The sequence below is a fragment of the Salvelinus namaycush genome, chromosome 26 (genome assembly GCF_016432855.1).
Source record: "Salvelinus namaycush isolate Seneca chromosome 26, SaNama_1.0, whole genome shotgun sequence".
NCBI classification, from domain to species: Eukaryota; Metazoa; Chordata; class Actinopteri; order Salmoniformes; family Salmonidae; genus Salvelinus; species Salvelinus namaycush.
The window spans coordinates 14,709,193-14,997,550 of NC_052332.1; the positions used below are offsets into that span (position 1 = coordinate 14,709,193).

General features: G+C 44.1%; 1 protein-coding gene across 1 annotated transcript; it reads left to right on the forward strand.

Annotated features, from left to right (window-relative positions):
* The first annotated feature begins 5,546 nt into the window (after nt 1-5,546).
* LOC120021376 (voltage-dependent N-type calcium channel subunit alpha-1B-like) lies at nt 5,547-202,586 on the forward strand. The gene is made up of 49 exons (XM_038965119.1): nt 5,547-5,818; nt 7,660-7,765; nt 10,595-10,734; nt 72,361-72,452; nt 73,739-73,891; nt 75,691-75,878; nt 110,341-110,444; nt 121,339-121,454; nt 122,303-122,392; nt 124,225-124,314; nt 127,475-127,693; nt 127,866-127,978; nt 128,302-128,414; nt 129,092-129,223; nt 139,370-139,442; nt 139,722-139,839; nt 140,194-140,261; nt 140,370-140,476; nt 144,380-144,442; nt 147,716-148,450; nt 148,520-148,719; nt 150,043-150,178; nt 150,382-150,511; nt 151,323-151,382; nt 151,704-151,810; nt 157,602-157,698; nt 158,625-158,785; nt 159,411-159,548; nt 164,312-164,513; nt 165,639-165,803; nt 168,171-168,281; nt 171,073-171,156; nt 171,819-171,821; nt 172,110-172,226; nt 173,073-173,138; nt 174,160-174,251; nt 174,551-174,701; nt 175,013-175,140; nt 177,684-177,780; nt 182,948-183,053; nt 183,458-183,565; nt 184,646-184,806; nt 185,027-185,190; nt 185,556-185,691; nt 186,051-186,161; nt 187,619-187,657; nt 196,129-196,390; nt 201,690-201,913; nt 202,053-202,586. The coding sequence occupies exons 1-49, from the start codon at nt 5,547-5,549 to the stop codon at nt 202,584-202,586; spliced, it is 7,182 nt and encodes a 2,393-aa protein (XP_038821047.1).
* Nucleotides 202,587-288,358: the final 85,772 nt, after the last annotated feature.

The following is a 288,358-nucleotide window of genomic DNA, read 5'->3' on the forward strand; positions in this document are numbered from 1 at the left end:
GCTCCCATGGAACTCAGTTGTTTATCTCTCCGATATCCCTGTATTCAGAGATTCGGAGATAGGCCTTGTTAGCTGGCTTAGAAAGGCTCTGATGCTTGAACTAAACATTTCCCCCAGAAGAAACCCACAAACGAGAACATGTCAGGAAGTGACTCTGATTGTGCACCAGCAGGCCTTTTAGGTCCTTGAAACGAGACGATGATTGCTCCCTTCCTGATTACCGAGAAAGAGGGAGAGAAGGCAGAGTTGGTAATTGAATCAGAGGATCATTTTCTCCTTCTAAACTGAAGACATTTGGGCTGATAACAAAGCTCTTAATTAGCAGAACAGGAAACAGCCTTTCCGCTTTCCGTGGGGGCAAAACCTTTTGGTGCCCCCAATCCTTGTGCCACGTAGAGAAGCCCCTGTAAGCAGGCAATAGTTAGTTGGCTTGCTTTTGTAGCCATTTCATAATTGTTGCCTTGGATACAGACACTACGGTTAGTGAGGGAGCGTTCATGGACAGGAGGGCCACTAACTTCTTCATATGGGCGGAGAGGCGATCCACTGTGGTTTATGATAGGTGATCAGGATTCTTGAGTTGCAAAGAATCCCTTGAAGTTGCATCAATGATGTGACTTGTTTTATAGTGCTACCTCCTTTTCTGGCTGCCTTCCTCACACCTTAACACTGCTCTCCTCCACTTGCTTTTGTGTCACACAATGACTCACTTTTTCCCAACTCTGTTTGTGGTTCCTTCTATTATTTATCATTGAATAAAATGTGGGTTTGTATTGGGCCTTCTCTGATGGGATGTGGTAGGCTATGAATCTTGGTGACAAACACTGCTCCTTTAAATCATGATTTGGAAACTAGGCCTACATCATGTACTAGTACATCACATTCAGCTATTACATTGTGTGCATTCTCAATGAACCACTGTTGACCAATATTAGGCTAACAATAAATCCAATTGAATGAGGTAGACAAGTAGGCATAGTGGATGAGCGTTGCCTTTTATGAGCAGGTCTTGGGCGAGTTTGCTTGGGACTGACTCAAACTAGGAATAGGACAGGCCAAGAAAAAACGGCAACAAGACAAGATGATGCAACAAATACCTGTAGGCCCTATCTAATGAAAGAGAAGAGCAAAATATATACTTTGTCATTTTAGAGTTAGCTATGCTATAAGAGATATAATAATGTTATATTTGCATAAAACCATAAGGTGACATTATACTTTATTTTACTTTGTGAACCCCACAAGCCATGCACTCTGCCACATTCGGCACGTGGAGTCCCGAATGTGGCTTTAGGCGCTGAATATAGCTCGTCTCCCGAAAGCATTCGTCGACCACAGGCAGTGATAAGCGGGAACTCTAAAGAAACGGACAGCGTCGACATTGACCCGTCATGGAGAGTGCAGCAGACGAACGGTAGGCCGACTCAACAGTATGATGCCGTCCTGCAACTTGACGAGAGAGCAGCTTCCGGAGGGAGTTGTGGCAAGCATAACATCATTCGTACGCAGCCCTCAATTGCAGCCCTCAATTGCACGCCATGGTCCAAGTCTAAGAGGTAAAGTTGATAGTATTGGTTTTCTCAGACTAGGCTCGGTCTAACCTGAGGAAGATAGCCTCTATATCAATGTTTTGTCAAGAACAACAACAACAAATCACCTTGCGCGGGATATGTTATTTTTAATATCACTGAAAAGGTTACTCATTCCATTTTCGCTGTTGCAATACATAAATACAACCACCAGAGGGATCAGCACCTCACTCAACTCCTGATGTACAGAGAGCTACAACTCAAACACAGAGCAGGAGTTATTACACACTATTACCCACTGGCATTATGCCAATGCTATTCATATTTAGACGTTTCTTTCTATCAACCTAAGAGAGTCTGTTCTATTTGACTCATTGCAATATTGGGCTTATGCCATATCCAGGCGGCAGGTAGCCTAGCAGTTAGTGTTGGCCCCTTAACCGAAAGGTCGCTAGTTTGAATCTAAGAGCAGACAAGGTGAAGAATTATGTCTGTTCCCTTGAGCAAGGCACTTACAGTGCATTCAGAAAGTATCCCCCTTTCCACATTTTGTTACATTACAGCCTTATTCTAAAATTGATTTTTTTTTAAAAATCCTCATCAAGCTACACACAATACCCCATGACAAAGCAAAAACAGGTTTTTAGAAATGTTTGCAAATGTATTAAAAATAAAAAACAGAATTTATTTTATTTATTCAGGCCCTTTGGTATGAGACTTGAAATTGAGCTCAGGTGCATCTTGTTTCCATTGATCATCCTTGAGATGTTTCTACAACTTGATTGGTGTCCACCTGTGGTAAATTCAATTAATTGGACACGATTTGGAAAGGCACACACCTGTCTATATAAGGTCCCACAGTTGACAGTGCATGCCAGAGCAAAAACCAAGCCATGAGGTCAAAGGAATTGTCCGTAGAGCTCCGAGACAGGATTGTGTCAAGGCACAGATCTGGGGAAGGGTACAAAACATTTCTGCAGCATTGAAGGTCCCCAAGAACACAATGGCCTCCATCATTCTTAAATGGAAGAAGTTTGGAACCACCAAGACTCTTCCTAAACTGGCCGCCCGGCCACACTGAGCAATTTGGGGAGAAGAGCCTTGGTAAGGGAGGTGACCAAGAACCCGATGGACACTCTGACAGAGCTCCAGAGTTCCTCTGTGGAGATGGGAGAACCTTTCAGAAGGACAACCATCTCTGCAGCACTCCACCAATCAGACCTTTATGGTAGACTGGCCAGATGGAAGCCACTCCTAAGTAAAAGGTACATGACAGCCCACTTGGAGTTTTCCAAAAGGCACCTAAAGGACTCTCAGACCATGAGAAACAAGATTCTCTGGTCTGATGAAACCAAGATTGAACTCTTTGGCCTGAATGCCAAGCGACCCTAAGCACACAGCCAAGACAACTCAAGAGTGGCTTCGGGACAAGTCTCTGAATGTCCTTGAATGGCCCAGCCAGAGCCCGGACTTGAACCTGTTCAAACATCTCTGGAGAGACCTGAAAATAGCTCTGCAGCGACACTCACCGTCCTACCTGACAGAGCTTGAGAAGATCTGCAGAGGATGGGAGAAACCCAGAAGACTCGAGGCTGTAATCTCTGCCAAATATGCTTCAACAAAGTACTGAATAAAGGGTCTGAATACTTATTTAAATGTGACATTTCTGTTTTTTATTTTTAAGTAATTTGCAAACCTCTGGAAAACGTCAAGGGGTCTGAATACTTTCAGAAGGCACCGTAACCCTAATTTCTCCAGGTTCACTGTTGATAAAGTCAGACCCTGGCCATGACCACACTCTCCTAGGGGGCGTCTAACGGAGAGGGGGATATGCAAAAAATATTTCTAATTCAAATATGCGTATTAATACACACTTGTACATGTGTGATAGGACAAGTATAAGCACCCACCAAATTATTATCCTTATAGTTATCTCATCAATTATCAATTAAACACAAAAGATTTATAGGCTATGAAAACCTGAATTCCAGAAGTCTTTGAGGATGGTAAATTAGGGTGATGCCAAGCCTGCACACAGTCACTGCAAGCCACTCAGAGAGAGATAATCTCCTTAACCAGGGGGCATCCAAGCAGCTCAAACAGTCTTTTGCTCAGGGGGACAGACCGACCATGGCTGCACAGAAAGACCCTCCAGGCCACTGCCATCGCACCCACAGTCCCTAGTTGGGAAACACAGGATGACTTCCCAGGGAATATATTCATTAGTGGGCTGGTGGGGGAGGCTCATAATTCAGTTTGATGTGAGTCAGTGATAAATAGCAAAAAAATATCTATAGATGCTCTCTGCTCTGATGTGAGCATCAGATGACTTTGCATTTACCATAATTGACACAGAGCCTCTTTGACACTATTTGCGCTGTAGCCTATCAGGGGTGCATGCCCTCTTGTCCGTAGCCAGTATAGTTTTATATATTTTACATAGATATTTTTCTTACCAGAATAAATTCAAATAAATTGCATTCGTTAGCTTAAAAAAAAAAGATGTACATGATGCAACCAATTTCAAAGCATGTGATCTTGGTTAACCACAGATTCATGCCTCCTCGTGATTTCAATCATATCCATTGGATACACTAAGTATCCCTATAGATAATGTGATTTGATGAACAGCTGGCTATAGAATGTGGAGTATTTTTATTACAAGCTCTAGTACAGTATTCTCTCCCATCTACCAGTCTTAGGAGTTTTGAACTACATGTAGATCAACTCATTTAACTACATTTTGATGTAGCTTGGTGGTAGTTCTTTTTCGGTATCAGACGTGCCTGCCTAATTCTCACTTGAAACATCGTTTTGTGTTTAATAGGTTCAATTACACATCATGTTAACGTATGACCCCAGAGTGATCTATCCTTTCAATTTGTAGTGTATGCCATTTTAGATGAAATTTTTTCACGAAGTATTTTGGATGTAGTGAAGGATAGCTTTGGTGCAGTTTAACTTTCAGTGTTAAGTAATTGGTAGCTTTGTGAGCTATGTTTTCAAGGTAACGTTAGCTTTGTGGGCTATCTTTTCAAGGTAACGTTAGCTTTGTAAGCTATGTTTTCAAGATAACGTTAGCTTCCCCAACACTGCCATCTACATAACACAATAATGGAACAAACATATATATGACTATGACTTTAGTAGATTAGCGCGTTTAGCCTTACCACCTCTTAACGTATTATACGTGTTTAATGTAATTTTTTTATCGAATACATTACAATATAGCTATTGCTCGGTGCGTCCTTGCTAAATAATTATTAGAAAATGTATCTTATCTGTCACTCGTATCCATCCAGCTCAATCCGCGAAGCGCTCCTTGAACAGGTCGAGTTGCCGATAGGCTCGTTTTGGTCACATGCGCTGATTGTTAGGGACCAGTGCCTACTGAATTTGTTACATTTTACACAGCGAGCTATCAGGTGGGAATCGGGAGGACACAATCCCGGATTTGTTTATTGTTTTGTTATTTGAATCGATCATTTACACTGGCAGACGAAACAGAACGATTTCTGTATTTTTATTTTATTTTGGAGACAAACACTACATTTTCTGCGGGTCTCTCAACTGGTGTTTGTTTCAACATTGACAAGATGTTGCCAATACTGAAAAAAGACGCGCGTGTGTTTCATTTAGATATTTTTCCTGTCGTGGCCGCATGATCTATTTACGCGGTGCCGGCAGATATGGATGTAATATGTGGAATTAATCAGATAATTGGAATTAATTTGATTATTTTTTATTCGATAGGTTGAAGTGCTTCGTGCACACATTGCGCTTGAATCCAAACTTAGTTTTTTAATTGCCGAATTTCTTTGAGTATTGAGTGAATGGAAAGGACAAAAAGGAAAGGATTTACCCAAAGAAAATCGATTTATTTTCTCAAAACACAACCCACCATACACACAAATGCAAAGCTGTGGTCTGGCTAAGTGTGTTTGTTGTGATGGTTCTCCCCTCCATTTCCACTGACAACAGTTTGGATTTTCATTGTTGGATCTGTGGGTTTCCAGAATGGCTCGCTTCGCAGAAGATCTACCCACCCGCTATGGAGCTGGAGGAGGAGGCAGAGGTGCGCCGGGCGCAGGCAGAGGGGGCGCCCGAGCAGGTGGTCCTCCAGGCGGCCAAAGGATATACAAGCAGTCGATGGCTCAGAGAGCCAGGACAATGGCCATATACAACCCTAACCCAGTCAAACAGAACTGCTTCACTGTCAACCGATCCTTGTTCATCTTTCGAGAGGACAATCTCATTAGGAAATATGCTAAGCGAATAACCGAATGGCCATATCCTTTCCAAACCCCCATAGGTAAAACAGCTGTCATCACATTGCATTGATGTTTGTATGACATATCTGTCCTTATTTACAAACACACTGGTAGATTTTTTTATTCAGAAACATGACAAAGGGAGTAGAGCGTGCCTTGTATTTAAAGATTTGACTGAAAATGATCCCCCGAAAAATAAATGGCCTTTGTCACCATTTCAAAGTGCACCTGTCAGTGAACTCAAAAAGTCGATTATTCCATAGGAAGTAAGCCGATGCCTATTCTGGTGGAGATGATTAGCTCATTAACCTTGTGTAACCCCTCGTCCACCTGTCGCTTAGTGTTCCTACTAGTTGGACACGATAAAGGCTTTTCCTCTAATGATAGTGTTTGGATACAGTTCGGGGACTTAATGGAAAGATGTCTATAGGTACCATGTAGGCTAAACATTCACAAATTGTGCACGACGGCTTGTCACCCCCAAAAAGGTTTGGTTGTGATCAGCAATTGCCAACGTGTCAACAATCATACTCGCTATATTTAGTTTTCCGTTTCTAAATTCGAGATTAACGTCTACAATTTGTAGATTTTTCGTTCTTTCTGCGCTTGCTTGCTAGAGTTCGTTTCTAATTCCCCTTCTCTGTCTTTTATTTTTATATAGTCTCGTTTGCACATTGCCTATTTGTGTGTTATAGCAGTGTCGTTTCAACTGTTGGTGTTCAGATGTGTCCGTTTCCATGGTAAGGTGAGTGCTCAGTGAGTTGGAAAGGAGACCGCTGGCTCTGAGGTTGTAAAACGCCTCGTCTTGATTCGGAGCTGCTCGGGCCCTCTCCATGGTCCTGAACTTGCCCACGCGCACCCCGCCACATCACCCTCAACCACAAACCGCGAGGGCTGGAGAGAGCCGGAGGGCGCATGACAAACGCAAACAGACAGCTGGATCTGTTGTGTAGGCGTCAGTGAGAACAGCACTCTCCGAAATGCAATCTAATAACAATGGTTGTCAATGTATCTGTGCCCTCAATAAGTTGAATTAAACGCTAAGGCAATGAATAAAGGAATAAAATGAGTAAAGAGGGCAAAACCACAATGCGTCCTTGTGGTAAAACAAATTCGCTCAACTAAAGGGCAGATTCCCCCATGCCTTTTTTCTATTTGTCCACTCATAGGCGAGGTATTGGCAGTGCAATGCGTTTCTTGGGCTTTTGCGAGGGACAATGTGTGGTGTTCAGGCTTCTGGCACCCCTGAGCAAACGATTCTAGATTGATTGTTCGATGGGGTCAGTAAAACCTCCCCATTCGTCCACAACTGGCTATTCCACAAAGGCCTCCCCAGCGGGGAATGACACGAAAATGGATTGTAGAATGAATAAACCATAAAAAACGGATTGAAATGATCATCCAACTGGAAAGATGTTGTAACCCAAGTATAGCTGTGGGATTAGCCTACCATCTTGCATTTCTAACCATGTCTAAGTCACACAGCATTCAGAAACATTTATCGCTATTGAACTCCTGTTCAGGCAATGTCATTAATTGGTTAAATGAATTCAATCAGCCAGTAACTTCCTAAAAGCTGAATATCTCATGCTCTGTGGCACCTTAGCTGGGTGATGGCAGGTGGTGGCAGTGGCACAATTAATCCATGCTCATTCTGCACACCTAAACCCTAAATTCTCACCAGCCTTTTACACAGTCTGGGTATGTGCATGTCTTTTTTAAATCTAAATTATTCTTCAACAATAGATATATGTTTTACCACCATGGGCTAACACTAAGATACTTACAAGTTGGAGTTAAGTGTTTTTTTATTGTGCATGAAATTCTCTATCATGGCTTGTGTTCCTTGACCTGCACACTCCGTTTGAGTACTTAATCCTGGCCACCATCATCGCCAACTGCATCGTACTGGCCCTGGAGCAGCACCTACCAGCCAGCGACAAGACACCTATGTCAGAACGCCTGGTAAGAGTCTCAACACTCCTCCCTTTGGATGAGAACTAGGGCTACTTCCCAAATGGCACCCTATTGCAGTGGTCAAAAGTAGTGCACTAAATAGGGAAAATGGTGCCATTTGGAATTTAACCTATTCCTTTCACACTTTCTCTGCCTTTACTTAGTTCCCCGATTAATATACTTATACAGTATTGCCTTCTGTTTGTTTGCTGTAAAAGTGTAGAATGTTACTTTGTTATTTAGGTGATTTTCAAGAGGGAAAGAGGTAGTCAGACAGAGCGAAACTGAGAATTCGCTCAGAGCCGTTGCTCATTTATAGTCTTCCACGAGTAGAGCTCAGTGATGAGGGAGCCCAGTCATCCCTAACCTCCTCCTCCCAGTCAGAGGGCCCTGAGTACCAGACACACAGCCAGGCAGATGGGCCACCCACACCTCCAGTCCATGGGAGAGGAGCACCCCTCCTCATTAGTGCCTTGGATCATGGCGATGTGTGTCTCCCTCTCCTCTCCGCTCTCATTCTGTAAGTCAGCCGAGCCTCACACTGAGTGGCTTTGATCCCCCCTTTCCATCCCCAGGCCCTCTGTTCCCCTGCCTGCTCACACACATATAGCTTAAACCCCTGTTTGAACTCAGCCAGTCGAGTCGAGTCGTTTAACCATTGCTGTTCTCCCTTTAAGCTGTGAAAGATTGAAGCCGGGAGAGGCTGCCGCGTGGCCATAACATTATATTTTTCAGCATTTTGCACACACAGATGTGGTGTTAAAGATGTTGTGACTCCTGGGAGTCTGCTTTAGAATGGAGGACAATGCATAACAGGCACTGCCACAACAGCTTGCCGAAATAAGGTTAATGACCCTCAAATGCAGCCACCTGCTCCTGTTATCACCATAATTGTGATGCAACATCATAAAAAATACAAAAGTTACTTGACACCTGAGAAAGTGATTAGTGTTAGTATAGAGAGAAAATTGAGATAACATACCCCTTCCTCCCACTTCCTCTCAAAGTAGGAGCATGTAATACAAGCATCCTTGTAATTACAAAAACAATCGGCTATTTATGGTCCAGGATGAATATAGTGATGAATAGACTGTGGTGTGTCAGTTAAGTGGAGATCCTGATAATAGAACATCGTCAACAGGCATTGTTCTTCAGATCCATAGCAGAGCTTTACTCTTATGGTCCCATGTGATTTCCCCTCTGCCCCTTCAGAGCCATGTACTGTAGATGGAGTGTTCATTATTCATGAATATTTTACATCTATACATTATAGATGTTAACACAGTCTACTGTAAAACATCATGCATTTATGGATGGACCCCTCCAGCCATCATGTAAGGCTTGGCATGGCATTGTTTTGTCTGCTATCTTTTTATAACAGACAGAGATGCAAAGATGTCAGTCTCAATGCTTGTCATTAGTGTCTTTCCTTACATTAAAGCTCTGAGAGCATCAGTACTCTGTGGTATTGATAGACAGTAGGAAGCCCAGACTCGCTTCTCTGGCTGTACAACAAACCAGTTATTTTAAAACACCATTTCCGGTACCATTTCCTGTTACAGTGACAAATCAAACAGGTATATTATTTTACTTGTTGTTCCTTGTTGTTAGATCTTACCTTAGAGCTAGTGAAAAGGTCACATTAACGCTGTTCTCAAGCCTGTCAAACTCGTGATTATTTGTGTTGGGAATCCTGGGTTGGTGGTTGGGGTCGTGGAGCTGTGGAGAAAGAGAAAGGGAAAGAAAGAGAGAGGGAGGGAGGTTAGTGTAAGTCGTGAGATATCCTCTGCTAGTGCCTGTGTGTGTAGCAGCGCCTCAGGCCTCCACTGACATGTTATTAATGGAAGGGAATGAAAAAGTGTCAAGTCATACGTGCCTGATCCAGCACTGCTTTGAACAAGAGCAAGAGTCATCCTAGCTGCAAATCGTTTTTTTGCCAGTGAAAATCTTACTTTTAAAAGTTTATATTCTGTTAACTCATATACAAATAATGTTGTTGACTCATCCTTACTCGTATTTGTGGCCAAAGCATAAATTGGAGAAAAAACACTACAAACTTGTATCTCAAACAGATCATTTAAAAAATGCTTGCTATTTCCTCATAGAACATGATGTCTCCTCCATGAGGAGGATGAGCTGGCCAATCAGCGGTCTACGTGCATTAATATTTTTAATGACCAGTATTCTATTCACACTATTCTGTTGTTGGGGTACGCCCACACCATTTCAACACAGAAAAGTTGATTTTTAAGTTACTTAATTAAAAAAAATTGGAAGGAAAACTATTTCACTCATATCGAGTAAGTAATTATAGGTTATAGGTTATAAATCTGGAAACACTGGGCAGTTACTTTAAAGATCTTCATAACATCAAAATGGTTTGTTCATGTTTTTAATGTTTCGTTAGATGCCTTTTGGAGACCAAAAAGCCTCATCAAATTTTAATGTATTTATTCATTTTAAATCATACTTATTTGCTATCAATTAGTAAGATTTGTTAAGAGTAAAATGTAAGCTATTATCTTACGTAAATGATAATGTCTTATGATGAATGCGTAAATCACACTGATAAAAAAAATGATGTCCAAGATTACTGTTGATCTTCTTGTGTAGGCTATGTTTCATCCCCCCTCTTTCTTCCTCCGCTTTTCATCCACCAAGAGAGGGTTCTATTCCTTTACCCATTCTCTGGATGCTGGAGAGAAAAGTGAAGGAAACCACCCCCCTTTCTTCTCTTTCAATCTCTTCTCCCTCTCTCTTCTGCCATGCTTCATTAACCTCTTTCTTACCTCTAACAAAAAGTTATCTCCCTTGTTCCCTCTCTCTCTCTCTCTGCAGGATGACACAGAGCCCTACTTTATTGGAATATTCTGTTTCGAGGGCGGCATTAAGATCATCGCCTTGGGCTTTGCATTCCACAAAGGCTCATACCTCCGCAACGGCTGGAACGTAATGGACTTTGTGGTCGTCCTCACTGGGTGAGTTCTCGGGCCTGCTGGGTGTGGGTGTGTGGGTGTAGATGGGATGGGATGGACAAAAGAAAGACATGTTTTGTTCATGTGTATGCTTGTGTGTGTCTGTTTTTATGGATGGGTATGGGGTGCGTTCCTTATTGCTCCAATTGGGCGGAATTGGCCTTCACAATCCTAAGGATAGCAAAGAACAAAGCGACTTTCAAATTTAAAAAAATGAATTTTGTTGTACCAATGAATTGTCCAATATTGCTCATTAACTGTGCTTCCTAAATCAGGTATCACAGTCTTTTTTTGACATTTTGAATATCTGGTGTGGTTCTCCCTTTTCTGTTGCTAAGGCTCCATGGATGCTCAGAGGTAATAGGCTAACTTGGCCAAAGGTGAAAATGAGTACAACTTTAGTGATACAGCACCATTTTTACTGGGTCATTGTTCCACAGTTTTGGATGGATGCTCTAAGTACCATAAGTTCAAAGTCTGGGGGCAGCTCTTAGTCTGGCTGGCCTGAGAGAGAGCGCCTGGCTAGTATGGAGATGAGTGGGATAGAGAGGAGAGGAAGATATGAGTAAGATCGGGAGGATAGAAGAGGGGAGCGAAGAGGATAAGAGAGGAGAGGAAGATATAAGTGGGATGAGGAGGAGAGGAGAAGAGGGGAGCGAAGAGGAGTTGATAAGAGAGGAGAGGAGGGTTGTGAGGTGGGGAGGAGAGGGGAGGACAGGAAGGTACAGTATGAGTGGGAGAGAAAAGTTGATACGAGAGAAGTGGAGAGGGGAAGAGAGGAGAAGTGGAGAGGAGAAGAGAGGAGAGGGAAGGACCCCAGACAGAGAGGCCTGAGGCTCAGCCCTGAGGCAGAGTGGTTTTAACTTGGCTTGACACTCATAGTAGTTAAAAACACTCACGTACATATTTACAAGCACTGATCACAGGACAGTTTATAATTTTTCATCCTTTTGGTTAAATTGAGCATTTAACGAGGGTAAGGGGGAGTAAGTGAGTGATCATAATGAGTGATGAAGTGGTGAAGCTGATGAAAGGATGTGATAGAGGAGGATTGACTACCCTCCCTCAGGTTAGATAGTACAGCTATTACAATCAGACAATTAGACCTCATTATTGTCATTAAAGCTGTGTTTTAGTTCATATGGTCCTATGCAATTACTTAGCATTATTAATTATATTTTGTGTGCTGTATCTCCATATGCGGTTCCCATGGCTGTGCTGGTGTGCAAAATGAAATAGACTTTGTCTAGCAGTTATGCTTGTCCAGTAACGTGCGGTAAGGTCGGTGGCTGGGTAAGCATGGGCTATTATCAAAGCCAGATTTACTCACAAATAAACCTTGATGAAGCCCAAGTTCACCATACAATAGATAGTTCCAACAACCAGAGTGACATAGGCTACAACAAACAATTTTCACCAAATGACACTGCTCAACTAAGCTCAGCCATATACCGATGTAGCATCCACAGTAACAATTGATAGGTGGCACTAATTATATGGGCACATTTCATCCGAATAATTCACAACACAAACTCCATAGCCTTTCACAATGGATTTACAATTCTTACAATGATCATGGCTATTCAGTACACTAGTGTCTAGTGTGACGTGAAATAGCTGGCTAGCTAATCAGAAATAACACAACATCAAGAATACATATAGTTATAGCTAGTGACAACTTAGTAGTGAAGCAACGTTGTAACGATGACGTTGGGAGTTGGAAAGCAGGTGGTGAGTGTAATAGTACAAGAAACATGGAACGAAACAAACCAAGAGTAGCGTATGGACATGCAACACATAACCAATACTGCCTGGGGAATTAAACTAAGGGAGTGACAGATATAGGGGAGGTAATTAGTGAAGTGATGGAGTCCAGGTGTGCCTCATAATGAGCCGCAGGTGCATGTAACGATGGTGCCAGGTGTGCGTAATGATGATTGCCAGGACCAGTGGTCAGTAAACCTGCGACATCGAATGACAGAGAGAGGGAGTGGGAGTAGACGTGACAGATGTCTTATATTGAAATTAAACAAATCAATGCATGGGTAGCAACAATCAAAACAAGTAATCCATAGTAGCTATAACACTCGCATACATATTTACAACTAAATAGCAAACACAACATAACACCTTATATCTAGCAAGATATACACTGAGTATACCAAACATTAGGAACACCTTCCAAATATTGAGTTACTTTTGCCCTCAGAACCGCCTCAATTTGTCAAGGAATGGACTCTACAAGGTGTTGAAAGTGTTCCACAGGGATGCTGGCCCATGTTGATTCCAATGCTTCCCACAGTTCTGTCAAGTTGGCCGGATGTCCTTTAGATGGTGGACCATTCTTGAAATACACGGGAAACTGTTGAGTGTGTAAAACCCAGCAGCGATGCAATTCTTGACACAAATCGGTGCTTCTGGCACTTACTACCATACCCCGTTCAAAGGCACTTAAATATTTTGTCTTGCCCATTCACCCTCTGAATGGCACACATACACAATCCATGTCTCAAGGCTTAAAAATCCTTCTTTAACTGTCTCTTCCCCTTCATCTACACTGATTGAAGTGGATTTAACAAGTGGCATCATTAAGGGATCATAGCTTTCACCTGGATTTCCCTGGTCAGTCTATGACATGGAATAATGTTTTTGTATATTCATTGGTAATGACGTTCCAGACAAGTGGACAGTCCAGTACTCACTCGGTTCACCTGCCCGACAGCTAGTAGTGAATGAGAGGGTGCCATGGTGGTTGCCTGTACACAGCTTACCCCAACAATAGCCACACAACATGCTTAGGCAATATGCATGCGCAAAATATAAAATTTGCTCGAAAGAAGCTACTTCAAGCTAGGCAAAGCAGCTATGCATATGTTGATCCTGCCCATTTAACAATGACTGGAGTCAGATAAGGCCTCTCACGTCAAGGATTTGAATGGCTTTTAATGGATGGAAAGATAGGCATGAGTACCCTGGCGCCTTTCCTAAGGTTTCAATGCAATTATTCGATTATCACAGGGTCAGCACTGCTTCCCTGCCTACCCTGACTGTACACCACATGCTAAATTGGCGTTACAATAACATACATGTTAATTTTTCCATGTATATTTTAACCATTAAAATAACACGGAGGACAGAGATTTCAGAATTGTTCACAGTACATGCTGTGAACAATTCTGAAGTCTCTGTCCTCCTCCGTGTTAGCTTAGCCACCCACATGGCTGTAACCTTGGGATAACTCTTGTCAATATAGTCTTCAGCTCCTAATTAAATAGCTAATTCCTAAATGATTGTGGTCCTTGGGGCAGTGGTAGACCTTTTAATCTGTCCTGATCAGGCATTAGCCCCTGCTAATAAGACAATAAATCTGCCCTGGGTGCCACAGGCCCAATCAATATTGTACTGAGCCCAGAACACAGAGAACTGAGAGAACTGACCTGAAGCCAAAGCAGCCAACTTTCTCTGAGAGTGTCCATGACATGATGAAGAATAGCACTGGGCCTTTTCTTGCTTTAAACCACTGGTGGCAGCAGTGTGTTTACTCCTGTCAAATTCACGGGCTCCATTCAATTAAACTCTAACCACATTTTCAGAGAGGAGTACAAATCTTCTGGCGCTGCAAGACTGGATGTTTTGTTTCAGGTACCCGACCAAATAAATGACAGTGGATTTTTGTAGACCCACTGCACGGGAAAATCTAATTATTTACTTGATCTAGAAACCTGGTTCCCTGTTTTGATTGAAAAGGCTCCTTGGTCTATTGGACCTACAACAGAGTAATGAATCACTTACGTGCTGAAGCTTGATGAGAAGCTCGATGAAAAGCCCATGCATTTGATTGATAGCTAGCTTTTAATCATCCCATTTGGCCCTCCACAGGAGACGTTACGATGTAAGGCATGTGTACTGTATATTGTGTGTCGACCATGGGATCTATAATGAGCTGTGTTTTGTTTCCTTCTGAGTGCTTGCCAGGTCTGTGCTCCACTGTGCTCCTGTGGTCAGAGCGCCAGCTCCTCTACTTGTCCATGCTCTGAGACATGCAGGCATCGCTTTTATTGATCAAGGCCTCAGTTGGCCTTTTACAGCCCTTAGAAACCTGCATGGCAACCACAATCAAAGGCTCTCGCGGTGAGGTCAAAGCCTTACCTCTCAACTAACTGTAAACTTAAAGTGACCTGCAGACAAAACATTGGCAGTAGTGTTGTTTGTTGTTATCTGCGTTTGGGATTGATGTTCCATGTCAGACCTCTGAATGTTATGAATATGAGATGCTCCTTGCTGACTTCAAAGTAGTGCCTTCTATCCTTTGCCCTTTCATTTGTCTTTTCATGTAATATGGACCAACAATCATGGGCTTCAGAGTGTCAGTAGAGAGAAGTGTGGTTGGGTCACTCCTGCCTGTTTCAGCTCCCTAACAGCATCAATGAATCGTCCCTTTGAACCTCTGCCAAACTACTGTTGCTGTCTGTCTACTGGATGTGTCTGTCTACAGTTTTTCTCTCACAAAGCTCTACAGGTGTGCATGAGATTATTTGGAGCTAGTTTTATGTGTGTGAGGGGGAAACCGTATACAAATACGTATGTAGCTAGCTAGCTAAATTGCCATAAATGTTTAATGCTTTTCGACCTGTCCCCAAATTAATATAATTGGTTCAGAGTTTGTTTTGATATTTCAACCTGCGTGTCCTGATCGCTTCTGGTGTGAGTGAACAAAACCAATGTGCACGCCGGAACGCGCGGTTTGGTCAGCATGTTAGACATGACTGTGTGAACAGACCATATGGTGTCGTTTAAAATGGGCGTGCTGCCCTGTCACTGCCTGATGGAAAGTGATGGTAAAACGATAGTCTCTGTGTCATCCGTCCTGGTAAGGGCATCAAAAGACGATTTGAAATGTACAGATAGGAGGCTTATTTTCATACAGATAGGAGGCTTATTATGTTCAGATAGGAGGCTTATTATGTACAGATAGGAGGCTAATTTTTCTGGCTTTGTTGAGTGGCTATGGACTCTGCACAAGAGAGTTGTGTGAGTGTACCCTCGCTCCTCCTAGGCTTAGTCATATTCCCCCTGGCTGTGTGGCAACACGTCTCAATGGAGACACAATCTCTTTCTTTACATGGTGTTACATCTTCTTCCATCCTCTCTCTGTCTTCACATCTCTAACCCTACATCCATGGGCGCCGCCAGGGATTTTGGGCACCATGAAAAGATATCACATTGGGCCCCACCAACACAGGCCACACCAACCCTGCGCAATTGCTGTAACCACACACCTCCAGAACCCAATCGACCCATTCAAAGCTTTAAATAACTCTACCTTTGCAGGCTTGCAACTCTCTTGTAGTTCAATATTTACTGTATGATATTTACTGACAGTGAGTTGTGAAAATATAGCACTGTGCAGACATGCATGCAGCATTCTGCATACAGTAGAATTCACTATTTGATGCAAGACTGATACCCTGTATAAGAAATGTTTTACATCTTTTACATTCTAAATGTAATTTTAATGGTAAAAATCTTGAATGGAAAATTCTCTTAACATAAATGAATAACTTAAAATAAATATGACTTAAATATACATTAACCTCTTCAATTCAAATAAAATAACATTATCATCTATAGAATGACATTAAAAAAAAATCTGCAGCAGAATGTTGAACTAAGTATACATACCAACTAGAAAATAAGCAGCTGTAACAGTGGAAATGGAAAACGTAAAACAAAATGGAAATGAAAAGGCCTGATGGTGGCGCTAGAGGAAAGGTCAAGTGGTCACCAAATCAATAGGTTTCTTCCACTTGGGTTCTTGATTGTGCGCAACAAATGTTATGGCAATCCAGCCATTACTTTGAGATATATCTTGGTCTCAGTCTGTTCTCAGTCTTGTTCTCAGCCTGTGGGCATCATGTGTGTAGTGATCCAATATCCATAGCCATGCCATTTAACAGTTATCACTGGCCCTTGCTCAACCTTAATCACCAAGAGCCCAGTGCCGAGCTTTCTAGCTAGAAAAGTCACTGATCAAGTCTTTGAAGTCCCGCTTTCTAGCTAACTGACTTTCAATGGACAGCATGGCAAGACTGCAAAGCCTGTCCTGGAACATAGTGGACCTCAAATAGTTTTTTAAAATCCGTTTTAGCTTACTGAAAGCTCTCTCGCCACCAGCAACAGTCACAGGCAGTGTGCAAAATATACGTAAAGCAATGCACACTTCTCCAAAAATGCTTTGCAGCTGCATCTTATAAATTGCATTCAGGAGACCAAGAGGGGACAAGTTAGGGGGGAAAGTGGCAGCATATACAGTCGTGGCCAAAAGTTTTGAGAATGACACAAATATACATTTTCACAAAGTTTGCTGCTTCAGTGCCTGTAGATATTTTTGTCAGATGTTACTAAGGAATACTGAAGTATAATTACAAGCATTTCATAAGTGTCAAAGGCTTTTATTGACAATTACATGAAGTTGATGCAAAGAGTCAATATTTGCAGTGTTGACCCTTCTTTTTCAAGACCTCTGCAATCCGCCCTGGCATGCTGTCAATTAACTTCTGGGCCACATCCTGACTGATGGCAGCCCATTCTTGCATAATCAATGCTTGGAATTTGTGGGTTTTTGTTTGTCCACCCACCTTTTGAGGATTGACAACAAGTTCGCAATGGGATTAAGGTCTGGGGAGTTTCCTGGCCATAGACCCAAAATATCGATGTTCTGTTCCCCGAGCCACTTAGTTATCACTTTTGCCTTATGGCAAGGTGCTCCATCATGCTGGAAATGGCATTGTTCTTCACCAACCTGTTCCTGGATGGTTGGGAGAAGTTGCTCTCGGAGGATGTGTTTGTACCATTCTTTATTCATGGCAAAATTGTGAGTGAGCCCACTCCCTTGGCTGAGAAGCAACCCCATACATGAATGGTCTCAGGATGCTTTACTGTTGGCATGACACAGGACTGATGGTAGTGCTCACCTTGTCTTCTACGGATAAGCTTTTTTACGGATGCCCCAAACAATCAGAAAGGGGATTCATCAGAGAAAATGACTTTACCCCAGTCCTTAGCAGTCCAATCCCTGTACCTTTTGCAGAATATCAGTCTGTCCCTGATGTTTTTCTTGGAGAGAAGTGGCTTCTTTGCTGCCCTTCTTGACACCAGGCCATCCTCCAAAAGTCTTCGCCTCACTGTGCATGCAGATGCACTCACACCTGCATGCTGCCATTCCTGAGCAAGCTCTGTACTGGTGGTGCCCTGATCCCGCAGCTGAATCAACTTTAGGAGACGGTCCTGGCGCTTGCGGGACTTTCTTGGGCGCCCTGAAGCCTTCTTCACAACAATTGAACCGCTCTCCTTGAAGTTCTTGATGATCCGATAAATGGTTGATTTAGGTGCAATCTGTTTTTTATTTAAAAATATATATTCTACCCCTTTTTCCCCTCCAATTTCGTGGTATCCAATTAGTAGTAGTTACAGTCTTGTCTCATCGCTGCAACTCCCGTACGGACTCGGGATGTCCTTGTCCCGTCGCGCTCTAGCAACTCCTGTGGCGGGCCGGGGGCAGTGCACGCTGACACGGTCGCCAGGTGTACGGTGTTTCCTCCGACACATTGGTGTGGCTGGTTTCCGGGTTAAGCGGGCATTGTGTTAAGTAGGAGTGCAGCTTGGTTGAGTCTTGTTTCGGGGGACACACGACTCTCGACCTTCGCTTCTCCCGAGTCCGTACAGGAGTTGCAGCGATGATACAAGACTAACTACCAATTGGATACCATGAAAATTGGGGGGAAAAAGGGGTAAAAGTAAAAAAATTATAAAAAAAGAAATACATTTTTTTTTAAATGTGAATGTTAACTAGTCACAAAACAGGAGATGCAGCCTACCTGCTACACCAGTCAGTTTTTCTCACGTGGATATTTATTCCTTCAAATTCACTCCCAAGAAACATTAATGTTAGCTTTTTCAGACAATTTTAAAAACTTTTCTCAGCTTAGAGTGTGTTTGAAGTTACACATTGCAGTATTACAACAGTGTGACTGTTTTGGAATAACATTTTCATTATAAACTGGGTGGTTCGAACCCTGAATGTGGATTGGCTTAAAGCCATGGTACTGTATATCAGACCGTATACCGTGGGTATGACAAAACATTTATTTTGTTCTAATTACATTGGTAACCAATTTATAATAGCAGTAAGGCACCTCAGGGGTTTGTGGTATATGGCCAATATACCACAACTAATGGCTGTTTCCAGGCACTCCGCTTGCGTTGTGCATAAAAACAGCCTTTTGCCATGGTATATTAGCCATATACAGTACCACAACCCCTCGTGCCTTATTGCTTAAATATACACTGAGTATACAAAACATTAAGAATTCTTTCCATGACATAAACTGACAAGGTGAATCCAGGTGAATTCTATGGTCCCTTATTGATGTCACTTGTTAAATCCCTTCAATCAGTGTAGATGAAGGGGAGGAGACAATCCTGTCAATTGAGACATGGATTGTGTATGTATGCCATTCAGAAGGTGAATGGGCAAGACAAAACATGTAAGTGTCTTTGAACCGGGTATGGTAGTAGGTGCTAGGCGCACCAGTTTGTGTCAAGAACTGCAACGCTGCTGGGTTTTTCAAGCTCAACAGTTTCCCATGTGTGTCAAGAATGGTCCACCACCCAAAGGACATCCATCCAACTTGACACAACTGTGAGAAGCATTGGAGTCATCATGGGCCAGAATGCTTTCGACACCTTGTTGAGACCATGCCCTGAGGATTTTAGGCTTTTCTGAGGGCAAGAAAACATGTTATTAAAGATCTTATAAATCATTTTTTCTCTTTTTTATAAATGTGTGTATAACTAGCTCGCTAACATTTACAAATGTGGAAGTAATGATTAATAAATGATGAATAAACTATTTACTAAGCCATTACAAATGCTTTATTACAAGGTGTCATTATAAAGTGCCACCCTCCGTCTCTCTTCCTGTCAGATATGCCACAGAGAGAGGGTACACATAGGGGGCTCTGGGTGAAGAAACAGAGCGTTTATCCACTGAGGCGAGACGAGGCGAAGCGAGTGCTTCAGTACCGATGCAGCCTCCTGGTAGATGTAATGAGACAGAAGGGAAGGGAAACTGGAGGAGGAAGAGTTTTCTCTGTGCACACAAAGCAAACACTCTCCCCTCACTCACCCTCTGTTCTGTGGAGCTGAAGGGAGGCAGACATGAAGCTTTCTCTGAAACCATCCTCTCCAATACACTGCTGTTTGGGAGTAGGGACAATCTGCAAAAAATACATTTTCTCTCCCCTTTACAGGCTTTCCATGGTGTTCTAGAGATCCATTAGCGCTAGTCTAACATCCCATTATAACACAGCCATGTGATGTGGGTTGTGTTCTGTTGACCGCCACCTTCGGAGGAGCACTCAGTGAGAATGAAGAGGAGGCTGGCGTACACTAACAGGAGTTAGCTGCAGCGTTCATTTTTCACAACGTTGGTGGTTTCACTTCCTCCACATGTGGCGTTTTTTGAGGGACATGTTGTGAGAGAGATAAGTACCACACATAGAAGATACGGGCCAGTCACATCGCAAGGCTGTTATTGTTTTGTTACCATTGATGTTCCGATGTAGTTTGGACAACAGAAACAGCAGATGGGGTTTGAGGGAGACATTTTACTGCCGACAATTTGTACACAAAGAAACAACAAAAATATATCTCCATCTTGAGAACAGACGGAGGAGTAAGTAGCTGGAGCACTATGTGTCTGGACCTCAAAGCCAACATGATAATTTTGCAAGCCTTCCTTGATAGGCCTTTTTATGTATTTTTATTTATTTGCAGCTTGGAAGCAAAATGGTATGATCGGTGAAGAGAGGTTAGCAGTGGGAAGCCATGAATAATTAGCAGCATCTCCACTGAGGTCTCTGAAACAGAGCCTGATGAATCATCACAGCTCCCTAGTCAATGTAATCGTTTAGGAGCTCTGATTCAGCGATGAAACTTCCTGGCTCAGAGAGGTGCTCATCAAACACTTCCTCCTTACATACACAGCTTCCTACTGTTAGTCTGGGATTGACTGCTCAACGCTGCCACCCGGGGAAAGACGGGAGGACAGAGGACTCCATCTTGGCTCCTTTGGCGGACTGATTGACATCTTGTTCTCAAATCATGAGTCGATGATATTTCCATCAGGTTGTTTGGCATACAGGTAGGGCATTCTGAATACCATTTTCCAATGCACATCAATACAGACATATGTGCACAAGTTCAACCCATCAGACTTCAGAGGGGTATTTTTTAACCACTACAGTGACACAGAGAGAGCCATGGCCATGCGAAGAGAGTGACTGAGCCCAAGGCTGACCCTACTCCTTGGGAGATGGCCACCCAGCAGGCCACTACAGAAAAGAGAGAATACCACTATCACCGCTTCTCTCTTTCTCTCTCCTCTCTCTCTTAACACAAACCTTCTGCTTCCACCTAAAATGACATAACACTCAGATACAGAAAATCTCAGGTTCTCAGATATGATGTGATTATCAATAAATATGAGACGCATCCTTACAACCACGGTAATCATTAAATGACATGTCACATTTTAATTTGCTCAACCATGACAGAATGAAAGGACATTTTGGGAAATGTGGTCATTATATGACTTGGTTAATTGCTGCGGAAAAAATGAAGCACATTCATGATAATTAGCATTGAACGAGCCATGTGTGAAGAAAAACATTCCAGTCAAGCACTTCAGCTGTGGCTTTCTCTAGGTGAAAGCTCTGAAGAAGAGTACGTATTCACAAGGTAGTAGAATCTGCGATTAGTACCAATACACTATTTACTTACTTACTGACTTTATTGTCCCCATGGGGAAATTTTGTTGCAGTGTCATGTACACATTTAAAGTGGCATTTAAATACAAAACAAAATTGACAATACAACTTCCATAACAGTTACATACCAATAAAAATATAAAAAATATATATTTTTTTTTTTAAAAGACTAGCCTGCTGGCCTGAACATTAGCCCGAGCTATTTAGGAGGGATATCACACCTGGCACAAATAGTTCTAGTTCTGTTTTTCCTGCTGAGGGGTGCCCTATACCTGCGCCCAGAGGGGAGTAGTTCAAAGTCCAGGTACAGGGGGTGGCTTGGGTCTAAAATTAATTTGTGAGCCTTACGGAGGGCCCTGACCTTCAAGATCTCATCCAGGCCTGACTGTTTGACTCCAAGTACCTTGCTTGCTGTGGTAATAATCCTTCTCAACATATTTATCTGGTTGACAGTGACATTGCCAAACCAACAAACAATACAAAAAGTTAAAATACTCTCAATAAAAGATTTGTAAAACATATCCAACAGCATATGACATAACTCTTGACCCCTTCAACTGGAAAGCGACATCCACTACATGGAGAAAGGTATGTGGACACCCCTTCAAATTAGTGGATTTGGCTATTTCAGCCACACATGTTGCTGACAGGTGTATAAAAGCGAGCACACAGCCATGCAATCTCCATAGACAAACATTGGCAGTAGAATGACCCGTACTGAAGAACTCAGTGACTTTCAAAGTGGCACCATCATAGGATTACCCCTTTCCAACAAGTCAGTTCGTCAAATATCTGCGCTAATAGAGCTGCCCCGGTCAACTGTAAGTGCTGTTATTGTGAAGTGGATAATTCTAGGAGCAACAACGGCTCAACCACGAAGTGGTAGGCCACACAAGCTCCCAGAACGGGACCGCAGAGTGCTGAAGCACGTAGCGCGTAAAAATCGTCTGTCCTCCTTTGCAACACTCACTACTGAGTTCCAAACTGCCTCTAGAAGCAACGTCAGCACAATAACTGTTCGTCGGGAGCTTCATGAAATGGGTTACCATGGCCAAGCAGCCGCACACAAGCCTAAGATCACCATGCGCAATGCCAAGCGTCGGCTGGAGTGGTGTAAAGCTCGCCGCCATTGGACTCTGGAGCAGTGGAAATGCGTTCTCTGGAGTGATGAATAACGCTTCACCATCTGGCAGTCCGACGGACGAATCTGAGTTTGCCGGATGCCAGGAGAACGCTACCTACCCGAATGCATTGTGCCAACTATAAAGTTTGGTGGAGGAGGAATAATGGTCTGGGACTGTTTTTCCATGTTTCCAGGCTAGGTCCCTTAGTTCCAGTGAAGGGAAATCTTAACGCTACAGCATACAATTACATTCTAGATGATTCTGTGCTTCCAGCTTTGTGGCAACAGTTTGGGTAAGGCTCTTTCCTGTTTCAGCATGACAATGCCCCCATGCACAAAGCCAGGTCCATACAAAATGGGTTTGTCGAGATCAGTGTGGTAGAACTTGACTGGCCTGCACAGAGCCCTGACCTCAACCCCATCTAACACCTTTGGGATGAATTGGACCGCCGACTGCGAGCCAGGCCTAATCGCCCAACATCAGTACCCGACCTCACTACTGCTCTTGTGGCTGAATAGAAGCACGTCCCTGCAGCAATGTTCCAATATCTAGTAGACAAATAAACTCTGATTTGATTTGATCATGATGATCTGGGGCCTCATTTATCAACGGTGTGTAAATTTCTCAAATAGTTCTGGCAATTTGCATGCACCACAAATTGAGATTTATACCACAGCATTGTTGAATACTAATTTCTGATTGGTTAGAAGGTAATTCTAGAATAGACATTAAAACCAGCTAACAGGACAGTTGGAAAATATATCAGGACACCTTGCAATCATGACGCAAAATGCGCCTACACGTGCAGACCATACTTGCTGCAAAGAAAACTAAACCAACAACCCATAAACCGAAATTGGATACATTACAAACGCAGGTTCAACGAGGAAAAATGTAGCTAGCATTGATTTGTTTCTGCAGAGACATATTTTTTTTCGAGCATCTGATGACCTAACGCGGTGAATGATGAACATGAATTTCTTTGGTCCCTATGTTGCAGTCATTATGCAAGTGGCGTAATGCTGTCGAATCGTCCCACATGTTTCTAGTTTAACCAGCTGTTTTCAGCAACTGGAATTAACATATTGTCATATTGGCAGGTGTGCTAGCAACAAACTACTTAGCTAGCTTCTAGCCTAGTGTGTTTGATATTCAATACGATCTCCTCGTGTTGAGTGTCCTGGCGAGAAGACAAACTTTTCTAGCTATGCCAGGCAAAAATCAGGCATCATCCAAATGAATGTCAATAGAAAAATGCTTAAAACAACACAAATGCGACTACTTTGCTGTTCTGACTGCAGTGGTGGTGACTATGTTAGCCACAGCTAGTTGTCTAGCTAGCATGAACTCTTGCATTATCTTGGCTGTAGGGTTGTTGTCCTGTTGGAAGGTGAACCTTCGCCCCAGTTTGAGGTCCTGAGCGCTCAGGAGCAGGTTTTCATCAAGGATCTCTCTGTATTTTGCTCCGTTCATCTTTGCCTCAATCCTGACCAGTCTCCCAGTCCCTGCCACTGAAAAACATCCCCACAGCATGATGCTGCCACCACCATGCTTTACCGTAGGGATGGTGCCAGGGTTCTTCCAGACGTGACCTTTGGCATTCAGGCCAAAGAGTTCAATCTTGGTTTCATCAGACCAGAGAATCTTGTTTCTCATCGTCTGAGAGCCTTTAGGTGCCTTTTGGCAAACTCCAAGTGGGCTGTCATGTGCTTTTTACTGAGGAGTGACTTCTGTCTGGCCACTCTACCATAAAGGCCTGATTGGTGGAGTGCTGCAGAGATGATTGTCCTTCTGTAAGGTTCTTCCATCTCCACAGAGGAACTCTGGAGCTCTGTTAGAGTGACTATTGGGTTCTTGGTCACCTCCCTGACCAAGGCCCTTCTCCCCCGCTCAGTTTGGCTGGGTGGCCAGTTTAGGAAGAGTCTTGGTAGTTCCAAACTTCTTCCATTTTAAGAATGATGGAGGCCACTGTGATCTTGGGGACCTTCAATGCTGCAGAATTTCTTTGGTACCCTTCCCCAGATCTGTGCCTCGACACCATCTTGTCTCGGAGCTCTACGGACAATTCCTTGGACATCATTGGTTGGTTTTTGCTCTGACATGCACTGTCAACTGTGTGACATTATATAGACAGGTGTGTGCCTTTACAAATAATGTTCAATCAATTGAATTTACCACAGGTGGACTTCAATCAAGTTGTAGAAACATCTCAAGGCTGATCAATGGAAACAGGATGCACTTGAGCTCAATTTCGAATCTCATAGCAAAGGGGCTAAATACTTATGTAAATAAGGTATTTGATTTTTTTTGGGGGGGGGGGGGGGGCATTTCTACAAACCTGTTTTTGCTTTGTCATTTTGGGGTATTGTGTGTAGATCTTTTAATTAAAAAATGTTTCATTCATTTTAGAATAAGGTTGTAATGTAACAAAATGTGGAAAAAGTCAATGGGTCTGAATACTTTCCAAAGGCATTGTATATAATAAAAGAAAAATAAACATTTTAGACGACATGCTGCTATGGGATCTCCTTACCAACGGCAAATGCATCTGCTTTATCATTAGGCCTACGTTTTAATGTTTTATAGCCTACCATTATTATAATTCCAATGCGTCAAACACCTCCCATTTCCCCCAAACGAACATGAAGCCTATTTGCTTTCAATACACAGTGGAGTAAAGTACTTAAGTAAAAATACTTTATAGGACTACTTAACTCTGAACCACCCATCCCGGATCCGGGATCATTGTCATCAGAAACGCTGACTAGCATAGCCTAGCCTAGCGCCACAGGGATATAATATAATATAATTTCATGAAATCACAAGTCCAATACAGCAAATGAAAGATAAACATCTTGTGAATCCAGCCAACATGTCCGATTTTTAAAATGTTTTACAGCGAAAACACAACATATATTTATGTTAGCTCACCACCATATCCCAAAAAACACAGCCATTTTTTCACAGCAAAGATAGCTTTCACAAAACCCACAAATAGAGATAAAATGAATCACTAACCTTTGAACAACTTCATCAGATGACAGTCATATGACATGATGTTATACAATACATTTATGTTTTGTTCGATAATGTGCATATTTATAGACAGAAATTGTGGTTGTACATTGGCGCCATGTTCAGAAATGCATTCAAAATAGCCAGAATAATTACAGAGAGCAACGTGAAATACAGAAATACTCATCATAAAACTTTGATGAAAGATACATGTTGTACATATAATTAAAGATAAACATCTTGTGAATCCAGCCAACATGTCCGATTTTTAAAATGTTTTACAGCGAAAACACAACATATATTTATGTTAGCTCACCACCATATCCCAAAAAACACAGCCATTTTTTCACAGCAAAGATAGCTTTCACAAAACCCACAAATAGAGATAAAATGAATCACTAACATTTGAGCAACTTCATCAGATGACAGTCATATGACATCATGTTATACAATACATTTATGTTTTGTTCGATAATGTGCATATTTATAGCCAGAAATCGTGGTTTTACATTGGCGCCATGTTCAGAAATGGCTCCAAAATAGCAAGAGTATTTACAGATAGCCACGTGAAATACAGAAATACTCATCATAAAACTTTGATAAAGATACATGTTTAACATATAATTAAAGATACACTGGTTCTTAAGTAGTTTTTTTTGGCATCTGTACTTTACTTAACAGAGACGCTGAGAGTCAAGAAGCAGGTGAAACGTTTAATAAAACAACAAACATGGAACAAGACAACATAACAGTAGCATCTACGCTTCAACACAGGAACAATACTGACTGGGGAAAGAACCTAAGGGAGTGCCAGATATAGGGGCGGTAATAAGTGAGGCAATGGAGTCCACGTGTGCCTCATGATGATGTGCAGGTGCACATAATGATTGATGCCAGGTGTGGTAATGATGGATCCCAGGACCGGTGATTAGTATCCCGGCGACGTCGAACGCCGGAGGGAGGGAGCGGGAGGAGAAGCGGGAGTAGACATGACAACTTTTACTTCACTACATTCCTGATGAAAATAATGTATTTTGGATGCTTTATGGTACATTAACAAAGTGATGTCATCATAGCTGACGCCCACTCTCATTCAGTGAGTCATTCCAACCATCCAGACCATTGGAGGGTGGTGGGACGTGACACCTCATACGTGGCACCTCATGCTTCACCTCTTCCTTTGTTTCCCCAGTGCTACGCCTTCTCTCACACAGGTGCAAAAGAAGTGTGTACACAGAGTGAGAAGGGAGAGAGATTTGGGCAGGAACAAAGACTCACTTGCACCTGGTGTTGATTGGCATGGCAGCAGGTTTTGTTGCTGTGCAGGTGAATGGGAACGGTGAACAGTTCATCAGATAAAAGGGCTTCTTCTTTTAGGTTACACAGTAACGGACAGAGACACAGGCACGTTATGTGTTCAGTCATTCATTAAGATTGTGTGTGTGTGTGTGTGTGTGTGTGTGTGTGTGTGTGTGTGTGTGTGTGTGTGTGTGTGTGTGTGTGTGTGTGTGTGTGTGTGTGTGTGTGTGTGTGTGTGTGTGCTCTACTTTGTTCTCAACTCCCGGATGAGATTGTGAACAAATACAATTGGGCCACAAACTGGAGGGCCCCAGATGAATCACTGCTGCCAGGAAGTCGGACACACACACACACACACACACACACACACACACATACACACACACACACACACACATCTCAGTGGGAACTCACACCTGTAGAAACAAACACACCTGGGGAGGTGCAAATAGAACAGGAAGACAGACAGGACAGGCTAACCTAATACAATCTGTCCACTCTGATGTGAGTCACTTGAATGTACCAACATGGTTGAGGTGGTGAAACCTCCCCATACAGCTGGACGATGGAGAGTAACACAAACTCTCTCACTGGCCTTGCCACACTAAGTAGTGCATTTTGTAAAGCATTTTGCTGTGACGTGATCATAATTACCATTGAAAAATGTAGGGGTGTCACTTTGGATATAAAATAAGGTGCCTGGCTTAATTTATTATGCATTAACCAACACAACCTTGATTACCGAAATATGGACCTAAATCTGACCTGCTTAAAATACTGATGATGTAAAAACCCATTTGATTTTGCAGCACTATTAACAAGCCTGTGCTTTTTATCGGACTTTATAGAGATTTGAGGGGCAGAGGTGCAGAGAGCAGTGCTCCTCTCCTGTAACTCTCATGGCACTACTCTGAAAGCAATATTCACAGAAATGTATCCTCGCAATAAAGGACCTTCAGGTGACACTGAAATGAAATTAAATTAATAAAAATTGATATGAGGGAGATAAAATAGAGAGCAGAAAATACAATTGAGCAAAAACAGAATGAAAATCTGTGTGTGTGTGTGTGTGTGTGTGTGTGTGTGTGTGTGTGTGTGTGTGTGTGTGTGTGTGTGTGTGTGTGTGTGTGTGTGTGTGTGTGTGTGATGTGTGGACGTGTTTAACTATCCTTTTGTAATCAAACAAATATTTGACCAACTGGGGACATTTTGTTAGTCCCCACAAGGTCAAATGCTATTTCTAGAGGGTTTAGGGTTAAGGATAGAATTAGGTTTAGGGTTAGGAGCTAGGGTTAGGTTTAGGGTTAAGCTTAGGTTTTTGGGTTGAAGTCAGGGTTAGAGTTGATGTAAGGTTTAGGGTTAAGGAAAACAGGATTTTTCATGGGACTGAATTGTATGTACCGACAAGGTTAGTTATACAAGACTGTGTGTGTGTGTGTGTGTGTGTGTGTGTGTGTGTGTGTGTGTGTGTGTGTGTGTGTGTGTGTGTGTGTATGTGTGTGTGTGTGCGTGCGTGCAAAAGACAGAAAAAAGAGATGAGAGAGATGAGAGAGAGAAAGAAAGAAAAACAAACAGAGAAAGAGAAACAAGGCAAAAAAGAGAGAGATAGAAGTACACTACTTTACCAAAAGTATGTGGACACCTGCTCAGTGACCATCTCATTACCAAATTATTTTTTAAGTTTTTATTGAACCTTTATTTAACTAGGCAAGTCAGTTAAGAACAAATTCTTATTTACAATCATGGTCATTAATATGGAGTTAGTCCCCTCTTTGCTGCTACTCTCCTGGGAAGGCTTTCCACTACATTTTGGAACGTTGCTGCGTGGACTTGCTTCCATTCAGCCATACGAGCATTAGTCAGGTCGGGTACTGATGTTGGGTGATTAGACCTGGCTCGCAGTCGGCGGTCCAATTCATCCCAAAGGTGTTCGATGGGGTTGAGGTCAGGGCTTTGTGCGGGCTAGTCAAGTTCTACCACACCGATCTTGACAAACCCTTTCTGTATGGACCTCGCTTTGTGCATGGGAGCGTTGTCATGCTGAAACAGGAAAGGGCCTTCCCCAACTGTTGCCACAAAGTTGGAAGCACAGAATTGTCTAGGAAGCAAAGAATTGTCTAGAATGTCTTTGTATGCTGTAACGTTAAGATTTCCCTTCACTGGAGCTAATGGGCCTACCCCGAACCATGAAAAACAGCCACAGACCATTATCCCTACTCCACCAAACTTTACAGTTGGCACTATGCATTCGGGCAGATAGTGTTCTCCTGGCATCCACCAAACTCAGATTCGTCCGTCGGACTGCCAGAGGGTGAAGCGTGATTCATCACTCCAGGGAACGAGTTTACACTGCTCCAGAGTCCAATGGCGGCGAGCTATACACCACTTCAACCGACGCTTGGCATTGCGCATGGTGATCTTAGGCTTGTGTGCGGCTGCTTGGCCATGGAAATCTATTTCGTGAAGATTCCGACGAACAGTTATTGTGCTGACGCTACTTCCATAGGCAATTTGGAACTTGGTAGTGAGTGTTGCAACCAAGGACAGAGGTCCCATTCTGTGAGCTTGTATGGCCTATCACTTCGTGGCTGAGCCGTTGTTGCTCCTAGATGTTTTCACTTCACAATAACAGCACTTACAGTTGACCGGGGCAGCTCTAGCAGGGCAGAAATTTTACGAACTGATTGTTGGAAAGGTGGCATCCTATGACGGTGCAACGTTGAAAGTCACTGAGCTCTCCAGTAAGGCCATTTTACGGCCAATGTTTGTCTATGGAGTTAGCATAGATGTGTGCTCAATTTTATACACTTGTCAGCAACGGGTGGGGCTGAAATAGCCGAATCCACTATTTTGAAGGTGTGTCCACATACTTTGAATATATAGTGTAGAGCACACTGTCCAGCTGACAGGGAGGGGGGCTGGTGTCAGCCTCAATGTGTTCCACACAAGCACTCCCAAACCACTCAAGCAAAGAACACTAGAAAACACCAGGCCGTCTGAGAACTGGCTGTACCAGGCATACAATCATGAGAGTCCCACAGCCAACAGCCAATAGCCTACAACCAACCCAGCTCAGTCTATTGCCCATATCATCAGGTACAGGGAAATCACATCAATGTGAGAAAAATCCAAACCATAAGGACCATAGAATACGATCTCTGTGATAAGAACATTGTGGGTTTGGGAAATATTTAACTGGAAAAGGACTCACTTAATGTTCTTAAGCAGCAGAGGTCAAACATACAAGTCGTCAGCGTCTCAATATTCAACTCACATCATAATTGATCTTGATTGATAGGTTATGCTTTCCGGCATGTTTGAATGGCAAATACAGGGCAACCAAAGTCCTAAATCCATAATATTATTTGTATAGGATAACCATAATGGACTAAGAAAAACAGGGAATCGAGACATGGGCTAGTTTTCTTAGCTACAGGTTACTGTAGCATTTGCATTACTGAATGAGATCCTTATTAGCATTCTCTAAATAGCATGCTGAAATCACTTCAAAGTGTCGTCAAACCAGGAGTGTTAGTTACATAATCCTTTAGAAGTTCAAGAAGCATAGAATATCAGAGAGGATAGTATTAGTTGTTCAGTTGTAGACTATTTTCTCAAGTGGTAAAAAACCTCACAACTCCGGAAGGCTTTAGACACACAACACTGTATAAACTGATAGAGAAACCGATTTCAGATACTTTATAAATAAGTGCTACACAATTAATAAACTCAGATGCAACAAGATGTTGATGACAACAATTCTGATTTCCACTTTGCTTCTTAATATAAATCCACAAGTGTTCTAGAATTACACTATTAGTTTGTGTATCTAACTGTCTGCAAACAGCTAAAATAAATTGTTAACCGCAAATGCTAATTGTTAATCAGCTGGCTAGCTAGCTAAATGTACAAAGAGTCAGAGCAAACGTAGCTATCTAATACAGCCTGATACCAGTGACGGTGTAGGCCTAGATCAGCATGTTGTTTTTGCAACAGTATCTTCTAAATCAGAGAGGAATAGGCGAAGCATGAATACGTTAGCTAGCGCCAGCTAGCTACATGAAGTAAGATAAATCATACAATGTAACATCTAATTAGGGTCCACTGGGAAACACTGACCAACACCTTGGTTCTTACCCAGTCACAATAATTCCACCCTGACTTTTTCGTTGTCATGTCAAACAACAATGTATTCTATGTGCTGCCCATGATTCCAACAGTTCACCAATGAATTAGGGCTAGATTAATTTGCAGCCCTACGTGGCACATTGTAGAAATTACAGCACATGAGTATAGGAAATTCAGAGATTTATTAAAATGCTGAAAATGATTTGGTGTTGAAGTTGGATTGAACATTATTAATAATCAGAATGGAGAATGCCCCATTGAAATCACTTATAATTTATGTGTTGCCACCCTAGGTTAATGAACTTCTCATAAAGCATATTTATAACTTTTATTACATTTTTGGGCCATATTTCCCAGCCCTAATTTGATGTTTCTGAATAATAAAAGTTCTAATTATACTTTATGGGAAGTGCATGACCCTAGGATGTCAACACTTTCTCCATTCTGATTGCTTTATACTGTTCAACCAAATTTTAACCAAAAATAAAAGGAGGACAAATCTGACAGTGAAGTGAACATTGCATAGGTATATTTTGTAGACTCAAACCCTGGTACTGGCCAATAGTTACCATTTGCCTAGTTATTTGTTAAATTCAAGCATTCACTTTTCATACATTTCTTCATTCTCGGCACTAATTAGTTTTCATTTCACACACTGTGTCATATTTCTTTTGTCTTAGAATGCCTCTATTTAGTCACACAAAAAACTTTATCAGAATAATTATTCTCTTTGATGTAATCAAACGTTAACGGGCAGTTCCACCACCTCATTTTCATTATCTCCAGCACAATACCATACTACATAATACAATACTACTGTACATACTGTGAAAAAGGCACATTTCTCTGTTTTGTAGAAAAAAACATAGTTAAAAAGTTCTACCAGATGACATCAACAAAAGTTAAGAGATTTGCAATGTTTTTTGGATGATGGACCATTCTTGATACACACAGGGAACTGTTGAGCGTGAAAAACCCAGCAGCGTTGTAGTTCTTGACACACTCAAACCGGTGCACCTGGCACCTACCCTCTAAATGGCACACATACACACTCCATGTATCAAGGCTTCAAAATCATTCTTTATCCTGTCTCCTCCCCTTCATCTACACTGATTGAAGTGTATTTAACAGGTGACATCAATAAGGGATCATAGCTTTCAATTGGATTCACCTGGTCAGTCTATGTCATGGGAAGAGCAGGTGTTCCTAATGTTTTGTACACTCAGTGTATGTAGACAATGATAGTGTGCTGGAGATAACGAATATGAGGTTGAAAATTGTTCGGAATTCCCTTTTAAAATACTGTTAGAGAAGGTACAGTACAAATCCACACCGGTGCGTGGGTCAATACAGGTAAATAGTAAAATACGATATACTACCTAGCCCTAGCACACTTAAACACATGCATGTATAGATGTTGATTTTACACATGTATGCACATTCGTGGACAGGCAATCCACACGCCAGTTATTGTCTGAAACTGAACCACAAGCAGTCAGTGTCCAGTGCAGAACTGAGACAGATGATGCGTCACAAATGTCACCCTACTATTAGCTATATAGTGAACTCCTTTTGACAAGAGCATGGGCCCTATGGTGCTATTTGGGCACAGAAGAAAAAGACAGCCTTATATGAACTGTCTGCCGCTCACGCATCACAGAGGGCGTCTCAGGAGAGCCAATCTAATCCATGGGTGTGAATGGGAACAGGGTCGGAGCGGCTGACCCCCTCTAGAAGAGCCTCCCTCCACTGCCTGCCCTTCACTACCAGGCTCAAGGTCCTCTGTCCTCCATCTCTCTGTCATTAAGATAAACACAGCCCCTGTGTGTGTGTGTGTGTGCGTGTGTGCGTGCGTGCGTGCGTACATATATGTGTGTGTGATGCTTAAGGAGCATTTAGCTATCCTGGCATGTTTGAACTTGTGATGATACAGTCCTCTTATTTTATTATTATTTACTTGTTGAAAGCCAAATAAATAAATAATTAAGTATGAGCACCCATCTATGTTCATTTCCCCCGATGGTGAAGTAATTTGGGTTTTATGTTGAACCCTTCTCTCCTTTCTCTCCCTCTCTCTGTGATTGTGGAATCTTTAGGGAATAACACTTGGAACACTGAGGGGCCTTTTAGTAACCATGGCAATTGATTTACTACTGTATATCTGTGCTGCATAAAACATTTTTGGGAGAGAGGTAGTTGAAAAAGAGCAGGACTGAATAACATTTTGTTATGCTAATGATTCCATCACCCGCGAAAGAGCAGGGAGAATTGGCTCCTTATGTGGGAGAGGTGGTTCTGCTGGGTTGCCAGATATTGAGGTGGTACTGCTGGGCTGCCAGTTTCAGTAATATATTCAATACTTTTAAATGGGAGTTTCAGTCTTACAGTAGCTGCTTCTAGTCATACTGCCTATAGGCTATACATTTGCTCATCGGCGTTCAGATCTATCCATGTGCAGTAGGCTGCACATTACGAGGCTTCGCTTGAGGAAGTCACTAGATTGGGTTAATCGCACTTGCGGGCTCACATCATAGTGCACTGTCCTCCATGCAAGGTTGATATAGTAAAGGAAAACTCAAACAAAAATAAAATCAAAAATTGGAAAAACAATTTCGTGAACGAAATAAAATACTTAAGAAAAACTAAAACTATACTGAAACGTATCATTGACTGCAAAACTAACTAAAATAAAACAACCATCGTGAATTATGTATTTTGTTAATGTTTTAATTTTGGGGGGCAAAAATCTAATGGGGTTTTGCAGTTTCTTTTCCGAATGGTGATTTTGAGCTTCTGAAACTGCCGTTTTTTAAATTGTATTTTTTTTTTTATTTAACTAGGAAAGTCAGTTAAGAACAAATTCTTATTTACTATGACGGCCTACCCTGGCCAAACCCGGACGACGCTGGGCCAATTGTGCGCCGCCCTATGGGACTCCCAATCACAGCCGGATGTAATTCAGCCTGGATTCAAACCAGGGACTGTAGTGTTGCACTGAGATGCAGTGCCTTAGACCTCTGCGCCACTCGAGACCCCGAGTTAATGCTGCCAATATGGCGATGTTTCAAATATGCCTAGCTTGTGCATCACTATCACTAGCTACACAATGTGTAGAATTGCAGAAAATTAGCTTTTGCACATTTTTCTCTCTGCCAAAAAGGTGTGAACAGTTTGGGGTCGCATGCGTGGTGGGGTTTGTTACTACGCCGATAAATGAAAATATCCATCCCAACCTTTGCCACCTAGGAAATTTGTGTGACCAGCTCAAGTAATATTTGAGTACCCCTGCTATAGGCCTACAATACATACAGTGCCTTCAAAAAGTATTCACAAAGTATACGTATTTTCCACATTTTGTTGTGTTTCAAAGTGGGATTAAAATGGATTTAATTAGACTTTGTCAAAGATCTACACAAAATACTCTGTCAAAGTTGAAGAAAAATTCAAGCATTTGTAAAACATTCCTGAAAATTAAAACACTAATATATATTGATTAGAAAAGTATTCAACCCCTGAGTCAATACATGTTAGAATCACCTTTGGCAGCAATAACAGCTGAGTCTTTCTGGGTAAGTCTCTAAGAGCTTTCCACACCTGGATTTTGCAACCTTTTCCCATTGTTCTTTTCAAAATTCTTCAAGCTCTGTCAAATTGGTTATTGATCATTGCTAGACAGCCAACTCGTGTAGATTTGGCCTTGTTTTAGGTTATTGTCCTGCTTAAAGGTGAATTAATCTCCCAGTGTCTGGTGGAAAGCATACTGAACCAGGTTGTCCTCTAGGATTTTTGCCTGTGCTCTGCTCCATTACGCACATTTTTTTATCTTGAAAATTCCCCAGTCCTTAATGATTAAGAGCATACCCATAACATGATGCAGCTACCACTATGCTTGAAACTATGGAGAGTGGTACTCAGTAATCTTGTATTCAATTTGCCCCCTAACATAACACTTTGTATTGAAGACAAAAAGTTAATTGCTTTGTCTCATTTTTCTGCAGTTTTACTTTAGTGTCTTGTTGCAAACAGGATGCATGTTTTAGAATATGTTTATTCTGTACAGGCGTCCTTCTTTTCACTCTGTCATTAGTGTGAGCGGACCAAGTAATTGGGCGTCACTCTAAAGCGGAAAGGTGGAACAAACGAGTCAGGAGTAGGTTTTCTTGATTGAACACAGTTCTCTATTGAGGGCATTTGGTCACCACAAACAATCTCAAAGGAAATGACATACATCTTCTTCTCCAGATCAAACAGGAACACAATACAATTATCTTTAAACTACAACAAAAGTCACGGGATTGTCACCGTCTTAGTGGTTCTTCATGGATAGCTCCTCTGTCTCGGTGGCCATCTTCCAGAGATAGTATTTTCCCCTCGTCTGCTGGTTCCATACTCTCTCTTATAGGGGAAGGAAAATATCTCATTAGTACCGTCAGCTGTGCTTGATTGCCTCTGGTTACCTTGTCTCTCATGCCTTGTTGGGCTACTATCCGTGAGCCCAGCCTGCCCTCTGGTGGTCCTTCCACATTAGGTTAGTATTGTGGAGTAACTACAATGTTGTTGATTCATCCTCAGTTTTCGCCTATCACAACCATTCAACTCTGTAACTGTTTTAAAGTCACCATTGGCCTCATGATGAAATCCCTGAGTGGTTTCCTTCCTCTCCAGCAACTGAGTTAGGAAGGTCGCCTGTATCTTTGCAGTGACTAGGTGTTTTGATACACCTTCCAAAGTGTAATTAATAACTTCACCATGCTTAAAGGGATATTAATTGGAAAACCTCCCTGGTCTTTGTGGTTGAATCTGTGTTTGAAATTCACTGCTCCACTGAGTGACCTTACAGATAATTGTATGTGTGGGATACAGAATGGGTTGGTCATTCAAAAATATTTTTAAACATTGTTATTGCACACAGAGTGAGTCAATGCAACTTATTATGTGACTTTTTAAGCATATGTTTACTCTTGATTTTATTTAGGCTTGCCATAAAAGGGGTTGAATACTTATTCATATGTAAAAAATGTCAAAAAACATAATTTCACTGACATGACGGGGTATTGTGTGTAGTCCAGTGACAAAACATGGCTGTAACACAACTAAATGTGGAAAAAGTCAAGGAGTGTGAATACTTTCTGAAGGCACTGTAAATGGATCCTCGTCCCCCATGCATAAGGCAACTTTCTGTCCCTAACACTAAAACTGAAACCCAATAATATATACACTACAGGTCAAAAGTTTTAGAACATCTACTCATTCAAGGGTTTTTCTTTATTTGTACAATTTTTACATTGTAGAATAATAGTGAAGACATCAAAATTATGAAATAACACATGGAATTATGTAGTAACCAAAAAAGTGTTCAACAAATCAAAATATATTTTCTATTTGAGATTCTTCAAATAGCCACCCTTTGCCTTGATGACTGCTTTGCACACTCTTCTTAAAAGATCATTTGTGGAATTTCTTTCCTTTCTAATGATTTTAAGCCAATCAGTTGTTTTGTGACAAGGTAGGGGGGGTATACAGATGATAAACCTATTTGGAAAAAGACCAAGTCCATATTATGGCAAGAATAGCTCAAATAATAAAAGAGAAACGACAGTCCATCATTACTTTAAGACATGAAGGTCAATCAATCTGAAAAATTTCAAGAACTTTGAAAGTTTCTTCAAGTGCAGTTGCCAAAACCATCAAGCGCTATGATGAAACTGGCTCTCATGACGACCACCACAGGAATGGAAGACCCAGAGTTACCTCAGCTGCAGAGGATAACACCCGGCACAGCCAGAAGAGGACTGGCCACCCCTCATAGCCTGGTTCTCTCTAGGTTTCTTCCTAGGTTCTGGCCTTTCTAGGGAGTTTTTCCTAGCCACCGTGCTTCTACACCTGCATTGCTTGCTGTTTGGGGTTTTAGGCTGGGTTTCTGTACAGCACTTTGTGACATCAGATGATGTGAGAAGGGCTTAATAAATACATTTTATTGATTGAAATAAATTTGATTGATAAGTTCATTAGAGTTACCAGCTTCAGAAATTGCAGCCCAAATAAATGCTTCACAGAGTTAAAGTAACAGACACATTTCAACATCAACTGTTCAGAGGAGACTTTGTGAATCAGGCCTTCATGGTCGAATTGCTGCAAAAAAAACACTACTAAAGGACACCAATAAGAAAAAGAGACTTGTTTGTTCCAAGAAACACGAGCAATGGACATTAGACCGGTGGAAATCTGTCCTTTGGTCTGGAGTCCAAATTGGAGATTTTTTGTTCCAACTGCCGTGTCTTTGTGAGACGCTGTGTGGGTGAACGAATGATCTTGCATGTGTATTTCCCATCGTAAAGCATGGAGGAGGAGGTGTTATGGTGTGGGGGTGCCTTGCTGGTGACACTGTCTGTGATTTAATTAGAAATCATGGTACACAACCAACATGGCTACCACAGCATTCTGCAGCGATATGCCATCCTGTCTGGTTTGGGCTTAGTGGAACTATCATTTGTTTTTCAACAGGACAATGACCCGACACACCCCAGGCTGTGTAAGTGCTATTTTACCAAGAAGGAGAGTGATGGAGTGCTGCATGAGATGACCTGGCCTCCACAATCCCCGACCTAAACCAAATTGAGATGGTTTGGGATGAGTCGGACCACATAGTGAAGGAAAAGCAGCCAACAAGTGCTCAGCATATGTGGGAACTCCTTCAAGTCTGTTGGAAAAGCATTCCAGGTGAAGCTGGTTGAGAGAATGCCAAGTGTGTGCAAAGCTGTCATCAAGGCAAAGGGCGCTATTTGAAGAATCTTAAATATAAAATATATTTTGATTTGTTTAACACTTTTTCGGTTAATTCATGATGGTTAATTATGTGTTATTTCATAGTTTTGATGTCTTCAATATTATTATACAATGTAGAAAATAGTACAAATAAAGAAAAATCCTTAAAGAGTAGCTGTTCTAAAACTTTTGACCGGTAGAGTTAAAACATTTTTTTTTAATCAAACTGAAGCTGAATAAAAATAAATAAATAAGTAAATAAATAAGTAAATAAAAATCTGAAAATGAACTGCAACTAAACTGAATTCCAAATAAAAATCAAAAAACGAATAGAAATAAAAACTCATAGAAAATCACAAAACTATAAAACCTTGCCTCCATGTTTGCTCATAGGCTAATTTATACCTAGAGAGCTTCAGCTACTTCCCTCTTTCTCTCTCTCTGCTACTACATTTCTATCTCCCGATCTCTCTCTCTCTCTCTCTCTCTCTCTCTCTCTCTCTCTCTCTCTCTCTCTCTCTCTCTCTCTCTCTCTCTCTCTCTCTCTCTCTCTCTCTCTCTCTCTCTCTCTCTCTCTCTCTCTCTCTCTCTCTCTCTCTCTCTCTCTCTCTCTCTCTCTCTCTCTCTCTCTCTCTCTCTCTCTCTCTCTCTCTCTCTCTCTCTCTCTCTCTCTCTCTCTCTCTCTCTCTCTCTCTCTCTCTCTCTCTCTCTGTTGATTCACCCCTGGGCCCTGCACTGCCAACAAGTGTCTCCATCCTCTCCACCTGACATTTAAACGAACCCTCAGATCTCAGTAAACCCCAGTGTCACTTTCCACCATCCCCTCTTGCTCTTCTCATGCACCGTGTTTATATGTCTTTGTCTTCAGTGTATCTGTCTCTGTCTCAGACAACCCTATGTGTTTGTGATCATCTCTGTATGTGCTTTGATGATGCCTCTCTTGTTTTGTTATTAGGTCTGTTTGTGTATGGCAGACAGCCCACCGTTCATGTACTCTCCACACCCTCCCCCCCTCCTCTCGTCTTTTGCTCTCTGTGCTTCTCCCTTTTGCTGCCCTCAACCTGAAGCAAGGCTGTGTTCCTCTGTCAGCACAGAATCATCTCCCACTACACATTCCTTTTTTCTCTCCATCTCTATCTACGCATCCATGGCTTTTACTTATCAAAGTGTGCATGTGTTTGTTTTGTGTGCACTCTGGCGTCACACTGACCACGCAACTAATCATAGTAGCCAAATGCATCTTTATGGAGGATGTTTTAGTTGACATTATGGAGAATTCTGTCTATTACTGACATTAGTCTTTCTTGCCCACTTCCTTTTACAATCTCCCGGTGCACATGAAAGTAAATACACACAGCGCCAATGGGGGACATCCATTTTTATACCTTGCCATTAAAGTTAATAAATGTGCCCGTGTTCCTGTGTGTGCCCTGTTGTAGTGGGGCATCAGAAAACAAACACAAATATGTGATTCCTCTCTCTCTCTCTCGCATCCCAAATGCCCCCCTACTTCCTACATAGTGCACTACCCTATGGGCCCTGATCAAAAGTAGTGGAATAGGGTGCAAATTTGTGACAAAGACTATCTCTAGTCTGTTTATCCTCTCTCTGTGTGTGGCATCTAGACTAAGATGACACTGGGAACTTCCCTCCTAATCAGCATACTCTCTCTCTCTCTCTCTCTCTCTCTCTCTCTCTCTCTCTCTCGCTCTCTCTCTCTCTCTCTCTCTCTCGCTCTCTCTCTCTCTCTCTCTCGCTCTCTCGCTCTCTCTCTCTCTCTCTCTCTCTCTCTCTCTCTCGCTCTCTCGCTCTCTCTCTCTCTCGCTCTCTCTCTCTCTCTCGCTCTCTCTCTCTCTCTCGCTCTCTCTCTCGCTCTCTCCCTCTCTCTCTCTCGCTCTCTCTCACGCTCTCTCTCTCTCTCTCGCTCTCTCTCGCTCTCTCTTTCTCTCTCTCTCTCGCTCTCTCGCTCTCTCTCTCTCTACTGCTGAGCTGCTCCCACAAGCCCAATGGAGCCGTTGTCATATCACCTCCTGTTTCTATGGTGACGGGGTGCGATCTGTCGCCAGTTTGGCTCTCAGTATTCTACCACACACATGACCACTCACGCTTATGCACATCATGCATGCACACATCACACACTAATGGACCCATTCAATCATGACCTTTTACATGCCCTCTGACATTCTTGCACATGCACACACACACACAGACACACTCAGGAACTGAGTTCTTTCTCTCTCCATCTCTGTCCCTCTTCTTCTATCCCACAACGTGCATGCTCATACACACGAAGGCACACACACACATAGACCTACATAATCCTTCTGGTCTTTCTCTTTAGCTTGAGTTATCATCCACACACACCTGCTTCACACACTCTCCTCCCACTGATGGGAAAGATGAAATGATCCATCTCACCAGCTGGTACTGAACCCCAGTTAAGACCAACTCACATTATTGGCACCAACATCACATGTGTTGATCAGTGGAGGCTCCTCAGAGGAGGATGGGGAGGATCATCCTCCTCAGAGAATTTCATATTTTTTTTCCAAATATTGAAACATTAAAAAAGTGATCCTTTTTAGATAAAACTTTACTATAATAATTGATTAAAACACAGTAGCCCAACAGCAACTCTCTGGGGTGGCACCATGGTGTAGCCGGGGGACAGCTAGTTTCCGTTCTCCTCTGGGTACATTGACTTCAAAACGGAGGCTCCTGGTTCTCATCCCCTCACATAGACTTAGACAGTATTTATGACAACTTCCAGAGGACGTCCTCCAACCTATCAGAGCTCTTGCAGCAAGAACTGACATGGTGTCCACCCAATCAAAAGATCAGAGTATGAATGTTATTATTGAAAGCATAAGCTACAGCTAGCTAGCACTGCAGTGCATGAAATATGGTGAGAAGTTAACTCGAAGAGAGGGAAAGACAATATTTGAACAGTTTTGAAAAAATGTATTTCTTCAAAAATGAAGGAGAAACGAGCGAGAGAGAGCTAGCTAGCTATATTTAGTTGTATTTTTCTCACTTTCACTTACTTAACTAGTGAATGCAGCTAGCTAGTTTAGCCTACTCATACACCCGGCTCAAAAAGAGTGGGATGCTGTATTAGCTAGCTGGCTATGGCTATCCAACACTGGAACTCTTCCAAGTCAAGGTAAGCTTTTGGCTTTATTAATTTATTGTCTGCTAAAGTACTTGCTGTACACTATACTGCATGATTGTAGCGGGTTTACTAACACGTTAGTTCTAGTAGCTGTGTTACTGTGATGTTAGCTAATATGGTGACAATGACGTAGGCTTTGTGCAGTGGTTAGTGGTTATGGTATGAAGGTTTGGCTTGGAAAGTTTTTTTGGCATGGTCACAGACACACTGAAGTCCAAAAGTGAAGGGAAAAGGTGAGAGGAGGATGGCGCGTAGATGCTAGAAGGAATTATACAATGAGCAAAGTAATCATGCTGTTTGTATGTGGCTGCTATAAAAGTGAACTGTGTTTGCGGGTGATCAGGGGTGTATTCATTCCTCCCATTCTGTTGAAAAACATTACTTAAATGGAAGCAAATGGAATGAAACAGGGATAAACATACCTGAATTTGTCGAATAGAAATTGTAGTTTGCAACTGTTTGGACTATGATTACACCCTAGATCAGCTAGATGCAGACGAGAGTGTGCAAGGCGGTATTGAATGTGTCGCTGTCGGTCACCTTGATTACTAAAATTGTTCTCTCGACCTGTGCACCTATATTGTAAACTTTCATTCGTAGGCTAGGTTGTAGTAACCTCGTGATGGGTGTAGGGAACATTTGAGTATCATGCAGTAGCCTAAACCTATCGATGTTACATTGAGCTGGTTGAATGGAATATGAATGAGAATCATCCAATATGCTGTAATAGAAATAAGGACATCCTCATAAAAAGAAAATCGTCCTCCCTAATCTTAAAAGGCATCGACCGCCACTGGTGTTTATCATATTATATACCATATAATAACACAGTGATAGCAGGTGTAGGAGGATGATACTGTACCTTGCATGGCGATGAGAGAGTTGACAGCTACTGCTGACTCCTTGTTGTAGTGTACTGTCTCACTCTCACTCTCTCTTACTTTCTAATAGATTTATTTTTCTTCCATTCTTTCTTTCTCTCTCTCATTCTTACCCTCTGCTACACCGGAGTTCTGGCCCTTCTCTTATCCATCTCTTCTTCACCCCTTTGACTCGCTACAGGGCAATTCCATGGTGATGGAATTACGCTGAGACTCAGATTTTTCACTTTAAATATACACTACCGTTCAAAAGTTTGGGGTCTCTTAGAAGTGTACTTGTTTTTGAAAGAAAAGCAAATTTTTTGTCCATTAAAATAACATCAAATTGATCAGAAACACCACCTGGTGTTCTACCTGGACGCATACCTGGTTGAGCGGGGTGTCAGCGTTGGAATTCAGAGATGAGGCCTGGGTCCAGGGTGTCCCTAGCGGAGACCCAGCACCTCTCCTCCTCCCTCACCAGTCTACCAGGTACTGGAATCCCCTGCCCCTAGGTCGAACCTTGGAAGCAGGAGACAAAGGCCCGTGAGACACGTGTTTACATCTAGACACATGACAAGTAGGAAGTATACGGAGGGTAAGGGGCCACAGAGGATGAACAGCAGCGGGGCTAATGACCCTGGAGCAGGGGGAAAAGGTCTCGGCTTCTGGTGGTGTAGCTGCGGGGCTATAGCGGTGTGCCAGCGCACCCGGCTTAACATCCTTGGGTACCGGTCGGTGTTGCGGACGTGAAGTGGCCCAGGCCTTAATGAACCCTTCCCGGAGGTCCTGGTACTCCGCGGGAATGGCGGAGAGGTTCGGGGCAATTTCCAAGCCCCCAGGAAGATGTCCCGGGGCAGGCAGAGCTGATTTCAGGCAATGGGCGTGGTAGAAGCCCACGATAGCACCAGTAAACCAGTCAATCGAGATTGTGTCGCTGGAGCCAAGAGAATCCCAAAACCACAGGTACCTGCGGAGCTCAATTAGCAGGAATTGGATCATCTCGCTGTGGTTCCCCGACACACGTAGGTTGATGGGGGTAGTATGGTGGGTGACCCGGCCTATAGAGCGCCCGTCCAGCGCTCTATCATTCATAGGAATGGAGAGGGGTTGAGTAGGGATGCCCAGCTCAGACGCCAGAGTAACATCCATAAGACTCATATCAGCCCCCGAGTCGATGATTATCTGGAGAGACTTGGACTGGTCGCCCCACCGCAGGGTGGCATGGAGAGGGGTGCGAGTAGGGGGAGAAGCAAAATTACTAGTACTCATTCCTACCAATGAGCTAGGTCTCTTGAAGGGACAGGTAGACACATAATGTAAAGCAATACAGACAACTCTGGGTGTTAAGTCTGCGTACGCGTTTGGCTGGAGACAGTCTAGCCCTGCTGAGCTGCATCGGCTCGTGAAGAGGCAAATTGACAGTCTTCGGAGGCACATAGAGGAACTGGGTAGCCTCGGATCCTCTCGGGGACTTCCGGAGTTCATCCTATGCAAGGTGGGATCCTTGAGTGAGCGATTGGGACTGCAATCAGACCTCTTCTACCTCCTACGTTCCCGACCATCGATCCGGATCGTTAAAGCGATGAGTGAGTCAAGATCCTTTGGTTGTTTCCCGGGCTGCAAGCTCGTCCTTTACTTCCTCCAATAATCCATCCAGGAACGTGTCGAACAGCACGTCCGGGTTACAGGCACCCTCTGCTGCTAGCATGCGGAAATCCATTGCATAGTCTGCCACACTGAGATAGTCCTGCTGAAGCTGGAGTAACTTCCGGGCAGCCTCTCTCCCGGACACCGGAGCCTAGAAAACGTTTATCACCTCCACCACGAATACCTCCAGACTGAGGCAGATGGCGGATCTTTGCTCCCACACCGCCGTGGCCCAGGTGAGTGACCTCCCGGACATCAGCGTAACAATGTACTCTATCTTCGAGCGGTCCGAGGGGAACAGCTTGAAAACGAGAGAGCACTGGGAGAGAAAGGCCCGGCAGGTTCTGGAATCTCCATCGTAGCGCTCCGGGGGAGGTAAGCGGGGTTCCTGGGAAACTGGGGTAACGGCGCTACTTTGGCTACTTTGAAGAATCTGAAATATAAAATATATTTTGATCTGTTTAACACTTTTTTGGTTACTACATGATTCCTATGTGTTATTTCATAGTTTGATGTCTTCACTATTAATCTACAATGTAGAAAATAGTAAAAAATAAAGAAAAACCCTGGAATGAGTAGGTGTGTCCAAACTTTTGACTGGTACTGTACATACAGTAGAAAAGAGGAGAATATATTATTTCTAATGATGTCAAAGTTATTTATAAAATTCTAATATTGATCAAATTACACTCATTGGAGTATATGACATGGGCTTTAAAACACATGGCTAACCTTTGTTCAACCATCTAAACAGCTGCTACTAGCGAAAATGCTAGTAGTCCATGATCATCCACCTGATGATAAGACAACTCTGGATTTAGTTTTTTTGCTAACATTGATGGGGTCCCTGGGTCGCCGGTTTGCCTGGGTGAGTCCCTGGGCAAGAAAAGTACCATGACCCCTGACCTAGAATGATTTGAAATGGCAGGGTGAATCAAAGCCATGTCCAGGTGGTTTCCATGCCAACAAATGTCTGAAAATTGTTGGCAATGTCTGAAAAGACAGACAGAAGTTTCTCAGATTTGTCTGTCTGACTGTTGTTGTTTTGGCTTTTGGCATGTGTGTCCACTCGCAGCTGTTTCTCATCAGTGTTCTCGCTTGGACTTTTGAGTCACACAGGTGGAATGAAGACAGACGTATAGGTCATAATTAGGTGACAGGACGGGTGAATAGGTCATCATTAGGTGACAGTCTCAGCTGTAAATGTCATCCCTAGATAACAGGCAGGTCATTAGTCGGTGAAAGGCTGTTTGTTGTCAGGGTTAATGGAAAGCAACACTACAAATTCTGTGTGCCGTCATGTGTAAACCTGAGAAGAAAAAACGAAATCGCTTTTTTCTTCAGCCAATAGGATAACTTTCATACATGTTATTCATGCATGTAGGCCCTTAAACCTCCATTCTTTGCAGAGGTAGATATTTATTAGAAAACCAATAAAAAGCCATTACTGTATGTGGAGACCAAAGTAATTGACCCATGAGTTGCCATTTTAATTTTCAACCTTATTCTTATTGGATTCCTCAGAAGCGCAGCATCCCCAGTGTTGTTCTCTGTAGAGGTGGATTTCATTCAGAAGGTAGTGGTTAATAGGGATTAACATCGGTAACCTGGATCCCTGGACTGTCCTGGGAATACTCTTCATATTTCCCAACATTACCTCAATGTTGGCACTAATGCAATTCCAAAGAATGCACAGCATCAGATTAGCAAAAATTATCCAAACAGGTTGTCACATGGTAGCATTTAGCCTTGCGCCCCCATACTCAACTGGATCCAGATCCCGAACAAAGATTTTTTGTTTTATTTTTTACTCTGTCGGCTTCGACCTCTGGTATCATATAAACACACATAAGACATCAAAGAATGCGAAGAATAGCAGGAAATGAGCTTTAAAACAGCATAAAAAATCTCTGCCCCATGCAAAATGTGTAGAATTGCGGGAAATTTGTTTTAAAACTGATAATGTTCTCTCTGCCACCAAGAGGGGTGTGAACATTTTGGGGTGGCATGGGTTGCAAGTTGGGGCTTTCTTACTATGTCGATAAATTACATTTTCCATCCGGATCTTTGCCACCTTGGAAATTTGTGTGACTGGACCTTCTCAAGTAATACTTGAGTACCCCTAGCCTAGCATATTTCCTTCACACGTAAATAAAACAAAGGAGCTGATCGTGGACTTCAGGAAAAAGCAGAGGGAGCACGCCCCTATCCACATTGATTGGACCGCAGTGGAGAAGGTGGTAAGCTTCAAGTTCCTCGGCATACACATCACTGACGATCCGAAATGGTCCACCCACACAAACAGTGTGGTGAAGAAGGCGCCTCATCAACCTCAGGAGGCTGAAGAAATTTTGCTTGGCCCCTAAGACCCTCACAAACGTTTACAGATGCGCAATTGAGAGCATCCTGTCGGGCTGTATCACCGCCTGGTACGGCAACTGCACCGCCCTCAACCACAGGGCTCTCCAGAGGGTGGTGTGGTCTGCCCAACACATCACCGGGGACACACTGCCTGCCCTCCAGGACACCTGTAGCACCCGATGTCACAGGAAGGCCAAAAAGATCATCAAGGAGAACAACCACCCGAGCCACAGCCTGTTCACCCTCGCTATCATCCAGAATGCAAAGTCTGTACAGGTGCATCAAAGCTGGGACAGAGAGACTGAAAAACAGCTTCTATCTCAAGGTCATCAGACTGTTAAATAGCCATCACTAGCCAGCTACCACCCGGTTACTCAACCCTGCACCTTAGAGGCTGCTGCCCTATATACATAGACATGGAATCACTGGTCACTTTAATAATGGAACACTAGTCACTTTAATAATGTTTAGGTACTGCCTTACTCATTTCATATGTATATACTGTATTCTATTCTACTGTATTTTAGTCAATTCCACCCCGACATTGCTCGTCCAAATATTTCTATATTTCTTAATTCCATTATTTTACTTTGGATTTGTGTGTATTGTTGTGAATTGTTAGATATTACTGCACTGTTGGAGCTAGGAACACAAGCATTTTGCTACACCCGCAATAACATCTGATTAAATATGAGTATGTGACCAACAAAATTTTATTTTATTTTGACATTTAAACTATTTGCACTCTTCATCTCACTGTTACTCATGAGCTGATCTGCTATCTTTATAATCATCAACTCGATTTTTGAAAAAAATATAAGGAGATATTCTGTCATTCGTTGAAGGAGGTTATCTAGCAAATTTAGCAACTTTGGTCATTTGGCTTTTGTTTGACTGCAGTTACAAAGTTAGAATGATTAGACAACTGTCACGTTCCTGACCTGTTTTCCTTTGTCATGTATTTGTTTTAGTTGGTCAGGGCGTGAGTTGGGTGGGTTGTCTATGGTTGATTTTCTATGTTGGGATTTTGTGTTCGGCCTGGTATGATTCTCAATCAGAGACAGCTGTCAATCGTTGTCCCTGATTGAGAATCATACTTAGGCAGCCAGGGTTTCACTTGTGTTTTGTGGGTGTTTGTTCCTGTGGAGGTTTTGTTGCCACACAGGACGGTTTCGGTTTTGTCACGTTGGTTGTTTTTTGTATTTTGAAGTGTTTTGTTGATTTTCATTAAAAGAATGAACACTAACCACTCTGCGTTTTGGTCCCCACCTTCTGTCAGCGAGGACAGCCGTAACAACAACGTTACACTCGGAGTGTGCTCTGTGCGTCCTGAGCACGCTCTGTGTCGAGACAGCCTATTACTAAAATGCGCTGCCGATTAAAGTTACTCTATCATTCCTAAATATCAGTTTCATTTTCTCTGAAATCTTTATATAGTGGCGCAGCCAAGCCGACAAGGATGACGCAGCGCGCCTCTTATTTGGGGAGAACCCTGGCATAGTGACCATATTTTGTGGTGTTTCCCGGGACTCTGGATAAATAGGAATTATTCCTGGTATTGTAACTTTTCAGGAAAATATTAATCCCTAGCGGGTATCTGTGTGTTTGAACTGTGAAGACTAAACTAGCTTTAGCTGTGTGTGAAGACTAAACTATTAACTACTTTGTTGAGGGAAAATGTACCTACTACGACTGTGATATGTGGTTGCCTCAACTAACTATCTTAAGATGAATGCACTAATTGAAAGTCGGCTAAATGACAAAAATGTAATTGATATGGATTGTTTTTTATCAGCATTCCACTCTTAGGTTGCTTCCCAAATGGCAGCCTATTCTCTATATAGTGCACTATTTTTGACCAGTCCTATGGGCCTATGGACCCGCTGTTCAATAGTAGTGCACTATATAGGGAATAGGGTGCCATTTGGGATGCAATTGTATTTCCAAGAAGCACATTCACCCCTATAGCCAGTGTTGTCTTTCCTGTCTGTCCCTGGTCCTTCATGACCCTACTACTGTCAGTGTGATTGTAACCCTCTACATTAGTAGCCCTGCCTGTGTCCAGGCCCTTTACTCTCATTCTAGCTCCAGTTCTCTAACACAATAGAGAGTGGGAGAGAGGGAGAGAGAGCGGGAGAGATGCTGGAGATGAAAGCGAGAGGGGGTGGGGGGTATAGAAGAGGCAAGATGTGTCCTCATGGATAATGTTCCTATGTGCTTAGACATGTATGTACAGCATATGCGCCCCAGAGGCTATGGGGTAAAACAAACATTACCAGTGATATGACCCTTTTTAAGAGACTTTCAATTTTCCAGTATATCACCAGACTCTCAAAAAAATGTACAGTATGTGCGCTTTCCACGAATCAACATGAAAAAAGAACATTGCAGGGATACGAGAGTGACGGTTGTCATCGTGCTGTGTGAAAACAATGTTTTGTTCTGTGTGGCGTGGTGTTCCCCAGGGTGTGTATGTTTGTGCGAGCTTGTGTGTGTTTGTATGTTGGTACGTGTGTGTGTGTGTGTGTGTGTGTGTGTGTGTGTGTGTGTGTGTGTGTGTGTGTGTGTGTGTGTGTGTGTGTGTGTGAGTGGAAGGGGTTGCATGTGTGTGTGGAGGGGGTTGGCTCCTCTCCCTAGCCCCTGGGTGAGACAGCTGTCCAGGCCGAGGGGTGTATGAGCTGGCGGAGGTGTGAATCTTTGAATCCTTCCATCATAATCTGTTATTTTTTCCCTCTCATTTACTGGAGTCTGTGTGTGTGTGTGTGTGTGTGTGTGTGTGTGTGTGTGTGTGTGTGTGTGTGTGTGTGTGTGTGTGTGTGTGCGTGCGTGCGTGCGTGCGTGCGTGCGTGCGTGCGTGCGTGCGTGCGTGCGTGCGTGCGTGCGTGCGTGCGTGCGTGCGTGCGTGCGTGCGTGCGTGTTTGAACACGTGTACGTTCCCTGTACGCAGCACGGCTCCATTATATACCAGTTAATTGCGTTGAGATCTTTTCTAAAGACTATTACCTAATGGGTTTAGGCCTAATTAGCCTGTAGTTAGTAACTCCTTGTAGCTGAGGGTAGTACTGAGGGTTCCGTAGACACAGGGATTCATGGATGTACGCCGTAGGGTGACTCAATAGCCAATGTGATAACTATTGGAAATAGAACCGTCCAGACAGGTCTATTTTCTCCATTGATTAGCCATTGCAGCCATGTATTAGCTTATCTTAATCTTTATTTATTATTTTTTAAATACATTTATATATAAACTCAGCAAAAAAAAGAAACGTCCTCTCACTGTCAACTGCGTTTATTTTCAGCAAACTTAACATGTGTAAATATTTGTTTGAACATAACAAGATTCAACAACTGAGACCTAAACTGAACAAGTTCCACAGACATGTGACTAACAGAAATTGAATAATGTGTCCCTGAACAAAGGGCGGGGGTCAAAATCAAAAGTAACAGTCAGTATCTAGTGTGGCCAGCAGCTGCATTAAGTACTTCAGTGCATCTCCTCCTCATCGACTGCACCAGATTTGCCAGTTCTTGCTGTGAGATGTTACCCCACTCTTCCACCAAGGCACCTGCAAGTTCCCTGACATTTCTGGGGGGAATGGCCCTAGCCCTCACCCTCTGATCCAACAGGTCCCAGACGTGCTCAGTGGGATTGAGCTGGCCATGGCAGAACACTGACATTCCTGTCTTGCAGGAAATCACTCACAGAACGAGCAGTATGGCTGGTGGCATTGTCATGCTGGAGGGTCATGTCAGGATGAGCCTGCAGGAAGGGCACCACATGAGGGAGGAGGATGTCTTCCCTGTAATGCACAGTGTTGAGATTGCCTGCAATAACAACAAGCTCAGTCCGATGATGCTGTGACACACCGCCCCAAATCATGACGGACCCTCCACCTCCAAATTGATCCCGCTCCAGAGTACAGGCCTCGGTGTAACGCTCATTCCTTCGACGATAAACGCGAATCCGACCATCACCCCTGGTGAGACAAAACCGCGACTCGTCAGTGAAGAGCACTTTTTGCCAGTCCTGTCTGGTCCAGCGATGGTGGGTTTGTGCCCATAGGCAACGTTGTTGCCGGTGATGTCTGGTGAGGACCTGCTTTACAACAGGCCTAAAAGCCCTCAGTCCAGCCTCTCTCAGCCTATTGCGAACAGTCTGAGCACTGATGGAGGGATTGTGCGTTCCTGGTGTAACTCGGGCAGTTGTTGTTGCCATCCTGTACCTGTCCCGCAGGTGTGATGTTTGGATGTACCGATCCTGTGCAGGTGTTGTTACACATGGTCTGCCACTGCGAGGACGATCAGCTGTCCGTCCTGTCTCCCTGTAGCGCTGTCTTAGGCGTCTCACATTACGGACATTGCAATTTATTGCCCTGGCCACATCTGCAGTCCTCATGCCTCCTTGCAGCATGCCTAAGGCACGTTCACACAGATGAGCAGGGACCCTGGGCATCATTCTTTTGGTTTTTCAGAGTCAGTAGAAAGGCCTCTTTAGTGTCCTAAGTTTTCATAACTGTGACCTCAATTGCCTACCGTCTGTCTGTAAGCTGTTAGTGTCTTCACGACCGTTCCACAGGTGCATGTTCATTAATTGTTTATGGTTCATTGAACAAGCATGGAAAACCGTGTTTAAACCCTTTACAATGAAGATCTGTGAAGTTATTTCGATTTTTACGAATTATCTTTGAAAGACAGGGTCCTGAAAAAGGGACATTTCTTTTTTTGCTGAGTTTATATATACTGTATGTTTTGGAGATTTTTGTTTTTGGTCACAAAAGACTGTCAAATCATCAGGAATTCGGCTAAAATTAGCTTAATTAAATGTATTCCTACAAATAAAAAAAGAGCATTAGCTAAGATTCCCATTAAGTTCTAGTTAGGGTTTCATCTAACATTAGAATGATAACATCTATTTATTTATCAAATGCTTTAGATTAAATATCCTTTGGAATGTTCTAGCATTCACTAAAATGTTGTGCACTACATCTATAACAACAACCACAGAACATTCCCCAAACGTTTGTATGTTTGTATAAAACATTTGACTGAAGTTACAAGAGCATTCCCGGAACACATTTAGTCTCTTCTTTAATGGTTCCCAGAATGTTTCATTAGGTTGTGGGATCAGGCTGATGGGAACATTGTGGGGACATCACAAAAACGCAAGAACTGTCCAGTTGTGCAGATTATTCTACAATGTTTATTTTAGAGTGCAAAAATCCTTCACCTGTTACAATAACCTTCCCAGAACACATTTTGTCTGTTCTTTAAAGCTTCTCAGAATGTTTCATTAGGTTGTGGGAACATTGTGGGGACATGTAAAGCGTTATCTTCTCAAAACGCAAAAACTGTCCAGTTGTGCTGACGTTCAGATAACATTTGTATCAGGATGCACAAAACATTCCTTTGCGTTGCAAGGTGAATGTTTTATACAAACTTTCTGTAATCATCAACCCGACTGGACAGTTTTTGTGTTATGAGAACATTTGCCACAACCTAACGAATGTTCTGGGAACCTTCACAGAACCAATTTTGGTTTGCTGGTATATGTGATTGTGTCTCAATGTAATCAAGGTATGAAATTATGTGGTCAATTTATGTGGTCAATTTGCAGTGTACAAATTGTTATAATTATTTTTCGGCCCCCCGACCATTGGTTTACAAAAATGGTTTGAATGTAATTGCCTACCCCTGTCTTAACGTGTGTATTGGGAAGGCAAGGGCTCTCAGATCAGATATAGGCCTAGGCTACATCCCAAATGGCAGCCTAATCCCTAGTCAAAAGTAGTGCACTATATAGGAAAAATGGTGCAATTTTGCAGGAAGACATCGGCTGATGGACAAACTATATCCTATGCATGCCAAGCTCGTGACCCAGCGGAAGAGAATGTGTGAGGGTGTGCCTTCTTGGAATGGTTTACCAATGACAGAATGCGTCATAAATAGGTTGAGGGGGTAATAGGGTCTTGCTATTCTATTTTCATGGTGTGATTAGAACATCAATTTGGAGCTTGATTTGGCCTCTCGTTAACAAAGACTGTCATAAGAACAAGAAGAAGAAAAGGACTTTTCTTCATTACCCACCTTCAGCTCCCTCATATAATGTTCACATAAATAATGAATGATCTGTCGCCATCCAAGAAGAGTTATTTTCATTATGTTTTAATATGCAGGGACGATAAGTCGATAAGTCATCGACTTGGGCCTGTTTCCGAAGGTGTAATATAAACGCTACCTCTGAAATGGGCGCACTGAGGACAGAAATGACTTCTAGCTCTGGTTCGCAGCTTCTTTTACCTCTATTCTTGCCATTTGTTCTTATTCTAATTATTCTAAACGGAGGAAAATGAAACCAAACGCAGTTGTTTTTTCATACCATTCTCTGTTTGCTTTACAGTAGCCGTTGGTAGGATTTTATTGAGAAATTGACACTACCTGATATGCTTGTACAGTCTGGAAGTATGTCAGGTGTGATTATATTCAGCTGTCACTATTTCCTGTATACTGAGGGAGGAATTAATTATTGGGCCTCAGCCCTGTTATTTGGAGTGAGTGATGTGATGTAACATATGCCCATGGGAGAAGAGGAGGAGATTTTCTCAGACAGACAGACCATGTGTAGCAGTCAGTCGCTGCTCTCTCTCACCCTGAGAGCCCGTTAGTCACTGAGCGAGCGGGGGGGGACGACACTGTTTCTGGTTTGTTTGTGCTGAAGTCATGTCAGTGCTAATTATCTGGAACCTCAGTCGGTGCTGCGTTCCAACCTCTGAGCGTCAGTCAGTGATGTGATGACCCGTGATACTCCCACTGGACTTTGTGTCACTGTGACATTGGTACCGTAAATCCTTCTCTTCACACAGCAGCCTTAATTGGAATAGTTTCCCACTTTTAAGAAAATCTAACTTTATTACAACTTGACTCCTTTTATCGTTCAACCCATCCCTTTGTCATTTATGTTTAATAACCATATTCGAACTTAGAAAGTTCAAATATTACGTTTGACTGCCCTACCAGTCCCCTTGTCATACACTCACTAATAATGTGTTTATCTGGACGATTAGTCAGGAAATTAGCGGGGGGTGTTGGAGCGGGGTGTCGTTGTTTCTTTTCCACTTCCCTCTTACCCATGCAGCACAATCAGACAAACTGAAAGTGAACGCAAAGGGTTTCAGGTTTTCTGGCCAAATTACCATATGTGTCCCCATATCTCTCTCTCTCTCTCTTATCTACAGGGAAACACCTGTCATTTCCAATCCGAGAGATTGGAAATTAGAACCAATCCGAGGTTGTCTGTCTTTGGAAGATGACGTGATTATCAGTAATTGTGCAAATATTCCATCACAGTGAAATACACCACGCATTCTCAATGTCGCAGGCTTGATCTTCTTCACTGTAGAAAAGTCAACCTTTTGTGAATGTTGAGTGTCATAGACATCTGCTCTGAGGCAGTGGTTTTCTATTACTTTTATTGCTACGTCCTCCCTCCTCAACTCCTTCTCAAAGCACATTGGAGCAGAAGATCTGAGGCCAGGAGAGAGGATGTGAGAATCAAGGAAATACAAAAGTGATTAATCCCATGATTTTGATGGTTCTATCTCTGGGTATCTGTCTGCTGAGATGTAAAGTCTCTGGATGTCTTAATGAGGTAGTACAGAGGTCGCCTCAAACCCTGTGATGCAAACGGAGCAGGATGCGCCCACACAGACGTCTTTTGTACGCATTAACCAAAAAAAGAGAGAGAGAAAATAGCTCCTTCCGAATGGATCACTGCGGTTGAATGTTGCAAAGATTTGCCCTCTGCTCGAATCCCTCCATCTCTGTCTGTCTCTCTCTCTCTCGTTCTCTGTCTCTCTCTCTCTCGTTCTCTGTCTCTCTCTCTCTCGTTCTCTGTCTCTCTCTCTCTCGTTCTCTGTCTGTCTCTCTCTCGTTCTCTGTCTCTCTCTCTCTCGTTCTCTGTCTCTCTCTCTCTCGTTCTCTGTCTCTCTCTCTCTCGTTCTCTGTCTCTCTCTCTCTCGTTCTCTGTCTGTCTCTCTCTCGTTCTCTGTCTCTCTCTCTCTCGTTCTCTGTCTCTCTCTCTCTCGTTCTCTGTCTCTCTCTCTCTCGTTCTCTGTCTGTCTCTCTCTCGTTCTCTGTCTCTCTCTCTCTCGTTCTCTGTCTCTCTCTCTCTCGTTCTCTGTCTCTCCTTTAGGCTGCTGGAATTAGCCTTATTCGCTCCCTTATTCCTCTAGGCTGAACTCAAGCCGATCTGTTGTTGCTCTCCTCCCTGCCCAGCTCCCCCATAGTCAACGGCTCTCAAACCTCAGCCCTCGTCTGTTGGATTATTAACATTAACATACAGTATTACTCTCATCGAGTACTTTGAATGATAATGTTCACAGGATTCATCTTTGACTATGCATCCCTTACTATCAATTCCTTTGCTTGTCTGTTTTCCATGTGTCCATTCTTTGCCATGTCTCCTCTATTGCTAACAGCACTCTGGTTCAGTGGTCTCCTATTCCTTTCAGTGAGAGTGCCATAGAATTACTTATAGAATCAATTGAATTATAGGATCCATATGGAGACGACTGTGAATGCTGAAGCTTCACCGGCCATAATCATGTAGCTGTGCAACGGCCCCTTGACTTCTAGCATTGTTCTAAACCTAGCCTAATGACAGAATAGCTTACTCCCCATTATAGACAGCCAGAGAGAGAGTCAGAGGGAATGGATTTTGCTCCCTCCCTCCTCCTCTCCCTCCTTCTCCTCTCCCTCCTTCCTTCTCTCCCTCTCTTCTTATGATTAGACAAATAACGAAGGGTATCAGGCCTCCCAAATAATCTCTTGCATGTCGCACCACCAATGATTCTTAGAAATGTCGGCAATACCCCTGCGACTCAGTCTTTTTCTAAGCCTTATGAAAGTCACTGTTTGCATTAGAGGCATTGTAGAGATTGTAGGAGACTACCTACAGTGATGTGTGTTCTGGGTCCGCTGAAATGGACGATATGTGTTGCGGCTCGGGTTACAAAGGTTGGGAAACTTTCCGGTAAATTTCTGAAATTTTCCCTGAAATTTTCGATGGGAAGTTAAACCCAGGAATTTGCGGAATTTTGCTTAAATTAATCAACAAAGTTAGCTTATAACAGTGAACCTTTTTTATGGGATTCACATAAGTCAATTCTAGGTATTGTGGCATATTTTGGTTAAACTATCCCCAATTCAATGGAATCACATGTACAGCTGATTCTCAAGATCTTGCACACTAATGAGATGCTATTGAGCCCACACTACTATACTGTCTGAGCCAAGGACTACATGCTTTCTGGTAAGTTTTGATTACAATACTGGGTGGGGTGAATATGTTTTATATGACATACAGTTGAAGTCGGAAGTTTACATATACTTAGGTTGGAGTCATTAAAACTCGTTTTTCATACACTCCACAGATTTCTTGTTAACAAACTATAGTTTTGGCAAGTCGGTTAGGACATCTACTTTGTGCATGACACAAGTAATTTTTCCAACAATTGTTTACAGACAGATTATTTCACTTATAATTCACTGTATCACAATTCCAGTGGGTCAGAAGTTTACATACACTAAGTTGACTGTGCCTTTAAACAGCTTGGAAAATCCCAGAAAATGATGTCATGGCTTTAGAAGCTTCTGATAGGCTAATTGACGTCATTTGAGTCAATTGGAGGTGTACCTATGGATGTATTCCAAGGCCTACCTTCAAACTCAGTGCCTCTTTGCTTGACATCATGGGAAAATCAAAAGAAATCAGCCAAGACCTCAGAAAAAATATTGTAGACCTACACAAGTCTGATTCATCCTTGGGAGCAATTTCCAAACTCCTGAAGGTACCACGTTCATCTGTACAAACAATAGTACGCAAGTATTAACACCATGGGACCACGCACCCGTCATACCGCTCAGGAAGGCGACGCGTTCTGTCTCCTAGAGATGAATATACTTTGGTGCGAAAGGTGCAAATCAATCCCAGAACAACAGCAAAAGACCTTGTGAAGATGCTGGAGGAAACAGGTACAAAAGTATCTATATCTACAGTAAAACGAGTCCTATATCAACATAACCTGAAAGGCCACTCAGCAAGGAAGAATCCACTGCTCCAAAACCACCATAATAAAGCCAGACTATGGTTTGCAACTGCACATGGGGACAAAGATCACACTTTTTGGAGAAATGTCCTATGGTCTGAAGAAACAAAATTAGAACTGTTTGGCCATAATGACCATTGTTATGTTTGGAGGAAAAAGGGGGAGGCTTGCAAGCCGAAGAACACCATCCCAACCGTGAAGCACGGGGGTGGCAGCATCATGTTGTGGGGGTGCTTTGCTGCAGGAGGGACTGGTGCACTTCACAAAATAGATGACATCATGAGGCAAGAAAATGATGTGGATATATTGAAGCAACATCTCAAGACATCAAGCTTGGTCGCAAATGGGTCTTCCAAATGGACAATGACCCCAAGCATACTTCCAAAGTTGTGGAAAATGGCTTAAGGACAACAAAGTCAAGGTATTGGAGTGGCCATCACAAAGCCCTGACCTCATCCTATAGAAAATGTGTGGGCAGAACTGAAAAAGCGTGTGCGAGCAAGGATGCCTACAAACCTGACTCAGTCACACCAGCTCTGTCAGGAGGAATGGGCCAAAATTCACCCAACTTATTGTGGGAAGCTTGTGGAAGGATACCTGAAACGTTTGATCAAAGTTTAACAATTTAAAGGCAATGCTACCAAATGCAAATTGAGTGTATGTAAACTTCTGACCCACTGGGAATGTGATGAAAGAAATTAAAGCTGAAATAATCACTCTCTACTATTATTCTGACATTTCACATTCTTAAAATAAAGTGGTGATCCTAACTGACGTAAAACAGGGATTTTTTACTTGGATTAAATGTTAGGAATTGTGAAAAACTGAGTTTAAATGTATCTGGCTAATGTGTATGTAAACTTCCGATTTCAACTGTATATGATTTTATGTTAACTAGTAAATAGTAGCCTATAGCAAAGTGTGTTTAAATAATTTCTTAGTTGTTAACAGTGTCTGCCAGTTAGTTTTTGCTACCATGTGGGTTTTAGCTTGCTTTAGCCTGCTAACTGAGGAGTGTTAATTCACCTGTTTCCATACATGTTTCATTTTAAAACATTTAACTTACAAATGAGTTGTTTAATCTAACTGCTTAACTATTTATCTGTACATGGACTTGTATAGTTTTTTTTTAAACTCAGTTTTTTCAAATCTTTACAGGAAAATGCCACGGGCACTATCTGATGTGTGGAGACATTTCACTGCAGTTAATGTAGAATGAAAAGCTGTGTACATTTGTAAATACTGTGCCAAATCATAAGTGAAGAATACAACAAAGTTGCAGAATCATCTGGCCAAGTGCATAAAGTTCCCTCAGCGCTCCCAATAAGCAACCTCTGACAAAAGTCTCTCTACTTTTATTCGAGTTGAAAATGATGAATCAGACACCTAGCAACAGCTCATGGTCCTCCTGGAATCAGAAGTTTTTTGACTCAATGGAGAAACGTAGTCAGAGAAATGCTGACGAATGTCTTACTTGAGCTGTGTATGCAACTGGTTCACCTCTGATGCTCACAGGCAATGTGTATTGGAAGAGATTTATGAATGTTCTTCACCCAGCATACACCCCTCCAACCAGACATGCTTTATCTACTAATTTGCTGGATGCAGAGTTCAACAGAGTTCAAGTGAAGGTCAAGCAAATCATTGAGAAAGCAGACTGTATTGCAATCATCTCTGATAGGTGGTCAAATGTTTGTGGGCAAGGAATAATTAACTACATCTCCACCCCTCAACCAGTATTCTACAAGAGCACAGACACAAGGCACAACAGACACACCGGTCTCTACATTGCAAATGAGCTGAAGGCAGTCATCAATGACCTTGGCCCACAGAAGGTATTTGCACTGGTGACAGACAATGCTGCGAACATGAAGGCTGCTTGGTCAAAAGTGGAGGAGTCCTACCCTCAGATTACACCCATTGGCTGTGCTGCTCATGCGTTGAATCTGCTCCTCAAGGACATCATGGCACTGAAAACAATGGATACACTCTACAAGAGAGCCAAGGAAATGGTTAGGTATGTGAAGGGTCATCAAGTTATAGCAGCAATCTACTTCACCAAGCAAAGTAAGAAGAATAAGAGCACCACATTGAAGCTGCCCAGCAACACCCGTTGGGGTGGTGTTGTCATCATGTTTGACTGTCTTCTGGAAGGGAAGGAGTCTAATCATTTGCAATTATGTCTACTCATGATAAGATAAAAGGTTTATGTTTCTGTCTCCGTGTCATATGGTAAATATATCCAATGCAAAAAACATCTACATTTAAATGGTATTAATATGCATTCCCATATATTCCCATTAATTCCCATATATTCCCGTTAATTCCCACGGAAAGTTTCCACCTCTAAATATTCCCCAAAATGTGCAACCCTAGTTGCGGCCATATTTTTTTGTTTAGATTCAACGTGATATAGCATTTAGACGTTGTATTATTAACGTACGTTGTGTGTTTTATTCGATGAGTAGAGAAGCCTCTGACTGATGTACCGAACAGCTTTGAAACAGTTTTCTCTTGCTGTGCATATGGATGTCATCTATAAAAACTGGAAAGAAAACATTTAAATGGTTCTGTTATGGTTGGAGAAAAAATCAGTATTGTCTGTACAGTAGCAGGCAAAGAGAGTTGGAAATTAATCGTGTGTCTGGGTGTGACATATATACTAATTGTCTTATGGGAATTCTTGAGCCAATAAGTGATTATAGATTTCACAGCAGGCTGGAGAAAACAGCTCTGCTCTCAAAGTGTGGTTTAGATGTGTATGAGCACACAGACCTGCAAAAGGCACTTAACAACAAGACACTAGGGACAGAAAGAATGCATATCTTTGTCTCTCTCTCTCTCCTTTTCTCTCTCTCTCTCTCTCTCTCTCTCTCTCTCTCTCTCTCTCTCTCTCTCTCTCTCTCTCTCTCTCCTTCTGTCTTTCTCTCCTTCTGTCTTTCTCTCTCTCTCTCTCTCTCTCTCTCTCTCTCTCTCTCTCTCTCTCTCTCTCCTTCTGTCTTTCTCTCCTTCTGTCTTTCTCTCTCTCTCTCTCTCTCTCTCTCTCTCTCTCTCCCCTCTCTCTCCTTCTCTCCTTCTCTCTCTCTCTCTCTCTCCTTCTCTCTTTCTCTCTCTCTCTCCCTCTCTCTCCTCTCTCTCTCTCTCTCTCTCGCTCTCTCTCTCTCTCCTTTTCTATCTCTCTCTCTCTCTCTTTTTCTTTTTCTTTCTCTTTCTCTCTCTCTCTTTTTATCTCCTCATCTCTTTCCCTGGGGCCAGACAGGTGACACATTTTCTTTTGATTCCATTGGGAGAAAACTCAGATTGATGCTTGAGGGAGCACCAACACAATACAGGAATTGCAATTATTAACTGGAGGAAGGTTGTCTGGGTTAACACACGTTACATATTTTATCTGAGGTTAATCTCAGGTGTGTATATTTTAGTCTAACCTATCAGGTTCTTATACTACGTACAGTAATTTCACTGTACCATACTCCCAAGTCTCATTAATGACTCAAGAGGATGCCTGGACATCAAGGTTATACATACGATAATATACATTGATAAGAGCCTCCATTTGGTTTCAGTGTATATGGGCGAGCAGTGGTCCAGTCTCCCTGGGTGGTGTACCGTGGGCACTCGGTGATTCTCTCACACGGTCAGATGACCCCTTTCATTAGCTAGCACTGTGCCTTCCTTCCTTTCCAGAGTTCCTTGGTGAAGCGGCCTATAATAAGACCGTGACGTCAGCCCCTAACTCTCTCTATCTCCCAAGGCCATGGCCATGCCTCACCACAAATGGAATTTGTGTCACAACCACAGCAGGCTCTGGTCTCTAACAATCAGTATCCCCCCTACAGCCACCGAGCAGATCATTCCTCACTCCAGAAATGGCTGCCTGCCACTGCTTTTTTCACACAATGTTAACAAAAATTATAAGGATTTGTGTATTATTTTGACGAGGCTTATGGGAGAATTGTAAGATTTGAACTAGTGACCGGGGCTAAGAGGGCGCTAAGGCTTGCTTTAGTTTAGTCATCAAGTCAACCAGTCCGTGTGGCAAAACCCAACGGCCATGCTTTTCTTTCCTTATTTAACTTAACAAATCTGACAATGGCTAAGAGCATTCTATGGTGTGTGGAGAAGGAAGGAAACGCATGTCTCAGTCTTCCCTCTCTTCTTTGAGATGTTCTGCAATTAGTGCAGGATAAGCTTGTGGTACATTAGTGGGCTGGGAAGGGAAGGGAAAGGGGTTACCTAGTCAGTTGCACAAACTGGAGGTAAGGCAATAAATAGGCCAATAGTGGCAAAGTAATTACAATTTAGCAGTTTACACTGGAGTGATATATGTGCAGATGAGGATGTGCAAGTATAAATACTGGTGTGCAAAAGAGCAGAAAAACAAAAACAAATATGGGGATGAGGTAGGTAGTTGGTTGGATGGGCTATTTACAGATGGGCTATGTACAGCTGCAGGGATCGGTAAGCTGCTCTGACAGCTGACGCTTAAAGTTAGTGAGGGAGATATAAGTCTCCAACTTCAGTGATTTTTGCAATTTGTTCCAGTCATTGGCAGCAGAGAACTGGAAGGAAAGGCGGCCAAAGTAGGTGTTGGCTTTGGGGATGACCAGTGAAATATACCTGCTGGAGCGCGTGCTACGGGTGGGTGTTGCTATGGTGACCAGTGAGCTGAGATAAGGCGGAGCTTTACCTAGCAAAGACTTATAGATGACCTGGAGCCAGTGGGTTTGGCGACGAATATGTAGCGAGGACCAGCCAACGAGAGCATACAGGTAGCAGTGATGGATAGTATATGGGGCTTTGGTAACAAAATGGATGGCACTGTGATAGACTGCATCCAATTTGCTAAGTAGAGTGTTGGGGGCTATTTTGTAAATGACATGGCCGAAGTCAAGGATCGGCTGGACAGTCAGTTTTACAAGGGTATGTTTGGCAGCATGAGTGGAGGAGGCTTTGTTGCGAAATAGGAAGCTGATTCTAGATTTAACTTTGGATTGGAGATGCTTAATGTGAGTCTGGAAGGAGAGTTTACAGTCTAGCCAGACTAATAACCTAGGTATTTGTAGTTGTCCACATATTCTAAGTCAGAACCGTCCAGAGTAGTGATGCTAGTCGGGCGGGCAGGTGCGCGCAGCGATCGGTTGAAGAGCATGCATTTAGTTTTACTAGCATTTAAGAGCAGTTGGAGGCCATTGAAGGAGTATTGTATGGCATTGAAGCTCGTTTGGAGGTTTGTTAACAGTGTCCAAAGAAGGGCCAGATGTATGGTGTCGTCTGCGTAGAGGTGTTGTCTGCGTAGAGGTGTCATCTGCGTAGAGGTGGATCGAAGAATCACCCTCAGCAAGAGCGACATCATTGATATATACAGAGAAAATAGTTTGCCCGAGAATTGAACCCTGTCGCACACCTATAGAGACTGCCAGAGGTCCAGACAACAAGCCCTCCGATTTGACACACTGAACTCTATCTGAGAAGTAGTTAGTGAACCAGGCAAGGCAGTCATTAGAGAAACCAAGGCTGTTGAGTCTGCCGACAAGAATACGGTGATTGACAGAGTTGAAAGCCTTGGCCAGGTTGATGAAGACGACTGCACAGTGCTGTCTTTTATCGATGGCGGTTATGATATCGTTTAGGACCTTGAGCATGGCTGAGGTGCACCCGTGACCAGCTCGGAAACCAGATTGCGTATCGGAGAAGGTACTGTGGGATTTGAAATGGTCAGTGATCTGTTTGTTCACTTAGCTTTCGAAGACTTTAGAAAGGCAGGGCAGGATGGATATAGGTCTGTAACAGTTTGGGTCTGGAGTGTCTCACCCTTTGAAGAGGTGGATGACCGCGGCCGCTTTCCAATCTTTAGGAATCTCAGACGATACGAAAGAGAGGTTGAACAGTCCGATATGCTCAGGGCTGATATCGCGCTGTGCAGACTGACAGGTATTGTCCGGGCTATCCGGGCTGAAGTGGCTGGTGTCGGAGCTAAAGGTAAAGACCGCTAGCAGTGGCTAACAATGACTAAATAGCTAGTAGCTTATTAGCTGGCTAGCTTCTGATGGAGGTTCCAGTTATAAGGTCTAAAAAATAGCAGATACGTACCACATTGGGTGAGGCGGGTTGCAGGAAAGTATATTTAATTCGAAAATGGAAAAAAAGATATTGAAATATAATGAAATGTATACAAAAACACGAAAAAGACTGAATATTTACATGGGACAAAAGATTTAAAAAAATATTTACATGGGACAAACACGTCTTACTGCTGCACCATCTTGGAAGGTTTTTTAACCCAACCCCTCTGAATTAGAGATGTGCTAGGGCTACCTTAATTGACGTTCACGTCATCGGTGCTCGGGAAGCAGTTATTGTTACCCTTATGGGAAAATGACATGAATTTCACATGTGAAAACAAGTGAACTGTTCCCAAAACACATGTTTTCATGTGATCACATGTGATCTTACACTGAGTGAACAAAACATTAAGAACACCTGCTCTTTCTGTGACGTAGACTGACCAGGTGAAGGCTATGATCCCTTATTGATGTCACTTGGTAAATCCACTTCATATCAGTGTAGATGAAGGAGACAGGTTAAAGGATTTTTAAGCCTTGAGACAATTGAGACATGGAGTGTGTATGTGTGCCATTCAGAGGTTGAATGGGCAAGACATACGATTGAAGTGCCTTTTGAATGGGTTATTGTCATAGGTGCCAGGCGGTTTGTGTCAAGAACTGCAACGCTGATGGGTTTACGCTCAACAGTTTCCCGTGTGTATAAAGAATAGTTCACCACCCAAAGGACATCCAGCCAACTTGACACAACTGTGGGAAGCATTGGAGTCAACATGGGCCAGCATGTCCATGCCCCGACGAATTGAGAGTGTTCTGAGGGAAAATGGAGGGGTGTAACTCAATATTAGGAAGGTGTTCCTAATGTTTGGTATACTCATGTGAAGTTAATGTGGTAACATGTGACAACATGTAAAGCAACATGTGATAACATTAATCTATAAATGTCAAAATGTGAAATTTCAGGTGACATCGTGAATTTCCAGATGTGAAATCATGTGGTTTTTCTGTAAGGGTAACTAATGTTCCGAGCTCTGCTGTGTTAACTGCTGTGTTAATTGACTGATGTGGGATCAGGCATAAGACTGGCTCAGACTTCAACCTCTCACCTGAGTCTACAGTACAGGAGGTCTCACAGGAGAACACATTGTACCCTGCCTGCCTGCTGTGACAATGACATCACAGCTCAAGCTGCGCTGCTCAACACTCAACCCAGAGAATATTATTTCTAGAAAGACATCGCATCTGCCCACAACAACAGTAAGATAACCAGGAGAAAGACAGCCTTGCATGTCAAGCTTCTAGGTTCTCCAGGTCCATGTGATGCAGGCTAAACACCAGAATGCGAAGTTTGGCTACGCAAGACTAGGAGAAAGAGAACAGACATTAACATTTTACTTTTGAAGCGGTGTATTGTTGATCTTGGCTGGACAGTTGGGTTTGTCTGGCTCTACTATCCTGGTCTTTGATGTGTTAGATGTTTATGGCTCTAATCTGGAAGTGTCTCGTCTCTCCGTATGATGAGCGCCGTTAATCACAGCCATGCGACTGCCACAGGCAGCCGGCCGTCTTTGATCCAAAGGAGCCTTGGCAGGCACGATGAGTTCATTAGACCTGTTCTTATGGGGCATTGTGGGAAATGCCTCTCTCCGTTTCCGTCTCGGCACGGCTGTCTTCTCAGATCACTTGGTGGCTTGAGGCTGCGGTCAAGGCTTTGCTGATGAAATGACCCCCACCTAGCAGACTAACAGGATATGACACGTTGAAGACCGCCTCCACGCGATTGGTAGACTTGACGGGGGTCCCTTTCTATTAAAGTAGATGGCAGAAATGTATTAGCCCTAATTGGCAAGAAATGGGCTGTGTCTAATGGCCAGCTCACAGTGTGTCGTGTCTCTGTGTGTGTGTTTTTTTTGTTGCATTCAGAGAAATTAAGAAAGACGACTATACAGACAGCCAAGCATTCTGTCTGCCTGTATCATGGTGTAGGTCTGGAATAAAGCCTTTTGCCTATCAAGAGACAGACAGGTCGACAGCTAGATAGCCATGCAACCATGCAGCCAGCCAGCTAGGCAGACAGGCAGGCAGGCATCGGATCAGGTAGAAAGCCAGGCAGCCGTTAGTAGTCCCAGCCAGTGGTCCTCTCTCCTCAGACAGTCAGTCAGACAGGCTGTCATCACTGTGCTCACACCACTGTCCTCTCCTCTGGGAGTGGCGTCTCCTTTAGTCAGGACGTGTGAAGAACTCAATCGCTGCCCCCAGCCTGGCTGTCAACGTTTCAGTAATTAAAGTGTTTCACTCACCCACGGAGGACGAGACACCTTTCTCTCCCTCTCTCTGCCACTCTCCCTTGCTTTCTCTCTTTCTCTCTCTCTCTGCTGTGCGGAGCCGGAGGAAGGAAGGAGGTGCTCTATTCTCACACAGTCTCCAGAGCCACTGAGGCATCCTCAGGTAACAGGCTAACATAGTAGAGGCAGGAGGAGAGCAGCATGAACGCATCGACAGCTAAACCTACCCTCACAATGTCAGCTTCAAGACTCAATCAGTGAAATAGTCTGGCTGATGACATTCATGACTAATTTGTCAGTAATGTTGTTACGGCATTTACACCCAGATGGTCTAATCAGACCTCGATGATGCAGCTTTACCGTCAGCCCGCAGCTCCTAATAGCTTGCCTCATCTACCTCACTCCAATATGCAATTTAGCAGACGATTTAATCCAGAGCTACTTATAGTAATGTGTGCATACTTTTTCGCACGGGGGGCCCCAGCAGGAATCGAAGCTACGGTCTTGGCGTTGAAAGTGCCGTACTCTACCAGCTGAGCCACACAGGTCCAATAGCAGAGAGCAGCGACAGGTATCGGTGACAGTGGTAGAGAGAGAAAGTAGGTAGGTACTATACCTCCTCAAGTCTCCCTTCTCCTGCTGCGGAGGGAAATCTGTCATGTAAGAGCGCATTTCCTTTGTGGCTCTGTGTAAATATAGTAGCACTGGTGTTTCTCCCAGGTACCTTCCCTTGGTGTGTGATTTGGTGTGAAGACTCTGCCTGCAACAGGACTGCCTGTCCTCCAGTCTAAGCCATGTCCTGTTAGCTACTAGGAACAGAGCTGTAGACAATCTAGAATATAAACTCAGCAAAAAAAGAAACGTCCTCTCACTGTCAACTGCGTTTATTTTCAGCAAACTTAACATATTTGTATGGACAAAACATAACAAGATTCAACAACTGAGACATAAACTGAACAAGTTACACAAACATGTGACTAACAGAAATGGAATAATGTGTCCCTGAACAAAGGGCGGGGGTCAAAATCAAAAGTAACAGTCAGTATCTGGTGTGGCCACCAGTTGCATTAAGTACAGCAGTGCATCTCATCCTCATGGGCAGCACCAGATTTGCCAGATCTTGCTGTGAGATGTTATCCCACTCTTCCACCAAGGCACCTGAAAGTTCCCGGACATTTCTGGGGGGGAATGGCCCTAGCCCTCACCCTCCGATCCAACAGGTCCCAGACGTGCTCAATGGGATTGAGATCCGGGCTCTTCGCTGGCCATGGTAGAACACTGACATTCCTGTCTTGCATGAAATCACGCACAGAACGAGCAGTATGGCTGGTGGCATTGTCATGCTGGAGGGTCATGTCAGGATGAGCCTGCAGGAAGGGTACCACATGAGGGAGGAGGATGTCTTCCCTGTAACACACAGCGTTGAGATTGCCTGCAATGACAACAAGCTCAGTCCGTTGATGCTGTGACACACCGCCCCAGACCATGACGGACCCTCCACCTCCAAATTGATCCCACTCCACAGAGTACAGGCCTCGGTGTAACGCTCATTCCTTCGACAATAAACGCAATTCCGATCATCACCCCTGGTGAGACAAAACCGTGACTCGTCAGTGAAGAGCACATTTTGCCAGTCCTGTCTGGTCCAGCGATGGTGGGTTTGTGCACATAAGCGACGTTGTTGCCGGTGATGTCTGGTAAGGACCTGCCTTACAACAGTTCTACAAGCCCTCAGTCCAGCCTCTCTCAGCCTATTGCGGACAGTCTGAGCACTGATGGAGGGATTGTGCGTTCCTGGTGTAACTCGTGCAGTTGTTGTTGTACCTGCTGTCCGTCCTGTTTCCCTGTAGCGCTGTCTTAGGCGTCTCACAGTACGGACATTGCAATTTATTGCCCTGGCCACATCTGCAGTCCTCATGCCTCCTTGCAGCATGCCTAAGGCACGTTCACGCAGGTGTTATATTTGGATGTACCGATCCTGTGCAGGTGTTGTTACACGTGGTCTGCCACTGCGAGGACGATCAGCTGTCCGTCCTGTCTCCCTGTAGCGCTGTCTTAGGCGTCTCACAGTACGGGCATTGCAATTTATTGCCCTGTCCACATCTGCAGTCCTCATGCCTCCTTGCAGCATGCCTAAGGCATGTTCACACAGATGAGCAGGGACCCTGGGCATCATTCTTTTGGTTTTTCAGAGTCAGTAGAAAGGCCTCTTTAGTGTCCTAAGTTTTCATAAGTGTGACCTTAATTGCCTGCCGTCTGTAAGCTGTTGGTGTCTTCACGACCGTTCCACAGGTGCATGTTCATGAATTGTTTATGGTTCATTGAACAAGCATGGGAAACCGTGTTTAAACCCTTTACCATGAAAATCTGTGAAGTTATTTGGATTTTTACGAATTATCTTTGAAAGACAGGGTTTATCAAGAATATAGCCCCACTCAGCTAGCACATAACATTCTGAGAACCATATGTTTCTTAGAGCTTGGTGAGCGTGGTTGTCCAATGTTTATTTGCATAAAATCTTCATAAAACGTTCTGGGAATGGTGCAGGAGAGTTGCTTGGCTTTGGAAAATTCTCAGCACGTATTTATTTATTTTACTTTTATTTTACTAGGCTAGTCAGTTAAGAACAAATTCTTATTTACAATGGCGGCCTACCCCGGCCAAACCCGGACGACACTGGGGAAATTGTGCGCCGCCCTATGGGACTCCCAGTACGTCAGCGTAACGTTTCCTACAGGTTTCCTCATGGTTCTATTTAAAGTCAAGTTCTCAAATTGTTCTGAGAATGTTAAAATAAACAAAAAAAACCACAAAACTTTAGTAACGTCAAGAGAATGTTCTAAGAATGTTTTTTTTTTAAACATTAAGTTCTCAGAACATGAAGGAAACTTTACATAAAAACCACAATCACATGTTTTTTAATGTTCAGTGAACGTTCTAAGAATGGTATTTTAAAACATATGCATTCCGTTCTCAGCGTCAACAAAACTCTCTCTATCCTCTATTGTAACGGCTGTCAATGTCGTTCTCCTCCTCGGACGAGGAGGAGCATGGATCGGACCAAGATGCGGAGGGATAAGTGTTCATTATTTAATGACAAAACAACAAAGCACTTCAACATACAAAACAACAAACGTGACAAACCCGAAACAGTCCTGTGTGGCCCAAACGCTGACACAGGAACAAACACCCACAAAACACAAGTGAAACCCAGGCTGCCTTAGTATGATTCTCAATCAGGGACAACGATAGACACCTGTCTCTGATTGAGAATCATACCAGGCCGAACACAAAATCCCAACATAGAAATAGAAAACATAGACTGCCCACCCAAAACTCACGCCCTGACCAATAAACACATACAAAACAAGAGAAAACAGGTCAGGAACGTGACATCTATCTTGTTAAGTGCGTTCAGTGTGTTTGCCCCACCCACTAATTGGCCACACCTGATCTTAATTGATTGCTTGTTTCCTTTGAAATGGGGTTTGTTTGAATATACTAAATAAACAGCTTTGTATGTGTAAAAAAACATAGCATGTTAGCTCCATTCTGGTGGTGCAGTGGACTCATTTCATGGATAGGGAACCGAATATCATACAGTTGATTTGACTTGCACTGATTCTGTGTCACCCCAAAAAAGATGTACAATGACGGCCTACCAAAAGGCAAAAGGCCTCCTGCGGGAACGGGGGCCTGGGATAAAAAAAAAAAAAGTACAATATAAATATAGAACACAACACACATCAAAGCAAGAGAGACAACACTACATAAAGAGAGACCTAAGACAACCACACAGCATGGTAGCAACACAACATAACAACAACATGGTAGAAACACAACATGGTAGCAGCACAAAACATGGTACAAACATTATTGGGCACATACAACAGCACAAAGGGCAAGAAGCTAGAGACAACAATACATCACACAAAGCAGCCACAACTGTCTGTAAGTCCATGATTGAGTCTTTGAATGAAGAGATTGAGATAAAACTGTCCAGTTTGAGTGTTTGTTGCAGCTCGTTCCAGTCGCTAGCTGCAGCGAACTGAAAAGAGGAGAGAGCCAGGGATGTGTATGCTTTGGGGACCTATAACAGAATGTGATTGGCAGAACAGGTGTTGTATGTGGAGGATGAGGGCTGCAGTAGAAATCTCAGATGGGGGGAGTGAGGCCTAAGAGGGTTTTATAAATAACCATCAACCAGCAGGTCTTGCGATGGGTATACAGAGATGACCAGTTTACAGAGGAGTATAGTGATGTGTCCTATAAGGAGCATTGGTGGCAAATCTGATGGCCGAATGGTAAAGAACATCTAGCCGCTCGAGAGCACCCTTACCTGCCGATCTATAAATTATGTCTCCGTAATCTAGCATGGGTAGAATCGTCAACTAAATCAGGGTTAGTTTGGCAGCTGGGGTGAAAGAGGAGTGATTATGATAGAGGAAACCAAGACTAGATTTAACTTTAGCCTGCAGGTTTGATACTGTATGTGCTGAGAGAAGGACAGTGCACCATCTAGCCATACTCCCAAGTACTTGTATGAGGTGACTACCTCATGCTCTAAACCCTCAATAACACCTGTGGGAAGAGGGGCATTATTCTTACCAAACCACATGACCTTTGTTATGGAGGTGTTCAGAACAAGGTTAAGGGTAGAGAAAGCTTGTTGGACACTAAGAAAGCTGTTTGTTGTAGAGCATTTAACACAAAATACGGGGAGGGGCCAGCTGAGTATAAGACTGTGTCATGTGCACATAAATGGATGAGAGAGCTTCCTACTGCCTGAGCTATGTTGTTGATGTAAATTGAGAAGAGTGTGGGGCCTAGGATTGAGTCTTGGGGTACTCCCTTGATGACAGGCAGTGGCTGAGACAGAAGATTTTCTGACGTTATACACTGCACTCTTTGAGAAAGGTAGTTTTCAAACCAGGCCAAAGACCCCTCAGATACACCAATACCTCTTAGCCGATTAATGCCTAAGGAAATTAATTTCCATGTGTCGTATCTGTACTTGGAGTTCAAATAAGTTAACCCAAAATACGGTAGCATTGTTATTAAGAGCCTTATTGAAATATTAAGTGAACGTTTTAAAGAAGTTCATCAAAAACCTCCAAATAACTTATAATTTACATTCTCAGAGCATTAATAAAACCTTCCAGAAAAACTTTCAAGGAACCAGAGTAAAATGTTCTCAGAACCTCCCTGAAACCAAAACATCAAAATTCCCTGAACAGTCGAAATGTTAATTTCTGTTCTCAGAACGTTTAAAGAACGTTCTGTTTTGCTGGTCAGGGAACATATGGTTTTGTTCCCACAACCAATGTGAAACAAAAAACGTACGTTCCCACAACTTCTAAAGAACCAAATGTGCTTGCTGGGCAGTCCATATACAAGTGAATGCTCTCTACAATATACACTGAGTTCTGCCATTGCTACATATATTTTTTTACTTTTTTTTATATGTCATATGAGAACAGCCCCAGTCCAGTTCAGTCCAAAGGTCCAGGAAGCTCTCCACAATATACGCCATATGCTATTTTTGGTATACTGATAAGGGGTGACTGCCATAGGATATGGAAACATCACCAAGGACCCACAAGAGGAAATAAATGTGTGTCCATGCATTCATCAGTGTGTGTGTGTGTGTGTGTGTGTGTGCTCGTGCATGTGTGTGCATGTGTGTGTGTGTGTGTGTCTTGGTGTATTTGTCTGCCGTCTGACTGTGTGTGACTAATGGCCGATAGCATCATCCTCCATATTTCCTGTGGCATCGCCTGGCGCCCACAGATATACTGTGGTGATGAGAAAGGGATATTAAAACCCACTCCTCTTCAGCTCCGAGCTGGCTGTCTGCCCCTCACACATAAAAACCATGCCCTCATGTCCCCATCACTCTCTCTCACACACACACACAAACACACACACACACACACACACACACACACACACACACACACACACACACACACACACACACACACACACACACACACACACACACACACACACACACACACACACACACACACACACACACACATGTCAGAGCTAAGTTTCATTGTTGATTCGGGCTGATCCATTATTACGATATCAAACCTATCATTCAATGATACATTACAACATATTGTATATCATTAAACTGATTCTTACCCACGGTAACCTTTGTTCATTACCTCACTTGTAGTGTCTTGTTTTGTCTTATGGTCAAAATGGAGTCATGTCGAGCACATGTCTGGCGTCTCCTGCCTAGCCTGTGCTCATTATATTGTGACTTGACCTGTCTGTTACTGACACAGTGGTGGGAGGACCTCGCCGGTATCACTCTGTCTCTATCTCTCGCTCACTCTTTCTCGCTCTCTCTCTCTCCAACTTTCCTTCTCTCTCTCTCCCTCTCCCCCTCTCTATCTCCCTATCTCTCTCCTCTCTCACTCTGTCTGTCTGTCTCTTTCTCTCTCTGAGTACCCTGTGTGTGCGTGTGTGTGGCTGTGTGTGTGTCTGGCGCTGTGAGTCACACCACGTGTCTGTGCTGATGCAGAGTGTGCGGTGGACTCTATTGTCTGGGTCCTGTGGGCTCTTAACTCACACACGCACCCATGTGCCCAGTCAGTGTGTGTGTGTGTGTGTGTGTGTGTGTGTGTGTGTGTGTGTGTGTGTGTGTGTGTGTGTGTGTGTGTGTGTGTGTGTGTGTGTGTGTGTGTGTGTGTGTGTGTGTGTGTGTGTGTGTGTGTGTGTGTGTGTGTGTGTTACTCTGACAGCTTAGCCCTGGACTGGAAGGTGTGCTCAGACACGCTGGCAGTGCAGTCCTCTGGGTTTATCAATAGAGGGAGCTGTAGATACTTGCTCTGTAAGCTGTACGTTTGATTCAGTATTCGATAGGATAATATTTGATATTAGATTAACACGGACATTGATTGTCTATGTGTCTGCGCGTGTGTGTGTGTCAGACCTGGGTTCAAATACATGTGTATTAAATACTTGTTTTTTGTGTATTTGAGTATTTTCAAATAATGTGACCCAAAGCAACTACTTCTATTTGAAGTATTTCAAAGTATTTCAAAAACCAAACAGACCTGGTTTCAAATGCATGGGAGTGTAGGAGTATTTATTTGTATGTGTATTTGAGTATTTCCAAATACCGTATGAGAATTTTCAAATGTTTGCCAATACTTTCCAAGGGTATTTCCTTGTGTTTTCAAATAAAAAAATGTCTAAATACTTATTCCAAATGTCTTTGAAAGTAATGAAAATACCCTAAATAGTATATGAACTCAGGTCTTTGTGTGTGTGTGTGCGCGTGTGTGCGTGTGTGTGGATGCACAGTGGGGGTGTTGAGACAACTCTGTCACATGTAATGATGCATAATGCCTTTACCCTCCAACACTCTGCATGATCTCTCAACCCATAAAGATACTCTACATCTCTCTCTCTTCTCCTCGATCCCTCTATCCTCTCTATCCTCCCTCTATTTAGCTTAATTCATTACGTTGTTATTTATATTCATGCGTTATATCCTCTCCTCCTACTCCCTCTCTCCTCACAATAATCCATATATATCTCCCTCTCTGTCCGCCTCTCCTTCTCTTCCTGTCCTTCCAATTCCCGCTGTGTCTGTCTCTCTCTCTCTCTCTCCAGCCCAGAGCGTGGGTTTCAGTGGGTTTAGTGCAGCACTTAATTGTCTCCCCTCCATGTGCTTCTAACGCGGCCTGATACAGCCTGCCAGCTGTGGCTCTGAAGCTGACGTTCACACACAATGACCTGCTGCTGCTCGCTGCTCCACTGGGAACATATCTTGAGAGAGAGAGAGAATGGGGGAAATCAGGCGGATTAAAATTTGATAGCACATGTAATTAAACAGTATTTATTATGTTATAGGCTGTGTCGTAGGTTCTGAATATGGCCCTGAGTAGACATGCGTCTTCTGAATGCACTCACCTGACTCTCCTTCCGTTGTCTTGTGTGTACCTGAACAGGATCCTGGCTACGGTGGGCTCAGACTTTGACCTAAGGACTCTGCGGGCGGTGAGAGTACTCAGACCTCTCAAACTGGTGTCTGGCATCCCCAGTAAGTCACTGACATCAACAACAGGTCAAAGGTTGCTCAGTGTGCACCATAACTTTACTGTAGCATGAATGAAAGATTCACTATTTTTATACAGATCATTCGCTTTTCAAAACACAAACACAAACTGACTAGACAAATAACATATCTTATTTTATCTTACATGCACTACATACCAATGGCAACCCCTCTCTCCATTCCCCTCCAACTCTCTCCCTCCCCCCTCCACCATTCTCCCTCCCCCTCCACCCCCTCTCCCCCTCCCCCTCCCCCTCTCTCCCTCCCCCCTCCAACTCTCTCCCTCCCCCTCCAACTCTCTCCCTCCCCCTTCCACCTCTCTCCCTCCCCCCTCCACCTCTCTCCCTCCCCCTTCCACCTCTCTCCCTCCCCCTTCCACCTCTCTCCCTACCCCTCCACCTCTCTCCCTCCCCCTCCACCTCTCTCCCTACCCCCTCCAACTCTCTCCCTCCCCCTTCCACCTCTCTCCCTCCCCCTCCACCTCTCTCCCTACCCCCTCCAACTCTCTCCCTCCCCCTTCCACCTCTCTCCCTACCCCCTCCACTTCTCTCCCCACCCCCTCCACCTCTCTCCCTCCCCCTTCCACCTCTCTCCCTACCTCCTCCATCTCTCTCCCTACCTCCTCCATCTCTCTCCCTCCCCCTCCACCTCTTTCTCTCCCTCCCCCTCCACCTCTTTCTCTCCCTCCCCCTCCAACTCTCTCCCTCCCCCTTCAACCTCTCTCCCTCTCCCCTCCAACTCTCTCCCTCCCCCTCTCTCCCTCCCCCCTCCAACTCTCTCCCTCCCCCTCCAACTCTCTCCCTCCCCCTTCCACCTCTCTCCCTCCCCCTCCCCCTCCCCCTCTCTCCCTCCCCCCTCCACCTCTCTCCCTCCCCCTCCAACTCTCTCCCTACCCCCTCCACCTCTCTCCCTCCCCCTTCTACCTTTCTCCTTCCCCCTCCACCCCCTCTATCTCCCCCCTCCACCTCTCTCCCTCCCCCTTCTACCTTTCTCCTTCCCCCTCCACCCCCTCCATCTCCCCCCTCCATCTCTCTCCCTCCCCCTTCTACCTTTCTCCTTCCCCCTCCACCCCCTCCATCTCCCCCCTCCACCTCTCTCCCTCCCCCTCTACCTTTCTCCTTCCCCCTCCACCCCCTCCATCTCCCCCCTCCACCTCTCTCCCTCCCCCTCCACCTCTCTCTCCCTCCCCCCTCCACCTCTCTCCCTCCCCCCTCTACCTTTCTCCTTCCCCCTCCACCCCCTCCATGTCCCCCCTCCACCTCTCTCCACAGGTCTTCAGGTGGTATTGAAGTCTATCATGAAGGCCATGGTGCCTCTGCTCCAGATAGGCATGTTGCTCTTCTTCGCCATACTCATGTTTGCCATCATCGGAGTGGAGTTCTACATGGGCAAGTTCCACTCCACCTGCTTCACTGTCGACACTGGTGAGTGCTGAGTGGATTACACATACATAGTACATACACACAGACACAGACACACCAGCACAGACACCACACAGACAAACACACACACACAGTAGGTGATGGGAACGCAACACAGAGTACCACGTTTTAGGCCTCGCTGGCTTGTTTACATCTTGATAGACTGCTTTTTTTATTGACAGATTTTGTTAGATCACCTCTCAAGGTTGGATAAGTATGTCTGTTTCGGTGAGGAGTGGACGGAGCTGAAATGTAGATATTCTCCCACTGGAGTCAGTGTGTTGAGTGTAGAGTTGAAAATGGATCTGATAGTAGATAGTTACAGTATGCATACTTTATGATGCCACTAATTTACTTTCATATGTCAGTTGGAGGGTGTGGAGGGTGAGTTGAGCATAGTGATGACAGCTGTCCCAGCTGGAGCTGTGTGTGTGTGTGTGTGTGTGTGTGTGTGTGTGTGTGTGTGTGTGTGTGTGTGTGTGTGTGTGTGTGTGTGTGTGTGTGTGTGTGTGTGTGTGTGTGTGTGTGTGTGTGTGTGTGTGTGTGTGTGTGTGTGTGTGTGTGTGCGCATTTGACCCCCTGTATGCTGGTGGTGTAGAAAGGTCTTGACAGCGTGCTAAGTGTGTGTAGATGTTGAGTTGTGTGTGTGTGTGTCAAGCATGTGGATCTTCAGCAGGTGTGCTGCTGCATTTAGCGCTGAGTACATGTCAGTGTGTTTATGTGTGTACAGTCGCTAGTGAATATCTATACACCCCTTGCACAGTCTTTACATTTTGCTGCCTTAAAATGACATCTCAGAAGGGAGTAAATTAGATTTTGTCCCCTACCGATCTACACACCCTACTCCACATTTTCAAAGTTAAAGAAAAAGTATAGAAAATGTTTCAAATTAATAAAGAATAAATAAAAAAGATGTCTTGATTGCATATGTCTTCCCACCCCAGAGGTAATACTTGGTGGAAGCACCTTCGGCAGCCATTACAGCTGTGAATCATTTTGAATAAGATTCTACCAACTTTGCATAACTCTTAGGGCAACATATATCCATTGTTTTTGTAAGAATTGCTCAAACTCAGTACATTTGGATGGGAGTCATTGATGGACAGCAATATTCAAACAGCAAATTCCTGAGTGGTCCAGCCTAAGGAACACTCAACAACTATTGGAAAGCTATTCTGGTGTGTCTTGAAATCTGCTTGAGACGACGTTTGAATATTGCTGTCCATCAATGACTCCCATCCAAATTTACTGAGTTTGAGCAATTTTTGACAAAAACTATAAATATATGTTGCCCTAAGTGTTATGCAAAGTTGGTAGAATCTTATTCAAAATGATTCACAGCTGTAATGGCTGCCGAAGGTGCTTCCACCAAGTATGAACTCTGGGGTGGGAAGACATATGCAATCAAGACATCTTAATTTGGTGTTTTTTATTCATTTGAAAAATATTCAAAACACTTTCTTTCAGGTTGGAAATGTGGAGTGGGTTGTGAACATCCGTAAGGAATATAATCTAATTGAATAAATGTGTAGATTATATTTTAACGTAGCAAAATGTGCAAGGGGTGTGAAGACCTTCACTAGGCACTGTATGTGTGTGTATGTTGTATTTTAAGCTAATATAATTTTCCAGTGTGTTTGTTTTATATGTAATTACTATGACTGACGGTCATGGAATTTCGGATGATGGTTATTTGCCCAGTCAAATGCTCCCTCCCCCCTTCCTTACCTCCCTCCCTCCCTCCCCCCACCTACTCTTTCTCTCCCTCCCCCTCCCTCTACCGTCTCATCTCCCCCATCCAGGTGAGCGTGCAGCAGCGTTCCCCTGTGGTACGGAGGCCCCATCCAGGATGTGTCCTAACGGTACAGAGTGTACAGAGTACTGGATCGGCCCCAACTATGGCATCACCAACTTTGACAACATCCTGTTCGCCGTGCTCACGGTCTTCCAGTGCATCACCATGGAGGGATGGGTGGACATCCTCTACAACGTGAGCACTCTCTCTTTCTTTCCCTCGCTCTACTTCTTTCTTCTCTCTCTCTCTTTCTCTCTCTCTTTCTCGCTCTCTCTCTCTCTTTTGCGCTTTCTCCAACCACATATCACTTACAGTATTCTTAACTCAAATATGAATAGGTTAGCAAAATCCCAGTAACTTTCCTAAAATTCCCCCCAAAATCCTGGTCAGAAGGTTCCTTAGAATCAGACGTGGAATAAGCAGGAAATCCGAGAATCCTGGGAGTTTGGGGAAGGTTTTCGGAAATGTGCAACCCTACAGTACACACACACACAACACTGTTTCTCCTTCTCTTAACTTAAAGCGGACACATCACACACGTTCTTTCTATCTCTGTGTATTCTATCTGGTATGCAGTGAGCTGGAGCATGACAGTGTAGAGAAAGCATGAATGGAGAGAGCTACTTTAGGGGTTTGATGTGTCAGTTTGGGTTCTACATGACTGAGTAGCAAACAGCACAGGGGATCTGGAGGGAGTGTACCTGTCTGCTGTGCCACTATGTGTGTATGTGCACAGATTGTCACACACACACACACGTCCATGCAATTCCCTGGGTCCTGGCTCCACACTGTCTCGAGTTGGAAAGCTGAATTAGTTAAATGTGGTTTTGTCTAGACTGGGATTGTAAAATGCTGTTAACTTTCCAAAAATGCTCAGGTTTTCCTCTTATTCCCTTCTGATTACCAGGGAACCTGGTCATTTTGGGGCAGTTATCGGACTATTGCAGCCCTAGCCTAGACAGTTTGAATAAAGACCAGTTCGTATTGGAGAACCAGGACTAGCAGATGGCAGTTTAGATTTCCCCCTGCTGCGTTCTGGCTTTTTCCTTTTTCGCCCCAAATCATGGCACCTTGTCTATAGGTACGCAGAGGTGCCAACAATGTGACAAGATAGCAGCATATGCAACCCCCTACAACTTCCAGCACCAATACCTCCCCCTCAACCCTCCCTTTTATCTCCATGCTCCTCCTCTTGTTCCTCTTCATAAAACCTCTCCTGTTGCCTGTTTTCTCATAATGCTAAGCAGCTCCACCTGTGTGGATCAATGCAGCTGGAACAGATTCACCTGGCTTTTAGTGCACCTGTCACTTCCTATCCCTCTCTCTCTTCCTCTCCCCTTCATTTCTTTCTCTCCTCTTTATCTCTCCCTCTCCCTCCTTGTATTCCCCCTCTCTCCCCATTATCTATCTCTTTCCTCCCTCTCCCCTTGCTCTCTCCCATTTCTCTCTATCTCTCTCGATTCAGTTTAATTCGAATGGGCTTTATTGGCATGGGAAACAAAGCAAATGAAAAGCAAATGAAATAAACAATCAACAAAAGATTTGAAAAAGATGAAGACATTTAAAGTGTTATATTATTAGCTATGCACAGTGTTTTATCAATGTGCAAATAGTTGAAGTATGAATAGTTGGGGAAGATAAATAAACAGATAAATATTGGTGGTATTTACAATGTTGTTTGTGCTGCACTGGTTGCCCTTTTCTCATGGCAACGGGCTACAAATCTTTATGCTGTGAATGCACACGGCAGTATTTCTCCTAACAGATATGGGGTTTATCAATGTTTGATATGTTTTCAAATTCTTTGTGCGTCTGTGTGATCTGTGGGAAATATGTGTCTCTAATATGGTCATACATTTGGCAGGAGGTCAGGAAGTGCAGCTCAGTTTCCACCTCATTTTGTGGGCAGTCGGCACATAACTTGTCTTCTCTTGAGAGCCAGGTCTGCCTATGGCGACCTTTCGCAATAGCAAGGCTGTGCTCACTGAGTCTGTGCATAGTCAAGGATGTTCATCATTTGGGGTCAGTCACAGTGCTCAGGTGTTCTGCCACTGTGTACTCTCTATTAAAGGCCAGATAGCGATCCAACATGCTCGGTTTTGTTTTTGGTTGATTCTTTCCAGTGTCAAATAGTTCTCTTTTTGCTCTTTCATAATTTGTTTGGGTTTATTGTGTCACTGTCCTGGGGGTCTGTTTGTGTTTGTGAACAATGCCCCAGAACCAGCTGGCTGAGGGGACTTTTCTCTCTGTAGATGAAGGCTTTGTGGTGGAATGTGTGGGCATCACTTCCTTCTAGGTGGTTGTAGAATTGAACAGCTCTTTTCTGGAGCTAGCAGGTTTAGTCTTAATTCTGCATGCATTGTTTGGGGGTTTGCATTGTATATTTTAGCAGAATTCTGCATGTCTCAATTGGGTGTTTGTCCCATTTTGTGAATTCTTGGTTGGTGAGACCTCACAACCGTAGAGGGCAATGGGTTCTACAACTGATTGAAGTGTTTCCCTTATTGGGATGTTGAGTTTTATGTTCCTTTTGATGGCATAGAAGGCCCGAGCTTGCCTTGTCTCTTAGATGGTTCACAGCCTTGTGGAAGTTACCTGTGGTGCATTCTTTGTGTGCTCCAGGGCAACAGTGTCTACTCTAGATAGAATTTGTATTTGTTGTCCTGGCAACTGGACCTTTTTTGGAAGAACCATTATTTTGGTCTTCATTTCTATTGCTCACTCTCTCCTCTGTCTCTCTCAAATCAACGTTTATTGGCCTCGTACACAGTTTAGCAGATGTTATAAGGGGTGCAGTGAAATGCGTATGTAACTAGCTCCTAGCAATGCAGTAAAATGTCAAACAAGTACACAATTATTTAAAATGTAAAAAAAGAAAAGAAAGTAAGAATGTCAGGTTGAATCGAATTAACAACCCAAATAGCACTCTAACAATAATCATAATGCAATATATACATATGTACAGGGCATTCAGAAAGTTTTCAGACCCCTTCCCTTTCTCCACATTTTGTTACGTTACAGCCTTATTCTAAAATGGATTAAATTAAACACTTTCCTCATCAATCTACATGCAATACCCCATAATGACAAAGCGAAAACAGTTTTGGGGAATTTTTTATACATTTTATAAAAAATATCAAACATAAATACCAGATTTACATAAGTATTCAGACCCTTTTCTATGAGACTCGAAATTGACCCCAGGTGTATCCTGTTTCTATACATATGTACACCGGATTCATTTACACAAGATATAAGAATGATATGTACAGCAGTAGATATATTAGAGTGAGCCAGGCCAAGAATACAGTATATAAATAAATATGTGGTGTGTATAAAGTGTAATTAAAAAACAAAGTACAGTAGTATACATTTTACAATGAACTACAGTACCAGCCAAAAGTTTGGACACACCTACTCATTCAAGGGTTTTTCTTTATTTTAACTATTTTCTACTTTGTATAATAATAGTGAAGACATCAAAACTATGAAATAACACATATGGAATCATGTAGGAACCAAAAAAGTGTTAAACAAATCAAAATATGTTTGAGATTTGAGATTCTTCAAAGTATCCATCCTTTGCCTTGATGACAGCTTTGCACACTCGTGGCATTCTCTCAACCAGCTTCATGAGTGAAAGGCCTTGTTAAAAATTAATTTGTGGAATTTCTTTCCTTCTTAATGTGTTTGAGCAAATCAGTTGTGTTGTGACAAGGTAGGGGTGATATACAGGTGATAGCTTATTTGGTAAAAATAACAAGTCCATATTATGGCAAGAACAGCTCAAATAAGCAAAGAGAAATGACAGTCCATCATTACTTTAAGACATGAATGTCAGTCAATCCGGAAAATGTCAAGAACTTTGAAAGTTTCTTCAAGTGCAGTCGCAAAAACCATCAAGCGCTATGATGAAACTAGCTCTCATGAGGACCGCCACAGGAAAGAAAGACCCAGAGTTACCTCTGCTGCAGAGGACAAGTTCATTAGAGCCTCAGAAATTGCAGCCCAAATAAATGCTTCACAGAGTTCAAGTAACAGACACATCTCAACATCAACTGTTCAGAGGAGACTGCGCGAATCAGGCCTTCATTGTCGAATTACTGCAAAGAAACGACTACTAAAGGACACCAATAAGAAGAACTTGCTTGGGCCAAGAAACACGAGCAACGGAAGAAACACGAGCGGTGGAAATCTGTCCTTTGTTCTGACGAGTCCAAATTTGAGATTTTTGGTTCCAACCGTCATGTCTTTGTGAGACGCAGAGGAGGTGAACGGATGATCTCCGCATGTGTGGTTCCCACCGTGAAGCTTGGAGGAGGAGGTGTGATGGTGTGGGGGTGCTTTGCTGGTGACACTGTCTATGATTTATTTAGAACTCAAGGCACACTTAACCAGCATGGCTACCACAGCATTCTGCAGCGATACGCCATCCCATCTGGTTTGCGATTAGTGGGACTATCATTTGTTTTTCAACAGGACAATGACCCAAAACACACCAGGCTGTGTAAGGGCTATTTGACCAAAAAGGAGAGTGAGAGTTTTGATGTCTTCACTATTATTTTACAACGTAGAAAATAGTACAAATAAAGAAAAGCCCTTGAATGAGTAGGTGTGTCCAAAATTTTGACTGGTACTGTATGTCGGGAATACAGTATTTAAAGTCTTCAGTGGTTCAATGACATGGTACTGGCTGCGTGTTTGAGTATGAGAATGTGTTTGTGTGAGAGTGTGTGTTTGTGTGTGTATGTTTGTGAGTATGAGGTGTTTGTTTGCTAGCTTGTGTGTGTATGTTTTGTATGAGTGAGTGATTGTGCATCACCTGGTAGACAGCTAGTGATGGCTGTTCAACAGCCTGATGGCCTGGTGATAGAAGCTGTTCAACAGTCTGATGCCCTGGTGATAGAAGCTGTTCAACAGTCTGATGGCCTGGTAATAGAAGCTGTTTTTTAGTCTCTCTATTTTGGCACTGATGCACTTGTACTGTCTCCGTCTGCCAGACGATAGCCGATTGTATGTGGGTTGGGTGACTTGGGTGGCTTGGGTGACTGAGATCCTTAAGGATTTTCTTGGCCTTCCTTTGTCACCGAGGGCTGGAAATGTCCTGGAAGACAGGCAGCGTGCCCCCGATGATGTGCTGCGTTGACCGCACCAACCTCTGGAGAGCCCTGCGGTTGAGGGTGGTGCAGTTGCTGTACCAGGCGGTGATGCAGCCCTACAGAATGCTCACAATGGTGCATCTGTAGAAGTATGTGAGGGTCATATGCCGAATTTCTTCAGCCGCCTGAGGTTGTAGAGGTGCTGTTGTGCCTTCTTCACCATGGTGTCGGTGTGGTGAGACCATATCAGGTCCTCAGTGATGTGCACGCTGAGGACCATGAAGCCTTTGACCATATCCTCTGCGGCCCCATCGATGAGGATGGGGGCGTGCTACCTCTTCTGTCTCATGTAGTCCACAATCAGCTCCTTCGTTTTGTTGACATTGAGAGAGAAGTTATTTTCCTGGCACCACTCTGCCAGGGCACTAACCTCCTCCCTGTAGGCTGTCTGGTTGTTGTTGGTAATCAGCAAACTTGATGATTGAGTTGGAGTTGTGCGTGGCCACACATTCATGGGTGAACAGGGAGTACAGGAGGGGGCTTAGCACACACCCCTGGGGTGCCCCAGTGTTGTTTCCAACCCTCACCACCTGTGGTCGGTTCATCAGGAAATCTAGGACACAGTTGCACAGGGCTTTGTATCCGCCTCAGAATGGAGAATAACAATGTAGTATTTCTCTCGCGAGTAGGGCAAGAGGTGTGTTCGTGGAATTTTGGGAGATCTTAAATGTCCTTTGTTAAAGTCCTCGGCTACAATGAATGCGGCCTCGGGATATGCTTTTTCTAATTTGCATTTGGGATCACATGAGAATTGTAAAGCAGGCATCTTAACAGATGGTTTTGACACCTTGCTTATGTCTTGCTCACACATTCAGCCTCTGAGTCAGTCCCAGTGATAATGGCACATCACACCAAATGCATTGTGAGGAGGCTGGATGTATCTCTGTGTGTGTGTGTGTGTGTGTGTGTGTGTGTGTGTGTGTGTGTGTGTGTGTGTGTGTGTGTGTGTGTGTGTGTGTGTGTGTGTGTGTGTGTGTGTGTGTGTGTGTGTGTGTACTTAGTATGGATGTAGGGGGAGGAACAATACAGTGGCATAATGAAATAAGAGCACAAGCCCCACTCCATTCTGTACGTTGTGTGTTCTTGTAACCCAGCGTTAACCTTGTCGATTTATGGCTGTTTGTCCTCTCCACGGGAACGCTTCTTAATGGTGCAATGAGCGCTACTCTGTCCCTCGACCCCCCAACCCCCCTCCCTCTCCTCAGCCCCAGGCAGCTGAGGTTGTGGATTGGAGTGTTTCTGTGCTATCCCGAGCCCAGTGGGGCGATGATCAGGAAGTGACTTAACCCAGGCACAGGCAACAGTACATTAATATCACTACACTATGGCACCATCAGAGGAGAGAGAGAGAGAGAGAGCGAGAGAGAGAGAGAGAGAGAGAGAGAGAGAGAGAGAGAGAGAGAGAGAGAGAGAGAGAGAGAGAGAGAGCTGCATGCTATTGAGGGAAAAAATAGTCTTTTCAAATCCACGTGTGTTTGACAGCAGCTGATGATCATCTGATAATGAGGAGATGCAGCGACACGCTGTACCAAACTTAACGATTGGAGGCACCCTATTTCCTATGTAGTGCACTACTTTTGACCAGAGCCGTATGGGCCCTGATTAAAAGCAGTGTGCACTATATAAGGAATAGGGTTTCATTTGGGAAGCAACCTAGGATCAGAGCAGCAGTCAGCAAGAAACAGAAAGAGAAATATACAGAGAGAAACACAATGAGCGACAGAGCGGTAGAGAAAGAGAATGATTTACTGAATGTTTAGCACTCAGCATTAAGGAGATGGATTGTGGGTAAGGCCCTGCAATAGACTAGCATCCTTTCCAGGAGATGTACATTTGGCTGCCTCATGCTACAGAAACAGTCGAGATGGGCTCCTGCACTATTCTGGCTTGAATAAGGCTACTTACTTTATGCCATTTACCAGAGGCTTTTATCCAAAGCTAGATCACACTACATTCAGACAAAGCTGCCATCAGTTCAATGGAGATAAAGTCCTCTGTACATCATGCGGTCGGCATGTGACCACTGTGCCAAGGAGGATTATGTGGGACATAAAGCAAAACATGACACTGCAGAGGTGATTAGAGATGGTTCTAGTTAGTCGGCAGTCGTTAGGTTGCCAGAAGAAAGGGAATGAGAGACAGAGAGAGACAGAGCGAGATAGAGAGACAGAGAAAAATAAAGAGAGAGCGTATTAAAATCAACTGGCATGAAATGAAGATTGCCACATTATTAATGCTGGGAACCACCCCCGCTCACTAGAACAGCAGCATCTAGCCTGACTGGGGCTACGTCCCAAATGGCAACCTTTTCCCTATGTAGTGCACCACTTTTGACTAGAGCTGTATGGGCCCTGATTAAAAGTAGTGTGCACTATATAAGGAAAAGGTTGCCATTTGGGACGTAGCCCCAGTCAGGCTAGATGCTGCTGTTCTAGTGAGCGGGGGTGGTTCCCAGCATTAATAATGTGGCAATCTTCATTTCATGCCAGTTGATTTTAATATGCTCTCTCTCTCTCTCTCTCTCTCTCTCTCTCTCTCTCTCTCTCTCTCTCTCTCTCTCTCTCTCTCGCTCTCTCTCTCTCTCTCTCTCTCTCTCTCTCTCTCTCTCTCGCTCTCTCTTTCTATCTCTCTGTCTCTCTCTTTCTATCTCTCTCTCGCTGTCTGTCTCTCCCTCTCTTCTGGCAACCTAACGACTGCCGACTAACTAGAACCATCTCTAATCACCTCTGCAGTGTCATGTTTTACTTTATGTCCCCCATAATCCTCCTTGGCACAGTGGTCACATGCCGACCGCATGATGTACAGAGGACTTTATCTCCATTGAACTGATGGCAGCTTTGTCTGAATGTAGTGTGATCTAGCTTTGGATTAAAGCCTCTGGTAAATGGCATAAAGTAAGTAGCCTTATTCAAGCCAGAATAGTGCAGGAGCCCATCTCGCCTGTTTCTGTAGCATGAGGCAGCCAAATGTACATCTCCTGGAAAGGATGCTAGTCTATTGCAGGGCCTTACCCACAATCCATCTCCTTAATGCTGAGTGCCAAGCAGAGAGGAATCAAGTCCCATTTCTAGAGTCTTTGGTAGGACTCGACCAGGGAATAAAACCCCAAACCTTCCAATCGCAGGACGGACACTCTAACTACAAGGCCACAGAGCTGGTGGAAAATGGCATGTGTAGCTTTATTGGTAACATGTAATCGGGTTAGGGCCCCAATTAGTCGACTGGTCGATTGTTTGGTCGTAAGGCTGTTGGTCGACGGAGATTGTTTTAGTAAAGCAGTAGCAAATATATATATTTGCGGCCATCTCAGTGAACTAATCCATTGCGGAGGCCTAGACTAAAAGCCAATTTTTGCTTGTTTCGAAAAGGTGGTCGGAGGCTCCATATGGAGGTTGTGACACAATTGTGGAGCCTCTAGAGGCATACAGAGGCGAAATCGAGTTCCGTACCACATCGTCATGCGCCTCCCAAATTTTGAAACAATGTAGAGGGCTCTGTATAGCTCCGCATTGACATGATAGGTTGACGGTAGCTGGGGGCGGTACACCCTGTATAAATACAAACTCACTTCCTTGACAACAGATCTGCACTGCTCCGCGAAGTGGAAGAAGTATGAATGCCCTGACTTCTGTTGAGGCCATATCCCCGTAAATGCTGCATGGCCAATGCAAACATCGGATTGACCATGCACCCAGATGCACAATGCACTTCTCACTCCAGAATGCGCTCTCTTCCGCCAATTTGTGCAGATTCATTGTTTCATAACTCCTTCGTGTGAATTGTTTGCGTTTAATTGTTAGTGTCAATCAATTCCCAGTAACATATATCACCAGTAGTACATTTACTGTTAATTCCTATGATTTCTAATCTACAATGTTTGTTACTTTGGTTATGGTCACTTATTTTAATGCATTCTATATTATTCCAGCCTTCCTGTTCTCATTGTCGGAGTGGACACATTGTTTGCAGAGTTCACAACCTAAGTATTCAGACCCCTTGACTTTTTCCACATTTTGTTATGTTACAGCCTTATTCTAAAATTGATTAAATATAAAACAAATCCTCAGTAACAGGCACATGACAGCCCACTTGGAGTTTGCCAAAAGGCATCTAAAGACTCTCAGACCATGAGAAACAAGATTCTCTAGTCTGATGAAACCAAGATTGAACTCTTTGGCCTGAATGCCAAGCGTCACGTCTGGAGGAAACATGGCATTCCTACGGTGAAGCATGGTGGAGGCAGCATCATGCTGTGGGGATGTCTTTCAGCGCGAGCGACAGGGAGACTTGTCAGAATCGAGAGAAAGATGAACAGACCAAGTACAGAGAGATGCTTGATGAAATGCTGCTCCAGAGCGCTCAGGACCTCAGACTGGGGCGAAGGTTCACTTTCCAACAGGATAACGACCCTAAGCACATAGTTGATTTTATTAAAACAAAAGGAAAGGGAGGGTGTGTCTATATATGGAAAAACAAATGTTTACAAATTTCGAGCAATCGATTGGTCGAAACAACAGACGACTTTCAGTTGACCAAGATTTTTTGGGTTAGGGGACAGCCCGGGTTAATGTAGTATGATTTTTTTGTATGGTCATGGTTATGTAACAGTAAATGAACATATAGTCATATTGTGTGTATAAGCTGGATGTAAAAGCCTAAATGTTGTTGGACTACCTGGCATGATGACTCCTTGCTGTCCCCAGTCCACCTGGCCATGCTGCTGCTCCAGTTTCAACTGTTCTGCCTGCGGCTATGGAACCCTGACCTGTTCACCGGACGTGCTAACTGTCCCAGACCTGCTGTTTTCAACTCTCTAGAGACTGCAGGAGCGGTAGAGATACTCTTAATGATCGGCTATGAAAAGCCAACTGACATTTACTCCTGAGGTGCTGACTTGCTGCACCCTCGACAACTACTGTGATTATTATTATTTGACCATGATGGTCATCTATGAACATTTGAACATCTTGGCCATGTTCTGTTATAATCTCCACCCGGCACAGCCAGAAGAGGACTGGCCACCCCTCATAGCCTGGTTCCTCTCTAGGTTTCTTCCTAGGTTTTGGGCTTTCTAGGGAGTTTTTCCTAGCCACCGTGCTTCTACACCTGCATTGCTTGCTGTTTGGGGTTTTAGGCTGGGTTTCTGTACAGCACTTTGAGATATCAGCTGATGTAAGAAGGGCTTTATAAATACATTTGATTTGAATTTGATTTGATTTACTCCAATTAGGGGAGCGGTGATAGAGTTAGCGAAAAATAATAAAGGAAAATATATGATAAGATATATTAATATGATAATTTAAGATATGTATGTATATATACACACACAGTACCAGTCAAAAGTTTGGACACACCTACTCATTCAAGGATTTTTCTTTATTTTTACTATTTTCTACATTGTAGAATAGCAGTGAAGACATCAAAACTATGAAATAACACATATTGAATCATGTAGTAAAGAAACAAGTGTTAAACAAATCAAAATATTTGTTATATTTAATATTCTTCAAAGTAGCCATCCTTTACCTTGATGACAGCTTTGCACACTCTTGGCATTTTATCAACCAGCTTCATGAGGTAGTCACCTGGAATGCATTTCAATTAACAGGTGTGCCTTGTTAAAAATGAGGACCGCCACAGGAATACAAGACCTGGTGTTACCTCTGCTGCAGAGGGTAAGTTCATTAGAGTTACCAGCCTCAGAATTTGCAGCCTAAATAAATGCTTCACAGAGTTCAAGTAACAGACACATCTCAGCATCAACTGTTCAGAGGAGACTGTGTGAATCAGGCCTTCATGGTTGAATTGCTGCAAAGAAACCACTACTAAACCACCAATAAGAAGAAGAGACTTGCTTGGGCCAAAGATAACGAGCAATGGACATTAGTCTGGTGGAAATCTGGTCTTTGGTCTGATGAGTCAAAATTTGAGATTTTTGGTTCCAACCACCGTATCTTTGTGAGACGCAGAGGAGGTGAACGGATGATCTCTGCATTTGTGGTTCCCACCGTGAAGCTTGGAGGAGGAGGTGTGATGGTGTGGGGGTGCTTTGCTGGTGACACAGGTCTGTGATTTATTTAGAATTCAAGGCACACTTAACCAGCATGGCTACCACAGCATTCTGCAGCGATACGCCATCCCATCTGGTTTGCGCTTAGTGGGACTAACATTTGTTTTTCAACAGGACAATGACCCAAAATACACCTCCAGGCTGTGTAAGGGCCATTTCACCAAGGAGAGTGATGGAGTGCTGCATCGATGACCTGGCCCCCACAATCACCCGACCTCAACCCAATTGAGATGGCGGGCCGACTCATCCCAAGCCAAGGGAAGAAAAAGCAGCCAACAAGTGCTCAGCATATGTGGGAACTCCTTCAAGACTGTTGGAAAAGCATTCCAGGCGAAGCTGGTTGAGAGAATGCCAAGAGTGTGCAAAGCTGTCATCAAGGGAAAGGGTGGCTACTTTGAAGAATCTCAAATCTAAGATATATTTAGATTTGTTGAACACTTTTTTGGTTACTACATGATTCCATATGTGTTATTTCATAGTTTTGATGTCTTCACTATTATTCTACAATGTAGAAAATAGTAAAAATAAAGAAAAACCCTGGAATGAGTAGGTGTGTCCTAACATTTGACTGATACTGTATATTTACCCCAAAAATATATGGGGGGGTTGGAAATGATGCAGACAATTACATTGATGGAAGTTACAATCTGTCTGCAATATTAAAACTGATCTACCCACAACAAAAAAGTAAATGTACATGGTGGTAGGTTGCCTGTGTGGTCCTCTTGTGGTCATTTAAGGTTTAATGTGTATTTTTGTTTGGTTACAGTAGTTTTTGTGGTCCTAGTTTCACGGACACGGTAGTCCTTGTGGTTCTAGTTTTATGGTCATAGTAGTGGTTGTGGTCCTAGTTTCACCATCACTGTAGTCCTTGTGGTTCTAGTTTGATGGTCACAGTACTCTTTGTTGCCTCTCGCCTCATTAGAGCCATCTGAGTCACTGTAGTCTGGGCGCACCTTGACCCCATCGCAATGGTATCCTGTACTGTCACAACCATCACAGAGAGGAGGGGCAAACGGGTGGTGCAGAGTGAGAGGGGCCACATTGAGACTAATATGATGTGTGTTGTTTCTGTTGTCAGTGAATCATCCCTTTTTGGTTGTGGCTAATTGGAGCGGCAGTAAAACACGATGGGAGTGGAGGAGACTGTGTGTGTGTGTGTGTGTGCTTGACTGTGTGCGTGGGACTGTGTGTGTCTTCTATCGAGACAGACGGTTACACATTCCAGAGGCCTGCGTTTGCTCTGTGTGCAGGGAGACAAAGAGGAAGAGAGAAAGACAGAGGGAGAGGCAAGGACAGGGAGTGTGTAGAGGAGTTAAATATGGGTGATAGAGAGAGAGATATATAGAGAGATAGACAGAAGAGAGATTGAGAGAGATGTGGTTTCTTCCTGTTTTACACTAATAACATTCCAGAGTTCATCTCATGAACAAAACCAAGTTGATTACCACGAGAGTAGTGCACTTCACATCATCCACAACCGTAAAGAAAATGGCTTTCCTTTTCTGAATCCTCTCAAGGTCCTTTCTCCTTTTGTTTCCCCCGGTGTTCACCACAGTTTGTACCTCGCTCTCCCTGTGTCTGCACTCTCAAAGGAGCTCCAGAATTGATTCCAAGTGCCTAGGCTGGTCCTGGTGTCTTAATCTTTTACCAAGTGTCTGGCACGCTGGCCTTTTTGCAGATCAGTGTGTATGCGTACGGGCCTGTGAGCGGATGCACTGTAAGCCGAGCGTAGGAGTGGATTATCACTACGTAATGGCATGATGCGTGACACCAAATAATTGTGCTATTCTTTTTTTAATTTCAAACAATGACTGATGTTCTGGTAGCAGTTTTCTTGACAGTGATCCATGCCAATGCAGAATGTACATATTATCCAATATGGATACGGGGTTAATCAAAGCGTGTTCTTGTTAGTATGCCAATTGCTGTAGCTGACAGGGAAGTTATTACGGTTTATTATGATCAGGATAACTATGATTAATATTATAACAATCTCTCGTGGACAGACTACCTAAAATACATGGTACTGTAACATCTGTCAAAAGACTGTGGGATGCAACGACTAGCGAGAAACAATTGTTCCAGTGCTAACATTTTTTGTCATTGTCTATTTTAACGAATCAGGATTTAGTAGGCGTGAGCACCTTTTGAAAATCAGAAGGGGAGGGAACACTTGGCCATAGACTTGCCAGAAACTCGCGGAGGGAGGGGGGTGGAGCTCCCGTACAGCTTCCGCTCCTCGTTCCAGTATATTTTCTCATACATTTCCCCCTAAATCCTAATTGAGTATCTGAAGCAATTATGCACAATTTTAGTTTTGGGTTTCCAGATTAATATAATAATAAGATATTCCATTTAGCATATGCTTTTATCCAAAATACAGTAGTATGTGCATATATTTTTGTATTGGTGGCCCCAGCAGGAGTTGAACACATAATTCTGGCATTGCAAGCCATACGATGCCTTACCAACTGAGCCACCCAGGACCACTGCTTACTTGTGTATCTTACATATTCCTGGTGCACACGTTGGTATGTACATTCTGACAGTTTAAATGACCTTGTTCAAGCCACAAGACTACATCAGCCTGTCTCGCTAACCTGTAGCTAGCATTAGTCACCCTAATGGCCTTGACCACATCATGCCCAGAATCTCTCCTCTCTCTCTCCTCTCTCTCTCTCCTCTCCTCTCTCTCTCTCTCTCTCTCTTTCTGTCTCAGCATTTAGAGTGGTTTCAACTCACTGCATGGCTCATCTCTCTGTCACCTGGAGCAGAGGAAGCTCATTATGATTGCTTTATCCATATGAATCACACACACACACACACACCACCACCACCACCCTCATCTACCCACCACACACACACGCCTCCAGCTGGAATGCAGATGTGATGCAGCCATGGCTCCTGTGTGTAGTAGTACTGCGTTGTGCCACACCCCCTGCCAGGTCAGAGTGATGGTGTCCCGTCCTGGAAGACCAGAGCATCTTTCTCTCATCTGTGTGTGTGTGTGTGTGTGTGTGTGTGTGTGTGTGTGTGTGTGTTGTGTTTGTGTGTTTCTCTCTCATCATTATGCTTCTACAGCCCTTTTCCTACTCCCGGAATGCAACCCTGTGGAATTCTAAAAGCCCAGGATGGGATTGGAGGGGTGCGGACGGTTGGGGGTTGAATATATTTCCATATAAACTGTCAGACTGTCTGCTTGAGAGCCTTACCCATTATTGTTGAGTCTTTTCTGGAATTCAGAAGTTTTTTCTCCCCATCTCTTTCTCTCTCTATTTTACACAGTCACATCAGAAATGATTGTCACCCTTGGTAACGATGAGCAAAAAGACTGTATAAAATAAATAATACAAAATACCGAGCTACTGTATATTGTATCCTCAAAATTATTTTATTTTCTACTACTATTACAATTGCTCAGATAAAGATATGTTCTTTAACAAGTTTTTGTTTATCTAAAAAGATAAGTGTCAAAATGATTGGCACTGCTAATGAATCTTATAAATAAAATCAAACAAAACGTGATCTCGTTAACGTTCTATTTTTTTTAAATTATTCTCAGGTTAAGGAGCAATATTGTGGCCTTTAATGGCTTCCTGTCTTACTGGGGGTATAGAAATTAGGTAACATGCATGTAAAAATCCATTTGTCACGAGGAAAGGAAAAAACTCACAAATGAAAATAGACAAATGGTTGTTGACTTTCATAAAACAGGCAATGGGTACAAAAAACTACTGAAAAACCAAATATACCACTTACCACTATTAGTGCAGCAATTAAGAAGTTTAAAAGTCACTGGAACAGTGGTAATCTTGCCTGGTAGAGTGTATCTTTACCCAAGTCTATCTTGTCCCCAAGCACAGTGAGGAAGATGGTTGGGTAGGCAAAACAAAAGTCCAAGGGCCACAGTTGGAGAATGACAGAACTTTGTCGTTTCTTAGGGTCACCAAGTTTCCAAATCTACAATTAGACGCCACCTCCATGCCAATAGGCTATTTGGAAGGGTTGCCATAAAAAGCCTTTGTTGAGAGCTGTCACGCCCTGACCTTAGAGATCCTTTTTATGTCTCTATTTGGTTTGGTCAGGGTGTGATTTGGGGTGGGTATTCTATGTTCTTCAGTTCTATTATTTGTATTTCTATGTTTTGGCCGGGTAGGGTTCTCAATCAGGGACAGCTGTCTATCGTTGTCTCTAATTGAGAACCATACTTAGGTAGCCCTTTTCCTACCTGTCTTTGTGGGAGGTTAACTTTGTTTATGGCACTTAGCGCTTTAGCTTCACAGTTGTTTTGGATTGTTTATTGTTTTTGTCGGCGTCATAATAAATAAAGGAATATGTACGCTCACCACGCTGCGCTTTGGTCTACTTCTGTTGACGGCCGTGACAGAACCTCCCACCACAAAAGGACCAAGCAGCGTGGTAAGGCGACTTGGGAGGAAATCCTGGATGGTAAAGGACCCTGGAGGCAGGCTGGGGAATATCGTCGTCCCAAGGAGGAGCTGGAGGCAGCAAAGGCGGAACGGCATCGTTACGAGGGAACACGGCTAGCAAGGAAGCCCGAGAGGCAGCCCTAAAAACATTTGGGGCTGATTGGCTGAGTCAGGTTGGAGACCTGAGCCAACTCCTCGTGCTTACCGTGGTGAGCGTCGTACTGGTCAGGCACCGTGTTATGCGGTGGAGCGCACGGTGTCTCCAGTGCGTGTTCACAGCCCGGTGCGCTACATCCCAGCTCCCCGCATCTGCCGGGCTAGGGTGAGCATCCAGCCAGGACGGGTTGTGCCAGCCCTGCTCTCCAGACCTCTAGTGCACCTCCTCGGCCCAGTATATCCTGCGCCGGCTCTGCGCACTGTGTCTCCGGGTACGTCTGCACAGCCCAGTGCATCCTGTGCCAGCGCCCCGCATTTGCATGGTGAAGATAACCACCCAGCCAGGACGGGTTGTGCAGGCTCAAAGCTTGAGACCTCCAGTGCGCCTCCACGGCCCAGTGTATCCGGGGCCTCTGCCAAGGACAAGGCCTCCTGTATGTCTCTCCAGTCTGGTGAGTCCTGTGCCTGCGCCCAGAACTAAGCCTCCTGTATGTCTCCCCAGCCTGGTGAGTCCTGTGCCTGCTGCCAGAACCAAGCCTCCTGTATGTCTCCCCAGCCTGGTGAGCCCTGTGGCAGCTCCACGTACCAGACTGCCCATACGTCTCCTCACTCCAGTGGTGATCCATGGCACGAAGCCTCCAGTGATGATCCATGGCAAGAAGCCTCCAGCGACGTTCTCCAGTCCGGAGCCTCCAGCGACGGTCTCCAGTCCGGAGCCTCCAGCGACATTCTCCAGTCCGGAGCCTCCAGCGACGGTCTCCAGTCCGGAGCCTCCAGCGACGGTCTCCAGTCCGGAGCCTCCAGCGACATTCTCCAGTCCGGAGCCCCCAGCGACAGTGCCCAGTCCGGGGCCCCCCAGCAACGGTGCCCAGTCCTGGGCCCGCAACGAGGGTGCCCAGTCCGGGCCCCGCAACGAGGGTGCCCAGTCCGGGGCCCGCAACGAGGGTGCCCAGTCCGGGGTCGGCGACGAGGGTCCCCACACCAGAGGTGCCACCTAAGTGGGGTGAGCCAGTGGTGGAGCGGGGTCTGCGTCCCGCACCTGAGTCGCCACCGCGGATAGATGCCCACCCAGACCCTCCCCTATAGGTTCAGGTTTTGCGGCCGGAGTCCGCACCTTTGGGGGGGTACTGTCACGCCCTGACTGGGTATTCTATGTATTCTATGCTCATTAGTTCTATTATTTGTATTTCTATGTTTTGGCCGGGTAGGGTTCTCAATCAGGGACAGCTGTCTATCGTTGTCTCTGATTGAGAACCATACTTAGGTATCCCTTTTTCCCACCTGTCTTTGTGGGAGGTTAACTTTGTTTGTGGCACTTAGCCCTTTAGCTTCACGGTTGTTTTGGATTGTTTATTGTTTTTGTCGGCGTCATATTACTACGCTGCGCTTTGGTCTACTTCTGTTGATGGCCGTGACAAGAGCAACCAACAAAATGTAAACGCCTGGATTTTGTAAACGGCATTGGCATTTGGATTGGAACCGGGTGCTATGGTCAGATGAGACAAATTAGAGCTCTTTGGCCCCACACACCAGTGGTGGGTTTGACGTCGAAAGAAGGATGCATATGCAGAAAATAAACTCATACCTACTGTAAAATATAATAATAACAATGATCATAATAATAATAATGAATTTAATATACATGTGTCATCAGATCAGATCGTTTTTTGTCTTTCTGCTGAAGGGAGATGGACCTGGAGTAGCAAAGGGTGCATGTGGGGCAGGAGGGTAGGATGAGGTCAGACAGATACTTTGGAACAGAGTTGTGGATACCTTGGTAGATGTGAACCAGGATTTTAAACTCAATGTGTGAGCATATAGGGAGCCAGTGGAGGTTGAACCGCACTGGAGTGATCTGCTCACGGGGGGAGGTGCGGATGAGGACACGTACAGCACAGTTCTGGACATAAGATAGCGCCGGAGAGGAAGGCAGACGTTTCACGTGTCCCCAACCGATTGTTTTTTTGTTTGTTTATTTGCATTGTTTGTAACTTTTAAAAAATAAAACTTATTTTGTACATAATGTTACCGCTACCGTCTCTTATGACCGAAAATAACTTCTAGACATCAGGACTGCGATTACTCACCACGGACTAGCAGAATCCTTTTTTTCCTTTCAGGACTCTGACGAGCCCGACGCGAAGGATATACTGCTTTCTCGGGAACAGGCCCAGATCTCTGCGATTTGCTTGAAGAGGAGGCAGAGAAAAAGGGGCCAAAGGGCGGGCTGCCTTCTGAGAATTCATAGGCAATCGAATAAACCCCCACTTCCGTCCTTTCTGCTAGCAAACGTGTAATCTTTGGAGAATAAAATCGACGAGCTGTGCGGAAGATTAAACTACCAACGGGACATTAAAAACTGTGACATCTTTATGCTTCACGGAGTCGTGGCTAAACGACGACACTATCAACATACAGCTGGCTGGTTACATGCTATACCGGCAGGATAGAACAGTGGTGTCTGGTTAGACAAGGGGCGGCGGACTATGCATTTTTGTAAATAACAAGGAAGTCTCGAGCTATTACTCGCCTGAGGTAGAGTATTTCATGATAAGCTGTAGACCACAGTATCTACCTAGAGAGTTTTCATCTGTATTTTTTGTAGCTGTTCACATAACACCACACTCAAAGCCTGGCACTAAGACAGCATTGATTGAGCTGTATTCCACCATAAGCAAACAAGAAAACGCTCACCCAGAGGCGGCGCTCCTAGTAGCCGGGGACTTTAATTCCGGGAAAACTTAAATCTGTTTTTAGCAATTTTCTATCAGTATGGTAAATGTGCAACCAGAGGAAAAGAACTTTGGACTACCTGTACTCCACACACAAAGCTCTTTCTTGCCCTCCATTTGGCAAATCTGACCATAATTCTATCCTCCTGATTCCTGCTTACAAGCAAAAATTAAAGCAGGAAGCACCAGTGACTAGATCAATACAAAAGTGGTCAGATGAAGCAGATGCTAAGCTACAGGACTGTTTTGATAGCACAAACTGGAATATGTTCCGGGTTTCCTCCGATGGCATTGAGGAGTACGTCACATCAGTCATTGGCTTCATCAACAAGTGCATTGATGATGTCCTCCCCAAAGTGACCGTACGTACATACCCCAACCAGAAGCCATGGATTACAGGCAGCATCCGCACTGAGCTAGAGCTGGCTAGAGGCTAGAGCTGCCGCTTTCAAGGAGCGGGACTCTAATCCGGAAGCTTATAAGAAATCCCGCAATGCCGTCCGCCGAACCATCAAACAGGCAAGCGTCAATATAGGACTAAGATTGAATCGTCCTACACCGGCTCTGACACTCGTCGGATGTGGCAGGGCTTGCAAACCACTACAGACTACAAAGGGAAGCACAGCCGAGAGCTTCCCAGTGACACAAGCCTACCAGACGAGCTAAACTACTTCTATGCTCGCTTCGAGGTAAATAACACTGAAATATGCATGAGAGCACCAGCTGTTCTAGAAGACTGTGTGATCACACTCTTCGCAGCCGATGTGAGTAATACCTTTAAACAGGTCAACATTCACAAGGCCGCAGGTCCAGACGGATTACCAGGACGTGTATTGCGAGCATGCGCTGACCAACTGGCAAGTGTCTTCACTGACATGTTCAACCTCTCCCTGTCTGAGTCTGTTATACCAACATGTTTTAAGCAGACCACCATAGTGCCTGTGCCCAAGAACACTAAGGTAACCTGCCTAAATAACTACCAACCCGTAACACTCAAGTCTGTAGCCATGAAGTGCTTTGAAAGGCTGGTCATGGCTCACATAAACACCATTATCCCAGAAACCCTAGACCCACTCCAATTTGCATACCGCCCCAATAGATCCACAGATGATGCAATCTCTATTGCACTCCACACTGCCCTTTCCCACCTGGACAAAAGGAACACCTATGTGAGAATGCTATTCATTGACTACAGCTTAGCGTTCAACACCATAGCTCCCTCAAAGTTCTTCAATAACCTAAGGACCCTGGGACTAAACACCTTCCTCTGTAACTGGATCCTGGACTTCCTGACGGGCCGCCCCAGGTGGTAAGGGTAGGTAACAACACATCCACCACGCTGATCCTCAACACAGGGGCCCCTGTTCACTCATGACTGCACGGCCATGCACGACTCCAACACCATCATTAAATGTGCCAATGACACAACAGTGGTAGACCTGATCACCGACAACGAAGAGACAGCCTATAGGGAGGAAGTCAGAGACCTGGCCGTGTGGTGCCAGGAGAACAACCTCTCCCTCAACGTGATCAAGACAAAGGAGATGATTGTGGACTACAGGAAAAAGAGGACCGAGCACGCCCCCATTCTTATTGATGGGGCTACAGTGGAGCAGGTTGAGAGTTGTGTCCACATCACCAACAAACTAACATGGTCCAAGCACACCAAGACAGTCGTGAAGAGGGCACGACAAAACCTATTCCCCCTCAGGAGACTGAAAAGATTTGGCATGGGTCCTCAGATCCTCAAAAGGTTCTACAGCTGCACCATCGAGAACATCCTGACTGGTTGCATCACTGCCTGGTATGGCAACTGCTCGGCTTCCGACCGCATGGCACTACAGAGGGTAATACTAACGGCACAGTACATCACTGGGGCCAAGCTTCCTGCCGTGCAGGACTTCTATACCAGGCGGTGTCAGAGGAAGGCCCTAAAAGTGGTCAAAGACTCCAGCCACCCTAGTCATAGACTGTTCTTTCTGCCACCGCACGGCAAGCTGTACTGGAGCACCAAGTCTGGGTCCAAGAGGCTTCTAAACAGCTTCTACCCCCAAGCCATAAGACTTCTGAACATCTAATCAAATGGCTACCCAGACTATTTGCATTGCCCCCCCCCCTCCTCTTTACACCGCTGCTACTCTCTGTTGTTGTCATCTATGCATAGTTCAATAACTTTACCTACATGTACATACTACCTCAACTAACCGGTGCCCCCGCACATTGACTCTGTACCAGTACCCCCCTGTATATAGTCTCGCTATTGTTGTTTTACTGCTGCTCTTTAATTACTTGTTACTTTTATCTCTTATTCTTGTCTGTATTTTTTGAAACTGCATTGTTGGTTGGGGGCTCGTAAGTAACAATTTCACTGTAAGGTCTACACCTGTTGTATTCGGCACATGTGACTAATACAATTTGATTTGATAATGAAGCCTTCTTAGGCACTTAGCAGATGTGCCAACAAACAGGGAATTTCAGTAGTCCAGAACAGTGCCGGTCAGTGCCATTTAAGATGAGGGATGAGCATGGCTTATTTCTATTACAGCATATTGGTGACTGTCATTCATATTCCATTCACCCAGTTCAATGTAACATCGATAGGTTTAGGCTACTACTTGATACTCAAATGTTCCCTATACCCATCATGAGGTTGCTACAACCTAGCCTATGAATTAAAGTTTACAATGTAGGTGCACACAGGTCAAGTGAACATTTTGGATAGACAGTGACACATTCAATACCGCCTTGCACATTCTTGCCTGCATCTAGCTGTTCTAGGGTGTGATCATTAGTCCAACAGTTGCAAACAAGAGTTTCTATTTGAACAATTCAGGTATGTTTATCCCCGTTTCGTTCCATTTTCTTCCGTTTGAGAAACGTTTTTCAACACAACACATCAGCTGTATGTGACCAGGCGAAAAAACCTTGCCTAGCCAAACCATATCATAACTGCTACGCACAGCCTACATCGTAGTCACCATATTAGCTAAAGTAATGTCATAGTCAACATAGCTAATGGAACTAACGTGTTCGTAATCCCGCTACAATCATGCAGTACAGTGTACAGTCAGTAAGCAGTTTAGCAGTTACACTACAGGCCCTGGTGGCAATAAATTAGTACAACCAAAAACTAACCAAAAGCTTACCTTGACTTGGAAGAGTTCCAGTGTTGTGCTGTATAGTCATAGCCAGCTAGCTAACATAGCATCCCTCTGTTTGAGCCGGATGTTTGAGTAAGAAAAACTAGCCAGCTGCATTTGCTAGCTAAGTAAGTGAAAGTGAAAAAAATATATTAAATAGCTCTCTCTCTCGTTCAACTGTTGTCTTTCTCTTTGAGTTAACTACTCACCACATTTTATGTACTGCAGTGCTAGCTAGCTGTAGCGTATGCTTTCAGTACTAGATACATTATCTGATCCTTTGATTGGGTAGACAACATGTCAGTTCATGCTGCAAGAGCTCTGATAGGTTGGAGGACGTCCTCCGGAAGTTGTCATAATTACTGTGTAAGTGTATGGAAGGCGCTGAGAATCATGACCCCCCCTCTTTTTTGTATTGAAGTCAATGTACCCAGAGGAGGACGGAAGCTAGATGTCCTCCGGCTACACCATAGTGCTACCCTACATAGTGCTGTTGAGGCTACTGTACACGTTCATTGCAAAACAGTGTGTTTTAATCAATTATTTGGTGACATGGGAATATATTTAGTATAGTTTTATCGAAAAGGATAACTTTTTTTATGTTTCACTATATTTATTTTTATGAAATTCAGTGAGGAGGATCGTTCTCCCCTTTCTCCTCTGAGGAGCCTCCACTGGTCCAGACGGGATGAGATAAAGGCATGAATAAGGTCATATTCTGTAGATGGAAAAAATAAAACTTTGGTCACACTTTTGATGTCGGCTATCTGTCAAATATCACATCCAGGTTGCGAACCTCACTGGAGGGGAGGACTTTGACACCATCAATATTGAGGCTGTAACTGCTGATGTTGTTAATGATGGTGTGAGTGCCAATCAGGATGACCTCTGTGTTTTTGCAATTTAACTGCAGGAAACTCAGCTGCATCCACACTTTGATGTCCTGCAGACAACTGACCAGGAGTGCAATGGCATTGGCAGTTGCAGTGTTTGTGGAGACATATAGCTGAGTTTCGTCAGCATAAAAGTGAAAGCCCAGTCCGTGTTTCCTCAAGATGTTTCCCAGTGGCAGAATGTAGATACAAAATAGTAGTGGCCCTAGGACTGTGCCTTGAGGGACTCCTGGTGGACCACCACTGTGTCTGACCTACTAGGTCCGGGGGCTACAAACTGGGAACGATCAGTGAGATAGGACCTGAACCAGTCCATGGATGACCGTGTCAAATGCTGCACTGAGGTCCAGCAGTATGAGGATGCTGGGAGTTCCAGAGTTTGCATTCATGAGGAGGTTATTGGTGGCCCTTACCCGGGCAGTCTCTGTGCTGTGTCTAGTTCTGAAACCCGACTGGAAGGGCTCGAGTAGGTTGGCCAGATGGTGTTGGAGTTTTCTAGACACAGGACATTCAATGAGCTTACTCAGGAAGGGCAGGTTGGAGATAGGCCTGTAGTTCTGGAGGTTGTCAGGGTCAGATCAAGGCTTTTTGAGTACTGGTGTGACTGCAGCGAGTTTGACCTGAGGAGGGAAACATCCAGTGGTGAAGGACTTGTTGATGATTTCTGTGAAGAAAGGCTCCAGAGCAGGTAAGCAGGTCTTGACAAGGGAGGTGGGGATAGGGTCAAATTAACAAGTGGTGGGCCTCATTGTCCTAACCAGCTTGGTTATATCAGCTGCAGTGACTGTGGTGAAGGTGGCGAACTGGGCATATCAACTACAGGGGCTGAAGAGGACAAAAGGGTGTTATTGATGTTTTCAATTTTGCTTTGGAAGAAGCAAAGGTATTGATTGCACCATTCTGGGGAGGCTGAGGTAGCAGAATTGTTCACAGATTGGATGAGCACTGCCGTTGCTGATCAGTTGGGAGTTACAGGTTGTCCGATCTGCATTTAAGACCTGTTTATAGTCTTTGTCTTTCTGATGTTGCTCATACATCTTCACATTTACAGTTAGCCCAATTTTCTAGACGACGTCCAGTTGCTTTGGGAGAGCATAGGTCCTCAGTGTACCAGGGAGAAGATTTGGAGAAAGACACCAGATGGGTTTTCAAAGGAGCAACTTCATCCAGTATGGAGTATTAAGAATTAAGCCACAGCATCACCAACTGGCAGGTTGGAGATAGATTCAGTGAGCTGGGCTGTGTTTATAGTCTTGTGCCGAGTGGGTAGAGGAATATCTAGGTTGAAGGTGATGAGTTTGTGGTCAGACAGCCCTGACACATTCCATCCAGTTTTGCCAGATCCACGCCTGAGGTACAGACCAGGTCTAGTGTATGGCCTTTGTTGTGGGTAGAAAAGTCCACATGCTGTTGGAGTCCAAAGTTGTCCAGGATATCAGCCAGGCCAGTAGAGAGACTGCAGTCAGGGGAGTCGACATGTACTGCATGCTGAAATCTCTAAGTGCTAGCATAGCAGGGCACAAGGGGCTCAGGAGTGTTACTAGCTCAGATAGTTCAGAAATAAAGTCAGAGTTGAGCTTAGGAGGCCGATAAATCATATAAATCAATATGGTGGTGGATCTTTGATGTTAGGGGGCAGTTTTCTTCCACTTGTTCTGAGGCCCTTGTTAAGGTCAACAGCATTGTGAACTCTACCAAGTACCAGAACATTTTAGCCAAAAACCTGGTTGCCTCCGCCACGAGAATGAAACTTGGACGCAAGGGGATTTTCCAGCAAGATAATGACCACAAGAACACATCAAAATCCACAAATAAATGGTTAATTAACCACAAAATCAACATTTTGCAATGGTCATCTCAGTCTCCGGAAAACCTGTGGTTTGAAGGGGGCAGTCCATAAGCGCAGACCGAATGATATCAAGTTTCTACTATAAAATAAGATCATTTCCAAAAAATGTTGAGCTCAGTATTTGTATTTATTTTACAAATATTTTTTGCTCATCTTTGTCAAGGCTGCCAATCATTTGAGATGTGACTGTATATACAGTATCTACCTCTTTGTACATGCACAAAGTACGATACAAATACATTTATGTGAGTGGAGTCATTATAGTATCAGCCATGTATAGATGTCACCCAGTATAGATATCAGCCATGAAGCACCACAGATTAATTTTAATATGTTAACCATTCCACTGCTGAATCAGGGTTTTGTGTACAGTGTTACGACACTAATGATAACATCACCCTACACTGTGTTCTACAACATGCGTTTACCCTCCTACATGGCCTTTTATCCACTGTGAGTGTTCTTGTTGTGAGCATGCAGTTTAGGGTGATGTATTACCTGGCTGCGCCTTAGAGAGATAGTTATACCTGGTCTCACCTCAACAGAGGAGACTTCCAACAACAGCTCTGCGTGTGAACAGAAACACAGTAGCAAATTAAAAAGTCACTACAGAACCTTGTATCTCCCTAAAGATGCTTGCTTTTGCTTTGATAGGTAACTACAAATGGCCTGTTAAAATTTGAACAGTCTTTTCTATTTCATCCTCTTGGTGAGGCAGTGCCGAAAAATTGCCCATTGACTTTGGAGTAAAATGGTGACTGGAGGCATTATTAATTTCAGACTTCATTGTTTCCAAATATTCAGAACCTCACTTAAATTCAGTCTAGTTGGATGAAAAAACAGGGAAAGAAAGCTTTCTCCCTCCACAGCTGACATTGCGTTTGCAAAGTGTGTCTTTTTACTTAATTTTCACTTTCCTACATCTACAGTCCCCAGAGAGGCTGGGGGAGACAATGAGACAGTGAAAGAGGGAGAGATGGAGAGACAAAGCTAAGCTAGAGAGATAATGACGGAGTGAGAGAGAAGTTAAAGCGATAGAGAGACAAAGGGATTGATGGATGCTAATGCAGGGCGACACACAGAGGCCCATGCCGGCCATTTATCCTGTGTGTGAGCTGAGACAGTGACAGCTGAGGGAGACAGTAGGACATTATGTGAACGTCTGTGTGTGTGTGTGTGTGTGTGTGTGTGTGTGTGTGTGTGTGTGTGTGTGTGTGTGTGTGTGTGTGTGTGTGTGTGTGTGTGTGTGTGTGTGTGTGTGTGTGTGTGTGTGTGTGTGTGTGTGTGTGTGTGTGTGTGTGTGTGTGTGTGTGCGCGTGTGTTTGCGTGTGTGTATGTGTTACTGCGCCTCTATTGATCATTAGCATTCATGAATGTGTTCTGATCAGGTTACGAACAAGGTCCCTATGGGTTAATGACTGAGCTGTTAATTATTTCTGTTAAGCCAGCCTCTTCTGCTGCCACCTTCCCTTAATTGGCCAGTACAAGCTGTTGGTCAATAGGTGTTATTGTATGTTTTATCTAATCAATGGAATCCTCACCCTATGGCCAACTATGGAGAGTAGGATTGATTCAGGATATTTTAGGAGGTTAGAGGGGGCACCTGAACTGGTGTGATTGATAGTAATGCCTTTATAAACAAATATCAGGCCAATGTCAATGCTGCAGGTTACCCAATGCAATACTGATATTCTCTGCCTATGCACAATCTGAGGCTGTCTCAAATGGCACCCTATTCCAGATATAGCGTACTACTTTAGGGATTACTTTTTATATAGGGAATGGGGTGTCATTTGGGATGTGCACAGAGAATTATGATGCAGTTATTTCATGGGTAAATATTTATATTAAGGTCCCTTAGTGAACCATTATAAACCGTTTGTAAAGAGTTTACTTACAATGTATTAATCATTGTTCCTACATTTGTAAATGTCAATAAGCAATCTCTAAATAGTAATGTATGCATTTATGAATACTATTTTAATGAAACTGCCTTTTTCATCAGCATGCTAGGTCAGCTAATGCTAAAGCAGCCCATTGGATTCCAACACTTCCGGCAGCAACTCGCCCCAATGATAAGCTTCGCATTTTCATAGAATCCAATGGGCTGTTTTAGCATCAGCTAGCCGAGCATGCTGACAAAAAAAAGGCAATTTAATGACAATAGTGTTTATAAATGGGACCTTAATATAAAAAGTTACCATTTCATGGAGAGCTCATGGGTAGTTAAAATTCCAGGTTCTTGCAGACACATAAATGTAAGTCAACATGGAATAAAATAAGTGTGTAACACAACAGCATGCCTAGTTGGATTAGAGTCAAGTAATCTACTGTAGCGTATTGTACCAGTACATACCTGTGAGTACAGTGATGCTAGAAAGATTAGTGCCTTGCTAGATTGTGTATGGGGCTGAATTAAACAGCTGCTTTCTCAGGCAGACAGACAGAGGAGACAGACAGTGAGACAGACAGACAGACGAGATAGACATGCATACATTTGACATTTTAGTCATTTAGCAGACACTCTTATTCAGAGTGATTTAGAGTTAGAGCATTAATCTTAAAATGAGGTGCGACATCACAATCGTGTCAAGTACATTTTCCCCCAAGAAAGTATTTATCCGCAAAGTCAGTGCTAGTGGTGGGGTATGTTATTGGTATTTATTAGGATCCCAATTAGCCACTGCAAAAGCATCAACTACTCTTCCTGAACATGAAACATGAGAGTATGTGGTGAAGACACAGATCTTCTCCACGCCACCTGTTTAGGAGCGACCTGTCAGGTAGGATGCAATCCAGGAGTGTGCAGAGCCTGAGACGCCCAACCCCCAGAGGTGGAGAGGAGGATCTGACGTTTCACGGTGTCAAAGGCTGCAGATCGATCTAAGAGGATGAGAACAGAGGAGAGACTTTAGCAGAGGGGAGAGCCTCTGACACAGAGGAGAGCAGTCTCAGTTTAGTAGGCTGTCTTGAAGCCTGTCTGGTTAGGGTCAAGAAAATCATTCTGAGAGATATAATGAGAGAGTTGGTCAGAGACGGCACACTCAAGTGTTTTGGAAAGAAAATAAAGACGTTTTTGATGTCAGAGGGGTCGATTGTTATTTTTTTGTGGAGGGGAGCAACTCTGGCCATCTTGCAGTCAGAGGGTCTGGGAAGACAGTGATCAAGGATGAGTTGATGAGGGATATGAGGAATGGGAGAAGGTCTCCAGAGATGATCTGGAGAAGGGAGGAGGGGATGGGGTCAAGTGAGCAGTTAGTTGCAAGACTTCATCTGGAGAGAGAGGGGAGAAAGATGTCAAGGCGTAGGGTAGTTCTGTGTGAGTGTGACCAGTGGATTCTGTAGTCTGAGTGAATGACAAGCAGATGTCATCAACCTTTTTTTCAAAGTGGTTGACAAAGTTGTCCGCAGAGAGGGAGGGGGTGGAGGATTAAGCAGAGAAGAAAAAGTAGAGAGGAGTTTCCCAGGATTGGAAGCAGAAGCTTATTTAGCAAGATAGAAAGCAGCTTTAGCAGTGGATACAGAGGAAGAGAAGGTAGAGAGGAGGGAGTAGAAGGATGATAGGTCCTCCAGAAGTTTCGGTTTCCTCATTTCATCTCAGCTGCCCGTAGCCCTGTTATGTTAGCATGCAGTGAGTCACTCAGCCACAGAGTGGGAAGCGAAGGTTGGGACGGAAAGGGAACAATGAGAGTCAAAGGATACAGAAAGGGAGGAGAGTAGGATCGAAATGGCAGAGTCAGGAGACAGGAGGGAGAAACATTTAGCAGAAGGAAGAGAGGATAGGACAGAAGAGGACAGAGTAGCGGGAGAGAGAGAGCGAAGATTCTGTCAGCGCATGCCAATCTGGGTAGGGGCTGAGTGGGGAGGGTTTGAGGAGAGATGGAGAGAAAAGGAAACAAAGTATTGATCAGAGGCATGGAGGGGGTTGCAGTGAGATTAGTAGAACAGCCTCTGGTGAAGATGAGGTTAAGCGTATTGCCTGCCTTGTGAGTGGGAGGTGACTGGGAAAGAAGGAGGTCAAAAGAGGACAGGAGTGGAAAGAAAGAGATGGAAAGAAATGAATTGAAGTCATCAAATCAAAATCAAATCAAATCAAATGTATTTATATAGCCCATCTTACATCAGCTGATATCTCAAAGTGCTGTACAGAAACCCAGCCAAAAAACCCAAACAGCAAGAAATGCAGGTGTAGAAGCATGGTGGCTAGGAAAAACTCCCTAGAAAGGCCAAAACCTAGGAAGAAACCTAGAGAGGGACCAGGCTATGTAATGCCTTTATAGGGGTGGCCAGTCCTCTTCTGGCTGTGCCGGGTTGGAGATTATAACAGAACATGGCCAAGATGTTCAAATGTTCATAAATGACCAGCATGGTCAAATAATAATAATCACAGTAGTTGGCGAGGGTGCAACAAGTCAGCACCTCAGGAGTAAATGTCAGTTGGCTTTTCATAGCCGATCATTGAGAGTATCTCTACCGCTCCTGCTGTCTCTAGAGAGTTGAAAACAGCAGGTCTGGGACAGGTAGCATGTCCGGTGAACAGGTCAGGGTTCCATAGCCGCAGGCAGAACAGTTGAAACTGGAGCAGCAGCACGGCCAGGTGAACTGGGGACAGCAAGGCATCATGCCAGGTAGTCCTGAGGCATGGTCCTAGGGCTCATGTCCTCCGAGAGAGAGAAAGAAAGAGAGAAAGAGAGAATTAGAGAAAGCATACTTAAATTCACACAGGACACCGGATAAGACAGGAGAAATACTCCAGATATAACAGACTGACCTTAGCCCCCCGACACATAAACCACTGCAGCATAAATACTGGAGGCTGAGACACGAGGCATCGGGAGACACTGTGGCCCCATCCGACATTACCCCCGGACACGGCCAAACAGGCAGGATATAACCCCACCCACTTTGCCAAAGCACAGCCCCCACACCACTAGAGGGATATCTTCAACCACCAACTTACCATCCTGAGACAAGGCCGAGTATAGCCCACAAAGATCTCCGCCACGACACAACCCAAGGGGGGGGGGGGGCACCAACCCAGACAGGAAGATCACGTCAGTGACTCAACCCACTCAAGTGACGCACCCCTCCTAGGGACGGCATGGAGGAGCACCAGTAAGCCAGTGACGCAGCCCCTGTAATAGGGTTAGGGGCAGAGAATCCCAGTGGAGAGAGAGGAACCAGCCAGGCAGAGACAGCAAGGGAGGTTCGTTGCTCCAGTGCCTTTCCGTTCACCTTCACACTCCTGGGCCAGACTACACCCAATCACATGACCTACTGAAGAGATGAGTCTTCAATAAAGACTTAAAGGTTGAGACCGAGTCTGCGTCTCTCACATGGGTAGGCAGACCATTCCATAAAAATGGAGCTCTATAGGAGAAAGCCCTGCCTCCAGCTGTTTGCTTAGAAATTCTAGGGACAATTAGGAGGCCTGCGTCTTGTGACCATAGCGTACGTGTAGGTATGTACGGCAGGACCAAATCGGAAAGATAGGTAGGAGCAAGCCCATGTAATGCTTTGTAGGTTAGCAGTAAAACCTTGAAATCAGCCCTTGGAAGCCAGTGTAGGGAGGCTAGCACTGGAGTAATATGATCACATTTTTTGTTCTAGTCAGTATTCTAGCAGCCGAATTTAGCACTAACTGAAGTTTATTTAGTGCTTTATCTGGGTAGCCGGAAAGTAGAGCATTGCAGTAGTCTAACCTAGAAGTAACAAAAGCATGGATTCATTTTTCTGCATCATTTTTGGACAGAAAGTTTCTGATTTTTGCAATGTTACCTAGATGGACAAAAGCTGTCCTTGAAACAGTCTTGATATGTTCGTCAAAAGAGAGATCAGGGTCCAGAGTAACGCCGAGGTCCTTCACAGTTTTATTTGAGACGACTGTATAACCATCAATATTAATTGTCAGATTCAACAGAAGATCTCTTTGTTTCTTGGGACCTAGAACAAGCTTCACCATGTTTCATTGAAATGTACAACTGTGTGTTATCCGCATAGCAGTGAAAGTTAACATTATGTTTTCGAATGACATCCCCAAGAGGTAAAATATGTAGTGAAAACAATAATGGTCCTACAATGGAACCTTGAGGAACACCGAAATTTACAGTTGATTTGTCAGAGGACAAACCATTCACAGAGACAAACTGATATCTTTCCGACAGATAAGATCTAAACCAGGCCAGAACTTGTCCGTGTAGACCAATTTGGGTTTCCAATCTCTCCAAAAGAATGTGATGATCGATGGTATCAAAAGCAGCACTAAGGTCTGGGAGAACGAAGACAGATGCAGAGCCTCGGTCTGACGCCATTAAAAGGTAATTTACCACCTTCACAAGTGAGTGCAGTCTCAGTGCTATGATGGGGTCTAAAACCAGACTGAAGCATTTCATATACATTGTTTGTCTTCAGGAAGGCAGTGAGTTGCTGCGCAACAACTTTTTCAATTTTTTTTGAAAGGAATGGAAGATTCGATATGGGCCGATAGTATTTTATATTTTCTGGGTCAAGGTTTGGCTTTTTCAAGAGAGGCTTTATTACTGCCACTTTTAGTGAGTTTGGTACACATCCGGTGGATAGGGAGCCGTTTGTTATGTTCAACATAGGAGGGCCAAGCACAGGAAGCAGCTCTTTCAGTAGTTTAGTTGGAATAGACTCCAGTATGCAGCTTGAAGGTTTACAGGCCATGATTATTTTCATCATTGTGTCAAGAGATATAGTACTAAAACACTTGAGTGTCTTTCTGATCCTAGGTAAAGCCAGAGTTGTGCACTCAGGACAGCTGAGCTTTGGAGTACTACGCAGATTTAAAGAGGAGTCCGTGATTTTCTTTCTAATGACCATGATCTTTTCCTCAAAGAAGTTCATGAATTTATTACTGCTGAAGTGAAAGCCATCCTCTCTTGGGGAATGTTGCTTTTTAGTTAGCTTTGCGACAGAAAGAGGGCCAATTATCTACAAATTCTATCTTTTAGGAGGGGCAGAAAACAGTTTTCAACCAGCGATTGAGCAACCTGCTGTAGAGCTCATCACTCCCCCTAACTGGGAGGGGGCCAGAGACAATTACTCGATGCCGACACATCTTTCTAGCTGATTTACAGGCTGAAGCTATGTTGCGCTTGGTGACCTCTGACTGTTTCATCCTAACATCGTTGGTGCCGATGTGGATAACAATATCTCTATACTCTCTACACTCGCCAGTTTTAGCTTTAGCCAGCACCATCTTCAGATTAGCCTTAACGTCGGTAGCCCTGCCCCCTAGTAAACAGTGTATGATCGCTGGATGATTCGTTTTAAGTCTAATACTGCGGGTAATGGAGTCGCCAATGACTAGGGTTTTCAATTTTTCAGAGCTAATGGTGGGAGCCTTCGGCGTCTCAGACCCCGTAACGGGAGGAGTAGAGACCAGAGAAGGCTCGGCCTCTGACTCCGACTCGCTGCTTAATGGGGAGAACCGGTTGAAAGTTTCTGTCGGCTGAATGAGCGACACCGGTTGAGCATTCCTACAGCATTTCCCTCCAGAAGCCATGAGAAAGTTGTCCGGCTGCGGGGACCGTGCGAGGGGATTTATACTAACGTTACTATCTGTACTTACTGGTGGCATAGATGCTGTTTCATCCTTTCCTACACTGAAATTACCCTTGCTTAACGATTGCGTCTGAAGCTGGGCTTGCAGCACAGCTATCCTCGCCGTAAGGTGATCGTTCTCCTGTATATTATGAGTACAGCGACTGCAAATAGAAGGCATCATGTTAATGTTACTACTTAGCTTCGGCTGTTGGAGGTCTTGACGAACCATGTCCAGATAAAGCGTCCGGAGTGAAAAAGTTGAATGAAAAAAAGTTGAGTGAGGGAAAAACTACAAATATAAACGGTAATTAAAAAGTTAAAACCGTAAAGTTGTCAGGTAGCAAAGTAAGGTTGGCAACAAAACGCACAGCAACACTTAAACAAGTCTGCAAGTTGTGATCGGAAAGTCATGCGTTGGGAGGTTAACTTCTCTAGGGTATGTGGGACGGTAGCGTCCCACCTCGTCAACAGCCAGTGAAACTGCAGGGCGCCAAATTCAAAACAACAGAAATCCCATAATTTAAATTCCTCAAACATACAAGTATTTTACAACATTTTAAAGATACACTTGTTGTAAATCCAGCCAAAGTGTCCGATTTCAAAAATGTTTTACGACGAAAGCACACCAAACGATTATGTTAGGTATGAGCCAAGTCACAGAAAAAGACAGCCATTTTTCCAGCCAAAGAGAGCAGTAACAAAAAGCAGAAATAGAGATAAAATGAATCACTAACCTTTGATGATCTTCATCAGATGACACTCATAGGACTTCATGTTACACAATACATGTATGTTTTGTTCGGTAAAGTTCATATTTATATCCAAAAATCTGAGTTTAGGTGGGTCGCTACTGTCTCACTTGGCAAAAAGCCTGAGAAAATGCAGAGCGCCAAATGAAAATGAATTACTATGAAAATTACTATAAAATCAAACTTTCATTAAATCACACATGAAAGATACCAAATTAAAGCTACGCTGGTTGTGAATCCAGCCAACATGTCAGAATTCAAATAGGCTTTTTGGCGAAAGCATATGATGCTATTATCTGAGGATAGCACCATTGTAAACAAAGAGAGATAAGCATATTCAACCCTGCAGGCGCGACACAAAACGCAGAAATAAAAATATAATTAATGCCTTACCTTTGACGAGCTTCTGTTGTTGGCACTCCAATATGTCCCATAAACATCACAAATGGTCCTTTTGTTCGATTAATTCCGTCGATATATATCCAAAATTTCCATTTATTTGGTGCGTTTGATCCAGAAAAACACAGGTTCCAACTTGCTTAAACGTGACGACAAAATATCTCAAAGGTTACCTGTAGACTTTGCCAAAAAATGTCAAACTACTTTTGTAATACAACTTTAGGTATTTTTTTACGTTAATAATCGATAAAATTGAAGACGGGATGATCTGTGTTCAATACAGGATTAAAACCAACTGTAGCTAGCCTTCTGGTCTCGTGCCTCTAATAAACAGGACACGTCGAGTGACTCTCTTTCAAGATGGCCGTACTTCTTCATTACACAAAGGAATAACCTCAACCAATTTCTCAAGACTGTTGACATCCAGTGGAAGCGGTAGGAACTGCAAGCATGTCCCTTAGAAATCTGGTTTCCCAATGAAATCTCATTGAAAAGAGAGTGACCTCAAAAAAAAATATCTGAATGGTTTATCCTGCTAAATAAGTTATGTTATACTCACAGACATGATTCAAACAGTTTTAGAAATGTTTTCTATCCAAATATACTAATAATATGCATATCTTATCTTCTGGGGATGAGTAGCTGGCAGTTTAATTTGGGCATGCTTTTCATCCAAAATTCCGAATGCTGCCCCCTACCCTAGAGAAGTTAAAGTCGCCCAGTACGAGTGGTGAGCCATCATCAGGAAATTAGCTCATCAAGGTGTCAAGCTCATTGAGGAACTCTCCAAGGGCACCTGGTGGACGATAGATGACAACAATGTTAAGCTTGAGTGGACAAATGACAGTGACTGCATGGAATTAAAATGAAGAGATGGACAGGCGAGAGAGGAGGCGAAGAGGGGCGGCAGGTACCCTAGAGGTTAGAGCTTTGGACTAGTAACCGAAAGGTTGTAAGATCGAATCCCTGAGCTGACAAGGTAAAAATCTGTCGTTCTGCCCCTGAACAAGGCAGTTAAATCACTGCTCCTAGGCTGTCATTGAAAATAAAAAGGTAAATAATAATAATAAGAGAAAATCTCCAAACACACCTCCCAGCACTGATTGGTGATTGCCTGGCAGAGGTGAAGAAAACACCCCCTACAATACAACGCTCCCACAAATTAGCAAGACCGTTACCAAGAGCTCTTACACAAATTAGCCTGAAGCTAATCCAAGTCCACAACGACAGTCACAAGTATAGTAAATCCGTCAAGCAGATATTGTACGTTGACCAACTGCAAACATTCGAGGACACCTGATAAACCTCGCTTTTACTTATATGGCTTTGTTTCTCTTTCTCTCTCTGAATGTGTGTGTGTGCATGCGTACGTGTGTGTGTGTGTGTGTGTGTGTGTGTGTGTGTGTGTGTGTGTGTGTGTGTGTGTGTGTGTGTGTGTGTGTGTGTGTGTGTGTGTGTGTGTGTGTGTGTGTGTGTGTGTGTGTGTGTGTGTGTGTGTGTGTGTGCAGGCCAATGATGCCTCGGGGAACACCTGGAACTGGCTCTACTTCATCCCCCTCATCATCATCGGATCCTTCTTCATGCTCAACCTGGTCCTGGGTGTCTTATCAGGGTAAGTCTGACCAAAGACACACACACACACACACACACACAAGCACTCACTCACACTCTCACTCACTCACACACTCACTCACACCCAAGACATACTGTATTCCTACGGTTGTAGACATAGGGTCTATAGGGAGGCATGGACTTCACTTAACATACAAACCACCCTTTTTATTAGCTAGGACAGGATGACAACTAGAGCCACGTTCCCCTATACTGAACCACTCTATTGACAGGGTAAGTAGAGGAGGAGGTGTTTGTAGGGATAAAATGTGTGTGTACGTGTGTGTGCTTGTGCTCATGTACAGTGCATTTGGAAAGTATTCAGACCCCTTGACTTTTTCCACAATTTGTTATGTTACAGCCTTATTCTAAAATGTATGACATTGTTTTTCTCCCCTCATCAATCTACATACAATAACCAATTATGACAAACAAAAACAGAAATCTGAAAGTTTACATTTACATAGGTATTCAGACCCTTTACTAGGTACTTTGTTGAAGCACCTTTGGCAGCGATTACAGTCTTGAGTCTTCTTGGGTATGACGCTACAAGCTTGGCACATCTGTATTTGGGGAGTTTCTCCCATTCTTCTCTGCAGATCCTCTCAAGATTTGTCAGGTTGGATGGGGAGCGACACTGCACAGCTGTTTTTAGGTCTCTCCAGAGATGTTCAATCGGGTTCAAGTCCAGGCTCTGGCTGGGCCACTCAAGGGTATTCAGAGACTTGTCCCGAAGCCAGTTCTGCGTTGTCTTGGCTGTGTGCTTAGGGCCGTTGTCCTGTTGGAAAGGTGAACCTTCGCCCAAGTCTGAGGTCCTGAGTGCTCCGGAGCAGGTTTTCATCAAGGATCTCTCTGTACTTTGCTCCGTTCATCTTTCCCTCGATCCTGACTAGTCTCCCAGTCCCTGCCGCTGACAAACATCCCCTCAGCATGATGCTGCCACCACCATGCTTCACCGGAGGGATGGTGCCAGGTTTCCTACAGATGTGATGCTTGGCATTTAAGCCAAAGAGTTCAATCTTGGTTTCATCAGACCAGAGAATCTTGTTTCTCATGGTCTGAGAGTCCTTTAGGTGCCTTTTGGCAAACTACAAGCGGGCTGTCATGTGTATTTTACTGAGGAGTGGCTTCCGTCTGGCCACTCTACCATAAAGGCCTGATTGGTGGAGTGCTGCAGATATAGTTCTCCTTCTGGAAGGTTTTACCATCTCCACAGAGTAACTCTGGAGCTCTGTTAGAGTGACTATCGGGTTCTTGGTCACCTCCCAGACCAAGGCCCTTCTCCCCCGATTGCTCAGTTTGGCAGGGCGGCCAGCTCTAGGAAGAGTCTTGGTAGTTCCAGATTTCTTCTATTTAAGAATGATGGAGGCCATTATGTTCTTGGGGACCTTCAATGCTGCAGACATTTTTTGGTACCCTTCCCCAGATCTGTGCCTTTACACAATCCTGTCTCGGTGCTCTGTGGACAATTCCTTCGACCTCTGCTTGGTTTTTCCTCTGACAAGCACTGTCAACTAGGGGACCTTATATAGACAGCTCTGTGCCTTTCCAAATCATGTTCAATCAACTGAATATACCAATTCAGTTGTAGAAACATCTCAATGATGATCAATGGAAACAGAATGCACTTGAGCTCAATTTCGAAGTCTCATAGCAAAGCGTCTTAATATTTATGTAAATAAGGTATTTTTGTTTTCTATTTTTCTATAAATGTGCAAACATTTCTAAAAACCTCTTTTCACTTTGTCATTATGGGGTATTGTGTGTCGATTGATAAGGAAAAAAGGTAAGCACACAGCCAAGACAACGCAGGACTGGCTTCCGGACAAGTCTCTGAATGTCCATGAGTGGCCCAGCCAGAGCCCGGACTTGAACCCGATCAAACATCTCTGGAGAGACCTGAAAATAGCTGTGCAGCAACGCTCCCCATCCAACCTGACAGAGGTTGAGACAGAAGCTTTTAGCGTCTTACCCAAGAAGACTCGAGGCTGTAATCGCTGCCAAACGTGCTTCAACAAAGTACTGAGTAAAGGGTCTGTAAATGTGATATGTTGGTTGTTTTTTTTTAAAATAAATTATCAAACATTTCTAAAAACTTGTTTTTGCTTTGTCATTATTGGCTATTGTGTGTAGATTGATGAGGGGGGGGAAACAATTTAATTCATTTTTGAATGAGGCTGAAACATAACAAAATTTGGAAAAAGTCAAGGGGTCTGAATATTTCTGAATGCGCTGTATATATATATATATATGTGTGTGTATGTGTGTGTGTGTGATCCTGTGTCTCCAGTGGAATGGCTGAGCGGAGCCCACTCAGGCTGAAAGCCTGAAAGCCTGAGTGGGCGAGCTTCCCCTTAAAGAGATGTGAATTTACAGGGACAGCAAGCATTACCATAATGAAATGACCCGCCCACCGTTGGAATAGCTGTGTAAATATGGAGAGAGCTGAGGCTCCTCTTTATCTTAATGAAAAGCCTATCAGAATCCACTTCCATCCCCTCCCCAGCAACGCTAAGTCTGGGTCAACATTCACTCTCTTTTGTTGTCTCTTTCCCGCTCTCTCACTGTCTTCTTCCCTGTTTCTCTCTCTTCCTCTTTTAACGCTGTGTGCATTATTCACACACACACATACTAACGTTTTGTCTGAAACATACACACGCTCACGAACGCATGCAAACACACACCCACACAGACACACAATGTCTCCCGTCAGCCCTCTGAGGAGACGTCCTGTTGAGAGCATCGTAGTGGTTCTGGTCAGGTGCTGTATTTATGTGTTCTGGGAAGCCTGATCTCCTATTCAGTGAATGGCTAGCTCCACTCTGTGTGCGTGTGTGTGTGTGTGTGTGTGTGTGTGTGTGTGTGTGTGTGTGTGTGTGTGTGTGTGTGTGTGTGTGTGTGTGTGTGTGTGTGTGTGTGTGTGTGTGTGTGTGTGTGTGTGTGTGTGTGTGTGTGTGTGTGTGTGTGTGTGTGCGCGCGCACGTGGACGTGTTTAACTATTCTTTTGGGAACCAGAAGAATAGTAAACAAAAAACATTTTGACCAACTGGGGACATTTTGTTAGTCCCCACGAGGTCAAATGCTATTTCTAGGGTGTTTAGGGTTAGAATTACGTTAAGGGTTAGGGTTAAGGTTAGGGTTAAGGTTAGGTTAAAAGTATGAGTTAGGGTTAGGTTTAGGGTTAGGGAAAATAGGATTTTGAATGTGTCCCCACGTTAACTGTAAAAGACTGTGTCTGTGTGTGTGTGTGACTCAGCACTCTAATGATATCTTTATCCCTCTCTCCTCTCATTTGTTTCACCATCTCTTCTGTCCTTCATGAACCCAATGACTCTGCCTCAGCCTCCCCCGCTCTGACATTCCCCAGCTTACCACAGTAGAATCTCAGCCATCACTCAAGTGGTTGAGCTAAGAGAGATATGGCATTGTGACGACAGTGGCACACTTGGGGAACATCATAATATGATACTGGTGATACCACATTTATTTTAAATTCTGCATACTGACAGGAAATGCATCTTAACTGAAATGACAATGAAAATAGCTCAAATAGAATTCTGTTGATAGATTAGCCATCACTCTCCCACTCTTCTCTCTTTTCCTCCCTCCCGTTCTTTATCTTTATCTTTATCTTCCTTTGCCCCTTTCTCTGTCACTGTCTCTCTCTCTGTTTTCCCTGAGTTTTAAAATGGCCTGTGTTTGCCTTTAATCATAAGGGTGTCCCTTGCTCTTCTCTTTGAGCTCAGTGGCTGTCCCTCCCATTGTCTGACAGTGAAATACACTCCTTTACACACACTGGGACCGTCTCAACAGGATTCAAACAGCCAGTCTGAAGAAAAGGGAATAATTCCATGTATATTGTCATTAGTCTAGAAATAACTGGGTTCCTATGGGTAAGTAGAACTTTATCTGGGCCTAAGGAATGAGTTGGTGTGTGCGTAAGTGTGTGCATACGTGCGTGTGTGCATGGGTCCATGTGTGTATTCGTGCATTTTTGTGTGTGTGTGAGCACATTTAAATAGTTGTGTAACCCTTTTATCTGTGAGCTGACCTAATCCACACCCACGCTTTAACAGTGAGACACAAGGCTATGTCTTTCTCTTTGTCTGTTTCTCTGTGTGTTTGGCCCTTCAAAGAGCCCTTTCATAACCCTGCTGCACGTGCTGCCCTGGGCTCCTCTACAGTTGGTGTGTGGGCTGTGAGGTGTGTGTGTGTGTGTGTGTGTGTGTGTGTGTGTGTGTGTGTGTGTGTGTGTGTGTGTGTGTGTGTGTGTGTGTGTGTGTGTGTGTGTGTGTGTGTGTGTGTGTGTGTGTGTGTGTGTGTGTGTGTGTGTGTGTGTGTGTGTGTGTGTGTGTGTGTGGTGATCTGGTGAACTAAAGCCCTCTGAAGTAAAGGTCACTCCTAGAGAGGAGAGGAATCAAATCAAATCACATTTTATTTGTCATATGCTTCGTAAACAACAGGTTTAGACTAACAGTGAAATGCTTACTTACGGGCCCTTCCCAACAATGCAGAGAGAAAAATACATAAATAATGGAAAAATAATAACACAAGGAATAAATCCACAATGAGTAATTATAACTTGGCTATATACACAGGATACCAGTACCGAGTCGATGTGCAGCGGTATGAGGTAATTGAGGTAGATACTTTAAGATAAATAGTGTATGTGGAAACCCCTTCAAATGAGTGGATTCTGCTATTTCATCCACACCAATTGCTGCCAGGTGTATAAAATCGAGCACACAGCCATGCAATCTCCATAGACAAACATTGGCATTAGAATGGCCTTACTGAAAAGCTCAGTAACATTCAATGTGGCACCTTCATAGGATGCCACCTTTCCAACAAGTCAGTTTGTAAATTTTCTGCCCTGCTAGAGCTGTCCCGGTCATCTGTAAGTGCCGTTATTGTGAAGTGGAAACATCTAGGAGCAACAATGGCTCAGCCGTGAAGCACGTAAAGCCACAAGATCACTTAACGACCCCGCCTCAGTTTTAACACTGACCAAGTTCCAAACTGCGTCTGGTAGCAACGTCAGCACAATCGGGAGCTTCATAAAATGGGTTTCCATGGCCATGCAGCCGCACACAAGCCTAAGATCACCATGCACAAAGAAAAGCGTCGGCTGAGTGGTGTTAAGCTCGCAGCCATTGGACTCTGGAGCAGGGGAAACGTGTTCTCTGGACTGATGACTCACGCTTCTCCACCTGGCAGTCCGACGGACAAATCTGGGTATGGCAGAAGCCAGCAGAATGCAGCCTGCCCGAATGCATATTGCCAGCTGTAAAGTTTGGTGAAGGAATGTCTTTGGAATGTCTTTGTGTTTTTGTGTTTCACAGACAGTTTTCCCGCCGAAACTCTAACATGATCAAAAGTGGATACTGGAACAATATTTCTAACATAACAATGTGGGGAATGGTCAGTGGGGAGCTATAGAAAACTAATGTCATACAGTGATACAGTGGCAAGAAAAAGTATGTGAACCCTTTGGAAATACCTGGATTTCTGCATAAATTGGTCATAACATTTGATCTGATCTTCATCTAGGTCACAACAATAGACAAACACAGTTTGCTTAAATAACACACAAACTATTATATGTTTTCATGTCTTTATTGAACACACCGTGTAAACATTCACAGTGCAGGGTGAAAAAGGTATTTGAACCCTTGGATTTAATAACTGGTTGACCCTCTTTTGGCAGCAATAACCTCAACCAAACATTTTCTGTAGTTGCAGATCAGACCTGCACAACGGTCAGGAGGAATTTTGGACCATTCTTCTTTACAAAACTGTTTCAGTTCAGCAATATTCTTGGGAAGTCTGGTGTGAACTGCTCTCTTGAGGTCATGCCACTGCATCTCATTCGGGTTGAGGTCAGGACTCTGACTTGGCCTCTCCAGAAGACGTATTTTCTTCTGTTGAAGCCATTCTGTTGTTGATTTACTTCTGTGTTTTGGGTTGTTGTCTTCTTGCATCACCCAACTTCTGTTGAGCTTCTATTAGCGGACATTCTCCTGCAAAATGTTTTGATAAACTTGGGAATTAATTTTTTTGTCGATGATAGCAAGCTGTCCAGGCTCTGAGGCAGCAAAGCAGCCCCAAACCATGATGCTCACTCCACCATACTTTACAGTTGGGATGAGGTTTTGATGTTGGTGTGCTGTATCTTTTTTTCTCTACACATAGTGTTGTGTGTTCCTTCCAAACAACTCAACTGTAGTTTCATCTGTCCACAGAATATTTTGCCAGTAGCACTGTGGAACATCCAGGTGCACCTTTGCAAACTTCAGACGTGTAGCAATGTTTTTTTTGGACAGGAGTGGCTTCTTCCGCGGTGTCCTCCCATGAACACCATTCTTGTTTAGTGTTTTACGTATTGTAGACTCGTCAACAGAGATGTTAGCATGTTCCAGAGATTTCTGTAAGTCTTTAGCTGGCACTCTAGGATTCTTCTTAACCTCAATGAGCATTCTGCGCTTAGCTCTTGCAGTCATCTTTGCCACTCCTAGGGAGAGTAGCAACAGTGCTGAACTTTCTCCATTTATAGACAATTTGTCTTACCATGGACTGATGAACATCAAGGCTTTTAGAGATATTTTTGTAACCCTTTCCAGCTTTATGCAAGTCAACAATTCTTAATCTTAGGTCTTCTGAGATCTCTGTTGTTCGAGGCATGGTTCACATCAGGCAATGCTTCTTGTGAGTGTTTTTTATAGGGCAAGGCAGCTCTAACCAACATCTCCAATCTCGTCTCATTGATTGGACTCCAGGTTAGCTGACTCCTGACTACTATTAGTCATTATTGAAGTCATTATCCTGGGGTTCACATACTTTTTTCAAATGTTTAAATGATGTATTCAATATAGACAAGAAAAATACAATAATTTGCGTGATATTAGTTTAAGCACACTGCTTGTCTATAATTGTGACTTAGATGAAGATCAGATAAAATTTGATGACCAATTTATGCAGAAATCCAGGTATTTCCAAAGGGTTCACATACTTTTTCTCGCCACTGTATTGGTTTTAATTGTGTGATGTCATAAAAAATTGTATGGACGAAATACTGTAACTTGGAAAGTATATCCCCTTTATCTGTCAAGTTTCCATCCAATCCATTGTGCATATAATAAACAATGAAAGTATTTTTGTTAACATATGAATGTGATTTTAGGAGGAATTAGAGAATCTATCTCCTATAAACTGTTCATTGTAAGTAGCCACTCCCTGAATGAGGTCAGAGAGCGTGTCAGACTGACGGAACAATCCCCTTTTGATGAGAGTGCATAAAAAGCATTGCCAACGAAATTAACATTAGACCAGGAAACATGAGGCGGTAGATACATGTTTGATAGGGTTGTAACTTTGAACCTCAACAGTAGGTGAAGAAATAAACTCACCTTATTTTAGACCAGAGAGACGGCGAGCTGCAGCTCATGTCCATCGTGGTCCGAATCCTGAATACCAACACGAAGAGGAAGAGGCGACAAACTCCTCTCTCAGACAATCACCTGTACAGCTGATTAACAGTAAAATGCCTCGCTTTTCAAACCATGCTACTACCCAAATCACTGTAGTACGCTACTTTCATCACTCCACTGGAACCATCGGTGCGGCTGGCTAGCTTATCTTCAAATAGCAGCTTTTGGAGTAAATGGATCAGAGTGAACTCTGTAGTTCTGTTCAGGACTACACAACGATCAAAGGCACCCACACGTAAATACATTCATGATTTCTTATTCATAACAGGCGTGGTTCGTGTGAAAACTATATGATTCGTGTGAGAATAGTTCTGAAATGTATCGACGATAATTGTTTTTTTCTCTCTCTCTCTCTCTCTCCCTCTCCATGTCGTGGTGTGAAAAGCCACCATATTGTAAAAGTCCGCCTTGGGACCTTTGTCTCATGTATTAAGTGTGTATGTTATCCTGTTGTTATTTAGTTAGTTAGTAAATAAAATAATTAAACCAATTAAACCATAAATCCAGAGAATGGCAAACTTTGATGACAAAGTTTGGCATTCGCGCCACCTTCCTGTTCAAGTGAGCACAGCACAACAAGGTGTCCAAAATGTATTGTATGATGCTGCATAAATGATGTAATTTGCCAGGGAGATATGTATACTGTAGCTAAGAAAGTAATACTAGGTGTCTGTTGTGTAGTAAGCTGTTAGTAGCCCATGTGCTTCACCCAAATAATTTGGTCCCTTTTCTCCCTCTTCATTTTGCTTAATGTTCTGACTCGGGTGGTGCACATGTAGCCAATAGCCTGTTTTAGAGAAATGTAGTCATCAAATATTTTAAGAGCTTTCATTGTCTGCTTATATGCCCCCTGTATTTATCCTACGGTTCTGACTTGGTGTACAAGCAGAATACTGTAAGAATGTAAGAACGGCCCATTTATGAATTCTGTCGCTGTACATTACACAAGTGCTGAACAAATAGTTATATTGACCATGTCCGTCCTAGCTCGCTCATTAATGTCTCAATCGAAATTACGGATTGCCTCTTATCCGCACATTGTCTACTTATGCCATAGTTTGTGCATCTCAATTGTCAGTAGAAACCAGATTTGTTTAAGCAAGTCAGCCATATCAGCAATGCTTTTTTTAAAGGCAGGAAATGAGGCTTAATGACGTGTTTCGCTGCCAGACAAGGCTCTGCTGATAGCCAGGCGTAGCAGTGGTAAGGTGTTGGGACTCCTGTTGGGACTCTGCTGTTGGGACAGCTTTATGTACACCCTAACAGTTTGTGGGCATCGTTTGTAATGCTTGTTTAGTGTTGTGTTGTGTTGTGTAGTGGCTTTGCTGGCATGCATCTAAAAACATATTTTTTTAGTTTGCCCCACCAACATTTACATGCTTAAATCGCCACTGGTCAGCTGTTGTGGTAGATCAACAACAACCCAAGTGCTGGGAAAAAGTTGTTTGCTAGGAATGTCCAGAATATTTTGGTGTCTCATTCGTTACTCCGGTGAAGACAGTTGTGCCTGGATCCACGTTGGATCTAATATCACTAGCGAATTGAGGTTGATCATTTGTTGTTGTCTGCTTGATTTACAGCAGAGTCTCGTTAGATTTAACAGAGAAAGCGTCAAGGTAATGTGTTAATGTTTTCATATGTTTTTGTGCCTAGGATTGGACACCGAGTCTACTGTGCGCAATTGTGTAGGATAGACTATTGTGCCAATGCTATTCCAGTACATCATTCTGAATATAATGACAAACAATTACATAGCCTACTGGGCTTATTCACAATATTATCTGGTAATGAAATAACATGACACATACATTTTGTTTTCCATGTTACACCTCCAAAGAAAAATACAAGGGGCTTGAAGTAGCCAACTTTAACTTGATTTTGGAGCTCAGAAATTCAAGTAGGACTACTGGAATAGGCCTACCTTGAAAATGTGACATTTGCTGCTTGAAAAATCCTTGTGATTATTGTAGCGAATGTATAAGTTACCCTGCTCCCCTATACGTATCTGTGATTTCATTTTTGATCAGTTTTTGTGAGTGACCACCTGGGTGGTCTTAACCAATCATAGCGCAGTATGATACGGCGGCAAATAATGCATCCAATTACAATTCAGTATGTTTACACATATGAATATTACAGACAACAGCTAATGTTAGCTTAAACTTGGTTTTCCGTACAAATCCTTCCATTAAAAAAGGAACCTGGTTTTTGGTCACTTTCACATTATAAAAACAGTGATGGTGAGATTACTGCTACCGCTATTCATGGATTTATTATGTGTGCCTGCGTTGGCCACATTGGCTACAGAAAGATTGCCATGCCTGCATCCAATGTCTACATTATTCTCACATATTTTAGACCGTAATAATAATTTGATTATCAATGCATTGTCAAGGTCTAAAACATGAATTATTCTAAAAGTGGCAATGGCCTACTTTTTCTTTTACACTTTTTTTCATGCTTTTTGTGGTGATGGAGGGGTTCTATATTAGGCCTTATGTAAAATTATATAAATTATACAATTGTATAACATGAGGTCCCTGAAAATTACAAATAAGTGTGTGAAAAAGTCCTTGAATTTGACTTGCCAATGTCTGTATGAACTCCACTTAAAAGATGTATAGTCCTAGGCCTATGGTATTGTATAAATGGAGTTATGGGTCAATTTAGCATATATTCACTTCTATTATTCCTCTAAGTACACATGGGGAAATGTTGATCCCAATGTCACACATTGGCCCCATTATTTATTGAATGACCGGGCAAAAAGGATCAGTGCAGATAGTCAGGGTAGCTATTGGTTAACTATTTAACAGTCTTATGGCTTGGGGGAAGAAGCTGTTCAGGGTCCTGTTGATTCCAGACTTGGTGCATCTGTGCCGCTTGCCGTGCAGTAGCAGAGAGAACAGTCTATGACTTGGGTGGCTGGAGTCTTTGACAATTTTTAGGACCTTCCTCTGACACCACCTGGTATAGAGGTCCTGGATGGTGGGGAGCTTGGACCTAGTGATGTACTGGGCCGTACGCACTACCCTATGTAGCGCCTAGCTTTCGGATGCCAAGCAGTTGCCATACCAAGCGGTGATACAGCCAGTCAAGATGCTCTCAATGGTGCAGCTGTAGAACTATTAGAGGATCTGAGGGCCCATGACACATCTTTTCAGCCTCTTGAGGGGGAAGAGGTGTTGTCGTGTCTTCTTCACGACTGTGTTGGTGTGTGTGGACCATGTTAATTCCTTAATGATGTGGACACCGTGGAACTTGAAGCTCTCGACCTGCTCATCTACAGGCCCATCGATGTGGATGGAGTGGAACACAGAAATTAACCTGTGTATTAACATGTCAGTTTAAAGAGTGTGTGTCTGTGTGCGTGCTTCTGTGCGTGTGTGTGTGCGTGTGTGTTCACAGGGAGTTTGCCAAAGAGAGAGAGCGTGTGGAGAAGAGGCAGGACTTTCTGAAGCTGCGCCGACAGCAGCAGATAGAGAGAGAGCTGACGGGGTACCTGGAGTGGATATGCAAGGCAGGTCAGGCTCACCTCCACTTCTTCAAAAGAATACAATATGTTGATTAAATTGTTGACTTAGTCTTACCTGACACTTCGTTATCATTTGTCACCAATTAGTAACAACACATATTTCAAAATGTTGTGGTGTGGTGCTGATTGTGCTAGTCTCTCTGCGTGTGCGTTTGTGTGTTGTTACTAGGTGTTACTATACACTGAGTGTGCAAAACATTAAGAACACCTACTCTTTCTGTGACAGACTGAGCAGGTGAATCCAGGTGAAAGCTACAGTATGATCCTTTATGGATGTCGCCTATTAAATCCACTTCAATCAGTGTGGATGAAGGGAAGGAGACAAGTTAGAGAAGGAGTTTTAAGCCTTGAGACATGGATTGCGTATGTGTGCCATTCAGAGGATGAATGGGCAAGACAGAAGATTGAAGTGCCTTTGAACCGGGTATGGAACGTTTTTTTTTTTACGCTGCTGGGTTTTTCACACTCAACAGTTTCCCGTGTGTATCAAGAATGGTCCACCATCCAAAGGACATCCAGCCAACTTGACACAACTGTGGGAAGCTTTTGAGGCAACATGGGCCAGCATCCCTGTGGAATGCTTTAGACACTTTGTAGAGTCCATGACCCGACAAATTGAGACTGTTCGGAGGGCAAAAGTGGGGGGGATGCAACTCAGTATTAGGAAGGTGTTCATAATGTTTGATTTACTCAGTTTATGTTGTTAGGATGGTGGCAGGTATTCACAGGTATGTACAGTTGGTGTGTGTATGTGTGTGTATGTGCAATTGTGTGTTTCCTTTGTGCGCGCTTGTGTGTGCGTGTCGTGGTGTATAACCCTGTCCTCTCCTGTTCCAGAGGAGGTGCTGCTGGCGGAGGAGGATGAGAACGCGGAGGAGAAGTCCCCTCTGGACGGTGCGTGGTACAAGAGGAAACAGAACCTCCCAGGTGAAAAGAGGGCTGGAGGTCTAAACTGTGGCCTGCTTTACCATGGTACCCTACTGGGCTACCATGGTACCTTATGGTAAAAAAGGCACAGTCAGGTATGATTCACAATTTCCATGAACTTGCCTCGCCCTCCATTTTCAGATCCTGACGATTTTGCACCATGTCTTTCTGTGGTGTATAAATCGCTCAATTCGATTCATGCCATATTCAGGGTTCCATGAATGTGGTCTGGTTCTCTTTCACCTGGGTTATAGGGTTTGATACACTGTTACAATGTGATAGAGTATCAGTGAGTGATTACTAAGGTCCAGGAAGACTGCTGTAATGAGATGCTTGTCTCATTCTGGTGTCTGCTGTCCCTTCACTAAATCTTGTTTGTCAGTCTTTTCTCTCTCTATTTGCTCTCTCTCTCTCTCACTCTCTCTGTCTGTCTGTGTCTTTCTACCCCATATTTCTTATGCTCTCCCTCTATTTCCCTTCACTCTTCTTGTTCTCGCCATCTCTCTCTCTCGCTCTCGCTCTCTCTCTCTCTAATCTTTTCCACTCTTTCTCCCTCTCTCTCTCTCTTCTCTTCCACTCTCTCTCTCTTCTCTTCCACTCCCCTTTTCCTCTTCTGTGTCATGGGCGGTTATCTTCTTGTTCTCTCTATTTCCCTTCTCTCTCTCTCTCGCTCTCTCTCTCTTCTCTTATTCTTTCCTCTTCTCTCCGACATGGGCGGTTCTTTCTGCTCCAGCTGGAGTGCAGTCATGTCCCTGCTGTCGCTCCACCCAGCCCCCTATAGCCTTATGTTGTGATAGGCCCATAATCTCATACAATTAGGTCTGGTGTGGGAGCCAGGGTTAATTAGGGGGATTTAGAGGGATGTCTTGATTGGATTAGGGTTGTACAATACACGCGCGCGCGTGCGCACACACACACACACACACACACACACACACACACACACACACACACACACACACACACACACACACACACACACACACACACACACACACACACACACACACACACACACACACACACACACACACACAATCATGCATGTACACAGACACACACACACACACACTTCTCAGGTTAGATGACAGTACCGCTTGTCTAAATGACAGTACCTGCCTTCCTTCATTTAATAAATGAGTTACATGCTGGGGATTAAAACGATTGAGCTCACTGCCAGAGAAATGCCACTCAATGTGTTGTTAGAGCTGAAAATGTCAATTTGACTAAATGATGTTGAATGGCAGGTGAGGGCATTGGCCAGAATGCCAAACATTTCTGACAGAGTGATGATAGCTTAAAGGGATGGAGAGAAATGAAAGGATGGATTTATAGGAGAAGATACAAATGTTGGAGCATTCTCAATCTGTCCATCGTTCCACGAAACACAGTATCAGTTCTCTCTGTTTCACAATCGACTCATAACTCTCCAGATTATTGAGCTACTGCTCCGATCCTCATTCACAGAGAACATAAGCAGAGCTGGTTTTGCCTCAGAGCAAAGCATTGAGGAGGACCTCTAAATTCTAGAAGGGCTGTAAGTCTTAGAAAAGCCCCGTCTTTTGTGACATTGAAGGTCACGTGATGATCACATTCATGCGCGGCCGTTTTCCATTCCAAGGCTGCATGAATTGAAGCGGAAGGCAGAATTGGAGAATGAAAAATGTGATTGATGCCCACTATTCATAGCATCCAACTAGCTCGCACAGGGGGGCTGTGTGTGTATGCGCATGCACACGTGTTTGTGCGTGTGTGTGCGTGCCTGCACGTATTTGTGTATGTGTGTGTACATATCCTTACTCCTGCCTCTCTGCTGTGCTGTGTGTGTGCAGTGTTGAAACGAGGCAAGGTCAAGAAGAGTAAGAATGACCTGATCGGTGCTGAGGAGGGAGAGGATCACTTTACTGACATGTCCTCTGTCGGTAAGACTCAACCGTCCTGTACTCTTATCTGACTGACCAGACTCAACTGTCTGACTGACCCAGGGTTGCCATGTCTGCGGTTTTCTTGCCAAATTGGGCTACTTTGAAAACCGATGTCGCGGGTGAAAATCTATTGGTCGTGGGTTGCGGGTTTATGGGCTACTTCTAAATTGTACCGCGACCGCCATGCCATTTCTCTTCAAAAATATATGTATATATTTCACTGGGACCAGCTGCTGCTGATTATCAGGCAGTGAGCAGGCTTACTGAGTGAGTGAGTGAGTGAGTGAGTGAGTGAGTGAGTGAGTGAGTGAGTGAGTGAGTGAGTGAGTGAGTGAGTGAGTGAGTGAGTGAGTGAGTGAGTGAGTGAGTGAGTGAGTGACTGAGTGAGTGAGTGAGTGAGTGAGTGAGTGAGTGAGTGAGTGAGTGAGTGAGTGAGTGAGTGAGTGAGTGAGTGAGTGAGTGAGTGAGAGTGAGTTTGAGTGGTGGGGAGGGCTGGATGGGTGTGTGTGTGTGTGTGTTTTGAGAGCACTGGTTGAGAGAGCGCTGCAGCAGGCAGCTGAGTCACTCACGGAGAAAAAGCAGCATGCACACAGGTCATGACACCTATTTACCAGTTGTATGTAGGCTATTTAGATTGTCATTATGTAGACACCTATTTCCACCCCTTTTTCCTTAAAACATATTAACACGCTAGAACTGATATAATGATGACAAGCACTGGAAAACAACTTTAGGCGCAATAGAACGCTTTAGATACATTCTAAATGACCTCGGATTAAAGTAAACTGCATTCTAAAGTCGACTTTTCTAATGGGAAACCGTATCAAGCAAAGGGTTTTACGCATGCTCAGTTCTTGGAAGTTATGGAACTCCCTTGGGTGCTTCTGTTATGGGAAAAAGTTCACAATGATACTGACATGGAGAATGATACATTTGCATCTGTTGGCCATCAAGTAGGATTCATTTCAATGCCATTGTAGGCTATTGTAGTCGACCATTTGATACAATAAATATGCTGAAATGGTGATATCACTGGAGTCATTGCAAAGCAAGTTGTGCTACTTGTGTAGCCTACCTGGAGCTAGAAAACGGATTTAATAACTAGCCTATAACTTCAGTTTGTTGTTGTAGCCTTGTGTTATTATGCAATTATTAATGGCCATGTTTAGTTGGACTAATGAAATTAGAAGTTACCAATTGTGATCATGATCACAGCTCTATCGCAAATGTATCATTCTCCATATTTAATGTCAGTTTCATTGTGGAATTTCCCTGAAATGAGATGGCCTATCAGGGGCTATATGCAACCTGCATCTATCTCAGCAAACCATGGCAAAGTTGAATTGCAATTATAAACCTACATTTTAGTCAGTAGCCTATTCCTATTGAAATAACCAGTCAATCTCGCAAATAGGCCAGTTATAACGGTTTGTCGGCTTTAAGATTTGGCACATAATAACAGCACAATTGCCAGAAAATAGCCCAATATTCGTTTTTTAAATTTCGTCCAAGTATTTCTTGCACAGCGATTTCAAGATCCTCTGTCCAACTTTCATCACTTATCCTGTCGGATTTATCTATGGGTATGCACATGCGCAAAAGAGAATGCTGATTGGTTGAAAGCCATGGGATATCAGACTGTGTACCACGGGTATGACCAGAACAATTATTTTACTGTTCTATTTATGTTGGTAACCAGTTTATAATAGCAGTAAGGCACCTCAGGGGTTTGTGGTATATGGCCAATATACCACGGATAAGGGCTGTGTCCAAAGAACAGCACTTGGTCGTGGTATATAGGCTATATACCACACCTTGGGCGTTATTGCTTAATCATAGCAGTCAAAACAAGTTAAATCGACATCCATTGATGGGATATTATCTGGCGGGATCAATAAGGGCAAATTCTCTTTTCTCTTGTGACATATTCTTAAGCTCACAATAATTATTATTTTGATGGAAAACCTAATTTTGCTTCTTAGCCTACATCGTTACAAATTACGCTGATATTCCTTCTTAATTCGCTCGATAACATTATAGAAAAAGGGTTTATTGGATAAATGTGGCAACTTTTCTGTGGCTGGGTTTTGATAGGTCATTAGGCTAGAAAATTTAGCTTGACCTGGCAACCCCGGACTGACCACAACCTTCACCTTTGACCTTATCTGACTGACTCAACCTCCCAGTTTTTGTAGGGAAGGCTGACCCTTGACCTTTTACGTAATAACTTCTTGAGCTTGTCCTTACAGCTTGCACATTATCTAGGCTGTTGGTAATATGTCTCATTTTCACTCTCTGCTGACCTTTGGCCTATTCAAATGTTTTCCTATCCTCATGTGTTGTTCTAATGTCTCAATGTATTTTACTGTTTTCTCTGGTATGTAACACAAACTAACAACACTTGTTATACAAGGAAACATTATTTTGAAGATTTTGCTTGTTTTACTGATTCATTGTAGCATGTCACAGAGGGAAAATCGGTGTAATTAACTTTTCTTGTTATACTGTAAAATTCCTCCAGCATATTGGAATTAGAGTTCAATTCATTTAATTATTTAAGTTCAGTTCGCTGCACAGAAAAAAATATGTAATTGCTTGGCTTTGGGGGAAATGCTCCTAAGCATGATAACTGAAACCATTTGAGTGCATTCATATTAACGGAACCAGCTGGATTCCTCTCCTGACAACCTCCTGTGGCTGTTTTCCATCTAAATGACTGTCATGGGGATACATGCATTATTACGCAGTCAAATCTAACATTTCACTTTTCACTTATTCTAGTCTCAAGATCTGATTTCACTCCCATTGAGGCAGATTACAACCTTGAAATGCAAAACACGTATCTTTTCAGAGTGGAAAGTTCCAGTTATTTTATAGCTTCTTCTTCCTTCTGATTCTTTAGATACTTTTGCCATAGTAATTTAAGCCTTCGACCTTTTAGTGTTAGCCATTTTAGTCTTCGACTTTTTAGTGTTAGCCATTTTAGTCTTAGCCGTGTAGTTCTTTAATTAGCAAAGAAGCTGGGATTTATTCAGGTGGAATGTAGAGGAGGTGGAGTCTAAGTATGGAGCTTCTGGGTTTGATTACAGCCTGAAATAGCCGGAATATTCTTGTACGTTCCGCCTCTGACTTCACTCTTTTACCTACTTCCCCTTAGCTCCCCCTGGCTCACCGTTTGGCCGGGCCAGCGTGAAGAGCATTAAGCTGGACAGCTCATCCTACTTCCGCCGCAAGGAGAGGAGAATGCGTTTCTTCATCCGTCGCATGGTCAAAGCCCAGAGCTTCTACTGGACAGTCCTTTGCCTGGTGGGGCTCAACACACTGTGTGTGGCCATCGTCCACTATGACCAACCTGAGTGGCTCACCACTGCCCTGTGTAAGTCACTCACACGTGTATGTGCATGTAGTCAGTATTCACACACACACACACAGAAGCATACACACACACGCGCACACTTACATTCACTATCGAATGGATGATTATCGGTAGGTGCCGAATTAAATCAATAATGGCCTTCCATGTGTTCCCCATCCCTCTGGAACCCCAGACCTGGCAGAGTTTGTGTTCCTGGGTCTGTTCCTATCTGAGATGAGCCTGAAGATGTACGGCCTGGGAGCCAGGAACTACTTCCATTCCTCTTTCAACTGCTTCGACTTTGGTGTAAGTCACCATAAATGCTTTTGGAATAACTTGAAGAGCTAATTATTCTCTATTTCAGATGCTAACTTAACCTGACTTACATGGCCACTGGATCCATTTTTTTATATGAGAATGAAAATGTTGAATTGATTCATTGACAGTGACAGTGATTTGCTGTCCGAGTAGCAAGTAGTAGCTACTTTGTTACAGTAGTTCTTTCCCCTTTTCTCCACTCCTCCTCTTTTCTCCTCTCCTCTTTTCTCCTCTCCTCTTTTCTCCACTCCTCCTCTTTTCTCCTCTCCTCTTTTCTCCTCTCCTCTTTTCTCCTCTCCTCGTCTCCACAGGTGATAATAGGGAGTATACTTGAGGTGGTGTGGTCGATGATCAAACCAGGGGCATCCTACGGCATTAGTGTACTGAGGGCTCTTCGTCTGCTCAGGTTGTTCAAGTTTACCAAGTAAGTGAACACGCATTTGAGTCCACACATAGGCCGACACACGCTTGCACTCACTTCCTGTACACTCATACAGGATATCAACATGCATTCAGAATCAACAATAAGCATATATTTTTCCTCAGAGTAAGGTCTGGCGTTGTCCCACTCTGTCTATCAGTGTACAATCCTATTAACCTTTTACTTTAGTGGGCTAAATCAGGGTCACACCGTGTTTCTTGGTAGTCTCAAACAAATCTACTTTGAAACCAAAGTGTACACCTCACACACATGGTTATGGGCTTAAAAACAGAAGACTCCTGTACCATATCAGATATAGAGTTGAATGGTATTCAATTTAGAGTTTGAATCCCAATATTACACTTTATATTCATCACAGAAGACTAACAAAAAAAATGACAAAAAAAGTTGATTAATTATGAAATTATGAAAACTATTAATAACATTCCACCCATGAGGAAACTAGGTTATTTGACTGCAGGAAAAGGCTACTGTTAGGTAGCAGTCATTTTATACTCACTAGATTAGTAATCTTGTGATTCACAACAATATAGGACATTTTTTCTCCCTGCCCATTCACTATCGCCCTCTCTCTCTCTTTCTCTCTCTCTTTCTCTGTCTCGCTCTTTCTATTTCTCTCTCTTTCTCTTCTTCCTTTCTCTTCTCTCTGTTTTCCCCAGGTACTGGAACTCCCTGAGGAACCTGGTGGTGTCTCTGCTCAACTCCATGAAGTCCATTATCAGCTTGCTCTTCCTCCTCTTCCTCTTCATTGTGGTCTTTGCTCTGCTGGGCATGCAGCTTTTTGGAGGACAGTGAGTATTCCCTCCACACTCCTCCATGGAACCTGACCCTTGGCCCCTAACTTTTCACCACTGACTCCTCTCTGGTCCTGTTTCCTAATCTCCCTCCACAACACACACAGATACACACACACTCTCTCTCTCTCTCTCTCTCTCTCTCTCTCTCTCTCTCTCTCTCTCTCTCTCTCTCTCTCTCTCTCTCTCTCTCTCTCTCTCTCTCTCTCTCTCTCTCTCTCTCTCTCTCTCACTCACTCACTCACTCACTCACTCACTCACTCACTCACTCACTCACTCACTCACTCACTCACTCACTCACTCACTCACTCACTCACTCACTCACTCACTCACTCACTCTCCTCCTACCTCTAACCGTCCCCTAGTCCCTCCCCCTCTTTCTCTAATCCCTGGCCCAGCAATGCAGTGGTGTCAGACACATTGCCACAGCAGGGACCAGAGCAGCGGTGTAGCTTTGATACCAGGCTGTGTAAAACCCCATATCTTCGGCTGACAATGAAAGCTCCTCCTCTGTGCTATGCTGTATTAATCAAAGCCCTGGCTCCAACTCAGCTCTGCCTGACGACAGCCACAAACACACCATCTGGTAGGACAGTTTATAATTTAGGCCAGAGGCCAATCAAAGTAAATTTTTAGTCTGGTTTACACAGTGTCTACGTTGTCATTCGATTTTTACCTCAGCGGCCAATGCTGTTGTGTCTCTCTTGAGTCAAGGTGAGCGACCTTACCCGTTATATCGTTTCCATTGTAGCATGTAAGAGGTAAGAGCACTGAAGGGAAACTCCAGTGTCATATTCTCACTTATCTCCCAGAGTTACAGCGTTGACGGATGCTGCGTTCCCATTGGGCTGTTTGAAGGGAGAAAGAGAGAGTGTTCCCATGGTGCCATGATCAATTTAAACTGGGCAGTTCCGCCATAATGGCCACTACAGTCTGGCCTGATGGATTTGTGTGAAAACGCTCTGACGCGCACATGGTGCTCAGCAAGCCTGGATGCATTGTTCTTTTCCTATGTAATCCACCTGTGTCCCGACTCAGTGTAAAACCTCATGGTAGACAGAGACAAGGCATAAATAGACTTCGATTTATGGTTGTGACCATGGTGATTCCAATATTGTTTGTTTAAAACCTATCAAATGTAGAGAACTTGTAGACATGAATAAGAAATGTAGAGACATGAATAAGGGGTCCTTATGGTATAGCTGACCCTGCTCAGTCCTGATTCATTTAGGATTTTAGACAAATTTGACTTAGTTGACCAAATCTTAGGAATCACAAATTTGAGAATATTCTTTAACCCTTTGACGCATACGATCACATATTTGGGATCATTGTTGAGTGCTCCCTGCAACGTATCATCACAAATATGTGATTAGAACAGTAGCAACAGAACGTATGATGCAACTGTCACGCTCGTCTGAAGAAGAGGACCAAAGCGCAGCGTGGTACGTGTTCATGATAATTTATTCAAACTGAAACAAAATAACAAAGTGAGAACAAAACGAATCCGTTCTGTCTGGTGCAGACACAAAACAGAAAACAACTACCCACAAAACACAGGTGGGAAAAGGCTACCTAAGTATGGTTCTCAATCAGAGACAACGACAGACAGCTGCCTCTGATTGAGAACCACACCTGGCCAAACACACAGAAATAGAAAACATAGAAACAAAACATAGAATGCCCACCCCAACTCACGCGCTGACCAAACCAAAATAGAGACATAAAAAGGATCTCTAAGGTCAGGGTGTGACAGCAACACACGTGTCTAAACAGCAGTGTTGTCTGAAAAGCATCTAAACAATGTTTTGTACTGATGGGAAAAAACGATCTTCACAACCTTATTCCTCAATTTCACCTTTTATTGTAAAAGATAAATGCCAACCTCATCATCCGATCATCACACGGAACACATCTGCTAAACTCATTCCATAAACCAGTCTAAATAACAGGTTGTGCTGACAAAAAACAAAACATAAGTTTAAGCCAGACCTGTTTACAATGTACCACATCTCTGGTGAGCACAAGGGAGAAATATTGTTTAGAAATGAGATGCGTGTCTGCTAAGCTAACAGTAGCTAAATTACTTACGATGGCAGCCATGTTTGTTTATGTTTGACAAGCGAAATCTCCCTAATCCCAGAATTCCATTCACTATAAGACGCAAATAAACAAAGTCAAAGATGGCTGCGCCCATTGCCTGAAAAACACAGTACAAATGCATGCCTACTGCGTTGCCTAATCGTAGCGCAAAAGCTGAACAGAGTCGCCAGATACTGTATTGTTTAAACAATTTTACGGGGGTTTGTCAGGGTGTTCATTTAATTTGTGAGGGGGTGTCAAGTCTATGGGAGGTAGAAATGGGTGAAGGTATTGTGGGGGGGGAAATATGTTTTTTAGACATTTTTGCAAATGTATTAAAAATACAAAACAGAAATAACTTATTTACATAAGTATTCAGACCCTTTGCTATGAGACTCGAAATTTAGCTCAGGTGCATCCTGTTTCCATTGATCATCCTTGAGATGTTTCTACAACTTGATTGGAGTTTACCTGTGGTAAATTCAATTGGTTGGACATGATTTGGAAAAGCCATACACCTGTCTATATAAGGTCCCACAGTTGACAGTGCATGTCAGAGCAAAAACCAACCAATGAGGTCCAAGGAATTGTCTGTAGAGATCCGAGACAGAATTGTGTCGAGGCACAGATCTGGGGAAGGGTACCAAAAAATGTATTCAGCATTGAAAGTCCCCAAGAACACGGTGGCCTCCATAATTCTTAAATGGAAGAAGTTTGGAACCACCAAGACTCTTCCTATAGCTGGCCGCCTGGCCAAACTGAGTAATCGGGGGAGAATGGCCTTGGTCAGGGAGGTGAACAAGAACCTGATGGTCACTCTGACAGAGCATTCCACCAATCAGGCCTTTATGGTAGAATGTTCAGACAGATCCCACTCCTCAGTAAAAGGAACATAACAGTCTGCTTGGATTTTGCCAAAAGGCACCTAAAGACACTCAGATCATGAGAAACAGCATTCTCTGGTCTGATTAAACTAAGATTGAAATCTTTGGCCCGAATGCCAAGCGTCATGTCTGGAGGAAACCTGGCACCATCCCTATGGTGAAGCATCGTGGTGGCAGCAGCATCATGCTTTGGGGATGTTTTTCAGCGGCAGGAACTGGGAGACTAGTTAGGATCGAGGCAAAGATGAACGGAGCAAAGTACAGAGAGATCCTTGAAAACCTGCTCCAGAGCGTGCAGGACCTCAGACTGGGGCAAAGGTTCACCTTTCAACAGGACAACCCTAAACACACAGATCAGACAATGCAGGAGTGGCTTCGGGACAAGTCTCTGAATGTCCTTGAGTGGCCCAGTCAGAGCAGGGATCTGAACTTGATCTAACATCTCTGGAGAGACCTGAAAATACCTGTGCAGCAACGCTCCCCATCCAACCTGACAGAGCTTGAGAGGATCTGCAGAGAAGAATGGGAGAAACTCCCCAAATACAGATGTGCTAAGCTTGTAGCGTCCTACCCAAGAAGACTCAATGCTAAAGTCGCTGTCAAAGATGCTTCAACAAAGTATTGAGTAAAGGGACTGAATCCTTATGTAAATGTAATATTTCCATATATTGAATTTTTTATTTGCTAATTTTAAATTTTCAAAAAAACTGTTTTTGCTTTGTCATTATGGGGTATTGTGTGTAGATTGATGAGGGGAAAAAACTATGTAATACATTTTTGAATAAGACTGTAACGTAACTCAATATGGAAAAAGTAAAGGGGTCTGAATACTTTCCGAAGGCAGTGTACATGCAGTATGCTACAGCAGAAAAGACAAAGGCACTTACTTTGATAGGAACGCACACATGTCCAAAGTCCAACAATAATGAAGGCAATGCGGGCGCCAGCCAGAAAATGTGCCAGGGGGAAAAGTTTACAACATGAAGGGATATAGAGTGCGGCCACAGTCATCTAGAGTATTTTCCAAAAGCACGTAAGGAATACGATATGTAGCACACCAATAAGGTAGCAGGTAGCCTAGAGATTAAGCGTTGGGCCAGAAACCAACAGGTCACTGGTTTGAATCCCTGAGCCCGAAGAGGTGAAAGGCACTTAACTGTAATTGCTCCTGTAAGTTGCTCTGAAGAGTGTCTGCTGAAATGACCCAAAAAATATAAAACACCATCTCTATCTAATAGAGGAGGTAATAATCAGATGTTTATATGAAAAAAAAACTAATTCCAACTGCATTATCTTTTTTTATCTTATCTTTCTATCCTACCCATTGTTCGTATTAGCATTTGACTTGAGCTTCTCACGTATCCCCTGCTAGCGGTGATGTCCTGCAGACATTCAAATCTCTGCAGAGCAGGAGACTGCTCCCTCAAATGGTTTACTTTCCCTTCATGAATTTTACTGAGAGATTTGTCTGGGGTTGGCTGATAGGGGTGCAACCGCTGCAGTGTATAATCGACTCAATCATTAGCTATCTGAGTATAGATATTGAAGTCTGTTTATGCCTCGTCTCTGTCTCCCTGGTGTTTTTACATGGAGTCGGGACACAGGTTTATTACATAAGACAAGAACAATGGATCCAGACTCATCCATTAACTGAAAAACAAGTTGTTTCGTGCAACAGCCCTCTGCGACTTTAACCTTTTTCACACGAGTTCCTAATATCTCTAACGGTCGCCCCAGCGTGAGTTTTTTTATGAGCAGGATGTCAGACTGCACTCACTGTTCTAAAATGTGATTGTTACACAACAGGACAGTTAACCCACACTGCCTTCAAACCAAGGCATGCTGCCTGCTAATTATCTATAGGCTATGTTTCAACTTGTCCATTTCAAATAATTTTATTTTGAAACAACATTATGTTCCACTTCCTCATTAATTCACATAGAAGTAGCCCATTTCACTGTTGCGGACTATTTATGTTTGAGGCTTTACTGAGCCGGACAGACTTCTCTCTTCGACAAGAGCCAAAGCACTTCCCCAGTGTTTCCCCAGATCAAGTATGTAGACATTTGTGCATCTCTAGTCAGGGGGCCTTGCACAAACTAGAGCATATTCCTCTCATTCTCTACAGAGCAGAGCCAGATGCACATCACGTTGTGTCAGAGCCTGCTCTCACAAGCTTCTGTTTGAGGATTGATTAAAATGAAGTCCCTGTAGATGCCTTGTGGGAGCGAAACAACATCCAATCCCTATTATCATAGTAAACACTGTGGAGGTCTGCACATCGGCCCCAGAGCATGCTGCGACTGCCACTGCCTCCAGTGTGCAGCCTATGTTAATCTTGCCAACCAAGACAGAGAAAGGGAAAGAGGGAACGAGGGAAAAGACCACGGCTGCATATTTGCGGGTGGACAATCCAGCTGATTGAACTTACCACCCCTATACTTACTATCTCTCGCACACACACAAACACACACACACACAAACACACACACACACACAAACACACACACACACAAACACACACATATGCACCACCACCACCACTGCTGGTTCTCTAAGCAGGGTAGATCAGGAGTCGTTTATAAAGCTGGTTGCTGTGGTAACCATATTTGCCCTCTTCTCAATCCAACCGCTCCTCTAATGCTTTGTCCCCACGCCATCACTTCCATTCGGATGCTCTTCCATCAGTGGCGTATCGCAGGTCCGAGCAAGAGTAGAGAGAAAATGTGCAGAATTATAGCTAATCTCAGGCTATTTTACATATTTTGCCATGAGGCTGAGAGAAAATGTTGCTGTTCATAGCTCAGGGATTCTTGAAAGTGGGGACAGTCTCAAACAAATTTATACAAATATTTGTCTTAATATTAGAAACATTTGAAATATATATTTTGATAGACCAAAGTATCAGCTATCACACCATGTAAAGGAGCAACCTCCTAATTATTATATATTTTCTTTCATAAAATGCAACTAACTGGATTTATGTCAACTCTGTCAGACACCATAAAAGGCATTTCATTTTTACAATTATTGTCCAACAAGTGTTTAAAGGCCTTGATTGTTTAATTCTAACATTATATTATTCAAATATGTAATACTAATCTCCAAACGTCTTTTTGTTTGGTTTCATAGCACTATAAAATGTTCCAGGGCTAATTTCGTTAGCATTTTGGGATGTAATTCTAGATTTAGAACATAAAACAACATTTAAAAAGCAAACACTGTCCCTTAGTTCTAGCACAGTAAATACTTATTTTGTTTAAGCATATGTTGCAGAACACTGATTAAAATATTTGTTATATTGACCAATACATTTTGACAGTGACAGAGTTGACAACAGATACTCAGAACATACATATTTTTGCCTCTAAAAATAAAAGTTTAATTCAAACATTTATAAAATATGGAAATTTATTCATTTGAAAATCCCCAATAAAAACATAGCTGAAGTTAGACACAAATTTTACGGAGTTGACAAAAATATCATTTTTCTTCTTCATTCAAGGTGTACACACAGGAGTTGCTTTGACTCTTAAACCTAATTAAATGTAACATAGTTGTACCGAAATTCATATTCTATCAGGCAGATGGAGTTGACAGTTTATGGTTAAGACCATGCTGATTCCAATGTCGTTTGTTTAAATCTATCAAAAGTAGAGAACTTTGTTGCACTACATGTATTGAGGACATGAATAAGAAATGTAGAGACATGAATAAGGGGTCCTTATGGTATAGCTGGCCCTGCTCATTCCTGATTCATTTAGGATTTTAGACAAATCTGACAGAATTCACCAAATCTCTGAACACATTTCTTTGGAATCACAGTTTTGAGAGAAATAAGTCACAGAGGGCTATTGTCACGCTCGTCGAAATGAATGGACCAAGGCGCAGCGTGCGTAGAGTTCCACATATTTTAATTAATCGAAACTCACCAAACAAAAATAATCCAGCACAAACGAAATGTGAAGCTAATGGCGTGCACACAGGCAACTAACCAAAAAAACAAGATCCCACTAACTAAAGGTGGAAAAAAGGCTGCCTAAGTATGATCCCCAGTCAGAGACAACGATAGACAGCTGCCTCTGATTGGGAACCATACCCGGCCAACAAAGAAATAGAAAAACTAGAATGCCCACCCAAATCACACCCGACCTAACCAAATAGAGAATTTAAAAGGCTCTCTAAGGTCAGGGCATGACAGCTATTGCAATAAACTACATAAGATATTTTTTCAGTTAATATCCATTATCGGCAGTTTTTCGAATTTTATACACTTTTTGGGGATTTAAAATTGGGATCCTTTGCTCCGGACAAGGGGATTTCTGGGCATAGAGCAGACATGGAAATTAATAATATTGAAAGTATTACAAATATTTTTCCTTATAAAATTCCCCTAAAAATACATTGAAGATCAAATAATGCAACAAAATCATTTATTTCACAAATAAAAATAGAGTTTCCCCGCCGGACAAGGATTGTCTCAGCTTTCAAGCATATCTGAGCTATTTTCCTGGTATTCTACACATTTTGTCATGATGCTGAGAGAAAATGTTGCACTTTCAAAGTACATTTCCTTTAGTTCTAAACATTTATTTTCTGGCTTATGATGTGTTCACATGCTATCTGGGGGGCCCGACCTCTGGGGGCACCCCAACCAAAAAACCTAAACGTAAAGATTGGGGCCCCCAAAGATCAAGGGCTCCTGCCTTGGGAGGCTACGGGAGTTTGTGCCTCGCAAGTGTCTTTCACTCACACCAGTGCGATCTCTACCAAAGCAATTTCTTAAGTGTACATTGCAAGTCTCTAGTAATACATTTATAATCACTCATTGGGGTTATCGTGTAACCTTGTCAGAATTTTCGAGCATTCAAAGGGTAAGGGGAAAGCACAACTCAGCATTGAGAAAGCCCATCCTGAATGCCCATCTCAAATGACACACATGCATCATATGTCGTATTCTACGCTCATAGACTATAATGCATATTTGGACATGCATATGACTGTATGTAGCGGCTTTTGCAAGTGCTAAGGTAAGTCAATCAACAGTGTTTTCATTGGAGCTATTGTTAAACCACTGACGGTACTGTTTGAAAAACAGTACTCCTATGAACATGTTTATCTTGTCTGACTCTGCACACATGTACTGTATAAAATGTAGACACATGATCAGTTGGTCACAGGGGATGGTCAGTGTTCTCCTGTGTTAACAGTGAATGATCATAGTGTCATAGGTAGCATGTATCTGTGCAATGGTGTTTCTTCTTGTTCTGTGGGATAACTATACATCCCTCCATTGTATCTTTATTTCATTCTCTCACTTCTTCACGTCTTCTTCAGTTTCGAGACTGCAGACTCAGGTTTTGTCAGGTTTGTTCCTCAAAAGGGAGGGAGTCATTTTAACATGGGGTTGGGGTTCTTGACGACTTGATAGAGGAACATTTCCTTTGTGTGTGTGGGATTGGTAAGGTCATGCAACTGACCTGGATAACATTATGAATGTGTTTGTTGCTACAATGAATCACAACATGTTTACACAAAGTTTATAATCAAATATAAAATCAAATCAGAGTTTATTTCTCACATGTACAGGATACAGCAGGTGTAAACAGTATAGTGAAATACATCCAATGTCTTCCTCAACAGGTTGGTTATACTAAGTCATATAAAGAAATACACACGAGAAATAATAAAGTACACATGAAAATAGAATAAATACACACGATACACTTTATATGACAAGGTCAGTATCAGTACCAATCAATGAAAGTGATACTGGTGTCAGTTGTGTAATCAGGGTTAAAGTGACAGCAGGATACAGTTTAAAATACTTGAGCGTGTTTCATTGCTAACAATCTATATTATTTATTTAATCAATTTAAAAGTATCTGTTTCAACCTCTATTCCACTGAGATTTGTATTGCTTGTTATGGAGAAGTTGGACCAGTCTTGTTTTGTGTAAGCTTGTGGTTATACATCAGTGGGTGCTTCAGAAGACATTGATACATGTATGTTGTATTATAGTTAATAGCTATAGTCACAGCTACTGACACACAGCAGAGGAAAACAGAACATAAAAATAAACTCCAAAACTACCTCTGATGCTCAGGTCTCTTCTACCTGTCCTCATTCTCTGGCTGCGTCCCAAATGGCACCCTATTCTCTTTATAGTGCAGTACTTTTGACCAGAGCCCTATGGACCAGGTCAAAAGTACAGCACTATAAAGGGAATGAGGTGCAATTTGGGACACAATCCCTGTCTGTTTCTCTGCACTATACCATGTAGATAGTTCAGGCGTCACATCAGGAGTGATGTGAAGGCTGGAGCTGTGGACTTGTGTGGCTCCCTCCCTGATGACTTGTGTTTCCTGTTGTTCCATGGCTCTGTATTATTTCATGACTGTCATATAAAACAACCTTCACAACCATCTCCTAGGCCAATCCTCACCTGAAGCCTTGGAACCTTGCACTGTGTTTGGGTCGAGGGGGGGGGGGGGGGGTGGACTGTGATGTACTGTAACAGTAAAAATAATGCCTGGGTCTTGAGCCCTCTGTGAGGTTTGTTTTCTTACTATGTGCACATAATACTGTCCTGTCATCTCCATAAAGAAATCACTGAAACAATGAAAGTAAAGGAAATCAATCATTGTTCAAAGCAGCGTTTCTCTATGACTGTTGTTGTAATGTGTGGGTATTTTGATGGAATCCTTTCCGTGCACAGAAAACATGTTTTGAAGCTTACAGTAGCCTACGGTGCACATGCTATGTGTATGTGTACTCAGACACAACATAGTGGAAAGCTGTTGTTGCGTTGAATTAGTTAGAGCAGGTTTTTTTCCAAAGAGTATGCCTGCCAGTTGATGTCAGTTGGCAGACGTTCAGTAATTCAGGGTTGTTGTAGCGTATCCAATGACTGCAGACGTCATTATAATAGCTCTATACACAACAACACATTGACCCAGTTTGTTTGATGATATTGCCTTGATTAAATTCCTATTTGATTTGTGTTTCACATACAGCACTGTGCTCTGTTGTCCCATTTCATCTGCTGTGACCACTAGGGTCACTACACTCCAACCTGGATGGAAGCCAATGTATCTGATTCTGAACGTCCTCTCTGTCATCTCTCAAGTCAGATGTCTTCAGTGTGACTTGATGTGTTCATTGTTCTTTCTCCAAGGTTTAATTTCGAAGAGGAGACGCCGACGACCAACTTCGATACCTTCCCGGCGGCCATTCTCACCGTCTTCCAGGTCTCTACTTCTGTCCTTTTATTTAACCAACTTTCCCTTTGGAGCTCTTGTTGGACTAGTTGAAAGAATTGTGTGTTGAACAAAGATAGTTTGTAATTAGTGGAATGTAGTGGTCTACTCTTTGTTCCTAAATTACTAATCTTTCTATTAGCCTGTGTTAGACTTTTGAAAGTCATAACGGCTGAACTTTTGATGCTGCAGTGTAACTCAATATTTTGTTAATTTATTATGAATTATGAATAATTTGCGTATTCTTCATCTCTCTATGATCAACGTCAGATTCTGACTGGCGAGGATTGGAATGCAGTAATGTATCATGGCATTGAGTCTCAGGGGGGCGTGCGGCGGGGAATGTTCTCCTCGGTCTACTTCATCGTCCTCACACTCTTTGGAAACTGTATCCTCTCTGATCCTAAGTCGTGCCATTGCATGGATATCAGAGATTTTATCTGAATGAAGCATTTATGGAGTGAAATAGAAATATCTCATGTCATGAAAAAACACTGGAGAGAAGTGCTGCAATGAGAGCTGTACATTTTGAACATTTATTTCTGGGGGGGCATGCTCCCGGACCCCCCTAGAAGGGTTCCCCCAGTGAATTCTGAGTTTGAGTGATACTGTAACCCTTTTTAATGGCATGCCATCTAGTCTGTTGCTGATGGTCAAAGTGTTTGGTTGCAATGTACCATGGCTTAGCTGTGAAAGCCACTACTGTTGTGTCAAGTTTTTCCCTGAGCTTAGTTCCAACCAGACACTCTCCTGAACGTCTTTTTGGCTATCGCCGTCGACAACCTCGCTAATGCACAGGAGCTCACCAAGGTAAGGCTGAGGAACGCAAGGAGCCATGTCCTACCCTGGGAACCTTTTCTGTTTTTTTCTGAATAAAATGACCGTTGGTTACCCATCCCTTCTGGTTTATTGGTCCAGGATGAGGAGAAGCAGGAGGAAGAAGCCAATAAGAAGCTGGCCCTGCAGAAGGCCATGGAGGTGAAGGAGGTCAGCCCCATGTCAGCAGCCAACATCTCCATCGCTGTGTAAGTCTAATGTTCCAGTCCCCCCTGCGCTCTCCAAACATGGTCTCTTCCTTCCGTGTTCCCTCCCATTCTGACATCAGCCTGTCGTTATACTGTGAAGAATCAGATATAGCTTGTTCTGCCCTTTGTCAATGTGCTGTTGATGTTGGTGTCTTGGCTCTGAACACTGTCTCTCAAAGTAGCTCTGTTGTGATATTGCCTCTGTCCATGTGTATTCTCCTAACTACATGATTGACGTGTCTACGGGGCGGAAGGTAGCTTATTGGTAAAGAGCGCTGGGTCAGTAACTGAAACATCGCTGGTTCAAATCCCGGAGCCGACTAGGTGAAAAATCTGTCTGTTAACCCTAACTGCTCCTGTAAGTCGCTCTGGATCAAAGTGTCTCCTAAATGACGAAACTGTAAACTTCTGTGTATATGTTTCTATCTACGTGTGTGCTTTGACTACGATCCTTCTCTTTCCCCCGTCTATGGCAATATCCCCCAATTGCGTTGTAATGTTGGTCATGATTGCCTTACAGAACTGGGAGCCCCTCTGTTATCCTCCTCCCATACTGAGGTGGAAGAGGTGACACAGACAATGTCTCAATTGGCACCCTATTCCCTATATGTGCCATGTAGTATACATCACCAATTAGATATTGACAGGAGTGGATGCTTGATCTGAAACTGATCTCCAATCAGCATTCGTTTCCTCGGCCTTTCGCTCTCATTTAGTGAACATCGATATGACTGAGTCATCTACTAGAGTCTGATGGAGTCAGTCAGAACATTGTCAACATCAACAATCTCCTATAACCTAGTTATTGTATCTAACCACACAGCCATGCCCTCTCACCACTGGTATTGGCTTTAGGACTAATTCATCACTTGGCATTAAGGATGCCATTATGCATTAGGTAAGAGATGAGCTTGGCCCTCTATTGATAACATAATGAATATTGACAAAACATTTTGACGGTCAATAAGTCATTGGTTTGTACATGGCCATGCATCAGTAATGTCAGTCTCAGCCCAGGTGGGACACATGGTTTATTAGATGGATATGACATGGCCTCTGTGTCCTGACTGTGACCACAATGACCAGGGCACATATTGATGCAGACCCTCAGAGCAGGAATGCTGATCAGTTTTGTCTTTAAGATCATAATGGATAAGATTATATGGATAGGAGGGACCTGATCCTCGATCAGCACTCCTACTCGGAGACACATTGTGGATACGGGCCCAGGTCAGAATGGTGGTTAGTTTAAGAAACTAAATCATTAAAAATAATTAATAATTTATCTCTCAATGACAGATGAGCATCTGACCAAATTAACTTCTAATTGGTCCCAATCCCGGATCCGGGAGCACCCTCATCAGTAAAAAAGCTGACTAGCATAGCCTAGCATAGCGCCACAAGTAAATACTAGCATCTAAATATCATGAAATCACAAGTCCAAGACACCAGATGAAAGATACACATCTTGTGAATCCAGCCAATATTTCAGATTTTTTAAGTGTTTTACAGCGAAAACACAATTTAGCATTATATTAGCTTACTACAATAGCCAACCACACAGCAGCATTGATTCATGCACGTTAGCGATAGCGAATAAACCAGCAAAAGATATAAAAATTTTCACTAACCTTCTCAAAACTTCATCAGATGACAGTCCTATAACATCATATTACACAATACATATATTGTTTGTTCGAAAATGTGCATATTTAGCGGCACAAATCGTGGTTATACAATGAGAATAGCAGCCAAGCTGCAAACAAAATGTCGGGAGAAATCTTGGGAGAGGCACCTAATCTAATCAATAACTAATCATAAACTTGACTAAAAAATACAGGTTGGACAGCAAATGAAAGATACATTAGTTCTTAATGCAACCGCTGTGTTAGATTTTTAAAATTAACGTTACTACGATATACAGCGTGCGTTAAAGTGAGACCGCACCGAAATTAATGCCGGAATAGTAGTTTAACATTTTTCAACAGAACAACGAATTAACATCATAAATAGTTCTTACTATTTGATGAGCTTCCATCAGAATCTTGTGCAAGTTGTCCTTTGTCCAGAAGAATCGTTGCTCGGTTGTAGATTGTCGTCTTCAACTTTGGAATTAGCAGTAAACATTAGCCATGTGGCGAAGACGTGCCCAACTCACTATAACGCAGCACAAATGAAATACCGAAAATCGCAATATACTGATATAAACTGATATAACTCGGTTTAAAATAACTACATTATGATGTTTTTAACACCTATATCGAATAAAATCAGAGCCGGATATATCTAAAGCCTATAACGAGAGCTTTTCAGAATGCAATCCTGAGGTCTGTCTTGCGTCATGATGAACGTTGAAAAGAGTGCACACCCGGTTCCAAGAGCTTTTATACGGCCTCAGATCTACCTAGACACACCATTCCAATTCTCACTGTTTACTGACATCTAGGGGAAGGCGTATGCAGTGCATATGTCGACCCATAGATTACATGGAAATTTATAAACTGACCCTGGAACAGAGCCCCCGATTTGAGATTTTTCAGTTCCTGACAGGAAGTTTGCTGCAAAATGAGTTCTGTTTTACTCACAGATATAATTCAAACGGTTTTAGAAACTAGAGAGTGTTTTCTATCCAATATTAATAATAATATGCATATTGTACGAGCAAGAATTGAGTACGAGGCAGTTTAATTTGGGAACGATTTTTTTTACAAAGTCGAAATGGCGCCCCCTATTGAGAACAGATTTTAGTTCTAGGTAAACCGAGAATAATAATAAATAAGCACATTTAGATTGACAGTAGCCTACTGTATAAATCCTGATGATTAATTTTGAAGATGCATTTGCCATTATATACTGTAGCAGATTACATTAAGTATCAGATTACATACTGTAACAGACTACATACTGTATCAGATTACATACTGTATCAGACTACATACTGTATCAGAAAACATACTGTATCAGATAACATACTGTATCAGAAAACATACTGTATCAGATAACATACTGTATCAGATTACATACTGTATCAGATAACATACTGTATCAGATTACATACTGTATCCGATTACATACTGTATCCGAAAACATACTGAAACAGACTACATACTGTAACAGATTACATTCTGTAGCAGATTGCATTATCTTCATTTAGATTTTTGTAAAGTAGAATGATTAAACCTTAACGTTGTTCATTTGTTAGTCTATTTCAAAGCTGTGTTGATACGGGCCATTTCTGAGAGAATGTTTTATTTTAGATATCTGCATAATGTGCAATTTTACTAAGCTTTTTACTCTTGATGAAGTGAATGCATAAACACATGTTATTCAAAAAAGCAATCATGATGTTTTTAATGAAGACCATTGTCTGTTTGATTGAAAAGTTCACTCTAACATTTGAAAGGCTTTGTAAACCCATTGTGTATTCAACTTTGTAAATCCACTTTGATGCCATTTCTCTCATTACGTTGACTTGTGTTATTTCTTCAGAATGTTTTCAATTTTAAGTCTTTGGTAACACTTCAGTGAAGGGGTTTAGTATCTATTTTTAATATTTGAACCCAATATCTGCTTCTATTCCACCCCTGGTAGTCACTTGACCGCAGTATGTAACAATGTGTGGTGTACAGTACTACGTGTACAGTACTACAACGTAGGGTATTACAGGACTACAAACTATCTATACTGTATAGTGTACACTACTCCCACTGCTGAAGTGTTAACCACTACTGTAGTTGTAGCTCTGTTAGACTAGTCCTTTATGGTCGTGGAGGGGACAGGTGGACAGACAGACACTTTAGGGAGGAGTTTGACTGACGTCCACCTCTCCCCGCCACATCCTTTTGGCTTGTCTTATCCTTTCTCTCATTTATTTGTCTTTTTGTTTTATTTCTGCATGTGCAGTTTTGTAAAGCAAAATCGAGATGTACTCTCTCGCAGCTCGTCCGTCTCCAGCGTACATTCACCGTGAGTTTTTGCTCTCTGTTAAAATATTCTCACCCCCTACTCTTCTCCTCCCCCATCTCCTCCCACAAACCTGCCTCCCTCTGCTCCCCCATTTGCCTTGCTCCTTCTCTTCTTTCCCCTCCTTCCAATTCTGACACCCCCTCTTCCTCACCCCATCCACTTCTCCATCTCTCCTTCAGCCTCATGCTCCACCTAGCTTTCCCAATCCGTCTATTCATCACTCTCTCCATGAGTCCTCCCAGTGTTGAGATATGCTTGAAACTGGAGAATCCACTGGTGGCTCACTGGTGGCTGTCACTATAGAGTGAGATTTAAAATAATGACACTTGTCATATTTGTTGAAGTTAAGGCAAAAGAGAGAGTGTGTATGTGCGTACGTACGTGCGCACGTGTGTGTGTGTAAACGCTTGTGTGTGTAATGCATGCGTGTAAATGCGTGTTTGTAAATGTGTGCATGTGTAAATGTGTGTGTGTATTTCTGAATATTGGATATGTAATTGTGCATAGCGCCAGGTTTCGTCTGCACTGTGTTGATGCCTGAAGTGATGAGAGTATAACCTGAGCTTTAGAGTGAATCATTTCTATATAAATATATAATGTCCTTGTGCTCAGTCAATTCCCCAGGCACTTTGGCAGTTTTACAGCTTATGTTTTTTTATGCCCCGGTTTCTCTTTTTCAACACACTATGAGTGAGGGCCAAACTATATAGTACAGTAGCCAAGTGGTAGTCTGCCATACTAGAATTGAATTGGTGACTTAGCCTTACCTGACACTTCGTTATCATTTGTTACCAATTAGTAACAACACCTATTTCTAAATGTTGTGGTGTGGTGCTGATGGTGCTAGTCTCTCTCTCTCTCTCTCTCTGTGTGTGTGTGTGTGTGTGTGTGTGTGTGTGTGTGTGTGTGTGTGTGTGTGTGTGTGTGTGTGTGTGTGTGTGTGTGTGTGTGTGTGCGAGAGAGAGAGAGTTTGCGTGTGTGAGAGAGAGAGTTTGTTTGTGTGAGAGAGAGTTTGTGTGTTTGTGTGTGTGAGAGCACATATTTCACTAACATGTCTGTTTCTGGCCGATATGTCTCTAATACTGTACTTGCCTATGCCTTGCATACTCTGTTTGCCTGTCTGTCTGTTGCTTGTTTGTATGTCTTACTATGCTTACTTTTGTCTGTTTTATCTACTCCCCCGCCCATCGAGTCTTGAGGTACAGGTGACACCAAGGGGGCAACTTTACTAGTCATACATACATACATAGGTCTGCATGTACATTCATACTGTACACACAGATTCATATAGTCAACCACATCTAAAAACACATCTACATAGAAAGCATCATTGAAATGATTGCTTAGGATCATGATTTGTTCATATCGTGATGATGCCATAGAAATCCTATTAGATTTCTAGAGGGGCTATGTCATAAACCCTCAACGTTCCTGAATGGCATGAACATGGCAGCCATTGTGGTGAGGGAGAAATCCAAAGCAGTTGAATTGGAATAAATGGCAGGAGAGGCACAGGGGATGTGTGCTTACTTAAGTAAGGCATCTGATATATCAGAAATTGTGTAATAGAATTGTCAAATAATTATAAAAACAGTTTACACAGGTTCTCTGTGTAAATAGCCTCTAAAATATATATGTTTGTTTTCTTTTAAAGCTGTGAGTGTTATAATATTATACAATATCAGTACTTTATTAATTTACAACTTGTCTAAGTCCTATAATCAACTGATGTCGGCAGGGGGCGGCAGGGTAGCTTAGTGGTTAGAGCGTTGGGCTAGTAACCGAAAGGTTGCAAGTTCAAATCCCCGAGCTGACAAGGTACAAATCTGTCGTTCTGCCCCTGAACAAGGCAGTTAACCCACTGTTCCTAGGCCGTCATTGAAAATAAGAGTTTGTTCTTAACTGACTTGCCTAGTTAAAAAAAAAAAAAAAAAAAAGGTTAAATGTAAGTCGCTCTGGATAAGAGCGTCTGCTAAATGACTTAAATGTAAATGTAATGTCAACCAGTGTTTGGCTGTGGGTTGACTGCATTGTTTGCATGGAATGTCGGCTGCAGGATATTGGCAGTTAATTACAAAAATGATTGGAATCATTCCACCTAAACTGGCTGGCTAGCTAACAAACATACTGTGCAGATAATCTTCAAATTCATTGTTTTACTCAATATCTTATCACAGCACTGGTTGGCCGCCGGCTTACCAACTCAATTACCAAAACCTTTTTTATCCTTAACAACAAGGTTCATGTCCATTCTTGTATTCAAATTCCACATTCTATGGATGTTACCATATCCCATGGCAGAAGGAACACAAAGGGTTACTTGAAATCTATAATTTCTCTCCCATCTCCACACTAACCACTAGATTTTGGCCTTGGTATTAAAGGAAAGATTCACCCATTTTGAATGTTATATTGTTTTTGTACATCTCTAAATGATGTTCTATCGATTCCCGGGGTTTTCAAGTGTATGTAAGCTATTGCCATTCAAGCATGCAGAAATACAGCCGGTATGATGAGTTTTGCATAATATGATGCTAAATGTATCACACTGGCTGTGACAATTAGCGTTTTTAAAGTTGTATATCTTGAAAACCTGATTGCTGACATGCACAACATTTTGGGACTGTGTCAACAGTGGACTACTGAAACAAATACCAAAAGATACGTTTTTGAGTGGATTATCCCTTTAAGGTTACTTAAAACCAGACCCACTTTTCCTGTTCTCTGTGTGTATTCAAGTGTTCCAGTCTGTCAGGCAAGATAGCTCACCTTTCAGAGAAATAAAGTAACTAGAAAGTCAACATGTGAGGTATTTTTGGATGCTGGTGGTAGGGGGTGGAGATGACAGCTTGCAGACCCATTATGCAGGTCAGTACTGGCTGCTCACAATACTGGAGAATTGTCATCCTTAACTGTTTCCCTCCATAGTAGTAACTCACATGAATCGATGAAGCAGGAAGCATACGCAAGGAGAAAATGACATCACTCATGCAACCCATCACATGTTCTCACATGCCTGTTAGGCCTCACAGAAAAGCATCACTATGGCAACCGTGGTCCCTCAGACATGGCCATGGCTGCATTCCAAATGGCACCCTATTCCAAAGTCGACTACTTTTGACCAGGGCTCTGGCCAAAAGTAGTGCACTATATAAGGCTTAGGGTGTCATTTCAGACGCAGCCCATTGTGCACCTGTAGAGGGTTTGGGTGAGCATGTTTAAACTTCACAAATTACAGGTTTCCCTCCCCTTCCCTGTCCATCCACCCTGCAGTAAGGAGCAGCAGAGAGCCAATAAGATGATGTCGGTGTGGGAGCAGCGCACCAACCAGCTGCGTCAAAACAACTTGAGGGCCAGCTCAGAGGCTCTGTTCAATGAGCTGGACCCAGAGGAACGACTGCGTGTCTCCTCCGCCCTCCACCTGCGCCCCGATATGAAGACCCACAACGACCGCCCCCTAGTGGTGGAGCCAGGCAATGGGGACAAACCACGACCCCCCAAGGAGGACAGAGATGGAGCAGACCCCCAGCAAGAGGGAGGAGACCCCCACAGCCCACAACTCCGCAAGCACCACCGTCACCGGGAGAGGAATGGGGAGAACGGGGAGAGCAGGCATCACACCCACCACAGCCGCAGTAGGGACCACTACCACCCAGACGGGCCCCGGCCCAAAGAAGGAAAGGTGGAGAGGAGCCATAGTCGAGAGGGGGGCCAGGGCCACAGGCACCATCACCAGGCTGGAACCCCGGAGGAAGGGGTGAACGGAGGGGCGGAGGAGAGGGAGCACCGCCACCACCACTCCCACAGACAGCCCCGAGAGGAGAACGGGGCCCTGGCTAACGGGGCCAGAGTGGAGAGGAAGGGCCGGGGGCACAAGGAGGGGAATGGAGAGGGGAACGGAGAGAGGAGGAGATACCGCTCCCACATGGTCAGGGCCCAGTCAACTCTGGATGGAGAGGAGTGCAGAGAGAATGGAAAGAGAGATGGAGACAGGGACCAGGGACACAGGTGAGTGACCAGCGCATTCTCAATGTGCTTTAGTGACCTCTTTTTACTATTGTCATGTCATCACCACAGAGCTTCACTGGACGCTCAAGGGGAGAGCCTGGCCACCAGCCCTGTGCAGCCTCCTGCAGGTCTGCAGGCCGGAGAGAAGCAAGAGGATGCAGACAACCAGAAGAACAGCCACAGAGCCAGCCAGGCAGGCCTCAACAGCAATACTGTCCACATCCCTGTCACCATCACCGCCCCGCCCAGAGAGACCACCATCATACCCAGTCAGTATCCCAGTCATTACCTCTGTCTGTACCCCAGTCAGTATCCCAATCTGTACTCCAGTCTGTACCCCAGTCTGTACCCCAGTCAGTACCCCCGTCAGTACCCTCGTCAGTACCCCAGTCAGTATCCCAGTAAGTACCCCAATCAGTACCCGTCAGTATCTATGTCAGTATCCCCGTCAGTAATCCAGTCAGTACCTCAGGCAATACCTCAGTCAGTACCCCAGTCAGTATCCCAGTCAGTATCCCAGTCTGTACCCCAGTCTGTACCCCCGGCAGTACCCCAGTCAGTACCCCAGTCTGTACCCCAGTCTGTACCCCAGTCTGTACCCCAGGCAGTATCCCAGTTTGTACCCCAGTCAGTACCCCAGTCAGTACCCCAGTCAGTACCCCAGTCAGTATCCCAGTCAGTATCCCAGTCAGTACCCCGTCAGTACCCCATCAGTATTCCAGTCTGTACCTCTGTCTGTAACTCAGTCTGTACCTCAGGCAGTACCTCAGTCTGTGCCCCAGGCAGTACCCCAGTCAGTACCTCAGTCTGTACCTCAGTCAGTACCTCAGTCAGTACCCCAGGCAGTATCCCAGTCTGTACCCCTGTCAGTACCCCGGTCTGTACCCCAGCCAGTATCCCCGTCAGTAATCCAGTCTGTACCTCAGTCGATACCTCAGTCAGTACCTCAGTCAGTACCTCAGTATGTACTCCAGTCTGTACCCCAGTCTGTACCTCAGTCTGTACCTCGGTCAGTACCCCCGTCAGTACCCCGGCAGTACCCCGGCAGTATTCCAGTCTGTACCCCAGTCTGTAACACAGTCGGTACCTCAGTCAGTACCTCAGTCAGTACCTCAGTCTGTACCCCAGGCAGTACCCCAGTCAGTACCTCAGTCAGTACCTCAGTCAGTACCTCAGTCTGTACCTCAGTCAGTACCTCTCTCAATACCTCAGTCAGTACCTCTCTCAATACCTCAGTCAGTACCCCCGTCTGTATCTCAGTCTGTATCTCAGTCTGTACCTCAGTCAGTACCTCTCTCAGTACCTCAGTCAGTACCCCAGTCTGTACCTCAGTCTGTATCTCAGTCAGTATCTCAGGCTGTACCTCAGTCAGTACCTCAGTCTGTACCTCAGGCTGTACCTCAGTCAGTACCTCAGTCTGTACCTCAGTCTGTACCTCAGTCTGTACCTCAGTCAGTACCCCAGTCAGTGCCACACTGTGTTATGCTCCTGTTAGGCATGGGCTGCAGGGGAAGCACTTCAGTCAATATCTCTCTTTCTCTTTCTCTTTCTCTCTCTTTCTCTCTCTCTCTCTCTCTCTCTCTATCTGATAGTGAATAACATAGACTGTGAGAGCCTCCCCCTGAACGAGGAGAAGAAGAACTTAGAGGAGGATGAGGAGGAGCTGAAGAATGGCCCCAAACACATTCTACCCTACAGCTCCATGTTTGTGTTCGGGCAGACCAACCCGTAAGTCAGGCCCTGAGACATCGAACCTGCTGGCTCTAATTGATCTTGCTCATATATGTGCAGTATAACAGTGATAGTTCTACCTATAAAGGCAGTAAGACTTTTTCTGCATTACTGTATTGAGTCCAACTCAGTGTTCTGTTAGCGTTTTGGGAGGGTATGTTGAGTGAACTCAGCAAGATGACCTGTGCTTTGATGTTCAGGGTGCGTCGGCTGTGTCACTACGTGGTGAACCTGCGTTACTTTGAGATGTGTATCCTGTCGGTCATCACCATGAGCAGCATAGCCCTGGCTGCTGAAGACCCTGTACAGGCCAATGCACCCCGCAATAACGTGAGTCCTGCAAGTGCACACACACAGGCCCGCACATGAGCGGGCACGCACACAGGCGGGCACACACACACACACACACTGGGCTGCTGGGTTTTTGGGTCCTTTACAAGTACAGAGGCCTGAGGAGCAGTCCCTACTAGCGCTAAAGGAATTTGGACTTAAATTGCCTCCAAATTCCACAACCCCCTCTGGTCCTCATTCCGACTGACTGACTAACTGACTGACTAGCTGATTCATTAGGCCTGATTGAGCTGACAGAAGCTTCTAGAATTTCTGTTAATATCACCTGACAGTTAGACTGTGTGAGAGTGCACAGTATTTCTGTAAAGTATTTTTGAGTTCATTTGGGTCTTCAAAAAGACAGGCTTAACTTATTAGCATTCTAGTGAAGGGCTCAGCTGGAATAAACATGAGCTGAGTGCTGCTAAGGCTATTGCCTGCTTTTTTGATTTAGATTTATTAGGATTCACATTAGTCGTTGCCGATGGCGACAGCTAGTCTTACAGGGGTCTGACACGTAACGGAAAAAGACATTACAGACCAAATATTTTACAATTTACATACGTTTCAAAACATGAACGTGTAGTGTGTCTGCATCTATCAGTTCCACATACGTGCCAGTACATACACACAGCAAGTAGATCACATGGGGGAGCGGTGTTGTGCCGCGAGGTCTTGCTTTATTTGTTTTCTGAAACCAGGTTTGCTGTTCACTTGCGCATTTGTGTCTTGGGGAAGAGTAAAGAAGACAGGCTGTGTGACTTCTGACAGACGGTTCAATCGTTTCTCACCGTCATATGTCCTCTTGCAGGTGCTCAAGTATCTGGACTATGTCTTCACGGGAGTGTTCACCTTTGAGATGGTGATTAAGGTGAGAGGTCAATGTCATGCTGGGGAACGTATTGCAAATGGACATTGGACAGTTTCCTCAGTTTGAATAGCATACACAGAGGTACTCTCTTAGGTTGCAGCTCAAAATAACTGCACTGCAACGCTGCCTCAAGTTGGAAGGGAGATGTCTGGTTCCTTTTTAAGTACTACATCCAATATCAGGGCTCTTTACTGGAGTGGTAACGTTCATCCCTTGGACACTTATACTGTTTCAGAGGGTGAGATTGCAAACTGTTAGTACTAGTAGTTTAATGTGGATCGTCTTCCCTGTATATTCTATCATCTTCGACTCTGTGTGTAGATGATAGACCTGGGACTGCTCCTCCATCCTGGTTCTTACTTCCGCGACCTGTGGAACATCCTGGACTTTATCGTGGTCAGTGGAGCTCTGGTGGCGTTCGCCTGCTCGTAAGTACACACTTTGACGTACTGTATGTTCCTCTGGCAGCTGTAGAAGGGCTTAAAGTGGCAATCTGTGATTCCGAAAACAACAGCGTCAGTCACCTCACCATTTGTTTTGGTAAACAGCTGAGGGACGGGGGCTGGAGAAATGTAACCTCTCAAATTCGAAGACGGAAACATGGATGCAAGGACTGTTTTAAAACTATAAAGTGTTTGTTTACAATTGGATTGTTTACAAACAATCGAGTAAAACAAGTTGATATTGTGGATTATGGTAGGGTAAGACAGTTGAACAAAGCTCATGAGACAGGGCTGGTGGCGCAGTGGTCCAAGGCACTGCATCGCAGTGCTAGCTGTGCCACCAGAGATTCTGGTGGCCCATGGGGCGGCGCACAATTGGCCCAGCGTCGTCCGGGTCAGGGAGGGTTTGGCCAGCAGGGATATCCTTGTCGCGCACTAGCGACTCCTGTGTCGGGCCGGGCGCAGTGCACGCTGACCAGGTCGCCAGGTGCATGGTGTTTCCTCCGACACATTGGTGCGGCTGGCTTCCGGGTTGGATGTGCATTGTATCAAGAAGCAGTGCGGCTAGGTTGGGTTGTGTTTCGGAGGATGCATGGCTCTCGACCTTCGCCTCTCCCGAGTCCATACGGGAGTTGCAGAGATGAGACAAGACTGTAACTACTACCAATTGGATACCATGAAATTGGGGAGAAAAAAGGGGTAATTTAAAAATAAAAATAATAATACAATTAAAAAAGCTCATGAGACATTTATAAGTTATATTCTTCAAGAATTAATGGCTATATATCATTAATGTACAGTATTATTACTGTTTCAAGGCCTGTTTCAGCCAACAGCACCTCTCCCCTCCCCTCAGCACGACAGATTCCCCCCTCACAGTCACTCACTGGCTCCCCCTGCTGGCGCACTTACAAATCAAATCAAACTTTATTTGTCACATGCGCCAAATAAAACGAGTATAGACCTTACCGTGAAATGCTTACTTACAAGCCCTTAACCAACAGTGCAGTCCAAGAAGAGTTAAGAAAATATTTACCAAATAAACTAAAGTAAAAAATTATAAAAAGTAACAAAATAAATTAACAATAACGAGGCTTTATACAGGGGGTACCAGTACCGAGTCAGTGTGCAGCGGTACAGGTTAGTTGAGGTAACTTGTACATGTAGGTAGGGGTGAAGTGACTATGCATAGATATTAAACAGAGAGTAGCAGCAGTGTACAAAACAAATGGAGGGGGGTTCAATGTAAATAGTCCGGTGGCCATTTGATTAACAAACATGCCTGTGTTAAAGTCTCTCACTCAAGGCCCAAAAGATTCCCCCAAACATTCTCCAAAGCCAACCTCTCTGTACACCTCTCAGGGGCTCCAAACTCCATTGCCTGTGATTATTGTGTCTCTTCTCTTAGCCTATCATAACCCCCTCCTATCGCGTGTGATTTGAGCAATGAGCGTGAGGTTGATCTGGGGAGAGGGGCACCGTGGGTTCCTCATAGTGCTAATGTACAGCTGTTCCTCTCTCCCTCCCTGGGGAACTGAGACGGAAAGTCATCAGGTGCTTCTATGGCAAGTAACACACACACACACACACACACACACACACACACACACACACACACACACACACACACACACACACACACACACACACACACACACACACACACACACACACACACACACACAAAGACAATATAGGAAGGTGAAAACCAGTCTTTTCAAGCATGCCGACCAGCCATCTGCGTCTCTGGAGTAAAAGGAAATGGTGTTTTCTCTGCCAGCTCCTTCAGTTGTTTTACACCCAGTGGTGTCACGATGGGGCTAATGTGTAATAACCTCTGAAGTAGCAAATTGTACCACATCTGTATTGCTGTTGTTTATCTTCTCAATCCTTCTAGCCTCTTCTCTCTTTTTTTCCGGGCAGTAGCCTACTGTGTTTTGATGGGTTCCTCTGTGGTTTTCTGTGTCGCTGACTCTGTCTCTTTCCCCTTTCTTTCAAACTGTCCCTCTGTCTTTCTCTTTTGTGGCTTGGATTGCTTTCAGGAGCTTCATGGGGTAATGCCTTTGTGATTGCCTGCTTTCTTGCCTGTCCCTGTCTGTGGCGTCTTTCTTGCCCGGTTACTTGTCTGTCTGTCTTTCACTGCCTGTCCAGTGTATACTGTAGGTATGTAGCGTAGCATGACTGTAGCCAGAAGCCTCACTCTCATTGCTCAGTCCATTTGCTTAACTAGCCTATATATCTATAGATTCACAGTCATTATATTACTGTATATTGTTCTGTTTATTTGCATATGTTCATTGATTTACTCTCCCATTTAAAATTCACACGCTCATCATTGAAAGGATATTTTTGCATGGAACAGTAGGTGCGTTTGAGATGTGTGTGCGGTCACTGTATGTGTGTGTGTGAATGGCTGTCTATATGTTCATACATCCAAGTGTGTGTGTGTGTGTGTGTGTGTGTGTGTGTGTGTGTGTGTGTGTGTGTGTGTGTGTGTGTGTGTGTGTGTGTGTGTGTGTGTGTGTGTGTGTGTGTGTGTGTGTGTGTGTGTGTGTGCTTGTGCATGGTAGTTGTTGTCCCATAATGCTGGCTCAGTATGGTATATATGTGTTCCTCTCCTGGTACTGTGGAATGCTGGGTAGCTGATAGGGAGGTTATCTGGATGATATACTTTCTCTCCCTAGCCTCCATCTCTGAGCTGCTCACTTCCCTGGCAGACAGACAGAGGGATAGATGGCACTCTCAGATGTGTCTTTTGTCGAACGTCATGTCTTCTCTTCCTTGATGCCATCTCACTGTAAAATCTCCTGTCAGAAAAAAATAATAATCCCAAATGGCACCCTATTCCCTATATAGTGCACTTATTTTGAAAAGGTCCCATATGGCTCTGGTCAAAGGTAGTGCACTATGTATGGTTTAATTTAGGACGCATCCTGGGTCTTCTTGTCAGAAACAGAAGATAGACAGCCAAAACCCCCTACAGCTGTCATTTTCAGATCAGTCTGAAGGTTTCTTCTCTTTTTTGCTCTTGACTTGAAGTGAGTTAAATGCTTCCGTTTGCTTGTCATTATTTGTCTCTTACTGATGTGTTTCAATGTTCAGTATTACGTCTTAAAGCTAACTAGCTCCAGCCACTATATCGCCTCCTCTCTTCAACAGCGTTATTAATACTGTCTTAAAGTGGCTTAAAGTGTTTATTTTTCTTAGTGTTTCTGTATATTTCTGCCTTTTTCTTTGTCTTCATGAAGCAGCCATAATTTCTGTGCTTTCCGTTTGTTCTATGTGGCTTTGTGACGTGTTTGTGTGTGTTCTGTTTATTATTGTTTTCTCTTCATCAGATCGCAACAAAGTGTGGCCAGGTGGGGACCAACACTCTCTCTTATTGACCCCTGACCCCAAAGCCCCATCCTCCCAAAACCTTCCCCATCAACCTCCCCCATCGCGTTCCAATGCTCTCACTCTCTGTCCTGCACTGGGCAGGATACCCGTCCCCCCCTCTTACCCTCTCTGTGAACCAAGACTCTTCCCAATAGCTTTCAGAAGACAATCACTAATCATATTAAACTCCGTCTCTTGTTGCCATTGTGTGCCAACATGCTAAAGTAAAGAACGGTTATACAACGCCAACATACCCAAGATTTACAGTAAATCAAGTCAATATTAACAAACGGTGTCATCAGAAAGTCACATTTCACATACACACATCCTTACCTCATCAGCATCATCATAAATAGCGAAAGAATTAGTGAGAAGGCCAGATCAGGGAGGGTGAATGTTGTTTCCCCTTCTTGTTTGGCCTTGGGTGGAAACAACAGAAAGAGCAGAAGGTTGGGAATAATACCCACTGAGAGGCAGATGATTGGAAGACAGATACCCCCATCCGTAAACAGGAACTGCTGCGCGCTCTCTTTCGGAAAGGGGCAGCTGAGAACGCTGTAGTCACAGTGACCGAGGATAATCAGGGATGATCTGAGCTACTTTGATGTGAACACACACACACATCCATCCTTTCAGCCCACGGCTCTTCTGAACGCTATTGGGGTACGGTTCACTCGCCATCTAGACGTGTTGAGACCCTGGACTGATGCTGGCGGGGGTTGACTTACCAGATTGCATGCCAGGGTAACCAGGTCTTCAGAGCATGACTGTTGCATGCCAGTGTATTAGACCTAAAGCTCCCATTGGATAAGAAAAAGTCAACACGCTCAATCTGTGTGGAACCATGCTTCTGTTTCTTTTCTCTTTACTGAGGTATATTTTGTCCACGGAATTCAAATAGACTAAGTCATTATTGCCTCGGTCCTCACTTGAGATATGTGCATGTACTGTATAGCTCCAGCTGATCTGCCAATCTTCCGACTGATGTCAGTGTGTGATTTATTCAAAGGTGTGAGGTGTGTACTTTAGTTCAGTATGTATCTCAAGTCATGATTCCAAACTGTATAGTGGAATACATTGCACGGCGAGAGGGCGGAAAGAAGGCGCCAGCAGAGTCATGGACAGGTTACACATTTCTCCTTTTTTTGAGTCTCTCAGTCCCCTTTGACCCCCCCCCCCCCCCCCCGGTGTGAGCGGAGAGAGAGGAGGGGGAAAGGGAATTAGGGGGGAGAGATGGACCCTAGAGAGCTCTCTACAGATGAGTGCGGTGCCCCAGGGCTTATCAACCTGCTGAGGAGATGTGACCGGACACACACACCAACAAACACGCTCACACACACGCATACACGAATACATTCAGAAGAATGTAAACTCATAATAAACACACACAAGGAAGGCCACACAAAGAAGCACGTAAACATAAAGCTCACGTAAATACTTAATAAAATTTCTGGTTTTCCCTCCTGAGTTTTTCCTGAATGTGGTTCTTTTCGAGACTCAATGTACAGAATCAATGTACAGAATGTATGTTGAGAGTATGGACATTATGTATTGATATTTGTTGCTTAGCCTGCTGCATGCATTTTTACTAAACAGTACATTTTAAATAGTGTGTAGGACGATTAGTACACAGTATGTAGTTTTAGTAAGTAGAAGTCAAGACAGATTCCGGACACGGCCGGTGTCGGTAGATTACTGTATTGACTCCACATTCACTGTCATTGACCAATGTCCTTCTGGCTCCTGAGGACAGTACGGTATATCGTCGCTAACAGGTTCTAAATCATTGCTATTTAACCCACCACTGTAGCAAGCACAGCTCCAATGGCTAGGACAGCACTGGTTCCTGCAAAGAAGCGTGTCCCTGATCAGGACTTGCTTCTTTGTGTCTTTTTCTACAACTGTGTATGTCTGTGTTATTCCACAGAAATACCAGTGGATAGTGGATCGTAGTCCTTCGTCCTGTTATGTGATTGTTCCCTGGATAGAAACCCTTTGAATTGCTCTTGAAATGTGATTTACTGTCCTACCCTGTGTTGCTAGGTACAGTATGTTTCTGTAGAATAAGCCCTCTACTCACATGCATGTAATTTACTAACTACTGTACTCTACTGTACTCTACTGTGCTCTACTGTACTCTACTAACCACTGAGTATACCTCACTACAACCTGCGGGGATGGAAGGACATTTGATACATGTGTGCCTTAAAGAGAATGAGTGAAGAGAGAGATATTACTAAATATTGTGTGTGTGGGTGTGTGTGTGCGTGCGTGTGTGTGCGTGCGTGTGTTTGCGTGTGTGTGTGCGACAGAACAGAAGGTAAGGTAGTGGTGAGAGCCTGTGGTCCACAGCAGAATCTTCTCCTTCATTCACTAACTGTGGGCTTGCTCTGTGCAGAGGAACTAAAGGCAAGGACATCAACACCATCAAGTCCCTCAGGGTGCTGCGAGTCCTGAGGCCCCTGAAGACCATTAAACGACTGCCCAAGCTCAAGGTGACTACATCTGCCACCCGTCACCTCCTCTCTGGCAGAGCAGAGAAGCCGCTTCCATGACCGGTTGACACGTTGCACACACCCACAAACACGCACACACGCATACAAACGCTGCAGCGGCAGACGGTGGATTCCCGAACTCGCAAGTGATTGTATGAGAGATAAGTTAATGGGAGAGGATGGCGTGAAGTCATGACTGATATCCCCAGTGTCTATCTTCATATACCAGTTTATCATCCTCCACCCGGCGACTGTTTTTATGTGACAAATGAGAAAAATGCAAATCCGTCTCACTCTCATCAGGACCCCAGCTCCAGCTCTGATATTGTCTGAACCAGACTAGACCAAAGTAATTGATGTGTGGAAAGGTAGTTGATCAGACAAAGGTCATGGATCGAACCAAAGACCGCAGCAAATCCTATGAATTGAATTGATGGGTGATTGAGATGATTGAGATTGATCAGTGTTGGCAGGGAGATAAGCCCACTACTCTCTAGCTCTGGTCCAGGGCATTACGTGCCGCTTGCTGATGCTGAAGGCTCAGTGTTGAAGGCTCAGTGCTGAAGGCTCAGTGCTGAAGGCTCAGTGCTGAAGGCTCAGCATCAGCAAGCTGCACATAATGCCCTGGACCAGAGCTAACCACTCTCATACAGTTAGATACTTGGACAGTGGCATTTGTGACAGGTTGGTGGAAATACCTTACGTCGCAGAGCAGCTCTGTGAGTTACTGTCTTATTCATCCCCAGCTGATACATATTCATTGGGCTGATTGCATACCTGCCTTGACATCAAACCGCAAACCGAGTCAGCAAACCGCAAACTGATCAAGAGTGCTGTGAAGGGACTGTGTGTGTGTGTGCGGCCGGGTGTTTACATGCATGTCAATGTGAGTTTGAGTGATTGTGTGTGTTTGTCTTCCCCTTCAGGCTGTGTTTGACTGCGTGGTCAACTCTCTGAAGAACGTGCTCAACATCCTCATTGTCTACATGCTCTTCATGTTCATCTTCGCTGTGATCGCTGTGCAGCTGTTCAAGGGCAAGTTCTTCTACTGCACCGACGAGTCTAAAAGTCTGGAGAAGGACTGCAGGTACATTACAGACACTCTTACAGTACTGACACGGACTGGTATTGGATATGAACCCTTGCTAAATAGATACAGTACCAGTCAAAAGTTTGGACACAACTACTCATTCCAGGGTTTTTCTTGATTTGTACCATTTTCTACATTGTAGAATAATAGTGAAGACGTCAAAACTATGAAATAACACATATGGAACCATGTAGTAGAAAGAGATTCAAGGCATACCTGTTAATTGAAATGCATTCCAGGTGACTATCTCGTGAAGCTGGTTGAGAGAATGCCAAGCATGTGCAAAGCTGTCATCAAGGCAAAGGGTGGCTACTTTGAAGATCCTCAACTAGAAAAAATATTTAGAGTAGTAACCACTTTTTTGGTTACTACATGATTCCATGTGTTATTTCATAGTTTTGATGTCTTTACTATTATTCTACAGTGTAGAAAATAGTAAAAATAAAGAAAAAAGAAACTTTTGACTGGTACTGTAGCTTGAGCCAATTCACCTACAATATTCTAATACACTATTGTGCTATTCTCTCTTTTTTGCTTTCTCTCTCTCTCTCTCTCTTCTCTCTTTCTCCTTTCTCTCGCTTTCTTTTTCTCTCCCTCCCTCCCTCTCTCCGTCATTCATCAGGGGTAAGTTTCTGGACTATGACCGTGATGACGTGGCTGCCCAGGATCGTGAGTGGAGAAAGTACGAGTTCCATTATGATAACGTGCTGTGGGCCTTCCTCACCCTCTTCACCGTCTCCACCGGGGAGGGCTGGCCAATGTGAGTAGCCCATGCCTCACACCAGCCAATAAGCTGCAGAGAGTGGCTCAGGCCAGCCAATTACTGGAAAGAACCCAGTCACATAATCACAGGCTAGCCAATCACCTACACATCACCTACTCACATAACCACAGGGTAGCCAGTCAGCTTCCCGGGCAGACGAGAGGGTTCCAACGGGGTCCATCAACCCCTATTGAACGTACAGAGTGTCCTTTACAAGACGAGAGGGTTCCAACGGGGTCCATCAACCCCTATTGAACGTACAGAGTGTCCTTTACAAAGACGAGCATCCCATTTGACATCCATTTCAAAGGCCAAAGTGCCAATGATATGGGTGAAATAAATGCTCTCAGAGGGAAGCTAGGTGGGGGGAGCTCCAGTGGGAGGTGGGTGTATATATGTGTGTATGTATGTGTGTGTGTGTGTGTGTATGTGTGTGTTTCTGATTGTGTGCATGCTTGCATTGAGTTAATGTTCAGGAGGAGACAGCGCTAGTCAGAGATACAGTATGTCCCTCATCATTACCCTGATTTATATGGCATGTAGAATCTTCACGGTGTTGGAGTGTCTTATGTGCTCTCCTCAGCTAGTCAGTCATTTTTCATCGCTCTCTCTCTCCCCCTCTGTCGTTCTCTCTTTCTCTTTCCACATCATTAATCCCAAGTAATAATGCAGGGCTACACGGTATAAGTTATGTAAAATGAGTTAACTAGCTGTTGGATTGATCCTTAAATCAAAATGGCTCTATTCCCTGTAACCCAGCGACTAGGGCTTGAGAAGGAATAGCACATCTCTTCACTGTAAACCCCATTACTCAAAACCTTTGTGGAAACCCGTTGCACTACAATATCAGAGTACAGGTACAGACATTCTGTAACTCAATATGTTTTAGTTACATAAACATGTCACATAATCAATATTTTCAAGCTGTTGCTACTTAATAGATATATCTTCTAAACTTCATATTTTTTGGTGCAATAAGTGCGTTTCTTCATGTTGTTCATTACTACAAAGAAAGATCTTCTAAATTACCAAAATGTAAATGTAAAAATGTACAGTTTCAAAGCATGCTGGGTATTATTCTAAAGAGCTCCTCCCCCAAACAAGACAAACTGTTTGACCAAACAAAATACATTTCAAATAAATAGAACTTTAAAATATATTTTTTTATATAATTTACTTGAAAAACATCATACATTTTTAATGATGAAAAATATATAATGTAAACAATTACTTAACTAACCTTTGCCTAAACAAATTATACTTTATATGTGATATTACCAACAATTTTTTTTTGCTTGAACTCAAAACAGATCAAATGTTGAGAGAAAAATGTAATAATTGTACTTACTAAGAATTTTGAGCAAATGTTTAAAAAAAAAACTGAAATACCTTATTTACATAAGTATTTAGACCCTTTGCTATGAGACTCAAAATTGACATGATTTGGAAAGGCACACACCTGTCTATGTAAGGTCCCACAGTTGACAGTGCATGTCAGAGCAAAAACCAAGCCATGAGGTTGAAGGAATTGTCCGTAGAGCTCCGAGACAGGATTGTGTCAAGGCACAGATCTGGCGAAGGGTACTAAAAAGTGTCTGCTGCATTGAAGGTCCCCAAGAACACAGTGGCCTCCATCATTCTTAAATGGAAGAAGTTTGGAACCACCAAGACTCTTCCTAAACTGGCCGCCCGGCCACACTGAGCAATTTGGGGAGAAGAGCCTTGGTAAGGGAGGTGACCAAGAACCCGATGGACACTCTGACAGAGCTCCAGAGTTCCTCTGTGGAGATGGGAGAACCTTCCAGAAGGACAACCATCTCTGCAGCACTCCACCAATCAGGCCTTTATGGTATAGTGGCCAGACGGAAGCCAATCCTCAGTAAAAGGCACATGACAGCCCGATTGGAGTTTGACAAAAGGCACGTAAAGACTCTCAAACCATGAGAAACATGATTCTCTGCTCTGATGAAACCAAGATTAAACTCTTTGGCCTGAATTCCAAGTGTCACATCTGGAGGAAACCTGGCACCATCCCTACGGTGAAGCATGGTGGTGGCAGCATCATACTGTGGGGATGTTTTTCAGCGGCAGGGACTGGGAGACTAGTCAGGATCGAGGGATAGATGAACGGAGCAAAGTACAGAGAGATCATTGATGAAAACCTGCTCCAGAGCATGCAGGACCTCAGAATGGGGCGAAGGTTCACTTTCCAACAGGACAACGGCCTTAAGCACACAGCCAAGACAACGCAGGAGTGGCTTCGGGACAACTCTCTGAATGTCGTTGAGTGGCCGATTGAACCCGATGGAACATCTCTGGAGAGACCTGAAAATAGCTGTGCAGCAACGCTCCCGATCCAACCTGACAGAGCTTGAGAGGATCTGCAGAGAAAAATGGGAGAAACTCCCCAAATACAGATGTGCCAAGCTTGTAGCTTCATACCCAAGAAGACTCATTGCTATAACCGCTGCTAAAGGTGCTTCAACAAAGTACTGAGTAAAGGGTCTGAATACTTTTGTAAATGTAATATTTCAGTTTACATTTTTAATCAATTATAAAAAAGTATTTGTCATTATGGGGTATTGTTTTTTTATTAATGGGGGGGGGGGAATGATTTAATCGATTTTAGAATAAGGCTGTAACAAAATGTGGAAAAAGTCAAGGGGTGTGAATACTTTCTGAAGGCACTGATAAGGATGTGTTGTACAAGCATGTTGTGAAATAAATTGGTGAACCTGGTGAACATTCTATTACTCCATGCTTTATAATAATATTCCCTGCTGTACTCAGTTATGGGTGGTGACAGATCAATATTGGGCATGCTTTGTTCCAGTAAATGTTCACCATTTTATTTCACAACATGCTTGTACAACACATATCCTTATCAGTGCCTTCAGAAAGTATTCACACCCCTTGACTTTTTCCACATTTTGTTGTGTTACAGCCTGAATTTAAAATAAATTACATTTAGATTGTGTGTCACTGGCCTACATACAATACCCTACATACAATAAGTGAAATTATGTTTTTAGAATTATTTTTATATTTTTTTTTACAAATTAATAATATATTACAAAATGTCTTTAGTCAGTAAGTGTTCAACCCTTTTGTTATGGCACACCTAAATAAGTAAGTTCAGGAGTAAATATTTGCTTAACAAGTCACATAATAAGTTGCATGGACTCACTCTGTGTGCAATAATAGTGTTTTACATGATTTTTGAATGACTCCCACAGACACAATTATCTGTAAGGTCCCTCGGTCGAGCAGTGAATTTCAAACACTGATTCAACCACAAAGACCAAGGAAGTTTTCCGTTGCCTCACAAAGAAGGGCACATAAAAATAAGCAGACATTGAATATCCCTTTGAGCATGGTGAAGTTGTTAATTACACTATGGATGGTGGATCAATACACCCAGTCACTACAAGATACAGGCGTCCTTTCTAACTCAGTTGCTGCAGAGGAAGGAAGGCCAATAGTGACTTTTAAACAGTTACATAGTTGAATGGCTGTGATAGGTGAAAACTGAGGATGGATCAACAACATTGTAGTTACTCCACAATACTAACCTAAATGACATAGTGAAAATAAGAAATCCTTACAGAATGCAAATATTCCAAAACATGCAAGCAATAATGCACTAAAGTAAAACAGCAAAGAAATTAGCTTTATGTCCTGAATACAAAGCGTTATGTTTGGGGCGAATCCAACACAACACATCACTATTTTCAATCATGGTGGTAGCTGCATCATGTTATGGGTATGCTTCTCACGGGCAAGGACAAGGGACATTTTTTTGCAAAAAAATAAACGCAATAGAGCTAAGCACAGGCAAAATCCTAGCGGAAAACCTGAGTCAGTCTGCTTTCCAACAGACAAATTCACATTTCAACAAGACAATAACCAAACCTAAAACACAAGGCCATTGTCTTGCTTACCAAGACAATAGTCAATGTTCCTGAGTGGCCTAGTTACAGTTTTGGCTTAAAATCGTCTTGACAATCTATGGCAAGACTTGAAAATGGCTGTCTAGCAATGATAAGCAAACAACTTGACAGAGCTTGAAGAATTTTAAGAAGAAGAATGTGCAAATATTGTACAATCAAGGTGTGCGAAGCTCTTAGATACCCAGAAAGACTCACAGCTCTAATCGCTACCAAAGGTGATTCTAACATGTATTGACTCAGGGGTGTAAATAAATTCTGTATTTCATTTTCAATTCATTTCCCCCCCCAAAAAATTTACTTTGTCATTATGCCATATTGTGTGTAGATGGGTGGGAAAAAACTGACTTAATCCATTTTTAATTCAGGCTGTAACACAACAAAATGTGGAATAAGTCAAGGGGCATGAATACTTTCTGAAGGCACTGTATGTGCCCTCCCTTGGCTGCCATCTGTATTGGCTATAACAGTTAAGCTAGTTAGGATAGGATAAACTGTAATGTCCTCCAGAGGGAAATTGTCTTAGACACCCAATATTGCTGTATACAAAAGCACTGTACATTACTTAACATATGCACAATAGTGGCATGTTTGTCTTCTTAGTTCAGTGTAATTGGCATTGTCTCATGTTTGTGTAGCCCCGGGGTGAAGTTTCCTCTAGATATGGTTCTAGGATCAGATTCCCCTCCCCCAATCCTAACCCTAACCATTAGTGTGAAAAATGCGAAACTGACACAAGTTCAGCCACTAGGGCCACATTTACCCTGCCCCTTTTCATCTATAAATGCCTCTGTCTTTGCCTGTTCTCTCCAGGGTCCTAAAGCATTCTGTAGATGCCACCTATGAGGACCAGGGTCCCAACCCAGGCTTCCGTATGGAGACCTCTATCTTCTATGTGGTCTACTTTGTGGTCTTTCCCTTCTTCTTCGTCAACATCTTTGTGGCTCTCATCATCATCACCTTCCAGGAGCAGGGAGACAAGGCCATGTCAGAGTGTAGTCTGGAGAAGAACGAGGTACACAAACACACACACACACACACACCTTCCAGGAGCAGGGAGACAAGGCCATGTCAGAGTGTAGTCTGGAGAAGAACGAGGTACACAAACACACACACACACACACACCTTCCAGGAGCAGGGAGACAAGGCCATGTCAGAGTGTAGTCTGGAGAAGAACGAGGGACAGTATGCTGTCTGAACACACGCAGTCACACACAGAGAGAGAAAGACACCACATATACCCAAACACACACACATGGAGAGAAAAACACACACACACAAACACTCAAACCTAGTTGCCTGGTACCCAAAAGGTACTTTTTGATTCAACTTGCACAGTCAGTTATTAATACAAGGTCAAGTCATTCCTGTATCTCATCTGTTAAAACCGGCCCAGTGTTGGATCTCTCAACACCTGTCACAGCACCTGTGGACTTTCAGCTGATTTCCTTGCTAGACTGTTCTTTCCCTCAAAACACATCAACACAAAAGAACAGCAACACACCTGTGAAGCAACCAGCCCAGTGTAGTCCATCCAGCTCTCTCTATTTCCTACATCATAGAGAATTCCACTTAGTGTGTCTCAAATGGCACCCTATTCCATTTATGGTGCACTATAAAGGGAATAGGGTGCCATTTGGGACACATGTTCGGTGCTTCAGGTTGGTAAACTACTGGCGAGTGATCAGAGAGACTGGTTTTGCTGCCTTGTGTGAAGATATTAAACACGTCTGGAAACTGTTGGGATGCATGCCAGCGCCTGTGGGACGTTAGTTTTGATGTTTTTCATTTGATTGTACCTTGGTCCTTACTAGGGTTGCAAAATTCCTGGAACTTTCAATAATTTCCCTAGTTTTCCCGAACTCCTGATTGAAAAAAAAAAGAAACTGGATTTCTTCCAAGTTCCCGGAATTTTGTAGCCTTAGTTGTTACTTTATGTTTTGCTTTTTTATACTAATAATCAGTGTTTGAACAATATCAGATCTGATTAGGGAGATGAGTGAGTGTCACAAACTCTTACATAAGATACTTCTAAGATAATATTATTATGTTTTTTTATGTACTTTGTTCCCTCCCTCCCTCTATCCTGCCTCATCCCTCTTTGTCTCCCTCCGTCCCTCCGTCCAACCTCCAACACAGAGAGCTTGTATCGACTTTGCCATCAACGCCAAGCCTCTGACGCGCTACATGCCAGCAGACAAGCAGTCGTTTCAGTATAAGATGTGGAAGTTTGTGGTGTCGCCGCCCTTTGAGTACTCCATCATGACCATGATCGCACTCAACACTGTGGTGCTGATGATGAAGGTCAGTGACGCCTCCCACACACCAGGGGCGCTGATATTTGGTGGTTGTGAAATCTAATCCTCAATCTGTTGTAAGGGAAAATGTCTACCTTGAGCGGGATAACTTTTGGGAGAGGGTTTTGGAATGAGTAAGCAGTATAATTTGGAAGGATACGTTAAACGTATCCATTGTTGACGTACAAGCTAGTTTTAGGAGCAGCTTCTCTGTTGCTAATACCCTTAACTACATGGCTGATCCAGCCAGGTGTTGACCTGTACAGGTCTGTCAGACTGAGGGACGGTGTTCTACACACAAACACACACACACACAGACAACAGAGTACGCAGAGTACGATGTTAACATAGCATTCCATAAAATAAATCAATGTTTAACATGCTGAGAGTACAATGCACTGATGCATAGAGAACATTCTTGTCTTTCTGCCCATTCATTCAGTTGGCTGTCTCAAACAAAGGACTGGGTAACACATCATATACAGTGATAATGGCGCCGGAGGGGATGGCTGCCGTTTTATGGGCTCCTAACCAACTGTGCTATTTTGTTTGTTTTTTCGCACTGTTTGTAACTCATTTTGTACATAATGTTGCTGCTACCCTCTCTTATGCCCCAAAAAAGCTTCTGGACATCAGTACAGCGATTACTCACCTCGAAGTGGACGGGAAAAAAAATCTTTAATGAGTCTGACACGAAGGATATACTGCTTTGTCGAGACAAGGCCCAAATCCCTGTCATGCGCGTGAAGAAAAGATGGAGAAAAAGGGGGAGGAGGGCGGGGTGCCTTGTAAGAATTTGCCGACTAATAGGTAAATCACCACTTCCCTCTGTATTATTGGCCAACGCGCAATCATAGGAAAACAAACTGGACGATCTACGATTAAACTATCCTACCAACGGGACATTAAAAACTGTAATATCTTATGTTTCACCGAGACGTGGCCGAACGACGACAGGGATAATATAGAGCTGGCTGGCTTCACCGTGCATTGGCAGGACAGAGCAGCTACGTCTGGTAAGACGAGGGGCCGGGGTATGTGTCTATTTGTCAGTAACTGCTGGTGTGCAATGTCTAATATTAAAGACGTCTCGAGGTATTGCTCGCCTGAGGTAGAATACCTCATGATAAGCTGTAGACCACACTACCTACATTACCAAGAGAGATCTCATCTATATTATTTGTAGCTATCTATTTACCACCACAAACTGATGCTGGCACTAAGACCACACTCAACGAGCTGTATAAGTCCATAAGCAAACAAGAAAAACTGCACATCCAGAAGTGGCGCTCCTACTTGCCGGGGACATTATTGCAGGCAAACTTAAATCCATTTTACCTCATTTCTACCAGCATGTCACCTTTACTGGGGCCCTTCAGGGGTGCATGCTTAGTCTCCTCCTGTACTGCCTGTTCACTCACAACTGCGTGTCCAAGCACAACTCCAACACCATCATTAAGTTTGCTGAAGACACAACAGTGGTAGGCCTGATCATCAACAACAATGAGACAGCCTATAGGGAGGAGGTCAGAGACCTGGCAGTGTGGTGCCAGGATAACAACCTCTCCCTCAATGTGAGAAAGACAAAGGAGCTGATCGTGGACTACAGGAAAAGGAGGGCCGAACAGGCCCCAATTAACATTGACGGGGCTGAAGTGGAGTGGGTCGAGAGTTTCAAGTTCCTTGGTGTCCACATCACCAACGAACTATCATGATCCAAACACACCAAGACAGTTGTGAAGAGGGCACGACAACATCTCCCCCCCCCCCCCCCCCCCCCAGGAGACTGAAAAGATCTGGCATGGGTCCCCAGATCCTCAAGAAGTTCTACAGCTGCACCATTGAGAAGATCCTGACTGGTTGCATCTCCGCCTGGTATGGCAACTGCTCGGCATTTGACCGTAAGGCGCTCTAGAGGGTAGTGCGTACGGCCCAGTACATCACTAGTGCCAAGCTTTCTGGCATCCAGGATCTACAGTATATACTAGTCGCTGTCAGAGGAAGGCCCAAAAAATTGTCAAAGACTCGAGTCAACCAAGTCATAGAATGTTCTCTCTGCTACCGCACGGCAAGCAGTACCGGAGCACCAAGTCTAGGACCAAAAGGCTCCTTAACAGCTTCTACCCACAAGCCATAAGACTGCTGAACAATTTATCAAATGGCCATCCGGACTTGTGTACTATAGTTGTGTGTGCGTGTGCGTGTGACAGATTGACAGAAAGATGAGGAAAGAGGGGAAGGATCACTTTCACAAGTATTGCAATGGTACAGTATGTCTGTAGGACATTGGAAATGGGCATAACCATTATCATTTCACTCATGTTCAGTGGGAGTAAAAGTTGACCTCTGACGTCTTCCTGACCTCTGCCCTCAGTTTCACGGTGCTCCGGAGCTGTACGAGGCCATGCTGAAGTACCTGAACATCGTGTTCACAGCTCTCTTCACACTGGAGTGCATCCTGAAGATCATCGCTTTTGGACCACTGGTGAGCCTGCATCGCTCCATACACTACTGGAAATGGTCACTATCTATCCAAGCATTTGGGAAGATAGGGTGTAGACTACTTTGGAATCACTAAAGGTGTCCTTTTTGGGAAAAATAGATGACTCTGGTTGGAGTACCACACAAAAAAGGTGCTATCTAGAACCTAAAAGGGTTCTTTGGCTGTCCCCATAGGACAACCCTTTGAAGAACCTTTGTTGGTGCCAGGTACAGTAGAACCCTTTTGGTTCCAAGTAGAACCCGTTCCTCAGAGGGTTTTACATGGAACCCAAAATGGTTCTACCTGGAACCAAAAATGGTTATCCAATGGGGACAGCCGAAGAACCATTTTGGAACCCTTTTTGCTAAGAGTGCAAGGTGGGAAAGAGAGAGAAACAGAGAGGCAAAGATAGAAAAAGGGGGACGTCGGGACAGAGTGATAAATAGAGAGCCTTTATGAGAACGTTGGTAGACTTTGGGTGTTGATGGATGTGGGACATTTTGAAGAAAAGGGGAGGGGGAATAGGATGAGGGTAAGCTGGCAAGCCTTTAGCAAGAGCCACAGGGGGAGAGCTGTGTGTGTGCATGACCCGAGCATGCATGCGTGTGTGTGTTGGGGATGACGCAACAGCTTCAGATGAGAGGATGAGGGTGGGAAGGTAAAGCAGAGGTGTGGGAGGGAGGGAGGGATAAATATCCCAGGCAGCGCCGGGCCGTCTGGTCCCTCAGCGAGGCATTTCATCTCCAGCTTCATCCCCACTTACCAGGCTCATGTATTAAATGGCTTTTCTCACACACCGCTTACCTCCACCTGTTCAGCACTTAGTACAGACGGATGGGCCTCCCTCCACTCTCTCTCTCTCTCTCTCTCTCTCTCTCTCTCTCTCTCTCTCTCTCTCTCTCTCTCTCTCTCCAGGAGCCTTGTCCATTTAAACCTTGGCTTCTCTAATCGTTGTGTTCCCCAGGAGGAGCATACGCTCACTGCCATGCCACCTGACAGATTTGGATGTCTGTGCCACTGTTTGGAAGCATCTGAGTGTGTGGGGAGGGGTGTGGTGTGGTGTCTGCACCTTACATAGGGATAGGCAGCAGTAATCGAGTGCTTGAGTTCTCTAACTGACGTCAAAACTCGATCTTTAACCAGAGATCTTTAACCTTCTTCAAATACTGTAAAACTATTTGGTCTAAATGTTATCCTGAAGACAGCATTGATTTGATCTGACTGTTCAATTTGTACAAAAAATAAACCAAGCATCACAGTTTTGCTCCCTAAATTCCCTTTCCCCTCCATGTCTCACTCACTCAATAGCGTTTCCGACCGCTCCTTACGGAAATAAATTCCTATAGAAACGGATCTACCTGATACAGATCGGATCTACCTGATACACAAGCTACATTCCTTGGAAGGAAGACAGTTTTATCACAAATTCTAAAGGGACTGGTTGACTGAAGTAGGGAAATACAGTATGTGTTCCAACACTGAGCTACAGTTTTGGAATATTTGTGTTATTTTCCGTTTATTGGCAACATTGCGGTTGTCACTAGTTACCACAGCCACAAAGTCAAAATAGTCTATATCGTAAAAATTCATGAAAACAAACATTTGCTTTTTAGTCAAAATGTTTAGGTTAGGCATAAGGTTAACAGTGTGGTTAAGGTCAGGGTTAAGTTTAAAATCTGATTTTAAGAAGCAAAATTGTAGATTACCATCAGGATTTATGTCTTTGTGCTTGTGGTAACTAACGTTAGTGACGACCCTACTTTGCCAACTGCTAGTGCCATTTAGAATTGGCTAGCCTATGCTATTACCCCCCAAACATAAACACGTTCCACGCTGGCAATATGCAGAAACATTGGTTTGATAAAGACAGAGTGTATTTTCATCAGGATCGTTAAGCCTAGGCATACTCACCAAACAGATGTTCTGGACATAATTCATCCCCATGCAGTGTTCAATGTGGAATTGCAACCCAGTATCACAGATTATACATGAAATAGACATTTGAGGCAGCTTTTAATGAGTTGGTTTGAGTTTCATTAAAGGGCCGTGCAGGTGGATGAATTATCTTGGCAAGGTAGAAATGCTCACTGACAGGGATGTACATTTAAGATAAATAAGATTTGTGTGCAAATGGAACATTTATGAGATATTTTATTTCAGCTCATGAAACATGGGACCAACACTTTAAATGTTGCGTTTATATTTTTTGTTCAGATTAATATAACAAGTTGATATTACAGTTTCAATAAATGAATCTTAAACGGCACTTGTTTAAAAAAAAAATGCAATTAGGATTTGTTACCTGTAAAGGTTATGTAAAATTAGGCATTGTTGCTCACTGTTGGCATATAGATAATTGCGCAATTTCTTTTCCCATTGCCACCCTTGTTCTAAAAATAGCTTTTTTAATTATTGGAGTACTTGAGTACTCGAAAAAATAATAATGAGAGTACTCGAACAGTCAAAAAAGGCCCAATGCCCATCCCTAGTCTGTAGGACTGTGTGGGAATTTAAGCCTGTTTGTGCGTATCAGGGAGTTAGTGACACACTGTAGGCTATAGATGCACGGCCCTTTAATGAAACTCAGACCAACTCATTAAAAGCTGCCTCATTTGAGGAGCTTAGAAGACATGCTCTGTTGAGAGTGGCCTGAGAGAAAAGCATTTGAAGAGCAAGGGTTTGGTACTAATTACAATAAAACCTCTTTATCCTTCTCTCTCTCTCGCTCTCTCTCTCTCTCTCTCTCTCTGTCTCTCTCTCTCTCTCTCTCTTCTCTCTCTTCCCCTGTTTGCAGAATTACCTGAAGGCAGCCTGGAACGTGTTTGACTTTGTGACAGTTTTGGGGAGTATCACGGACATCTTGGTCACAGAGATTAAGGTAAATTCTGCTACCATGTCCCTATGTAGTATCGTACTTCCTGTAAGAGCTGCTACAGTACAACGTGCCCATTCAACTTCTTATATGTAAAGACATCAGCCAAAAGGGATACTCCTATATGCTGTCCTGCCTGTATAACTTCACTCATAATAACTTTACTCCTTGAAGGAGGATGTTTTCAAAGGAAAGTCATTTCACAAGGTTTAACCCAGTTACAGTACTCGTGGTGAGGTAATCAGTTGAAGTCAACAGCAGATTCTCCTAGAGAGCTGATGGGGATAGCTGAGAGCTTCCTGCCGGGACTGAGTACTCAGTGTCTCATGCTGGATGGATTAGTATGGAGCTGGGGACAGACAGAAGTGGCAGGTAGAGTTTGAAATGGGGATCAGGAAAAGCATCTGTGCAGATTGCAGAACAGTAGCACTAAAGTGGATTGGAGTAGTCCGTTTACTGTTTAACACTCTTTGTGGAAGAAGTCTCTTTTTTGTAGGATTTCTCTCCACGTTACTGTCAGTCTTTTTCTTCTCTCTCCCTCTCTCTCTGTTTTTTCTCTCTCTTTCTCTTGCTGTGTTTCCATCTTCTGCTATGACTTTACTGGCGCCTTCCCTTTGCCATCACTCTGCCAACCTCTGCCTCCTCTCTGACACTATGGGCTGCTCTAGACGGTAAGTGACTTTTCTTGTTCCCGCTGCTTTTGACTATTCCCTTGGTGGCCAGTCTATCTTTTGGTCTTGGTCCTAACTTTTTCCTTAATACATGTATGTTATGTGGTGCAATAGTTATTTAGATGACTTGAAGCAGTTACATAAATGGATAGGTAGACACTCTTCACTTCACTGAAAATTGATCTTTCAGCTTTCACTGAGCCCCTTTGCTAACCTCAGCCATTCTTAGTGTAACCCAGATCTGTTCCAGGACCAGTATGAATGTACAGTTTGTGTCTCCTCCTGCAGGACAAGCTGATCAACCTGAGTTTCCTGAGGCTTTTCAGGGCGGCCAGGCTCATCAAGCTATTGAGGCAGGGCTATACCATCCGCATCCTGCTGTGGACCTTTGTCCAGTCCTTCAAGGTGAGTCACTGACCCCTGACCTCTTAGAGTTGAGAATAACATCTGATCAAATTAATGAATGTTAGTCCTATTCATTATGTTGCAATAACCGTAAGCACATCGAACTGTAAATGGAAATAAAGAAATAGAATAAGGACATGTTTTGGGTTGCTTTCATGTAATGGATCTTTGGATTGATAATGATGTTAATTTGGAGTCTTAAAGAAGTTTGTTCTATGGAGCCTCTCATGAAAGTTTTGTTGTACAGAGAACACGGGCATTGACAGCAATAGTTAATCTGATAGCAGGTTATATGTGGGGTGATGAGAGCTTTTAAGCCCCTATGAAAACGGATAGTTTTCATGGGCTTAGACCCAAGACAGCCCCCTGTACCCGGACTTTGAACTACTCCCCTCTGGGCGCAGGTATAGGGCACCCCTCAGCAGGAAAAACACAACTAGAACTATTTGTACCAGGTGTGATATCCCTCCTAAATAGCTCGGGCTAATGTTCCTATCGACCCAATAAGGCCAGCAGGCTAGTCTCTTTTTATTGGTATGTAACTTATGAAAGTTGTATTGTCAATTTGTTTTGCTATTGAAAAGCCACTTGAAACGTGTACATGACACTGCAACAAAAATTCCCCATGGGGACAATAAAGTCAGTAAAGTAAAGATAGTTGCTGCCGTGTTAAAATGTGTCTCTTTAATTAAAATGTATTTTTACCCCTCCCTTGTCTGGGATATACATATGTGAATAAGGAAATCTACTCTGCGGCTAAAGTTGGCTGCTCTGTCCCATAATTAAGACTATCAAACCTCACTGGGATTTTAATTTCTCTTGTGTGTATGTGTTTTCTATTTCCAGGCCCTACCTTACGTCTGCCTCCTCATCGCTATGCTCTTCTTTATCTATGCCATCATAGGCATGCAGGTGAGTAATACCTTTAGAGTTGATTGCTCATTTAAAAGGAAGCCATGGTGATAGAAAAAATTGTAAAAATGCTGAATTGTATGCACAATGAGGGTATGTTCCCTCCACTAGATTAGCATGGCATTGTAAATCAATGGTAATTGTGTCTTCTGGTAAAAGAGCCATTGTTTAATCAGCGATGCTGTTTATTGACTATGGTGCCCCGGAGGGCTTGATCAGGATACCCCCCTCATAATTAGTGACAAACTTAACACCAACAGAAGCTTTTCTGGCTCTTTGTTATCATCAGGACTAACTGTGCGTCCCAAATGGCACGCTTTTCACTATGCGGTGCACTACATACCCTATGGGTCCTGGCCAAAAGAAGTGCAATATAGAAGGAATATCAAAAGTAGTGCACTATATTGGGAATAGGGTTCCATTTGGGATTTTGGTAGGGTAGAGGACCTCGCCATATCTTTGGATTCTCTTGTTATTAGATTATCAACATCTCTAGATAGCTATACAGCATAATCACTATGCCTTCTATGCTTCACCCCGCCCGCCCACACACACACACACACACACACACACACACACACACACACACACACACACACACACACACACACACACACACACACACAGTCTTCTGCCTACCCTGGCATGATTTGAGAAAAATACTGATTCCTGGCAAAAGTGGCTAATGTGTTTTTCGGAGGTAGCGTTACATTACATCATATCAAATCCTGCAAATGCTGATACATTCAGCTCTAGCTGTTCCTTATACAAATCACTTGCCCAGTGCTTACTCACACGTACTGTATGTGCGTTTGAATTGGCCCCATATCCCATACATAGTGCACTACTTCCTACCAGGACCAGGACCCCTATTCCCTATATAGTGCATGCCTTTTAACCATAGAGCTCTGGTTAAAAGGCATGCACTATATAGGGAATAGGGGCCCATTTGGGACATAACCATAGATAGCATACAGGGAATCCCTCTAACTGCTACGCCGGCCCTTTCTGCCTCCTTCAGGTGTTTGGAAACATTGAGCTGAATGAGGAATCGGCCATCAACCACCACAACAACTTCCAGACATTCTTTCAGGCTCTGATGCTTCTGTTCAGGTGGCCATGCCTCCACATTCTCCATATTCTTCCTGTTCTATTAGGCGTTTTCCCACGTATCTGTCTGTTCTTTATATTGCAATGTAATGTAGTAAAATAGACATGTACTTCCTCATGCCCATCGTGGTGTTTGTGATGGATTTACTGTGTAGTTTCCAATGATGTGTATATGTTTATATATACCGTGTGTGTGTGTGTGTGTGTGTGTGTGTGTGTGTGTGTGTGTGTGTGTGTGTGTGTGTGTGTGTGTGTGTGTGTGTGTGTGTGTGTGTGTGTGTGTGTGTGTGTGTGTGTCGCAGGAGTGCAACAGGCGAGGCGTGGCATGAGATCATGCTGTCGTGTCTGAGTAACCGTCCGTGTGATAAGCTGTCAGGGTCCGGAGGGAAGGAGTGCGGCAGTGACTTTGCTTACTTCTACTTTGTCTCCTTCATCTTCCTCTGCTCCTTCCTGGTCAGTATGTGCCATCGCAAATGAATGACCAATCAGAATGTCCAATGAATGACCAATGATCAGCAATGAATATCCATTCAGTATACAGACAAATACAGTATCTCCTCACATATACATGCACGTTACCTACACAGTTCCCCCCTACGCTCTCTTACTCTGATGAAATGGTCTAATTATTATTGGTCAGTCCCTTCTTGTTGGCCACTTGAGTCTTCTCTGTCTCTGTGATACAATGTTGTTGACCACAACTTGACCACTTGCGATGGAAACTCTTACCTCCCACCTCTCCACCTCCCTCTTTCTCCCTCCAGATGCTCAACCTTTTTGTGGCGGTCATCATGGACAACTTTGAGTACCTAACCAGAGATGCCTCCATCCTGGGGCCTCACCACCTGGACGAATTTATCCGCGTCTGGGCCGAGTACGACCCTGCTGCCTGGTACGTATCAGTAATCCTCCTACAGGTGATTTTTCCCCCCTTTGTCAAGACAGTGTCAGTTTCAGGTTCAGTAGTGAAGAGGTGAAGGTAGGAGATGAGGGGTGGAAGTGGCAGTGGTTGTCAGGGGTATAGCAAATAGTCGCCGACACAACAAAGTTGGCTCTAAGTTCCAGTGGGATGACTCTGTGACGTTTGACGACGTTTGACCGTCAGGGAGGGCACTTCTGAGTGACGTTAAGACGGGCCCTGGAGTGCCGACTATGGCCCCACAGGCAGACTGATGCATGCAAATCCATGGTTCCACTCCGCCATCCGCTAGGCTCCCCTCACTAAGCTGGCGGCTCCAAAGCTCCTCTCTGTCTGTCATTTAAATCACACAACACAGCTTTATCTATCTCCACCGCTTCCCAAAGTCTTCACCAGAAACCATTGAGAAATACTGGAACTCTAAGAGCAAAAATAAAAAGTTTGGCTGATTTGCACCAGGATGAGAAGTCCAAAATGTCATAATTGCCACCCTATTCCCTATGTGCCCTAGTCAAAAGTAGTGCACTATATAGGGAATCGGGTGCCATTTTGGGACATAGATCCAGACTCTGTTGCTCAGTCTCATCACCTGTGGCCCTCCGATGTTAGACACAGCCATTAAGGGGAGGAATCATCCCAGGCTCGTGGTAACGGCTGGAGTGGAATCGGTGGAATGGTATCAAATACGCCAAACATATGGTTTCCATGTGTTTGATTCCATTCCATTCGCTCAGTTCCAGCCATTATTATGAGCCGTCCTCCCCTCAGCAGCCTCCACTGGTCCCAAATGGCACCCTATTCCTTACATACAGACTCAAAAGTAGGGTTCAATTTGGGACGTAGACTTATAACCTCCCAGTAACCATGTAGTCATGTATGTATGTAAGCTTGTTATTTATACACTGAGTTTACAAAACATTAGGAACACCTGCTCTTTCCATGACATAGACTGACATGGTGAATCCAGGTGAAAGCTTTGATCCCTTATTGATGTCACTTGGTAAATCCACTTCAATCAGTGTAGATGAAGGGGAGGAGGCAGGTTAAATAAGGAGTTTTAAGCCATGAGACAATTGAGACATGGATTGTGTATGTGTGCCATTCAGAGGGTGAATGGGAAAGATGTAAGATTTAAGTGCCTTTGAATGAGGTATGGTAGTAGGTGCCAGGCACACCGGTTTGTGTCAAGAACTGCAACACTGCTGGAATTTTCACACTCAATAGTTTCCCCTGTGTATCAAGAATGATCCACCACCAAATGGACATCCAGCCAACTTGACACAACTGTGTGAAGCATTGGAGTCAACATGGGCCAGCATCCCTGTGGAATGCTTTCGACACCTTGTAGAGTCCATGCCCCGATGAATTTAGGCTGTTCTGAGGGGAAAAGGGAGTGCAACTGAATATTAAGAAGGTGTTTCCCACAGTTGTGTCAAGTTGGCTTGATGTCTTTGGGTGGTGGATCATTCTTGATACACACGGGAAACGGTGTTCCAAATGTTTTGTATATCTACAGGTGTACTTTATTCAATGACCATGACTGCAAACAATGGAGGATATAATGAATATGTTAAGTCACAGGAGCAGAAATGGTGGTGTTTGTGTCCTAACCTCTTTTAACCTGTGTCTTTTACAGCGGAAGGATATGCTATCAGGATATGTACAAATTGTTGCGTTTTATCTCGCCTCCTCTCGGCTTAGGGAAGAAGTGCCCTAATAGGGTGGCCTACAAGGTTTGCAACCCCACACACCCCTTAATCATAAAGGGACGAGGTGGAAGTGGAAAATGAATGACTGTGAATGACTCCTAGGGCCAGAGATTACACCACACACAAACACACAAGCATACACCTTCCATACTAACCGGCTGCTGGGTAACCATGGGAACAAAAGGAAAACAATGCCACAATGTAGGTCTCGTTACAGTATACTGGCCAGGCTTCACCATCAAGTTATTATTTTCACGATACTGAATACAGTACAGTATGCTGTATGCAGTAGGCCTATATGGTATCTCGAAGTATGCCCAAGAGACTGTTTAAACCAGTGCACACACCGAGTAAAGTAAAGGTTATGAGCATTGTGTGCTTTGTTTCCTGTGTTCAATTTGGTTACCGCTGATGTCTCGTAGCATGCAGAAACAGATGACATCTGAACAGTGAAGCCACAACCTCCCCCTGACATACTGAATATATACTGTACATGTCTCAATCCAACATCATGATCCTGCCACCCCGACATCTCTCCTCAGGGAATTCCCGGGAAAACACCCCACCCTCCTCCTGTTCAATCCTGGGATACATCCCTGTCTTAGGCAGGACAGGGATGAGATCCCGCCCTGGAATCCACTGCCCTGGAAATCTAAAATAACACAGATTTCTGTTTTTGCCATTTTCTCTACTGTTTTACCGTCTTCTTTTGGTCATTTCTAACTCCGTCCTCCTCCAACCTTCTCTGGATACCTCCATCCCTCTCTTTGACCTCTGTGGTCTCCTGTGACATCTTCCCCTGTGAAGTGGCCGTATGACCTACCTTGATATGTACGAGATGCTCCGCCACATGTCCCCTCCGCTAGGTTTGGGAAAGAAATGCCCGCCCAGAATCGCCTATAAGGTAGACCCTTTCCCCCTCCTCTCCCTTCCTCCCCCAGCAATCGTCCTCTCGCTTCTGCCGCTCACTCCCACCTGTCCTGTATCTCCCGGCTTCTGTCAGACTGTCACAGCCCCTTCCTGCTGGGCTCTTGTTTTTTCCTCGTTGTTGCCCCTTCCTGTCTGTTTGTGACATTCTCTTCTGCCTTCTGCTACCGCTCAGCTTTTGGCGTTTAGTGTGCTCACTTCTCTGTCTGGCCATTTAGACTTGTTTTGTTTTTAGACTATGTTTTAATTATGTTCAACTGAGAAGAAATCAAGACAGACAGTTGACACAAGCCACACTATTACCAACAGGTTTTGAAGAATCACTGTTTGTACTTTGATGACATCGATACATTCTTAGGACCTTTTCTTCCTATCGTTTTAACCAAACATGCCGTTGTCACATAAAAGCAGATAATGAATATGAGGTTCAAAAGAGTTTGAGACATATGGTAGAGTAATAAACCTGTCCCCTCTTCTCCAATCTATACTCTATGGGCTGCGCTGTGTTGAGCGGCAGTATTTAGAGAGCTTGTATTGTGGACCAAGGTAAATCTGGTTCAGCCCTCAGGTACACCCTGTGTATGGCATTTACCTCTGAGTGTGGTACTTACTATGAGTGGCTCCAGCGTGTACACAGCTGTCTAGATGAATCATGGTTAAGACAGCCCTAGCCGTGCCCTGGATAAAAACGTCTGCCAAGCGACTAGTTGGATCTGACGTGTGTGGGGTCTCCAAATATAACTCCTGCTTTAGAGAGATTAATGAACAGGGAGAAATGAGAGAGAGTGAAGCTAGCCCTTTTTTTTTACATCTCATTTTTACTTTCTTCTTTCTTTCCTTTGCTGTTGTGGGAAAATGCATCTCGCTCAACTCCCTCCTTAATGAACACAGAGGTTCCTGTGTGTCTCTGTTGTCCCTCTGTCACTCTCTGTTTTTAACTCCTGTCTCGTATCTCTGTCACACTCTGTTTTTAACTCCTGTCTCGTATCTCTGTCACACTCTGTTTTTAACTCCTGTCTCGTGTCTCTGTCACTTTCTGTTATAACTCCTGTCTTGTGTCTCTGTCACCCTCTGTTTTTAACTCCTCTGTTCAATCAATCACATTTATTTATAAAGCCCTTTTTACATCAGCAGTTGTGACAAAGTGCTTATACAGAAAGCCAGCATAAAACCCCAAAGAGTAAGCAATGCAGATGTAGAAGCACGGTGGCTAGGAAAAACTCCCTAGAAAGGCAGGAACCCAGGAAGAAACCTAGAGAGGAACCAGGCTCTGAGGGGTGGCCAGTCCTCTTTTGGCTGTGCCGGGTGGAGATTCTAAGAGTACATGGCTATTAAGACCAGATCGTTCTTCAAGATGTTCAAAAGTTCATAGTCGACCAGCACAGTCAAATAATAATCACAGGGGTTATAGAGGGCGCAACAGGTCAGCACCTCAGGAGTAAATGTCAATTGGCTTTTCATAGCCGAACATTCAGAGGTCGAGACAGCAGGTGCGGTAGAGAGAGAGAGAAGGAAAGAGGGAGGGAAGAGAGAGGGTTGAAACAGCAGGTCTGGGATAATGTAGCACGTCCGGTGAACAGGTCAGGGTTCCATAGCCACAGGCAGAACAGCAGAAACTGGATCAGCAGCACGACCAGGTGGACGGGGACTGCCAGGAGTCATCAGACCAGGTGGTCCTAGGGCACAGGTCCTCTGGGTGGGAGGGAGGGAGAGAGAATACCTGAGATCACACAGGACACCAGATAAGACAGGATAATTACACCAGACAAGGCAGACTGATCCTAGCCCCCAAGCACATAGACTATTGCAGCATAGATACTAGGGACTGAGACAGGGAGGGTTGGGGGACACTGGACAGGGCCAACCAGGCAGGATATAAACACACCCACTTTGCCAAAGCACAGCCCCCACACCACCAAAGGGATATCAACAGACCACTTACTTGCTACCCTGAGACAAGGCCTATTATAGAGCACAAAGACCTTCCCCACCGCACAAGCCGGACAGAAAGATCACGTCAGTGACTCAACCCATTCAAGTTGAGTACGGTGAAAAAAGCCTGGCATGATGTGATGCACCCTTCATAGGGATGGCATGGGAGAGCAAGCTAGTGACTGAGCCCCCGTAATAGGGTCAGAGGCAGAGAATCCCAGTGGAGAGAGGGGAGCCAGCGAGGCAGAGACGGCAAGGGTGGTTCGTCACTCCAGTGCCTTGCCGTTCACCTTCACACCCCTGGGCCAGACAACGCTCAATCATAGGACCCACTGAAGAGATGAGTCTTCAGTAAAGACTTAAAGGTTGAGATCGGCAGACTTCCATAAAAATGTTGCTCTTATAGTAGAAAGCCCTGTCTCCAGCTGTTTGCTTAGAAATTCTAGGAACAATAAGGAGGCCTGCGTCTTGTGACCCTAGCGTACGTGTAGGTATGTACGACAGGACCAAATCAGAGAGATAGGAAGAACTAGTCCATGTAGTGTTTTTGTAGGTTAACTGTAAAACCTTGAAATCACCCCAAGCCTTAACAGGAATCATGTGTAGAAAAGCTATGCCTGGAGTAATATGATAAAACCTTTGGGTTCTTGTCAAGATTCTAGCAGCTGTATTTAGCAGTAGCAGAAGTTTATTTAGTGTCTTATCCGGGTATTCAGAGAGTAGAGCATTGCAGTAGTCTAATCTCGAAGTGACAAAAGCATGGATTAGCTTTTCTGCATCATTTTTGGACAAAATGTTTCAGATTTTAGTAATGTTCTGAAGGTGGAAAAAATCTATGCTTGAAACATGTGTATATGTTTGTCTAAAGAGAGATCAGGATCCAGAGTAACGCCAAGGTCCTTCAGTTTTATTTGAGACGACTGTGCAACCATCAACATTCATTGTCAGATCTGACAGCAGATCTCTTTGTTTCTTGGGACCTACAACTAGCATCTCTGTTTTGCCACCATCCACTTCCTTATGTCTGAAACACAGGCTTCCAGGGTAGGCAGTTTTGGGGCTTCAACGTGTTTCACTGAAATGTACAGCTGTGTGTCTTCTGCACAGCAGTGAAAATTGACATTGTGTTTCCAAATACCATCACCAAGAAGTAGCATATAAAGTGAGAACAATAGTGGCCCTAGAACAGAACCTTGAGGAACACCGAAACATACCATTGATTTGTCAGAGGACATAACAAATGCCAACAGCATTTATTTCCAGAAGCCGTGAGAAAATTGTCCGGCTGAGGGGACTGAGCAGGGGGGTTACCACTACTACTGTACCTGTACTTACTGGCAGCACAGACCCTTTCCTACACTTAAATTGCCCTAGCTTACGATTTCATCTGAAGATGGGCTTGCAACTTGGCTATCCTCACGATAAGGAGATAGTTCTCCTCCATATTATGAGTACAGCGACTGCAATGAGAAGACATAATGTTACTTGGCTTCGGCTGGTGGAGGTCCCGCAGATCCATGTCCATATACATCGTCCGGGGTGAAAAAGTTGAATGAAAAAGTTGAGTGAAGACAAAACTAAGACATTGGTAAAGTTGTGAAATGGAGAGTTTGATTAATCGGTTATTAATAGTAAAAAGCTAAACGTTTGGTAGGTAGCCAAGTACCCACAAACAGCGCAGCAGCATGGAAACAACACGGAGGCAACTCTGTCACCTTCTGTTTCTAACTCCTCTGTTGTCCCTCTGTCACTTTCTGTTTAACTCCTCTGTTGTCCCTCTGTCACCCTCTGTTTCTGACTCCTAATTTTCTGCTCTGGTTATAAGCTGAGCTTCCCTGCTAAATTGCCTTTCTTTTCCTTCCTGTGGGGATTTTTCGTTCCTCTTATCTGCTTAACTCCACTGTGTGTGTGTGTGTGTGTGTGTGTGTGTGTGTGTGTGTGTGTGTGTGTGTGTGTGTGTGTGTGTGTGTGTGTGTGTGTGTGTGTGTGTGTGTGTGTGTGTGTGTGTGTGTGTGTGTGCTCACTCGCGTGCATATGTTTTTGACAGAATGTGTACATACAGTATTTATATGTTTGTGGGATGGCCTCACGTGTCTGTGGTTTTCCTTTCACCCTAGTGGGCACTACCTGACATGTCAGACCCTGCATGCATAGGTGGTGTCCCATCTTCCCCCCCCCTCCCACCCTTTTTCCTCTTCCCCCTCTCCTCTCCTTCTGTATTGTAACAGCTCCTGCATGGAAGTATGCTCTCTTGAGTTCAAGGGAGGCTTGCTTGCACACACACACACACATGCCTCATCTGCGATTCCCCTCCACTTGGCTTGAAGACAATAGGATTCATCCGTCCCAGTCTTCCCCTCTGCGAAGCATGCATGTGTTTGTGTGCATTCTCATCCTTCCTCCCCATTAGCCGTTCATGGAGCTCTACATGCATGTATGTCACTATGACTGAGTCTCAAATGACACTATTCCCTGTTTAATGAACTATTTAGGGAATAAGGTGTCATTTGGGATGCAGATTATTTCTCTGCTCTGCTACCCACCTAAAAATGAAGAGGCTGGGGGGAGGAGTGTGTCCCCATAATACAAATATGGCTTCATTCTTTCATAGCAGCACTAAAACATACTCCCCCAGGGCCTTGGAAGCATGTTGACATGTGAACTGTTTCTATCATTACGTAATGCCGAAAAATACTAACTCTTCATCCACACCACTCATGGCTTCTAGTAAATCGCTACTACGTCACTTTCCTGTCAGTCTTTGAGTGAAACTCACTGATACGTTCTGAGGAGTCCTAATGCACATTCAGTTGATTTGTTATGCATGTCCCTCTCAATGTCCATCTCAGACCTTGACCCAGAGTCTGACTTTCACATTACCATTTGCATGGAGTGTTGCTCTGAACATTTTCTCTCCTCTCTGGGATGTCTTGTGTTGTGTTGTTGTGCTCCTGGGAAAGCTCTTCTGTCTGCTGGACTGAAACTAATCCAAGCCACTGGCTGTCAAAAGTCAACATCACTCTCACTGTATGTACGGTGTCCCTATTAGGACACTCTCAGTCTCTGCAGGACTTGTCAGTCTCAATTCCATCAGTTAACATGGAACTACTCTACAGGCAGCACACAGAACCTGCCCAAAGAGCAATTGATTGTAACAGGTGCTAAAATTGGTGTTCTAATGGGCCCCTCACCATGGTTTCTATTCTCTTTAGCGATTGGTCAAGATGAACATGCCCATCGCCGATGACAATACAGTGCACTTCACGTCCACGCTGATGGCTCTCATCCGCACCGCTCTGGAGATCAAACTGGCATCTGGTCAGTGACCTCTGACCTAATCCCCTTACACACATACACACTCCAACCACAATAATAGGATAGGAAAAGGGGAAATTAAAATCAATGTAAAACATTAATAGAATAAAAAGTTGTTAAAAAATATACCACAAAAATAATATTTCTATGTAAAGAAATAAAGAATAATATGTAATCATTCAACAGAGAGGGTGGCGGCCTAAAAACCTGTCCTGCTAGGTCTGATGGGTAGGGGTGAGACCAATGAACTAGAATGAATAGAAAGGAGTCCCCATTCAAGTCATAATGAATTGCATCTATGTGTTTACCAGTCAAATTGCCATGGTCAGAGGTTCCAAGTCTGTTTAGTGTTTGCTGATTGATAAGTGTAGATGGACGTGATGTGACGTATGAGTGTGTCTCCTCAGGGGTGCTGGCTCAGCGCCTGTGTGATGCTGATCTGAGGAAGGAGATCTCCAGAGTCTGGCCTAACCTGCCTCAGAAGACTGTTGACCTGCTGGTCACACCATATAAAAGTAGGCGACACTGGTGGTCTGTATTTGTGTGTGTGTGTGTGTGTGTGTGTGTGTGTGTGTGTGTGTGTGTGTGTGTGTGTGTGTGTGTGTGTGTGTGTGTGTGTGTGTGTGTGTGTGTGTGTGTGTGTGTGTGTGTGTGTGTGTGTGTGTGTGTGTGTGTGTGTGAACATGTTTTAACTATACTTGTGGAAACCAGAGGTCCCCACAAGAATAGTAAATGACCAACTCTAGTGGTTAGAGCGTTGGACTAGTAACCGAAAGGCTGCAAGATCGAATCCCCGTGCTGACAAGGTACACATCTGTCGTTCTGCCCCTGAACAAAGGCAGTTAACCCACTGTTCCTAGGCCGTCATTGAAAATAAGAATTTGTTCTTAACTGACTTGCCTAGTTAAATAATGGTAAAAAAAAAATATATGGACATGTTGCGGGTCCCCATGGGTCAGGTTTAGGTTTAGGGGTTAAGGAAAGTAGGATTTTGAATGGGAATCAATTGTGTGTCCCCACAAGGTTAGTAAAGCAATTGTGTGTGTGTGTGTGTGTGTGTGTGTGTGTGTGTGTGTGTGTGTGTGTGTGTGTGTGTGTGTGTGTGTGTGTGTGTGTGTGTGTGTGTGTGTGTGTGTGTGTGTGTGTGTGTGTGTGTGTGTGTGTGTGTGTGCGTGTGTATGTCTTGGTGTCGGTGCATACGTGTTTATGTTTGTGTTAGAGAGCATGAAAGAGAAACTGAAATAGAGAGAGAGAAGAGAAAGAACTGAGAGACACAAAAAAGACATGCAATAATCTTCAGAGCACTGAGCTTCACCAAAGCCCAGTCATCCATTGAGTGAGTTTGTAGGCTCAACTGTTTTCTCGTTCTGCTCTTTCTACTGCTCTTCAGTTTACTCTGTGTATGAGGGAGATATATTTACACACACACACACGCACAGCCACACGCACACAGAGCCTGACTACAGTACAATCTCCCTCATTCTGTCTGCTCCTCCAATGCCATCTAGTGGTTGTGGAGAGAAGACGACTAGTGCTTCAGCTTTTCTCCACTAACTCTCTCTCTTCATTTTCCCTTCTTTCTTCACTCCTTTCAGTTGATGAGTTCAATGAGCTCATATGCCCCTTTGCGGTTGTAAACCGAGAGCTGACAGTGGGGAAGGTCTATGCTGCCCTGATGATCTTTGACTACTACAAGCAGAACCGGGCCAAGAGACTAGAACAGCAACTGGGACTGGACTTCACAGGGACAATTAAGGTAGTATATAGCCACAACATAGAGTTGGAAAGAGGGCTCAACTTTGCCATAATTGCTTCTGAGACAGCATGGGCTGCGCCATTGAGGGCTATCTCCACCCACAAATGATTGACGCGTTATAGGCTCCACATCCATTGAATTTGTCACTACCTCTACTTGATACTAGTGAGAAAAGCCGATGGGAGGTCCAGATGACTAGAAATCTCTCTGTCTCCTGCAGAATAAAAAGGGTGCAGCCTTCTTCCGCCCCATGATGCCCATGACCCATCTGCAGGAGGAGACGCCAATCACCACTGCCAAGCCCCCGCCCCCCTCACAACCTGAACCAGAGCCTCAGCCAGAGCCTCCGCCCGCCACCACCTCTCTAACCAATGGTGACACAGTGTGAGTGCCCGCCCATATGTTTTTCTTAGCAGATATACAGTCTTTGTATAGATACACTCGTCAATAGAAATGTATAGATACACGGCATATACACTACTGCACGCAGGAAGGAAACAGGTAGACGTAGTAGTGGTCAATGTGAAGTGCTTATCAGAGTCTTTGTTTATCATACTTTTCGAAATCTCAGCGTGGCTCAACCAATTTCTACAACTGTCACCACATTGAAATGAATAGGAGCCACGAACGCGTTGGTTGGGAGTTTTGGGGAGGTGAACGGCCAGGCTGTGCGACCTCAACGGATGGTGGTCGCAGAGCCGGATAGATATCTCACGATGTTTGTGTGTGTTTTGCGTGTGTGACCTCAGACCAAGCCCTAGAAGTGCCATAAAAGAGTCCGTATCAGGAGATCAGCTGTCTCAGGAGGGCCAGCGGTCCAGCACTAGCAGTCGGACTCTACAGAGGGGCCAGTCAGAGGACGTGCCCTACTCCATCAAACCTCAGGTACTTAGTACATATATCAAACCAAAGATAGGAATTATGCAAGAAACCATCGTATCATAGTTCACTGTTAAACCCCTGGTACCCACAACTAGTGGTTGCAAATTCTGGTAACTTTTCTGAAATACCAAGGTTTTCCAGATGTCCCGGTTGGGAAAATTCCTGGGATCAGGAGGGAATAAGCATGAAATCCTAAAATCTTCCGACCGGGATTTCTGGAAAAGCTGGGAATTTTGGGAAATGTACTGTTTTGCAACCCAACATACAATTGACAAAAGATGTGAGTTAAGCAAGCAGCCACCGTACCATCATTCACTCTGGTATCCTCAACTCAACTATATGCATACGGTGTGTTGTTTCAGGAATCAGTGGAGATGAGGCAGGTGGAGAACGGTGCTGATTTAGAGGGCTACTTTGGTCTGGAGGGCCATGGCAGAGCAGCGTCCATGCCTAGACTGGACTCCCAGTACTATGTAAGTCCTCCTTCACTCACTTCCTTACTGTACCCCTGTACTCTCTCTCACATAGTACCCCACCAGAACCCCGCCAGGGCTGCCAACGTGGTGCCTGCTCAAATCAAACAGTATTAACTCTACAATTAGGACGATGTCAACATTAAGACAATGCTAGTAAACATTATATGAGTTTTGATATCTATAGTACTACACAGTTTTTACTAGAAAACTTGACAGTATTCAATAATACTTTCTCATATAGTTGGTAGTAGTTCGTGATGATATTATTATGAGACACAGTCAGAGAGGAAGGGAGTGGGGAAAGTAGTTGGTGAAAGAGAACATATAGAGAAAGATAGAGTGGTAGAAAGACAGAATATAAAGGTAGGTAGCTAGAAATGAATTGAATTAGCCACAGGCTAACTAAAGCAAAGAAGCTGCCTGTCAGTGCACATCAAGTCATCCTGCTGACCTTGTGTGCATCCCAAATCCAAATGTCACCCTATTCCATATACAGTGTACCACTTTTGACAAGGGCCCATGGGACTTTTGGTATGTCGATCTTATGTGACATCATCATTTTTCCTCAACAAATCTGAATGTACAGTCATGTCCCCAGCAGTACAGTGACTGCACTGTACCTTTTACATTACAGTCATTTAGCAGACACTCTTATTCAGAGCTACTTACAGTAGTGAGTGCATTCATTTTCGTATTGGTCCCACGTGGGACTCGAACCCACAACCTGACGTTGCAAGTGCCATAATCTACGAACTGAGCCACATGGGAGAATATTGTTGATCTGTCTTAACGCAGAGTATTTTGAATACTACACAATATAAAATATTCATGTTTTAAACAACTGATGATAATCTGATGGCCACATTGTGTAATATACTTTACTGATATACCGTTTATACTTAATAATGTAATATGCCAATCTCTCTCTCTCCAAAAATTCCAGGTGTAAAAGTGTGTGGGAAACTGCTTAAACCTTATTACGAATGTGCCCCATCTTCACCATGCTTTCCTGTTTATAAATATTGAAAACCATTTCCACATATTTTTTGTTATTCTTTTGACCCATTTGTCTGTTTTCACGTTTCACACTAGACTTTTTGTCAACCTTCATTGTCTCCATTATGGTTATAGTCTTAAAGTTTTTTGTCTGACATTTATTTTGTACCTGTCTTTCATTTTTGTCATCTTTTCCTCCCTGCTCTTGTGGTGAATGGAGTCCAGATTTCTTTCCTCTTGAAGGCATTTTCCGGACCCTCTTTTTCAGCTGTGTGATTGGTTTACGTGTCTAACCATATGAATCCTGTCTGTCTCGCTTTGCTCTCTGTCTGTCTTTCCTTCTCCCCATCCACTCCCATCCTCTCTTCCCTTTCTCCTCCCTCCTCTCCTCCTCTCCTCCTCTTGATGCCCATGGCTAATGTTGTACCCACCTCCTTCCTGTGTGTGCTGTCTGATAGCGGAACCACCCTCGCCACCTACCTGGGACCTACCTGGCAGTATGTACACCTGTTCCGCCTCTCTCTCCTCTCTCTCCTCTCTCTTTCTCTCTCTTTCTCTCTCTCTCTCAGTGCATGCTGGGAGTGTTTTGTAGTTTAGAGGCGTTGTGGAGGGCTCTATCCTTCCTTATATTCTTGATTCTTTCCTTGGTCTTTTCTTTCAATTTTTATTTTCTATGGTGGAGTTAACCCACTGTTAGTTTAGCGGTACACACAGTTTTTTTTCAAGGTTAGGGAGGAAGAGGACAGAGTTTTAGTTTCCTGGGGTTTTGAACACTGTGGTGTACTCGATGGCCTCGCAACCTAGTGCAGAGGAGACGCTGTCGTTACGGCATGGATTCAGGTCAAATCAAATTGTATTGGTCACATATAGCAGATGTTAATGCAAGTGTAGTGAAATGCTAGTGCTTCTAGTTCCGATCGTGCAGTAATATCTAACAAGTAATCTAACAATTTCACAACAACTGCCTTTTACACACAAGTGTAAAGGAATGAATAAGAATATGTACATATAAATATATTGATGAGCGATGGCCGTGCGGCATAGGCAAGATGCAGTAGATGGTATAGAGTACAGTATATACATATGAGATGAGGGATAGGGATTGATTGAATATGTCCGTAAACACACCAGCCAGCTGGTCTGCGCATGCTCTGAGGACGCGGCTAGGGATGCCGTCTGGGCCGGCAGCCTTGTGAGGGTTAACATAAATGTTTTACTCACGTTGGCTGCGGTGAAGGAGAGTCCGCAGGTTTTGGTAGCGGGCCATGTCAGTGGCACTGTATTGTCCTCATAGCGAGCAAAGAAGTTGTTTAGTTTGTCTGCGAGCAAGACGCCGGTGTCCACGACGGGGCTGGTTTTCTTTTTGGAATCCATGATTGACTGCCACAGTCTCGTGTCTGAGCCGTTGAATTGCAACTCTACATTGTCTCTATACTTACGCTTAGCTTGTTTGATTGCCTTGCGGAGGGAATAGCTACACTGTTTGTATTCGGTCATGTTTCTGGTCGCCTTGTCATGATTAAAAGCAGTGGTTCGCGCTTTCAGTTTTACGCGAATGCTGCCATCAATCCACGGTTTCTGGTTAGGGAAGGTTTTAATAGTCACCAATGCACTTGCTAATAAACTCACTCAGGTATGTTCCTGAGATTGGAGTTAAGGTGGAGGAGGTTCTGCTTGCGGTCGGCGAACAGGTATGAGCTGAATTTATACATTCCGCATCCAGAATGAACAAAGCTGTGGTTGTGTTCATGAACAGAGTAAATTTGGTGGGTAGGCTGATTGCTATTGGAATATTTGTAAGGGATGTGTTGGTGCCGATTTCTCCTCTTTCGACTCCTTCGACTAGCGTGGTAGTTGCGAATCCGCCTCCGTTTATTATGAATGAACAAATCCGGAAAGAGCTGAGTCGGTTTGGTAAGTTTGCTTGCGGTTTTCGTGTACTGTCGGCAGGTTTTCAGGCAGATGCCGTTAAGCATGTTGTTTTGTTCCAGAGCCAAGTGTTCATGTTTCTGAATAGCAATGAGCAACAGTTAAATGTTCATTTTAAAGTGAGGCATGGGGGGGGGGCTCTACGCGGAGTTTGCCAGCACAGATAGTCTATGGTGCTTTGAGTGTGGGGATTTGGGGCATACAAGCTTGTGTGCCCACATAAAGGCCGTAGACGGTGAGGGTGAGGGTACAAGCACCAATGGGGGAAATTGAGGTCAACGTGCAGGGGGCCATGAGACACAGGCAGCAGAGTCTGGGCATAGTCATGCTATAGATGGTGGTGTAGATGAGACTGGGTCTATTCATGCTATAGATGGTGGTGTAGATGAGGCTGGGTCTATTCATGCTATAGATGGTGGTGTAGATGAGGCTGGGTCTAGTCATGCTAGAAATGGTGGTGTAGATGAGACTGGGCCTAGTCATGCTAGAAATGGTGATGTAGATGAGACTGGGTCTAGTCAGGCTATAGATGGTGGTGTAGCTGAGGCTGGGTCTAGTCATGCTATGGATGGATTGTGTAGCTGAGGCTGGGTCTAGTCATGCTATGGATGGATGGTATATCTGAGGCTGGGTCTAGTCATGCTATGGATGGATGGTGTAGCTGAGGCTGGGTCTAGTCTTGCTATGGATGGATGGTGTAGCTGAGGCTGGGTCTAGTCATGCTATGGATGGATGGTGTAGATGAGGCTGGGTCTAATCATGCTATGGATGGATGGTGTAGCTGAGGCTGGGTCTAGTCTTGCTATGGATGGATGGTGTAGCTGAGGCTGGGTCTAGTCATGCTATGGATGGATGGTGTAGATGAGGCTGGGTCTAATCATGCTATGGATGGATGGTGTAGATGAGGCTGGGTCTGGTCAGGCTATGGATGGATGGTGTAGCTGAGGCTGGGTCTAGTCTTGCTATGGATGGATGGTGTAGCTGAGGCTGGGTCTAGTCTTGCTATGTATGGATGGTGTAGATGAGGCTGGGTCTGGTCAGGCTATGGATGGATGCTGTAGATGAGGCTTTCTTTTCAGGCTCCCCCTCAATGGATCCAGAGCTGACAGCCAGTCAGGCAGAGGGGTCAAAGGACACAGTGAAGGAATAGTCAAGGTTCCTGAATGAGACTAAAGGGAAAAAGCTTAATCTTGAAGCTTTTTTTGCGAACCTGGAAAGTTTGTAAGATCAGTGCAACACGCTATGAAAAATAAGGGGCATGGTGTCCTCTCACCCAGGAAACGTGTTAGGTTGAGGAAGTGGGTCACAACTGTGCGTAAGGGTCTACCTTCAGATGCTGTTCAGATTAATCTTTTTTTTCTGGCACTGGGGCTTTTTGAGCTTTGCTATTGGTCTCTTTCTTTGCTGGCTTTTCTCCCACTTCTTATGGAGACTTTTCAGGTTGGCTCGCTTAATATAAATGGCACCAGAGATGCAGGAAAGAGGATTGGGTGAATATGTAAAACAAAAAAGTACAGGTGTTGTTTCTACAGGAGACTCATAGTGATGTGGTGAATGAAGTCAATTGGGGGCTCTGGTGGAAAGGGACAAGTGTGCTGAGCCATGTAACAAATGTTAGTGCAGGGGTGGCAGTCCTTTTTGCACCGGGTCTGGCTGTAAAAATTTGCTCCTCAAAGGATATCTGTAGGGGTAGACTGCTTGTAGTAAACAGGCATTAACACAGGGAGAGAGAGGGGGCATCTCTTTGGGTGTCTTAGACAGGAACTCTCACAGATAGCGCCTGAAGAGATGCTGGTGGTCGGCGGGGACTAGAACTGTACAATGTATTTTACGAAAGATAGAAATGGGGAGGAGCCTCATTCAGGCTCAGTGGGGGTGACATCATTAAGCAGTTTGACCTAGTGGATATTTGGAGAACTAGACATCCCAACACAACACAGTATACATGGGTGAAGGTCTTTGGGGTCTAGGGTGAGTGCAGCCAGACTAAATCGGTTTTACATGTCCAGGAATCAGAGCGATAGGCTGTTGGGCTCTACCATTCTCCCAATGGGTTTTTCAGATCACCACATAACCATGGCTTGGCTGTCTATTTCACCAGGGCCTCAGCAGGCATTCTATTGGAAGTTTAATGTAAAGCTCTTACAAGATGCTACTTTTTGCTCAGGTTTCCAGACTTTTTGGGAAGGTGGGGGCAGCGAAGAGAGGGGTATGAGTCTCTGAGTCAATGGTGGGATGTGGGAAAAGTCTAAATTCTGCTTTTCTGTCAACGTTATACAGCTCTTTCATCCTCAGAGGCTAGCAGAGTATTGGGGCAACTCGAGCGTAGTATCAGAAGTGGAGGTTGAGCTGGTGGGGCAAGGCAATGTAGGCCTCCAAGCTAATTTAGCTGAATTCCATAGAGACCTGGGCAGTTTTTTCCAGGTTAAAGCAAAGGGAGCACTTGTAAGAGATAGATTCTCCATGCTCAAGGAGATGCTCTGAGCTCCTTCTTCTTTTGTTTGGAAAGACAGAGCCATGAAGCCACGGGTATGCATTGTTTGCGGCTGTCAGATGGGTGGGTGACCTTTGTGGTGGGGGAGATTGTGGAATGTGGAGTTTTATACTGAGTTGTATAGGACAGAATCGTGTGATCCTATGTGTGCTCAAAGCTGTGTGCCCTAAGCTCTCTCTGGCACAGAGGGATGAAATTGACATTCCCCTGTTGTCCCATGAACTGGCAGAGGCCGTAACCCAGATGTCCCCCAGCCGTACACCGGGGGTCGATGGACCCCCAGTCGAGTTTAATAAAAAATTCTGGGGAATAATTGGACCAGACTTCTTTTGCGTGTTGTGTGAGTGCGTCATGGTAGGAGAGATGTCGATGAGCTGCCGTCGGGCGGCTCTGACTCTTTTGCCCAAAAAAGGGACTTGTGTGAACTTAAGAACTGGAGGCTTGTGGTATTGCACTGTGTGGGCTACAAGATATTTGCCAAGGTCCTCACTAACAGACTGAAGTCCCATCTGGACTCTATAGTATACAAGGACCAGACATATTGTGTACCGGGACGCTCAATCACGGACAACTTGTTCTTAATCAGGGACATGTTGGACTTGTCGAAAGTTTCTAATGTGAACTTTAGACCAAGAGAATGGTTTTGATAGAGTGGACCAAGAGTATCTGTTTATTGTGATGTCTGTGTTTGGGTTTGGGGAAAGGTTTTTGGCTTGTGTGAAGATGTTGTATGCTGGAGCGTCATGTATGATCAAGGTGGGAGGGGAGCTCAGTAGGCCAGTCTGGGTGAGGTGGGGCATTAGACAAGGATGCCCTCTATCGGGGCAGTTATATACACTAGCCATTGAGCCTTTTTTGAGCTTCTTATGCAGGAGACTGCAGGGAGTGTGCTGGACAGGCATGGGTGTGTTGACAGCAGTGTCCGAATATGCAGATGACATTTCTGTGACGGTCAGGGATGGGCAGGATATGCAGGCACTAGAGACTAGTTTGATGGTGTATGAGGGAGCTTCGTCAGCTTAGGTGAACTGGGGCAAGAGCAACGCTTTGTTATGTGGGGCATGGTCTGATAGGGCCCTCTGCTTCCAGGGGGTTTGCAGTGTGGTTGTGATCCTGGGCTCGGAGAGGTGGGTCAGAAAGAACTGTGAGGGGTTGTCACAGGCAGTGGTGTCAAGACTGACCAGGTGGCTCCTTTCCCAAGTGTCATATATAGATCATCAACAACCTGGCGGCATCCTCCCTGTGGAATACTGGCTGTCCTCAACACAAGCTGGTGGATTTTTGTTAAATTATTTTTCTCCCCAATTTTGTGGTATCCAATTGGTAGTTACAGTCTTGTCCAATCGCTGCAACTCCAGTACGGACTCGGGAGAGGCGAAGGTCGAGAGCCATGCGTCTTCCTAAACACGACCCAGCCAAGCCACACTGCACGCTTAACCCGGAAGCCAGCCGTACCAATGTGTCTGAGGAAACAATGTACAGCTGGAGACCGTGTCAGCGTGAATGCCCCCGGCCTGCTACAGGAGTCGCTAGAGCGTGATGGGACAAGGACATCCCGACCGGTCAAACCCTCTCCTAACCCGGACGACGCTGGGCCAATTGTGCACCGCCCCATGGGTCTCCCGGTCGCGGCCGGCTGCGACAGACCCTGGACTCGAACCAGGATCTCTAGTGGCACAGCTAGAACTGCGATGCAGTGACTTAGACCACTGTGCCACTCGGGAGGCCATGGTGGATTTTTTTCTGGTTGGGCCATCACTGGCTGAGGGAGGCAGTATTGAACATGTACGTCCACGAAGGAGGACAGAGCCTGGTGGAACTGGAGAGAAGGGTGGCTGCATTCTGACTAAAGGTGGCGCAAAGACTGCTGTACCATACTGGTGTCGGCTGGAGAGAACCAGCATGGGCGCTGCTGAGGATAGCTTGGGGATTAGAGTTGGACTGGCAGCTTTTTCCTCATGAGGCTAGAGAGGCTGAGTACAGCAGGTCTCTCTGATTTTTACTCTGCGGTGGTGAGGGTCTGGCAGCTGCTAAGGCCCACACGAGAAGGGGGGGTGGAGCCTGGGCTGTGGGTGTGGGAGGAGCCTATCTTCCACAATCCAGCCATCCTTTTGAGATCGGTTCAATCGGTCACCCTGCAGAAGCGACTGATGCCAGCTGGTTTACTAAGGCTGGGTGACCTGCGGCTGCTGGGTGAGGAAGGGTGGAAAACCCCGGAAGTCCTGGCACAACAAACAGGACTAACATCTCTTAGGCTGCTGGAGAGATTCCTAGGGGAGGTCCAGGAGGCACTGTCTGAGCCGGTAAGGGGGGGTGTTTGAGCGGCCAAAGGGGGGGAGCCACCGATGTTTCCGCCACTGCAGGTGACGGCAGAGACTGGGGACTGGCAAGGGGGTATGGAGGACTTGTTGGACTTTAACACTCCGAGCCTCGGGGAGTTTGAGAGGGTGGGAGGTAATGCCCTCTACAACCTCTGCATTAAGGTGACGAAAATTAGGAGCCTAACATCAGTGGCAGGGGGTATGTGAGGCTCAGGTAAAGTTGGCTATTTGGCTAACAAGGAGGAACAGGGTCAGAGGTGGGGGGATAACAGACCCTTTACTATTATTTCATGGGATGGTCTCTGCGCGCCTTAGGGTGTAATTTGAGTTTCATCAAATTATAAAAAGTGTAGAGATGTTTCAGGAGATGGTGTGTCGGGGAGGCCGTCTGTATAGCTGGGGAAGATGGGTTGGATATACGGTAGTAGAAGTGGTGAGGTTTTGGTTATTGGGATGTGTGGTGTTATTTTGTATCGTGTGGTAGAGGACAAGGTGAGTATACAACACAAGGGATATTTGTTTTTTAAAAGGGGGTGGGGGGGTTGTGAGGTTTTAATGAAATGAGGATGTATCATTAAAGAAAGACAAAAAGTCAAGTCTCTCTCTCTCTGTCATATCTCTTTCCTTTTCTCTCTCTCTCTGTTATATCTCTTTCCTTTTCTCTCTCTCATCCCTCTCTTTCCATCTCTATGTTGGCCTCTATGTGCTCCCTCCATTCCAGTTGGGAGTTCACATACTCTCACCGTCAGTTTGACACTCTTTAGACATTAGCTAAAGCCCATATTGGTGTGAGTGGTCAAGATCCATGTCACCTACAGTAGAATTATTGTTGAGTGTTTTAGTACTTTACCTCACATAAATCCATGGGACACCAAACACTCTTTTTTTGCTTTCTTGCCATGAAGTGACGTGATATGACCATTGTGACCATTGTATGTTTGTGTGTCGTTTCAGTGGGTGGTTTGTTAATGTTTTAATGTAGGCACGGAGAGCACTGCTATTTTCCTACTTTTACATAACTGTACTGTTCTCTCTTTATTTCCATGTGTTGTTGTTGTGGTTGTTGTGGTTTTTGTTGTACAAACCACTGACTGTAGCTACTGGCCGGGACTGTGTGATAGGAACTCTTAGAACAAGCTGAACGGAGCGTATACCTCAAGAATCAATTTGGTTATGATCTACAATATCACTTAATTGATTTACCTTTTCAACAATGAATGAAAAACTAAACTTGAAAAGGACGGTTTATGTGGGGAATACACTTGTGCTGTTTCCAGGAGACTGCTCTTGGCATTATGGGTCAACTGTGGCAGGATGTCATCCAGGCTGTTACCACCAGAGGGAGGAATAACGTAGCTAGTGTTCCAGCCTGTCATTTCACTTCCTTTATTTACCTCCAGGCTTAAACTTCTCAATGTTCTATTTTGCCATGTTAATTTCACTGCAGCACCAGGCTTTTTCCAAACACACAACTCAGAGCCTGTCAAGGTGGGAAATATTTAAAGGGAAACGTCAACACCCTGCTTATTCTTAGTTCACTAGCAGTGTCTCCTGCTAGTTTACGACAAGTTTTAACAACTCAGGCCAAACATTACGTACATCCAACCCCAAATCGAACACTACCTCTTACCCCCTATGCACCTGTGTGTATAAAAAAAAAGATAGATTTAGATAGCATGGTAAATATGGTATGGTGCCAGTATGTTGCCACTTAGCATGCCAGAGGCTAGCTCTTGTCCAGATCATTGCATGCAGCATGCTGACACTGAGCCTTCCTACAACGTCAGCAAGCCACACATAAGAGCTGGCCAGAGGCAAAGTAGAGTCATTACCATATCATTACCATATTGATTATACCATAGGGATAGGGGCTAACGGGTTGATATGGGATTGGGCGGTGGTATGCCAATCATTAGTGATGTGTTCAAGATTAACTGTAGTGAGTATTGAAATCACTCAGTGTTTCAGTCAGAAATGTCTCCTCAACATTTGTGTCTGAAGAGGTTGAACGTGAGTCTCAAGCCCAGAGATTGGTGTCCACTGGTCTGTCATACTTCCTTGTCTGTACTGTGTCTGCTGTCTAGTGAACAGTTTGGTGCTTGATGCTCCAGTCCAGTGGTTGTGCTGTATTCTAAAATACTCTACTGCTACACCACTATGGTAGTTAGCCCTCCATCTTGTATTCCTCCACTCACCGTTTTTCGTCTTTGCTCGCTCCTCTCAGCCTATACCTGACATCAGTCCTATCAGGCGGTCGGCGTCCACGTTGGCTTCCCAGCGCCCCCAGGAGGTGAGTCTGAGTGACTACACCCTGGAGAGGCCTAGCCAAGCCCAGGCCCAGTCGTCCTCAGTCCCAGGCCAGGCCCAGGACAGGCCCTACCACCATCACCACCATCACCGCTGTCACAGACGCAGGGACAAGGAGAGGGACAAGAAGCAGAAGTCACTCGACAGGACATCCAGCGTGCAGCCTTCTAGTATAGCAGGTGAGAGGGGGTACACACCATACATGCATGTGCAGATACGCACATTAGCAACGCACATGCCCCGCCAACCTCAGAATTCACTCTCTCCAGCCATTACTTCCCTGTTTTTGTGGGGTGAAAATTCACTTGTCACGTAATTGTTGCTGAATTGATTTATTTCCTACTCTTGCTTGTACAAAGCATATTTTCCCGCAAACATCTGTTATGGCCGCTCAAACACATGCTGGTCCCCTTCAAAATGTCAACATGTTGATTCTGATCTGCATCATTTACAATGCTGACCCTTGGACGGGATAAAACGCACAAAGGCAATATTTATACCACAAGATGGGAGAAAGGTGGGTGTTCCTTTTTTGTTGTAGTTTAAAAAGGTTAAGAGTTCATTAATTTGAAATGTTCACAAAGTAATTCACCTGCAAAGGAAGCCACTCCCAAAAAGGAACTGCCAAATCTCATAAATAGTAGTATTTGTGTGTGCATTGATAAATTCCAACTAAAGTTGACTATGCAAAAGGGTCATTTATATTCAAGTGTATATGCAAATTATACATAATCAAACGTTATTATTCTATCAATATAATAACAAAACACCTAAATAAGCCATATGAGGCTTAAAGATGTTAGCATGGGTCCTTTCATGACATAAAGTTGAAATGTAAATTCCCACCAAAACTGGTGGATTTCATATGTTTTTGTCTGTCATTAAACAATTGTCTATGAGCTTTAAATCAGTCAATATTTAGTGAATTTTTATTCATTCAAAAAGGGTTGAGTATCTCACTCCATTATGCAGCTATTACATGTATCACAATTGTATTTTTGACCTTTTATAAATACATTTGGAAGACCGTTGCTTTGCTAGTGTCAATCATAGCTTACACACACACACACACACACACACAGTTTCACACACACACACAGTTTCACACATATGTATTCACATGTTCACATGCATACTTCCGCTCATGCAGCAACATACACAGACTGAAAGACATCTCACTGTGGAACCCATATAGCATAGGATGAACTATGAATTCATACAGAAATAGAGTAAGGAAACCTTTCATTCTCAGAGGCAGAGAGACCTAGAGACTTGGCTCTTGTTCCAAATCGCTTGGACGCTTTTGCATAGTAGCAGAAATTCCGTATCGGATTAAGGGCCTGTGATCGGGTTATGAAGGAAAGAGGTTTCTGTTGCGTTTAAGAAAAAGCTTGAGCCAGGGATTTTGCGTGTCAAGCTTTCCATCTGACTAACAAAGAGACTTATGAGTTCCCCGAGGAAAATCTGCTTTGTGGGGATGTGATTTTTTAAAGTTTGTATTCACCGTTCCCCTTTGTACTATAACCTCAAAAGCGGTAGTTATAAAATTGGCTAAGCTGCTCCAATAGTAGCTCCCCTTATGGGCGACGGGGCAGCCACTACGCACTGTACAACGATGTGAAATTAGCCAGTCTCATGTGCAGGCTAAAGCTCCCTTTTTCTTCTAGTCGAGATTATCTCAGGCAGCCTGAGCCCCACAGAACAGGGGCTTCAGCAGCCAAGAGTTTTGTTGGTTTAGTTAGTTTTCTCCCATGGGTTAAAGGTCATCAGTACACACATGCACACACACCCATACTGACCTACTGTACCTCATACACACCCACACAGATACTGTACCATTCCACATGGCTCCGAATCCATGATGACACCCCTATGTCCCTGTTTGCTCTGTATGAGTTCATGTCTGACACACATGAGCTGTGTCCCAAATGGTACATTATTCACCATATGGCTCTGGGCCCTAGTCACACGTAGTGCCTTACATAGGGAATAGGGTGCTAATTGGGACCTAGCCATGACCTCCATAAAGCAGGAACATGATCCATGGAACTGTTGTGCTGGCTGAGTGTACTAGTGGTGCTGGTCAGTGTGTGTCCACTAGAGTTCAATGGCGGGAACCCGGTTACTGAGATTTACCAGGATTTACCCCCTAAAATCATTCCCTTTTCCGAGGATAAGTAACTGCTAGAAACCGGTAAATGATAATAAATTATTTCTATGAACAGCATGGCGTGAAATGGAACTGTTAAATTATATGCGCTGTCAAATCGGGTTTCTCTACGGCCTCTACATGATGAATCATCAATACTCAGGGTGGGGACAGACATCTCAGTATGGAGCGCAGGTCACAATGCATGTAGACCTATCATCTCATCAAGGGAACTTTTTTTATTGTGATTGGCAGGCCTATATTTTCTGCAACATAGTCTATGCTACAGTAATATAAATACCAAATGCACGTCTAATTTACCCATCTCCATCTGGCTTTCGGGGGTCACCTTATTATTATTTTATTATTATGTTTTTATTTGGTATTTTTTATGCTGATACAGATAACAGACGGAACTGGTAGAGGGCAGAACACACACGGATCCCCTACCAAATCAAACCCACCCCAATCCCTCCATGTTCTAACAGAGCCCCACCCCAAAACCAGACTTAAAGCAGGCATGATAGACCATTTATTTTAATTTTAAAGAGATATATATTATGTATTGCAGCTGCAGAGTTTTAAAGCAGTGCACCCTGTGAGCACTCTCTGAGTCTTTCTCTCCAACAACTCCATTCAAATTACATCCAAAAGAGATAATCCTGTTCTAGTTTGATATACAGTGCATTCGGAAAGTATTCAAAACCTTTAATTTTTCCCACATTTTGTTACACTACAGCCTTATTCTAAAATGGATTAAATTTAAAAAATCCTCATCAATCTGCACACAATACCCCATAATGACAAAGTGAAAACAGGTTTTTAGAAATTCTTGCAAATGTATAAAAATACAATTTGAGACTCAGGTGTATCCTGTTTCCATTGATCATCCTTGAGATGTTTCTACAACTCGATTGGAGTACAGCTGTGGCAAATTCAATTGATTGGACACTATTTGGAAAGGCACACACCTGTCTATATAAGGTCCCACAGCTGACAGTGCATGTCAGAGCAAAAACCAACCAATGAGGTCCAAGGAATTGTCTGTAGAGATCCGAGACAGGATTGTGTCGAGGCACAGATCTGGGGAAGGGTACCAAAACATTTCTGCAGCATTGAAGGTCCCCAAAAACACAGTGGCCTCCATAATTCTTAAATGGAAGAAGTTTGGAACCACCAAGACTTTTTTTTAAGAGCTGTCCGTCTGGCCAAACTGCGCAATCGGAGGAGAAGGGCCTTGGTCAGCATCATGCTATGGGGATGTTTTTCAGAGGCAGGGACTGGGAGACTAGTCAGGATCGAGGGAAAGATAAATGGTGCAAAGTACAGAGAGATCCTTGATGAAAACTGGTCCAGAGCGCTCAGGACCTCAGACTGGGGTGAAGGTTTACCTTCCACCAAGACAAAGACCCTAAGCAGACAACCAAGATATCTCAGGAGAGGCTTCAGGACAGGTCTCTGAATGTCCTTGAGTGGCCCAGCCAGAGCCCGGACTTGAACCCAATCGAAAATCTCTGGAGAGACCTGAAAACGCTCCCCATCCAACCTGACAGAGCTTGAGATGATCTGCAGAAAAGAATGTGAGAAACTCCCCAAATACAGGGGTGCCAAGCTTGTAGCTTCATACCCAAGAAGACTCAAGGCTGTAATCGCTGCCAAAGGTGCTTCAACAAAGTACTCAGTAAAAGGTCTGAATACTTATGTAAATGTTATTTTTCAGTTTATACATTTTAATACATTTGCAAAAATGTCTAAAAATCTGTTTTTGCTTTGACATTATTAGGGTTTGTGTGTAGACTGATGAGGAAAAAATCTATTTAATACATTTTAGAATCATTTTTCTGAATGCACTGTATAGCCCTATATATAGATGTCCTAGACTACCTCTTTCAGGTAATAAATTCAATGCAGTATTAGCTTTAGTTTTAGCAAATTAATGATGGGTTATGCATAAATATTTTTTTCGCATTTCTTATACCAATAGACTTTTTGAAGAGGGACGCACACATTTTTTTGCTGAATTGTAAATACAGCAGCCAATAGAATTCACAGGAAGTTTGAAAGAAGAGTGAATGCACAATGGCGGTAGGCTATAGCAGTTATTTATTCAGACCCATAGCCATTCCATCTTCGTGAAGACAAGTGAAAGCCTCCTGAATCTAATTCTAGTCCTATATTATTTCAAAATCAAATTCGCTATGAAGTACTTGTAACTCTGTCGGCTGCTTGTGCTGCTCCAGAGTCATGTTCTATCCCTGCTTTATCATGGTTTGAACGGTGTGTGTAATTCCTGTCCATATAAAACAGTATAATACAATACAGAACAGTAATACAGTTCACGCTCAAAAATATTATTTATTTACCCAAGAGAGCATATAGCGAGCTACATCTATGAGCTTTTATGTGTTTCTGTCGTGCATAATGTGCAGTATAATATGCTATATACAGTATACAGTAGCAGTAGTAGTATATTATATGTATTGGATAATGGCTAAATCATTTGGGCCTAGGCTCATTGAATGTCTTAAATGTAGGGCTCATATAATCTATTTAATGTATGGCTCATCAGGCTCAGGTAGCATCAGGCCTGAATTTTTTTAATCAAATCTCTAATCAAATCCAGACATAGGCCTTTTAATGTGCTTTTTAATGCTTTTGAATGACACTTTGGGTTTTGGCGTAAAGTACTGGGTTACCAGGAAGAAAAGTCAATTATTCTCGGGATGGAACATTTGTAAAATACCAGGAAAATATTAAACCCTAGTGTCCGCTGGTGGCCACACAGAGATCATCTGCAATAGAGATCAGGCCGTATTCATGGTCTGGTGGAGCGCATTGGTGTCGTGGGCGCAGGGTGTTTTTTGTGTTGGCATTGGAGGGCAGCAGCAGCTGGGCTTTATTGGTGCAGATAAAAGGCCCCAGTGGACAGGCCCAGTCAGTGGGATTTATGGACACCTCTTGGCAGGGCAACAGAAAACCCAGAGAGGAGACGGAGAGAGGGTGAGGGAGAGAGGGAAGGAGGGAGAGCAATAGACAGAGGGAGGATGAGAAAGGGTTACATTCCTCTGGGCCAGATACACTAGGATAGGGCTCTGACACATTAAGAATGAAAAACAGCCACTTAAAGCTGTTTTGTTCTGTCATTGTGGTTTTCATCAGAGCATAGAATTTTGGAAGAAAATTGAAAGATCAACAGAAATCACTTCCTGATGTTTTAGCGTTATGCATTTTTATTTGGTCTGAGGGATGCACACCCACATGCACATATACACTCCACGAGTGTAGTTTACTTCAGTCCCTAACCCTGTGTCTGTGTGTGTCGGCCTCAGGTTTGCCTGCTGACCCTGCCGTGGAGGGCTTGTCCGGGGAGCGGGCGAGGGAGCGTGACCGAGGCAGGCCTCAGGAGAGAAGGCATCACTCTGCTGCCGGGGAGAAGCAGCGCTACTACTCCTGTGAACGCTACGGAGGCAGGGAGCACTATCACACCAAGTCAGCCGGCCCGAGCCGCTCCACCTCCCCTGGAGAGACCCATGACCTAGGCCTCTTCAAGCAGGTGAGTGGCCCTGGAGCTTGTGGTTTTAGGGTGGGATGATAGTGCTGCTTCAGGGTGAGATGATTCAGGTTAGAGTGGCCAGTATCCCGTCCATCCCTGCCTGTCAACTACTCTCTGATTTGTTTGCTGTCTCTTGCAGAGTATCGGCATGGCTAAAGGCAGCCAAGTGGTCTTAACTTCAGCGTTCAGCACACCCTGCCGTGGGCGCAGACAGCTCCCCCAGACCCCCCTCACCCCCCGCCCCGCCGTGGCCTACAAGACCGCCAACTCCTCACCTGTGCAGTTTGGTGCCACGGGGCACAAATCCAGTCTCAGCCGTGGCCTCTCGGAGCATAGCGCCCTGTTGGAGTCACCCGCCATGCCCGTCACCCGCATCGGCTCAGACCCCAACCTGAGCCCCCAGTTGCGGGGTGCCCCTCCACGCAGCCTCCCTGAGGAGCCTGATGACTTCCAGGACGCTGTGAGCACCCATGGTGGGGGAGGTGGCCGCTCCCCCAGGACCTCTGCCTCAGCATCCCATGGGGCTACTGAGCCTTCCTCTGCACCTGCCCCACAAGGCCGGGCTGGGGTCCCAAACGGGTACCACTTCACTCTGGGGGTCAACGCCGGTTCGAGTTCCAGCACCAGAGGAACTGGGAGCTTCCGGGAGAAGGAAGAGGATGACTGGTGCTAGCGTAGCTTACATCCCCCTTCACATGTCTGAAAGCGTTTTAGCTTGAACGTTGATGAACTCGCTCATCTTTTGTACAGATTACAGTACAGTGTTGATAATGTATAACATATGCCATTTAGCAGACGCTTTTAGCCAAAGCAACTTACAGTCATGCGTGCATACATTGTATGTATGGGTGGTCCCAGGACTCAAACCCACGATCGTGGCGTTGCAAGCACCATGCTCTACCAACTGAGCTACAGAGGGCCACATGTCAGTTGATGTCAGTTCCTGCATGCTCATAGGTGGCCAATGGAGACAGGTATATTCCAAGATGTGTTAAACATACAGGAAGTACTCTGAAAAGGAAAACCATTCTTCGGGACGTTTTCTCTTTTCTAGGCAAATGGCACTAAAGGACGAAGGACACATGATATTACATTTTCTCAATTCCATTCTTGCACTGAAATGAAAGCTTTGATGGTGTGCAGAGCACATGTGAAATCCCTGTGAATATTTAAAGCGGTGGTCAGTGAAATAGTTTTAATAGATGAAAAAAAAAGCCTAAATGTCTTCCTACTGTCTTTGGAGGAAAACATCTAAGACTGTGAACTGTGTTTCTCTACAGTATTGACCAGATAAAAGCCTTTCTCTCCCCATCTGTCCAGATCTAATATGGGATTACGTGCTATTGCTGGCTAAAGGACAAAACACACCGTGCCTACTAACGGTTAAAAGCAGCGGGTGGCTGTCCTGTCGCCAGAATAACGGGCGCCGTACTCTATTAATAACCAGACGATTCTACACGATGATTCGCCCCTGCTAGTTGACTCCCAGCTGGTGATGTACTGTGCATGGCCGACGTTCGTTATGGTGTGTCTTGTCCTGTGGTGTGTCTGCTGGCACTGGAAGTAATATGAGTAGAACCAGGAGGAACAAGTGATGGTAATGATGCACTACCACCCAATCCCTTCCCTCTCTGCAGAAAATCCTTTAGTATCTCTTGAACTCTTTCTACACAAGAGTGTTGTTAGACTCCTCTTAGAAAAAAAGGGTTCCAAAATGGTTCTTAGGCCCATAGGAGAACCCTTTTAGGTTCCATGTTGAACTCTCTGTGAAAAGGGTTCTATATGGAACCCAAAAGACTTCTACCTGAAATCAAAAGGGTTCTACCTGGAACCAAAAAGGGTTCTCCCATGGGGACAGACATATAACCCGTTTGGGTTCTAGATAGCACCTTGTTTTCTAAGAGTGTATTACCAGAGTCATATATAGAGAGTTGAGCCAATGCACTTTCTGTTTGAATGTTCAGAGACGGCCACTTTCTCCTCCATAGCTGTTGCTAAGTGATAATTGGCATTGTGCAGACTTGGATACACATCATTCCAAATGCTAATCAATACAAATGTATGTTAATTTCGCTGCTCTGTTTTGCTTGTTTACAGCGGGTCATTTCTTAGCGAACTGTCAGAGGCGCTCTCGTATTGTTACATCACCAACATTTCAAGAATAAAGTTCTATATGGGTTCTAACATGGCGGCTGTTCTAAAACCTGGCCTAACTCTCTCATTCTATAACTCTGGGTATTACAGTAAGATGCATTACGGAGAGTATATGGTTAAGTAGGTATAGTATTGCTGCTGTTTTCCCGTGTCACCTATGACATGTTGAACTATTTCTGAACAACAACAAAAAACACAAAACACAGAAGGACCGAAGATTCTAATTTATTTTTTATGGAACTATAACATTAAATGGAATATCTTTTCATGATGTTCATTTTTTGTAAGTTGTACATAATGTAAATTATGAGTGTAGTTGGGTAGGTCAACTCTTTCTAACGTACTGCTCTAGTGGCTGAATACCAAGTGCCTATCATTATATATATGTTATTATAGTTACAATGCAGCCTGACTTTTGTGATGTATCAACACTGGAGAGGAGAGGATGGAACATATGATATAGGGTTTACAGTATATGAGGTATATATAGTCACTGTTATGCATATGAGTAAGAATGTATATAGTTGTAAAGCAAAGGGAGGTTTACTGAATTCAAGGAATACAGTAACAAAGCTTTCTCTTTGAACCTCCAATGAGGAAAAGAATGCAACACATTTTTTTGTAATGATTATGTAAAATAGAGTTATAAGTAGGTCAGAACTACAGATCTAAAGCAAGCAATGTAACGCATGCCAGGGTTTTGAACTTGTCGAAGTTGTATATACTTTTGCTTAAGGGTGTATACAGAGCTTTTGCCTTTCTCTTCCAAAAATATACAGTACTGCCAGAGTTAGATGGAAGGCAAAGTGGTTCCAAGGGAAAAAGTGCCATTTGTGATTCCCTCCAACTAGGAAAGTTTCACTTTACGTGTTCTTATTGATAGAAACAATATATTCAAGTATCATGTTTATTAACACTTGCCTCATATCTCTCATATATGAAGAGAAGTAGATTACATGTACAGTATGCTTATGAATTCTGCCACTTTTGCCCATATCGCATAGGTTTGTTTTCTCCCAAATATATTTCTCCTGAAGGCAGGGTTGTGTGAAGGCCTTCACTAACTGATACATAGCCTACAACTTTGTGTCTTCGCAGGTATTGAAGGGTTGCGTTGACAGTTGACTCTTTCAAGTAGGGCTATGCAACAAGGTGACACTTTTGGACTAACTCTCACTTGCCCTGTAACTTTACCCTCTGGGTTCTCCAGATTCAGGCTTTAGCATGATTGTGACCAAATTTTACTTAGGATTTATTTACAAAGAGTTGTAAAAATGCAAATGTAGTAGATAATGTACATTGAAATGCATTGACAAAGGCACAATTATTATAAATTGAATTATGTCAAACAGGGCATTTTGAGTTCAGCAAGTCTATTGCATGTAACCTGATAGAACCACCCAGATGTAAAAATGTGTTTGTTTTTATTGTACTGAATCAGAAATCACATATTTATTTTGTTTTCTAACATCAGATATATTGTGCAATCTATTTGATGGATCGTTAAAAGGTGAAGTATTAGACTTTGAATCGAAGTCTTTACATTTGAACATGGCTATTTATAGGGGAAGGTACAGTAGCATTGTAGATTGCAAGAATCTTCCTTGGCCTCTAAAGGTCACTTTATGGTGCCCTAGTTGAGGAGAAAGCAGTGTGCACCCCTAGATCTGTGAACAGATCCTTTATTTTTTCAACCTCACCCACCCCACCCCAAACCCCCGTTAATTAGAGTGCCAATTTTAAAACCGCACCAGTTTGTCTCGGCATACCTCATCCAGTTTTCCTGTGGCTATATTCCCTGGACATGTCATGTTTGCATGTTATGAAAAGTATGTGCATGTGCAAAAAAAAAAACTTTCTTTATACAATCTATTCACCGGTTGTATTTTCTGAAGATCTTTAATACATATGTTTTTGTTTCTGGAAAGACAAAAGAGCTTAAATATCAACATTTAAACAAAAGTATTGAACTATATTTGAACCATATGTGTGGTTTAGTGAAGAAGGGTTGTTTTCTGAGGTTCTGGAGCAACTGGGTCCTTTACTGTCGAATATGTTATATGACTGTCAATCCTACAGTCATTTATACCATTACATTTTGTATGAATTGAAGTCCTTAAATAAAGATATATGAAAATGAATACAGCGAATGACTTGGTGTATTTCTTGGTAATACTCACCTGCTTTATGGTGATATGTTTTGTTGTGGATATCTTTATTGTGAGAGTGGCATATAGGGACTTGCTTTTCACTCAAATATACACTACCGTTCAAAAGTTTGGGGTCACTTAGAAATGTCCTTGTTTTTGAAAGAAAAACAAATTTTGTCCATTAAAATAACATCAAATTGATCAGAAATACAGTGTAGACATTGTTAATGTTGTAAATCACTATTGTAGCTGGAAATTGACATTTTTTATGGAATATCTACATAGGTGTACAGAGGCCCATTATCAACAACCATCACTCCTATGTTCCAAAGGCACGTTGTGTTAGCTAATCAAGTTTATCATTTTAAAAGGCTAATTGATCATTAGAAAACCCTTTTGCAATTATGTTAGAACAGCTGAAAACGGTCGTTCTCATTAAAGAAGCAATACAACTGGCCTTCTTTAGACTAGTTGAGTATTTTAGTATGCCTAATTTTTTTCCTTGAGCCCCCACACCGGACAATTTTATTCCTCGAGGCCCCCACACTGGACAATTTATTTTGTTGAGGCCCCCATTATTATCCAGATAATAATCCTTTTGCCCCCCAAAAAACGAAGTTAGACAGGCCCTCTGGGCTAAAAATGGACCAGCCCATCTGGCATGTGCCCAAAATGCCAGATGGCCAGTCTGCCCCTGACCGGTGCCCAATACAACTTGTTCTCCAATTTTAATTGAATATCCTGCCTGAAGCACTTGCCTGGAGAGGGGAGCTGTCGGTCTCCCACTAGCCTAGTCTGTCAAATGCGTGATGCAGAGGTGTTGGGACCTTAGAGGGGTTTCATTGGCTTGGATCGCGAGGGTGGGCGGGAAGCTGTGGAGTATTTGCGCGCGAGCTCTTCTTGAATGAGAGAAGGTGGAGAGGTTGCCACAGATGCTTTTGGAGAGAGATCTTCAAAACAATTCAGCTAATGTTATATTCATGAAATATACATATTTGTCTCAGAACTGAAGTGATTTTACCTTCAGTGATTTATAAGTGAGAGGTTTTGAGTGAAAGGGAAACGTTTGACTTTACCAAAAATGCATAGCGCTGTTGGATGTTTCCGCCTCCCCATCCCATCAACCTGAGGACGCATTTATTTACCAGTAATACATTGTTCGACGTTAATTGATTTAAACAGTTTAAAACGTTCTGATATTGAAGGAAATGTTGTTCTGGGTGGTAAAGTGGACATGTTGTCTACTAGTGCTCTTCAAAATCAGCGCTGCCTCTGTTGACGCTGGACGCACAGACTCTCCTGGCGAGTCAGGGTCGGGGATGCTACCAACAGGTGAGGAAGGACATGTGGTTTGCTGAAATAATGTGTGAATACATTTGATGAGTGAATGTATCTTTAAGCCTGGCCATATAGCTATGACGTCGAAGTGCTTTTGAAATGTCCCTCGCAGTAAGTAAAGTCAACTTAGACTGTCACCTAGCCAGCCTACTGTTTGCCATAATACATTGATTTCTCAATTATTCAATTATTCAAGGAACGATATTGAGTGGACTCTACATTCTTGTCATATAACTTCTGGGCCTCATTGAGCTGCTAATGTTTAATGACATTTTTCTTAGTGGGAATAAGTGCTTCTTGTTTATCTTATCTTCTTTGTCAGGTTTGTCACATCACATTTGTATTCTTTCTGGGAACAATTATATTGAAGTAACCCCTAATTATTTCACTCCGAATTATTTCTAAAATGTACTCTTTTCTGAAACATCCCTTACCAGCATTATATGTATTTAAGTAGACTTAGATACTGTTATCAGCTATGTTTATGTGCCACCTCCAGCACAGCATGCTCTTTAGAGCCAGAGCAGATTTGAGCACACTCTGATAATGTGCCATAATCATTGGCAAGATTAATTAACCCTCCTTGGACTGATTTCCTGGCTGTCCAGCTTGAACCTTATTAGATTACATTCTGCATGTGAACTTCTTGCAGACAACTCCACTATCAGTCCTATTTATTACCGTAAGCCAGGAGGCTGTCCAAAAAGAGTGCGATATGGAGTCTCTAATTGATCGTTGTCAACGATCCTCCCCCTGGTACCCAACCCCCTTATCTCATCTTGTCTTTTGTGCCACCTCTCTCTTGAAACGGGTGCTTGTGCTTAGCTTTAACCTCGATTTTAAGAGCTCTTGGCACATGGTGAAATCAAGACACTTGTCAACAGTCACAGCAATGAAGGTGGTTGACAACATCCCTTGAAGACTCAACACAAAGCACAGTGAAGTAACTGCTTTCCAACACTTGTACAGTATGATGAGGTACACACTGTTTGAACATCACTGACAAATGATGATTGCGTTCGAACACAGTTCAAACCCTTAGTGCTATAGGGTAGGCTCAATGTGTCAGTTGTCTATCTCGACATTTTGGCCATATACACACTGGCATAGCTTTGTGATACTGTAACTCTTGAATTGCTCTCACAGCTATTACCATACGTCTAATGATGCCTTAGAGTCAGAGGATCTGAGTAGTACTGTATTATTGGAGCACTCACTGGGGATCAGAGCTCATTGCCAGCTGGGCTCTAGAAAGCTGTTGAAATATGCAACACTATCAGTGACAGTACTATCAATATCAGTGACGGTACTATCAGTATCAGTGACAGTACTATCAATATCAGTGACGGTACTATCAGTATCAGTGACAGTACTATCAATATCAGTGACAGTACTATCAATATCAGTGACAGTACTAACAATATCAGTGACAGTACTATCAATATCAGTGACAGTACTATTTTCCAAATGTACTATTACTACATTTCCTCAGATATCTTTAGGTCAGTTTGTATTTGTATTTATTATAGATTCCTGTTAGTTCCTGCCAAGGCAGCAGCTACTCTTCCTGGGGTCCAGCAAAATTAAGGCAGTTATAATTAAAAAGAAAACATTACAATACATTTCTAACAGATTTCAGAACGTATTAAGTTGCCACATAAGGGACCAAAAATAGTTGTCTGAAAAAACAAGACCAAGCTAAAGGCTCGAATTAGACTGTTAAAGTGACAGACAAATCCTGGGGTAATGTTGATTGAATCCAGCCCCAAGTGCGGTGTCAAATGTTTTTACTGAATGTTTTGAGAGGGGTCCCTGGAGTCGTTGCGGACGGCAGAGCGTGAAAGCTTTCTTTAAACAGTGCAGATTTTCATGGAATAGGCCGGTGATTATGTAATGTTAAGATAATAGTCCTCTAGGCAGCCAAATAAATAAGCCTTGTGAGGTGGTTACTCATTGATTTAGATTGTATTACTATTATACTCTGTAGTAAAAATAGCTTGGCTCACCTGGGGCTTTGTTATTTCTGTTGATACTAAGAATGATGACCAGTATCATAGAAGACCTAAACATAGTTGAGCTCAATAACCTAATAAGTTTATCCCACCGGGTGGGAGTTATTTTCATAGCCTTTTGACATAGCAAAAGTGACTAAACCCACAGCAATGCGTTAAGCGGTGACAGTGACCTCATACAGTATAGCTGTCTGCACTGTAATTGCGCTGGTTGTGGTGGACTTTGGTGGCAACAACACCTTTGAGACTTCGCTATAGTGTGCAGGGAGATTCTGTACATCATCCCAGCAGGTACCCTCCATGATCTATCATATAAGAATCACTCAACGGGTGCATATTTGAACTCTCTCCAACTGTGATGAATTACATACTGCACGATTGCAGTCTTTTCAGCAGGGGTTGATAAATCGGCTTCATTTTTTCAACAGCTTTTGTATTAAAGTTCCTACAGTGGCAATTTGTCTGTTTGGCTTGAGTGCCAGCCCTGGTTTGGCATGACAGAGTAGACTAGGGCAAAGAGGAGCGGTGTAGTCGCTCAATCTAAGAAATGAGCTATCAAAAACAGGTTGTTATCTCTGATATTACTCTGGATCTCTAATTCAGCCAGTTTCAAGCTGTGATATCTGAGTCCTCGTCGTGTTTGGAATACTAGCACCCTTGCTCCATTACTTTGAACCTCAGAGATCATAAAAGCATACTGCAATTCTCAGAATGTAGAACATCTGTTGTCGAGCAAGTTGAAAAAGATGAGTTTGTATTCACTCAGTCAATATTTTTTATTCTGTACAAGCTTCCTTCTTTTCACTCTGTCAATTAGGTTACTATTGTGGAGTAACTACAATGTTGTTGATCCATCCTCAGTTTTCTCCTATCACAGCCGTTAAACTCTGTAACTGTCTTAAAGTCACCATTGGCCTCTCTGGTAACTGAGTTAGGAATGACGCTTGTATCTTTGTGCTCAAGGGGATATTCAATGTCCAAGTTTTTTATTTTTAGCCATCTACCAATAGGTGCCCTTCTTTGCGAGGCATTGGAAAACGTCCCTCGTCTTTGTGGTTGAATATGTGTTTGAAATTCACTGCTCGACTGAGGGACCAGATTAACACACCAGCATTATAACATGTTATGACACAGTCATAACCAAATTCGCCTAAAATGACCTACCAAAATCTAACTGCCTGTAGCTCAGGACCTGAAGCAATGATATGCATATTCTTGATACCATTTGAAAAGAAACACTTTGAAGTTTGTGGAAATATGAAATTAATGTAGGAGAATATAACACATTAGATCTGGTAAAAGATAATACAAACAAAAAAACATGTGTTTTCTATATATATATTTTCATCATCTTTGAAATGCAAGAGAAAGGCCATAATATAATATAGGAGTCTAGGCACAATTTAGATTTTGGCCACTAGATGGCAGCAGTGGGTGTGTAAAGTCTCAGATTGATCCAGTGAAGCATTGCAATACTGCACAATATTTTCTATCAAGTCTGCCCAAATGTGCCGATACAAAATACAAAATGTAAGTTTACACACTCCCAGGAATGTCATACATGATGTATCATTAGTTTATACACTAACTTTCACACATCTAGATGGCCGGACGGGGTGGGTGTGGAGCCAGAGACAGCAGGGGTTCAAACTGTAGAATGCAGTTCCTACATTTGAATATAAAAATGGATTATATCAAACAAAACTATGCCACATTTTATCTCTGGGACCCCTAGGATGACAAATCAGAGCAAGATTAATTAATGTAAGTATATTATTTACCTTCAGAGGTGAATGTATCAAACCAGTTGCCGTGATCCATCTCCTCAAACAATAGCATGGTATTGTTTCACTGTAATAGCTACTGTAAATTGGACAGTGCAGTTAGATTAACAGGAATGTAATCTTTCTGCCCATATAAGACATGTCTATGTCCTGGAGAGTTTGCTGTTACTTACAACGTCATTCTAGTCACATTAGCACACGTTAGTAACAACCGTCACGGTATAAGGACACCGATCCTATGGGATCTTTTAGAGGTTAAACACTATTATTGCACACAGAGTGAGTCCATACAGTTTATTATGTGACTTGTTAAGCACATTTTTACTCCTGAACTTATTTAGGTTTGCCATAACAAAGGGGTTGAATACTTATTGACTGAAGACATTTCAGCTTTTGATTTGTTATTCATTTACAAAAGTTTTGAAAAACATAATTCCACTTTGACATTATGGGGTATCGTGTGTAGAAAAATCTATTTTAAATTCAGGCTGTAACACAACAAAATGTGAAAAAAGTCAAGGGGTGTGAATACTTTCTGAAGGCACTGTAAGTACCTGTTCCTCAATGAGGAGGATATTGTTTATTTTTCTCTTGCGATCTCATCCAGTCTGCATGCTCGCAACACTTATCTAGCACATTGTCATCTCCCTGTCGCCCCCAGACGACCAGTTCAGAGGAACGGTACCAACCATGTCTGCTGGCAGGTTGATCTTATGATGTCATTGTCAATATAGTGCCAGATCCATAACCATGCATCTGCATCCAATGAAATGCGATCCAAGCTGCGGCTGTGTTGAGAGTGTGTCTGGAGCATATTACCAGCTGAGCCAGGCAGAGGCACACACAATGTGGCACGCACACCTAACTCCCTCCACCAGCGGTCCAGTCTCGGCTGTGAACCGGGTTGTGAACAGAATCAGGAGTCGTCCAATGGGCACAAGCCATATGCTGGACCAGAACCTGGGCCATTATCTTTCTACAGGAGAAATAGAAACAGATTGTAGATTGTGTGGGTTGATACTGTACAGAGTAGTCATTTGTTCAGATGGTTGGTGTGCTACAGGAGAATCAGAGGGTGTACCACAGGGTTTGGTGCTGAGGCCAGTGTACAGTATGTTTGTGGTGTTTTTGTTCAACCTGTTTTGCAAAGTATTAGCTACAACCTTGCCTGGCCTCAGTGAGCAATTTGAAACAGTAGGGTTTCTATCTCTGTCTATCAGTTAAACAGAGTTATTCGTTTTACACGCTCCATAATCAATGTGCAGCCCACAAAACACATACCAGGCTGTAACAAAATAGAGGTGAGTAATGTGGTAAGGGTTATTTAATGAACCTGACATGCTGCAATTGTGTCCATTTATCCCTTGTAATACATTCTTGAGTTCCTCTGCAGGCTCGTAAATGTTAAACACTTGCCAATTCAGAGGTCCACCCAGTTATTGTTGACTCCAAACAGTGTGGTAGCAACCAAGGCCATAACTCAGTGACAATGCGCAGATTTATTTTATTTTATACAAAATGCACCTGGCGTCTCATATGATGCCTTCTACAGGGGCCTTTCTTGCACTGTCTCTTTCTGTGTCTGTGTATTCCCTTCTCTCATACCCATGTTTCTTTTCTTTCCGTCTTCCCCTAGTCAGCTTTCTCAATTTGTCTCTTGCTCTTTCAATGTCTCATTTGCACAGAAACATCCTGTCTCTGTCTCTTTTTCCTTCTCTCTCTCTCTTCCCCCTCTCCCAAAGACTTGGCTTCTGCTGTTGATTTAATTTGAGAAAGTATGCCCCATGAAAAATCACACTGTCTTTCCACTTACAGTCAATAAGGGGGAGCCTAACCCAGGTGTCCAAGAAAAACTCCAGTCCTGGCAGGCTTGCTGCAGATATGTGCCTAATAGCAGGCTCTGACTTCACTTTTCACCACAATGCCCTCTGGGACCCCCTAAAACTATCACGGTATTGTAATTCATCATTTTTTTAAAGTCAAGGTGTGGGGGCCAGACAGCTGGTTTTAACTGGAGCAGCTGTGACGTGTAACTGCCCTAACATGCTGTTTATGTTCTGCAAAATAGATGCCAGATGATGCAATGTTGTTTCATGCTGGTTACACACACACGCACACATTCTCTCTCTCATACACACATCACATTCCCGTTTTGAGCCACAGTACAACGGTACAAAACTGTTTCTCCTGGCATACACTCAGGTCCATTGACCAGCTGGCTTCTCAGTGACCCTTGTCTGACATCATCACTGTGCACTAAATCTGAAAATAAATACACCACTCTCCCCTCCCCTATTAGGGTTAAACATGCCATTCATGTTCCTCTTTAATCTGCCTCAAGTATGCCATTGGATGGGACTACAGGTGGGATCAGATAACATTCTACAGAGTTTCAAGTTGTGGTTTTTGACTCATCAACATCTTTACAAGTGTCATTCTAAACAATGATTCGGACACATGCCGGTCATCTTTGTCTTATCACTCGCGAGGAGGTGTAACGGCTGTCAATGTCGTTCTCCTCCTCAGACGAGGAGGAGCATGGATCGGACCAAGATGCGGATTGGTAAGTATTCATGATTTAATGGCAAACCAACAAACACTACAAATTAACAAAACAACAAACGTGACTAACCTGACACAGTCCTGTGGGGCCCAAACGCTGACACAGGAACAAACACCCACAAAACACCAGTGAAACCCTGGCTGCCTTAGTATGACTCTCAATCAGAGACAAACGATACACACCTGTCTCTGATTGAGAATCATACCAGGCCGAACACAAAAACCCAACATAGAAATAGAAAACATAGACTGCCCACCCAAAACTCACGCCCTGACCAATAAACACATACAAAACAAGAGAAAACAGGTCAGGAACGTGACATAACCCCCCCCTTAAGGTGCGAACTCCGGGCGCACCAGCACAAAGTCTAGGGGAGGGTCTGGGTGGGCATCTGACCACGGTGGTGGCTCAGGCTCTGGGCGAGGTCCCCACCCCACCATAGTCACTCCCCGCTTCCGTATCCCCCTCCCAATGACCACCCTCCAACTAAACCCACCTAAATGAAGGGGCAGCATCGGGATAAGGGGCAGCACCGGGATAAGGGGCAGCAGCTCCGGGCTGAGGGACTCTGGCAGGTCCTGGCTGAGGGACTCTGGCAGGTCCTGGCTGAGGGACTCTGGCAGGTCCTGGCTGAGGGACTCTGGCAGGTCCTGGCTGAGGGACTCTGGCAGGTCCTGGCTGGCGGCTGGCTCTGGCGGGTCCTGGCTGGCGGCTGGCTCTGGCGGGTCCTGGCTGGCGGCTGGCTCTGGCGGGTCCTGGCTGGCGGCTGGCTCTGGCGGGTCCTGGCTGGCGGCTGGCTCTGGCGGATCCTGGCTGGCGGCTGGCTCTGGCGGATCCTGGCTGGCGGCTGGCTCTGGCGGATCCTGGCTGGCGGCTGGCTCTGGCGGATCCTGGCTGGCGGCTGGCTCTGGCGGATCCTGGCTGGCGGCTGGCTCTGGCGGATCCTGGCTGGCGGCTGGCTCTGGCGGATCCTGGCTGGCGGAAGGCTCTGGCGGATCCTGGCTGGCGGAAGGCTCTGGCGGATCCTGGCTGGCTGGCTCCGGCAGCTCCTGACTGGCTGGCAGCTCCTGGCTGGACGGCTCTGGCTGGTCCTGGCTGGACGGCTCTGGCTGGTCCTGGCTGGACGGCTCTGGCTGGTCCTGGCTGGACGGCTCTGGCAGGTCCTGGCTGGACGGCTCTGGCTGGTCCTGGCTGGACGGCTCTGGCTGGTCCTGGCTGGACGGCTCTGGCTGGTCCTGGCTGGACGGCTCTGGCTGGTCCTGGCTGGACGGCTCTGGCTGGTCCTGGCTGGACGGCTCTGGCTGGTCCTGGCTGGACGACGGCTCTGCAGGCTCAGTCCCGACGGGCAGTTCTGGGCAGACTGGCAGACCTGTAGGGAGGAGACGGAGAGACAGCCTGGTGCGTGGTATAGGCACTGGCTGCGCTGGAGAGGAGGAAAACTCTGACAGCGCTGGACAGGTGGGAGCAGCTGGAGAGAGAACCCGGAGAGACAGCCTGGTGCGGGGGGCTGCCACCGGTGGACTGGTACTTGGAGGTGGCACCGGGTATACCGGACCGTGAAGGAGGACACGTGCTCTTGAGCACCGAGCCTGCCCAACCCTACCAGGTTGAATGGTCCCCGTAGCCCTGCCAGTGCGGCGAGGTGGAATAGCCCGCACTGGGCTATGCAGGCGAACCGGGGACACCACCTGTAAGGCTGGTGCCATGTACGCCGGCCCGAGGAGACGTACTGGAGGCCAGATACGTTGGGCCGGCTTCATGACATCCGGCTCGATGCCCAACCTAGCCCTCCCAGTGCGGCAAGGTGGAATAGCCCGCACTGGGCTAAGCACGCGTACTGGGGACACCGTGCGCTTTACCGCATAACACGGTGTCTGACCAGTACGACGCCCTCTCACTCCACGGTAAGCCCGGGGAGTTGGCTCAGGTAACCAACCCGGCTTCGCCACACTCCCCTTTAGCCCCCCCCCCAAGAAATTTTTGGGTGAGCCTCTCGGGCTTCCAGCCTCTCTTACGTGCTGCCTCCTCATACCAGCGCTCCTGGGCTGTGGCTGCCTCCTTCTCCTCCCGAGAGCGGCGATTCTCTCCCACCTTAGCCCAGGGTCCTTCTCCGTTGAATATTTGCTCCCATGTCCATTCCTCTTCTCTCCATTGCTTTTGTTCTTGCCGTCCTTCTCCAATCCGCTTGGTCCTGGTTTGGTGGGTGTTTCTGTAACGGCTGTCAATGTCGTTCTCCTCCTCAGACGAGGAGGAGCATGGATCGGACCAAGATGCGGATTGGTAAGTATTCATGATTTAATGGCAAACCAACAAACACTACAAATTAACAAAACAACAAACGTGACTAACCTGACACAGTCCTGTGTGGCCCAAACGCTGACACAGGAACAAACACCCACAAAACACCAGTGAAACCCTGGCTGCCTTAGTATGACTCTCAATCAGAGACAAACGATACACACCTGTCTCTGATTGAGAATCATACCAGGCCGAACACAAAAACCCAACATAGAAATAGAAAACATAGACTGCCCACCCAAAACTCACGCCCTGACCAATAAACACATACAAAACAAGAGAAAACAGGTCAGGAACGTGACAGGAGGCGTTCAACAGTCCCATCAAATCTTCAGAAGTTTTGACTGCAATCCATCTGAGGCTCCAGGGAAATTTAGATTCTTCTTCTTATGTCATTTATTTTTTAGAAGCCATGTCTTGCCAGCCAGGTCTAGCCCGGTTGCCAAAATCAACATTCAACATGCTAGTTTGCGAATAAGATCAAACGAAAGGCTTGTGACATGTTAATAAGTGTCCTTCACTCTGATGTACAGTAAATGTGCGGATCTCTATCTTCATTTTGCTTTTGACTGATCTTGATTGATGAAGGACCTGAGGTAAAAGACTGTTTTAACAAACGGAACTTCACACGTCCAACGGAGGACAGCCAGAGGGAGCAGCATAAGTACACCTTGGCGTTGTTTTTTATTTTTATCTTTTTTCTTCCTTGGTTTCCTCACATGAACCATGTTCTTTCTCTGAAATTCCTCCCGTGTCTCTGTCAGGACACGTTAAGCTTATTGTTTACTTTAGGCTGATTGATTTGTGTTGAAGTCCCTGCTCAGTTCTGCATGTCGCATGCTCTCAGCGAGGTCGTGACCGGCAGGGTTGAGCAAAGCGGCCAGAAGCTCAAGGCCTGTTAAAGTCTTTGGAGGTGTTTAGCTTGTGGAGGGGCTCCATCATTGACTGGTCCCTTTTCATGGTGGAGCCCGGAGCTGTGTCAATTTCATCAAAACAGCCCCACAACAAGGTATTTTTTATTTATTTATTTTTTTATCCCCTTTTCTCCCCAATTTTCGTGGTATCCAATCGCTAGTAATTACTATCTTGTCTCATCGCTACAACTCCCGTACGGGCTCGGGAGAGACGAAGGTCGAAAGCCATGCGTCCTCCGAAGCACAACCCAACCAAGCCGCACTGCTTCTTTAACACAGCGCGCCTCCAACCCGGAAGCCAGCCGCACCAATGTGTCGGAGGAAACACCGTGCACCTGGCCCCCTTGGTTAGCACGCACTGCGCCCGGCCCGCCACAGGAGTCGCTGGAGCGCGATGAGACAAGGATATCCCTACCGGCCAAACCCACCCTAACCCGGACGACGCTAGCCCAATTGTGCGTCGCCCCACGGACCTCCCGGTCGCGGCCGGCTGCGACAGAGCCTGGGCGCGAACCCAGAGACTCTGGTGGCGCAGTTAGCACTGCGATGCAGTGCCCTAGACCACTGCGCCACCCGGGAGGCCCCACAACAAGGTATTTTAACAAGGGTTTTTTACTATGTTCTTGGGTGATTGTGTGTGCGCATGTTCGAGTGTGTATATTAATTTGTCTGTCTTTGTGTAGAACTGTGTGTGTTTGTGACATATGGGGTTTTGTGAGGACGGATGTGATAAACTGCATCACTGAGACGCTTTTCTTGTTTTGTTGAAGCTCTGGTAAATTAATGTAGTCTGGATGTACCAAATGGCTCCACTACAAAAGACCCCGTACCCTTTCATTAAGATGGAGCCCAGAATGACTGAGTTCACCCGTCCGCTGGATGCACACCCTGACTCCCAAATGTGTCCTCATTGCCACCTTCAGCGCCAGCCAATCATTCAGACTGTAAATGATGAATTCCCTCCACAGTTGATAGATGGCTCTATGTGCCATGACCTCATGTCAAGCAACGACCCCTTTAATTCACATACTTCAAAAAGTTACTAACATTCTGGCTCCCTCACTAAAGACGTCTGCGAATGTTTTGCTGAAGGAGGACATGACCGATTGGATCCCTGTCATTGTTAAAAGAAACTGTCCCTCTCAGTGCCACTGATTTGGTGAGTGTGATGTAACAGACTATGTTCTGTGCTGTTGACAGATGTGAGGAGAAAACCACCAGCATCTCCACCGCCAGCACCATTACACAACGTTATACAAAGACACACTCTATGACAATGTCATTCGGAGGAATTAACCCTTTTTTTGGGGGGTCACATGAAACAGAGTGAAGACAGGGTCCCTCGGAGATGGATTGTATGCTATTTCCATATGTCCATTTCACAAAAGTCTTAGCTATTTCAGCATTCATCCCATTCTCTTCAACCAAGGAGATGTTTTCAAGGCTTGTGGTAGGTACAGCACTACCCTTGAATTTAGAATTTCAACAGTTTGGAATAGTGTTGAGGGTTAATTCTTAGGGAAATGTCTTATATTGACCTGACAGGACGGAGTGCAACAGACGGGAGTGTGAGGGAAGGGGTCTTGCTGTATGGTCTCGCTGTATGGCATGGGACCCCTGGACTGGTACGACCTGCCTGCCAGGGGTCATGGTTTTACTAGTTCCCTGAAGAGCAACACGATGAAATGAACATGCTTCTGGGGTCAGCATCGTGACAGCCTTCAGCCGATGGCCGGCATAGGCCAAGCCTTGTAAAAATCTTTACAAGATGTTTTACAAGCACTCAAACGGCCTTGTCAGTGCAACTTTGGGGTTGTGTTACCCCCTTATACGGTGCCTTACTTGATAACGATGACCTTAGCCAGACATTGTCAGCTGTTATGAGGGCAGACGAGCATCTACCAGGTCACTGGGATTTCAGGGGAGATTAAATTAAATTAAATGACTCACCACCTGGATTTGGTCCTATGTAGCAAAATTTGAAAGGGTGTTTTTTTTATACATTGGATAAAAGTAGAGACTCAGAGCTACAAAATGGTATATCATTCACTGCAATTTTGAGGAACAATGGGAAAGTCATTCTGCTTTGAAAGTTGATACATTTGTAAACTCACTTTTGAGATAATGGCCTTTGAATGTTTTGGTATCTAGTGAAGAGCTCTTCTTGGTCTACACCCATCGTTCACACCCTCTTAAGCTTTCGCCCCACCCATCTCGTTTTCTCGGAGCGTTCAGAGCGCTCACTTGACGCTCTGGCTGATGATTTGTTTACCTTTGGATAACATGAAAACTGGCTAACCAGCTCTGCTGGCAACAATTTCATTACGCATTTTTGCCGACGTTTACTGGCACCGGCCATATTCAACGTGTGCTGTACACTATAGCTTAAGACATGTAACTAGCTAGCTAGGTAAACAATGAACCTAACTAGGTAAACAACGTGTAAGATCACACATGTCACATAACGTTAGCTAACGAGCTAGCCAGCTAACGTTAGCTAGTTAAACAACAATGAACATAGTGCCAAATCATGCCGTTACTACCCTGCATGAATCTGCTGGGAGCTAACCAACCAGGTTCAATGTTAGCTAGCTAACATTAGGCTCTGACTAGCAAAGCAAACAGTTCTGGTATACAAATAATAACGTCATACACGTACCATTAGCTAGGGAGCCATCCAGCTAACGTTAGCTAGCTAGCTAACAGTACACTTTAGCTTGAAATTAAACCACTTTCTGTCTGAAACGTGTAATATCTGAAAATGTAGCTAGCTAGACTGTCTTACCCGTATACTTCATCATGCATGATGGACGCGTCTCCCTGTCACAGATGCCATGCCACGGTTGCTCTTAGTATGAATATGTAATCCGGAAACAGGTGTTTTCTCCATCTCTTCAGCTATCATACTCTAATTCCTCTGATTTCAAAACTTAACACACCAGAAAGTGGAGAGCAACACTTATGCAGCTCCACTACACAATAATATTTTTTTTAAAGCCGTGTTCGACAGGATTACCATCACAAACTGACCAGCTCAAGTAGACAGAAGCCTTCTGAATGGCAGACCAATTCAAACTCCTCTCTCGGCATGTCCAGCCCACTCATTATCTCAGCCAATCTCAGGAAGAAAAAAGAAGCGTCCTCTCACTGTCAACTGCGTTTATTTTCAGCAAACTTAACATGTGTAAATATTTGTATGAACATAACAAGATTCAACAAGTCATGTGACTAACAGAAATGGAATAATGTGTCCCTGAACAAAGGAGGGGTCAAAATCAAAAGTAACAGTCAGTATCTGGTGTGGCCACCAGCTGCATTAAGTACTCCAGTGCATCTCCTCCTCATGGACTGCACCAGATTTGCCAGTTCTTGCTGTGAGATGTTACCCCACTCTTCCACCAAGGCACCTGCAAGTTCCCGGACATTTCTGGGGGGAATGGCCTTAGCCCTCATCCTCCGATCCAACAGGTCCCAGACGTGCTCAATGGGATTGAGATCTGGGCTCTTCGCTGGCCATGGCAGAACACTGACATTCCTGTCTTGTAGGAAATCACGCCCAGAACGAGCAGTATGGCTGGTGGTGCTACGTTCGTCGTATACATAATGAGCGGACCAAGGCGCAGCGTGAGTAGAGTTCCACATATTTATTAAAGTGAACCTTCAAAAAACAACAAAGAATAAATGAACTTGAAGTACGTAGCGCACATAGCACTAAACCAAAACGAAACAATATCCCACAAACGCAGGTGGGAAAAGGACCACACTAAGTATGATCCCCAATTAGAGGAAACGATCATCAGCTGCCTCCAATTGGGAATCATACTCACACCAACATAGACATTCAAGACTAGAACACCCCCTAGTCACGCTCTGACCTATTGCACCATAGAGAACCCCAAGGGCTCTCTATGGTCAGGGCGTGACAGGTGGCATTGTCATGCTGGAGGGTCAGGATGAGCCTGCAGGAAGGGTACCACATGAGGTAGGAGGATGTCTTCCCTGTAAAGCACAGCGTTGAGATTGCCTGCAATGACAACAAGCTCAGTCCGATGATGCTGTGACACACCGCCCCAGACCATGACGGACCCTCCACCTCCAAATTGATCCCACTCCACAGAGTACAGGCCTTGGTGTAACGCTCATTCCTTCGACAATAAACGCAAATCCGATCATCACCCCTGGTGAGACAAAACCGCGACTCGTCAGTGAAGAACACATTTTGCCAGTCCTGTCTGGTCCAGCGACGGTGGGTTTGTGCCCATAGGCAACGTTGTTGCCGGTGATGTCTGGTGAGGACCTGCCTTACAACAGGCCTACAAGCCCTCAGTCCAGCCTCTCTCAGCCTATTGCGGATAGTCTGAGCACTGATGGAGGGATTGTGCGTTCCTGGTGTAACTCGGGCAGTTGTTGTTGCCATCCTGTACCTGTCCCGCAGGTATGATGTTCGGATGTACCAATCCTGTGCAGGTGTTGTTACACGTGGTCTGCCACTGCGAGGACGATCAGCTGTCCGTCCTGTCTCCTTGTAGCGCTGTCTTAGGCATCTCACAGTACGGACATTGCAATTTATTGCCCTGGCCACATCTGCAGTCCACATGCTTCCTTGCAGCATGCCTAAGGCATATTCACGCAGATGAGCAGGGACCCTGGGCATCTTTTTTTTGGTGTTTTTCAGAGTCAGTAGAAAGGTATCTTTAGTGTCCTAAGTTTTCATAAGTGTGACCTTAATTGCCTGCCGTCTGTAAGCTGTTAGTGTCTTCACGACCGTTCCACAGGTGCATGTTCATTAATTGTTTATGGTTCATTGAACAAGCATGGGAAACAGTGTTTAAACCCTTTACAATGAAGATATGTGAAGTTATTTGGATTTTTACGAATTATCTTTGAAAGACAGGGTCCTGAAAAAGGGACGTTTCTTTTTTTGCTGAGTTTAAATGTTCAAATGGCTCTCGTGTGAAGTAGTGACCCACGAAATGGGCCTAGTTTCCTGAAATCGGTCACAAATGGTCTTGAGTAGGTAAAAAACAGAGAGTGCCCTGAAATGTCAACATCCAGAAACAGTGAAGTGGGAGAGGTGAAAGACACTTAAAATCGGTTATGTGCTTTTTTCATCTCCTCTGTTCTTATGTCGAACAGCTTGTACAGTACAGTACACTCTGGTACAGTAGAGCACAGCAGGTGAGTGTAATGTTGACTGGAGCAGCAGCATGTGTCTGAGACAATGATACTGTAGCAAGAAGCAACGTCATGGCATCATTCCCAGAGGGCACTCATGGGTTTCCCTTGTAGACTGTCCTATTCAGAAACACACATGTTGAAACTAGAAATGAAGACACAGTAGTCTGTCAGAACAGACTGACTCTAGTAAATGTGTAAGGAGAAACCAAGTGATATTATTAAGTTTTGTAATCCAGTGATGAAATCTGCAATCTGTTTTGATAGTCTTCAGGTATGCATTTCACAGTTAACAAGCTGTGAAAATAAATCAATAAACCATAAAGAGGCCCTCTAAACTAAATACACATTTTACTGGTGAAACCGAGATCTAACGCTCCCTGATTAAATTAAAGCCCCATAATTATTTTCTTAGGCAATAGGGATGTATTTCTTTCTTTGAAAGCGTTTGGTTTTCCTTGAAAGCTGTATAAAGTTAAATTCTTGAATACTGACTTCTGGTGGTCTTTGTGCAGTCCAACACACAGCCGTCTCTGCCCCCCTTTCCCATTCCAATTTAGATGTGTTTCTCCTCCTAGGTTCCAACACGATCATTACCATGGAGACCAACTCCCAGGGCTGTTCCACTGCTCCCTATCTGGCTTTTCCATCTGATGTTAAACACCAAGTTACAGCCCTCCCACCCTTTCCAGCCTTGTTTTTCTAACTGGTATGTTAGACACACTGCACCAGCAATGGTTTTGCACCATCTCTGTTTACACATTCATTTCTCCCCATATTTGATATTTTAGTAGTTTAGTGGACTTTATAGCTTTTAGACTTCCACAGGTGCTGTTCATGTGGCTAGAACCTAACTTTGGGGACTACCTGTGGACTCAAATCAAACTTTATTTGTCACATGCGCCGAATACAACATGTGTAGACCTTACTGTGAAATGCTTAATTACAAGCCCTTAACCAACAGTGCAGGTCAAGAAAGAGTTAAGAAACTATTTACCAAATAAACTAAAGTAAAAAATAATTAGAAAGTAACACAATAAAATAACAATAACGAGGCTTTATACAGGGGGTACCGGTACTGAGTCAATGTGCAGGGGTACAGGTTAGTCGAGGTAATTTGTACATGTAGGTAGGGGTGAAGTGACTATGGGACTATGCATAGATAATAAACAGCAAGTAGCATTAGTGTAAAAAACAAATGGGGTGGGAGTGTCAATGTAAATAGTCCGGTGGCCATTTGATTAATTGTTCAGCAGTCTTATGGCTTGAGGGTAGAAGCTGTTAAGGAGCCTTTTGGTCCTAGACTTGGCTCTCTGGTACCGCTTGCCGTGCGGTAGCAGAGAAAACAGTCTATGACCTGGGTGACTGGAGTCTCTGACAATTTTTTGGGCTTTCCTCTGACACTACCTATTATATAGGTCCTGGATGGCGGGAAGCTTGGCCCCAGTGATGTACTGGGCCGTATGCACTACCTTCTGTAGCGCCTTACGATCAAATGCCGAGCAGTTACCATACCAGGCAGTGATGCAACCGGGTCAGGATGCTCTCGATGGTGCAGCTGTAGAACTTTTTGAGGATCTGGGGAGATCTCCAAATGGGATGTAGCCTCTATCCCCTCTCATCTGGTCTGCGGCCAGAGAATGTGGGGTTGAGATAGATGTACTCTGTCCCATGGGGGGAGGGTGCTTTGCAGACTGCAGCACGGTAACATGCTCACATCTATTAAAAAAACATGCCTTTTGATTTTCTCTGCACTTTCCAAGTGCATTTCAAGTTCCCGTACTTTTTCCTGGAAAATATGGGTATTAGGATTCGCAAAGGTTTCTAACAGTTGTGTGCATTCTTGCTAACACGCACACCATTGGTTATTGATACATCAGTATTGTGATATATTTGTGTTCTTATACTTCAGCTAATGCACATTAAATGCACATTCACTAACTAGGAATATTATTGAAAAAGCCTTTCTAGGTTAACATTATCCTGGATGACCTTGGGCTCACCTTGCTAACGGAAAGACACATTGCAGGATGGGACAGGGATCTGATTGTCACGCCCTGACCTTAGAGATCCTTATTTATTCTCTATGTTTGGTTAGGTCAGGGTGTGACTCGGGTGGGAGATTCTATGTTTTCTATTCTTTGTTGTTTTTGCCATGTGTGGTTCCCAATCAGAGGCAGCTGTCTATCGTTGTTTTTGATTGGGGATCATATATAAGTTGTGATTTTCCATTTGGGTTTTGTGGGGAGTTATTTTCTGTTTAGTGTCTGCACCTGACAGAACTGTTCCGTTTTTTCACTTTGTTATTTTGTTCGAGTGTTTTTGAGTAATAAAGAATCATGAACACTTACCACGCAGCGTTTTGGTCCATGCCTTCCGACGAGAGACGTTACACTGATGGATAACATGGAATGCCCCTCTTGAAACCCTGACTATGCTACCTTAACCTCCCCTCCTGCCCTGCCTCTCCACAACAGAATAAGCTAATGTTCTACTGCTGCCATCACAGCTTCTCATTTGCTTCCTTTGCGTCTCAAGTTCAACACCTTCAGGTTCAGTCAAACTATGAACTACCAAAGGGACGATGATTGGGAATCATGAATTATGATTGGAACTGTGTGAGAAAAAAATATATATTTCCAAAGAAAAGATTCCAGATTTGTGTGGTGCACCTATTGTATGAAGAGGCCTGCCTGGATTTTTGGATGTGGGATTAATTTACTTAGACCGTGCGGACCATTCCCTTGTTGTATGTTTTTGTCATTATTCTGCTTCACATTGAAAAATTGGTACCATTTATTTGATTGTCAAAAATGTTTTTTCAAAACTGGAACAAAGCACAAAGTTGACTGGCCACCCAAGTGCAGTCAGTGTAGTATTTGAGATGCAGGCAGGTTGCCTGTATAATTAACTTTCTCCCCTGATCTGATGTTAAATCTTTGAGCTAAATAGAGATGAGTAGACAACACGATGACACCACGTCTGCATTGTTAAGCTGTACAGCTCTGCCTGCCAACTATAGACCCTCATAACCTTGTAATTTACATTTACATTTTACATTTAAGTCATTTAGCAGACGCTCTTATCCAGAGCGACTTACAAATTGGTGCATTCACCTTATGATATCCAGTGGAACAACCACTTTACAATAGTGCATCTAACTCTTTTAAGGGGGGGAGGGGGGGGTTAGAAGGATTACTTTATCCTATCCTAGGTATTCCTTAAAGAGGTGGGGTTTCAGGTGTCTCCGGAAGGTGGTGATTGACTCCGCTGACCTGGCGTCGTGAGGGAGTTTGTTCCACCATTGGGGTGCCAGAGCAGCGAACAGTTTTGACTGGGCTGAGCGGGAACTGTACTTCCTCAGAGGTAGGGAGGCGAGCAGGCCAGAGGTGGATGAACGCAGTGCCCTTGTTTGGGTGTAGGGCCTGATCAGAGCCTGAAGGTACGGAGGTGCCGTTCCCCTCACAGCTCCGTAGGCAAGCACCATGGTCTTGTAGCGGATGCGAGCTTCAACTGGAAGCCAGTGGAGAGAGCGGAGGAGCGGGGTGACGTGAGAGAACTTGGGAAAGTTGAACACCAGACGGGCTGCGGCGTTCTGGATGAGTTGTAGGGGTTTAATGGCACAGGCAGGGAGCCCAGCCAACAGCGAGTTGCAGTAATCCAGACGGGAGATGACAAGTGCCTGGATTAGGACCTGCGCCGCTTCCTGCGTGAGGCAGGGTCGTACTCTGCGAATGTTGTAGAGCATGAACCTACAGGAACGGGTCACCGCCTTGATGTTAGTTGAGAACGACAGGGTGTTGTCCAGGATCACGCCAAGGTTCTTAGCACTCTGGGAGGAGGACACAATGGAGTTGTCAACCGTGATGGCGAGATCATGGAACGGGCAGTCCTTCCCCGGGAGGAAGAGCAGCTCCGTCTTGCCGAGGTTCAGCTTGAGGTGGTGATCCGTCATCCACACTGATATGTCTGCCAGACATGCAGAGATGCGATTCACCACCTGGTTATCAGAGGGGGGAAAGGAGAAGATTAATTGTGTGTCGTCTGCATAGCAATGATAGGAGAGACCATGTGAGGATATGACAGAGCCAAGTGACTTGGTGTATAGCGAGAATAGGAGAGGGCCTAGAACAGAGCCCTGGGGGACACCAGTGGTGAGAGCACGTGGTGCGGAGACAGATTCTCGCCACGCCACCTGGTAGGAGCGACCTGTCAGGTAGGACGCAATCCAAGCGTGGACCTTGCCGGAGATGCCCAGCTCGGAGAGGGTGGAGAGGAGGATCTGATGGTTCACAGTATCAAAGGCAGCCGATAGGTCTAGAAGGATGAGAGCAGAGGAGAGAGAGTTAGCTTTAGCAGTGCGGAGCGCCTCCGTGACACAGAGAAGAGCAGTCTCAGTTGAATGACTAGTCTTGAAACCTGACTGATTTGGATCAAGAAGGTCATTCTGAGAGAGATAGCAGGAGAGCTGGCCAAGGACGGCACGTTCAAGAGTTTTGGAGAGAAAAGAAAGAAGGGATACTGGTCTGTAGTTATTGACATCAGAGGGATCGAGTGTAGGTTTTTTCAGAAGGGGTGCAACTCTCGCTCTCTTGAAGACGGAAGGGACGTAGCCAGCGGTCAAGGATGAGTTGATGAGCGAGGTGAGGTAAGGGAGAAGGTCTCCGGAAATGGTCTGGAGAAGAGAGGAGGGGATAGGGTCAAGCGGGCAGGTTGTTGGGCGGCCGGCCGTCACAAGACGCGAGATTTCATCTGGAGAGAGAGGGGAGAAAGAGGTCAAAGCACAGGGTAGGGCAGTGTGAGCAGAACCAGCGGTGTCGTTTGACTTAGCAAACGAGGATCGGATGTCGTCGACCTTCTTTTCAAAATGGTTGACGAAGTCATCCGCAGAGAGGGAGGAGGGGGGAGGAGGGGGAGGAGGATTCAGGAGGGAGGAGAAGGTGGCAAAGAGCTTCCTAGGGTTAGAGGCAGATGCTTGGAATTTAGAGTGGTAGAAATTGGCTTTAGCAGCAGAGACAGAAGAGGAGAATGTAGAGAGGAGGGAGTGAAAGGATGCCAGGTCCGCAGGGAGGCGAGTTTTCCTCCATTTCCGCTCGGCTGCCCGAAGCCCTGTTCTGTGAGCTCGCAATGAGTCGTCGAGCCACGGAGCAGGAGGGGAGGACCGAGCCGGCCTGGAGGATAGGGGACATAGAGAGTCAAAGGATGCAGAAAGGGAGGAGAGGAGGGTTGAGGAGGCAGAATCAGGAGATAGGTTGGAGAAGGTTTGAGCAGAGGGAAGAGATGATAGGATGGAAGAGGAGAGAGTAGCGGGGGAGAGAGAGCGAAGGTTGGGACGGCGCGATACCATCCGAGTAGGGGCAGTGTGGGAAGTGTTGGATGAGAGCGAGAGGGAAAAGGATACAAGGTAGTGGTCGGAGACTTGGAGGGGAGTTGCAATGAGATTAGTGGAAGAACAGCATCTAGTAAAGATGAGGTCAAGCGTATTGCCTGCCTTGTGAGTAGGGGGGGAAGGTGAGAGGGTGAGGTCAAAAGAGGAGAGGAGTGGAAAGAAGGAGGCAGAGAGGAATGAGTCAAAGGTAGACGTGGGGAGATTAAAGTCACCCAGAACTGTGAGAGGTGAGCCATCCTCAGGAAAGGAACTTATCAGGGCGTCAAGCTCATTGATGAACTCTCCAAGGGAACCTGGAGGGCGATAAATGATAAGGATGTTAAGCTTGAAAGGGCTGGTAACTGTGACAGCATGGAATTCAAAGGAGGCGATAGACAGATGGGTCAGGGGAGAAAGAGAAAATGTCCACTTGGGAGAGATGAGGATCCCAGTGCCACCACCCCGCTGACCAGAAGCTCTCGGGGTGTGCGAGAACACGTGGGCAGACGAGGAGAGAGCAGTAGGAGTAGCAGTGTTATCATTGGTAATCCATGTTTCCGTCAGTGCCAAGAAGTCGAGGGACTGGAGGGAAGCATAGGCTGAGATGAACTCTGCCTTGTTGGCCGCAGATCGGCAGTTCCAGAGGCTGCCTGAGACCTGGAACTCCACGTGGGTCGTGCGCGCTGGTACCACCAGGTTAGAGTAGCAGCGGCCACGCGGTGTGAAGCGTTTGTATGGTCCATGCAGAGAGGAGAGAACAGGGATAGACAGACACATAGTTGACAGGCTACAGAAGAGGCTACGCTAATGCAAAGGAGATTGGAATGACAAGTGGACTACACGTCTCGAATGTTCAGAAAGTTTAAGCTTACGTTGCAAAAAATCTTATTGACTAAAATGATATAGTACTGCTGGCTGGTGAAATAGGCTAGCTAGCAGTGGCTGCGTTGTTGACTTTGTTTGAAAGTGTAGCTGGCTAGGTAACCTCGACAATTACTCTAGACTACACAATTATCTTGGATACAAAGACGGCTATGTAGCCAGCTAAGATCAAACAAATCAAACTGTTGTACTGTAATGAAATGAAATGTAATACTACCTGTGGAGCGAAGCGGAATGCAACTACTCGCTCCAACCCGGAAGTGCGTATCATAGAGGGAGAGGCAATAGAAGTGTTGTTTCTTGTATTATTGTCTTTTGTGTCTTTAGAGGACTGCTTCACCTTAATGTCCCCTTTCCCTTTTCTTCTGTCCTTATTTTGTCCCACTTTGTCCCTTCTTTGTCCCTTCTTCTCTTCTGCCAACTAGACACTCCTTGTTAGCTAGCTAGCTTCTTCCAGGAATGTCCCTAGCAACTGCCTAGCAACAGGTAAACAACTTAGCTAGCTAAGAAAACGGTATAATTTTATGAAAAATTGTTACTTTTTCAAAAGCCTTTCTTCTTTGTTAGCTGCTTGTTTGGTCTCCTATTCAGTTTGCAGTTTTCTTTTGATTTTTTTCGATGTACTTTACTCTAAAAAAACATTTAAATTTCAATATTTGTAGGAGCTCATCTTTTCAGCTGCTGCTGCTTAATTTGGAACTCCGGAACTAATTAACTAATTAATTAATTAGTAATTAACTCTATTAATTCCTGCACCAAAATAGCAGGGAATTTGACCTGAAGCCACTTTCCCCTCTCTATCCACTTCCCTTGTTGTCCTCAGATGAATATCCAAAGGGTTGAGTTCAGACACAGACCTAGACAAGTGTTGACTGGTGCGTTTTTAGACTTTCTTTCTCCTAAAAGGAAGATTGTCAAAAGGAAACCCTTTTTATTGTCCTGAGGAACATTCCGCTGAAAGCTTTGGCAAGTCTATAAGCTCAGTCATTTTCCACCAAACCTTGGTTGTTTAGAAACACACCATTCAGACTTGTAGAAGGCCAGGGGGGGTTGGATTACTCCCTCTGTCACTCTTAAATATATATATATTTATATATTTTTAAGGAGGGTTCAACTCAGCGTGTGTGTGAAAGACTTGTAGAGAATTTTGAACTTTGTCATCATACTGTGGAACGAGTTCAGTCATACTTTAAAGACCCCCTAAGAGCTGCGATAAAAACAGTTTGTTCATAACTTGGGATGTTGAGCAAACTTTGTTGGCTCATATTTGCACACAGACTAATTCTTTTCTATAGATTTTTGTTCTTCAGATTTCAGATTTACACATCATTCGTATATTTCTGTCAAATTTGAGTTTGTTGTTCAGAGCCCACTTTTCAGTCAGTGTTGGCCTGATAGTTAACCTCACGCAACAGCCAATTGGGCACTGCCCTCTGAAGTGTCTCGTTATTGGATAGTAAGTTTATATTTCCAAAGGGCTTTTGAGGTTAAGGGTGAGGCTGGGGATGGTCTGTAAGGTGTCTGTGTCACGGCTTCCAGAGTCTGCCATCGTTAAACGCTCCTCATTGTATCCTGCTTCAAGTCAAGCGGTGAAACACAGCACAGGTATTTTAGCTTTTATAACCTGGGATCTCGTCCATGGCTGGGAGAAATTCCCCTTTCTCTCTTTTGGGAAAATACTTCACTTCTCCCCCCTTGGCTCTGCCTTTAAGACGTTTTCCTTCTTTTCCTCCTTAATCCAAATCCAAATCGTTTTTGATTTTGCCAAACCTCAGTTTGCAGTTTATAAATGTACAGTATCAGCCTTTAACAATTGGCCTTAGTCGTTGGCTCATTCTAATCGCTGGAAAAAATGGCACTCAGCTGTGGATGGTTATAGCAGATGGTGCAGTTGACAAATGAAAGTTGAAGGATAGTGTAACAAATTATATTTCAGGGAAAGTACAGAAGAGGAGGAGGGAAAATCAATTGTTGGAAATTCAAAGACTTCTGCTGGTACCTGTGGCTGCAATCATGACTTGAGCTGTATAGACCATGAGATAATCCAATACTAGTGCAGGACATATAAACACTGTCCGTTGACTACATCAACTAGGTGTCAATGTGTTTTTGCTCAGGGCTGATCATGACCTAGTCAAATGGAAACTAATACCTTTGTATTTGTAGGTTGTTAACACCCCAATCTGCATAATTTGCCCCGGGGCAAATTACCTGTAGAGCTTGATTAAATGCCCCATAAGTATTTGCTGAAACCTTGCATCAGGAAGTGAGTCACCTCTTCCTGGAGCTCCTTTCATTCTAAATGAGGAGCCAAACCTGCTCTGATTGCTGTGGTTCTGCCAGTCTGTCATGATTGAGGTGGCTTGGTACAGAATGACACGGATCAAATGTTCCACTGTGTCATCTCAGGGCAGTGTGTATAATATACAGTACTAGTCAAAAGTTAGGACACACCTACTCATTCAAGGGTTTTTCTTTATTTTTACTATTTTATATATTGTAGAATAATAGTGAAGACATCAAAACTATGAAATAACACATATGGAATTATGTAGTAACCATAAAAGTGTTAAACAAATCAAAATAGATTTTAGGTTCTTCAAAGTAGCCGCCCTTTGCCTTGATGACAGCTTTGCACACACACTCTTGGCATTATCTCAACCAGTCTCACCTGAAATGCTTTTCCAACAGTCTTGAAGGAGTTCCCACATATGCTGAGCAATTGTTGGCTGCTTTTCCTTCACTCTGCGGTCCAATCCCAAACCATCTCAATTGGGTTGAGGTCGAGTGATTGTGGAGGCCAGGTCATCTGATGCAGCACTCCATCACTCTCCTTCTTGGTCAAATAGCCCTTACACAGCTTGGAGGTGTGTTGGGTCATTGTCCTGTTGAAAAACAAATGATAGTCCCACTAAGCGCAAACCAGATGGGATGGCGTATCACTGCAGAATGCTGTGGTAGCCATGCTGGTTAAGTGTGCCTTGAATTCTAAATAAATCACAGACTGTCACCAGCAAAACACCCCCACACCATCACACCTCCACCTCCAAGCTTCACGGTGGGAACCACACATGCGGAGATCATCCGTTTACCTACTGTGCTTCTCACAAAAACACGGCGGTTGGAACCAAAAATCATATTGCTTGTGTTTCTTGGCCCAAGCAAGTCTCTCCTTATTGCTGTCCTTTGCTAGTGGTTTCTTTGCAGCAATTCGAGCGTGAAGGCCTGATTCATGGAGTCTCCTCTGAACAGTTGATGTTGAGATGTATCTGTTACTTGAATTCTGTGAAGCATTTATTTCTGAGGCTGGTAACTAATGCATTTATCCTCTGCAGCAGAGGTAACTCTGGGTCTTCCTTTCATGTGGCGGTCTTCATGAGATCCAGTTTCATCATAGCGCTTGATGGTTTTTGCAACTACACTTGAAGAAACTTTCAAAGTTCTTGAAATTTTCCAGATTGACTGAGCTTCATGTCTTAAAGTAATGATGGTCTGTCGTTTCTCTTTGCTTATTTGAGCTGTTCTTGCCATAATATGGACTTGGTCTTTTAGCAAATAAGGCTATCTATCGTCTGTATACCAACCCTACCTTGTCACAACACAACTTATTGGCTCAAACGCATTAAAAAGGAAAGAAATTCCACAAATTAACATTTAACAAGGCACACCTGTTAATTGTAGATCTGAGGGTTTCCATTTAAAGTAATAAAATACAAGAGATCAAATAACCAGACATGCATTGTCTGACATATAAGGCCTGGTAGACATTCCTTATGAACAACTATAGTAACGGTAATGTTAGATCACACAGTTGCCAACAATTGCCTTTAGTCTATAGGATATAAATTAAGCCGTCAGGGTTGATGTGGAGACCTGCAGATGGAGTGCATGCTGCGCTGCAGTGTGCAGTAAGCACTGTCATGACGTTGCCCTCTTTGGGTACAGCGAGCACCATCCCCCTCTCTCTGTCTCCTACACTCAGGCTGCTGCGACCTCAGGTCGTAAATTCCTGGAGGAGATTATCTCCTCATGGCCACAGTATAGAGAGAGAGTGAGTTTTCATAGAGAGAACAAAGGAATTTCTTCCACCTCACAGAACTGGAGGTCCGAACAGTATTTAAGTTCTGGAGAATGTATAAAAGATCGGTGAAGAATCCAGCTACGAACTGATCCATTTGGTACATTTTGTGAAACTCATGGGAGACAATACGGCCACATTACCATACGGCTGTTTATATAATAGCCTCAGTTATGAGGCTTACATCTAATTGTTGTATAAGATGAATGAGTGAGGATGATACTGTTTGTGAAATTGTGTAATGTGATTTTGGACTGTTTAATGAAGGAAACTCCAATTCCCTTTGGAGTTTAACTAAATCAGAGGACCGCCCATGAGCACAGTTATGGTCGGGCATCCTGGGACAGGCCCTTTTCTGCTCTTCCGAATAAAACCCCCACCCGGATTTTCTATCACCAGACCAGCTTACCTCGATAACGAGAGGGCCAAGGTTTGAGAGGAAACCAGCTTACCTCGATAACGAGAGGGCCAAGGTTTGAGAGGAGACCATAAACCTGCGTATAAGCTAAGGTTTGAGTATATGGCTGAATCTTTTAACCATACCACATGGTTAAACTCTTAGACTATCGATACCGACAGAATAAGAACAAGTCTTTGATATTAATTACTAGTCTGCAGCTAGGAATTCGGTATCATTGAACGCGAAGACCGAAACATCTATCTATAACGACATGAATGAATGTCACTCTGAACTATCCATTCTAACCACGACAGAGACAGAGCGAGGGCGGACAGACTCTCCAACAGAAACAAACTTTTCAACAGAGATCCCGACGACACACTGAGCGTAAATATATATATTGATTGCAATTATTCCCGAATGAGTGAGCGTTCATGTGCAAAGGATTAGCATTTCAATTGTTATAATTATCAACTTAGTAGTGTCTCATCTCAGTTGACCCCCACTTCCCTTTTTGTCCACCAAGCTGCGATACCGGTTTATCCCACTAGGGAAACCCTGTTATCATTTCCTTGTAACTATCTACTGTTTGTTTATGCATTTCTGTGAATTACTTAGTTAGTAAATAAATGATTTAAGACAATTGATGTATGGATGACTCATAGTGAAGACTGGGTTCGTGCAGATAACCAACAATTTACGACGTTTGGAATGAGACTAACATGAGGCAAATAATAATTCATTAATTCGAAGACTTGATCATTAATTTGAAGAATTGATCAGATATAAAAATATCTGAAGAGTTATATTAGGAAAATTATAACTTTGTAACCTGAATATTTTCCTTGGTGCCCCGACTTCCTAGTTAATTACAGTTACATGATTAATCAGTTTAAACGCGTAATAATAATTACAGAGAGTTATTTGATAAATAAGTCTTCAGTTTAATGATGCCAAAGACACGACAGCACCGTACAGGGGCATGCACATCTGTGCACAGAGGCTGTACTTATTGAATCCGATTTCAAACCCTGCATGTACTGTATACCCTGTATTTTGCCACTGACTGGTTTCAGTGTTCTTTTTCCTCACATGTTATTAAACCCACAATTACATGTCAGGAAAACAGTGCAGGAAGTTTTTATGCCCCCCTTAAGCCTCCTAACTGTGATTAGATCCTCTGGATAAGCCTGGGCTCTCTGAATGCACAAGGGAAGCACAACCAATGCTGGGACGAAAGCTTAATTGGCCATTAAATGGGTAACAAATGCAGGGCCTGGAGTCAGGCTTGGGGGAAATGGGCACGGCACATTGCAGAATGTCAACCAAGTCCATTCATTGCTATTTGCTTCAGTATTCAATTCAGAGGTGCATACAGTAAGCAAACTTTAACTGCAAACTAACTGTCATGTCAGTCTGAGCCCCGACCCCTACAGCAGTGCCCTGCTTAACATCACTCCTTTGAACATGCCCCCAGTGGCAGGGTTAGTTCACCCCTCCAGAGCCGGCACACTTCCTGCTTTTCCAGATGAGGAAATGTTGGATCGGGGGGGGGCCGGATCTGTCTTGGTCTGCCAAGCCATGGGCTGGCCTATGGGCCTGGTTCCTTATGAGTCTGCAGGGTCTGTAGGGGAGGTTTGTAAGACTGCTGTGATATCCATTCAGTCCATTCAAATCCCAGCCTGGGTACTCACTGAATGCAGCGCCAGTTAACAAGGCTTCTTCATGCAAACACAGATGTCAAATAAGTTTGTGAAATGCGTTATCTCTAAAAGGACATTCCCCTCTTTTACCATATTCACCCTTGACCAATGAATGTCATTTGTGACCCGTTTCAAGAAGCTAGGCATATTTTGCATGTCACTACTTCACAGGAGAGGCATTTGATCGACCGGCTCAAATCGGTCTTATGTAGCAACATTTTTAATTGTGTTTTTTTACATTGGATAAAAGTAGAGACTCAGAGCTCGAAAATGGTATATCATACATTACAGTCGAGGAACAATGGGAAAGTAATTATGCTTTGAAAGTTGATAAACTTGTAAACTAAATTTTGAGAAAATGGCCTTTGAATGTTTTGGTACTACTACTGGAGAGCCCTTCTTTGTCTATACCCATTCAGCATCGTTCACACACTCTTAAGCTTTAGCCCCACCTATCTCTTTAAGGGTTGATCTGAGCGTTCTGTCCTATCAACAGCAGTCAAACACCCAGCTAACTTGCTAGCTACTTCCAGACACAAATGAGAGAACAGCTCACTGAACATTACTCGCCCTAGCAGAGCTGGTTAGGCTGTTATATAATCCAGAGAGTTGGTGACTGCAACTGTGCTGCCAGATTGTCCGTTTTTAAATTCAGAGCAATTCACTCTTGAAACGTTCAGAGCTCACACTGAATGCTCTGGTCGATAAGTAGGGTCAATCTGAATGTTCTGACCTCACAACGGCAGTCAAGCACCCAAGCTAACTGGCTAACATTGGCTAACATGCTAGCTTCTTATGGCTGCAGGGGCAGTATTGAGTAGCTTGGATGAAAGGTGCCCATTTCAAACGGCCTGCTCCTTAGTCATAGTTCCTAATATTTGCATATTATTATTAGTATTGGATAGAAAACTCTCCAAAGTTTCTAAAACTGTTTGAATTATGTATGTGAGATTAACAGAACTCATATTGGCAGGCAAAATCCTGAGTTGAAATCAAAACAGGAAGTCAGAAATCTGAGCTGAGTCCCTTAAGAAATCCAATTGTGTTATGACTGATGTTGCACTGCCTAGGGGTTCCACTAGATGTCAGCAATCAATAGAAATTCCAATGAGACTTCTATGATGTTGTGGGAGAGAATGAGAGCAGAATCAGTCAGGTGTCCATCAAGCAGCCATGCGCTGATCATGCCACTTCCTCATGCAAGGCACTGACGTTCCATTGCTCACGCAGACAAGAAGGAATACTCCGGTTGGAACTTTATTGAAGCTATATGTTAAAAACATCCTAATGATTGATTCAGTACTTAGTTTGAAATGTTTCTTCGACCGGTAATATCACATTTTGAAGTTTTTGTCCGATATAACGCTGACCAGAATTAGCGTTTGGATATGTAAACCAGAGGCGCTAACAAAAGAAGGTATTTGGACATAAATAACGGATTTTTTCGAACAAAACAAACATTTATTGTGGACCTGGGATTCCTGCTGTGCTTTCTGATCTAAATCAACAAAGGTAATGAAATATTTATCATGTATTTTATTGTTTATAGTGACGCTATCTTTGCAGCTGTGGTATGCTACTTTGAGCGCCATCTCAGATTATAGCGTGCAATTATTTTTCCGTAAAGTTTTTTTGAATCTGACATAGCGGTTGCATTAAGGAGAGGTATATCTATAATTCAATGTGTATAACTTGAATTATCATCTATATTTATGATGAGTATTCATGTTGAAACGATGGGCTATGCAAAGTCACTTGATGTTTTTGCATTTAGTGAATCTTGTAGCCTCAATGTAAACTCAGATTTTTTTATATAAATATAAATATGAATTTAATCAAACAAAACACGCATGTATTGTGTAACATGAAGTCTTATGAGTGTCATCTGATGAAAATAATCGAAGGTTAGTGATTCATTTTATCTCTATTCTGGTTTTTGTGAAGCTATCATTAGCTGGGAAAAATGGCTGTGATTATTTTTGTTTTTGTGGTGACCTAACATAATCGTTTGTAGTGCTTTCGCTGAAAAGCCTATTTGAAATCGGACACTTTGGTGGGATTAACAACAAGATTACCTTTAAAATTATATAAGACATGTATGTTTGAGGAATTTTAATTATGAGATTTCTGTTTTTTGAATTTGGCGCCCTGCACTTGGACTGGCTGTTGTCATATTGGTCCCGATATCAGGACTGCAGCCATAAGAAGCTAGCTACTTCCAGACACAAATGAGAGAACACCCCACTCTGACCATTTCACTCACCCTAGCAGAGCTGGTTAGGCTGTTTTCATGTTATCCAGAGCTTTGGTGACTATAATTGTGCTGCTGGCAACAATTTATTCACGCTTTTTTGCCGACGTTTACTGACACTGGCCATATTCAACGGGTGTTGAGCGTTCGGAAGTTCATCAGTTATTCTGCGCTCTGGCACACTCAGTCGAGAGTGCTCTGAAATCGGAGTAAATAGCCAGACTGAATTTACGAACACACCCAAATTTGTTACTTGCATAGTGGAGTCTTTTGTTAAGACATGTAGCTAGCTAGCTAGCTAGCTAGCTAAACAATGAACCATAATCCCAACGAATGACGTTACTACCCTGCGTGAATCTGCAGGTAGCTAACCAACCAGGTTAGCCAGCTAACATTTTGCTATAACTAGCCAAGCAAATGGCTCTGAGATACAAATAATAAGATCATACACGTAACGTTAGCTAACAAGCCAGCCAGCTAATATTAGCTAGCTAGCTAACAGTACACTTTAACTTGAAATGAAAATGACTTTGTCAAAATTAGAATATTTGAAAATGTAGCTAGCTAGACTATCTTACCTGTATACATCATGGTTGGACTCTTCTCCATGTCACGGATGCCATGGTTCCACTTAGTTTGAAGATGTAAGCCAGAGACATGTGTTTTCTCCATCTCCTTAGCTATCATACTCTAAGTCCTCCAGAATGTGGAGAGCAACACTTATGCAGTTCTACTAAGCAATATATATTTTTTAAAGCTGTGTTAGACATGATTACCTACACTGACTAACGACTAACCAGCACAAATAGACAGAAGCGAGCTATATGGCAGACCAATCCAAACTCAGCTCTCGGGCATGTCCAGCCCACTCATTATCTCAGCCAATCATGGCTAGCGGGAAGTTTGCTGACTTTTTCTGTGGCTAAACCAACTAGGCTCGTAATTTAACAATTGCATTCGTATTTACAGATGGCATGCAAGTTTGTTATTAAGGCACATGAAATTCCACATGTTCCAGAAGGCATTTCTGCCAAATTAAGACATTTTGATTAAAAAAAAATAATATTACGTTCAAATGGCTCTCGTGTGAAATAGTGACCCGCGACATACGCTTAGTTTCCTGACACAGGTCACAAATTATTTCCAAAATACAGAAATGACTTATGGAACATGTGAACTTTCATGTACCTTTATAACAAACTGGTGTGCCATCTGTAAATACGAATACAATTATTAAATAACAAGCCCAGTTGGTTTAGCCACAGAAAAAGCAACAGAAAACCTTCCCGCTAGCCATGATTGGCTGAGATAATGGATGGGTTCGACGTGCCGAGAGATGAGTTCGGATTGGTCTGCCATGTAGCATGCTTCTGTCTATAACATGAGCTGCTAAGTATGTGTGTTTAATCCTGTCTACTGCGGCGTTTTTGAAAGATATCATGAAGAAGTTTTGCTACTGCTTTCAACATTGCTGCCCTGAAGTTAATAATGTTATCGACAAAGCTCAGTGGGAAAATGTTGTGATGGACTACTTTCTGGAGGATGAGTGTGCCATGCTGAGAAAATCCCTGATTTAGGTTAAAACATTTTCATTGAACCAGACATTGTAGAGTCTTCTGATGACAATGGTGGGGGAAGAAACAGTGTTGTTGTCACGGAAAAAGTGGACCGAGTTTTGAAATCAGAGGAATGCCCGGTGGAAGCAGAGAGATGATCGCAAAAAGTCCAAAAAGAGAACACAGAAAGAAGGCTGGTCTATAAAACACCTGTCTCCGGATTACATATTCAACTAAGGGCAACCATGGCATCCATGACAGAGGGAGAAGCGTTCATCCATGTATACAGGTAAGAGTCTAGCTACATTTTCAGATATATGTTTCAATTTTGTCAGAAAGTTGTTTTCATTGCAAGTTAAAGCGTACTGTTAGCTAGCTAGCTAACGTTATCTGGCTGGCTCGCTAGCTAATGTTACGTGTATGATCTGTGTAGGAGCTCTAGAAAGAGGTCCGAGTTCCCGAGTTGGAATTCTGAATTGGATGACCCTTCAAATCTATTTTTCCCAGTCTTGATTTTTTTTTTTAAGTTCCCAATTGTTTTGAACGCAGCATTGGAGTTGGGCTTGTGGTTCACTGTTTAGCTAGCTAGCTACATGCCTAAACAAAAGACTCCACTATGCAAATAATAATTTCACTGTACTGTTTACACCTTCTGTATCGTGTGCATGTGACAAATAAACTTTGATTTTATTTGATATAGTGTGTGTTTACCAGAGGCGGTAATGTGAAGAACAACATGATCTGCACCAAAGGTAGATTAAGATATAGGCCAAGGACTAGATAATGTTTATTTTTACTACTATTTTTTGCTACTACTTTCACAACTTTTAGTCTTGAATTCTTCGGTTGTTTACTACACTGTGAATCCTTAAAGAGATGGTTGGGGCTAAGGCTTAAGAGGGTGTGAATAATGCTGAATGGGTGTAGACAAAGAAGAGCTCTCCAGTAGGTATACCAAAACATTCACAGGCCATTGGGGTTACAAGTTTAGCAACTTTCAAAGCAGAATAACTTTCTCATTGTTCCTCAACTGCAGTGTATGATATACAATTTTCTAGCTCGGAGTCTCTACTTTTATCCAATGTAAAAAACACAATTTCAAATTTTGGACCGAATCCAGGTGGTGAGTCACATTTGTCTTTCCGATATCTTTTGACTTTAAAACATTATCGCTTATACTGTATATTTGTTTGTTTCTTGCTTGGGATGTACATACTTTAAAGTCTGCAGGTGAAAACTAAATGTTCCTGCCATACCATTCAGGCCAGCTCAACATCCACAGCTTTGTGGATGAGGAAGTGGGTGATCTGGAGAAGAGAATAGAGAATGGTCCTCTCTCCTGCTCTGTACATTTATCTCTGCCGGTGAGTCCACTGCTTTTCCATTGAGGCAGGAGGAAGTCTTTAATTATGTTCCTATTAGGCCTACGTCCTCCCCAGGCAGGGCCCAGTAATTGGACTAGAGTAATTGGGATATCCACTGGCCCATCCCGGCCTATTACAGTAACGTGATCCCAGGGAAGGCCGGCATGGCAGGCCTTCTCCTGATTAGGGGGCCTGGAGGGGGTCCATACCAGGGGATGCAGGATGGGGAGGGGGGGGCGGGGTTTGGGGATGACGTGGGTTTGCTTATGATTTAGGGCTAATGGCTAATAGCGTCCACTGCTAACCACTGGCTCCGTGGGGAATACCCCCAGTACTGAAAATGGACAGGGCTTCCCAAACTTTAATGACACAAACTGCGCCACACAGTTTGGGAACCAAACATCGCAGATTGCTGGCCTTGTGCCAGATTTTGCTTATGTTACTGTATGTGGCCATGGCTGAATCAGGGTAAAAAACACACAAGACCTTTCTCACACTGGTCCCTTCACACCTGCACTCTGACCTCTGACACACTGCTCTCATTCCCATTGTCACCATCTATAATAATTGATGTGATACAGTCTTCAACCATCCCTAAATTCCCAAAAGAGAGAAATGAAGCACCAGGACTGTTTCCTTTTTGTTCTTAGGCCGCTCTATGGACTATTATGCAGGATATTTACGAGCACAAATAGTTATGAGCGGTGCATTCTGGATATCCCACAGGGTTATGGTGCGTACCATATGGAGGGAGATATAAACAGTAGAAACGTGCCTGGCTTGCTGAAGCAGTGGAAGGGCATCAGTGACCAGCTCATAAAGCCAATGTGGCGTAGCCAGAGTTGAGAGGCCAGGTCAGAGGAGAACATTCAGGCTTTGTGTCCCAAGGCAGTGACCCACGATTCGCCTGCGCGTCAGGTCTGAACCTGCCTTTGAGTGACAGCTGCTGCACCTTCAAAGGACGGGAGGGAAGGAATAAGGAGATTTTCTGATGCTCCTGGAGGCTTTGAATTTACGAGGAAAGTTCTGTCTTCTCCTTTTTTATCAACCTCATAGTTTCAACACCTACTGTATCCTTAATTGTACCAGTGAACTGACAAACCAACAGGTGGTTCCAATATGATCAACAGTGTTTTGTGTCTTTTGAATGAATCTGTATACCAACCAGGGCCGGTATCCCAAAAGCGTATTAAGGCTAGGTTCATCGTTAGAACCTTTTGTAGCATTGTAGCATAGTTCAACCTCCAAGCTGTTTCCCAAAACCATCGTTATTAAAGTTGCACTTGAAAATGCTTGCTATCTAACACCTGCCTCAGACCACTTGTAGCTAAGTATGTCTTTAGATGCTTTTTTGCCCTCCCGTGTCACTTTATACACAGAAGATAAACATGGAATCACGTGGTTTATCCGTCGCTCTCTGGACGCGATAACTTCAGAACAAAGTTGACTAAAGTTGCCAATGTTTGATACAAACAAGCGATGTGTAAAAATATGCTTCAAATGAAAACCGAGATGACTGCGTTAAAATATAAACAGTAAGCTTTAGGCCTATTTCATTCATATTGAAATACATGTCATGTTCAATCAATTCAGTTCTATTTTGCTACTGTCTGAAATTTGTCTCAACATATTTCATGATATGTAGCCTAACGTACACAATGATGTGCCAAATCGGTGATTTAGTGCATTTTTATTGGGTAAGCATTGGATTAAGCCCCCTCAATATTTGCAGCCGTAGGTGGTAATATCTCTCTAGGAGCTGATCTGCCATCAGTATTGTAAAATAATTATAATATTAAAGCTACAATATGTAACTTTTTGGGCGACCGAACAGATTCACATAGAAATGTGAGTTATAGATTTGTCATTCTCATTGAAAGCAAGTCTAAGAAGCAGTAGATATGTTCTATGTGCACTATTGCTGTCACGTTCCTGACCGGTTTTCTGTTATTTTGTATGTGTTTGACGGTCAGGGCGTGAGTTTGGGTGGGCAGTCTATGTTATGTGTTTCTATGTTGGTAAAGGGTGACCTGATATGGTTCTCAATTAGAGGCAGGTGGTTTTCATTTCCTCTGATTGAGAGCCATATTAAGGTAGGTGTTTTCACATTGATTGTTGTGGGTGGTTGTCTCCTGTGTCAGTGTCTGTGTATGTTACGCCACACGGGACTGTTTCGGTTTTGTTTGTTCGTTCGTTTTATGTAGTCATTTTTCCTGTTCGTGCGTTCTTCGTGTTTCATGTAAGTTCGTCGTCCAGGTCTGTCTATGTCGTTTATTGTTTTGTAATTATTCAAGTGTTCGTCGTGTTTCCTGTTTTGTTTATTAAATATCATGTCTTATCACAACGCTGCGTCTTGGTTCAATCCATGCTCCTCCTCTTCGGATGAAGAGGAAGAGGAAAGCCGTTACAATTGCTATGCTTCCCATTCTTAAGTTTAGTTTTAGCATCTTTTACTTTCGGTTTTGTACACCAGCTTCAAACAACTGAAAACACTATATTTGTTGTTATGTAAAATATATTTGACAGTAGTTTAGATGGTACCTTGATTCCTTACACAATGACTTGTTGTTTTGTCACATAAACTGAAATTAGGCAAACTATTAGAATTTTATCAACCAGGAAATGGCTCTGCAATAGGTCTGTATATCTGATTGGCTGGCTGGCTGACTGCCTGACTGGTAGACTGGGCCTCTGCCAAATCTGATAGCCATTATCACACTGGAGACTGGATGTGAATATGCTATACTTTTGGACGGACGCCAGTCTCCAAGTCTCCATGTAGGGCTCCTAGGAGAGCTGAGCTGTAGGACCTACTGTAGGAGACTGGCTAGAGCTAATCTGTAGAGCTAATCTCTTTACACACTTCAATGTTGTCTGAACCTGAAGATTGGAGAGGTGATGCCAGAGCAGAGAGGGAGAGAGGGGGCGATGAGTTGGGATTTCTGACTTTGTTCTGCAATGGTTTGTAAGGCTTTCCTCTTGGCCTCCTCTTCACTGCCTTCCTCTCCTGTCTGTGCCAGAACCACACATACAAAAACAACCCATTCCAGAAGGTCTGTGTTCATGTTTACACTGCATAGCATCACACTTCTAGAATGAGACTGAATTTTGGGGGTTTTAAACGTTGAACATGTTTTTAAACGTTTCCTTTATTGGCTACTGAGGCTTTGGCTGAAGTAACTTGCTGAAGTAAAATTTGTTTCCAAATATTTTCATTATTTTCTAGATGAACGATATCAAAGCTACTTATGTCAAGACTATTAAAATGATGTCAAGTTCCTGAGGCAAATCAGGTGGGTGGTGGGCTTTTAGCTTTTGTGTGTGTGTGTTTGTGCATGTTTAATACATGTACTTATGCATATTTCTCAATAGCTTGCGTCTTGCTCAATGGCTGTACTTCAAAATAATAAAATACTTAAACACATTCAAATCAAATCAAATCAAAATCAAATTTTCTTGGTCACATACACGTGTTTAGCAAATGTTATTGCGGGTATAGTGAAATGCTTGTGTTTCTAACTCCGACAGTGCAGTAATATCTAACAAGTAATATTTAACAATTTCACAACATATACCCAATACACACAAATCTAAGTAAAGGAATGTAATTAAGAATATATAAATATTTGGATGAGCAATGTCAGAGCGGCATAGACTAAGATACAGTAAAATAGTATAGAATACAGTATATACATATGAGATGAGTAATGGAAGATTTTTTTTTTTTTTTAAAGTGACTAGTGTTCCATTTATTAAAGTGGCCAGTGATTCAAGTCTATGTATATAGGCAGCAGTCTCTAATGTGCTAATAATGGCTATTTAACAGTCTGATGACCTTGAGAAAGAAGCTGTTTTTCAGTCTCTCGGTCCCAGCTTTGATGCACCTGTACTGACCTCGCCTTCTGGATGATAGCGGTGTGAACAGGCAGTAGCTCAGGTGGTTGTTGTCCTTGATGATCTTTTTGGCCTTCCTGTTACATCGGGCGCTGTAGGTAGTTTGCCCCCGGTGATGCGTTGGGCAGACCGCACCACCCTCTGGAGAGACCTGCGGTTGCGGGCGGTGCAGTTGCCATACCTGCCGGTGATACAGCCAAGCCAAATTTCCTCAGCCTCCTGAGGTTGTAGAGGCGCTGTTACGTCTTCTTCACCACACTGTCTGTGTGGGTGGAGCATTTCCGTTTGTCAGTGATATGTATGCTGAGGAACTTGAAGCTTTCCACCTTCTCCACTGCGGTCCCGTCGATGTGGATAGGGGGGTGCTCCCTTTGCTGTTCCCTGAAGTCCATGATCATCTCAGTTGTTTTGTTGACATTGAGTAAGAGGTTATTTTCCTGGCACCACACTCCCAGAGCCCTCACCTCCTCCCTGTCGGCTGTCTCATCATTGTTGGTAATCAAGCATACTACTGGTGTAATGATTGAGTTGGAGGCGTGCGTGGCCACGCAGTCGTGGGTGAACAGGGAGTACAGGAGGGGGCTAAGCACGCACCCTTGTGGGGCCCCAGTGTTGAGGATCAGCGAAAGTGGAGATGTTGTTTCTTAGCTTAGGACATCATGGCCAGGGTCAGCTGTCTGTTCTCATTATACAGCACATGAGCTCAAGATGGGCCCCATCACCCCCAGCTTAGTGTCCCAACCTGCCGTTCAGAGCCTGTGGCCCACACCCTCTCTCCTCCTATCCTCCTCTCCCCCTACCCCCAGCCTGGGAGTATCGTGTGATCTCATGTTGAGCTGTTTAGTCTGTTGAGAAGTCTCTGTCTCTGCCTCTCTGCTATCACAGCCCATCAATCCTGTGTGAATGTGAGAGTCGCTGCCACGTCCAGAGGAGAGGAGTAGAGGACGACTGACGGCTCTCTGATGCCTCAGAGAGCAGGAATAGCCCATTAGAGAGAGAGAGTGGGTCGGCCAGGTCTGCTTTGGACAGTACATGTGGGGCTGTCAATGGTAATATCCAGAAAGTCACCCCTCAAACTGGTCAAACAAACCATGTCATATGGACTTTGGGAAAGACTCATCGAGACCCATCAACACCTGCCACTCTTTCCTGCGCCGCACAATGCGTGGCAAATTCAGGAATGTATAGTCTTTTACTGTAATGCAGCATACAGAGAGCCACATGTACGTGTGCTTTAAACAAATGATGCATTCTTAGGCAGATAGTCAGAGGACAGACTGAGGATGTAGCTGTCCTCACAGAACTACAGCTTTTCCAATTATATAGTACAGGAGACATCAGGCCTAATATGTAAGGTTGGTTGACAGTGAGTCTTTCTGTTTTAAGGATTAGCTGTCTGCCATTTATAGGACTCCCCAAAAGGAAGTTGCCGCCACAACGTCATTTCCTGTCCTAGAGATGAAATGCACATTTAGGCTCTACCTCTGAAGAATGACGAAGTCTACTTATACATATTCATGAATTGGTTGTGGGAATTTCCACATGGAGTTGATATCTAGCTAGCTGGAAACCAGGTGGAAACCACAGATGGAAACCACTGGTCTATCTTTGACTTCACCATCTATTGTTATCTCCAAAGTTTTGGCATCTTCCATGAATTGTGGCCACGAATCCACCATAGAAATAGTTAGAAAGAATAAGATGAAGGTCTGGTAATATGGATAACTATTGAAAGATAGCTGATATGCTTTTTGCTACATTGTAATGGACCCGGTACAACCTTTGGTAGGCTGCAGACAGGCTTCGGCTGCGGTACAGCAAAGCCAAGTCAGTCCATGCTCATCGTTCTCACAGGGGAAGTCAAATGACAATGACTTTGCTCATGATCATCCACGCAAGTGACATTTATCTATAGGTTCATTGAATTTTCTTTTGTGGGTGCCTTTTCATTATCTGGATAGACACTTGGGGTTTCTAGCTGACGTTACACCAATCAAAGCAGTGGAGAGTGTAGTGAGGCAAAACTTTAGTAGTCAAACCCATTCATCTTGGGGCGACGGGGGGTGAGCGGGTGTGCAAAATGCTATCATATCACACAATTATACCGTTTATAAAATGGTCAGATATATATTTTTAATACAGACAAAAATAAGTTAAAATTGGAAGTGCAAAAACAATTGGACACAAGGCTGTTTGGCTCACCTCAGTCACAAAGAGGAATAACTTTGCAGCTGTTTCTGATTAATAAACAATGCCATGCTGGTAATATTCAAATAAAGCACATCCCTGAAACAAAACGTAGACTAAAAATAATTTGTATGTCATACACCGTTTTCACATAGACTGGCACAAAGTGGGTGGTTCGTATTTGTCACTTCAAGCCCAAATATTTCATACTTCGACTAAAACGATACCTTATTGACTAAAATCATTGTGCATCATCATGGGTAAGCTCTGGCCAAATTCTTTCAGCTTGAAAAAGTGTATTTCTACTGGTGTGGGCGTTTAAAATCTTGCGATAATTTACAGAACAATTATACACATTTTTAAAAAGTCACAACACCTTAACGAGAGTGATGCTAACAGTACATCTCATACACTTTTCTGAATGAACTCTCCTGAGCTTATCTAGCTTGGTTGCCATTTATTTATTTTTTGCCATAGGCATGGCACGACAAGTTTACTAAAAATGACAGTTGGATAAAGCACAAACATATCTGGCCACCAGGCTGAAGCCTTTCCTATGTATCACCACCACCAGCAGCACTAGTATGCAGTGTCTGTATTACCGTTGAGCTGGGTGCTCTTGGTGAACATGGTGGATTCCTCCCTGTCCTTCCCCTCACGAGAGGGGACCCTGGGAGATTTATGGAAGGGGGCAGAAGACAGGGTACTCTCAGAAAAGGTGGAGAGATACAGTACTCTATGTTGATTTAGCCACTTAATGATGATGTTATACAGCTGTAGTCTGCTGTCTTCCTGGCTCTTCTCCATACCGCTCTTCCCTCATATCTCATACTGTACATACCTTTCTCTCTCTCTCTCTCTCTTCCTACATGCACACTTCAATACCACCACTTTTCCCCCCTTCTCTTACCATGTTTGCTGATGCAGACTTGTCTCCTACTGAACAACATCTGTTTCACTTTCATTAGCGGGGAATAGAACAGACGTGACTGGCAGCCACCCCCGTTATCCTCACAGTAATGGTTTGATCCTTTGATTATGCTGCCGGAAGAAAGCACATGAAAATGTTCTGTTTTTTTCCCTCTAGGGCACAAGATGGTAACAGAACATTTTCTTTCTTAAATACCACCAGTGGGGGCTTAACGAAGTGCATTAGGTGCCTCATATATAACCATTATGTAAATATCCCACTAAATTTCTGCGTGCGACATTTCTGAAAAGTCTGTACAAAAATGTTGAGATTTATAAACTTGGCGCACGCCATACATAGGGATGTTTCCTGTTAGGCTTACCCTGGCATGACGTTTTGATAACCATGTAAATCTCTCTCGGACAAGATTACTTTCATCAATATATTCGGCTCTATTTACTCTCATATTCGAAAATGCTAATTACCATTATTAGTGGACATCTTGCAAGACTACAAATCCCTACAAGCTCCTGCATATCATCTGTAGCTGAAACCATTGCTAAACAGGTATTGTGTCAATTTAAAACTTGCACAAGACCGTTCATAGAATTATCAATTTAAAGAAATGTTGCCAATTTTTCATTACTACATTTAGCTAACATTAGATAGTTAATCCAGACATTCTTTCCTTTTCCTCGATTCGGAAGTCTTGTCCAAATCGCCATGGGTTTTGTAGTTCTTTATGATAGCCACATTAGCAGCTAATCAGCATTTCATTTTTCATGGGTAAATACAGACAAATATATTGATAAAAGTCACCTTGTCCTAGAGAAATTTACACGGTTATCAAAACGTCACGCCAGGGTGAGCCTACACAAAACACAGCCCTTATTTTAATTGTTTCTAAAATCCCATATGGGAAAATGTTGGAACCATTTCCTTATTTGACTGCTTGGTTTGTTTTAGTTGAACGCATTCAGTTGTTCAACTGACTAGATATCCCCTTTCCCCTTCCCTTTATTTGCTGTATAATTTGGAACTATTGGCATTAGGCCACGTCAAGCAAAAGACAAATTGTTGTCCAATATTTTATTTATCAATAGGTTATTGGGTTTATATGTCCTGCCTTGGTATAGGCTCTGAGATTAAATAGGCAATGATGTCGCACTCCTATTGCACAGCAATACTGTTGCCTACCCATACTGTCATACCCTACCAGTCTATTTACTGTATTGATGAGACGTTTTAATCTTTAACAGTCATTTATGCTCTATCTGGAAAAGGAGCGTGTCAGATCCTGAAAGAGTAAACAATGGCAAATTGTCGTGGACCTGTCAGCAGAATATTTGAATTCAACAATGTTTTTCATCAGCTCTTCTCCCAACCTAAATATGGTGGACTGCCTGTGAATTCTGAAACTTTGTAGTGCTGGCTGCTCCAAAAAAATGCATGGTAATTTTTTGTATGGCTCCTTCGGGAATATATATATATATTCTGCAATGGTTAGGATAATAAAATAAATTGGAAAAATATTCCTGTCTAATTACGGTATAAGATTCCAATGTCTTATTATTTTAGATTCTAAAAATGAAACACAGATTTGCGCTTTTCTCACTAATGGCAAATGTTTGCATTCTTGTTAATATGTTTTCCTGTTTTATTTTTTTATTTTTTATGAATAAGCTTTTCATCATACCCCCCATTTGCACAAAATACTTGCCAGCTTGCAATACAATATTTCAACCACTAGCAGATGTGCACTAGCACAGATGTGCACTAAAGTTTCTCACATGAAGTTTACTTTTTATAAATGCCAACTTTTGTGTGGAAACTGGTCCACACACATTTTGGGGTATATTTTGTAAGTACGCACAGTTTATAAATGAGGCCCCAAGGGTTTAAATCCTTAGTGGTTTAATACGTGTGTGAGAATGTTTTTCAGCTCCCAGTGTGTCAACTACAACTGAGAATCTTAATCCTTAACAATAAATGGTCAGCTGGTTTTCATTGTGCCCCAGGCCAGCCCAATAATGAATTCATTTTTTTTATGAATAAACATCATTGGAGGAGAAGGTCACTTTCCCCTGTCCCCCAGCTGTAAACAAGGTACTGATTGGATGCAGCTGGATCACACCTGGCTAAGCTTATCACATGACTCTTTATGACTCTGTCCCCCATTAATGACTTTGTGTTGAGCTTTAGCTTGAACAACAAGGTTCTTGCTGCAGCCCTCCAGGAGCGCCCATACCCTATCCCTCCCGATGGCCTCCAAAGCATGTGGTGTGGTGTGTGTGTGTTCAGCAAAGACATGAAGTGTCTGAGAGGAATGCCCCAGAGTGTGAGAATCTCTCTCTCCCATGCAAGGGTCTGGATATATCTCCCCAGGACAAAGTGTAAACAAAGATGATTTATTATATTGACAAGATAGTCAAGTGACCGCTCTAACAATGGAAATACATGTCCTCAAAGATTGAAGGCAGGTGGGAGGAGGCGAGATCAGGTGGGACCATTCCTGCCAATGAGAGGGAAGATACGTGTGTGAACAACAGTTACTAAGTTGTTTTTCTCAAAGTTGCCGCAATGCCATGTGCATCCACTTATACAGTATCAGTAAATTTGTAATAGCCTAAACGTTGATACTTCTATTCGATCAAATAAGCCTCACGTACATCACTGGGGCCAAGCTTCTTACCGTCCAGGACCTATATACTAGGCAGTGTCAGAGGAAGGCCCAAAAAATTGTCAAAGACTCCAGTCACCCAAGTCATAGATTGTTCTCTCTATTACCACACGGCAAGCGGTACCGGAGCGTCAAGTCTAGGTCCAAAGGGCTCCTTAACAGCTTCTACCCCCAAGCTATAAGAAGGCTGAACAATTCATCAAACCTTGTTATTGTTATGTCATTTAGATTTTTTACTTTGATTTATTTAGTAAATATTTTCTTAACTCTATTTCTTGAACTGTATTGTTGGTTAGGGGCTTGTAAGTAAGCATTTCACGGTACAGTCAACACCTGTTGTTTTCGGCGCATGTGACAAATACAATTTCATTTGATTTGTAAATCGACATCCAAACAAAAAAGGGCTTATCTCACGTGGACAGATTTTGGGCGAAGTAAACAATGCCCTTCACCTTTTCATCAGCCTCTCTTTAAAAGGATTTGGCCATACAGTTCAGATGATGGGGCGGGGCCGGGAAGGATAGGGTACCGTAAGTTTGATGTGTTGGCATAAAGCCAGGTCTAAGTGAAGTCCTTTTAATTCAATTGTTCACACATTAAAACATGCCTGAGGCAACTTCATAGTTTCCATCAAGAGACAGTGGAATTCGTTTGAACAATCGTAAATCCACAAGCATGGGTTCTGTCTCCACATACCTACTGTAATATCACTATTTGCTATCTGAAGCTGCTCTATTTCTCATCAGTTGTAAACATTTTAGGCTAAATGAAATCTAAGATGATACTATCGCCACATGTGGACTTCATCTCAAAGAGAGTGAATTAGCTATTGTATATCTGGGACGCTCATTTGTGGCTATATGCCATTATGAACTGTCCTGACCTGAAATCAGATGTTAAACAAACTAGTTTCAGACTAACTTGACATCTTGCTCCATTTTGACCTGCCAGCAGAAAGAAGTGACACGGCCATTACTCAAATTAATGGCTTTGTTAGTGTTTCTGGTTACCAAACAGATTGTGCGTGCGCCTCTTACAGTGCCTTCAGAAACTATTCACACCTTGTTTTACAACCTGAATTTGAAATGGATTAAATTTAGATTTTTTTTGTCACTGGCCTATAAACAATACCCCAAAATGTCAAAGTGGAATTATGTTTTTAATTAGTTTTTAATGAAAAGCTGAGTCTTGAGTCAATAAGTATTCAAAGTATTCAACCCCCTTGAGTCAACAGATTCAACCACAAAGACCAGGGAGGTTTTCCAATGCCTCGTAAAGAAGGGCAACTACAGTGGTTCCTCAATTGAAAGTTTTGAGATTATGCTTTTGGAAACTGCTAATTTTTTTCTACTATATTCCATGCTATTCTTGAGATATATGTGTTGACTGAATATAAGCAGCAAGTGATGAAGGCCAGCATCCCAGAGTCGCCTCTTCACTGTTGACGTTGAGACTGGTGTACTCCTCTTTCTATTCTGGTTAAAGCCAGTTTGAGCTGTTCTGTGAAGGGAGTAGTACACAGTGTTGTACGAGATCTTCAGTTCCTTGGCAATTTCTCGCATGGAATAGCCTTCATTTCTCAGAACAATTATAGACTGACGAGTTCCAGAAGAAAGTGCTTTGTTTCTGGCCATTTTGAGTCTGTAATCGATCACAAAAATGCTGATGCTCCAGATACTCAACTAGTCTAAAGAAGGCCAGTTTTATTGCTTCTTTAATCAGAACAACATTTTTCAGCTGTGCTTACATAATTGCAAAAGTGTTTTCTAATGATCAATTAGCCTTTTAAAATTATAAACTTTTAATTAGCTAACACAACATGCCATTGGAACACAGGAGTGATGGTTGCTAATATTGGGCCTCTGTACGCCTATGTAGCTATTCCATTTAAAATCAGCTGTTTCCAGCTACAATAGTCATTAACAACATTACCAATGTCTACACTGTATTTCTGATACATTTTATGTTATTTTAATGGACAAAAATGTGCTTTTCTTTCAAAAACAAGGACAATTCTAAGTGACCCCAAACCTTTGAACGGTAGAGTATATTTATATATATAATATGTCTTACAGAGTCTTTACATAAGTCCACTCAAGTTGCTTCAACTGTCTTTTGACTGTGATTAGAGCGATGTTGATGTTGTGCCATGATGCCAGCAGGTTCAGACTGCATTTGCCGATCGCCCATCATCTTCAATCATCTTCAATCATCAATGAGTCGATGGCTTGAATAGTCTCGCTGGAAATTGAGTACAATGGGGACCCATGCCAAATCTTGGGGAGCAGGTGTGCATAATGATTGTTGCCAGGGCCGGTGGTTAGTGGACTGGCGATGTTGAGCCGTTGAGCCCTGGATAGAGGGAGCAGGAGTAGGGTTGGCAGGGTTATGATAAATTAGGCGTTGTTGTTCGGTGTTTGCATAAAGGCTTAGATAAATGCGCACATAGTTTATTGTTTTTCATTAGAGTACTCGAGTTCAATATCATTTATTGTGGCAGAATGTAAAACAATTGTTGTGTTCTGTTCCTAAATATAGATTCCCCATGTCGGAAATGGATAAAAAAAATCCCAATTATTATTTTGTTAAACTTTTTTTCCTTTTTTCTTTTTTTTTGCACCCCCACTTTGTAACGGTCGTCTTGTGGTGAATGAGCGGACCAAGGCGCAGCGGGTGATGAATACATACTGATTTATTATAACAAGACGAAACACTGTGAACACTAGAACAAACTACAAAACAATAAACGAAGTCAACAGACCTGAACAAACGAACTTACATAATAACACGAAGAACGCACGAACAGGAACAGACTACCTAAAACGAACGAACAAACGAAACAGTCCCGTGTGGTATACACAGACACAGGAACAATCACCCACAAACAAACAGTGAGAACAGCCTACCTTAATATGGTTCTCAATCAGAGGAAACGTCAAACACCTGCCTCTAATTGAGAACCATATCAGGCAACACATTAACCCAACATAGAAACACATCACATAGACTACCCACCCCAACTCACGCCCTGACCAACTAAACACATACAAAAACAACAGAAAACAGGTCAGGAACGTGACAGAACCCCCCCTCAAGGTGCGAACTCCGGGCGCACCCCTAAAACTCAAGGGGAGGGTCTGGGTGGGCATCTGTCCGCGGTGGCGGCTCCGGCGCAGGACGAGGACACCACTCCACCATTGTCTTTGTCCCCCTCCTTAGCGTCCCTTGAGTGGCGACCCTCGCCCCCGACCATGGTTCATGAACCTTCACCAAGGCCCCTCCTAAATAGAGGAGACAACTCAGGACAGAGAGGTAACTCAGGACAGAGAGGTAGCTCAGGACAGAGAGGTAGCTCAGGACAGAGAGGTAGCTCAGGACAGAGGTAGCTCAGGACAGAGGTAGCTCAGGACAGAGAGGTAGCTCAGGACAGAGAGGTAGCTCAGGACAGAGAGGTAGCTCAGGACAGAGAGGTAGCTCAGGACAGAGAGGTAGCTCAGGACAGAGAGGTAGCTCAGGACAGAGAGGTCGCTCCGGACAGAGAGGTAGCTTAGGACAGAGAGGTAGCTTAGGACAGAGGGACAACTCTGGACTACTGGCAGCTCCGGACTGAGTGGCAGCTCCGGACTGAGTGGCAGCTCCGGACTGTAGGGCAGCTCATGACTGGAGGGCAGCTCATGACTGGAGGGCAGCTCCTGACTGGAGGGCAGCTCCTGACTGGAGGGCAGCTCCTGACTGGAGGGCAGCTCCTGACTGGCTGGCGGCTCTGGCAACTCCTGACTGGCTGGCGGCTCTGGCAGCTCCTGACTGGCTGGCGGCTCTGGCAGCTCCTGACTGGCTGGCGGCTCTAATGGCTCGTGGCAGACGGACGGCTCAGATGGCGCTGGGCAGACAGATGGCTCAGACGGCGCTGGGCAGACGGATGGCTCAGACGGCGCTGGGCAGACGGATGGCTCAGACGGCGCTGGGCAGACGGATGGCTCAGACGGCGCTGGTCAGACGGATGGCTCAGACGGCGCTGGGCAGACGAGCAGTGCAGGCGGCGTTGGGCAGACGGCCGACTCTGACCTGCTGAGGCGCACAGTAGGCCTGGTGCGAGGTGCCGGAACTGGTGGTACCGGACTGGAGACACGCACCTCAAGGCTAGTGCGGGGAACAGGAACAGGGCACACTGGACTCTCGAGGCGCACTATAGGCCTGGTGCGTGGTACCGGAACTGGAGGTACCGGGCTGAGGGCACGCACCTCAGGGCGAGTGCGGGGAGAAGGAACAGTGCGTACAGGGCTCTGGAGACGCACAGGAGGCTTGGTGCGTGGTGCCGGAACTGGAGGTACTGGGCTGGAGACACGCACCATAGGGAGAGTGCGTGGAGGAGGAACAGGGCTCTGGAGACGCACTAGAAGCCTGGTGCGTGGTGTAGGCACTGGTGGTACTGGGCTGGGGCGGGAAGGTGGCGCCGGATATACCGGACCGTGCAGGCGTACTGGCTCCCTTGAGCACCGAGCCTGCCCAATCTTACCTGGTTGAATGCTCCCCGTAGCCCGTCCAGTGCGGGGAGGTGGAATAACCCGCACTGGGCTGTGTAGGCGAACCGGGGACACCATGCGTAAGGCTGGTGCCATGTACACCGGCCCAAGGAGACGTACTGGAGGCCAGATATGTAGAGCCGGCTTCATGGCACTTGGCTCAATGCTCAATCTAGCCCGGCCAGTGCGGGGAGGTGGAATAACCCGCACCGGGCTATGCACACGTACAGGAGACACCATGCGCTCTTCCGCATAACACGGTGTCTGCCCGTACTCCCGCTCTCCACGGTAATCATGGGAAGTGGGCGCAGGTTTCCTACCTGCCTTCGCCACACTACCCTTTAGCCCCCCCCCCAATAATTTTTTGGGGTTTCTTCACGGGCTTCTTACCGCGTCGTCGTGCTAACCTCATTCGCCGGTATCCCTCTGCACATTGCTCCATCGAATCCCAGGCGGGCTCCGGCACTCTCCCTGGGTCAACCGACCACCTGTCTATTTCCTCCCAAGTGGTGTAACCCAGCTCCGGCTCCTGCTGCCGAGCTAGCTCCTCGAAATGCCGCCTCTCTGCTTTTGCTGCCTCCAGCTCTGCTTTGGGGCGGCGATACTCCTCTGGCTCTGCCCAGGGTCCTTTTCCGTCCAGCTCGTCCTCCCATGTCCATTTCTCCTGCTTGCGCTGTTGCTGCTGCCCGTTAACCCGCTGCTTGATCCGGGTTTGGTGGGTGATTCTGTAACGGTCGTCTTGTGGTGAATGAGCGGACCAAGGCGCAGCGGGTGATGAATACATACTGATTTATTATAACAAGACGAAACACTATGAACACTAGAACAAACTACAAAACAATAAACGAAGTCAACAGACCTGAACAAACGAACTTACATAATAACACGAAGAACGCACGAACAGACTACCTAAAACGAACGAACAAACGAAACAGTCCCGTGTGGTACACAGACACAGGAACAATCACCCACAAACAAACAGTGAGAACAGCCTACCTTAATATGGTTCTCAATCAGAGGAAACGTCAAACACCTGCCTCTAATTGAGAACCATATCAGGCAACACATTAACCCAACATAGAAACACATCACATAGACTACCCACCCCAACTCACGCCCTGACCAACTAAACACATACAAAAACAACAGAAAACAGGTCAGGTATGTGACACACTTTCAGATGAAGTCATGCGCCCATGGGCAAGGACTAGGGAGTTTTTTATGATACAAATAATCAGAGTAGAGCTAAGTACAGGCAAAATACTAGAGGAAAACCTGGTTCTGTCTGCTTTCCAACAGACACTGGGAGACAAATTCACCTTTCAGCAGAACAATATCCAAAAACACAAGGCCAAATATACACTGGCTTACCAAGATGACATTGAATGTTCCTGAGTGGCCTAGTTAAAATGTTGACTTAAATCGGCTTGAAAATGACAAGACTTGAAAATGGACTTGAAAATGACTTGAAAATGGCTGTCTAGCAATGATCAACAACCTTCTGGACAAGGCTTGAATGATTTTTGAAAGAATAATGTGCAAACATTGTACAATACAAGTGTGCAAAGCACTTAGAGACTTACCCAGAAACACTCACAGCTGTAATCGTTGCCAAAGTCGATTCTAACGTGCATTGACTCAGAGGGTTGAATACTTATCTAATCAAGAAATACGAGTGTTTTATTTTCACAGATTCTTTTTACAAATTTTTGAATTTTTTTCTCCCAGTTTGACATTTCAGAGTATTTTGTGTATCGTTGACAAAAAAAAAGACAACTAAATCAATTTGAATCCCACTTTGTAAGACAACAAAATGTGGGAAAAGTACAGAGGTGTGAATACTTTGTGAAGGCACTGTATGTATGTGTGTGTGTGTGTGTGTGTGGACCAGTGGAATGCTGGAATGCTGACTGTGACACCAGATAGGGTTATGGTCCTTCAGCTCCATTCCAGAGGGCAAGACAGTGTGACCATATACTGTATCTTACACTGACTCTTCTGATGATATATGTCTGGTACTGTACTAGGGGTGCAGAAGGGCCTCATTCAACTCAGAGGGGCTGACAGGCATTCAGTAGATACGGGTGGGGGAAAAGGTTTGTGTCTGTGGCTGAGTAATAGATAGTGGCTGGTTAATTAAGGCCTAGTGCTAACCTTGATTGATTCGAACATATACATTGTCTCGGTCCTTCAGCGTTGAAATTACAGCCGCCAGGTAGGCTACTGTAGCACCATCATTAGCGCCGTTGGCAGAAAGCGGATGTTTCTGGTTTTCAGGGATACAGTATTTTCAACCTAACCTCCGTTCCCCCGGTCTTTCCACACCTTCTACGTTAGGTTATTGTAGCAATGGTATGTACATTATGACATGAACAGTAGGCTAATTGATTTGCATGCCTGAAGTGCCTGCTGGGCAAATGCACTTCCTGTTTGTCTAATTGGCCTCAAGCCCTCCTCCTCTTAGATAGTGGAGTTCCCAGCTGGTCTTGGAATAACCTCAAGCACTGCAGGGTACAACACAATCAAAACACAGCAATACATGTCTTTCAGTGCTCACTGATTTTCTCCACCATTGCTCAATCGCTGTATTCATAAGCCTTTAGGAGACACTCCTCAGCCCACGGCTCCTCATTAAAAGCCCACAGGCTCCACCATCATGGCAGGGCATGACGAATGGCACTTACCCATGGCATGCTACGTAAACAGAAAGGCCTTCTATGCCTGCGTCCGCAAACAGGAAATTAGATCATGAAGGAGATCCTAAACAGTGGAGGGTACTATGGGTCACACAACAGTAGCACCATTTGTAAACTGGTGGTATTTTTACTAGCCCTCGGGAACCCAGAAGGAGCGGTTCACAAAATAGTCTTTACCAATTTAGTATATTCATTGATGGGCAAAGTGGATCGAATGAGGTGGCTGTTTTTGACTCTCTTTTCACAGAAAATAAATTGTGTGGTACTTTATGGTCAGAAGTCCATTCAGGGTGGTAAAAGGGAGTTTCTTTTCACAGGGTGATCTTTGGAATGGTAGCTGAGTGTCACAGATGAGTAGATAGGGGTCTGCCTCCATAGGGACAACAGAATTGTGAACTGACAGTTAGGGCTTGAACCCGCCATGACTGCTACACAGCTTTATTTGACTGTGTGTCTGTCTTCTCTTTCCCTCCACAGAGGAGGTGAACCTTCTAGAAGAACTCTCGCTGCAGGTGTCCAACAGCAGCAATGCCTCCATGTCTCTGGATGCTAAGAGGTGTCCGGTGCTGCAGGTGGGACAGTACTCCACCCTGGCCCTGCCCCTAGCAGAACTCTTCACTAATGGGTAAACCTTCCCATTTAAGCATGCATGTACACACACACACACACACACACACACACACACACACTTAGACCGACACTGTGTACCGGCTTTGTGTTGTACAGGTTTGCAGATGAGTTCAGCCTATTGGTGCAGCTGCGGAGCCCTCAGCTAGATGAACACAGTGTGCTCACCCTGCTCAGCCACGACAGCCACATCCTGCTGCAGCTGCGCATCAGTGCGTACACACTCACCTTCATCGGGACGCAACAGCGCCTCTACGAGTAAGCCTGTCTCTGTCTGTCTGTCTGCCCATCATTATGTGTGTGTGTATTTGTGTACATGCATGTGTGTTTTGACTGAGGGTGAAGCGATTTAAGGTCTGTTTTTCTAAAGCCTAGTGACAGGTTGCTTGCTCCTCTCTTCATAAGCCACAGTGGTTTGAAGCAATACATCACTGTAAGAAAGCCAACAGACTTAGCCCGAAGATGGACAGAGTCGTTTTGTTGACTTTTTTAGGTACTTTTACAGTGCATGAGATCTATATTTGTAGTGTTACTGTATTTCATTCAACTGTCATGGAAGTTAAACCTTTTGAGAGAAACTACTATTGCAGGGCCAACATTCACTACACACTTCACATTATAGCCAAAACAATACATAACAGTGACATACACTTCCTTCTCAGTAATGTTTGCCATACTGTATGATATTACCAATTGCATTGTTTTGACCGGATTCCCAGGTTCCCAGTCAGTAGTCTGTCTGACGACCAGTGGCACCATGTGGCTGTGAGTGTGTCATCCGCTAGACTGGCGCTGTATGTGGATTGTGCCCTGGTGGAGCGTGTGGACTGGGTGTACCAGGGTATGGGAATTACCCCTGACGGTCTACTCATGGTGGGGGGCATCGTAGAGGGCTTTGAGACACCCTTTGAGGTAAGTTCTGGACTTACCGTTCCACCTCTTAATTTCCTCTCCTCACCAGTTCCATTCTCCTTTCCTCTGTCCTCTCCCTTTCTCCTCCCCTCTTTTCTCCTTTCCTCTACTCTCTCCACTCCTCTCCCTCTTCACTTCCCCCTCTCCTGCCTGTTTCCATACACACAAGAGGAGGTCTCTGCCTAAATCATTGTGCAATATATCAGCAGCACATTATGCAACATAGGCTATACAGCTTCACCGCCTGCTGTGCTGAGTGAGTCCCTAACGGAGTGTCCTTGCTGTTGAATGGTGGGTTACTTATCATAGAAGAGCAGTACCGGTCTGCAGGATGTAGGTACTGTCAAACTTTGTAGCCCAGTAACACTGTGGATCAGCACACTGTATAGGAAACCAATGGTCTAGTTAGCCCCCTACACGGGAGATGTTTAGGGAGATGAGACGGGATGGGGGCTCCTGTAGATCATCTCATCGGCCCCCGCTCCCACCACCATCCCCCCTCCCCAGGACATATGAAGACATCCCTTTGCTGTCCAAGGCAGCAGCCAGTGCCAGTGTTTTTGAAGGATGAGCGTTAGAGCGTACAGTACGAGTGCAGAGCAGCAGGGGGGTGGAGATGAGAGGAGAGTAGGAGAGCACGACAGGACAGGACAGGACAGACAGCATCTGGCTTTGTGCTCAGCTCAGCCTAGAGCCAAGATGGATTCTCCATCGCCTCGTCTCCCACTGTTGACAGGTCTCTTTGACGACCCCTCAGAGGATCGAGCTTCCTCTCTCGGAGGTGGTGACAGTCTTTTCCCGCTAGGGTCCTCTGTACTGGAACTTTAACACCTCCATTCTTCAGTAGTGCACTTAAGGACGACCAGGGGAGGAAAACACCTTCTCCTGTCTGTGTCTTGTGTTTATTGTCAGTCGATCCATTTCCTTTGTCCACAGTTACAGCACACTGAAGACTGCAATACTGTAGATGTGGCCTCTGCTATTGGGTTTTCGTGAAGGTTAAACAGGCTTTCAAACCAGTTTTACAGTATTTCGTTACTTAAAAGGACAAGACACACCGTAAAGAATTTTGGCCATCCGCAGTAGATCACCTGCTGGGTTCTGCGTACGGGGGCGATTCAACATGTAGAATCGTCAGGAAATTTTAAGAAAATGGCGTCTGATGTTCCGTGGTCAGAGGCCGTAGGACGGCTGCTGCTTTTAACCATTCATCAGCATGGTGTGTTTCATCCTTTAGGTCTGTGAAAACACCACAGTGTCTAAATGGCACATGGTTTGGTGAGACTTAACACTGACCTTGCTACCTCTCTAGGTTTACATCCATCCCATACTAAAAGAGGATTAGTCTACCGGAAGAGGAGTTGATTGGTTTTGGATGAGAAGATGAGATATGGAGTCATGCTGAAGGAGCAGGTTTTGCGAGTGGATAAGGAAGAGTGCTCGTCTAGGTGGTAAAGTGGGTGGATAAGGAGAGTGCTAGTCTAGGTGATAAAGTGGGTGGATAAGGAGAGTGCTAGTCTAGGTGGTAAAGTGGGTGGATAAGGAGAGTGCTAGTCTAGGTGATAAAGTGGGTGGATAAGGAGAGTGCTAGTCTAGGTGATAAAGTGGATGGATAAGGAGAGTGCTAGTCTAGGTGATAAAGTGGGTGGATAAGGAGAGTGCTAGTCTAGGTGATGAAGTGGGTGGATAAGGAGAGTGCTAGTCTAGGTGATGAAGTGAGTGGATAAGGAGAGTGCTAGTCTAGGTGGTAAAGTGGGTGGATAAGGAGAGTGCTAGTCTAGGTGATAAAGTGGGTGGATAAGGAGAGTGCTAGTCTAGGTGATAAAGTGGGTGGATAAGGAGAGTGCTAGTCTAGGTGATAAAGTGGGTGGATAAGGAGAGTGCTAGTCTTGGTGATAAAGTGGATGGATAAGGAGAGTGCTAGTCTAGGTGATAAAGTGGGTGGATAAGGAGAGTGCTAGTTTAGGTGGTAAAGTGGGTGGATAAGGAGAGTGCTAGTCTAGGTGATAAAGTGGGTGGATAAGGAGAGTGCTAGTCTAGGTGGTAAAGTGGATGGATAAGGAGAGTGCTAGTCTAGGTGATAAAGTGGGTGGATAAGGAGAGTGCTAGTCTAGGTGATAAAGTGAGTGGGTAAGGAGAGTACTAGTCTAGGTGGTAAAGTGGGTGGATAAGGAGAGTGCTAGTCTAGGTGATAAAGTGGGTGGATAAGGAGAGTGCTAGTCTAGGTGGTAAAGTGGGTGGATAAGGAGAGTGCTAGTCTAGGTGATAAAGTGGGTGGATAAGGAGAGTGCTAGTCTAGGTGGTAAAGTGGGTGGATAAGGAGAGTGCTAGTCTAGGTGATAAAGTGGGTGGATAAGGAGAGTGCTAGTCTAGGTGATAAAGTGGATGGATAAGGAGAGTGCTAGTTTAGGTGATAAAGTGGGTGGATAAGGAGAGTGCTAGTCTAGGTGATGAAGTGAGTGGATAAGGAGAGTGCTAGTCTAGGTGGTAAAGTGGGTGGATAAGGAGAGTGCTAGTCTAGGTGATAAAGTGGGTGGATAAGGAGAGTGCTAGTCTAGGTGGTAAAGTGGATGGATAAGGAGAGTGCTAGTCTAGGTGATAAAGTGGGTGGATAAGGAGAGTGCTAGTCTAGGTGATAAAGTGAGTGGATAAGGAGAGTACTAGTCTAGGTGGTAAAGTGGGTGGATAAGGAGAGTGCTACTCTAGGTGATAAAGTGGGTGGATAAGGAGAGTGCTAGTCTAGGTGGTAAAGTGGGTGGATAAGGAGAGTGCTAGTCTAGGTGATAAAGTGGGTGGATAAGGAGAGTGCTAGTCTAGGTGATAAAGTGGGTGGATAAGGAGAGTGCTAGTCTAGGTGGTAAAGTGGGTGGATAAGGAGAGTGCTAGTCTAGGTGGTAAAGTGGGTGGATAAGGAGAGTGCTAGTCTAGGTGATAAAGTGGGTGGATAAGGAGAGTGCTAGTCTAGGTGGTAAAGTGGGTGGATAAGGAGAGTGCTAGTCTAGGTGATAAAGTGGATGGATAAGGAGAGTGCTAGTCTAGGTGATAAAGTGGGTGGATAAGGAGAGTGCTAGTCTAGGTGATGAAGTGAGTGGATAAGGAGAGTGCTAGTCTAGGTGGTAAAGTGGGTGGATAAGGAGAGTGCTAGTCTAGGTGATAAAGTGGGTGGATAAGGAGAGTGCTAGTCTAGGTGGTAAAGTGGGTGGATAAGGAGAGTGCTTGTCTAGGTGGTAAAGTGGATGGATAAGGAGAGTGCTAGTCTAGGTGGTAAAGTGGGTGGATAAGGAGAGTGCTAGTCTAGGTGATAAAGTGGATGGATAAGGAGAGTGCTAGTCTAGGTGATAAAGTGGGTGGATAAGGAGAGTGCTAGTCTAGGTGATGAAGTGAGTGGATAAGGAGAGTGCTAGTCTAGGTGGTAAAGTGGGTGGATAAGGAGAGTGCTAGTCTAGGTGATAAAGTGGGTGGATAAGGAGAGTGCTAGTCTAGGTGATAAAGTGGGTGGATAAGGAGAGTGCTAGTCTAGGTGATAAAGTGGGTGGATAAGGAGAGTGCTAGTCTTGGTGATAAAGTGGATGGATAAGGAGAGTGCTAGTCTAGGTGATAAAGTGGGTGGATAAGGAGAGTGCTAGTTTAGGTGGTAAAGTGGGTGGATAAGGAGAGTGCTAGTCTAGGTGATAAAGTGGGTGGATAAGGAGAGTGCTAGTCTAGGTAGTAAAGTGGATGGATAAGGAGAGTGCTAGTCTAGGTGGTAAAGTGGGTGGAAAAGTTAATGCACCGGGAAGTTAAGACAGAGAGCCGTAGAGAGCCCAGTGCCCTGCCAGGACCCCATCCAACACACTCAGAGGTATACATTTTCATTTCTACATTGGTTCATTTAGTTTAGTCTACAACACATATTAGTTTAGTCATGGCACATTAGGATCCAAAAAAGACACACACACACACACACACACTCTTTCTCTATATATATATTTGCTTCCCTCTCATTCTCTCGGGCAGTGCAAGTTTTCAACAGAATTATTGAGTCCATATTTCAAGCGATAAAGTTCTTTGTTTGGTTTGGCTCTGTAATTATAAGTCGGATTTTGTCATCGTTAAAAGTTTGATTCGTAAACTTAAGGAATGTGTGGTCTGAGTCTGTAGCTAAAACACAGAAACATTTGCATTTTACACTGAATGCAAAATGTTTACATTCTTCAAAAAAGACGAATGACTTCTGGTGCTCTTTGTCTGCGGCAAATGGAGCAATTTCCATCTTGCTTTTTAGGTATAATGTGTAACATTTAACCACACACGCTGACTCACACTTCTAAACATACAGTAGCTTGGGGGCAGTAGAAAACTATCTTGCGTAGATCGATGTCTGTAGATGTCTCTCCAGTCTGTCGGTCATATTTGTCTCAGTGTCTCAGAGACCCTGACTGAGGAAGGGTCATCTGGGGATTCTGTCTGCACACGGTGACCTTTTGTGACCTCTGGGATGTCAGGTTAGTGTGTTTGACGGCTCTGTCTCCACAGGGCCAACTCCGACAGCTGACGTTCCTGATGGGCGACCCAGACGCCGCCCACCACCACTGCACTCTCCACCCTGTCCAGTGTGGGGGGGCTGCCTCCAAGCCCCCCCGCTCACCACGGACCGACCACACCATGGAGGTATGCTGCAGCTCTCAACTCACAGTAACGTTCACAAATCAAATCAAATTGTATTGGTCACATGCACCAAATACAACCATGCAGAGTTAAAAAGCAAGGCAAATATTTGCTAAATAAAAACAATAAAAAGGAAAGAGTAACACAATAAAAACAATAACGAGGAGTACCAGTACCGAGTCCATGTGCATGGGTATGAGGTAGTTGAGGTAATTGAGGTAATACAATATGTACGTGTGGGTAGGGGTAAAAGTGACTAGGCAATTAGGATATATAATAAACAGAGTAGCAGCAGCGTGTGTCTGTGTGTGTGTGTTGGAGTGCCAGTGTAGTATGTGTGAGTGTGTGGGTAGAGTCTAGTGAGTGTGCATACAGCCAGTGCAAGGGAGTCAGTGCAAAACAATGAAGATAAATAAATAAAAGGGGGTCAAAGTAACTTGTCTGGGTAACCATTTGATTAACTGTTCAGCAGTCTTATGTCTTGGGGGTAGAAGCTGTTCAGGTGCAGTTTGGTCACAGACTTGGCGCTCTGGTACCGCTTGCCGTGCGGTAGTGGAGAGAACATTCTATGACTTGGGTGGTTTTGACAATTTTTAGGGCCTTCATCAGACACCGCCTGGTATAGAGGTCCTGCTGGGGGTTCGGCCCCAGTGATGTGCTGCACTACCCTCTGTAGCACCTTGCAGTCAAATGCAGAGCAGTTACCATTCCAAGCAGTGATGCAGCCAGTCAAGATGCTCTCAATGGTGCAGCTGTATAACTTTTTGAGGATCTGAGGGCCCATCCCAAATGTGTTCAGCCTCCTGAGGGGGAAGAAGCGTTGTCATGCCCTCTTCACGACTGTGTTGGTGTGTTTGGACCATGATAGGTCTTTAGTGATGTGGACACCGAGGAGCTTGGAGCTCTTGACCCGCTCTACTACAGCCCCATTAATGTGAATGGGGGCGTGTTCGGCCCTCCGTTTCCTGTAGTCCACGATAAGCTCCTTTGTCTTGCCCACGTTGAGGGAGAGGTTGTTGTCCTGGCACCACACTGCCAGGTCTCTGACCTCCTGCCTATAAGCTGTCTCATCGTGTTTTTTGATCAGGCCTACCACCGCCGTGTCGTCTGCAAACTTAATGATGGTGTTGGAGTCGTGTGTGGCTTTGCAGTCGTGAGTGAACTGGGAGTACAGGATGGGACTGAGCACATGCCCCCGTGTTGAGGGTCAGCGTGGTGGATGGGTTGTTGCCTACCCTCACCACCTGGGGGCGGCCAGTCAGGAAGTCCAGGATCCAGTTGCAGAGGGAGCTATTCAGTCCCAGGGTTCTTAACTTAGTGAGCTTGGAGGGCACTATGGTGTTGAATGCTGAGCTGTAGTCAATGAGTGTGTTCTTTTTGTCCAGGTGGGAAAGGGAAGTGTGGAGTGCAATAGAGATTGTGTCATCTGTGAATCTGTTGGGGCGGTATGAGAATTGGAGTGGGTCCAAGGTTTCTGGGATAATGGTGTTGATGTGAGCCATGACCAGCTTTTCAAAGCATTTCATGGCTACAGATGTGAGTGCTACGGGGCGGTAGTCATTTAGACAGGTTACCATGGCATTCTTAGGCACTGGGACCATGGTGGTTTGCTTGAAACATGTAGGTATTACAGATTGGGTCAGAGAGAGTTTGAAAATGTCAGTGAAGACACTTGCCAGCTGATCAGCGCATGCTCTGAGTACGCATCCTGGTAATCTGTCTGAGGCCTTGTGAATGTTAACCTGTTTAAAGGTCTAACATTGGTTACGGAGAGCGTGATCATACAGTCGTCCGGAACAGCTGGTGCTCTCAATCATGGTTCAGTGTTGCTTGCCTCGAAGCGAGCAAGGCTCGTTTCACTGGGCAGCTCTCGTCTGGGTTTCCCTTTGTAATCCGTGATAGTTTACAAGCCCTGCCACATCCGATGAGCGTCAGAGCTGGTGTAGTAGGATTCAATCTTAGTCCTGTATTGACGCTTTGCCTGTTTGATGGTTCGTCAGAAGGCGTAGCGGGATTTCTTATAAGTGTCCGGATTATTGTCTTGCTCCTTGAAAGTGGCAGCTCTAGCCTTTAGCTCAGTGCAAATGTTGCCTGTAATTCATGGCTTCTGGTTTGGTCACTGTGGAGACAACGTCGTGAATGCAGTTATAAATGAATTCGGTGACTGATGTGGTAAACTCCTCAATGTCATCGGATGAATCCCGGAACGTGGAGGGCAGGGGAGAGCGTTGTATGAGTCTCTGTGTGTGAAGTACATAGTTGCACGGGTGACATACTGGTAGAAATTAGTTAAAACGGATTTCAGTTTCCCTGCATAAAAATCACCGGCCACTATGAGCGCCGACCTCTGGATGAGCATTGTCTTGTTTGCTTATGGCCCTATACAGCTCGTTGAGTGCGGTCTTAATGCCAGCGTCGGTTTGTGGTGGTAAATAGACAGCTAAGAAAAATACATGCTCTACAATGTATGGTCGACAGCTTATCATGAGGTATTCTAACTCAGGTGAACAGAACCTCGAGACTTCCTTAATATCAGAGATTGCGCACCAGCTGCTGGTATTAAAGAGACTCACACCGCCACCACTGATCTTACCGGACTCTGCCGCTCTGTCCTGCCAATGCATAGAAAAACCAGCTCGATGTATATTATCCATGTCCTTGTTCTACCATGAATAGTATAGTATATTACGGATCTTAATGTTCTGTTGATAGGAAAGTCTCGAGCGGTGCTCGTCCAGTTTGTTTACCTGCATTTGCACATTCGCCAACAGAACAGAGGCTAGAGGCGATTTATCCCAAAAACTATTTCTCAACACTTTTACAGTGTTAGTTTCATCAGGTGTTGCACAATATGATATAAAACACAGGAAAACATAATTTTGACTGCACTGGGCCTTAAACAACATAAAGGGAGGGAGAGGGGAATGCTTAGGAAAGATTGAGGTAATGTTGATGGTAGAAGTACTATAGTGTGCTGGAGTTAAAGGGGGCCAGGTGTCTGTCAGAGGGCTGTGTGCAGACACACAGACTCCAGGAGTTAAGACCCTGTCGAAAGTCTCCCTGTACAGCACCCTGTGATAATATCAAACGAGGATCAACAAGTGGCACTCCTTCTGTGGTTTGATCCAGTTGATTAATTTAGTTTCTCTTGAGTTGTTGTGTCCCAAATGGCACCCTATTCCCTGTGTCGTGCACGACCTTTGACCGGGTGCAATTTGAGACGTTGCCAGGGTGTTTCCTTGTTCATTAGTTTTCCACTGTACTGTTTAAATGTTCTCTCATTCCACCCAGGAGCTCCTGCTGTCCTCAAATGACCTGGAAGACATGTTAGAGCGATCCAAGGATTCCTCTTTCTTGGATGTGGAGGTGGGGGAGACTGTGAGTATGATGCTCTATCCTAAATCCAGCCAAATGTATTTATGTATTTATGTATTTAAACCTTTATTTAACCAGGAAAATACCCTTGAGGTTAGAAACCTTTCTTGTAAACGGGGACCTGGCAAATGTACTATGCTGTTTTAACTGCCATGATTTAGAGAGAAACAGCCCTGTGTCTGGATTCACAGATGTGGGGCTTCTCTTGGGCTTGGCTTGGCACGGGATGCACTTTGTTGCATTACCGTGATACATGCTGCTGGTTTAATCAAGGCAACTGGCCAGCAGTATAGGCTACACGGTGTAGATTTTAGAATAGGCCCCAGCTGTAGCGGCAGCCACAGCCAGACCTGCCCTGGTTTTTCATTTGTCTCATTATAAACACGATTGTTCTGTTTTGTTCCATCATAGACAGGGAGGACTGTGGTTAATTAGCATTGTGGGTCTGAGGCCCCAACCAGCCCTGCTTGACCTTGGCTGACTGCTGTCTGTGTGTGCACATGTGTGTGCATGCGTGCCTGCTTGCGTTTTAAGATTATAGGCACACTGAAAGCATTATACACTGAGTGAACAAAACATTAGGAACACCTTCCTAATATTGAGTTGCATCCCCCCTTTTGACTTCAGAACAGTCTCAATTCATCAGGGCATGGACTTTACAAGGTGTTGAAACCGTTCCACAGGGATGCTGGCCCATGTTGACTCCAATGCTTCCCATAGTTGTGTCAAGTTGGCTGGATGTCCTTAGGGTGGTGGACCATTCTTGATACACACGGGAAACTGTTGAGCATGAAGAATCCAGCAGTTCTTGCCACAAACTGCTGCGCCTGGCACCTACTACTATACTCTGTTCAAAGGCACTTCAATATTCTTTTGTCTTGCCCATTCACCTTCTGAATGGAACACATACACAATCCATGTCTCAATTGTCTCAAGGTTAATCAATTATTATTTAATCTGTCTCCTCCCCTTCATCTACACTGACTGAAGTGGATTTAACAAGTGACATCAATAAGGGATCATAGCTTTCACCAGTCAGTCTGTCAAGGAAAGAGCAGGTGTTCATAATGTTTTGTACACTCTGTGTAAGCGTTATGATGAATAACAAATGCATCAGGGGGGGGGAATTAAAATGTGCATATATGGGAACACAAGGAGATCTTATCTCAACAATTCATCCTACATACATAAATTGCCTAAATCATTTTCACTTGGATCCTAAGAATTACAGTATATCACAACTATGTCAGATCTTAATTTGACCCATTTCGATAATCCTGCAGCAGAAGGATTTGAATGAATATTTAGATTCGCCACCAAGGGGCAGCTGGAAGCGGTGTTTATATGATATACAATGCAGTACCGTATCTACATTGTACCTTAAGCTGGGTATAAATACAACAGATTCGGTTCCAACAGCCCCAGAAACAACACATTGGAAAGCCCCACCCCATGGCCCAACTAACAATTCATACCACTCCAATGGTGGTCCCGACAGCGCGCAAAAAAAGGGGCAGTGCCGGGGGGCATGACTCTTAAATATAGGATGGTATCTGTGATTTGGCTATGCCTATTATATGGACTGGAATTAGGCACCTCTTTCAAACCATGAAGCTGGGAGAGAACACGTGGTGGTTCATTGATTTGTGCAGGACAGTGATTTAATAGGCTAATAAGTGTACTACCCACACTGTAGTGTTTTTGCAGATTGAAGTAGGTGGGTCTGGGCAGGGGAAGTGTTGTGATTTTTTTGTATGTGTCTATGTTGTTGCTGTGTATGTTTATAAATAAAATACTGTAGTATTGACTGTAGTATTTCGTTTACTATAGTATAAATAATGTAGTAAAAGAGAGTAGTATGTACTTTAGTAATTACTGTAGTGTTTATGCAGACTGTAGTATTTTTGCTGACTGTAGTTCTTACTCGTGTTTTTGCAGACTGTAGCACAGTAGAGTTTTCTGTAACCTGTAGGTAGGTAGGACTAGGTTCAGAACTAAGAGTTCAGAGCTTTTGCTCTTTTCTATAACCTGTAGGAAACAATATGGTCTATACTTGGCAATATGGTCTATACTTGGGTCAGCATCAGCCAGGGGACCAGGAACCACCGGCCTGAGAAGGGAGACAAAACGAAGGTGAGATACGGTAGTCACTGGGTAGCTGTAACCTATACGTCACCTCGTTGACCCTCCGGAGAACCTTGAACGGCCCCACAAACTGGGGGCTCAGCTTCTTGCAGGGCAGGCGGAGTGGTAGGTTCCTGGTGGAGAGCCAGACGCGATCACCAGGATGGAACACGGACTCCTCACTGCGATGGCGATCCACCTGCTCTTTCTGGTGACAGACGGCATGCTGGAGCCTCACATAAGCATCACGCCAAACCTCCTCTGCGTGCCGGAACCAGTCAACCACCGCAGGGGCCTCAGTCTGACTAGGAGCCAGGGCCGGCTGATAACCCAGGACACACGAAGGGAGTAAGCCTGGTGTAGGAGTGAAGTAATGCATTCTGGGCGTATTCCGTCCAGAGAAGGAATCGGGCCCACTCCCCCTGCCTGTCCTGGCAGTGACTCCTCGGGAATCTCCCCAGCTCCTGGTTCCTCCTCTCCACCTGCCCGTTGGACTGAGGCCGGTACCTGGAAGTGAGGCTGACCGTGACCCCTCAGTTTCTCCATGAAAGCTCTCCATACCAGTGACGTGAATTGGGGGCCACGGTCGGAGACAAGGCCCTCCGAAAGGCCATAGTGCCGGAAGACCTCCTGATGCCTCAGCAACCTGGAGAGTGGTAGGGAGACCAGAGAGAGGAATAAACCGGCATGATTTAGAAAATCTGTCCACAACCACAAGAATGGTGGTGAAACCATCAGAGGGGAGAGCGGTAACAAAGTCAATGGACAGATGAGACCAGGGACGCTGAGGCACGGGAAGGAGTTTTCCTGCTGGAGCGTGCTGGGGAGACTTAGTTTGGGCACACACAGAACGTAGCATATAACGTCCTGCGCCAAGGTTGGCCACTAAATACTTTTCACAGGGTGATTGTATAGTACGGGTGGTCCCAATATGTCCAGCGACGATAGCGGTGTTTGCCCAGGTCAGCCACCAATCCCTTATCCCCATGGGAATGTAGATGCGCTCAGGAGGACAGGTAGTGGGAGCGGGTTCCCTCTCCAGAGCCTGGCGGATGTCCACATCTACATTCCAGACCACAGGGGCTACAACACGAAAGGGAAAAGGAAAACAGGTACTCCGGCATTTGGGTGACCAGTCTGTGATTCTCATCCTAAACCATGAGATGGTGAGGTTATGGCATTGGAGACATGGGAGGCTAAGGATGATCTTGTGAGCTGGTGCACTAATGATGAAGAATGGGATGTTTTCCTGATGAATGGACTCCATGATGAGGGTGAGTGATGTGGGGATGTGTGCCATGGTTCCAGATCCTAGTGGCCGATTATCAAGGGCTTGAACCAGAAACGGAGAGGACAGCGGGTATGTTCAGAGAGGAGGTAAGGCTCTGGTCAGTAAAGTTCCCCGCGGCACCAGAATCCACAAGCGCTGTAGAAACAGTACATGAGGGACAGCCAGCTAGTGTAATCGACAACAAAAAGGGTTTAACAGAAACTGATGAAGATGAGATATTCAGTTGCCCCAGGAGGTGGATGATCACGTGAACGTCCCTCTGCATTCGTGGATCCCGAGTTGGGACGTACTGGACACTGCTGAAGCTGTTGCCCCCCTTGACCACATTAGAGAGAGCCTCAGCTGTCTCCATCTGCATCGCTCCGCCGTGGGGAGGCGTGTGACCCCTACCTACATAGGTTCAGGATCTGCTACAGAGTATTCACGGAGGGAGGGAGAGAAGTGATGTGGGTACCGACGCTCCCGAAGTAGATTATCCAACCGGATGGCCATCGCGATGAGTGTGCCAAGGAGAGGTTGTCATCACGACATGCCAGTTCCGTTTGGATCTCCTCGCGCAATCCTCTTTCGGAATAGCGTACGGAGCGGCAGCTCATCCCATCCGCTGGATGATGCTACTGTCCGGAAGGTGAGAATGTACTCGGCCTGATCATCCTGCCGTAGTTGGAGTAGGCGCTCACCCCCCTCTCTGTAGATAATCAAAAATACCTCTGAACAGAGCCATGAATCCCTCATACGAAGCCAGCGCGTCCTCTCCTCTCTCCCAGGCGGCCGTAGCTGACTCCAACACCAGCCCAGTCAGCAGGGAAATAACCGTGGCAACCTTGGACCTCTCGGTGGTGGGAGCTCCCATCTGATGCGCAAAATAGAGGTAGCACAGGAGTAGGAAGCCACGGCATTTAGATGGGGTTCCGTCATATTTATCTGGGAGGGACAAACAGGCATCGCTGACCTGTGCGGACTGCTGAATGGACTGATGTGCTCGCTCGCTGGGTCGACTGGTGGCAAAGTATCCTCCGCTAGTGGAAGTCAACGCCTCTCGGGAAGGTTCGAAATGTTGAAGAACCTCTTCCATAGCCGTCCTCAGTTACGCCAGCTGGTCGTGGTGCTTACGAAGTAGGTACGAAGTAGGCAAGTGCAGGTGGTGAGTTTAATAATAAACGGAACATAACATGAAACACAAGTAGCGAACAGACATGAAACACATAGTCAATACTGCCAGGGGAATGGAACTAAGGGAGTGACAGATATAGGGGAGGTAATCAGTGAAGTGATGGAGTCCAGGTGTACCTAATGATGAAATGCAGGTGTGTGTAATGATGAATGCCGGGACTGGTGGTTAGTAAACTGGTGACGTCGAACGCCGGAGGGGAGGAGCGTGGGGAAAAAGTTACTTGTTGATGAGATGATACATTAATAAGGGTGCCAAAAATAATTTTTCCAAATAATGCACCATTTCTTCCAGAAAACTGTTGAAATTAAAAAAATTGTTTGCTATCCACATATGTATGTCTTTGGTTTGCAGTTGAACAAAACAAAAACCTTCCCACAAAGAAATCCTAAAATTGCTCGGACAATATTATTCGCACCTTCTAGAAGATTTCAAGCAAGTGATTTTCCTTTACTTTGGAATTGAACTCACCTGTGGTGAGTTAAAGGTGCCTGTAATATAAAAATCACTTGTTGAAGCAGTTTGAATAGAGAAAAAGACTCATTCTCCTGTTTTGTGTCACTGTCTGTACGCAAAGAGCATGGAGAAAAGAAAGAAAACCAGAGAATTATCTGAGGAGGTCAGACACAATATTGTAGCCAGGCATGGACAATCTCAAGGTTACAAGTCCATCTCCAGAGACCTTGATGTTCCTGTTTCCACCGTATGTAATGTTATTAATAGGTTCAAGATCCATGCCACTGTAGCCAACCTCCCTGGGCGTGGCTGCAAGAGAGAACTTGATGGAAGATTGCAGCGGAGGATTGTTCGAATGGTGGAGAAAGGACCTCGATCAACTGCCACACAGATTCAAGCTGACCTTCAGACACAAGGTACAAAAGTATCAACTCACACCATCCGTTGCCAACTCAATGAAAGGGGGTTATATGATGGTAGAACCAGGAGGACCCCACTACTGAGAGATAGACATAAGAAAGCCTGACTTCAATTTGCCAAACCACACCTGAACATGCCAAAATCCTTCTGGGACAATATCCTGTGGACAGATGAGACCAAATTAGAGCTTTTTGGTAAGGCACACCATCTCTATATTTGCAGAGAACAAAATAAAGCCTTCCACGAAAAGAACACCTTCCCGACAGTCAAACATGGAGGAGGTTCAGTGACGTGTTGGGGTTGCTTTGCTGCCTCTGGCACAGGGTGCATTAAACATGTGCATGGCATCATGAAATCAAGAGAGTACTAAGGCATTTTGGAGCGCAATGTCGGACCCAGTGTCAGAAACCTGCTTATCCGTCAAAGCATTTCGCTACACCCGCAATAACATCTGCTAAACATGTGTATGTGACCAATGAAATTAGATTTGACGGTCATGGGTCTTCCAGCAGGACAATGACCCCAAACACACTTCAAAAAGCCCACAGGAATGGTTCAAGACAAAACGCTGGACTGTTTTGAAGTGGCCAGCAATGAGTCCAAATCTAAATCCCATGGTAAACTCTGTGGAGAGATCTGAAAACAGCAGTTGGGAGAAGGCACCATTCAAATCTGGGAGAACTGGAACAGTTTTCACAAAAGGAGTGGGCCAAACTGCCGGTACAGAGGTCCAGGATGCTCATCAATGGCTATAGGAAGTGCTTGATTGCAGTTATTTTGACCAAAGACTGTGCTACCAAATATTAAGTCTAAGGTGTCAATAGTTTTGTCAAAGACATTTCTGTTTATTTTCTGAATTAAATGGATATATTAAGTTCTGAAAACAAAAACAAAGGTTCTGTAATATTAATATTAACAGCGGAATAAAGAATTGTGGAGACCAAATACATATTAGCTAAGGTCATAGTCAACATAGCTACTAGAACTAACATGTTAGTAAACCCACTACAATCATGCAGTACAGCGTACAGTCAGCAAGCAGTTTAGCAGTTACACCAGCGGACCCCGTGTCAATAAATGAATAAAACCAAAAGCTTACCTTGACATGGAAGAGTTCCAATGTTGGATAGCCATAGCCAGCTAGCTAAAATAGCATCCCTCTCTGTTTGAGCCGGGTGTTTGAGTAGACTAAACTAGCTAGCTGCATTCGGCTAGCTAAGTGAAAGTGAAAGAAAAATACAACAAAATATAGCTAGCTCTCTCTTTCTCTTTCTCTCTCTATCTCTCTCTCTCTCTCTCTCGCTCTTCTCCTTCATTTTTGAAGAAATGTATTTATTCAAAACTGTTCAGCTATTGTCTCTCTCTTTGAGTCAACCACTCACCACATTTTATGCACTGCAGTGCTAGCTAGCTGTAGCGTATACTTTCAGTACGAGATTCATTCTCTGATTATTTGATTGTGTGGACAACATGCCAGTTCATGCTGCAAGAGCTCTGATAGGTTGGAGGACGTCCTCCGGAAGTTGTCATATTACTGTGTAAGTCTATGGAAGGGAGTGAGAACTATGAGCCTCCTAGGTTTTGTACTGAAGTCAATGTACCCAGAGGAGGATGGAAACTAGCTGTCCTCCGGCTACACCATGGCGCTACCCTACAGAGTGCTGTTGAGGCTAGGGGGACTGCCACACTCCTTAAAAAAGACCTTAAATAATAATAGGCTTGTATAGTATTATGATCATACAGTATAATAACGATAGAGGCTAAGCCTAATAATATGCCATTTAGTGGGACGATTTTAACATTAACACATGGGTGTGGCAAAGTGCCAGATTCTTGAATGATAATGACCAAATCATTAGCTGTGTTCGAATACCCATACTAACATACTGTATACTACATACTTAAAGAATATATAATACATACAATATATTATTAGTTCATTTTAGTATACTGTAAACAAACAGTTTCCTTCCAGTTGAGTGTACTAGCGCTTCGCCTGTCTACCGGGAGTTGATGCTGTTGCTATACAACCTCTTGTTAGCTTGATAGCCTAACAAATTACTAGCTAGACTTCTGGTGTGTTTGTAAATTCAATCTGGAGTGCCAGAGTGCGTTCTGGGCATTCGTAAATTCAGGGCGTTGTCAGATTGTCAGTTCGTAAATTCAGAGCGTTTCGCTCTTGGAGCGTTCAGAGCGCACACTAGACGCTCTGGCCGAGGAGTAGGGTAGATCCGACCATTCTGACCTTCTGACCTCACAACGGCAGTCAAGCACCCAAGCTAACTGGCTAACTTGCTAGCTACTTCCAGACACAAATGAGAGAACAGATCACTCTGACCAATTTACTCACTCTAGCAGTGCTGGTTATGCAGTTTTCATGTTATCCAGAGCGTTGGTGACTGTAACTGTGCTGCTGGCAACAATTTAATTACGTTTTTTTGACGACGTTTACTGACACCGGCCACATTCAACGGGTGTAATATTTTCCTCCATTTTCTTCAAATCTGAAAATGTTGTGAAGCCACGCCCATTTCTGAAGAATTGCATTATGGACCCTTAAAGCACGGAAAGTGTCCATTGCTTGTATAATTCATATTTTTCGAATGTAGTACGACATCTGGGAACTTTTGGCATGCTAACTATATCCATACTATGACTAATAAACATACTACATACTCAATTTACGTCACAAAAAGTATGGTTAGTGCGGTTAGTATGAGCATTCGAACACGGTTATTGTCGCATGATTAAAGAGACAGGGTGGGTGCGAATTGCAACAATGTGGGTGGTGAAATCAGCTGTTCAACAAGTTGTTCAATCAGCAGTCAATCAACTGATGGCCCAAATCAGCGCATCAACTCATCCGGGGAAAAACAAACAGTAGCTTGTTATCAGTTTTCACCTTTCATTATTTGACAATGAATAGGCTAATGGGTAGCATGAAGAATGTACTGGAATATAATCAAATAACAAGGGGCCTATTAAAACCATCGATGGCACTAGATTATCACCAGCTGATAAACCATCAATACGTGCTACATTCACCCCAGTGCGAAGGGGCGGACGGTTCATAATAATGGCTGGAATGGAGCAAATGAAATGGCATCAGACAAATAGTAACCATGTCTTTTTTGTACAGTGCAAGTCAACATTTTGGACACACCTACTCATTCAAAGGTTTTTCTTTATTTTTTACTATTTTCTACATTGTAGAATAATAGTGAAGACATCAAAACAATGAAAAAAGACATATGGAATCATGTAGTAACCAAAAAAGTGTTAAACAAATCAAAATATATTTTAGATTTTAGATTCTTCAAAGTACCCACCCTTTGCCTTGATGACAGCTTTACACACTCTTGGCATTCTCTCAACCAGCTTCACCTGGAATGCTTTTCCAACAGTCTTGAAGGAGTTCCCACTTATGTTGAGCACTTGTTGGCTGCTTTTCCTTCACTCTGCGGTCCAGCTCATCCCAAACCATCCCAATTGGGTTGAGGTCGGGTGATTGTGGAGGCCAGGTCATCTGATGCAGCACTCCATCACTCTCCTTCTTGGTCAAATAGCCCTTACACAGCCTGGATGTGTGTTGGGTCATTGTCCTGTTGAAAAACAAATGATAGTCCCACTAAGCCAGATGGGATGGCGTATCTCTGCAGAATGCTGTGGTAGGTGAAACCATATGTGTTATTTCATAGTTTTGATGTCTTCACTATTATTCTACAATGTGGAAAATAGTAAAAAATAAAGAAAAACCCTTGAATTATTAGGAATTATTATTATTAACTTTTGACCGGTAGTGTATATTAATTGATTCTTGAAGATTATAACTTTGAAATGTCTCATCAGAACCTACAATATAAACTTGTTTTACTCCTTTTTTTGTAAACAATGTAATTGTAAACAAGCACTATATAGCCTCAAAACATGATTAAAACTTCTGTATAATTTTGATATCATGGATGGTCAGTTTGTCTATAAATTTGAGAGTGGCTCATTTCCCATCCCTCAACTGTTTACAGAAACAGTGTCTGGTTAAGCACTTTGTTATTGTTTGAACTGCAGATTACCCGTGTAAGAATAAAACTTTCAAAAACATTTAAAATCATGCTATGCCATGTTTTGTCTCCACCCGCTGCACCTGGCACTAACTGAAGTCAGCAGAACAGCGTTACCATGCCAACTACATCTACTACACTTCCTCCCCTCTTTTGGCTTTCTGCTAGAAGGAATGTTACTTCTAAGCACAGGAGGTTGGTGGCACCTTAATTGGCGAGGACGGGCTGGTAGTAATGGCTGGAGTGGAATTGGTGGAATGGTATCAAATACAGCCATTCCATCTACTCCGTTTCAGCCATTATTATGAGCCGTCCTTCCATCAGCAGCCTCCACTGCTTCTAAGGCAGCACATGTTGAAGGCTCCAGCCCTAAAACCTGTAAGAGTTCCATATGGCGCCCTATTCCCTACATAGTGTACTCCTTTTGACCACGGCCCATAGTAGTAGTGCACTATATAGGGAATAGGGTGCCATTTGGGACACAACCCACATTACCATCATCTGTTTTTTCTTTGACCAAGGTCTGCCTGCCTCTCTGTTCTCTCCGCTCTTTGAAGCCGAGGCCTCTGTGGTCTGTGATTGTCGGGGCCTGTTCTGTTGTTGCTGTTCCTGGCTTTGATGCATGTTCCGTCTGGGACCTCGGCTCTCTTGACAGGTGCTCCCTGAGTTGCTCCCTAGTTAATCATCAACTCCCACAATGCACCCTAAAAAATGAAAAAGTCCTGGAGGTCAGGGACCTTGGGTAAAGACATCATTACTAAAAACCAAAGCAAGGAGTTTTAACATTAGCTGATGGTTTTGAACCTTCATAACCCCGCCCGTTCTTAACATCAGCAAACATCAGTCTGAGACTCTTGAATTGGAGTTTCCCATTGTGTCACTGTGAGTTGTTCACAACTTCACTACTGTTCTAGTCCCAAGCGGGGATGCAATCCTAATTTTTAAGTTTTGCCTGTTGTGTTTAGGATTACATGCCTCACAATTTCTGCTTGACGGTGCATGACAATGTTTATGTGTGTGTGTGTGTCTGCGTGTGTCTGTGTGTTGCGTGCGTGGGTGTTGTGTGTGTGTGTGGTGAGTGCCTAATGCCAGCAATGTTTTGTGGCAGACAAGTTCCAGTCCAACAGGCTGGAAGCCATGTGGTATTATAAATGGTTTAGATCTAGCTAACACTTTGTCCCTAAGGCTACATCTGTCAGAGAGAAACATGGACACATTTCTGCGGTTAAGAAATATTACACAATATACAGGGTCGTACAACCCAACTGTGTTTTCCCCTCAAATCTCTTGGGAAGAATCTTTTATAAATTATTTCTTTCAACTGTCAAGACATGAGTGGAAAAAAATATCCATCATTTATTTGACACTTTCCATGACTGTGTAAAGCCACCGCTTTCATACTGTACAGTATTCTCTATAAAGATACGTTTCGTGGCGTTTTTTCCCTTTTTTAAATGACTTTACCCAGCTAGCATTTTCATGTCTTTGCATAGCCTAGTTTAGTTTGGGCTCGGCATTGAGCCGTTTGTATTTCAGGTAAGGATTTTAAGCAACAACAGAAAAAGTGTTGTGATTTTATCACAGAAGCCGTGTATATACTGAATAGATCTGAATGACTTGATCTTTAAGTTTGGTTTGTAAAAGTAGAAATCCCTCTAACGCTGTGGGGTTTGTAAATTCGTGTGTACGTTTCCTTACTCTAATCCATGTTGGTCATGCACAAATAACTAACTTACAGATGCACTGTGTGAATATTGTGCTACCACCATGGAATGCATGATGTCACTGATCCGAGTCCCTAAAATGTAAGGTCAGTTAGTTCTGCTACTGATTAAGTTGAAAAAAATACAGTCTGGCAGACATGAGAGAGAAAGAGTGCCCTTGGGCTTGTAGACACAGCATACAGGCACATACACAGGTGTGTGAGGACCCTGGGACTAAACACCTCCCTCTGCAACTGGATCCTGGACGTCCGGACGGGCCGCCCCGAGGTGGTAAAGGTAGGCAACAACACATCTGCCACGCTGATCCTCAACACGGGGGCCCCTCAGGGGTGCGTGCTTAGTCCCCTCCTGTACTCCCTGTTCACCCACGACTGCGTGGCCAAGCACGACTCCAACACCATCATTAAGTTTGCTGACGACACTACACTACAGTAGTAGGCCTGATCACCAACAACGATGAGACAGCCTATAGGGAGGAGGTCAGAGGAATAATGGTCTGGGGCTGTTTTTTATGGTTCGGGCTTGGCACCTTAGTTCCAGGGAAGGGAAATCTTAATGCTACAGCATATAATGACATTCTAGATGATTCTGTGCTCCAACTTTGTGACAACAGTTTGGGGAAGGCCCTTTCCTGTTTCAGCATGACAATGCCCCCATGCACAAAACGGGGTCCATACAGAAATGGTTTGTCGAGATTGGTGTGGGAGAACCTGACTGGCCAGTGCAGAGCTTTGACCTCAACCCCATCGAACACCTTTTCCCTGCAGCAATGATGTTGAAAGCCTTCCCAGAACAGTGGAGGCTGTTATAGCAGCAAAGGGGGGACCAACTTCATATTAATGCCCATGATTTTGGAATGAGATGTTCGACGAGCAGGTGTCCACACACTTTTGGTCATGTAGTGTATTTTAAATAACATTCTTAGAACGTTCTCTGAACGTTACTATAGTTTTCTTTTGGTTTGTATGGAAAATTTTCTCAACATTCTCAGAACAATTTGAAGAAACTTGTAGGAAACCGTATGCTGAAGTACTGAAATTCCAACAGAAAAATGTTGTTTCTTAACATTCTCGGAACAATGCGACAACATGACTTTAAATAGAACCATGAAGAAACCTGTAGGAAACGTTATGCTGAAGTACTGACATTCCCACAGAAGAACATTGTTTCTTAATGTTCTCTAAATTATTTGAGAACATTACCAATGTCAAACCAGTTAGAGAACGTTCCGAGAACATTACCAACATGTTTTGTTGTCAAGTTCCTTAAATGTGCTGAGAATTTTCCAAAGCCAAACAACTATCCAGCACCATTACCAAAAGGTTGTGGGAACTAAGAAACAAGCTCTAAGAAACATATCGTTCTCCGAATGTTATTGTCTAACTGGGACACACACGCAAACACTATCTTTGGGCTTACCTCTGGCCTAATATGTTATATCTAGTCTACATATCTACATATCACTATCTCTAATATGCTACTGTACCTCTATTTCTAGTCTACATACTGTGTACACTGAGTATAATAAACATTAGGAACACCTTCACCCCCCCCCCCCCTCTTTTTGCTCTCAGAACAGCCTCAATTCATCAGGGTATGAACTCTAGAAGGTGTCGAAAGCGTTCCACAGGGATACTGGCCCACCTTGACTCCAATGCTTCCCACAGTTGTGTCAAGTTGGCTGGATGTCCTTTGGGTGGTCGACCATTCTTGATACAGACGGGAAACTGTCGAGGGTGAAAAACTCAGCATCGTTGCAGTTCTTGACACAAACAGGTGCACCTGGCACCTACTACCATACCCCGTTCAAAGGCACTTGAATCGTTTGTCTTGCCAATTCACCCTCTGAATGGCACACACACACACTATGTCTCAATTGTCTCAAGGCTTAACAATCCTTAAGGGATCATAGCTTTCACCTGTTCAGTCTATGTCACGGAAAGAGCAGGTGTTCTTAGTGTTTTGTATACTCGGTGTATAAGCTATGTCTAGTCATACATTGTCTCTAGTTACAGATCTACCTGTCAGGATATGATGATTCCTATATTAATGTGCTATGAATGGGATAATGGAGACTCGTTTTTTTCTATGCCTCCGTAAGATATGTACATACTCTACCGGCCAAAACTCTGCAAAGCCAGCCAAGACCTACATTCTCCCTTGTCATACATACCACAGATCACTTTCCAGGGTTTTTCTCTTTTTCCCCCTCAGTTGCATTATCCTGATCCTGACGTTTGCCTCTAAATCTTACTTTCTCCCCGTAGTTCAGTAGGCGAGGGGATGAAGTTGCAAAACACAGAAAGGTTTGTGTGGTTGCCTAGCGACAAGGACCGAGCGGAGCGGGTTAGGCTTCTTATCGTTCAGACACAAGGCACCTTGAATAATGTTTTCAGCCAGCACTAGCAAGGCCCTGCTTTAGTAGATGGGTGACCTGTGTATCAGCGCTGCAGATCCTACCCATGTATGATGGTATATGGTGCTCTGCCAACCTGACATAATATATCAGACACACCTCAGCGCTCAGCTCAGAGATGATCAGACCTGGGTCATTATGCACCAAACAGAAGAAAGTTGATTGAAACAGGGAGGGACCTACTTGGCGTTGTCCAATTAGATACGCTTGTTTTCCTTTTGCTACGTTTTGAACGGAAATGCACTAATGAATACGACCCTAATCTGCCGAATGTGTACACTACAGTACTGTGTATCTGTTGGCTGGTCTTGTTCTCCTTTGGCTGTTCTTTGCCTCTGATGGGATGATTAAGTGGATGTCACTGCTACCGAATTGCTTTACGACTGCTGAGGCAGAGAAAGCGGTAAATAATTGGAGGTAGTGATGAAGCCTATTATATAATTAGAGTCATTATCTGTTACCTCTCCATTCTACCTACCCTGCTGAAAGATCAGCCAGATCCACCACAAATAAAACCTGCACACACACACACACACGCACACACTGAAAGACATGCATGCACACTCTTATATATACTCACCTGCCTGATCATGAGTGAGTTTTGGCATTTGCGATGTTTGATAGGTGTGGCATATAGTACATAGTTTACATTAAGGCAATCCATCATCAGGCTTATGTTAGCACTGTAATCTTCATTCTCATCATACCTGGGATTGTTATTGATGACGATCACTTGCAATATACCCCGCTTCATTATTCGGACAGATTTGTAATTTGTTGACGCTAAGGATAGTGAAACCTCAGTAAGGGATGATTTGTTGGTCATTAAATGGAAGGAGGTTAGAGAGGGTAGCACAGAACGGAAGTAAATCTCAGTGTGTTTTATCTCTGATGCCCCGTAGAACCCCTGATAGATGACACAGCAGCCAGGGCAAGTCGGAGCCAACCTCCATCCAACATCAAGCGCTCTCATATAAAGGAGGGAAGGAACACATATTTGACTCTCAATTCATATAAGAACCCAAAACAGCCCTCCATCCAGGTTGAGTTTGCTAGGATACGTAAGGGGCTGGAGATCATGTCTGTGTCCTAAATGACACACTATCAATATATGGTGTACTAAGTTTGATCAGGGCCCATATAGGGAATAGGTTGTCATTAGGGACATACCCATCTCTCCTTTGGGCAACATGAGATTAAGAGGTTGAAGAGGAAAGCCAAAGGGAACTCACCCCCACTCTAAAACCACTCTAGTAAATAACAAACACCGCAAGAGGGGAAACTATATTACTTTTTTTAAAATGTAAAACGGCTTTAGGCTTTTGCCCTGTGTATTTCCTCTCATCAGGAAGGTTCTGTGTACCGTCAACTTTTGATTTAATGCTACAGCCAAAGGGTTTGCGATTAAAGTATTTACCCTTGTGATAAACAATAGTCTGAATGCTTCTAGACTGGCTCCAATCTGTAGTGGGGTGATTACAGCAGACAGAGGGCATTCATATCATGGACGAGGAAGTAGGGCAAAAGGAGGGGGTGAAGATGGAGGAGCAGGGGAGATGGAGGAGAGGAGACGGAGGAGAAGAGGACAAGGTAGTAGTGCAAGGGGAGGAGGTGGAGAATGCAGAGAGAAAAGGAAGGAGGATGAGACAGCCTTGCCTTGTTTCTATCTCTCTGTCCCTCAGCAGTGTTAGCCTGTCGTCAGTGGCCTGAGCCACCCAGCACTTTAACTTATAATTATGCTCTCGGACACTGTAATTTAGATGACAAGAGATAAGCACTGAGGATAAATCACATACATTAAATGCAAAGCGATGCTTGGCCCTCTCTTTCCGCCTCTCTCACCCATCCATACCTGTGTCATGGAGTCCCGAAGGTAGATTGAGGGGGTTTGTAGGATAGCCATATTCCAACAGGTCCAGACCAGTGTTCTTTTTTATTGATGCTTCATTCAGACTGAGTAGAAATTGAACAGGGATACAGATGAGGAGTTAGAAGGGTCAAGTCAGGGACTGAACCTGGTCTTCCGGCAGGGTTGCACATGTGTTGAGAGCGGGGACTGTTACCACTCAGCCATAGCTCTGCACCAGGCCAGTATTTTATGGGGAATACTATCCTATTGAAGACAGTAGAGTTCTCTGGAAGCTATTAGCTAGGCTGGATGGGAGGAAACCACTGACCCCCTGCTCATACATGCACAGTCTCAGAGAATCCCCAGGAGGGGCTGTCACCCCAACTCAAACTCCCCCTCTAAATTTAACTCATGCTATAAAATGGCTTATTGTTGCATTGGTGTGGTTCTTCTTTGTTCCCATAGGCATTAAGTAATTATTTCTGTGTTAGGGAACGTCCTCGCTATGTTACGGCCTATGATTCAATGTGCTGTAGGTCTCCTCTTTCTCCGACTCATATAAATCAATTGAACCTCTAAGATTCTCCAGTAAATATTTCCCTCTTGTGCCGGGAGAGTTTTGCTGCCTCCAGAGCATGTAATCCATGTGGGTTCTGTGGCTTCCCTCGTTCTCAAACTCCCATCCATGCCCCTGGGGGTCGACCAGAACCGTGCACTTCTGGAAACAGTGGGGAGTCCCTGCTGGGCCTCCTCATCTTCTTCCCCTCAGCTGTGGCTTGCAGTCTGTCAAGGGATTAACTGAAGTGGAGACATTTGGTTGTCCATAAATCAGCTTTTTCTATTGTTGTGCCAATGGATGTCCATAATCACATGTTTACTTTTACCCTCAATCTAACTTGGTTAGGCCTTGAGTGAGTTATGTTGTAGACAGAGTCTTCATTCAGAGTTTAGAACACATGCATTGCATGAGTCCAATATATGCTGGGTGTAAATCGTTGGTTGAGTTTTGAGTGTTTGTGTCCCTCATCGAGCAAACATCAACACCCGCACACAGAGACACGCAAGCATAAACATACACATGCTCACATGCAAGCACACACACACATACACACACACACACACACACACACACTTGGAGACACCTGTTTACATAGGTTGCCTGAGGGGGAAGTTGGGCAGGATCAGAATCTGTAAAGCAAGTAGGCAGGTCTAAGGTATGTGCTATAATATGAGTGTGTGGGTGGGTCATAAACTGGATGTAGGATTAAAGATAAACATTGTCCTGTGTAAGATGTATCAGTGTGTTGGCGTGTATCCGGAAAGTGTGTGGGACTGTGTGTGTGTATATTTTGTGTTGGACCAGCCTCTCCTCCTCCTCAATGAGTGTGTGTGACTGGGGGTATTGTGAAACCACTCGGAGCAGAAAGACCCATGTTTCCTGCAGTCATGCACTACCATGTTGGATGGCACTTGGTTCTTGGGTGCCTGCTACTTGAACTACTTGGACCCTGTGTGGGGGGGGAAAGGATACCAAAGACAAAGAGGAAGAAGGTAGGGCCTCATCTAAAAACAGATGTTTCTATTGGGTTGATGTAGAGTGATTATGCTCCATAGGTCCTCAATATGGCAAGACTACAGGGCCGTAGATGTGTATGTCCTAGATAGGGCATGGTCAGTAACATTGGGATGTGAGAGAACATTACCATACTATAAACATTAGGCTACAGGGCCATAGATGTTTATTTCCTAGATAGGGCATGTTCAGTAACATTGGGATGTGAGGGAAACATACACATACAGTATTGAACACAATAGCATCACTGTTAAAGATTGATCATGATTTAACTGAGTTTCATGTTAATTACTGTGCAACGGATTGGCTTGATAGTAGGTTGTGTTTAAGTGTGTGTTTATTGTTTGTGTGTGTGTGTGTGATTAACACACTTACTCATTTTCTCTTGAATGCTGCTTGTGGTTTTGAAGTTTCAGATCTAAGATGTTCACAGGGTTTTTTGTTGTTTAGCTCAGAAAACCAATATCAGTGAGCTGTATTAACCTAAAGTACCCCTTTGGTTGAGTTAAAGTTCACCATTACAACACTGAGTACAGGGGAGATTAGTTCAACCGTGGTTCTGTTTCATTGCACTATGCATTGGAACATGCATGTTTGCCTTTAGGGAAGGTTGTGCAGTTGTTTTACCAATGAAAATATCAATGTTCACCCTCACATGCGTTACAAACACTCACACACACACACACACACACACACACACACTTGGAGACATGTTTACATTGCTTGCCTGAGGGGGAAGTTGGGCAGTAAAGCAAGTAGAGCAGGGCTAAGGTATGGGTCATAAACTGGATGTAGGGTTAAAGCTATACACTGAGTATTCCAAACATTAGGAACACCTTCATAATAGTTTATTTGTAATTGTTTAACCTTTATTTAACTAATAGTGAGTATAGTAGGGAGTTGTATCTAGGGTTGTGGGGGTCATGAAATTTTGTAAGCCAGTGATTGTCAGTCAAATAACTGCCGATCTCACGGTAATTGAATGTTAATTAACATAAACACATTTAGCATCTCCTGGCTTCCACGCACTTGTAGCTTACAAGCCACTGATGCAGACCTTTGGAACAACTACATTTAAAAAATAATAATAAATCCATGTAATATAGCCTACACCATCACAATAAATCCATTATTTATTTTAGACAGGTCTAAAGAAACATTATATGAAGAAAATGTTGTCTATTTCAGAAGAACAGAATAGCATACTCTGAGTTGTCCTTATGTTAGTGTAAGGCCTGGGTGTCGGAGTGTGAAGGAAAAAAAGCGCAGGAGCAGCAATTGCAAAACAAATGCTCTTTACTGAAACACGGACAAACTAGGCCACCCTACTAACACACTGGGTGTACACTAATAAACTACCCCAGACACGTGGGGAATGAATAATGTCCAGAAACATGAAGCACAAAACCAACACCAACTTACATACAAACAATCCCGCACAAAGAAACGTGTATGCCGGCTGTTTAAATAAGCCCAACTAATTAACCCTCATACAAAACAGGTGCGCCCAATAAACACATAGGGAGGGGGAGAAAAGGATCAGTGGCAGCTAATAGGCCGGTGACGACGACCGCCGAACGCCACCCGAACGGGAAGGAGAGCCTGCCTCGGTCGAAGTCGTGACAGTACCCCCCCTCTGACGTGCGGCTCCCGCAGCGCGCCGACACCGGCCTCGAGGTCGACCCGGAGGACGAGGTGCAGGGCGATCCGGATGGAGGCGATGGAAATCCCTCAACATAGACGGATCCAAAATGTCCCCCACCGGTACCCAGCACCTCTCCTCCGGACCGTACCCCTCCCAGTCCACGAGGTACTGCAGGCCCCTCACCCGGCGTCTCGAGTCCAGAATGGCCCGTATCTTGTACGCCGGGGTCCCCTCGATGTCCAGAGGGGGAGGAGGGACCTCCGGTACCTCACCGTCCTGCAGGGGACCAGCTACCACTGGCCTGAGGAGAGACACATGAAACGAGGGGTTAATACGATAATAGGAAGGGAGTTGTAATCGATAACACACCTCGTTTATTCTCCTCAGGACTTTGAAGGGCCCTACACACTGCGGACCCAGCTTCCGGCAGGGCAAGCGGAGGGGCAGGTTTCGGGTCGAGAGCCAGACCCTGTCCCCCGGTACAAACACGGGGGCCTCACTGCGGTGGCGGTCAGCACTCCTCTTCTGCCGTCCACTAGCTTGTTGAAGTGATTCCTGGACGGCTCTCCATGTCTCCTTGGAGCGCTGCACCCATTCCTCCACCGCAGGAGCCTCGGTCTGGCTCGGATGCCATGGTGCCAGGACCGGCTGGTACCCCAATACACACTGAAAGGGGGACACGTTAGTAGAGGAGTGGCGTAGTGAGTTCTGGGCCATTTCGGCCCAGGGAATGTATCTCGCCCACTCCCCTGGCCGGTCCTGGCAATACGACCGCAGAAACCTACCCACCTCATGGTTCACTCTCTCCACCTGCCCATTACTCTCAGGGTGATAACCGGAGGTAAGGCTGACCGAGACCCCCAAACGCTCCATAAACGCCCTCCATACTCGGGACGTGAATTGGGGGCCCCGATCAGAAACAATGTCCTCCGGCACCCCGTAGTGCCGGAAGACGTGGGTGAATAATGCCTCCGCAGTCTGTAGGGCTGTAGGAATACCGGGCAACGGGAGGAGACGACAGGACTTCGAGAACCGATCCACAATCACCAGTACCGTAGTGTTCCCCTGAGACGGGGGAAGATCGGTCAGAAAATCTACGGACAGGTGCGACCAAGGCCGTTGTGGAACGGGGAGGGGTTGTAACTTCCCTCTAGGAAGGTGCCTAGGAGCCTTACTCTGGGCGCATACCGAACAGGAGGAAACATAAACCCTAACGTCTCTCGCCAAGGTAGGCCACCAATACCTCCCCCGAAGGCTCCCCACTGTCCTCTTCACCCCAGGGTGACCCGAGGAGGGTAGAGCGTGAGCCCACCGAATCAATTTGTCCCGAACACCAAGCGGCACGTATTTCCGGCCCACCGGACACTGAGGAGGAGCGGGTTCCGCCCGTAACGCCCGCTCGATGTCCGAGTCCACTTCCCACACCACTGGTGCTATCAGCCTAGAGGCGGGAAGGATGGGAGTGGGTTCGGTGGGCCGATCGTCCGAGTCGTAAAAACGGGACAGTGCATCCGCCTTTACGTTCTGGGAGCCCGGTCTATACGTTAAGGTAAACTGGAATCGGGTAAAGAACATGGCCCACCTTGCTTGATGTGGATTCAGTCTCCTAGCTGCCCGAATATACTCCAGATTCTGGTGGTCGGTCCAGATGAGAAAAGGGTGCTTAGCCCCCTCAAGCCAGTGTCTCCACACCTTCAGGGCACTGACCACTGCTAACAACTCCCGGTCCCCCACATCATAGTTACGCTCCGCTGGGCTGAGTTTCTTCGAGAAGAAAGCACAGGGGTGGAGTTTTGGTGGCGTACCAGAGCGCTGTGATAGCACGGCACCTACCCCAGCCTCGGACGCGTCCACCTCCACTATGAATGCTAGAGAGGGATCCGGATGTGCCAACACGGGCGCATCCGTGAACAGCGCCTTCAACCTGTTGAAAGCTCCGTCCGCTTTTGCTGACCACTGCAAACGCACCGGACCCCCCTTCAGCAGTGAGGTAATAGGAGCTGCCACCTGGCCAAAACCCCGGATAAACCTCCGGTAGTAGTTGGCAAAACCCAAAAACCGCTGCACCTCCTTTACCGTGGTCGGAGTCGGCCAATTACGCACGGCCTTAATGCGGTCACTCCCTACCACCACGCCCGAGGTGGAAATGCGATAACCCAGAAAAGAGACGGCTCGTTTGGAGAACACACACTTCTCAGCCTTGACATATAGGTCATGCTCCAGCAGTCTACCAAGCACCTTGCGTACCAGAGACACATGCGCGGCGTAAGTGGCTGAGTAGATCAGAATGTCATCGATATAAACAACCACTCCCTGCCCGTGCAGGTCCCTGAGAATATCGTCTACAAAGGATTGGAAAACGGCTGGAGCATTCTTTAACCCATACGGCATGACGCAGTACTCATAATGGCCCGATGTGGTACTAAATGCGGTTTTCCACTCGTCTCCTTTCCGAATACGCACCAGACTATACGCGCTCCTGAGATCCAATTTTGTGAAGAACTGCGCTCCGTGAAATGATTCCATTGCCGTAGCAATGAGAGGTAGTGGGTAACTAAACCCCACGGTGATGGCATTTAGACCTCTATAATCAATACACGGACGCAAACCTCCCTCCTTTTTCTTCACAAAAAAGAAACTCGAGGAGGCGGGTGAGATGGAGGACCGAATGTACCCCTGTCCCAGAGACTCAGTGACATATGTCTCCATAGCCACCGTCTCCTCTTGGGACAATGGGTACACGTGACTCTTGGGAAGCGCAGCGTCTACCTGGAGATCTATCGCACAATCCCTTCCCGGTCGATAAGGTGGTAATTTAGTCGCTTTCTTTTTACTGAAAGCGATTGCCAAATCGGCATACTCGGGGGGAATGTACACCGTGGAACCCTGGTCTGGACTTTCCACCGACGTGGCACCGATGGAAACTCCCAAACACCTTCCAGAACACTCCTTTGACCACCCCTGGAGAACCCCCTGTTTCCACGAAATTTTAGGATTGTGCCGGGCCAGCCAGGGAATCCCTAGTACCACCGGAAACGCAGGCGAATCAATAATATAAAAGCTAATACGCTCCTTATGATTCCCCTGCGTCACCATGTCCAGGGGAACCGTGGTCTCCCTGACCACCCCTGACCCTAATGGCCGGCTATCTAGGGAGTGCACGGGAAAGGGAGAATCTATCGGCACAAGCGGAACCCTTAACCTAAGAGCGAGTCCGCGATCCATAAAGTTCCCAGCTGCGCCTGAATCGACTAGCGCCCTATGCTGGGAAGAGGGG

Bases quoted from the DNA above. Each gene is read 5' to 3' on its own strand.
- LOC120021376 (XM_038965119.1), top strand. From the start codon at position 5,547: ATGGCTCGCTTCGCAGAAGATCTACCCACCCGCTATGGAGCTGGAGGA. The intron at 75,879-110,340 runs GTGAGCACTCTC...GTGTGTGTGCAG, and splicing joins GGGTGGACATCCTCTACAAC to GCCAATGATGCCTCGGGGAA. The intron at 140,477-144,379 runs GTAAGTCTAATG...CTGCATGTGCAG, and splicing joins GCCAACATCTCCATCGCTGT to TTTTGTAAAGCAAAATCGAG.